Raw genomic sequence first — 212,321 nt, forward strand, 5'->3', positions numbered from 1 at the left:
TTCAGTTACCTAAATTAGGGTGTGTGAAGCTTACAGAATGGACATTCTGATCATTATATTCCAAAGAAACTCGGGATAATGGACCAAAAAAAGGTTAGTTGAGGGGGTACATAGTTACGCCTAGGGCTTGAAAGTGGTCAAGGACCCTGGTATAGCATGAACTTACAGCATTACCAATTCTACACACTCCACCTGTAGGCACTCTTACTGTGGAACAAGAATGCTCTTTCTTCCCGAGTCTGGAAGAAATTGTGTATGCTTGTCCTTACAATCAATACACCCATGCCAACAGTCGGAGTTCTATTCCTGACAATGAAAGCTCAGTGACAGCTTAGGCTTACAGAGAAACTCAGGTAAGGGAAATATCTCTCCTGATCTACTAAAGTTTGGGCAGCTCACTGTCTTCATTTCATTGTTGTGAAGGTGCAACTGAATGCTTTGGGGTCACTTTCAGGTCAGCCAGGGTGAAGTCCTGGCTCTTCTGCAGCCTATGACAAACGCCATAAGCCCAGATTTCATTTCCATGTTTCAGGAGTTTATAAGCACAGAGCAGCATTAAGTGCTGCAGTGGTTGGGGGCAGGGGAGAGAAAAAAAGCCTCACTGGTTTTACATCTTAGATAAGCAACTGTATTTGCTAAAATAATCTCATTCCAAAGCAAATAGATTTGATTCTTTAGAAATGTGCATCTTATCAGTGACGAACATTTGAACAAGCCCTTTGAATGGTGCCTCTTACTGATTTTTCAGTAACAATCAAATGCTTCATTGTTTCAATTAAAGCTTGGTCTTTCACTTAGAGACTTACTGTCCAATTGTAAAATGACTTATTGACTGCAATTATAAAGCAAGATGAATTATTTGTCTTCTTTTCAGACTAAAGAAAATTAGTGGAGGGTTTTATTGTTTAAGGGGGTCAATGTGTTTCATTATGTACTCACAGAGAAAAGCTCAATGATACTTCAGCAACCAGTTATACAGACTGTTTTTATTAGCAGCAGAAGAAACCAAATAGTGCACAGCTGACCAGGCTGTGCAAATGAAATGCAATAATGAAGTTCTCAAGCAAGCAGAATCAAGCATGCCTGTGTTATTCCCTTTTTGCACTAAGTGTATGAAGTATTGCAGGAACTGCTCTCTGTATAAACATGTCTCTGTTCTATCATACATAATTCAGGTTTTCCAATTCCCCGGTGCAGTAGATTATCTAACTCCATACACTGAGGTACAGTCCACAAACCCTGCACCAGAACTGTACCACAACAGTACCGTGCTACACCGCATTATTGATACAACTCTGTCTCTTGCAACAACATACATGCTCATCAGTATGTATGATACTTTTTAAATTTCTATAGCATCCTCCCTGTGAAGACCTGGATATGCTCTAGAAGCAGTAAGTTAGAGTTCACGGAACACTGGATAAACATGATTTCTCAAGCATCGTTCACGAGTGCACAGGGATTTATATAACAAGACTGTTCCACAGCTCTAGCACTTGCTGCTCCCAAAATTCATGGGAACTCTGTGGCATTTCTGTAATCTTCTGTGTCCTGTAAGTCACCTCAAACGTGGCATTGCAGAGCCCAGGCAGGGTCTGTTCCTGTGCAATCACCACCCTCAGAATGGGATTGCAGGCTGTGTAAATCAGTGCGGAATTGAGTCTGGAGACTTGAGCTGCCATGAACATCTTAAAAGAAGATTACACCCATGTAATAATGCACAATCCTTTGCCAATCCCTAAAGAAGAGTGGGGTGGGGAGGGGGGGGAGGGGGGCTCGGTAAGCAGGGGGAGAACAGGGACAGAGGGCCAGAATCTGATTTCTCAGCCAGCTCAATCCTGGTTGTCCAACCCTAACTCAGGGATCCAGAATCTGTGCAGCTCTAAGCCTGGCACACTTAAGCCTGCTGAGTCCCTGGCCCATCCTTCCTCAGTGGTCTTGCTATGGACACACAGAGCTGAGTGGCTGAATACAGGGAGGTCAGCCTCCAGAGCCCAAAGGTGGTTTCTTCATCTTCTCAAGCAGTAACATAATCTGTCTGCAGCTTCTGTTTTGGCTCTGTGGAGCCAGGCTGATCCTCTGGATGCAGAATCTAGTGCAGAGGAAATGGATGGTATAGGCATGGGCATTCAGCCTATCTCTGCACCCTTCTCCTCACAGTCTTTCCAGCACAGGCTCAGTGTAAGAGAGGGCTGCATCCTTCAGGACTCAGGAGAGGATGCACAGAACATTTCTACACCTTCAACCACATTTGGACATGGTTTGTATGCCCAAGTACTAGGTAAGGGAGAAAGGGACTGGCCTGGCTGGAGATGCCAGCCTGCATAACCTCACACAAGGGCACAAGGGGACTTGAACACTGTTCTCTGTCCTGTTTGCAAAAACACAGTGCTCTGAAAGACCAGACAAGACTTGCAGCCAATCTCCAGCTACTGCCTCATGTTCCCAGGGAACATGGCCCACTGTCTTGTAAATCAGCCAGTCCCCAGCCAAACAGATGGACTCAAACAGCCAGGAAGCAAGATGCTGGCATCAAAGGTTGAGATGAAAATCAAAGTGGTTGGGATTACAGAGATGACTGCTCTTTTGAAGCTGGGCTTCTTATTCAAGGGATGTAATTTGACTATCCAACCTAAATTTTTTAATTGGTTTTAGACAATAACCTCCTGTACTAAGACAGTGTTGGGTGACCTGGATTGGGATCAGAGTGGAAAAAGATTGCACTGGGAGGGCAAGAGGAAGAAATGTAATAAAATTACAAAGAACAAAACGTGAAGATAGAAAAGGGAACAGGAATCCTGTTACCCTGATCCTCTAGCAGGAAGAACGTGGTACCTAATGAAAAATGAACTGCAAAGGACAGATGTACACTTACTGCTGAAATGCAGAAGTGTGTAAGTGAGCAACTGTAACACCAAGGCAATGTGCTTATAAGAATTAAATATAAACACAAGCAAGAATGTCTGCATGAGTACAGTTAACTGTGGCACTGCTCTCTGAGCACCAGGTCCCCATAGCACTCAAGCTCAAATCCAGCCAAATTACTGGGTAGCTGAACCTTGAACCTTCCCAATTGCAGATGGTCCCACAATTCACTTGTTTGTCCCGAAGAGTCAGGTCCTGGCAGCATCAGAGCTAGCTGTCCAGGACAGGATCTCTGGGAACTCCCACCACACAAATCACATAGCCACTATCTTTGGAAATTCATTGTAAATAGTGTGCATCTTTGCTTAATTACTCCTGGACATGCCTGACACCAATGGAGCCCTCTGTCTCCAGAATGTCCCCTGCCTGTTTTTAACCTCCTCAGAGCTGACCTCCCTGCAGCTCAAAGTCTGAAGCTCTGCCTTGGTTTGACTTTTGGCTTTGACTCATGAATGACAGCCACATTCTTTGTTCATCACAAGGCAGCAGTGTCCATCATTCTGCTTTTTCAATGTTTTTCTTTTCAGAAAACTCTTCTCTGGCAAAAGTTTCAGAGCAGCTGGGGGAAAAAGAAAAATGGGTTTTATAACCTGAGCCACACCTGAATCCTTCTGCATCCCCGACCTCGCAACCAGGGACCTCGGAGAAGCGTGGCTACCAGCTCTGTGAACCTCTGTGCTTGACTCCTGGCGGGCATGGTCTCACTGCACCTGCACAGCTAACAGCCAGCTCTCATCCTCCACAGTCTCCAAGGGCTGAATCAAATTCCAGCTCTTCAGGCAGAGTAGGATATCCCCAACTCAGCTGGGGGCAACCTGGACCAAGGGTATGTCAGGGTCACTTACATCCTTACGACAACTTGCTCCATACTGCAAATTTCAGCTATTCCTGCCCTTCTGGATGATCTTCCCATTTTCCCAGCCCCAGCTTTGCAGGGAGGGCTGTGCACCACTGCCTGCTGGGCTGGAATCCATCCTTCTAAAGCTGGCATTGAACGTGACTGTCTGACTGTCAGACATCAGGGCCAGCCCCGATGTGTGCCATGCACAGCAGCTCAAGGGAACAGCATTTTGAGTGGCCTCCTGCCCAGCTTTGCTTGTTTCCCGCAGGAGATGCGAGGAAAGCCCCACACAGGCGCTCCTGCCATCGAGAACAAGCTGCATCCGCAGGGGAGCACCGGGCGGACAAGGGCGATGGAAGCAAGACCTGCTGTGCTGAGGATGCAGCTCTTCCCTTGGGTGCTGCCAAGCTCTGGCCCCCTGGGTCCGGGCCCCTACGCACACCGGTGCAGCCGTGCCCTGTCTTCGGAGACACTAGGGAGGCACACGGTGTCCCCAAAGGCCACTTGTCCCCTCCGGGCTCCCCCTCCCCAGGCGGCTTGGCGCTGACGGCAGCACGGGGCTTTAACTTTCCCCGGATCAAGGGCCTTCTGGAACCGTACCGCGGCCTCACACCCCTGTCTCCCGAGAGCATCCGGCCATCATGTGCTCGATGGGGGTGGCGGAGCGGGGGTCTCCCTCCTCCCACCCCCGCCCGAGCCCGAGCACCCCAGGCCTGCTGGGCCTCCGGCTGCGGGCCGGCCGGGGCAAGCGGGCGCTGCACGCAGGAGTCCGGCCCCGGCCGGCGAGCGGCTGCCGGCAGGGCGGCGGACAAGACGAGCGAAGACCGGAGGCGGGCGGGCAGGCAGGAAGGGAGGAGACAGCGGCGGGAGGGCGGGGAGAAGTTTATTCCCGGAGACACCTCTCCAGGGCGCGGCGGGGGAGCCGCCCCGAGCCGGCGACTGCTCGCCCCGTGAGGTTGGGACATGCGCCGCGGCGCTGCCGCCCGGGGTTAGTCACGGCGGGGCGCCGGCCCCGAGTTCTTAGCCAGGCGGGCGCGGCGGCAGCAGTAACCAGTGTCTCTGGCGTACGGACCGAGCGCGGCCGCCTGCCTCCCGCCCACCGCTCTCTCCCTTCTTCCCTTCCCCTCTCCCGGGTGCGTGCGGACAGATAACAATGGTGGGGCGCAGCCGCCGGGCCCCCGCCCTCGCCTAGTGGAAGCGAGTGCCCCGCGGCCGCTGCTCCGCCGCCCCGCCCTGCGGCGGCCCCGGGCCGCGGACCGCGTTGCTGCCGGCGACGGTGCCGGGAGGCGATGGTGCCTGCGCCGGGGTTAGTCTGATCGCCGCTCCCCGCCTCGCCGCCTCCGGTGCCGGCGGCGCTCCCGCGGGGCCAGCGCCCGCCGCCTCCCCGGCTCGCTCGGGCTTGCGGCCGCCTGACACAACTTGGGAGCTCCTCCAGATAAACAAGAATAATTAGTGATAATAATTTAGAACAAGGCGGAGAAGCAGAAGAAGCGAGTGGATAATGTCAACCCCGAGCAGATTCAAAAAGGACAAAGAGATTATAGCGGAGTATGAAAGTCAAGTGAAAGGTAAGCGCGGGGAGGCAGCGGGAAAACCGCCGCGGGGGCCGGGCGTCCTGCCGGCCCCTTTCCCCGGCTGCCGGCCGAGCCGCCACCGCCGGCGGGGCAGCCGGTCCCATTTGGCCGAACTTCGGGGCGGGAGGGGCGGCGAGAGGGCGGCGGACGCTTTCCCTCCCGCAGCGCTCCGAGCGGCGCCGGTGGGTCCGAGGGGCCGGGCCGGACGGCAGCTGCGGCGGCTCTTCCACAGCCCGGCCCCGGCCGGGCACCTTCCCTTCCTCCACCGGCTTCGGTAACGCCCGAGGGGGGAGGGAAAGGGAAAGGGAGGACAAAAAAAAAAAGCTTGTCAATTACTGGGGCTAGAGACAATGCTAAGCCATACCCCTTTCTTGAAGCACATGGCTGGTGTCTCCCACCCTCCCCTCAGGGCTATAGTTTCTGTGCTGGCCTGTAGAAGATGGCTAATAAAGAATTACCCTTGACTACTGAATGAGCCCATTCAGCCATCCCAGGAAGTATTTCAGCCTCGCATTGCCCGGCTGTATCGCATCCAACTATTGTGCCAAGGACAGCGCCGGCAGATCCTGGCTTGAGCCACCGGAGCTTCCAGACCCTCGAGTTTCCTCGCCTAGCGTTTTCCTTCTGGCGGTGTCTTGGGTGGAACAGAGATTGGGAAAGTAGCGACATGGCAGTGGGGTGTGGGTCTCTTGGTGCGCATCCTTCTGGGTGCTGTCGGGGAAAATATTGCATAATACATAAATTGCAATAAATCCAGGGATGGATGCGAACGTGAAACTCGGCATTTGAAAAGCTATGCAACATCTGGACTCTGCTTTTTTAAATGATGCTGGTGTGCTCTTCACATAGGTAGGGTGTTCCCTCCTTGATGTTGCCCACAGTCTGCGATGTGCAGAGATGGAGCATGTTCTCATGCAGGTCCGTGGGCTTCAGGAACAGCCTTCCTGCTCCACGCAGGCATGGGCTGGAAACCTTCTATATGAGGCATCTGGAACAGGGTGGGAGGGACCACTCCTCAGCTGTTGAAAGATTTATTGACTTTGTGTACTTGCACAATATAGTTTCCTCTCACTTGATCCTCTGACATCAGTCTTTCAAGGGAATGCTTGTAGTTTTGTTGGGGTTTTTCCTCTTAAAAGTAAAAAGGTAGTTTTTGAGGTTTTTTCTTCCTAAGCTTAACTTTTTGTGAAAAATACCTGTCACTATATTGAAAGTCTTTTTGTGTCCAGGAAAGGTTCTATGCTTAAAATAAGAGATACGCCTGATAGGTGGGCAGTGAGGAGTCTGAGCTGGCAGGTGGGCCACGCTTCAAGTGTCTGTCTGACATGGGCAGGGCCAAGACAGTTCTCACATAGCTGGTGTATTCTATTCACTGCCATTGAGCCCTTGAAGGGTTGGTGCTTTTTGCTCTTTGTGGACAAGGTGCAAATTTGTCTTGGTCACTGAGCATAAAAAATGTTTGAGAACTTAAGCTCATTGCACAGTGTGCAGACTGTTCTTTGCCTCCTCCTAACTTGATTGTTAAAGGCTCAGCCTTTATAATCTGCAGCCAGTTACTATATATTCCAGTCTTTTCTTTTGAATAATGAGGAAAAAATGCCATGCCCTTCAGCTACATCTATTGTATCGTTTCAAAAGACACTAACGATGAAGGCATGAAGTTCTGTTGATAACCTGGCTCTCCTTTGGTGTCATGGTCCTCTATCATAATTGCAGAGGGAGGTGGCATTTGTAAATATAGCTTAATAGGAATTTTAACTTGCTTTGCTTTTTTGTGGTGGTCTGGGGTGTGTGCGGCCTGGTCCCACCCAACTATTTTGCTGAAATTGTTGATCAGCAGCTGTTTGAAAAGGTATGCTGGGCTAGATGCTTTTTCTTTAACCAGCATCACTACAGTTGTATTTCAGATGGCAAGAACTGTCTGTGCTAAGATATAATTCTGCTTGACACCAGCTGTGATAGTATAAAAAAGCAGTGAAAAGCAGTGATACCACTGTGTGATACCTTGAATTTTTTTTTGATATTGAGGGTTCAAGGCCTAAGAAATCAGCCCTAATTAGCCAGCAAGTTAGCTTTAAGGGAATGTAAATTCAGGAAAGTCGGATCCCTATATACTGCTTGGAATTTCTTGTATTAGGTTAGGAGAAAGGGTGTGGCCAAATTGCTTTTGCTGCCTGTGATTTCTGGTGTTTGCGATGGCTAGCTGATTCCTCACTGCTGAAGGATGTGGACAGCTGGGCAGCAGACTGGCCATTTGAGGTCCTCTGGACAGGCGTGTGAGCAGGAGTGCAGCAGCACGTATCTCCCGTACCTTGTCGTGAGATTGCATTGAGCCCAGCTTGCCGAGCATCAGTGTTGGTGCTTCAGAAACCGCGCCACTGATGTGTGCATTTGGAAATCCTGCCCTAAGATGTCTGAATATTAATACTGAAGGAAGAGGGACCTGCAGTGTACATGCCCTGTAGGGTATGTATATGGTGCCATATTTGGAAATGAGGATTTGGTAGTGCCATTCTTCACATAGCTTTTCTGCTCTTAACTCCTCAAATAGGAAGCAGTAACAGATGTTAATTGTTGTGCCTGGTTCCTGAGTGGTGTAAACTGACATCTTCTCTGTGGATTTTTAGCAGCATCACTAGATTGGCTGTTGCTTTAGTAGAGGTCATACAGGAACAGCAGAAAGTCTGTAAATGTTACCTGTTTGTCAAGCTGAAGTAAACAAGGTACTTCTGACTTGCTGGGCAGAGCATTTTATTGCACCTTTTTTTGCAACATCCTTGTTCTTCAGTCTACCTTCTGTCAAGAACTGTTCCAATGGAATCAATAAGGTAAGTGTTTACTTCCCTGAACATTGTATAGAAAGCGGAAGAATATTTCTTAAGGATGTTTTAATACTGAAATTAGATCTGTCTAGCTGGGTACCTATACATGTTGTTTTGGGGATGTAAGAATATTATGATGGCATGGGTACCTTACTTTTTAGACATAAAGGCACCTGGAAAGTAACATAACTAATAAAATATTCCTGGTCATCCACAGTATAAGTTGTATTTGTGTTTTTCTGAAGAATGTGGTAATTTTATTTGCACTCTGAAGTCATTAGAGGTAGTTTTACCAACCTTGCAGCTGGGGTGAGGGATACAACTAGAGCTAGAAAGTGGAAGGAATACTTTTTAGATGAGCAACAGACTGTTGGTATTGTTATGAGCCAAGTATTAACTTTCTGCTGTATGACCTTATTAGATTTATAGACAGCATGCCTTAATTCAAGGCTCAGTTGACTATAGTAGCCTATCTTACTTTTTGTATTCTGAGGACCAGTGCTACTTGGTACTGCTGATAATGTCTAGTATCTATTGATAAAGTTACTGAGCAATTCACACTACTGAAAAAATACTAGGGCATCCTCTGATGTCTTTGAGTGGGTGTCTTGAGTATGGTAAAGGGTGAGCTGGTGAGATCTTGAATACCTGGTTCCCTTTGGAAATTTATCCTCTGAAAAATAAGTATCTCGTAGTAGCAAGAAGATTAGGGATATACTGCTCCTAAGTTTTTCCATCATTAATGTTGAACTAGCATGTTTGCCTTCTTAGGACTTGTATCTGGCCTTCTATGGACAGGAGAAATGTGCTTTGACTAGGTAAGCATTGTATTGACTAATTATCAGGCCTGTCTCTTCAGAGAGATCCTCTATATGGTGTGAACTGTTGAGAATCATTGGAGTTTAAGGCTCAACCTTTTTTCATAATTGCATCTCCAACTGAAATGGGCTGAGGGAAGAGCTGCTTAGATCCCTCCTTTTTTCCACCTTAATTTTTCAGTTGGAAGTGACCTAGTAGAAATGTAAGCCCAAAAGCAGTTTACAGAGGAAGATGCTTCCCCAAGATCAATATTTGCATGGCCTTCTTCAGAACAAAATACTCCCTATTTCTCATCAGAAAGAACTTGGTAGCAGTCTGTATTACATTGCCTGACTAATCTTTATGGAAAATGAAAATTCTGAATTGTGAATTTCAATTCCACATTAAAACAGCACCGTAAGCCTCTCTGAGAAAAGGCAGAGTTCTGAAGTACCAACTGGGCTGTTGTTTTAGTAAACTGATAGCTATTTTGAATAAAGTCTTTGTAATGAAACATTTTGTACCTTGGATGATGCCAGAATTCTTGAGGTTTATTTTTAAAAAATCTGATGAATAGATGCCAGTTTTCAAAGTTCAAGTTTATCAAGTGTGGTTTAGCAGAAATTTTCCTGGTCAAAGAACTTGACCACACGCAGGACTTTGTCTGATACAGAAAGGATATTGTTCTCCATGCTATTTTCCAGCTGGAGTTACGTTGTCTAATGAAGTTCCTTGTCTTTTCCCCCACCATTTTCTCCCAGCTCTCTGATCCTTCGTTTCAGAGTACAAACTCCAGCTGTCCAGGTAAATGTTAATGAGTTTGTCCAGGTAAATGTTAATGAGTTTGTAGTTAACTGTGCAGCTGAAAGGGGTATCTGCAAATTAAGACAGTTCAGTCATAAACTGAAGAGTTTTGTGGTTGGTTTTGGGTTTTGTCTTGTTCTGTTTTTGTTTTTTTTTGTTAACCAGCTTATTAGTACTCTTACTCTTCCACAGCTTTCTTGGAATGAAAACTAAGGAACTTGGTTTATCACTATGCTGTGTACCAAAGTATTCGGGGTAAGGGGGAGCCACACAAAATGCCTGCTTCCCAAAGGTCATGGCTGAGGAACTTCAGAGGTTTTGGCTTCTTAGTCTTTCTATAGAATTAAAGAAAAAAAAACACCTTTTCATGCCTTTTTGAAAATATGACTGAGAGTCAGGAAAGTACACTTTTTTTTTCCTGGTTTGACCACACACTGTAGCTGCTGTGTTCCTGCACCACAGTGAAACTACATTTATTATTTTACTTGAATTTAAAGATTAATAAAGTCTAAATTACTATATCACACATGAAAAGGTAGGTAGTGAATGGATTGTCCGAACAGTGTTTCTTTCTGGCAGTATGGCAATCATAATGCATCTTTAATGCATATGTTTTGTAGATACACATTTTTGTTAGCCTCTAGCGTGAAGTTTTAACTTGCCTCTGACTCTGAAGCAATTTGGAAACTTTTTATGATTACTTCTTTGGGGCTTTTTCTTTTCTTTTCCAAGCATACTTTCTGTGCATTTTTGCTGTTGCAGAGCAATGCTCTAAATCATACTAAGGTCACTTAATTTCCTGCCATTATCTTTTATTGGTCACTTTTTTTATGAACTAGAGTTCTAGTTGCTAATAAAGTTAAACATAGCTTTGAAGTTACTGCAGTAAGACACAATGGGATCCAAATTTCTTTCCATATTCTGGTTCAGATTTCACTTGTGTTAAGTTTTGCCTTTTGTTAAAACTGGTCTCCTGGTCAGTCAGAGGTGATGGATGGTAGTGCTGGAACAAAGTGGGTCAGTGCTGTTGAGATTGAATCAGAAATTCCCTCCTGACTATTACACAGCCTGTTAGAAATCACTGACCATGACTTGACAGTGCAGCATGTCTGATCTCTGCTTTGGGCAGGGATGGACATGGGGGAGAGCAAAAATGGAGCCAGCCAGGTGTCAATGCAAGCTCCTGTGTTACTTGTTCTTCCCTTTACGTTTTTTTTTCCTTGACCCTTCCTACATCTACCTGTCATGCTATCCCACATCAAACATTTCTGGTCTCCCTAGTGGAAATTGCTGCTACCTTAACTTGTATTAATCCCTATTAGAGTCTAATCTACTCTTACTGCTTGGCTTTCACAGGGCAAAGCAGGCTTTGGAGTGTGGGGCTTTGTTTGTGTGTGAGCGATTAGGCTAAATGTGTAGCAGGGCTGCCTGTGCTCGGGATGCTGCTGCCTCTGCTTCCTGCAGGGTTTAGTCTTAGGCAGCATTTCCTCTGTGAGTGCTTCTCCCAGCTTGCCATGTACAGACCTGACCCTTCCAGGGATCTGTCCCATACTCTGCTGTGAGCTGTCTGGGCTGATGTGATTGAGTGCTGGCCATCTCTGAAGCAAGGCTGGCTGACCTTGCGCTGTGCTGGTCAGTCTGGGAGCTGCAAGTCATGAATGGCCTCTGGTTCCCAAAGTTATTTCATCTTTTCTTTCCCTGCTTTTTGTTTCTTTGGCACTGTGCCACACACCCTGAGGTTCAAGAAATTGTGGGAGTATGTGTGTAGGTACATACAGATGGATGTGGAAGAAGAGCAATAGCTGAAAATTGGAGGCAGTGGTTGAAGGGGCAATGACTGACATCACTGCTTGTGTACCAGGAACAGGGATGAGGCTGGTTGGGCTGTGCAGTAGCAGATACTTGGGATGAAGCCTAGAAGGCCGTTGCTGAGAGCATGGGTCCATGTCTTGGGTAAGAGACAGAGCTGTCTGCACAGGAAGACTGCTTGCTGTGTATCTTTTACATTACGAAGGCTATATCTGGCACCAAAATGAAAGGAGTTGGTTATCACTGCTTTTTCCTTTGTTTCCAAGACTTAAACAACTGCAGGCTGTTCTGGCAGTTTGTGTGGTGGCTTGGTCCTGTGGGAGTGCTCTAAGACAAACAATTCACTTTGATCTGTTGTAAAGGAGCCGTAATCCTGAGGCACTACTTCCTCTGGAATGTACTGTTTTGTGCAGCTTGTGGAAGTCATCTACTCGTAGACATTGAAGTGTGTCACAAGTGAGTTACAGCCACCTGGTAGGCTAAAGGTGTTTCACCTACGCTATGTCCACTAATCCATCTTGTCCAGGCAAAGCACTCATTTTCTCAAGACATTTTCAGTTAATTTCAGTTTTGTAACTGATCAAGGAAGATCTCTTTAAGAACTCCTTCCCTCTCATTTTTTCTCTTCTGTCACTATTTCTCAGGCATATACCTGCATGAATTTCAAGTTGCAGTATTCAGTCTTGCATCGTACAACCTGCTGGAAACCTGAATTTTACCTGGAGGTGACTGATAAGTCCTGAGACTGAGATGTAATGTCATTATGAAAAAATGAAGAGTATTTTGGAAATAACCCCAAGCAAATCTGATGTCCTGTTTCCAAGATCTGGCTTGTATGTGGGCATGGCCATAACTTCATGTTATTCTCCTGTCTTCTCTGGAAGCTGTAAATGCTTGGTTTAGTTCATAGTTGGCATAATAAAATAATCCCAGCTTTAGATGCATGTTAATGAGGTAGATGTTGCAGGTAGGAAGGGAAAACCCACTAAATGCTCTAAGAAAATGTTGTGGAGAAAATGTATGCTTTATGATTTGACTCTTTGATAATGATATCTGTGAAATAAAGTAAAGATGGTCTGTGTTATTTACTCAAACTCTATCCAGTGCAGGAAAGTGCTATTGATCTGTCTTTAATGAAGTCTTTCCTAAGGTACGTGGGTTCTTTATCTGTGTTTACCTTGATCACAGCATCTGGGGGGGTTGTTTTAATTAAGGTGGTGAGAAGGAAAAAAATACTTTGTCTATTTTTCTCAAAAAAGATTCAGTAGAATTTGCTTAGAAGTGTGATCATGCATTCACCAGTTAGAATATACCTATTAACTTTGTTATGTTATCTATTATTGACCAGTAAAACATGCTTTAGTTTCAGTTGTAACCTCCTGAGACTTTCCTTTATAGATGCAGAAGTGCTGACAAGCAGGCAAGGGAGTTGTATTAGCATATTAACCGAAACATTCTTGAAATATACTAGACCTAAGTGGGTTTGTTTAATTGTAAAATAGAAGTTACAAAAAGTATAATTAGAACACTTATGGTGCAGTATTTCTCGTTAGCTATATTGGGAATAAAAAGCAAATGCAGCTGGCTTACCGGATGATGACTTCCAGGAAGTAATGATTGTAACCCTTTACATAATTAGCTGTTGTGGGAAACAAAACTGACTAGAGATTCATGTAAACTATCCAGACTCCTTAACTGACTCAGTGCTTACTCATCCGATTACTCTGCATGTAAAATCTTCTAGCAATTTGTTGGTGCTGTCTTTTGTGGGGAGTCTTTGAGATGCTGCGTGTTTCTTCCAGGGTGTCACAAATGGAGTGGCGCACACTTTTGGATTTGCTCACTGTGTAAAACTAAATAAGGAGACAGGCTGATCCCCTTTCACTTTGCAGTGTACATTCTTTTATATGGGGAAAGAAAGCATTCTCTACTGTTTTAGCCAGTCCAGAGTATCTGCTTCCTGAAAATCAGAGGATTTGTTCATGTTTACAAAGTACAGAGTACACCAGAAGTCTAATAAGATTCAGTGATAGCTCTTGTATGACTCTGTTCTTTCGACAACATGTCTTTTTTCAAACCTTGCTGTTCTCTGCTTTTCCCCTCTGATTCTTTTTTAAGCAGAGAGAGGATAAACAATCTAAAGCATCAGGTCAGAGGCAAGATAAGTGTTCATTCAGTACCAAGATGAGCAGGCATCTCAACTGAAACTTTCTAACTCAACAATTAAGTTACTGTTTTACACAATAATGGAGAAATTGAAATGATTGCAAGTTACTTAATTGAATTTTTAAAATATAGATCAGGATGATCTGTTATTCTACTTGTGCTACTAAAACCAAGAAAAACCACCCCAAAAAAGGGGTGGTGGCTTTTATCATATGCTTCAATACTGGTCTCTGACTAGTTGCTGTGACTAAGTTGCTAGGCATAAAGTTACTTTTATTTCTTTGAGAGTATTTCTGCATGCATTCAAAAGGCACGCTAAAAAGAAAAAGTTCTTAACCCTTATCATAGGATTCTTACTACATCGAGGTTGTTATAAGTGGTTAGACAGCACAGCAAGCTCTACCTCTTGCAAATCACTGGTTTGCCGATGAGTAGAAATTAATGTGTATAAGCTCTTGTCCTCGTGTATTTTGCAAATTGGTGTCTGCATGCTTGTCTTAAATAATACTAGTTCTTTGAGGAGCCAGCTGTGTAGGAGAAAGCTAGGTTTGTGTGTGTTGTGCATATGGATAACTGGTATGTTTAAGAATTTGACAACTATGCTGTGCTTGCTGCCTAGCAGACTACTTGAGGTTAAGATCAATGTAATACGGTTCTTTGTATTGTGTACCTTTTTTGGGGGCTGTCTTCATTTGTGCCTTCCTAATTTCCAAGTAAAAATAAAATAAATAAAATTAAAAATAAAAAAAATAGAATTAGTGAGATTCTTAATGTAATGACAGAAAATAGAATCCAAGTGTTAATCTGCTCAGATACTTCAGCATTAAAATCACAACCATGTGCAGAGTGGGAGAAGGGTCCCCTGTGCAGAAGAGATGAGGGAGCCCAGTGGAGGTAGCAAGTCCCCACCTGCTAGGTACTCCTCTCCTCCCAGGGTGCCGTGGAGGAGCCTGGTGGCAGTGAGCGCTGTCGTGCACGCCCGGCATCACTTCTTCCCTGGCAGCCTGTGATGAGCAGTCTATGTGCATCTGCGGCCGAGCTCATCGGATTATTGTGGACTGTATTGTAATCCTTTAATTGCCAGCCACTTCTGATGCCATGGTATATAATTGTGGGTCAAATTCTGTGCTTTGTTAGCAGTATTTCCACTTTACCTTTGGGATGGTGCAATAGACTATGCCTTGTGAAATTGATCATGTGGCCTTAATGAGAAAAAAAAGCCTCACCACTCTTACAGTAAAGATTTTCCTTATATCTAATCTAAAGCTACTTTCTTTCAGTTCAAAGCCATTACCCATTCTTCTCTGACTACATGCCTTTGTAAAAATTCTCTATCCAGCTCTCTTGTTCCCTTTAGGTACTAGAAGGCTGCTCTGAGGTCTCCCCTGAGCCTTCTCTTCTTCAGGCTGAACAGCACCAACTCTCTCTGCTTGTCCTCATAGAAGAGGTGCTCCAGATCCCTGATCATATTCATAGCCCTGCTCTGGACTTGCTCCAGCAGGTCCCCATCCTTTTTATGTTGGTGGCCCCAGAGTGGAATGCAGCCCTCCAGGTGAGGTCTCACTGGAGCAGAGTAGAGGGGAAGAATCATCTCCCTTGGCCCACTGGCCATGTTCCTTTTGAAGCAGCCCAGGATGTGTTTGGTGTTCTGGGCTGCAAACATACATTGCCAGATCATGTTGAGCTTCTTGTCAACCAATGTGCCCAAGTCCTTCTCAGGGTTGCTCTCAGTCCATTTTCTGCTCAACCTGTATTTGTCCTTGGGATTATCGTGACCTACATGCAGGATCTTACACTTGGCCTTGCTGAACTTCATGAGATTTGCAGGAGCCCACCTTTCAGGCCAATCTAGGTGCTTCTAGATGCCGTCACTTCCTTCCAGCACATCAACCACACCACACAACCACACCACACAACCACACCACAAACTTGCTGCGAGTGCATTCAATCCCATTTTCCATGTCACCAGTAAAGATGTCAAAAAGCCCTGGTCCCAATACAAACCCCTGAGGAGCACCACTTAACACCACTGGTTTCCATTTGGATGTCAAGCTGTTGACCACAACCCTTTGAGTAATACTATCCAGCCAATTCCTTATTGAACAAGTGGTCCATCTGTCAAATCCATGTGGCTCCAGGTTAGAGACAAGGATGTCATGTGGGATAGTGTCAAGTGCTTTACACAAGCCAAAGTACATGACATATTGCTCTTCCCTTATCCTCTAGTGCTGTAACCCGCATTACAGAAGACCACCAAGTTCCTCAGGCACAGTTTGCCCTTATAAAGTCATGTTCACCAGTCACAGTATTTTCCACCTGCCTTAGCATAACTTTTCGGAGGATCTACTGCATGATCTGGCTAAGCACTGAGGAGAGACTCACATCTCTGGGAAACTTTTCTGGACAACCATAATGTTGAGCAAGAAAAACCCTCTTTTACATATCAAAAGGGAAAAAAACATCAATGGAAATAAGAACCAAAGTGTAATTCCTCCAATATATGTTCCCTGACAAGACAACAAGTGGGTTGCTGGTGAGAGGGTATGGGTTATGAGTGTTCAGACGAACTGTTCAATGAGATTAAAGGCACATGCTTTGATAGTGGCCTCTTTGGCAGTTCAATGTAGCTCCGTGTTGTTCCCTAGTGGTTCCAGGATGGCCTCTGTAATGAGGGGGGAGGGGGGGGGGAATGTGCTACATCCCATGAGATGAAATTCATAAAAGAGCTCTTGCTTCTGTTTGCCTTTCAGATGCCACATTTAGTCATTTAGTTTGGCTTTGGTTGCTGCCTCACTTCTGAGGTGTTGGTGTGTTTGTGTGACTGCACATACTGGCCTACATGTTTATTCTGTAGTATAGTTTGAAATGCTGCATCTCTAATATTTATAGACCAGAAACTGCCTTGCCTGCAGCTGGCAGAGACAAAGTGACAGCCTCATCCATGCTGATGTCATCTGAGTTGCCACCAGAGTAGACCTAAAAATGTTGCATTTTCTGCTGAGCCATGTGAGAATATGTATGAAATTGCAGCATCAGGAATCTGATCAGTGCATCCTTCCTAGGGATCAGAGCATTTGTGTGAGGAGTTGAGTTCCATATTTTGCTACCTTTATCTTACTCAAAATTGAGTCTTGAGTACAGATCTCCCACCTTGCAAATGATTGCTCGGAGAACTAAGGAACTGAGTATTCTTGGACAAGTTTCCCTGGTTTCTTGTTTGTTGAAGCTCTCAAACTCTTTCCCAGACTTAATAAATATTTAATTATTTACAGGGTGATTATGAATCCATTCCCTGGTAGTTAGAGCAGGCACCAGAGAGATAGGGTTCTCTATGAATTCCAGCAAGAGTGTGTTCCTGCTCTGCTTTTTTAAAGAAATGGAGAAGGAAGAGGACAGTAGGATTGAGATAATTATGTGACTGTTCTAAATTAAGAATACTTACTTTATTAATCTGGAAGGGGGAGTGAGGCTACCTTATTTATTTATCACAGTATACAGAAAAAACACAGCTCTTTCCTTCATAATGATTTTTAATCTTAAAGCCCTTCCAGTATTTGCACCAATTTTTGGCAGTTTGTCTCTAGTTTTGCAGATAATCTGTGAAAGAACTGTTTGCTCCGAGTTATTTTAAAGGTTCACAGATGAATGTCTGTTTGCTTGAACCTTTGCTTCCTGCAGCACTCCCTCCATACAACATAGTCAGTCCTCTGTCCCATAGCAGTTCTGGTCCCCGGGTGCCTGAATTGCTCACTAAGAGCTTTTTTTCTTTTTTTTGCAGCCACCAGAAGCTGACTCAGCAAATATTCCTGATTTATTTCATATTTGTGAAGAGTAGGTTTTGGGGTTTTTGTTTTCTGTGGGGTTTTGTTTTTGGTGTTTGATTTTTTTGTTGTTGTTATTTTGTTTTTGTTTTTTTGAGGGCAGAAAAAATACTTCAACTGATGTTTAAGGAGGAAAGAAGGGCAGCTGGTCTGCAAATATTACTAAGGCATGCAAATATTACTAAGGCAAACCTGCAGTTTTTAGTCAAATAACAGTGAATGTTTTGGGGTTTTGTGACTAGAGGTGAATGATTACTGTGCATTAGTGTAGCTGTAAGGAGGAAAAAAGAAGAACTCTTTATCAGTCATGACAGCTGATCAGGTTATTTCCTTTGCAGAGCTGTTTTGTAAGGCAGCAGACAGTCCTTCAAGAAGCCAACCTACTTCAAGAAGCCAACCTCTCCTCAAGTGTAGTGAAGGTAGCTGTACTTGAATCAAAAATGGAGTACCAAGTTCCTTGTTCACAACAACATTAAATGAGTATTGATGAAACTGGTGTTTCTCTTCGGAAATTTATTTTTCCTATAATGAATAATATTTTTGCCCAGGTCTGGCATTTAGCTGGTTTCCTAAGCAATGTGGTGGGCTTTGCTGAAGCAGTGCTGCATGTGGACAGTGTGGAGCTGGCGCTGGTAGGTGCTGAGGGAACTTCTCAGTTGTGTAAAGACATGTCAGTGCTTTCTAATGTGCCTTGGCTACAGGAAAAGCTTGAGACCCACTGCAGTAAAATTTCAGTCAGTTCATGGAGTAGGCTTTGAATGCATTCACTGCACTGAATAGTTGCTAACTAATGCAGGGTTGGAGGGATGAATGAAGGTACTGCTTTTACAAGCAGAATAGTTTCTATGTGTCCTCTTGGGACAGCCTTGCTTACTTCACACACATCAATTTGTTGACCTCACTAGAGCTCTTAACCTTCCTAGGGCTACTAATCTGCATAATGTCTGAAGAATTTGGCTTAATTTTGGCATGGGAATGTGCAAAACAAATCAAACTATTAGTCATCATTTTTGTAGTAGGACATTCAGACCTAGTCCCACAGTCAATGTGTCTGGCTGATACTTGCCTGAGAACTTGTAGGATCTGATCCATGCTTTTGGAATCCTGACTTCTTAAGTGTAGGAGAGATTGTTCTGAAACAAAGGAAATGCAATGCAGAAAATACTGAAGCAAAGCAATAACTGTCAGTTGAATCAGATGCAATTCATAAAATAAAATTAACGTAGGTTGTAGACAGGATTATACATACATTACAGAATGTTTCAGTACTACTCAAGATGCCTTGTGAAAATGGTAGCAGTGATGTTTTCAAGTTACTGACTGCTACTTCTTTTTTTGCAAATGGCTAAACTAAAGCATGGCACAATAAAATAAAGTCACTTCTAAAATTTATCAGAGGCACTGAATTGTGGAGGTAATGGAGAATGATGTGAATGTCACTTTCATGTCTGCACTATAAAATGCAAAAGCACAAACATAGTAACCACAAGGCTCTTTTTGATGTTTTAATCTTTTAAACCTTTGAAATGGTGGTGTGCTTGAAAGGGCTTCTAAATCCATTGGTTAGTCTGTGCTGCCTTGTATTGTGTTCAAAATCACAGCAGATAAAGGAAGAGTGATCAGAAAGCTTAATGCAGTCAGAGCGTCGTGACCTGTTATGTAAAGCAACATTTGGCAGGGCCTTCCCAGCTGCTGTAAATGAATGTTAACAGCATTTTATCATCTGCTTTCACTGTCTTTATTATATAATCTGAATACTTATGACTCTATTAATATGTTTAGCCTTGAAATTGCAATATTGAAGGAATGAAGGTTCCATACAATATTGAACAGGAATGATTTTATTTTTTGCCTCATGAATAAAAGTTGTGTTAATATTAAAAAGCTTTGAGTTCCTATTTCAAGTAAGTTTACTGAGTTGCTTTACAGGTATATATTATTTATTCCCTAAATTATGTATTTCTCTGAACATTGTCATAAGAAAAGTATCTTGGTGACAGAATTGCTTTGCTGAACATGATGCCTCTGTGTGTATATGAAATACAGAGCACTAACCAGAAAGTGAAGACTTTTGTTACCTGTACTGCAAGTTCTTGAATCCATTGTGATGATACTCTATAGCCTTGAACAAACATGACCAACCTAGACCAGATCCAGGCTATCAGAATCACTTCTGTCAGAGAGCTGTTCCAGGTAGGATCCTGGGGCAAGCTGTGGGCCTAATTATCACTACAAGGGTTTTGTGTGAGTAGGGTTTTTTTTTGTTGGTTGGTTGGGATTTTTTTATAACCAAAATCTTGCTTTCTGCTGCACTTCCTCACAAACATACATGCCCTCCCTCTGTTGTGACTAGTTATACTGTTGTCTTCTGACCTGAAATGCATATCACATAATTAGGGTATGTGTGTACCACATTACATAACTGGGGACTGGTTGCAGAGGCTGTCACTCTACTGAATGCACACTTGGCTGTATCGTGATTGTACTTGAAATTATGTGTGGGATGGTAATATGCTTGGTCAGAAGATGAATGAGGAGCTGTAAATCATTTCCCTTGGGAGCCTCTTGGGTTATATTATGTCCCCAAACAGAACTGAACATCGCCATTTCAGTAGTCATCTGCAAATTTCTAGCAAGATGGTGTGTTCAGCAATTGGCTCTCACTGATGGAGTTTACAAGTGACATTGGTATTGTGATTCTTTACCGTCCTGCAGGCTAAATAGCTCAGTTAGCTGCAAGCTCATATTTGCAGATTGTCTACAGTCATCCAAAGTGGAAAACAAAATTTTGCATCTGAGTGAAATGAAGTTCTTGGTCACTTTTATCTTTAAGTGCAAAATCTATAGCCTGTCTGAAAGCTGCTGTCCTAAATGTCTTCATACTGATTTCCAGGGCTAGAGTTGGAGAGATGCAGGTGTTGTGGAGGTAGTTCCCTTTTGTTTCTAAAGACCTCAAGGGTGTAGTTCAAATCCTGTGGTTTGTTGTGACACTACATCTAACTGAGTATCTCTGACTGGTAATGGTCTGTACTTCCACCCTCTCCATAGTCAAACCTCATGAACTGGTACAGGAGGCAGCTGCACAAGACTGTAAGTGTACAAATTCTTAAAAATGTAAAGATCAGTGGTTACAGGGTATGGAGTCTTAGAGTCAGGAAGTAAGTTTAGATAAACATGTTTTTTTAACAGTATTTTATCCCCAAGCAAGGTTGTTATAGTTACTGCAGAACTCCAAATGGACTCTCTTCCCTTGTGGGGATTAGAGATTTAAATATATATTGTTCTTCTGGGCAACAGTATTGAGCAGTCAAGGTTCATAATAGAACAAGGAAACCTTTAATTAGGACAGGAATTTCAATTGCATTATTTTTTGCTTCGTGTAAGAAAAACTTGCATTAAATCAGATAAATAAAACAATGGAGGGGTGAAGGAAGTTTGGAAGAAGCACATCTATTTACAAAGTTAAGTGCTGAGTTTACAATAAGCCAGTGGTTTTTATTTAGGAAACTCATAAAATATGATTTGCCTTCTCCCGATCCTTGAGCATCTGAGTCAAGATATTTTAAGGAGATGTTTTTCAGCTTATTCAGTGGTTTGGGGATTTCTTGCTGTCTTTGATTTTTCATCCAGGCGATATCTTTATTGCAATGTAAATTTAATAGCAATGTTTACATGGTTCTAATATGTTGGGTTAGGTTGGTACATGCATTGTAATTGCATTCTTCCCTTACTCAACTTTGTATTTACTTTGTGTGACCTAAATACAAGGCAGTATTTCCTTTAAGCATAAAGAATTATAATGAATCCTTTCTGGTAGGTTCTGGGGTGTTCATTGCTTTGTGTTGTTGAGGTCTTGAAGTCAGTAACCTTCTCTACAGCCTCAGCAAGTTGCCAGCGTGCAATAAATTATAAAACTGGCAATTTTAAGGAATAATACCTAATAGCTTCAAGGGTTTCTTAATTTGTTTCTGAAATTCCCTCTGACAAAAAAAAAAAACAAACTAGTCTCCTCTTTCCATCAGACACTGGTAAGAGGAAGCCTAGCAGGTTTGAAGCTGGCTTTCCTTTGCACTGGCTTATTTAATGTTTACTGGCTTATAATGTGTGATGAGGCAATGGAATAATCTGTCTTAAATGAGTTTTTTAAAGGAAAAGCTCAAAAAGATGGTGGTGGTGAATTTGGTCATCTGTCTTATGCCTGTCCTCTGCAGTTTAAATGCCAAATCCAACAATGACAAAAGACTGCCGTTGTCTGGGAAACGATTGATTCTACTCCTTGTTTGGGTAGAAGAGCTCTCAGACATAGCTCAAGGTAGTCCCATTTCCCTAATTGCCTATTTCTTTGGGTATTTTACAGCCTTCTGCTCAGTCCTAGCAGGAGAACACTTTTCAGAGCAAAATCCATGTCCCTTTAAAGGACTTAACCAAATAGCTAAATTCTGAAGAAAGCAGCTTTTGACTTCATTGGACTTCAGGAAAGAAAGAGCAGATCCCTATATGCTAAATAACTCATGTGATCTTCTTTGATCAAAATTTTATTTTGTGGAATGTTCCAGAAATATGTTCTAGTTTTACTGGAACTCCACTTTAAGTGCAGTACAGAATCTCAGTTGTGGAGGCGCAAAGAATACTTCATAGTAGCAGTATACTTGAAACTTAGAGAATCTCCTGCCCTTACCCTCATCTTGCATCCCCTTTAGTTCATCCCATATGAGTAATTTATTTGCCAGATAAAACTTTTGTATTCCTTCCCCTTGGAACAACCTCAGCTGGCGTTTGGGATTCTTTACCAGGAAGAAGAAACAGGGACATTGTGTTGCATTTGTAGAATGTGCTACTAAATGGCTCTTCCTGTTGCCTGACTTGATCGTGACTGGTTCTTGTTTGTCACAAGGATCAGTACAGTAATTTTATGTAAGGGAGGTATTAGTAACCTGAGAGTGGAAATTCAAAAAGGTCTTTTTTTCCCCCTGATTATCAAATAGTGCCTGATACCTCTTGTTCTTTCAATGGGCATTGCTGAGAAGAGTCTGGCTCCATCTTCTCTCTTCCTTCCCCCAGTTGCCCATTAAATATTTTTACTCATTGTTAAGATCCACCTTGAATCTTTTCTTCTTCAGGATGAAAATTGCTCTAGTGCTTTAATCATTTTTGTGGTCCTTTGATGAACTCACTCTAGTACTCCAATTGGACCGGAGTGCCCAGAACTGGACACAGCAGTGCAGATGAGATCTTACCAGTGTTGAGTAGAGACAAAAAAAATCTTCCTCTACCTGCTGGCAATGCCTTTCTAGTGCAAGCTAGGAGGCTGCTGGTTTTCTTTGCCACAAGGACACATTGTGGGCTCGTGTTTAATTTGTTGTTCATTAAGATGTTTTTGTCAAGCTGTTTCCAGCCTGTACTGTATACTGGTGCCTGCAGGTGCAGAACTTTGAACTTCCCTTTGGTAAATGTTACAAGGTTCGTATCTGTCCACTTCTCCAGCCTATTGAGGTCCTTTTGAATGGAAGTTGATTCAACTATATGCTGTATGAACTTCTTTTGTATTATTTGTAGGCATGCTGAAGATGTCCTCTGACCAATCATCAATGTCATTAATAAGATGTTAAAAGAGTAGTGGCCCCAGTATCAGCCCCTGTGGTATGCCACTAATGACTGGCTGCCAGCTGGACTTCATGCTGTTGATTGTAAATCTTGGAGATTTAGAGTTCAGTCAGCTTTCAGTCCACCCCAGTGTTTGTTCCTCTAGCTCATACTTGGATCAGTTTATCCATGAGGATATTGTAGGGGAACAGTGCTGAAAGCCTTACTAAAACCAAGATAGACAATATTCTGTGTTCTCTCCTCTGCCAGGGGAATCATCTAATTGTAGAAGGTTATCACGTTAGTCAATCCTGATTTTCTTTCATAATTGCATACAGACTATTTGAAATCACCTTCTTGTCCTTAGCATGTTTGAAAAGTATTTCCAGAATTACTTTCTCTTTCCCATTCCCTGGGGTCCTGGTGAAATTGGCTGAACTTTAGTTCCTGGATTTTTTTTCTTTTCTCTCTTGAGTATAAGAATTGCCTTTGCTTTTCCCTTGTCCTGAGGAGCTTTTCCCAGTAGTTATAACCTTGTGAAGATACTCCAGAATTGCCTTGTAATGGCTTTAAAGTGCCCTCAGCGTTCATGGATGTGTTCCATCAGTTCTAGTGGACTTAAGTATGTCCAATTTGTATGTTTGCTAGAGTAATTCACTTGTACCAAAGGTAAGTCGTGCATACTCCTGACTTTCCCATAGGTTTCAGGAACCTGAGAATGCCAAAGCCAAATCTTTGCCACTCAAGTCCAAAGCAAAGGTGCCATTGAACATCTTTGCATTTTCTCTGTCCTTAATCACCATGTTCTCTGCTCCATTCAGCAGTGGTCCCACATTTTCCCCTCATCTTCCTTTTGTTGTTGATATACTTGCAGAATCCCTTCTTGTTGTCCTTCATGTCCCTAGCCAGATGCAATATCAGACAGGTTTTGGCTTTCCTAATCTTCTCCTTGCATTTGGATAGTGTCTTTGTATTCTTCCTGGGCTGCCTATCCCTGGCGTTTCCTCTCATATGCCTCCTTCTTATGTTTGAGTTTTGTCAAGAGCTCCTTGTTCATCTCTTTAGCCTTTCTGCCACTCTTGCTTGATGTTCTGCTCACCAGGGCAGACCATTCTTGAACTTGGAGGAGGTGATCCTTGAAAACCAGCCAGTTGTCCTGCTGATAGCAAATGTCTGAACAGACCAGAGTCTGTGCTCCTGAGGTCCAGGGCTGTTGTCCTGCTATTTGTTTCGTTCCTTCCTCATACCATCCTGAATTCCATCATCTCATAGTCATTGCATCCACGATTGCTCCAGCCTTCACATTCCTGGCCATTTTTTTCTGATTTGTAAGTGTGAGATCGAACAGAGCATCTTCCCATATTGTCTCCTTAATCACCCATGTCAGGAGGCTAGTATCAGGATGCTCCAGAGACCTCCTGGATTGCTTGTGCTTGCCCTTCCAGCGAGAGTGCTGTTTATAAAACTTCCTGTGACTGCTCTTCAAGTAACATATGCAGCTTAGGAGCCCTAGCTCCATTATAAATCAGTTTCTCACCTTGATCCAAATGGGACAGATCACATGATGAGGTTGTACCAGCAGAGAATGTGTACGTATGATGGATGGATTTCTGGAGCTTATTAACAACATTTCATACAACTTAGAATACATAGTTAAATCAACCAGGAAAATATGAGTATATAGCTATCAAAGCTATCTACTGCACTAATACTATGGGTCTTTGTGAATTAACTATTTGGTTAAGCAGTAATATCCCTTTATAAACTTTTTTAACCAATCTTGCACTGAGTAATTTTAGAATCAATTCTGTAGGGTGGATTTAGTACAAGAATATCCTAGGTTAGTGACACATGCTGGCTATAGTATTTGCAATAATTTTTTCTGTGAACAACCAAAAAAAAAAAAGAAGTGCATCTTCCATCTTAATTGAACCTTTGAAATTTGTGCCTACAAACCAAATGAAAATTGAAACTAGATGTCTTGTCAGCAAATTGCAAACTATCAGTCACAGCTATAGATGAAAGCTAGCACGACCTACATCTGTCGTGTTGATACAATGGTGCCGCCATTACAGTTTCATTGTTTAGGTTTAGGGTCAAGCCTGTTGAGACCTCTTTTTATTCAGCTTTGAATGTATCCATTTTCATTAAGTTTTTCAAAGCTGTATGAAAGACTCAGCAGGGCAAGATGTGGTGATGCTGAACCTATGTTAGCCTTGCAGCTATCAAACTGTCTCATAGTCACAGATGGTCACTGTGATTGTCCACACCAATCTACCGCCAGAGCTGCTATTGAAAGGGTACAAAACTGATGGTACAAAGGGACGCCTTTTTTCCCGCCAATAAATGAAGCTAGTGTTGCTGTGAGCTGGCATTGTCAGAGGTTTTGTGCAGGAGAAGAATGGTTGTTGACAAACCAGTTTCCATGCTGAAAAATGCTACTCTTATTCCTAAACTTAGAGATCTTTCCTTGGTTGAGTAACTGCTAATAGCAGAGTGGCATTTTGCAAACTATTTTCATTGATTATTTGGATGATGGTTATAGTGGGAAGTCTAATACTGACAGCAGTAAATGTGGGCTTCCTAAAGTAGGCATGTTACTGTTTTGTAACTCCTTTAGAAGAAAATCTCTGACTGTACACTATTAAAAACATCGGAGGCCTTAACTGCTGCATTTCTGTGTTTAATCCTCAAATGTTAGTGTCCTTACATATGTTGAAGGAACCTGGACAGTTGTCTCTTTGAGTTAGGTAACTTAGTTAACCAAGTACCAGATATCTTGCTTTTCATGCTATCAAAATTGATCATTTTGGAGTTGGTAAATAAATCTTCCAAGTCTTTCTTACTGGCAGTGTGAATGTGCTTTTTGTTTTGTTTGTCTTTAAACAAAACTGCTTTTCCCATTTTCCTACTACCATTTTCCAAGTAACTTTTCTTCCTTTCAGGGTGGGGTGAAAGCCTCTGTACAAATGACCTGCCTGTTTGTTAACAGACTGAAGAAAGTTTTTGTGAGATTAAAACAGTTCTTGCCTGAAAGAACAATAAAAAGCAATAAAGCTGATTCCTATTGTAAGGGATCTTTTGTGGCCTCTGATAGATCCTTTTACCAGTGGCGAAGGAACCTTAAAAATTCAAGTGACCACAGCAATGAAATGGATGCTTCCTGGAGGGGAAATACCAAGTTTCTGTGGAGACCAGTTGTATTATTCACCCCATAACAAAGTACAAAGTAATAACGAAGTACAGTTTAGAAATCATACTTTAATTATTATAGTATGGGGATTTTGGGGTGGTTTATTTCACTGAAGTTATCCATTGGTTAGCCTCCTGTGCTACAGTAGAGTTTTTTAGCCCACTAAGGCCCTGAGTAATTTCTGAGTTGCCTTTTGCCCTTGGAATTTCATAGCTCTCTGAGTACATGAATGTTTGTTTGGTTGGTTTGTTTCTTCATCTGGCCTGTCAGTCTGTAGCTACATGAAAGTGTTAGACAGGTATAAGTTACAGACGAGTACTTTTCTACATGTGAGAGGTAGGGAAGCTGGTAATGTACTTAAATTTGCAGTCATGAGAATGAAATACCTCTGTGTCAAAGATGGAACTGAAAAAAAGGAATATTTTTCCCATAAAATGAAAATCACTTGCAGAGGGATGGATTTGACTGTCACAGAAGGAAACTTCCAACTTCCTTCTGGCTTGGTAATTCTGTTAACAGGGGAGTCTAAAGAATGTGACTTTCTGCCAGGAAAGTGATGAATATTGATGAATTTCAGATTTTGCAAGAACTGAAATGCATTTGACACTAACCTAAAGCTGAGTCACTTGTGTAACTAGTGCTTCTTAATGACTTCAGTTAATGTGTTCTTGCTTCTGTGATCGTGCTTTCTGCTGCCTTGCTTGGTCTCAGATCCTGTATTATTTTCCCATTTCTGCCGTACAGTATACTACATGAAAATAAGTTCTTAAGCAAACATGATGTAAATTATTAGAATTTCTCAACAGTGATTTCCTGGAAGCTGTGTGCTGTTTGAAGGATGGTTTCTAGGCTTGTGGTTTCCTTTCTCATAGCCAGTCCGTGTTTATTATGACGTCAGTGTAACTTACGCTGTGTATTTTCCAGGCAGAAGCTTTTCCCTGTTCTTTCTGATGTATCAGGTGCTTGGTAGAATAAGCAATAAATGTGCTTGAGCCAAGCAGGTTTCACAAATTGAAAGCCTTGTGCAAAAACAGTTGGCCTCTCCAACTCATGGACTGTGGAGTTCTGAGCAATGGAGCAGGGAGTGGTAGGGGTGAGATGGGATTATGTAATGCAATGGCCCCTCCAATGCAAGGTGGAACCAGCCATAGCTGCTTCAGCATCCTTTGAGCCAGCCAGTCCTGGCACCTCCTGCACCTACAGGATACGCAGAAGGGCTCTTCTGACTGTGGTTAGTTCAGGGACCCTACCAACTATGGACAAACACCCTGTCAGTGAGCTGGTCAGGTTTACTTAATTGCTAGTTTGAGTAATACTGAAAAAGAACTGGTTTGGATTTTCCATAGTCACTGTCAGAACAGGAATACCACTTCATCCTCTCTTTTCAGCTTCAGTTTAACATCACATCCAGAAGGAAATTAAGATCTTGCTCTGTCAAATGCACTGGAATCAAGCAGAGGATCTTAAAGACAGGTCCATGAGTTGTGCCAACACAAGTCCTTGCCATGCTTCATTTCAAGATGTTGTTTTCTGGCTTTGCACACAGAATCAGATTTCTACGAATAAAGATAGAGGGAAAAAAATTGAAGTGCAGTATGCTCTGCCGAGGGAGTAGTTCCTGGTACATCTGGACCAGTTGTACCTTCTTAGTCTGATTTCCAGTGCAGCTGTAAGTTAGATGGAGCAGCAAATCCCTATAAACTGTTAAAATATCTAAGGAGTCAGGTGTTGTTTGGGGGGATGGTGTTTTCTTTTTAGCCTTATATTGCAATTAAAGGAAAATCTATCCTGTTGTTATCCCACAGGTATTAAAGTATTAAACAAATTGCACTGGCTGTATAAGTTATATTGAGGTTTAAGAGAACAGCAATATCCTGAAGAAAAAGGAGAGGATTAAGGTTTGGATGCCTGAAGAAAAGTCTTCCTCCTTTGTGAGGAATTACTACTCTGCACTTCAGGGAAAAGCCAGTGTTTACACTGCAAAATTAAACACATTTGCATTGTCCCAATGTCACAGAAATATTATACCAAATATCTACTTAAATGCTTGAAACCACTCAGTTTGTACTTCCATACTAGTGGTTTAAAATGTTACTTTCTTATCTGATGCCATTTCTTTTAGAAGATGCTTGTAAAATCAAGTGATTCCACACATAGCAGACTCTACTGTAACTATTTTGTAGATTGTAAAAAAAAAAAGATGTTCATGAACCTCAGAACAGTATAGGATTTTTTATCTTACCTGATGATATGGCTGGAAGCACCTGCATAACCTTTAGAGAGGTATCAAGTTTTATGACAGAATTAAAACATCTGGCAAGTGTTCTATTTGCTGGTTATTACAATTGCCATTTCCTTCAAGACACCAATTTCCAATAACCTATCCTGCATTATGGCTTTTCTTCAGAAGAGAGATTCTACCCCAGGTAGTTGTAATCACCCAGACCATATTCATACTGACTGAAAGCCTGAGGGATGTTTTAGCATTCCAGCCTAGCCAGGAGCATACAAGATCCTAGACTTCATCAGCTTGGGGCGGTAGCTACATGAGAGCTTTCAGTGTGAGGACACTTGGGAACTCTGCAGCCAGAAAACTAGGAAGACAAACCTGTAGATAACAGGTTTATATTTGTTGTTTAGGTGTCTTTTTTGGAAAATACTTGCAGAGTTGCTCAGCTCAAATGGTTTGAAACACAGTGCAGCCAGGGTACTGCATATCACTGTAAGCCTCAGCCTACAATTTATTTTAACTGCTAGGACCGTTTTTCACTGGTCTGTAATGCTTCCCTACTTTTATGTTCTCTCCTCTTGCATTCTGTGTCTCAAAGGTGGCTGTTGCTACCCTTTTGCCTAAGGAATGCTGGCAGTCTCACCTCTGAGCTCTTCCACCTAAATTCTTAATCAAAGAGTCTGCAGTGTGAGAACAACTCTACTGCCTCTGCATCTCCTCTGCCAAGAGCAATTGATATGTTTGTCTTTCTGTGGTAGATGGACCTTGCCCACTCTGTGTCTCTCTGGCCACAGAGGGGTTAAGTGTCTTAGTTTTAAATGCCTTCCTGTGGTTTTGGGGTGTCTGCTATTTGGGGTAACTGGTGTTAACCGCCAGTTTGACAAATTGCTGCTACTTTCAAAGCTCCTTTCCCCCATCCCTTAACTTCCTTTCCAAAATATGCAAAAAAATTAATGCAAATATTTTGTGTACTGCTGTGGTTACCAACGCAAATCTTTCAAGACATTATCTTAAGGAAAATTAGCAACACCTTATTTATCAGTGTACTTAACAGTAGTCTCACTGACACGGGGTATGGGGAGGGGGAAACTGTTTGCATGTTTTGTAAGTGGTTTATATCAGGAAAAATTGGAATTTGCTTTGACTCTTTAAGCATATAATTCCTGCATAAATTGCGTATTAAGTTAAATTACTAATTACAGCTGGAGCTTTGTATAAAACTGAGGAGTTGTAGAGAGTAAACAGACTTAAAATAATACCTTGAAAGCAGTACATTGCACCTTGAAAGTGGTACATTGAAAGTGGTACATTGCAGAGGGAGCTGTAATTGGGCCCCACGCTTCCTGAAGAGTCAGCCAAAACTGCTTTAATTTTGTCAGCCTTGCTGTGTGGTGCTGTCTATTTAAAAGTAGTTGAAGTTTGATTTCTTTTTTTTAAGGTGGAGTTTAACCTTACAGTTGCTCAGTACATTTAAAAAAATATTTTTTGAAAGTGTGTGATATAAAAACCTCAAAATAAAAAAGCACAAGGGAACTTTTAACTGCTTGAGCTGCATATGCTTAAAGTTTATGAAAAGAGGTATTCAGGGATAGGGTGCAGCGTTGTGTCTCGCATCCTCAACGCAGCTGCTTAGCAGCGATAAGGAAGCAATGCTCTATTCATGCTGACCTTGTTTCCAAAGAAGCCTTGTCCTGAGAACTACTGAAAATAAGGAAGAATTTCCTGTGACATGCTGCTCATGTTGGCTTTTTAAAGGGGAGTAGAATGAAATCTCTGAGCGCGACACATACTGTATCTAACCACACAGGATTTCCTGTGCTGGAATGGAAGCTTAGTGGAAGCCACGTTTTTCTCTTCCTCTTAATTCATTCAGAAAAACAGAGGTCAGCGTCATGAATTGATATGGCTATAGTCACTGTTAAAAGCTAAAATCAGCAATTGCTAATGGATATATTGTGATGCCAAGAGGACTGCAAAGCAATTTTTTTCCCTTTGTCACAATAAGTCCTGTACATATCCTGATTACACTTCTAAACTCTCCTAAAGGAAGAGTTGAGCACTTAAAAAATCCATCTCAGTGAAGGTGCAAAAAGTAATGCATGTATTGCCTCAGACTTCAGTGTCTTTTGTTGGTAGACTTTTTGTTCTATTCAGAATTAATTAAGCAATTGACGAATTGGGAAAGACACAGAACAATAGTTGGATTTTGCCTCTGAAAACACAGAAAATATTTATTTTTCCTTAAATTAAACTTCATTCTATACTACTTTAGTTAAATAAAGTTCTCAGTGTTTTTCCTGTCTGTTGCTCATTTGCAGCATTATCTTCCTAGGAGGGTCTCATTGGGTTTGAATGGTAAAATCAGAGCTTCCTGCTACAACCACAGGGAAGGCTGGAGTTATGCAATGGGTTTGATAGGATAGAGTGCATATATTTTTAATCCTATTTAAAATATAATCACTCTGTTTACAGTAGATCTTCAGAGAATGAGCTAACAAGCTTGTGCATAATGGCAAGTCATCCAGATGTGCTCGCACTGTGTCATGGTATGCAAGCTCACTTTGCTCCAGAGCCAAGCTGACCAAGCAGCCTCCTGACTGTGCTGTGTTAGTGGTGAACCCAGAGCTTTCCTGGTACTTCTTGGCTTGGGTTCAGTGCTTTTAGGTTGTTCAGATATTTTTATTCTTCCTTTAGTCCAAATAGTGGTCTGCTGTCGCCATGGAGTGTGGGTAAGAGTGACTCGGTAATAGGTTTTACCTGGGCTGTAGGATAGCACCTAGTGCATTTATGCTGTATTTTCTGAACCTTTCTGTTTTACTAAAATTTAGCTGTGCTAAGAAGACATTAGTAGCCTGTGTTTCAATTCATGGCTTCTTGACTTCTGTTTGGAAATTCTGGAAGCAATACCTGGTAGAACTTGGCATACTTGTATCTGAAATACAATTTGGTCTTAGTGTAAAGTTTTGTGACTCTGTACTAAGATAGTGTGATAGTTATCCTCTGTGCCTTCCTTTAAGGGAGTAAAAGTAGTTTTGAAATGATAATTTGCTATTAGCAACAATGAGATGATGTCCCAGAATTGATAAAACCTAAAGGGAGATATCTGAAATTGGACAGTGTGTGTAAACCAGTGTGTGTTGTACTGGCTTAGAGGGAAATTTTGCTATATATTGCTTACCACATGCACTAAATTTATGCAGAATATCCAGTCCTTATTACTCTGGTCACTGGCCTTCCTTTCAGTGAATGAATGAATGAATGAATGAGTTGTGAAGAGTGTCTCTGCATCTGCAGGTTGTGTATGAAACATTGGATTGCATATTACTATGGTGGCCTTCCTGTGTGACATTTGGTCACTCAGAGACACTGTCCACAATTGCCTTTGATACTTAATTTAAACACATTCCAATTTAAACGCATTCCTTTGTGTGTGGGATCAAATAGATAGATAGATAGATGAGATATGTAGTGTGAGTGGCATTTTAAACATATGGTCATCTTTTACTATGTTTGTAGTAACCCAGAAAACCAGTTGAAAAAATAATCTAGTGTACTTGGGATTCAAATAGCAAGCCTGCTGTGTCAGCATTTTCTTGACATTATTTGTATGTGCCTGCTGAGGACTGTGTGCCTGAAGGCTGTGAAGGGGAAGCTGGGACATGTGCTGACCTTTCTTGGTATCAGACAGACTGTTACTAAGTGAATACATTTAACGCTTGCTGTGAAGAAACTGAAGGGCAGGTCTGAACTAAATATTATTCCAGCTCACCCTTCTTTGTGTTTTTCTCCACTTGTTTGAGGACAAAAGAAATTTTGGTTGAAGCCCAAAACACTAATCTCATAGTTGCTCATCTTCTTGCTTGTTAAATAGTTTATCACTGTTGCCCATCTGGGAAAGGTACACTAGCACAGTTATCTGCACAGGAAAGAAATACTTAACAATGCTATGGAATAGACACAGTGGAAAGAAGGCAGTAAATATTTTAAATTTAATTTTAAGCCTTTTCAGTTTGAAAATATAAAATCATTGCTTTTACTTTGTAGTAGCAATGGTTGTTTCATGTTGCTTGTAAACAGAAAGATACTGGCAATAAACATGCCAGTCTACTAGCAACTGCATCTGTGCCGCTACTTACAGATGATTAATGGAAGACAATAGCATATAGGGATTAGTAAGGATATATTGCCAAAATTAAAACTGGGGAATATTCTTTTGAATAATAGATGAAATGAGAAAAGAGGAATCTCTTTGTATATCTGCTGTGATGTATGTGTTCTGCCCATGCAGCATAGGAAAAGTGGTATTACTGAACAGGGAATCTTTGACGTAGGAGCATGTGATAAGGATTTAGTAATTTCTTTGGGCTAATAACTTCGTATTGTATTTTCTTTGTATTTTTACTGAGTTGTTATTGCTACTGTCAATGAAAACAATTGCTGATCTGTCTAGAGAGTCAGTAATTTTGATTTGTAAAAGTAGATCAGGATCACCATCTTATATTCGTTTCCATTTTCACCACTGGATGCCCCCATAAATTCTGCAAGGTCCTACACACACACACACACACACACACACACACTTCGATAAATAACAAATGGCAGGTGCAGCTGGTCACAGATGTTACCAGATTTGGCTGTCTGGTCAGATTGATTATGTTAAGTTGAAGCCATGACATGAAATGAAGTGTTCCCTGTACATCTTCAGAGAGCTGGTGCCTGTGAGGTGCCAAAACCTCTTTGGCAAGCTGGAGTCACAAAGTACAGGTGGACTCACTGGAGAAGAGAAAATTTTAATTGCATTCAGGGAAGACAGCATCTTCTAGTAGATTGCTTATTTTAAAGAGATATAAAACTTCTTTCTAGAAATGCTCTAGTTTAGGAGTAATCATTTTACCAGAGCAATTCTCAGAGTCCACAGCTCGTGCCTTTCACCTTCTCTTTTGGACCAGGCAGGAGGGTAGGATGCAGACTACAACGAGTCATCACCGATAACACTGTGGTTCCTTTTGTCCCAGGGAACTTGCTTCCCCTTGGCTGCCACCAGAATGCTGAGGCTCTCCCATCATATGCTGAACACGTCTCATCACACAGGCAGATACATGTGTGAGACACCTGTATTGGCAGATGGTAATCACAAACAATTTCCAGTTGTGCGCCCAGCTGCACCTCCTGCCATGGCTGCTGCATGTCTGGGTACAGGAATGCCTACAAGCTATGGAACTTAACACTTGCTTCTCCAGAATGCTTTCTCTGCTGGCAGAGTATCGAGAGAACCACTACTGTAGGCAAAAAGTTGGAGGTATCCTGGAAGCATGTCAGAAATAGCATGGCCAGCAGGGCTAGGGCAGTGATTGTCCCTCTCGACTTGGCTCTGGTGATACTGCACCTTGAATCCTGTGTTTAGTTCTTGGCTCTTTGCTACAAGAAGGACATTTTGGTGTTGGAGCAAGTCCAGAGAAGGGCATGGAGGTGCTGAAGGGTCTGGAGCACGAGTCTTGTGAAGAACAGCTGAGGGAGCTGGGGTTGTTTAGCCTGCAGAAAAGGACATTCAGGGATACTGCTCTCTACAACTCCCTAAAAGGAGGATGTAGCAAAGTCAGTCAGTCTTTTCTCTCAAGTTACAAGCAATAGGACAAGAGGAAACTGTTTCAAGTTGCACCAGGGCGGGTTTAGATCGGTTATCAGAAAAAAATTCTCCACATTTCCCCACCAAAAGGGATTTTCAAGCATAGGAGCAGGCTTCCCAGAGAAGTGGGGAAATCTCCATCCTTGGAAGTGTTCAAATAGAAAATGTGTAGATGTGGCACTTGAGGACATGGTTTAGTGGTGAAAATGGCAATGCTGTATTAATGTTTGGACATGATGATCTTGATGTCTTTTCTAACCTTAATAATGCTATGAAAAAAAATTGTTACTCAACTGTTCATTTTCTTTCATTATACATTATTTTGACCTACAGCAATTTTTAATGAACTTTGAAGAACAGAAATCACAAAAGCTATTTCAATATCGCTTTTAAATTTCATATATGTATATATTAATTTATATGTATAAGTCATATATTGACCTATAGCAGGCTTTTAATATCTTTTAGCCTTGAATTCTTTTTATCTGTCCTTTAGACTCTTGTCTAATTTCTCATCTTCAAAATTATTAAGGTACTAATTACAATATCTGGACGAAACAGAATCAGGATTAAGAAGCAGGGAGGAACCCCATACAAGATAGTGGTAGGTACTTCAGCAGATCAAAAAGGTGAAAAGGACCTACTGAACTTTGAATTTTACCTGAACTCGTGATAGGAAAATACCATTGCATACTATTGTATTTAACTTGTTAGGGATAGGATGTGAAGTATTTTCTATTTTTTGATGAGGACTAAAACTATAATGACATTCTTCAAAATATCTGGGTTTGCTTTGTGAATCACATCATGGGACATAAATCCATGTTCTTTGCACTTGAGAAAGAACTGCTCTTTGGAATATTATTTTATTAATTATGTGTATTACAAGTATTCATGAAAGTTCTCCAAGCTTTATGGTTTGTCTTTTATTTTTTTTTAGTTCACAAGGGCAGTAAGTGTTTAATTATGAATGTAGGAGGTCTGGGCAAGGTTATGGTTGCCTCCAGCTGAAGAGACACGGTCTCATATTCCTTTACCTGATGAGAATGTCCACATCATCAGCCTGTTGAGGTGACAACCTCCTCTTTGCCTTCCTTCTGGCAGCATTTAGTTTTCAATGGATTCTTCATAATTGTTAGAGAGTCTGAGCTAAAGGGAGAGCAACTTCTTTTTAGTGATGGAAACTATCACTATTCAGTGGGAATTTTTTTACAAGCCCCTTAGTGATAAAGAGTGACCCTACCCATGCTTTTTTTTTTTTTTTGCTGAAGACTAGGTGTGACCATCAGACTGTGATCACAGGGACGCCTTTTCTCCTATCTCTTGAGACAATGAATCTCTGAACTCAGGCAGTGTGAAGCGAGGCTTCTCAGTATAGGTTTTGGAACAGACTGACTCAGTTCTTTCAAATGGAAGAATTTCAACCTAGGCTATGTCATACTTGGTGAATAGACTTCCCAACAGGCTTTTGAATACCATCTTGTTTTGTCTGCCTCTGTCAAGGAGGAGTTAAAAGTTTGAATCCTTTCTCAAAGTGAACACCTGTCGTGTGTATCTCAACGTAGGGAACTGTTTCGAAGCCTCAGATACAGCCTGACAGGTACCTTGGTGGGCTACCATCCTACTGCAGTGGAAGGCAAAAATCTTCATTGAGGAGTCTGGAAGCACCATATATGCATTTGCATGATACTGTGTTGGAACAAGTAACTCTTGCTTCGCTACCCAGTCTTCTCTTAACTTGAGGACGTGGAAAACTAAATGAATGCGAACAAATGTGTACTTTTGGATGTTGTCTCTTCCATGGTAGAAAATGTCAAAAATTGTCTGGAAAGAACAGAAGTATTATCAGGTTTTGTCAAGAAACAAGCTACCAGTCTTATTTAAACAGAGCACATAAAAACAGATAATAAACCAACTCAGTCTGCAAGTGCTTCTATAAAAATGTCAAACCCTTACAAGCTAATACGAATGGATTAGAGTGTCTGAGTTTTAGTTAGAATACTTTAACAATTAATATTCCAGAGTTGAATATTGGTTTATATGCTAGAATAGCAGCAGGTTGCACCTTTGGAATAATGGCTTTGTGCTTTAAGGATAGTGAAACTGGATAGCATTAATAAGTCAAATGTATCAACAGGTGCCTCAGTCCATGCAGATAGAAAATGAGTGAATATATAGCCATTATCCTGGAAATATACCGGCAGTTATAATAGAGAATGGTGATAACGATGTAGAATGTGGAGGAAGATGAGAATTGCTGTGATGTCAGAAAACAATAATACCCAAACAATTTAGTTACTTCTCCATATTCAAGGGAGAAGTCACAAAAGGTATGATGTGAAAATAATGGTCAAGTACAAATGAGTTTGTTGAAGCAGCCACAAAAAAATTTTGATTTTGTACTGGGTCTTCATTCACAATTTATATGCTGAGGATTTGTAACAGATGATGTATTTTAATTCCGTTTTCTCATTAAATGAGAAGGCCTCCCAAGACCCCCTCATTTCCCATTATAATATTTCAGTAAGGAAGTAGATAAAAATGAGGAAACAATCCAAGGCATAATGAAAGGAACAGCATAAAGGGTAAAATACGGAATAGACTTTGGATTAAACCATGGATTAAGCTATTAAACTATGGCTCCAGTTTAATGTGTTTTTGTAAGTGTACTAGGTTAATAGGATGCTACTTATCAGAAAGAGTTTGCTATGTAAAACCATGGTGCAGAATTTTTTAAACACTGTATATAGTCTATCTTATAACAAAGGTGGCATACTTAAAAATGTACAGGATGCATGGAACCACTTGGGTGCGAAGGGGATTCCAGATGACCTGGGAACAAATGGCTGGGGAGGGAGGTGGGAGATTTTGTGTTGCTGAAGTCAAAAAAATAATTAAGATCATGGAAAAGATGACTGGGAATGACAGAAGTGGCAGCATTCTGGAACACATTCTTCCTGGAGCATGGATAGTGTTTGTTAGAAGTGTCCAGTGTGAGAGGCAGTGATCTTTAACCTGGAAAGCATCTGCCAACCTGCAAGATTTTCAGCCCCCAGCTGAAAAAAATGTGTGTGGCCAGTGAATATGATATAATTCTGACTTGCTGTGTTTAATTCCTTACAAAGAAGACAATATTCAATTCAAGGATGAAAACAAGTATTTAAGGCTGGGAAGCCTTATACTGTGAAAAATGTCACCTATTCAAAAGATTTCTTTTTTGAAGAAAGCATGTTTTCTCAGTCTTTCTGTGCTTTGGTAAGGTTGCTTGCTGGACATATTTCTTAAATTTACTTTTCTTGGTAGGTAGCATTTCACCAAAGTGCCTGCTTTATAATAGAGATGGAAAGGAGCTGCTTCTGGTCTTGTTTAGGACAGATCTTCAGGAAACAGCTGGGCTTTCCTTTTAACTTTTTTTTTTCCTTAAACTGGCCTCCATTCAGTAATTTTGCTGCTATTTGTAGTATATTGGTTACATATTGGAATAGTAAAATTTAGAACACTTATTACTTATAAATAGGAATACATTCATATTTTTATTCCCGAAGAATTTTCTTCCTAAAGTCTGGAATTGTCTTATATTTCTGCATAGATATTTTTCAGGAACAGAGATAAAGATTTTTTGCCCTGAGTATTGTTAGGCTGGTCTGATCATGCTTATGTTTTTGGATGACACTTCTTAAAGGTAATGCACATAGAGCATGAGTCTGTGACTGTCAGCCTTTTCATATTCAAAATGTTTGAAAGAGCTTTTAATCTGCCTCAGTGCACATCAAATAAGCATAGTTAACTATCACTGCCTTTAAAGAATTCTTTGTATTCTCTCAGGGACATCTAGATGTCTTCCTGAAACAGGCAAATTGTGTGCACAACAGCACTCAGTATTTTTATTTGGAGAATTACTTCTCTTATTTCTAAATGAGTTTAGTATATTATTCAATTGAACAAAATTCTTTGTTTAGGAGACTGTCTACAGTCCAGGGAAGAGTTCATCTGAGTTTTTTTAGCTATAATTGTGAAGTAAATTTATTTATTGAGAAGTAGGTGTATGTGAAGAAGTTGTATATTCGCTTTGCTCAGGAATGTGCAGTTTATCTTTTCAGTCTCTGTATACAATCATGGTGTAATTTAGGTTGGGAGGCAGTCTAGTCCAGCCTGTTCCAAGCAGCCCCTTAGATGAGGTTGCTCAAGGCTGTTTGCACTTGAGCTTTGCATATATCCAGTAATGGAGATCTCACTAACTCTCTCTAGGCAACCTGTTCCCTTGCTTGACTGCTATCACAGAGAAGCTCTTTTCCTTGCAGCTAATCAGAATTTTCATGCTGTTTGTGTCTACTGGTTCTCCTGCTATCACTCTCCACCTCTGGGAATTCCATGGTCTGCCTTCTGTATGTATGCCTTCCCATTAGGCAGCTGAGGACAGCACTAGTGTCTTCCCATGTGTTTCAGTCCACAAGTGAAAAAACATTCAAGTTGCCATTTTGTTTTCCTGTGGGAACTGTAACGTGAAAGTCTTTTGCCTCAAAAGTCCTCTGTCAGCTGAATATTCTAATTATACAAAGTTTTTCCTCCCCTTTTTAAGTAAGTGTAAGCCAGTTGAAGTCAATTACAGCAGTGGAAAGTATAAAGCACTTGAATTACAACTCTCTGAGAATTACAATTCCATTTTGAATCCAGATATTTTCAGCTGAAAGTCTGAGGATGTTTCTTGGGCTCTCTTCCAACAAGATGTCAGAATCTCATGTATCTAAAGCAGCCTCTTATAGGAAAAACTTGAGCTTTGCCATTCAATATAAAATTTGGTTTTTACTTAAGTTTGCCAGAAAGCTTTTAAGCAGATGTTTAGTGCATCTTAATATAGCTGAATGTGTTTCTGCTGCTGCCAAAGGAAAGGTACCCTAGTGTTTTTTGGAAATGACTACCTTAATCGTGGTTTCCCAAGTCTTCTAAAAGTTCATTTGTGTATTCTAAGTTGTGTCAGTTTTTGATGCTCCAACTAATTTTGATTAGATTTCAGTTATTGACCCTTTTTAATAACCAGCTAATTCTTCTTTACTACTACATCAGAAAGTATACATGAGTGTACTTTTCCTGTGCTTTTCAAGTATTAAACTTGAACTTTCTTTGGCATATCCAGAAGATAAAGCAAAACAAAAAGGCAGCAGAAATTGTTGTTTTTTTTTTTAACTGCAGTGTTTGGTTCTGTCAAATCAATTCAAACAGGTTTATCTGCTCAAAACTTACCATGCCTAAGTACACACGCTGCAGCACTTCTGACAACAGGACTGTACTGCCTTAGTATGACAGAGCAAACATTAAACAAGATGGTTTTATCTTCTAAGGCTTATAAAGAAGTATTTTGTTTGTTAGTTGTAGGATTATGAGATTTAAAACATACAGAATTGAAAGTACAGGTATTTTAAACTGAGGAAGAGGGAAAAAGAAAAACAGTTTATTGTAGTCTGTCAAACAGTGAAACTCAACTTGTTCATATTCATGAAATAAAATGAGATTCTTAGGGCCCAGTGTTTGAGGCTGATGAACATGACTCTATTGCTGTGATGTACTTTGCATCATACCTAGATGTGTTTTACCTGGTTTGAACCTTTTAAAAGGACAAGACACCTTCATCTTCTGAAGCTCATTCCCCGGAGGGCAAGTTTTGAAAAAGTCTTTTCATCTTGAAAGGCTTCAGAGTGGCTCATCATGGCAGGAGTAGGCAAACCCTGTCCAGTGCTTGGATTCCCATCAAGGAATGAAAAGAAAAATTAGAGGAATTTTCAACTTATTTTTTTATGGGCAACAACATTGATAAAAGTTAATACAGCTAAGGTTAAAAGGACTGTGTGAAAGCAGTGAAAATTTATTTTCAAATATTTCTCATGACACATACTGAAAGTGCTCATAGCAACTATCACCAGGGAGACGAGTAAAATCCTGAAAAGCCCTAGGGTCAGATGTGAGCACCAGGAGACATTCCATTTTGATTAACTGGGCTTTGAACCAAATCAATCCCTTTTCCCCCATTTCAGTAGTTTGTTGGTTTTTTGGTTTTTTTTTTTTTTTAATAGTTGAAGAACACTGTGCCTTAGAATAAAGTAATTCTTCATTGCTGAAAAACCTTACATGGATACAGACAGTATTAAATAAGGCTAGCATGGGGCTGGCATTATAATGATGGCAAACCTCAGAGTAAGCTGTCAGGATACCAAATGGCTGTAAAACTTAGCTCTAATGGACATAGTTAATGCATATTAGGCATGAATCCACAGTCTAACAGCTTGCAGCTTCCTTACTTCTGTAATGTATAATGGCCACCTCTTGGAGGCACTGACCTTTTTTTTTTTTCTTTTAAACTTAATGGAAAATTTAAGGTAACACTGGCAAATTTCTGGTTTGGGTACCATGAGTTGTTAAAAGTAAAGCCTGGAGATTTGCCAAAGAATGTGTTGTTTATTAAGTAAAAAATTATATTAGAAATTCAAAATGTGTAATTGGTTGGGACAATTTTTCCAAGATCCACACTGGATCCAAATGCCTTTTTGGTTTATTTGCACTTGAATAGTGGGTATGGCATTCCCAGTGGTAGCTGGGTATTTTTACATTTGGTTTTATTTTCTTTTGGTGCTTTCTTGAGAAAGAGTGCCTTTGCATCTACTTATTCATATCTCTTAGTTGCCTTATTTTTTTCAAGTTTATATTGCTCTGTCCAGGGTTTCATTCTATTTCATTGCAATAAGTCTTAATGTATATTGCTGGCTTGAGGTTTATCTGTAACTTCTGCCAGTTTTTTACTTGGGTTCTGGGAAATGCGTAACGATGGACGTGACGCCCTGGCTCACTCTCTGGCCAGTCACCGTGCTCCACTTATCTGACAAATCTTCTGTTTTGTGGCCTTTTTATTGCTGTTTTTTAAACTGAGAGCATTAAATAGGCCAACTGGCATAGAAAGTGGGGATAGCTGTTTTCTGCTATTGATTAACTTACGCATGACCACACTTTTTAATTTGTGTGGATAAACAAAAATGAAGCAGCCGGTCCAGCAGCTCATTTCTTGCGTAACCTTGCCAAATGAGTCTGTTTGGGCTGCAGCCTGGATCAGTCGGTCTGGCATGTATTGATGAAACTTAGCAGTAGTGGAAAGACATGGCAGCTGTTAGTGCTGTCGCTGGCTTCCCTTGTCTGTGGTCTCTTGAGCTCTATGTAAAACAAATGGGTAGAAAAGTCACTGGGATTTGTTCTGGGGTGAGGGTATCCTTTACATTCAGGAAGAAATCAGATCTCACTCTAGTGACTGCTGTATTTAAGTTTCTTTTAAGAGAATCTTCAAGATTGCTTACGCCAGTGTTGACAAGAGGTTGCAGATCATGCTGTTTGAATGCTTAATGCTGATGGACTTCTGCTGCTGAAGCCTTCCTGATACCCCCATAAATGCCCCAACAAACTGACAGGATTTTGCAGTTTCTGGGCAGCAGTTACCAAGTGGCTCTGCTGGCTGCAGGCCTACTGAGCCCATGGCAGAGACTGAACATGAGGTTCCAGTGGGGATATGGTGCTTTGTACAGGGATCATCTGTCCAGGTGAGGCCAGCCCAAGGCAGGAGCAGCACTGAGGTTGGCAAGAGGATGGCAGAGGGAGTGAAGGTCTGGATACTAACAGGTGACAACTAGTGTTGTGTTCCTAGAGGGCTGGGATACATCTGCTTTCTTTGGGATGATGGTTCTAAGAAGAAAACATAATAGGAAAGCAGAATGCCTTCTTACAGTATGGACCAGATCAAATGTCTGAGTCTTGTATCACTTCTCCCGTGTCAGGATGAGGTGTAATGCTAGAGACACTTTTATGCCCACTAGATTTCTTATCACTTTAGATACTTATTCATCTAAATTACGCAATTTCAGTATACCAAAAAAAATCAGTGTAGTTCAGAGCCATTAATGTCTACAAGGGATGTCTTTATTTTAAACTAGCAAATTATCCCTAATATTTTAAATTTTGTCTTAAAATGTGTAATTAGGTGCCTTTCAAATGCTGCTGGCACCATCATAACTGTGTTGTATGATATCCCTAGCTGCCTTTGTGTTGATCTTGGTTTCAGCTTAGAACAAGGCTGAAACTTCTCAATGAAGTTAACTATGCTCTTAAATCTACACCCCCTTAATTCAAGCCTAATAAATGATTGGAAGATTTTGAAGGAAAGAATTTATTTTGTTCCAGACATCTAGGTGTTTTTAATGCTGATCTTCCATGGTATGTGAAAGAAAAAACTGATTTGACCTTAATTTTTAATTTATGTGAAACTGAAAAAAAAAAAAAAGTCGGAATTTTACACACCTTCTATGTCATTTGCAGAACTTTGGGGTTTGTCTGATAGTAATAGATTGTTTGGTTTGCCCTGGGCATTCATAGTAGAACTGCAAAACACAAAACTAGGAAATGGCCTTTCCTGAGACTTCTGTAAATGTCTCTAATATGCCTTTTATAATGATACCCCTGCCCAGTCTGAGCAAATAAATAGCATGACATTTGATGAGTATTACATCTTGTATCATTTAATATTTTAGCTTTATAACAAAATGCTCATGAAAAGAATGCAGAGTTGCATAAGAATATGTTGTTTGCTCTCAATAATGGGAGGAAATGCTTGTGACAAAATAGACATATTTTATTTTAGCAGTAGTGGTGCTGGAAGTATGTTCTGTGAGATGAGAGTCTTTTCATCCAACAGAAGAAAATAAATCTTTCATTTCACTAATTTGCTCATAGGACATCAATTTACTTGGCAGGGTTATAAGATTCAGAGAATCTCAAGATGAAAAGAACTGGGTTGGATGGTTAACTCTTCCTTTTAAGTATTGGATTCTTTTCTGCCTTGTTTCTTAATGGGGAGAACATGGTAATTCTGCAATTAAAAAGTATTGGGCTGTCAGTGTCACCTTATTGATTAATTTATAAACAGTACAAATTAGTGAATTAATTGCATAGATTATTTATATGTTCCAGTTTCGATGGCAACAGGGATAGTTTTTACTTTGGAAGATTGCTTTTGTTTGGATTTACAAGCTGTAGCTCAAGCATTCTTCTTCACATAGGTTTACAGTGAAGTCTTGCTAGTTAGTTCACCTCCACACTTACTTATAGCAGATTCATTCTGGTTGTATGCTCATTTTTCTGGCTTCAAATGGTGCTGTTATGGTTCAGCGACTGCCACAAAATGCACATCGTGAAAAATCTTGATTTCTGGGTGGGCAGCAGCCTGCCTGTGCCTTCCTGGCATCTGCAGTTATGCTCTGTCTGAACAGGAGATTTTGAATCCTCTCCATCTCCGGAAGGAAGCTTGAAACTCTCCCGCTCTTAGGCGGGACCCCAAGTTTCAGTCCTCCAATGATAGGTTGTGGTTTCCTCACCAAGCCTAATTTATTCCCTAGACAGTGTAATTTTGGTTTTTTTGGAGCAAAAACACACTGGATTTAGAACAAAACCTGTACTATGTAAGCTTTGGCTTTGAAAACAGTAAAGTGGTTAAAATGCAGTGCATGTTTACTAAAGGTTTAGCCAGCACTGGATGATCTCAGATCCCTCTTTGGAGCTTCCCTCTTCGCTGCATTTGTTGGAGTGCTGACACTTGGGAACCTCTGGCAGCTCCTCCACTCTTTGTACCAATGCCCTGCTTATCCTGTCAGGTAAGCCTTTGGTCTGCTTGTGCCAGCTTGTGTAAGGCAACATTGCACCTAATTGGACATAGAGAAAATGAATTCCTTGAGACTAACAGCTTGGCCCATTGTATTTCCATGTTTGCTCTTCCCACAGCCCCACTGAATTTCAGCTTTAAGGCGTACAATAAGTGCTCTATTAGACGATGCAGAGTTAGGGAGTCTCAACAGCTGGCTTAGGTGCAGTGCCTTACCTGTTTTTTTGCATAGCAGCCTTCTTATTATTCATAGCTTTATTGTGTATCATTTCTGTTTCACAGCTTTTATTATCTATCTTTTGAATTATGGCTGATAGAGTAATGTTTGTTACTCCAGGGGCAGAATACGATCCTATTATGGCATTTCTATTAACTGTGCTGGACTCAAACAATTTGTGATACATCTGTCTTTGTAGAAACAAAGAGTGATCTTTGCATCTACTGGAATTTTTTGAGACCTATGTGTACTGATAAACTGCTCCCATCATCTGCAATAAAATGTGCATTAATAACCATTGAAAGGAACCACTCATAACAAAAGCTTAAACACTTGCAGCTAGAACAGAATGTGACAAAATCACAGTGAAATGTATGATATGCTAATGTTAAGTAGGGAAGAATTTAATGAGGCACTTGACCACTTCGGGTTAAACTGTTGATGATTCCAAAATGACAAATGACTCATTAGTGAGCTACAATTAAAAAAAAATTTAAAAGGTGATGGAGGAGAAGGAAAGTGGGTTGGCAAGCTGACTACACAAGGGGAAAAGAGGCTAAGGAGATCATACCTTGCAAGAGTTAGTAGAGCACTCACTGAGGTAAGGCCTAGGCCTGAGTTTCATCCTGCCATGGCTGGTGGTTGTAATTAGATCTGTTGTATCAGGTCTCTGCAGATCTGGATTTCTTTCTCGGCTCAGCTGCACGGTTTGAACAATGTAAAGAAGGGATGGTACTTTCTTTGTCATTCTGCTGATGATAAACTTCAGGAGAATGTTGTGTGTTACTCTCTATTTGCACATCATTTAGCACAGTGGGTTTCTTCTCAGCTGGGGTTTCTGGGAGCTTTTATGCTTAAGAAATAAAATATTTTTATCTACCTCAATTACTAAACCATGCACATCCTCAAAAAAATGAAGATGACAGCTAAGTTTTCTTGTGCCATGGAAATAATACACTTAGCTTTTGTATTTAGATATACACTTGGTACTGAAGAACATTAGCCTTGACTGGAAACATCTCACCAAACCTTTTACAATCAAAACCTGCTTAGAAAGAGAAAGGGGTTTTAGTCCTCTAATGTGGAAAGAGGTAGGCTATTAAATTGTATTCATGAATCTCATTGAAAAAATAACATCAAGAAACTGTCAGTATCGGTGCACCCCCAGAGTATTCACATCAAAAATGTTCCTTGCAGGGGGGACTGTCTAATTAGGTGAGCTGTAGTTTTTTCCAATTGACAGAACTAGGCAAAACCTTCTAATTACAGACTGCAGTAGAAATCTTCCAGGGGATTTGAGTGAAATCAAGCTTCTCTTGTAAGTATCAGTATTCTCTAAAGAAAGCCTCTTGCTGATTTGCACCAAGAAACCCCAATTTTTCCTCTCTATAATAATAGGGTATCAAGCTGATGTGTTGTAAAATACAGCAGAAGTCATGTATCTCCTTTATGAGATTACTGTGGTATAGTCTCTTCTACCTACTTTTCCAGAGTCATACTGGGAGCATAGTGCAGGTTGGATTAGCTGCTCTGATAGAAGCAATCAGCTTGTCTCCATCATGTTACAGAAATAAAGACAGTCCTCGTGCATAATTGCCATTTATAGAATCACAGAATATCCTGAATTGGAAGGGACCTGAGATTCCACACAGGGCAACCTAAAAGTTAAACCATATATTATCACAAGTGCGTTGTGATAATATGCGTTGTCCAAATGCTTCTTGACCCTGACAGTCTTGGGGCCATGATCATTTCCTTGGAGAGTTTTTGGTAGTGCTTGACCACCCTCTGAGTGCAGAACTTGTTCCTAATACCCAACCTGAGCATCCTCTAATGTCCTGATGGTACAGAAGCGAAAGAAACCACGCCTCAGGAAAGAAGGTGTAGAGGGACACATTTCATTGAAAACTGCTCATAACTGCAGGACACTCAGGAAAAATAGTCACTGGGAGGCAGCTAAACAAATTACTCTGTTGGCAACAGTCTGTTTATGCCCAAATTCCCTCCTGAAGCTCTCCAGCCTTGAACAGGAAGGAGTTAGGGTTTAATGGCAGAAGCATGTACTTGTGCTCAGAGTCATATGTGCCCTTTAACTCCAGTGCTTATAGGGAATGACCATAAAGAGTGCATGTTCTGCAGACACATGAATGACCCAAGTTTCCTGTATGGTAGAGACCACCAGTTCCACCCTTTCCATATATTAAAGGCTCTGTGGCCTACCACAGCATTAGAATTGGGAACTACTGTGCTGTTACCTAATGCAATACTTGGAGCTTCTGTGACGGGCTTCATGATTCTCCAGTTATAGCTGAGCCCTTTGAAATAGGGTGTTTCCTGTAGAAAATAATCTCCTAGCTGGTAAAAATCATTGAGAGATGTAGAAGCTATTTGAGTCTCTTTCTTCTTCCACTTTTAATGTCTGATTGTATTCAGCAGTTGTCCCTGAGGTGCCTGTAGCTGTGCTGCTTCCTCATATGTGAGGTAATAACTTGGATTTGTTGACAGTTAATGTTCACTTGTTAAGTGTATTCTGACTTTAGCAAGTTCCGAAGAGCATACTGTTGGTTGATAGTAACTGATGTGTTCATCTGTGATTCTCAGTCTCCTTTCTTGTCACTTTTTGTCCAGGAAAAAGAAAGATAATGACAGTTGTAGTGTTGATTGCCAGAGGCAAGACCTAGTTCGGGGTAATACTAGACCTTATGAAGTTGAACTTGATTCTCTACCAGGTGTGAAGGTGAAGAACCACAAGTGAGGACTTACCTCCTTCAGCAAATGTGGCAGTAGAACTTGCTTTGATTTCATTGATGCAAAATTGGATCTTAAGTGAATAGTAGTCTCTTCATTCTTACATGTTTGTCTTGGCTTTAGTTTTTCTAATTTTTGAACTTAATTTTTAAAATAACAATTCATAGAGCCGTTTAAAAACCCAAACACCAAAACATAATGAAAGCTGTAACCATCTTTGAAATGTTGAAATAATCATGCACTGGATTTGTATTGGACTGTCAGTGGAGCCTTTTGCAAGACCTGCTGTGTCTCTGAATTGCTTGTCCTGGATCTTAAATGTCTTTCTGCATACATGAAAACTGAGATACTTAGGTGATCTCTTGTGAGATTAACTAAATCCCAGCACATGAAAAAATTTCCTCTTCCTCATGGTAAACTTTCAACAAAAGAAACCATTACCATTTTAATTATTCTGGGTTTATGTAGTCTATTTTTTAATATAAGAACGTCAGCATAGTGCTGCCTGGGACACTTGGAAGTCTGTCTCTTTGCGCACATTGCATCACACTGACACATAGCTCTGTTAAAACCCAAATATTTTTGTTTGCAGTCTGGAGCCCCTGCTTCTTGAGCTGGATTTTGGGAGCATGGCCTTCTCCTTTTTGTGGGGGTCAGGTTTTCCTGAGTTATTGACCAGCTGAAGAGTGAGCACATGTTTCACTGGAAGTGCCTGTATCCCCACTGTTGCTACCACAACTCTGTTATTCATGTTGGAAATATACATCTCTTCATGGGGTTGTGGCTACATAAGAAATTTTTATATTGTGTGTGAAAGTTTTTGTTGGGGTAACTGTCAGTGGGATTTGATGACACCACTGCTATGAGCATCTAAAATAAATTATGGTTTAGAAAGCGGGCATCACTTTGACATTGAAGTTCATGCTTGCTTTTCTGACTTCCGGAATATAGTGGAATTCTACAAACACAATTATGCTGGGATAGTAAGAAGCTATCTTAAAATTTGAAGTTCTTAAATATACAAAGCTACCCATCAGCATTCCAGTTTGCCTTTCTTCAACCCACTTCCCATTTTCCTCCCAAAAGCTTCTGATGATGATTTGTTTTCTCTCAGCATAAAAGGAACTTCCATGTTTGTATTCTTTAATGCTTCAGATTTTTATCCTGTTTTCTCAAGTAAAGATGTGCCATAATATCCTGCTGTGTCCGTCTGTTTAGCTGCCTGCCCTCCTCTCTCGAGCACCTTTTCAGCTGGAGGGCAGATCTCAGCCGCACAGGTCAGGGGGTCAGCAGTCTGAGAGACAGGATGCCCCTGAGAGCCTTTGCAGTGTGCATAGCTGTCTGTAGAAAGGAGAGTTTATTCCTGTTTCAGCTGAGGGGTGAACTAATTAGCTCATCTTTCATTATCAGGAGACAGAAGCAAACAGGTTACATAACTTCTGCTTTTATTTTTCCCTTTCCTCTGCCCTTGCCTATACTTTTTGCCATTTGTTTCCCCTCTCTGAACAATGCCACTCTCTTGGGAGATCCTGTTTTTTGTCATCCTGTTATTTTGACCAATACTCTGTCTTTGCTCCACAGCTGCTTATCTTTTGAACTTTACTTGCCTAAAAATTATTGAAGATGCTGCAGGGAAACCAGCTGGGAGTCAGGGAAGTCACTGAAGCTGTGAGGTCTGTCAGGAAACAGGAAACTCAGGTTGTACTGTGGGGGTTCTCTGCTGCAAGGCTACAACTACTGGAAAGTCTAATCCTGCCATCCTTTACTCAAGTAACTAATCCTAATTTGTAGGCTCATATGCTCAGGCTCTCAGAAGCCAGTAGAAGCTATCTGTGTTTGTAAAGATTGCTGGACCAAGTCCTTATGTGGAGAGAAAGATAAACTGTTTCTTCCCTTTGAAACTGCTGCCAGCAGAAGCGGACTGCACACACTGAGAAAAAAGTTGTACTTTGGGGAACTCATCGCTTGAATGTTCAACACATGGCTAAGTGGTAAACTTTAAGCAGATTATGTTTCACTGAATTGTTTTCCCTGTTTGGGTTTTTTTTTTTTTTATGTCAAATATATCACAGTGTAATTTATGAAGACATGCCTTCGAGTAGAACCACAAACACTTACAGGGACACTTGCTTCAGACAACATATGGCAAATCCTATGAATTATGCACAGCCAACATACGGAGAATGGAGACAGCCTAAGGAAATGATTAGACCTGTTACTGCAGCAGTGACTGTGCATTATTTTCACTTGACTGGGAAAAATGGAGTTTTATTCCAGGTTGGGACTGAGATTGTTACTTCCATGTGCAATATATTAACATGCATATTAATATTTAATGGTTTCTAGGAAATGTGGTAGCTTAGTTCTCTTCTGTGCTAAACCATGTTTCTGATGTAGTTGCTACAGTCTTGTTGCAAGAGTAGCAGCATAAAAATAGATCTCAGTTTTTGAAAGAGTATTATTGTAAAACGTAAGTTACACACCAACAAATATTCCATGCCAGATGGGTGGCTTTCATCAAGTTTGCATTTACCAATTCCTGCTTTTCTTGTTCTGACGAATAGATTATATGTTTTTACCCTCAGGTTGATTGCATTGTTCCACCAACAGGATTTGTTCATCCTACAGTGGAAATGCTATTAGTAAAATGCTGATAATGCAGCGTTTGGACTCTTCTGGGGTGAAAGGCCCAAAGATTTTAAATTTAAATCCTGGCTCTGCTTCTGAGTGTTGTCAGATGTCTTCCATAGCAGCTACTTCCTGAAAAAAATATTTAAAACTGGCTTGTCACACTACAGCCTAGCCCACAGCACTTCACTGAAACTCTAAAAATGCCCATGGGTGACTAGGCTCCGAGGACATTTGGCCCAGCTGTAGAAGTCAGTACTGGATGGCCTTGCTGCTCCCAAAATTTCTATTACAGTTAAAAAGAAATCTGGAGGTGATATTTTAAGTTTAGATGGTTCCAGTTTGCATTACAGAAGTGAACACCTTCTGAAGCTTCATCTGTGTGATTCAGGTATTTCAAAACCAAAGAAGCAGAATTCATACAAAAAATTACCTTATTTTGCACCTCAGGGTTTCCAGCCAGACCTACTGTACTTTGGGAAGGTGACAGACTACTTCTCTCAAGCCAATCTGGAAAGCACTTGGGCCATCTATTATCACCTCTTTTCTGAGAGCATTAGCCATTTACTTCTTCTCAGATGACTGATACTTACTTAAGTTTTCTTCAGGTTCCTAATTAGATATGTTTCCATCCAGCTTTCTCCTAGCTGGCCTCCTAGGAAGTGCTGTGTGATGATAATGAGCTAAATCAGAATCCTTACTCTCTGTTAACAGTCTTTTACCTCTTTCACTTTCAGCACTCTATGTAGTAGGTATATGAACATATGTTGGCTAAAGATAATAAAGAATCTAGTTTTTTACAATGTAAATCCATAAAACTCATATGATTCCATGTTGATTATGCTTTCTGGCTTTACTTTTTCTGAAGATATGTGTCAGAGCACAATATAATAGCTTTCACTATGGAGAATTCGCTAATGCTTCACAACATGTGTATGCAAAAAATTACAGAAAAGCTTTTACCTCTTCTGTGGAGGAAGAAGAGTAAAGGGTAAGAAAAGCCTAAGTCAAATGATGAATAACATTATTAGTTTCAGAAGGGTAAATTTATAGGTAAATCTTCATGGCCTTGTGTCTAGGCCGTATGGTGAAAGGTATTTGTCTGATTGATTCTCTTTCTGAAAATTCAGGTCAACTTCCTTTATGAGGAGTTGGAGTGAACATGACTCTTCTCTATTTGAAACTGTCAAGATTTAGAGCAGTGCTGCCTTTCTCTGTATAGGTTTATGTTAAGGCCTTTCTGTCCATAGTGATGTGCAAGACTAATAGCTTTGGATTTCACGTCCAGCTGTAGATGATGTAAGTCTTAAGAGATGTTGAATTTAATATTGTGATGCCTCTAAAATTGAGATCCTAGTTTTCCTACAGGTCTGGATGTTTTCAGTGTTTTCTTACAAATCTGGAATCTGGGATCTTGGATGATTTTGCTTTCTTGTTCATCATATCAGCATCTGTAGAAATGAATATCCGTGCTACAGGAAGATCAGGCAGTTCTGCCTTTTGGTGTATTGAAAAAAATCCATGAACAGTCAAAATTCAGCATAACATTTGAAAAATCTAAAATCAGAATAGAATATCTTAATAATGTCTTTCAAAAAGCTCTGACTGAATCGGTCTTCCCCTGTGTTATATTTAGTGAGATCAAGATTTTCCAAGAGAAAATTTATTTCAGTGTCTTTTCAACCACCTTTGCTTTTGCTCTGATGCTCCTGCTGAGCTTTGACTGGCCTTAGTTCTGGATATCTTGATGTAGATAAGAGTTTCTAAAATGGAATTGTGCTTTTAATGGTAATATTTCATATTAAATACCCTGATTGTTGTAAAAAATACATACAAGTTTTAGGAGATAAAGATGCAATGGACATGGAAGTAAGTGAACAGAAGGCTTATTTGTACAATGGCACAATGACCTACGAGCTAACCCTGCAGCTCTGCTGACTGCTACAGTGCAAGTCACCAGACAGGCTTGTAAGCACAAAAATGGCCTTTTACTTTTGAAGGCAGTATGTTTTTCCTCTATGGGAGGCAATGATTGTAGCACCCTACATTTTAGAGGCACTTTTTATTGAGAGTCACAGATGGCTTTATTTCTCTTACTGTGAGGATTTGAACTTCAGCTTAGGGATTTTCCACAATACTTTTTCCACTCTGAAAAATGCAGTCATCTTGTTGAGTTTCTTCAGACAAGTTGAAAAGTTGAACTTCGACAATAAACTGCTAGTGACTAATGCAGATGTTTGGTTTGCACACTGAAGGCAGCATTGCACATAATTTCCTTGATTCATCCCGCAGATATCTGCATATTTGAATTGTAGAAATGGGTTTCTTGACACCCAGAACTAAACGTTGTCCTTAAGGAGCAGGAGGAAGTTATTAGTATGCAGACTCATAACAGAGCTTTTAAAATGAGATGTTTCAAAAGGACTACTAGTATGCAGGCAAACATGTCTCCTGTTTTCTCAGTAATCAAATTGTTCACTCCTCCTGGATTCTTTTGCCATCAAAGCCAGGCATTGTGTCTGTCAGCATGCTATGGGGTTATGCCTATAGCTTGCAGGAGGAGCTACTTTGGGTGTTAGAACCACTCTGACGGCTCCTTATGCTGCTGCTCAGTCGTTTCTTAAGTGCTGTGCCCTTGATTCCTCTGGTGGGACCTCAGACAAGTCCTCCTCCCCATGCCTGCCTTAGTCCCCCAGGCACTGCACCAGCATACCAGTAGCTGCCTCACTTCATACAGTGTAGAATTTTGCTGTGGTATTAACTGTATGTGTTTTAAGAAGAGTGGCTTCTGTGAGTCACAGCAGACAGGCAGGAAGAGATGAGATGAGATGTCTAACCCTTCTCCCCAGCTCTCACCATGCCCACTAGCCTGAGGAAAGCCAAGGAGGAAAAAATGAGAGGGAGGGTAAGGGACTGAAAAGTGAGCTTCCAAGATAGACAGCCATGTCTTTGTAGCACAAAAAGGAGAAGACATGAGGGATAGGAAGAATAGCACTGAGCTAGGATAGGCACCTGGTCCTTGGCTGTTTGGAATATGGTAGATCTGAGCTGGGGGTCCATCACATGCTCCGCTTTGATGACCAGCAGCCAATGTGAGGTCATGACAGTCACCTGGAAACAACAGCAGTGAATCTTTGAGGAATACACTTAGCTCAAAAGATTAGAGGGTGAAATGCTCTTCAGTTTCTTGGCTTTTGATCCCTGCGCATTTCACTCCTAGTTAGTTTTCTCTTTTCATTTACAGCATTGATTCCTCTGGAGTTTTTCATCTTTATTTTGGAGAGTATGTTTTTACATGTCAATAAAACCCTCCAAAACCCATAAAGTTCACATCACAAGATGACTCCCTCTGATGACTTGGATATTGGCTGAGTCGAAGTTGGTGGTGTTTCTTTAAGATTGAAAATGATAGGGGAAATCAAGCCAGGCCAACTGAACTCTGTGGAGAGGCAATTCTGGGAAGATTATCACCCCATTAGAGCTTCTCATTCTGCCGTAGTTATGGGCTTGTCATTACTGTGGTTTTCTAGCTATCATCTTACACCTGGAAAGCATTAACACAGGATTCAGTTCCTTGTAGAATCCCTTCAAATGCATTTGTTTGTGGAAGTAAGTTATCTGCTGCATTTGATGTGACATAATAATTCCTTTCTCCTGAGACAACTCCTTGTTTTGTTCTTATGAATGCTTTCTTTGCCACAGCATTTCCTTTCTGATATATTTGTTTTATAGTTTTAAGTCCCTTTGAACAAAGGGAATATTTAGTTTTATTCCTTATTTAATTGCCATAATTACACTCTTTCCTGGCTAGTGTGTTTGTAGGCATTCATAAGTTCTTTTGTGTTAGCATTCCAACATCTGCACTTGGCATTCCAACATCAGCTAAGTGCCTCTGATCCATAGTAAGTGCTGGCTATCATCTGCTGTGGAGCTCTTAAGCAGTTGCAGGACGTCAAATATATTGCATTCTATCCCTAACAGAATAAAAAACAAGTTGGAAAGACCAGTAGCAATAAGGGAAGTGTTGCTGTAGTCAAAAAAGGTATCCCACTGGTACAGGAGAGGTTGTCTCAAGTCAGTCTGATTTGGTGCACAGCAAGGAGCCATGTTTCTACTTCTTCAGAAATCAGAAGTATGGGTCTCTGTCTAGCATATCTGTAGTAACCAATTGGTGACCTGGCCAAGCTCCTGCTTGACAAATCCATCCATTTCATGCATTGATGCATGGGCTAATGTTGTATCCAACCTTTCACTAGAGGGAGAAGCCCCGAGCAAGGCCATGGATCGATATCCTACCTCCCTGGGACTAGCTGTTTCAGAGAGCCAACTCATGTCATGGGAGTCTTTTCTCCCTCTCCAATAAAAATAACCAGACCTAGAGGAAAAGATATTTCCTTTTCCTCACACTGAATAACATCCTGACACCTCCATGCCTCAGGCTTAATGCACACATGAAGAAACAATTATATGACAGACAGTTTCCTCCCCAGCTTTCTCCATTATTCAATTGCTTCACATTCCCACGTCCTCTCAGCACTGGTTGATCTGTCCCTTATCACAGGTGTTCCAGGACCCTCAGGACTGGCAACCTGCACAAAGATGGTGGACAAGGTATTCACTCTGGGCATTGTAGCTGCTCTGAATTCCCTGCAGGAGGATTTATTTCATGTCTGGCGGCATGAGGAATACTGGGTTCCTGTACTAGATAATCCTGTATCTTAGTTACTTAACATGGGTGCTTCCCTTCCAGAGGCATAGAACCCTGTGGATTGCTGCTCTATACCACTGCAAATCCAATAGTGAGGTGGATGTGTTAAGTGATGGTCTGATCCGCAAAACCAAAAAGAAATTCTTCCACAGGAACTACAGTGAAATGTGTGGTTGTTCCTACTGCAGGCTTTAGGCAAGAAAGTCATTTATCAAGCAGGAAGCTGTATCATCCTTCTTGTTAATACTTTACACATGCATTTTTGCTCAAGTGCTTGACAATATCCACTGTATTTTATGGCTGACAGTAATAGAAATTGCCCCTGTGCTGTAGGATTTGGACTGAAAGACAGTGAACCCTTGGCATTAGTGCCATTGCTCTTGCCAAGGCATCAGAGTGTCACTTCTTGGGAAATGTATCCTTGCAAGTATTTCACCACGGTGTCTAATGCACTGCTGACAGATAAGACAGTGCCTGTGCCTGGCACCGTGAGAAATGGCTTAGCACATAATCAGATGACAGTGTATCATACAGGGAAAACAGGACTTTTCTTACTCTATTTTTCCTTTCATGTGTGACCACATGTCTGACTAACTTAGGTGAATTTTCATTCATACACCACTGTGCCTGAGTGCAGTTGTTCTTTCTGCCTCTCCCTGACTCCTGATATGGGGGGCTGCTGGTTCCTGTGTGAGGTGCTAAAGAGCTGTGTTCCAGTGTGAAAAATAGATGACATGGAAACGAATGGTTTGGAGTCATCACACCCTTTTGGCAAGAGGGTGGTTTCTCTGGTTTCCCTCTGTCAGCAGGGAGAGAGTAGCAGCTCTCCCAAGGAGCAGACCAGAGTGCAAGGCACTTGGCTGCTGCTCTGAATCAGTGGCTGAAAGAGAAGCAGAGTGGAAGATGAACTCTCCTAGGCCAGAGTGATAATGTAACCCTATTACAAGGGAACCTGCGTGGATGAAAAACAATCCTTACCCGCAATTCCCTCACCTGATTTTTTTTTTCCTGGCTGGATTCAGGCCTTGGTCTGACAGATCATGTAGCATGCAGCCTCATGTATCTTATCTGAGGAGGGGATGAACAGCCAGGGAGAAGAGGGAAGGTGGCCCCATATATTTCCTTAACAGCCCACAGTTAATCAGCTATGAGAGATCAGCAAAAGCTTCAGTCCTTCTGCACTTCAGGTCCCATGACTATTCTGGTTTGCAAGTAGCCTTCTTAGCCTCCATCATACGTTGCTTTCCTACTCTGAGTGGCAGCGGTGTAGTTGCAGTGAGAGCTGATAGGAGGGATAATCTTTTTTACCTTGTTAATTTTTAGTGAGATCAACACCCTAATCACGCATAACACATGTTAGCACAGATGCACTGCTCTCGATCCAGCTTAGGTCAGCTTAAGTTGTACCTCTGCTGTGTGCAAAGGGCAGTCAGATGGAGACTGTTTAACAGCGAGCGCAGAGACAGGCAGTAAGGTTTCTGCTCTCTCATAACACCAAATTTGCTATAATATTTATAACTATTCTAATTTTGATAGTGGCTGGAGTAAATAGGATGCCTGTTGGGTTTTTGTTCTGCTGGATTTCCTTTTTCCTCAAAGAACCATGTAGGTCTTGCTTCCAGAACACGGAGGTGCACTCATCCTCCCCCGTCATTGCTGTATCTGAATGACAGAGCTTGGGTTTGCCTCCCAGTCTGAGGTCAGCTGGATTTTAGGCAGTGAGAAGTGGCCCATGATAGAGAAGCCATGGCCAAATACAGTCCTGTCAAACTGGAAGGTTCTGCTTTTATTCACAGCAACCACTCTTAAACAGCTTCATATTGAGATTATACTCTTTCATTTAAAAGTGCTTTCTTAAAAAAGTACTTTAAGTCCTCTGTAACAATCAAACTTCTTACTGGAATGTCCCTTACTAAAGAACACCAAGCAACCCACTTCTTTGCTCTTTTTCTCTTCTAAGGAAGTTTAAAACAATTATGGTGCAAAAACATTTTGAATTAATAAGGTCTGGGACCTTATTGCACTCTGTCACAGAACAAGGTAAAACATCATAAACATCATCTCAAATCACACGAGAATCTAGTGAAAACTGAGAATAAAGCCTCTATTTCCCAGGTGTTAAGTTTGTACTGTCTTCATCCTCACCCAGGCAGCTCCTGTCTTTCCTGCATTAGTTATGGCATGGGACACTTAATACCACACAAAACCCACATTGTTCTTGTGTGCAGCATTTGTCAAACAGAGGTTTGAGATTTAGATGGACATGTTTGATAGAAAGGTCACCATTCTGTGCTGCACAAGAATGAGCATGACTGCGCATCCATTCATTTTGATCAATACTTCTGCTGCTGGGAGCTGTAAATGGCTTTCTAGACCAGACCTTAACAATGGATGTCTCATATTGAAGACAGTGCAATATTCTGTATTTTTATGCAGAAAAGGTACCGTTTTCTTAGCTGACCTGGCCTTTACTGTATTTCTTCTGAAGTAGCACACATGTATTATGATGTTTGTCTACAGTCTTTAATTAGGAATGTCATTAATGCCACAAAATCTAGTTCTGTGTTTGTACAAAGAGTTTTGCAATCTTTCAGTTCAAAATCTCATTTATTCATCAAAGCAGATTCTTCTGTCCTCTGATGCTCATCCAAATGTTTGCCATGTAAGCTGCCTGCAATGGAGCAAATTATTCTGCTCCTCCAAATTTTTTTAAAAACCCCCAAAACATATGGGGAATACAGAGGGAGCATATGCCTGCAAAGTAAAACATCCTGGTAAATAGAGAGGAGCATCCTCAAACCAGTGTGTTGTACATAGCTGTCTGGTGCTTGCATAAAAAGATACTGGAAGTATTTTGTTTTACCCCCAAACAATTAAGGTTCTTGCTATTCTTCCCTCCCTGTGTTCAGAGAACATCAGCAGAGGTTCTTGAGCTACAGCAACATTTGTCAGTATGTCCATATAGGGCAGTGGGAATACAGTGAAGGCATCCAAAAATCCATTTTCGAAAGGAGACCTGAGACTGTTGCAGAGGTAATTTTGGATTCATTTGCATGGGGGCACCTTCCTGAAGTCACCTGTGCACAGAGGAATCCGTAGGAAGGATGCAGGTGGTGGTGAATCCAGCCTAGATCAGAGGCAGATGTTTTTGGCATTATAGGAGCAGTGACTGGCCAGACAGTGTGTTCTCTTGCATAGCTAATGAGTGCAGGTTTCTAATAAGAGCCAGTGTGTTGAGATGTGTCACTGTGCTGAGCTGATGGAGTATGCACTGTATGGCAACACAAGGAACAAGGACAGGACTTTTTCTTATTATATCTCAGTGAACAAATGCATAGGTCTGAAGGTGCAAATTGGAAGAAGTCTGGCACTCGGGAGAATGTTGTCAAGTATTGAGAGTCTTGTCAAGTATTCCCCTTCCAGATGCAGTCTCTGCAAGGCTGCTTATTCTCCCAGATCCACTATTGTTACATCACTGAAAGCTTTTATTTCTTGCCTTAAATTTCCTTTGGCAGCAGTTGTTTAGATATTTTTACTTGGAGATTTAAATGATAGAATTTCTGTCTAAATCAAACTGACTAATGGCATATCAAAAAAAAAAATCAGAATTTCCTTAGTGCAGGAAATTGCAAGGTTTGGAACTTTCATTTACATCTTAATTGCAAGCTTTTTATAAATTAAAAGACTGAAACTTTGCAGAGGAGGGAAGTTTTTAATTAAAATTATTAGGTGTTTTAGAATTGGAATATGTTTGTTCTCCTTTGTTAAATCAAAGTGCTTAAAGACTTTCCTGATTTGTTTTGATTTTTTTTATTTTAAATCACCTCTGCCTTCACAGTGCTTGCATCCTTTTGGGTAAAGATATGATTTGAAAGTATCTTTCCTTTTCCTGCATAATGTGGGTGGATCTGCAGCACGAGCAATGGTGCTTCCTGCACGAAGTGCTCAGGAGAGGCAGGCTCTCCAGCTTGGTGTTCCTAGCAGAACACCTATGGTGACAGACAGAGGGACAGAGGCAGGTCAAGCTGAGTGACACCCTTGATACAGGATGGCAGTGAGGAGGTGCTTTGAGAGGAAGGATCATTTTTGAAAGTTCTAAGTGTCCTACCCTGAAATGGAACTCTGGTGCATTTCTATCGAAATGCCGTTTTTATGTCTAACCTTAGAGATGATTCAAGAAACAACTAATTATTCAGTGGAGTTAAACTGTTGCAGATGTGCTTCTCACTCAAAGGACATGAGATAGGTCTTCAGTTACCATCTAATCACATTGCTTCCGTCAGAGACTACACTAATTCTGGGTGGCTTTTCCGCCCACTCTGAGGAGCTCAAGCAGCTTGTTTGGCTTGAGTATGAACTGCTTGTAGGTCTGCTGGAAAACTTTTTCTTAGGAAACTGGCTTACAACCAGCTTTTTCTATTTAGGCTATTGGCTTTTCTGATCTGAATCTTTCCTTAGAGAGTGCCATATACCTGTGTGGCTAGAGGACTCTATGGAAAGTAGGCAAAGCTTGCTTGGTTCCTTGGGAGAAGGAGGCTGAGCTCAGCAGCCTGGCTGGGTACCATGTGCGGTGGTCTTCCAGAGCAAGGGAGGCCTTTGCCTATTCCTGTCTCTAAAGCAATTTTGTAAATAGAGCTCTAGGGGAGAAAAGTAAGTCTATTTGTAACTCCTTGGTAGATTTCTATATTTGCAAGCAATTTCCACATGATTGACACAGTTTTAGGCAGGATTGTTTGCTCTCCAAGCAAATTCATTTTGTTTGGAAGTTGGAAGAGGGCTTTCATGCTGAGTCTAGCTGGATTCTAGCTGGGTGTTACAGTTCTATTGAGTCTTTTGACAAGCTTTTCTTCCTGCCTGAAGTTCTTTATTTTCTCAAATTTTGACCTCGTTGGTTAAAGCCAATGCTAATTTGCAGTGAAACTGGGTTTTGCAGACAGTGGAAGAGCCATTACCTGCAACAGTGAATCCGAAAGGCTTAACTTACAGAATGCTTAAATACTGAGTGCTTGCTGTCTTTCCATTCTAGGTAAAGAGTTCTGGGGTTTTTTTACTTCAAAGTAGACAAAAGGAAATGTTGTTCAAACCCCTTTCACAGCTGCTATCTTATGCTTGTCGACAATCTTATTCTTGTTCTTCATAACCTGAAAGTTTGTGTAAACAAGTAAAAATACATCTCCAAGTTTGGACGACATGCTTGTTTAGAATTTGTAGCTTAACTTTGGACTCCTGTCATTTGGACCTTGCTGTTTGTAATAAGGGTGTGTTTAGAAATACAGTGTGGGGCACCAGGATCATACAATTTGCAGCCCTGTGCGAAGGTGGAATGAAATTTATAGTAAATAGTCTTGTACCTTTCTGAGCAGTATTTCTGGACATGCCCACAAACAGGTCATGGCAGCCGTAGAGTGGGCAGTCACCCACAGACTGCTGGGGTTTCACCATTAGCGTTTGATGTGTGTCGCCTGCAGTCTCCTCTGAGCCTGGCACTGTGTTCAGCACTGAGCAGGTGTGGGGGGGTTGGACACAGGAGCTGGGTTATGTATGACTGTCCTGAGGAAGGTGTGGCTAGTTGTGAAATGATCATTGCTGTATAGAGAAGCCACAGACGAGGTCTTTTAGGTAATATCCAGCTTGGACATGAGTAATCTACAGTTTTAGACTGAGTCAACTGGGACAACTTGAATTTCATGCAAAGGTAGTCTTTCTTTGTGATTTTTACATGTCAGGCTTGTGACAGATTATCACCGAAGTGACAAAGCAGTAGATTAGCACTAAGAAGAAAATGCCTATCTAGGCAGAGAGGACAGGACTGATGCTTCAGAAAGCACTGTTGCTGTACTTCAACAGATTAGGTGTAGAAATGAAGTTGCAGTGAAAATTCATGTTTTGCAGAAACTGGAAAAAATAAATGCTTTTCAGCTGATTTATCTGTATTTTTGTGCTCTTTAAGGTTTGTTGACAGATTTTAAATGGAACAGGAATAGAATAAATTGAGGCAAAGGACTGCAGGTAACTTGAGGCGAAGGATTGCAGGTAACTTGAAACTGAAGGTCAGCTGGGTTTAAGTTATCCACTATCTGTTGATAAGCTTAAGTAACTCCAGTGTCTTGCCCCTGTAGTTTTCTTTTCCAGGAACTGACCTGGTTTCTCCTTATCTCTCTACCTGTCTTTGTTCTATAAATATTTATTATGAGATCTTCAGTAACTTACATGGAAGTAGGAATTTGCTTGCCTAGGACACAGTGGCATCTCTGCTCCTCTGCCCTTTCCTGGAGATGCTCTGCAGCCCTTTGGTCACAGCAGCCATTTTCAGGCAGAGGGAACAGGTTCTTGTCAGCAGTTTGGCCATTGCAATCCAGGGTTCATCTGGCCTGAGTAGGTGTGTACTGCCATACTTTATGACATTTTGGTCTTTATTTTATCCTTCTGTTTCAACTCTTTTCCCAGTGCTCCTGACTGACTTGAACTCATCTTTGGTTAAAAAAAAGAAAAAAAAAAGAAGAAAAAAAATGGCTCTAAAGTAAACATTTGGAAATTTAGCACACTTGTAAAACCAGTATCAGGAGTATTCAGAATATTTCTGATTAGGGAAACTTAACCCAGGATAAAGCCCCCTTGTCAAATTGTCAGAAGCCTGTGAGACACATATTGCTTGCTGGCATGTCTGGTTTGTCCTTCCAACTACCCTTGCTTTTTTCCCCAGTTGGTATCTGTGTTTATTGCATTTTTTATTTCCACAAATGTTCCCCTAGTATTTTGCTTATGGTTGGATGATGATCTTCTTACAGGATGGAGATTTCTCCATTGTAGATGTCACATCTTTCATTTCTTCACTAAGTTGTGCATGGCCTTCTGTGAATTGCCAAACAATATTTTTTCCCATTATAAAGAATAACTACTTTCACAGGTTACCACTTTGCCATCCAGCTGCTATGGCTGCTGATGTACTTCTCAGAGGTGGAACTTTATGCTTATAAAACATCAAGATTCAATTTCAGTTTAGCCAGAGAAAAGGCCTAGGAGCTACAGCTACTGCCCTGACTATTGCAGTTCTCTTACTCACTCCAATGCAACTTTTGCTGCCAGAATGCTATATATTTCCAAATGGAGATAGGCTAAAAACATAGGCAATAATAGATGTTTTATAGCCTTTTTTTTAATAAAGGAATTCTGAACTAAGCACATGAAGCATTAATCCCTTGGCCATTCAGTGAAGGTGCCCTAAGTGGCATATCTGTTTCCTACAGCTGTTTTTGGTGTCTTTGCTTCCATTCAGCAATCATTAAAGCCCTGCTGGAAACCCTAATCACCCATATATCTGTTGGAAAGAAACATTTGCAGAATACACAAAACAGTGAATTAATGCAGATACTGGGTTCTACAAATCATCAGCTTTAAGTTTTGTTCATTCTGATATTTCCTCTCATTAAAAAAATGGGAGTGATATTTTTCTTTTTTTTTTTTTTAACTTCTGATGGATTGAAAACAGTTTCCAGGAGACCTGGAAATATGCCAATTATTTTAGCCCATAGTTCATTTACTAGCAGATACTATTCTTCATTTTAGTGTTGAGGGAGTAAGCAACAGTTACCTACAGTCTAAAAGGATTTTTTTTTCTATTCCCATTAGCAGGAACCTTGGGGGGGGGGGGGGGGGGGAAGCTTCTTCTACTACTGTAACAACTGAAGATAAATTTAATTAAATGTGGTCCACAATCCAATTTATACTTCCCTGTAGCAGAAGGAATCTGCTCTGTGACACTGAAGGATTTGTTTTTTCCCAGCTGCTGTTAGTGGAATTTGAGGCTCTGAGTAATTGGGTTCAAAACCATCCTTTGAGGTAGGCATTTTATTTTCTCACTTAGGCATTATATCTCTACCAGATCAGAGCAGTACATAGACAAATGTATTTGAAGCATGGCAGAATTTATCTAATCTTGTTAGGTGACATATAAAAATACCTGTCTGTTACTACTACTCGTATAATAGTTGTAATCAACCAGCATGGTGATTATCTGATTATCTATTTGACATTTATTAGTACTCACAGACAGAATAAGTAATTCCATCATGATTGGGGTTATTATTTTTTTTTAATTAGTAAAAATACAAATTTTCTGTTCAGAGTTTGTCATACAGAACTTTTTTTCCCCCCCAAAACGTGATGTCCTGTTTCTTAAATCCTCTACTGAGTCAGATTCAGTATTTGCTATGTGAAAATGAGACAAGACACTGAAATTTACTTTTGGAAAATATCATAGTCATGCTCAGAAGACCAGTAATTCTTTACTGGGGCTTTGGTTTTGCAGACTTAGGCCAAGTCTCTACTAAAAAATTATGCAGATCAAGGTCCATCTGGTACGACAGACATACTCCTGAGTCAGACTTGCACTTTCACAGTTAGATCTGTCCAAGAAGCGTGAAGCCGGGTGATAGAATTTCATTCAAAGACTGGCTGGGTAGTAGGTGCCATCCTTCACTCAGCATTGGGTGGGTGAGTGAGGAGCTCTGATCCCCCCACTGCAGCCTCACCGGTGCAGGGCTGTCCCTGCTCTGTGCTTCTGGCGAGCACGGTGCTCGTGGGCAGGGGCTAATGCTCTGCCCAGAGGTGTGCCAGCATCCAAAGCACACTCTGTAGCTCTGGAATGTTGCCCAAGACAGTTTCTTTGTCCCACTCGGTTGGCTGGGGTACAGAGGGCCTTAAGTAACTACAGGGATGTACTCAGATGAGTAATTAGCATGGGATATGTACATAAAGCTTTAAAACTGGTGTTGGAGGCATCTCAGTAGCACAGTTGTTTGTCTCACTGAAGAAGAGGAGCATCGTGGATCTGTTGCAGAAAAAAAGTACATATTTATTTTAGAAGAAAAACACAAAGGTGCTCAATGTATTAAGTTGGGGGGTTGGAGTTAAATGTATCAAAGCTAAATGAGTAATAGTGAAAGTATTTTACTGCATGTTAGACAGTTTGGACTGAAAAGTGATGTGGGTAAAATGCTGGCACACAGCACGGATTGCTGTTTCCTTTTTGTGCTTAACTGCACTGTTTCTTCACCTTGGGACTTAAAGAGCTGTCACTGAAAGTCATGGCTGGGTCAAATGCATGTTCTTATTTATGACATGCAGCAGGGCGTGTGTCATCCTAAAAATGTTTTATTGACCTCCTAAAGATGTGCCATGCTTGGAGAGTCATTTTCACCGGATGTAGGGAGGGAATTTTCTCTAGTTTTTAATTTCTGAGTCTTATCACAGTGATAGTTACCAGTGTACAGGAGATGGCACGTCTGATTGATATGCAGATTTCATGCTTTCTTGCTTATCCTGCTGCTCAGGTGTTCCTGGCCTGCACTTCTACCAGCATAACTCTCATCTTAAGGGCTATGTCACCTGCCAGAGATTCAGAAAAAATAATTTTTTTGTCAAGAAAAGGCACATCTCTCAATATCTCATTTCTACAAGAAGCCTTCAGATGTTTTCACTTGCCAGCACTCCATCCAACATATTAAGAAGGAAGGAAGGGTTTTATTGTGACAAATAAGTAGAACTTAACAAAATGAAATGGTGCTGGTCTGGATGCAATCTGTACTCACATCTGTATGGTCGAGAGGTTTATGTTTCTCTGGAGGTAGAGGATATGTGCCCATACTAAGACTGGAGTCATTTCAGGGTAGTGTTGGTGGACAAGTGATGCAGTGTCTGTTGCAGAGTGGATACTGCTGCACTATTCAGAGGCAGCTCCATCCTCAGCCTTGCAGAAGCTGAAGCAGGAATTCAACCTGATTTCACCCAGTTTGCAAGTAAGGAAGCTAATGAAGAGTATTAGGATTTCATTACTGCTCGGATCATGACAAACTGGGTTTTCTTTCCTACTGGACCCCCTGGTTTGTGTGGATTTTTTGTCTTATGGAGGGCTAATGCTAATCATGCCTCCCGACATTGTGCAAAGAATGTTTCAGAGGAGACCCATGAGTAATTTTTTTGTTCTATTGGCAGATACATCATTGATGAGAAGATAAGAAAGATTTGGGCATACTGATTTCTTTTTAATTTTCTCATGTGCTCAAAATTTAAGACTGCAAGGAAAGGCTCATGGTATCTTTAACAAGCATTAAAAAAGGATGATTGAAGCCCTTAAGAAGCTTCAGAATAAGTTTTCCCATAGATCTTGACAGTTTAGATGCTCTAAATGGGTTTTTAGACACCTACTTTATGATGACCTGTCTGCTTGGCAGACAGTTGCATGGACTCTTTTTTACTCTCTCTTTCTCTCACTTTCTCTGTCTTTCTTTGAGGAACTGATTTGCTCATCTAGAGGTGGGGCAGTTGGATTTTGGGAGAATATCTGCTCCCACTGCAGGAGATAAGGGCTGGTCACTCTGGTGAAAGACCTTGAATCAGACTGTTGATGTGGAGGAGGCATCTTGCCCTTTGCTCTCTACTCTTCTGGTTGGCAGTGTTTTGAGAGGAGCTGAGCTTTTACTGTTGAACAAAATAAAGTTCCCTCTCCTCTGAGGGACCGAATTTTTTGTCCTCAGTCCCAGCTCCTGTGACTACAAGGACAGAGTATGCCAGGCTCAAGGTTTGGTAGGACATAGTGCCAGCACATAGTTATGAGTGCCACAAAAGCAGTGGCACTCAAAACGTGGTGCAGGCAGACTGCCTGCTTAAATTCATGGTGCTCGGCAGCAGCATTGTGGCAAAAATGTCCTGCCAAGTCATGAGCTGGCATACAGCCCTCCATTTAGACTTGGACTGTAGGCAGCCAAGTGACCAGCAGCTGTGGCTGTGAATAGCAGGAAGGCATTAGTCCAAGAACAACAAGAAGAAAAGCTTCTTCTTCTACATCTAGAGATTTTCTTGGCTCTTCCAGACATGTCTTCTCATTTCAAAAGGATCTGGAAGGTGCCCTAGTACAGCTGCCCTTTTTGAATCCTGTCCCCTGGGATCCCCCAGTTACAGGATTCTGCATAGGCACATGTTGTTGCCCAGTCTGTGACTGCAGTAGATAGAAGTGTATTTGCTTGAATGTATAGAAATGAAATTTGCAGCTTCAAGGAGAGGATTCATTGTTTCTCTGCTCCCTTTGTTTGAGCTGGACAAGTGAAGTGACCCGTAAAAATTTGTCTGCATCCTGCAAATGGCTTCTACACCAGCTTTCATCCTAATGGCTGCACAGGGATTGGTTTTATCTTTAAGGATGTCAAAGTGCTTGAATGAATGTGGTTTACAGTTTTTAAAGAGATATGACAGGTGTCAACAGGGGCTTCAGATTGCTGACTCTTTGTACAGCCCTTCAGATAGCAGAAGTGATTCTCCCCATCCAATTCTACGCTACAGCCTGAAGACTGCGATCTGTCACAGGCAACCTCAACCATGTCCCCCAAAATCCCCAAATAAACAAAAATCTGAAATGAATTCTCTGGAAAATAGCACAAAGTTAAACATTGAGTTTAATGCTGGGGTGTGAATGGCAGAGGTCACACTTCAGGTGACAACATATATAAAGCTGTATGCTCAATGTACTAAGTGAAATTGATGGGAGTCAGGGTAGAACAAGGTCCACAGAAGCCCTGCCTATAGAAGCTCAGGGCATCACTGGCTGTGCAGCCACACTTCCTACGTGCTGAACAGGGAAGTGATCTCCCCTAGTCTGTCATAGAAGGTTAATGTTGTGGTACAGGCTCATGATCTATTTAAATGCATTTCTGCATCAGCTTCTGAGATCTTTACTCTAGCATCTCTCATTAGCTGTCAGTTTGGTGGATTTTCCTGGCTTTTGAAGTGGATTTTCCTGCTTGTGGTCAAAGAAAATGGCAACAAGGACTTGGGAGAGAGTGTGAGCCAGACTCCCTGCCGACCACAGAGCTTCCCTCGCCATTTGTCATAGAAATACTCAAATAACTTTCTAGCCAAGTCTCTGGAAAATAAAAACTTTACAGCACTAGCATCTTTAGGCTGTGTATCTCAGGGACAAGTATTGGCATCTGGGTCTGAGTACCCACCATGGATGTGATACTTCTCACCATCTTTATCTTCTTGTCTGTTGAGAGGAACAATGATGTCCCTGGGAAGTGTGGGAGCACTGATGGGACATGGCATTAAGGAGTACTAGAGTGCACAGGGACACCTCCAGGCACGTCTCAGTGACTCCTGCTGCGATTTCTCTGCTGGCAGCATCTTCAGTGGGCTGGAGATAAGCACTTTCCTCGAACAAAATCTAAACTGCAGATGTTGGCCAGCTGCATGCAGCTGGACCAAAGCTCTGTTTCCCTTGACAAAGAAGCCAAAACCAAGTCCTTACAAAGGCAGAGGCTTGAATGACACTGAAATGATCAGTCCCCTCATGCAGCACCCCAGCTTCTAGCAGCAGGGGTAGACATGAGCAGTTCTTCATGCTGAATAACTAGGGCACAATGAGAGGCATATAAAACTCAAGTGTCTTCAAGGAGGAACTGCAAGATGATTAATGCTGCAATAGCTGCTTAATTACAAATGCATGTTGGTCGCCAATGATATCTAGGCTGAATTTAAAGTCTGAATCTTTTCCTGTGAAATATGATCTGGATGTCATTGGCATGACAATGAAAGATAAGTGTGTTGATAGCTCACTGGGGTAAAAAAAATTACTAAGTGTAATGGTTTAGAAATGCAAAGTCTAAGATACCATGTATTGGTTTTAGTGCATTTGATGAGGCATTTTTGAGACATTTAAAAGCGATCTATTTTTTTTTCTTTTTGTGATGGAGACATTTGGAGAAAAATAGGAGGTGATGGGGCTTTGTCTGGTTACCCAAGAGATAAAACCTGAAAACGTAACTATGTCTTGTGAGAGCCTCTGTACTCTCAAAGAGTTCTGTTGAGTTACTTGTTTTTGTGATCTTTTGAAGGGTGAAGCCCCAAGGCTGTTGGTATGATTATCCAGTAATACCACTGGATGAATATGTCTGCATAGTTTGTGAATTGTAATCATTACTTAAATATAGCTCCTTGCCAGGCAGGGTGGGGCAGCAGGTGGGAGGCTTGCGGTGCAGCCGGGGGGGTGACTGGGGAGACATGTCCTGCTCTGTGGCATTTCCAGAGCTTTCAGCAAACACCAAAGCCCATGTCAGGGCTGCTCTGCAAGCACAAAAGTTAAATGGGAGCTAAGAGTGGCAGGCTGCAACAGCTCTTGGGCTGGCTCAGGCAGGAAGCATCTTGAGGCAGGTGTGTTGGTAGCACCATGAAGCATTCTTTACAGTTGCTTTGCTCGAGAGTTAGTAAGAGAGTTTGTGATGGTCTGAAAGGTCTCCAAGGTCTGAAAGGCTAGGCATAGCCTAGTGCAGCATTGCTGGAGCACTGCAGGGCAGGGATGAGGCTGTGCATTGCAGTGGGGAGTTCTGTAGCAGGGCAGCAGTGTTGGTCTGCCCATGGATTAATTTGGTTAATACCATGTGTTTACAAGTTGTGAGCTACTGAGGTCAGGAGGGGGTTTCCTTTGACTTTTTGGGGACATTTGATGGAGCCTGCTGCTTTTGTGTGTGGAAGTGAAGGTGAAGAACCTCATTCCATGCTGGTGTCTAGCCAGCATTATGATTGTGTCACATTGTAATGTATCTTCACAGGTTCCTTCAGGGGGGGCACTGGCCTGTCACTGGTTACATACCTGTTCTTCAGGGTAGTACAGAGTATTACAGCAGTGCTATGTAAGTCACTATTTGTAATACTGTACTGTGTGCAAAGAGGTAACCTTGATGAGTTATTTCTGATTATGATTCGGGTGATACCAGTAGTTCGGCTTCATCTGCTCTGACTTAACTTTCAAAGTAACTATAATCTTGTCTCTTTTTACTTTTCATGGTGTACAGATTTAACCACTTCTCAAGGAAATAAAGATTTGTTGAAAGGTTAGAGTTAAATTTTCAAAACTGGCATAAACCAAATCTAATTTTATACTTAATGCAGTAATTGTAGCAGAGGGTATCAGTGAGGGCATATCCAAAATAAATTTTAGCATAAAAATCTTTAGAAATAAAACTTTATTCAGTTTATTGATTTAATTGCCATCACATTAACTGTTTCCTCACTTTGTTTGTGTGTGCAAATCTTGGACAAAGTGTAGGGTGGATTTAATATTTTTTTTCCAGTTTATGTGATCACAGTCTGTTAAAGCTGCAGTATAAATGGATGAGATTCCTTTTGAGCCTGCCCCTGGCCAGAAAACCTGTGAGCATTGATTCAAAGCTGCCAAGAGAAAAAAGGAGAAGGTGTTAACTCATCCAGGGTTTAAACGGGTCTTTTCCTGGCACAAAATAGCCTGGCAATTTGACATCAGCCACTCAGCAGAGCAGAATAGGACAATGTCATTGCCCATTACAACTGGTATGAGTTCAGCTTTGAATACAAATGTGCCAGCAAAACAAGAGTAATGACAGGCACCCTTCTCTTACTTGCTGCTCCTGTCTCTGTATCTATCAAGTTTGGACTATACTGATTTTATTTCTTTGAATACAGTGCAGCAATTTTCCACGCCACTCTTTCTAGGCCTAGGGAAATCACCCATGTAAACTGGTTAAAGAAAACAGCATTGCCTTGATGTATTTTTCTGTAGCAGTAGGTAAGGGGTAGTCTATTATAGTTAATAGTACCTGGACAGTTCTGATTTTGTCACCCACACACACTCAGGCTGCCTGCTTGTTTTGCCAGTACTTGTTCTGGGGGTTTATTGTTGTTTGGTTGGTTGGTTGTTTTTTTTTAAATCCACCGGTCTCGTCAGAAAATGGAAATCACAACATTTTCGGATCCAATTTCTTATTCATTGCCATCTCCTCAGCCTGCTAGTAGGCCATTACACATGTTATTAGTAAAAGAAAAATGTAAAAATGGAGGAACAGAATTACATTAAAGACTGGAAGGAGAACTGCTATTGAAGTCACTTCTGGACTGACTGGTGAGCTAGTACATCTCCCCTTTTCCTCCTCCAGCAGGAGGCCACAGGCTTAGCCTTTTGGCATCAAGGTGTTCTTTCTCTTTGCTGAGATTCAAATAACCAGAAATTAGAAATCTTCCTTCATAAAGCTGCAGCCCCCTGAGCCCCTAATTTTACCAGCCTTACTCAGAGCTTGTACATCTTCATCAGCTTTCATAGATCATGCTTCAATTTTGTTTTCTAAAATACAAGTTTGAAGGAAGCCACTATTGTCCAATGGAAATCCAGACAGCATCAAAAAGCTTAGGCAGTTTCTCATATTTTATCTGTTGTCCCTTGTCCATTATTTCTTGTATTTCTATTCATGTATTCCTGTTTCTAAAATCTTTCTCATTCCTGTTGCTATGGTAAAAGCCTGCCTAAAAAAGAAGAATTACAGCAGCAAGGTACACTGACCTACAAAATAATCAGAACATAGTTGCTCTGTACAAAACGCTGCTTTCAAAGTAACTGCTAGAAAATCTTGAGTGGGAAAGAGAGATGGCCAAAGTATAGTGACCATGTACATGGATCTGGATTTAGTGAAAACTCCAGCTTAGGGACAAAATTGCTGCTTCTGACCAGGGGATCTGTACAGCTGGTTCCCCATACACAGGAATTTTCCATGACTGCAATATTAACACTAGTAGACACCTAGAAAACTGGTCTTGAGCATCTGTTTCTGTTGTTAACCTTCCAGCTCTGATGTGATTTTCTCCTCTGTGTACATGAATGTCATTGATACAGTGTTGTATTACAGTGGCTCATCCTTGCTGGAGGCATGGTTTCTTTTCCAGCAAACTGATTTGAAATGAAGTGAAAACCAAACCATGAATTTTTTGGTTCACCTCCCAGACTATAAAAATGGATGGCCTCATTAATGATTAACACAGCAGCTGGTAGCTCACAAGAGATCTGGAAGAAAATACTACACTGTCTCCCTCCTCCAGCAAATATATTGGTTTAACAGTTTTCTGTGCTCCTACTACCTTATTTCAGTATTCACATTTGAATCCCAGCAGAGTGGATCTCTGCCTTTATACCTGCTCGAAGATCAGTAAGGATGCATTAGATCCTAGTTGCATCAGATAATTTTTTGCGATGTTATTACTGCTTAGTGGTTTGCAGTTCTGTGTGATGTTAGTATGACTTTTAGAATGCTCTTCCACTTCAAACTATGTTGTGGGCTGTGAAGATTTCCTGGATCTTTTTTTGTACACAGCATGGTTACGTCATTAAGAATCAAGTAAAATTTCACAACAATTTTGCATTTACATGGACATCACTTCTGTGTGTTTTGCTATTGATAAATCCTTATTAGAGCATTAAACGGTGTAAAAAATTACGCACATATATTATTGTCAGAAAGTGTTTACTCCTCATTTTACTCCACAGTATTGGAGTACACTGTGCCTGGGCCACTGACAAAAGTGTAATGAACTCTAAAGAGCCAGAGGGATCTTTTTAGACTAAATGTTCTCAGAATGTGTTTAACTGGTTAGCACTCAGGAAATAAAAGTGCTAAAAAATTACCAACCAAAATGTAAAAAAAAAATCAAAACCCCCAGAAATTTCTAAAATAAAAACCCTATTACATAGTCATTTTAGTTATGGCAAAAAGTAGTAAGATATCTGGAGGCTTTTCTGTATTTCCCTAGAAGAGACCTGTGAGCATATATTCTCTTCTAAAATTAGATTCTTCTAAAATTATTTTTTTTAATACTAAAAAATATACTATAGTCTCTGGAACCTTGTGCAGATTTTCAAATAGTTGTCTCTAAATATAGGTACATGTTTTCCTCTATATTTGCTGTAATACATTGTTGGATGCATGTATAGTACACCGGTTCCCTCCCTAGCTGAGACAAGGCAGACATGGAAGCTCACCTGTGCACAGTTGCAATGGATAATGCCTCCAGGGTTTATCACAAGGTTGTTTCCATGGTGTACATGATGACAGAACACCTGACAGTCAGCAGGCTGATCCTGGCCCAAAGGGTGCTTGTTTATCCAGCCATTCTTCAGGGCAGCACCACCTTCTGCAAGGAGATCACTCCAAGCAGAATGTTATGCTAGTGCCAGAGGCCAGAAGAGGGATGGGAGAGGAAGGTGGAGACTCACCTGAGCCCTTGTCACAGTGGTTTGTGAGACAGACAGCAGGTGGGAGGATGCTGGGCATTAAGCATGTGGTGGCAGAAGTGAGAGCTGCCACTACTGTGTCCCACCACAGGACCTGAAATCCAGCTCCAGCTGGTGTAGCTGTGAGGATGAAGTACACTGGAGTGTTTGTAATTTTGGTTGGTAACACTCAGTTAATTTGCTTTCACTGACCTGAGCGGATATTTGTTTCTCTCGTTAGAGATCCGAGCTCAACTCGTTGAGCAACAGAAATGCCTGGAGCAGCAGACTGAAATGAGAGTGCAGCTACTTCAAGATCTGCAGGATTTCTTCCGCAAGAAGTCAGAAATAGAGATGGAGTATTCCCGAAACCTGGAAAAACTGGCAGAGAGGTTCATGGCAAAAACAAGGAGTACAAAGGATCATCAGCAGTACAAGTAAGAGAAACATGCTTGCCCGTGGCCCCCATGTTGTTCCTGTTGCTGGTTCAAAGGCCTATCTAAAATTTCCACCCCTGCTTAGCAGCGTAGCAGTTCTCGTTGCAGTTGAAGGTAGATGTGTGCCTAAATACTAGTGTTGATGTGGCTCTATGCAGTTACTCATGTCAGCTTCTGGCAAGTAATTTCAGTTTCCTAAAATGTAAGTTGCACAAACATTATCCCTAACCTACCATATGGATTTTAAACCACCCATAATACAGACAGTATCTAGAAGAGATGCAGAGCTCCAAAAGCTTGAAAATGTGTGTGCTCATTTGTAATGAAGTTGATAGGATTTTGAGGCATCTGCATGAAGGTCAGTCAACATTACAACAACAAAATAGACAATTTTGGCCGAGAATGACGTTAGGAAATAAAACTATTTTGATTTGTTGTTGCATGTGAACTTTGCTGCATCTTCACCTCTCTGATTCATGGGAATAAAGATGATGTGAATGTTATGCATTGTTTACAATTTAACATATCCTTTTAATGGCATAGTTTCGTAACATGGACAATATGTTTTCTGAAATGCTTCGTGTACTTCACTTGCTGACATAGTCTCATGTGGTTATTTTCCCTACTTGAGCTGATTAATGAATGCATGTGTCTGGCCCTGTTATGCTTAGGGATTTAGAACAGTATTTTGGGTTTGTAAAACTAAAAAATAATTTTCCCACTGTTCACTCAGTGCTGTGCTAGAGATACACAGATAGAACTGTTGTTTCAGGACAAAAGTCTTTTCCAAATATATCTGGCAAATGAAAGGTTAATCAAATACAGCTTGAACAGTTCAAAGAGCATTAATATAAAATTCTTAAAATTCTTATTAGTGACTCAATGATTCTCTGAAATAACCAACTTGTGCATATGTCACCACTTCAGAGAGAGCCCTGGCTTTTATTCTGCTTGTGGCAAAATCTTTTTTCTTTGTGTGTACAAACATCTTCCCTTGTTTTTAAACATGTTAAATCCAGACTGGCAGCTGTGCATGGGAGTTATGACTTAAGTTCTACCTTTGGCTTTGTTCTTGTAGTTCCCTGCTTTGAGGACAGGTTACAGCAAAAGTGGCTTTAGTTGTTGGTCTCCTGAGCTCTTCCCACCACTGCTACCAGAACAATCAGGAAGGTCTGTGGACTCAGCTTTGGGACATGCAGAAGCACTGAGGAACAAGTAGTATCAGCATGGCCCTTCAGGAGTGATCATGTTGTCTGACCTGGCTGATAAAACCCCTTGCTGTGAAGTAACACTGTTAAGATGTCTATCTGAAACAAATGGAGGAAGTTTTCTTAACTCCTGATTCATAGCAAAGCAAAGCACTGATGATTAAGAAAATACGTTCGTCTGTTAATTATTCCTTGTTGCTTTGATTCTCAGGGTCAGAGCTAAAATTAGACAATTAGAAGAGAATTAAAGGCCATATTTCTAACAATGAGAATAGCTAATTATTAGAAGAGTTTGCCAAGAGTTGCAGGAGTTTCTCCCTCAATCCATCACCACTTCTGCCTGTTTTAGCCTCATGTGCTTTATCCTTTTAACCAAAGGAGAATCCCTGTAAAAGAGAAAAAAAAAAAAAAAAGAGCACCAAGTTTCTGGAGCAGTTAGTTGAAAGGCAAACTTGATACTAAAATGTCAATAAAATCATATGACAAATTTTATAAAGTTTTTCTTGTCTGTGAAATAGTTGCTGAACTACATGTATTTTTATTTTGCCTTGTGTAAAATAAATGAGAAGTCATCTTTGATTTCACTTTTTGCTACATTAAAACTGTGAGTGGGCCTACATTGCAAAAAATCTGTCAGGGGAATTCAGAATTGGATCACTGGAAAAAGTCCAGTCCTGCTCTTTGTCTTGTAATTGACACATCTAGGGCTAGCAGTTGCAGTGTATTTATGAATACTGTGAATTTATGAGCATTGCTCACAGAAAATGGATGCTTGAGACATTTTCTTCTACTTCATCAGTTATACAAATTCAATGCAGTGAAACAGCTAAACCTGCAATTTTACTCGGGAAGGAGTTGGGTTGTGCTTCCAGTGCTTGTTTATTTCTAATGTCAAAAATTAATTACTGTTACTCTTCCAGGAGTGACCTTTATTGATTTTGAACATCTACATGTACTCCATCTCTAAGCTTCGTGGCAAGATATTTTATTCTTTCAGGTGGTTTGCAGAGTATCCATGCCTCATGGGACTTGAATGTGTCTTAAAAGTCATCTGAGGCTTGCCTAACCTGAATTATCCCAAGAATGGCTAGACTGTTCAGACGTAGCTATTTTTATGTAATAAGTTATGACTGAAAACGTCAGTGAGATGTTTCAGTTAATAACATAACCTTTTCATTTCTATACATTATACATGTGTGTATTTCCTTCCTCAGGAAAGACCAGAACCTCTTGTCCCCAGTGAATTGCTGGTACTTACTCCTGAACCAAGTGAGAAGGGAAAGCAAAGACCATGCAACACTGAGTGAGATCTACCTGAACAATGTGATCATGAGATTCATGCAGATAAGTGAAGACTCCACCAGAATGTTCAAGAAGGTAATGCCTCTCCTGCAGCTCTCTGTCTGGGCTTACAAAATGCATGAGGGAAGCAAAAGTGTCCTAATAGATAGCATGTGAGGAGAAGATTCAGCACACACATCATAAAATCTGTTTTAGCATACATATAAATTCTTCATGACTGGTCTCTTGAAGCAAATACTTAGTGCTGAAATGCCTGGGATCCTGCTGTATATGCTGGTGACCTTAAGAGCTGAATCAGAAATATCCAAAAAGCAAGGGAAAAAGCCTGTCCTTCTCTAAAAAGCACACTTGTCTGCCCATGCAGAAAGGAAACAGTTTTCACTTACGACTCCCAAAATAGTAACGCTGTATTAATTAATTATTTGTGAAAAAGAATTTCATTGTGAATGAAACAGATTGAAGACAAAGCACGAGTTTGCTTTTTAGTCCCTTGACATAAAGTTGGTAGGATATGCTGGAGTTCTTCTAAAAGTGTTTCCTTTTCTTCTTATTATTAAATATGAACATACACTTCTGATAATGTAAGTATTTCTGTTAGATCCTTTAAGTATTGTATGTTTGTCCTTGTCCATGACTGTTATGTATTTTCATAATACATACATGGTGTGTAAATCCCTCATGTGCTAAGCAAGCACTCTAGACAACTTTAGCTCAAGATCTACATAATGTATTTGTAGTCACTGTTGTTAAAATGTTCCAAAAGAAAAATAGATTATAAATGCATATATATTAGTCACAGTGAGATGCTGGTAGACAATCAGCGTACAAAAGAGTTCAAGAGTAAATGTTAAAAGATGTAAACTGTGTGATGAAATGATAGCAGCAGTACCCAAGTTAATGTTTTCAAAACAGGGAGCTGGTTTCACATATACATGACCATAATTCTAGATAGCACTAGGGTGTGGAGAAGAATCATTTAGGGAGCATACAGATTGTACTTGAAGGAAATAAAAGTAAAAACTTAAATCTTAAAAACTTAAAACTTAAACATTTCCTGGTATGCATTAAAACCTGTAACATGGACAGAGTTGACGTTTATAGTTCTCAATCAGTAATGAGTTGTTCATATAATATGTCTGATATATAAAATGGTAATTTACTAACCACTCAATTTAATAAAATGGAAGATAGTTATAGAAATTGATCCAGTAATGAGAAAAGTGATTTGAATGGGCTGCAGTACTGTCTATGTGCGGATATTTCAGAGTTGCAAACCAGTAGAAATTAATTTTTTTATTGAATCTGAAATAGTTTTCCAGTCGCTTATGTCTCAGAAATATCTTCTTCAATAGGTGTGCATTATTAAACGAGCCTGGTTTTTTTCAGCATAGTTCAGTTCTTTGGCACTAGAAATTTTGCTTTTCCTTCCCTTCTGTCCAGGTGGACCGTACAATGGTATATTGTTAAAGTTTTCAGCAGGGAAGTGTGTGTCCTTTTGTATTCACTCATAATTTATTAATGGAGATTGCTGCTTCTCTGTCAAAAGGAGGAAAATATGTGGATATTTTCAGTGTGTTAACAGGAGGCATACTGTCCCATCTCCCTGATAAACTTGTCTCTGTTCTCCATGTTGTTCCATGCAGGTGCAACATTTCAAATTTTCTCTTTGTAGCTTCTTGAAGAAGAGCAAGCAGCTGCTCTTGCTTTTTTATTCCTACCTTGGATTTTCTAAAGGGGAAAGAAGAGCAGGGAAATTGAGGTAGTCCTGCCATGCATAACCTGAAGCTCACACTAGTAGAGCCCAGATCCTCAGCAGCCCTTTGCTACCTTTCATTGGGTTTGCAAGCTGACACTCAGCATGAGAGTGTCATGTCAAACAGCCAACAGCTGAGGTGAAGCGTGGGCAGAGTGAGCTAAGCAAAGGCTGTGTGCAGGGATCTGAGCCAGTCCCATAACATTAGGGGAAGGGTGGCAGGAAGACATGCAGCACCCCAGTATGGTAGTGAGCTTCGTGGGCACGTGGACTGAATGCAGCACTGCTTGTTCACCAGTATCAAGTCTGAGCACACATTTTTAAGACATTTGGTCAGGCTCAGTACTTGTTGCAGAAGGTTGGTATTTCCACTGAGCCCCAATGTGCACAGTTCTTGCTATGGTGCTTGCTGCAGAGTACTGGTGATTTATTTGCTGTTAGTTCCTAGGTGCAGAACTGATGATTAAGTTCTTCCAGCCCAAGCCTTTCCATGATCCTGTGATAATTTGTGTGAGATGTGAATGAGCAGTGTAACTTAAGGTACTCACAGAACTACATAATGGATGTTTACTGGGCAACAAAAAGATCAGATGCAAAACACATGTACTCTGCTACAGTTCTCTTTGCAGGAAAGAGGTCACAGGGGCAAAGAGAAGGTGCACTTAGAGTGAGAAAGGTGACAGCCAACAGTGTCTGTCATCCATCAAAATTGTGTTCTCCCTGAAGAAAATGGCATTGATTTTGTTGGAGATTTTTAACATCAAATAGCATATTTAAGCAATTTCTGTCAATTTCTGTGATTCTGCAGATTACTTTCCAAAAAAATGTATTTTGAATAAAATAGTGTCAGAGAAAAGTATAATCCGTCTCAATAGGTGTCATATCCCTGTGAAAGCATGTGGAATTTGTTCACTGTTCACAGATTCTGAATTAAAGTAGAGACAAACCATGTCCTGCAGATACTTCTACTCTGGAATCTGATCATACTGTTCTGTGAAATATGTATTGTCTCTCTAAGTAATAAATATAAATAACAAGAAAAACAGTAATATGAAGATTTTAAAAATAGACTAACAAGTGCGTGCTTAGTGTCTTACTGCAGTCCACGATCAAGAGCAGGAAATATCTGTACTCTGTTGGCTCTCACAGTATTGCACACAAGAGCATGTAATGTCAGCAATTCTGTGATTCTATAATTTACAAATACCAGTTAGTCAAGCTTCTCTGTATTCAATGATTAGATCTTTCTTTATATATCTTACAGTTTATTAATCTAATGGTTTGCACATCACTACTTTTACCTTGTTTTAGTTCTCCATCAGTCTTGTAGCAGCAAGATACTTCACTCCATTTCCAAATGTGGAGTGTAAGTACATACACCAAGCCCATGATCAGAACAGATCTTCATTGTGCTGCTCTGAAACCTCAGTCTTCCTGCTGCAGAAAGGGAAAGTGTCTCAGGGTGGATTGCCTCATTGCCCACATGGAAGATAAGGGGAGACAGCAGCAAAGTCATAATCACTCTGAATTTCGTGACTCTTTCTACTCCCTCTTTTTTTCTCCCCCTTTCTCCTTCCAAGAGGATAGGACTTCCCATTCTGCTTCTCAATGGTAGATGTTACTGACTTTTTCTATCTTGCCTGTGGGCATATTGGTTCTCAAGTGAAACTTTTCTATGAAGTGAGCCAACATTTTCTAGAGGAGTGTAGCTTGAATTTGTATCTTAAGATTGACTTCAGCTTGGATTGTAGTAAAGAAAAGATCCAATCATTTCCTCCTTTCCCAGCCATGCTTTCCACTGGAGTATTGTTTTGTTACCCCTCCTATGTGTGATACAGTACAAGCCATAAGTTTGTGGCAGCCCCTTTTTCTACTTGTTCTGTAAGAGGGGTGTGCAATAGTCAATGATGATCTGATAAAATCAGTAGTGGTGAGGGTGTCCTTGCTCCTTAACCTTTGTACTTTGTCCTTGTCTCAGTCTCTGTTTTTCACCATTCTGTTTTTCCTTTTGTGTGCATTTATGCATCTCTCTGGATATTTGGATTGTTTTGGGGAAATGATCCCTATTGGCTCTACCTTACATGGTCTGATGGGACTGGATGTGTTGTATTCAAGTGCCTGATTGTATATGACTTTGCTGTCTAGTCTGGCCTCCTTAACATGTTGATATTAATTAATTTTGTTCTCCCAGGAGCTATTTGTCATTCTTTTTTTCCAGGGGTCAGGAACTGGCATCTGTTTAAATGTACTAAATGCAAGACAAAGATAGGATCTAGTACATAGATTTTGTAGCATTTCTTAGAAGACATTATGTCAGGCCTCATACTTTCAGATAGACACCTAATCTCTTCTTTTTAGTTGCTGGCATATAAAAGCAGTAAGATTGCTGTTGATGCCTGGCCTTCATGCTGCACATAAAATTACAAAAATAAAGTAGTGGAGTTCAAACCTTGCATGCTTGCACGTTTCTTCAGGCAGATGGGGTATCTGGCCTCATGGGGACAATTAAAGAATAAAGTAATAAGGAGAAATGTCAAGCAGAAGGGAAAAGTATTATGCAGAATATTTCATGCAGTGAATCTGGTTACCCCAGCAGTAATAATCAACTGTATAAACACATACTCACAAAATCCTTAAGCAGATTTGTATATTTTTTAATTTATAAACATGTATTTTCCTTAGACAGAAATCTACATAAGCCAAGATGAACTTATCTTCCAATGTTTACAGTAAAAGATGTTGGAGAAACCAAGCACAATAAATATTTTAGTTCCTTAATCTGGCTATTAACAAGGAATATGACTACCTACTGAATCTGTTTGGTGTTATACAGATTGTGGCACATACATTTTTTGCATCATTTTCTCAAACATTTCAATGTTTAAAAGGATAGCAAAGCTGTTTGTTGCTATAGACTGGCAAGCCTGGGACAAAATTTTACTGAGTTGTCTATGTTAGTGTCACACAGCTCAACTGTGAACAGTTCGTGAACAGTTCATAAAACTGGAAGAGTTTTATGGAACTCTTCCATAAAAGAAGGGTTTGCACTTCACTTCCCACAGGGACCAGCAGCAGACTTATTTAAAAGCAATAGGCAGAGAATATTTTCTTTAAATGATGTTAACTTGTGTATGATAAATACAGACACTAAAGAGTTCCAGGAAGAACTGGACTGACCCTAAAATTTCAGTTACAATAAACAAGAGTAAAGCTGGAGTGCCAAATTATGCTTTAACTGAAATGTATGGAAAAAATTTTAACAGACTTCAATGAAAAGATATTATTGTGGAATAAAATTTTAAGTTTCTCAGACTTTTATCCAGAAATACAAATCTTGATAACATCAGTAGGACTACTGATGTGTTGAAAGTTGAGTGCATACTGAAAGGAGGGTTCAGGTACATTTGCTTGTCCATTGCATACATATGATCTATGCTGATATCGGGTGAAAAAAATACCCTACTGTCTCTTAATGTCTTGAACCAGATTAGTAACATATATAATATTTTTAGCAGGAATTTGCATGTGCTCTAACATTTTTATTATATTCTTCGTTCCTTTGGTTAATAAGTACTAGTGCGTGTCTCAGGGGCGCAGTGAATAAATAAGCACCTTCAGTGATTGTTTGTCAGATTTTAATAGCCTGATTAGAGCTATCAGCTCAGCTCTGGGAAAATGTGTGCTGCGTCTTACTTTCTGTTGTTTGGGTGCCCTGTGGACAGGCTCCTAGAGGAGCATACCATTCACACATGCTGAACCCTACTGCAGGGAATAGGTAGCATAAACAAGAAATAGGAAAGCAATTAACCACTGAAAATAAATTCACTTAACTGGTGCTCTAACATGCCATATATTACACACTAAAAGCCATATTGCTTGACACTCAAGTCAGTGTTTTTTGATCCTAAATGGTAAAGAAAAATGTGTTGGTTCCTGAAAAATAAATCCCTTTTATACTGTTAAGTTTAACCAAATTTCTTGATTTTTTTTGACAATTCCTACAAAATCTTTCATCAGAATTTAAATCAATTGAAATGTTATCCATCACTGCAAGCATCCTCTGCTAGTTGGTGTCCACAGATGAAGTGTTGAAGGGATGACTCCTTTGTGATTGTATGGCATTGCATTGCTTGGTTGGCACTTCCCAATTTTCACTTTTTTTGCTGATCACCTTCCTCCTTCTCTTTTTACTTTCCATTTTAAAGCTTATTGTCCTTATAGAAAAGCTTTTTTCTCTATTGTGATCTCTTCCATTCTTTTTCAAATTTACCATTGATCACTGTGCTGCCCTGGAAAAGATCATGTATGCGTGATAGCCAGTAAATCCTGAGGGCTGGACTGCTGGTATTTCAGTGCTGGACAGAGCTTGAAAGGAGCAAAGGGAAAAAATGGGTCCTAGTAAATAGTGATCATTCACCAAAACCTCAGTTCACCTGGTGTCTACTTGCATGAGGGTGGGACTGCATTAAGAGGAGAAAAGAAGGGTCCCTCCTTCAATGAACTGCATGTGCTTTGTTTACAGTGAAATCTCAAGGGGTAAAGAAAAAATTGGTTTGGAGTTTTCTGTCTCACCTTCTCAAACAAACTTTTGCAGTACCAGGTTAAGGCATCCTGCCTTAGAATTGCTGTTGCTGTATTTAGGGCTTGACTTCTCATCAGCTTCAATATGGCTGTGAGCAACAGTTGAAAGAGATAAATTGCTTGAATCTGGAGATCATCTAGAGTTTCCTCCCACATGGGGATGCTTTCATCTTAATGTCAAACATTTTATTTGTATGTTTTGCCTTTCTTTCTGCTAATTTAAAAAACTACTCATATTCAGCACTGTAGAAGCAGCTATCCAAGAATTAACAGGTGGCTTCTGCTTGGAGCTTTGAGGAGATGTGTAAGCTGTGTTAGAGCTGTGCTGCTGACTTTTAAAGGCAGGGTGCCAATGTAAAGCAATGAAAAGCAACTCAGAATTTTTGTTCAAGATTCTACAGCTGTTCCCTACAGCAGCTTGCAAATCTGCAGTCCTTTTCCAATTCTTCATAAGCACTCTGCTGTTACAAATAGGAAATTTTGTCCTTCTTATTAAAGGCAAATAATCTGACACTTGCAAAGAAATGGAAGTAATAAGCCTTGTGAAAGTTAGAAGGCTAGAAGGTACTTCGGAACTAATGCATACCTCATGAAAATACCTGTCTTTGAAAAGTATAAGCAATAAAGAAAGTTTCAAATAATTCTGTGTTATCTCAGCTTCAGAGCAGCTGTCTTACTGTGCCTTAGCTACTACAGCTAATGCCCTTGGGAATACAGGAATTTCACTGAAGTGTTTTTTAAAATTTTATTCCTAGCTTCTTGTCAGTGTAAAACCATCTTGCATATAAGGATTGGAGTGAATAGTGATAAGTGATATGACAAATGCTTTAAAATACTGCCCAGAATTAAAGTAAGATAGTAGGAGCAGTAGAAAAAAACACCCAAAATTTTCTGTTTGAGCTACTGTATGTATCTCATCCTCCTGGAAGACACAGTGGGTGGGATGTGTGATGTAGTTTCTCCTCATATGTGGATGTTGTGCTGCACATTCTCATTCAGAAACCATTATTCCTTCAGGTGTTTTAGTGATGGCCAAGTATGTGTTAGCAGCTTTGGAGATGAGTTGTCCGTGAGGATTTTCCTCTGGCTTCCATACAAATACGAAGTACTTCTCACAGCTAAGGCCATTATCTATCATACTGTTGAAGTTTTTAGAAGCCAGACTAATTATCAATTTATTCACAGGAAAAAAAAAAATCTCACGTTTCCAGCATGGATGTTAGAATGCTGAGCATCGCAGAAGAAGTGTAGCCAGGCGGTTTGCCAAGTCCCGTAGCTCTATTCTGTAGCTGTTTTCCAAAGGCTGTGATACAAATGCCTTCAACTCTTGCACAGTTGCCACCATTTTCATTAGATTGAACTGCTGTGGAAAACTAACAAAGGAATATATTTCAATGAGACTCCAATTAAATACTCTTGTTTTGACATATTTGCTTTGATAATAACTGCTGCTAAGCATTTCTCTTTTTTTCTGGATCAGAATGAAAGTAAAGTCACAGTCCAGAAAAGCTAAACAAAGCTGGTTCAGCAGCCCACTCTGTGGAATATTATGCAGTTGGGTATCTTTTTCAGAGAGGAGCCACAATTATTTCTTGCATAAATATTTAGATAGTTGTATGTGCTGAGAAACAAAGACTATCCTAGATATAAAATTGGGCAGGATGTCCCTCTAGAATATCACATTCTGCATGGTTTAGTTTTTGTATATATCATAGCAATTATAAAACAGTACACAGTTTGTTCTATTAAAAATATTAATCTTGAACTTTCCCCTTTCTGTTGGCACCTAATTTCCTGATGCTTTATGAGAAAAATACCTTAAAATTACTTCTGGGTTTCTTTTTAGGAGTCTTATGTCCAGATATTATCTGTCTGCCCCTGCATCCCTGAATCACTCTTTTTAGTGTACTGTAATTCAGAATGGTTTTTGTAAGCAATATTGCATTCACTGTCTAGGATGAGCAATGAGTATAAATATCAAGAAACAAATGTATGATGCAGTGTTTACATGCCCTTTTCTAATGATTTTTTTTAATTACAGAGTAAAGAGATTTCATTTCAGCTTCATGAAGACTTAATGAAAGTACTTAACGAGCTTTACACAGTAAGTACAGTTACTTACTTAGCTTATTTTATACAAATTCCATATCAGATGACTTCTGTAAGCTTTAAGTGAACTTTCATTGACTAAGTTACCCCCAGTGGAGTTACTTATTTTTATCTTTTACACAAGCCTAAACTATACTTTTGAAAAGACTACACACTTGTTTAAAATACTTATGCTAATGGTTTCAGGATTACTCTTTACTTTCAACCCTTTTTTTCCCCCAGAGTCTGGTAAGCCAGTTTATTAGAAGCTTTGTTGTTTATTAATGAGACATTTCTAGTCAGAGCTTACCAGAGCAAACTTCTTTCTTTTCTGCTTTGTTTTTGTCCATGCTGCCATCTGCTTATTTTGACTTGTGGACTACACTCAGTAAAAGACATAGGTGTTTGCAGATCCAGTGCTGTGCTGTCTAAATGTTACTTATGTGCCCTTCCCCATCCCTGGCTGGGATAAGTAAATAATGAAAAGAAAAACAGAGGGTTTTGTAGACTTCCCATACCATTTAGAGAGATCAAGAAAAAAAAAAACCACTGTGAACATTCTAGCAAGCACCTGCTAATCTGTAGAAAAATCTGAGAGAACTTAGGTCTGAACATATTTTCTTGTTTGAAACCCATTTACACAACTTGGTACTACAAAACAATGTCTCATCTACCTGATAACTATTTCCCCAACTATTTTCTGAGGGGGTATGTTGTGAAGAAGAAAAGAAGCAATAATTACCCTTTCTTTGAAACACAGCTGTAGAATTAAGATGAATGAATTGGTGATATGCATCTCTTATAAAAGCCTGTTATTTCTGCTCATTCAGGAAGTTGTACATTTAATTTTTTTTCTTTTTGTTGGGAAGAACTGAAACATAAATGCTCCAGTACCCTGTATAACAATCTCTAGACAGCTCTGTTCCCCATCCTCAAGATTTGGAGGACCATAAAAAAACCTACAAATATTAATATCAAGAAACATTTGTGAAGTTTAGGAAGTTTAGGAAGCTATCAGTGATCACTTCTCCACAGGCAGAGCCCAAACATTACTTTTGTGCATTTTGGTGATTTTTCTTTTGACCTAGGGAAAATTGTGCAGCCATCAGTGGATGGATTGAAGAACATTTGAAATCCAGAACAACTTAGATGGCAAAAAGGAGATCCAAAAAAATTTGTCTTTTCTTTCTGCCCTGAGTTCTTTTTAATTGTTACAGATACAGATTCCCAAAGCCTTCCTAAACCACCATTTTTGTTTGGGATTTTCTTGGGGTTTTTTTTCATCTGAAACCACCACAGTTTTGGTAGGGTGCGATACTGCAAAGCCTTCTTGGCTGAGGCCTGTAGTCAGTGAAGTGTTCTGGGATCAGCTTCTGCAAAGTAGCGATAGCTGCAGACAATTCACACAGCTGCAGGGGATCAGAGGCTGCAGGAGCCATGGCACAAGTGGGACTTCAGTGCTGAATAAGCCCTGAAGATACAGCCTTGTTTCAATTAAACAGTTGCATAACTCCAGTGTCTGGTGAGGCTTGGGATTAGTGCCTCTGCTCCCAGGGTAGGGAAACAGTGAAGCATGTGCTGAAATACTTTTCTGAAGTACCACTGAAAATCTCAGGACTGGACTTTGGTATTTTCATTCTTTTTCTTCACGCTAGTGCTGTGTCTGCACACTGATAACCATCAGATTTAATCAGGTATTAACTTCCGTGTTAGGTATTGACTTCCGTATTATGGCTTCCAGTGCATGCTAATTCCTTTCTCAGAATTTAAGATTTATTTTTGAAATGGGAATATTTTTTATGTTATAAAGATTCTGAATTTGTCTACATTTGAGTCAGAATACTGCTGCAAGATGGTTTCTTGGGATGGAATTTACTTTACCTGATTTTCAGACATCTGCAGTCTTAGCATACTATCTTAGCATGCTATCTGTGTTCCAGCTGAAGTCCCTGGAAATCTAATATGGGCAGATGAGAGCCCTTTAATCAGATGCAAGAATCTGTTTCAGATTAAGTGATCTGTACTGTTAACTTCATTGTCCAGCTTTTCATTGATTGCAAAGGGCTTGGTCAGCTGTACATGTCCACATTTAGCTAAATAAAGCCCACACATAATAAAGTGACAATTTGGTGCAGAGTAACATCTGTTTCACTGCTTGAATGTTTAGAATGGTCATCTTCATATCTGTGTATCATATCTGCTCATGTACATAAAGATAGAATGGTATCTAGACAGATGGGGACTTCATACACAGGTTTTTAATTCTTTATGACATTTACTGTGTACAGAATAAGATCATAGTGGCCTTATCGGAACAAGTGTCAACAATTTTAATCTCCAGCAATGACATTTCTCAGTCACAAAAAAGAGATGTCATCTACTTGTTTGCCCCATGATTTGTAAAGGGGGGGGAAGTTAAAAAAAAAAAATCAGTCTTTTTCTTGTGAGATAAATCATTGTGTCCAAAAAAAAAAAAAAAAAGCAAATTAATATGAAATCTGTGAGTAATATACTAATACTGACATCTCTCCCTACTACTTAGTTCTGTTTGTTTGAAAAGAAAGGTGCCTTCATGAAGTGTAACTTAGAATGTGATGTCGATTGGAACTTAAATACCTCTAAAGCCTTTGAGTAAGGAGTGAGTATTGGAGCTTTTAGTATGTATGAAGAAGGTTTAATAATCTGGTTATTTCTTATCATCATGCCTTATCTTACAGTAAAAGTCTGTAAATTAAGGCCTTTAGCTTGTGCTGTCCTCATTAAAACTACACATCATATACAGGATTGTTGAAAAAATAAGAACAGAAGTGGGTGAACCACAACTTCACATGTCCTCAGAACAAAGCAGGCTTATTTTGCTGGAATAATCAGAATTTTGTAAGGGAAACCTTTGTTTCTAATTTTCCATCTCTTCTATGTAAAGTTTTTTTTTAAATGTTACGTTACATAGGTTTTTGACATGTTTTATCACTATAAAAATGCATTTTAAAACTCTGTTTTCAATTTTCAGGATTTTATGCATGGATTTTAAAATTAGGGCTGAAAACTTCATTCTAAAATCAATTTAATAGCTAAGCTTCATTTTGTGGCTTTCTGAGTTTAGTAAATTATGACTGGCAAGTACTTAAAACTATGCCTGGTTTCTCCATGGCTGTGCCAGACAGTCAATATTTACAGGTCTGCAGCATCCCAGCAGCTGCTCTCCTCCCTTACTCCTCTCCGTTACCACACTTTCAGCCAGTGCAGGCCAGGAATTAGCCCCTTGTTTCAGATAAGAATATAAGCTATAGAAACTACAATGAGGTATACCTCTTGAGTGATGGGGGATGGGGAAAGGGGAGCTCAGTTAGTTGTGTGGGGTCACAGATAGGAGTTTTTCCTGGCATTTACAGAAAGAAAAGTTGGTCAAACTGAAAGCTGCAGGTGTTTGGTTTATTCTTTTGTGAACTGATTGATTTAGAAATCTTCTTACACATTGACTTGAAGAGGCAACAGATTATTGACTTTGCAGTAAATCATCTCTGCAACAGAAAATTCCCCAGTCAAACTCTTCTTCTGTTTCTCTGGGAAGCTAAAATACCTTGCCATGTCAGATCAAGTACTGGTATATAGCAGTAGTATCTGAATGATGGAGATTGACAGGGAACAGAAGGTAGGCAGATACTTTTTTTGTGTTGGAGAGTGGTCTTCACTGGACTTATTTAGGGGTCAGGACATATTCATAAATGTCCTCTAAAGATGTCAGGAAGGTCACAGGTTTGCTAAAAATACTAAGCTGTTCCTGTAATAAGGCTGAGGGCAAATGGTGTAGAAAAGTGATGCACATCATAAAAGTATATCTTCATGTGTCCCACGTGGCCTTCCAAATTAATCCTACTGGCATCACACATTTAACAAGCAATGCAAATGTAAAGTGCTCAGGAAAAGGAAAAAGTGGGGAGAGCCCAAAGCAACTTGGATGTTAAAAAAAGATAGGGCTGCTGTGCCACTTGCATTTTCCATTGATTTATCTTACTCTTGAAAAATCCTGGCTGTTTAATTTTTCAAGGTAGTTGCTGCCAGAGTTTCTTTTTTTCTTCTCTGAAATAACACAGAATCTGATTTCTCTTCAAAAAGTTAAGTTCCATTTACTGTGGCACATCAGAGATTTGAGAAGGTGAAATCAGTAATCCTGTGGTGATAGTAATATATAAGTGACAATTCCTAAAACCACAGCAGAGTTTGGCTTGGAAGTGAGTGAACAGGATGCTGACAACAGCTCATACTTAGCCTGCTTAACTGGTAGAGGCCACTGGTGTGGTAAAATTGGCATAAGATTTTGCTTATTTCTTGTGCAGAGCACTAACTAACCCAATTTAATGAAACCCTTGTGACTCCACCTTCTGAGAAGAACTCACAGCTTAGCAGAGGCAATTCTAAAACAATTCAGACATGATAAATACACCAGGGATGAGCTAGGAAATTACTATTTCCCAAGAAACGCTGTGAAAAAGCTCTTAATTATGCAGTTTTATTATAAAAATAAAGTACATGTTAACACAGTAATTTCAATATATTTTAACTCTGTAGCTTTCAGTTTTGCCTTGGTTTGAGTTTTCTAGAAAAGAAGTATGTGTGTAGAGAAGGAAAGCTAGTCCCTTCCTATTGGGAACATTCTTCACTTATGGCCCATAGAAGTATAGCACTCATTACTATCTTGTTGATGGATTTGCCTAGATAACAGCTGTGGGGTAAAATAAAATACTTATCTAAGGATGTACTCTAGTGTGCCCTTCCATGTGATAAATACTATCTTCTGTCTTAAACCTATTTGCTGAGCTCTTACAAATGATGCTGAAACTGTGGCACACAAATTGAGATGTTTATGCTACCAAGAGAACAGTCTGTCACCTACAAATGTGAGAGTACACAGTTAGGGTAGCATAATCTTTTTCATCTGATCTTTTTCATCTGCTTGTAGTCTGACACAGTCATCTGACAAATATATATTTTACATCACTGGATCAGCAGAATAAACCTGCTAAATTAATAGGAGATAAACTCAGTATTTAATTTTAGAAAGGTACTAGTATGCATTTAACAATGCTGGTTCACTACAGTGGAGAAATGCAGCAAATATCATGACAGTTCAGCATCTGCAAAATTTCAACCTTGCTCTCTTTTTTCAGTGCATACTTGATGGCTCATCAGTAAGCACTTTAGAGACTAACTAAAGTCAGTTCAGTGATGGATATTCTCACAGGATGGTCTGTTGGTTCAACAGTTTGGTGGACATTTGAGAAGCATTATTACTTGTTTCATAGTTTGAGTAACAGATCTGTGAATCTGTTGCACGTTCACAGATCAGAGGCCTACAAATCTCAGAATTTTTCATACAATAAGTCTATTTAGAAAAGCCTGTTACTGTGTTTAACAACATCTAACAGTCTTAAAAACTCCAAGACAAAAAGATTACATAGTGTTAAGGGAAAGAATCATATATGCAACTTAGCCAGCAAATTCTAAGCCAATTTGTTGAGGAAGTATGCACTGAAATACTTGGAAGCCAACTCTCTAGCTAGTTCCCATTTATTTTTCCATATGTGTCTCTCTAATGCTTTCTCAAATTAAGTTCAGCTGCTGCAATATCAGCTCTTAAAAAGCATTGATGCATCATGAAAAAGGCTGAAAAATCATTACGACGTTTTCCCCAAAGGCTTGCAAAATAATGATGTCACTAGTGCATGAGATAAGCATGCTATCAATATAACAAACTGGACAGGAGTCCAGTTGCCTAGGCTGATCACTATTCTTTACAGAGTCTATATTGATTCCTAAGCCAGTGAGGCTTGGGTAGGACTGACTCTGACTGATATCCAGCCCTGTGAATACAGAGAAAGGACTTCTTTTTCAATTTTAGTTATTTAGGAAACCATTTGTACCAAGAACTTGTGCAGAGTTTGTTGTGAGAACATGGATTTCAAGTAGATGTCTCGGTTCCCCATGAAGGCTACAAGTTCCATATAGTTCTCCCACAAAACTTGCCTATCAATCAGCATAGAGTGAGACACTCTGGATTTGATAGCACATGCTGTAAGCAAGCAGTGAGAGGAAGAAATACTCCTCGGTGATGTGAAGCTAGTGGAGTCAATGTGGAGATATTGGTGAGAACAGAGATACACTTGTACTCCTTCAAGGAGTGCTTCTTTCAACAAGGAGGCAAGCTGAAGTGTCAGCCGCTGCAGAAGGACATTTATGCCTAATCTGATAGTTTGAGAACTTCAATGCTTGCTGCTTTTGGCAAGCAGTACAAATCCTTGTTTCACCACTTAGATGCTTTGAGATGCAGTTAGAAAACTTTGAGATATATTTGATACGGAATCACAGAATATGCTAAGTTGGAATGGACCCTCAAGGATCATTGAATCCAGCTGCTGGCCCTGCATAAGACCATCCCCAAGAGTGACGTTATATGCCCAAGAGTGTTATCCAAACACTTCCTGAACTCAGGCAGGGCTTGGTGCTGTGACCACTTCCCTGGGGAGTCTGTTCCAGTGCCCAGCCACCCTCAGGGTAAAGAACCTTTTCCTAATATCCAAATTAAACTTCCCATGACAATTTCAGGCCATTCCCTTGGGACCTGTCACTGGTCACCACAGAGAAGAAATCAATGTCTGCCCCTCATGAGGAAGTTGCAGATGGCAATGAGCTCTCCCTTCAATCTCCTCTTCTCTGGGTTGCACAGATCAAGTGACCTCAGCCGCTCCTCATACAGCTGCTCCTCAAGGCCCTTCACCATCTTTGTTGCCCTCCTATGGGCACTCTCCAATAGCTTTATATCCCTCTTCTATTGTGGCTCCCAAAACTGCACACAGTACTTCAGATGAGGCCGTCCCCTCCCTTGCTTGCCTGGCGATGCTGTTCCTGATGCCTCCTAGGACATGGGTGGCCCTTCTGACTGCCAGGGCATGGCAGACTCATATCCAGCTTCCCCTTGCATGGTGTCTCTCTGTGTTTTCCTGGTCCCTGGGCAGCTCCGGCACCTAAAGCGGTACTGCCTCTCTCCGGGACCCAGGATCGCCACGTGTTTCCAGACTCAGCTCTGTGCCGATGTCCGGGTGGGGGTGCCAGCGGATTCCTCGCCACTACGAGCAAGAGACACCACTAAAGAGTGAAGGAGCGTCCGGATTCCCCATGCGTGGAAGACTGAAAGTCCTTTATTGGCACGGGGAGCTGCGCCGAGGCGCTGCGACCCGCTCCCAGCTCGCGTGTGAGGAAAATCGGCCTCAGGCACTCTGAGGCACGGGATTATATCAGGGACAGGGCCAGGAGAGCAGGGGCCCTCCCGTCCAATGGGGGCAGGCGCCGTGGCGATGACGTGGACCACGGCACCCAACGGGGACATGGCCGGGGTGGACCCCGGGCTCTGGGGCGGACGGCGGTTGGGAATTTGGAGCAAGGGGCACTGAACCCTCCAGGCAGGATGGGGAGTGGTCACAGGATTGGCTCTAATAGCCAGGGACTTGGAGTGAACAGCTGCGGGGGCGGGGGGAAAGAGGAACAGACACAGGGGATGCGCGGGGGTATACAGAACATGGCTAGCTAACAGATCAGAACCCCTAACCTAAACCCCAAACCGGAATGCAACACCCTTGACCAGGGCCCCATGGTCCCTTTCTGTGGCACTGCCCTCTAGCCTCTCATTCCCCAGTTGGTCCATTCATCCAGAGTTGCCCCATCCCAGGTGCAGAGTCCCAACACCTTTCTTTTGATGGACTTCATGAGGTTGGTGATTGCCCAGTTATCTTAATTTGACAAGGTCCCTCTGCAGGGCCTCCCTGTTTTGGAGGGAGTCAGCAGCTCCTCCCAGTTTTCTATCAGCTGTGAACTTGCTTAGTATCCCTTCTAGTCATGCATCCAAGTCATTAATGAAGGTGTTGAAGAGCACAGGACCTAAGATAGCCCTGAAGAACCCCACTAGTTACAGGTCACCAGTCTGATGTCACCTCATTCCCTATAACTGTATCCAATGAATAGGCCAGTTGCTCACCTGTCACATTATGTGTTTATCCAGCTGTGTGCTGGACAGTTTATCCAGAAGGATACTCTGAGAGACAGTACTGAAAGATCTACTGAAATCCAAGATTGCATCTTCTGGCTTCCCTTGGAGGGAACTGTTGGATTACCTTGCCATAAAAGGAAATCAAGTTTCATCAACAGGACTTCCCTGTCATGAAGCTGTGCTGGCTGTGACCAGTGACTGCATTATCTTTCAGGTGTTCTTCAGTACTTCCCAGAATAATCTTCTTCATAGTTTTACCAGGCACTGAAGTGAGATTAATAAACCTGCAGTTTCCAGGGAGACCCTTCTTGCCCTTCTTGGAAACTGGGGCAACATTTGCCAGCTTCCAGTCAGCCTGGATGTCGCTAATTCCCAACACTGCTCAAAAACTGAGAGAGGTTTTGTAATGACATCAGCCAGCTCTTGAAGAATTCTTGGGTTAATTCCATCAGGGCCCATAGTTCCCTCCGCAGGCAGAGTTCAAAAGAAAATAACTTTTTTTAGGTGGTAAGACACATAAGTTAGTCTTGTCCCACCATCTAAAAAGTCTCTAGATATGACACAGAACAGAAGATAAAAAATAAAAGCAAACACCTCTAGCCTTATGTAAAGAAACACTTTAAAGATTTGAATAGAAAGGGCAAAAGAAAAGGGCACAACCTTGCTTTTAATTTCCTTTCCCTGTCATTTTTAATAAGAGCCATATCACCTTCTGTGCTTCTCTGTTTTATTATATAAACCATTTCTTTTAAAAGTCCTTTTCTTCTCTTGGCAGTAATTCATTTGTTTCCATGTGGCTGTATGAGTTAAGCTCCCTGGGTACTGATTATCGACAACTTTAGGAGTGCCTTTGGAACAGTGCATGATACAGGACACTGAACATGCTACTTGGTTAAACTGGGAACCTTGCAGATCTCAGCCCCGTGGGCTTGCCTTCTCTTCCTAACCCAGCTTTGTCTGTCTCTGTGAGTTTTTTCTGCCTCATCCATGCAGATGTGAGCTGGTGGGGCAGCAGCTGTTCCCAGCAGGTGTAGGCAGTGTTTGGGCAGGGAGCTCTGCACTCTGCTTGGACCCTGGAGCACAGTGTGCTGTAGAGGAGCAGCAGCAATAACACTGAGTCCTGCTCCAGGCAGTTTGGTTTTTTTCACCACAGAGCTATAAGCATATGTTTCTTAAAATAAAAACAGAGCCACTTTTTAGTGCTTGTCACCAGCTGTTTTACCTTACTACAGGAAGCTGGTGAAGAGTTGCCTGTTTCATTTTTAGTATCAGTGGCATCAGTCTTAAGTAGTAGCATACACAGTTATGGTATTCTTATGCAAAATTGCATTTCTCTCAAAGTGTCTGTCTTTCCATTGTACAGGACTTGAAATAAGCATCAGTTCAGTCACCCACTGGCATGGCATGCAGTTGGTTTGTGTCGATCCATGCTAAGATGTGCTGTAGTGAATTACAATATCTAGCTGTACTGTTTCCTGTTTTGCCACTCTATGGATACTCCTTAGGCTGGCCTAAATACTCGGTTACAAAAAGTACACTCTCCCAAGGGAATATTTCAAGGCAGCTTCCCAAAACTGTCTCCTTCATGGGTCACACATGCAGCTGGTTTGATTCCTCCCTGCCTGTATGTCCTTCAATATGTGAATGGTTTGCATGGCCTCCACCCAAAGATAATATCTGCTGGTGAGAGCTCTGGCACCTTTTAGAAGAAGAGAGGAGGCCTCTGGCTGCCTGAGGATGCCTTCCTGCTTTGTTCAGTGCTCTAAACTTAAGACAACAAAGAAACAAACAACAACAACAAAAGACTGGGGAAGGCAGAAAGACACGTCCTTTGGTGGAAGTGGGCAGACAGCCCTAGCCAGCAGAGGTGGGTTTGTGATTGACTGCTGTCCACTACACAGGACTCAGGCTGAGGCTTTTCTTGCTTAAAGAAGAAAGGGAGGACTGGAGTAACCCTTTTCCTCTTTGTGGCCTGTGCAAGCATGTATTTGCATACTGGCAACCCAAGCTCTCTCATCTGCAGGCCCAGCAGGTGTGTAGAGGAAAGACGCCTTTGTGACTATGGGGAAAACATTTTCACAACTTACGTATCAGGCAGCTCCTTCTTCATTTGTCATCTGGTTTTACATTGGGCCCAGTCTGCTGGCTGTGCAGTGAGCAGACACTTCTTTCCAGGCCATGGACAGCCATCCAGCTATCTGGGGATTTGCTCCCAGGCCAAAGCTTCCCATTCCCTCTCCTTCCTTCCCCCTTTCTCAGTGTAGAAGGGATCCTTCTGCTTTCAAACATTCAGTGTCCACAGCCAAGCTGTTACTTAGCCCAGAAGATAGTTATATATCAGATAGATTTGGTACTGACACAGATTTAGTTTTGTTGTTCATTATTTTAGATTTTCAATTGAATATAAGAATACTGAAATTTAATAAGAATGGCTTTTGCTCTTTCCTATCAGAGAAATGAAAGAAAAAAATCCCTATTTGGAATACTGTTAAATAAAACAGACAAGAAAAATGCAACCAAAAGTCCTCAATCTCCATAAGATCCATGTTTATAAGTCAAAATTTTGCTCAAAGACCCTGTGATTTTTCAGTAGATACTTTTATATTTTCGTTTTCTCCAATTCTTCTTTGACTCTTGCCTCTTGCAGGTCATGAAAACATACCACATGTATCATGCAGAGAGCATCAGTGCAGAAAGCAAACTGAAGGAGGCCGAGAAGCAAGAAGAAAAACAGATTGGGAGGTCAGGAGACCCTGTTTTTCATATTCGACTAGAAGAAAGGCACCAGAGACGGAGCTCTGTGAAAAAGATTGAAAAAATGAAGGAAAAAGTAAATAGTCCTTTAATTTAGTTTCATTTGAAATAAATTCAGTGCATTTCGGACATTCTTTGGCATGATATTAGACAGAGAAATCCAGATGGGAAATAAAAGTAAGCCAGGTACACATAATAAACTAGCAGTGGGTTATAGATAACTTGACATAATTTCAGTTCAGAGAGGGGAATACTTCATTGCCAATATAATTCTTACGATAAAGTTTGTCACATTTGAAACAAAATACTAAGTTTTCACTTTGTATTATATTTGTTGTATGTATAACAGGCTGGAAATTAAGATTCTTTCTTGTTACTAGGAATAGGTACTTGAATTTCTGCTGCATACCAAAAATGAAGTAATTAAAATACATTAATATGAAATGTCTTTCCTAGCGTCAAGCAAAATATTCTGAAAACAAGCTGAAATCTATTAAGGCCCGTAATGAATACCTGCTCACCCTTGAAGCAACTAATGCTTCTGTTTTCAAGTATTATATTCACGACCTTTCGGATTTAATCGATGTAAGTACTGGCATGTTTGTATTTATGTTTATTCTGTTCAGGAATAATACTTTTTTCAGTTTTAAAGGAATATATTAGTCATATGGATTGCTTACAGTACACTTGGTATTTATAATGTATGATACAATCAGAAGTTTTTCCCTTATTTCCACAAAATAAAGTGCCAGTAAGATGCTGAACCCATTCCTTTAAAGTTCAAACCTTGTGTTTGCACCCCATGTGTCATTAGAAAATATGACATTCCCATTGTGTATAATCTCTGGGACCTAAATATTTTTTACAAGATAAACTTCTTAAGTGGTCATCTAATGATATTTAATTCAAAAGAAACAATTTCTTCCATGTTTTCAAAATTCTTCAGTTTCATTCATTTAATTGTTGAATCATACATACAGTGGCTTCTTACTCTTACTTCATGCAGTTTGAAGAGCAGACACAATCAATCCTGTACTCTACACTGTCAGCATACCTGTTACGTATTTTCAGTGAGTTGTTTTTATGAGAACATCCTAGAAGAACGAGGTTATACACTAATGTGGACTTGTGCCATCATTTAGTCTCTTGTATTACTGACATTTTTACATGATGCAGAGGGAGCATCCTGCACCCTTATCACGTCCCACCCTCTTTGTAAGCTGACTTCATATATGATAGAGAAAATACAGAGACAGCAAACACAAGCTCCGGAGCATTCATTCACTAGCATTGTAGGGTTACATAGCTTAGTGGGTCTGCCTCTGAAAAAGTGGTCCGTTTGAAATTCTAGATATTTGAATATGCTTGCTGCTGCAGCAGTAACATATGTTACTTTCAGTAGTAAACAACATTCATACACAGCTCTGCTTTCTCATATAGAATAAATTAATACAGAATTTGACAAGAAGTGTGTCATTTCTACTGACTGGAGAAGCAAAGCTTCACAGAGAAAGGGAAAAATGCCTTCTTAAGATTAATGGACTAAAATAGCTGCATATATGTGTTTTATTATATCTCATCTAAATACTGATAGTCAGTTTTCTTTATCATTTCTCATTTTTCTATAATGTATAAAATCTTGCCTGATTTTGTTACAACTTTCCCCTTTTAAATGGTTTTGCTTCATTTCTTTCTTGCTTTCCTGTAAAAGATGGCAATTCATCTTTTTTTGTGTTTTCAATATTTTTCTGTATCTATTTCAACATCTCTTCTATTCCTTTCTTAGTTGCTACAGCATGTTTACTCCTGGTTTCTGCTGGTTTATTCTGTGTCCTGTCCTTGTCTAATCTGTATCCATCCGATTGCACAACCTGATCCACCCATCTAGGTTGCCCAGGCAATGAAAGTGTTTACCAGGACCTATAGGTGGAAGATTAGGGCAAAAAACAAAGGACAGGCTGTGTACCTGCTGGGGTCCCCTCAGGTGAGAAGTTGAGCCTACCTAGTGGATGGTTTTCCTGCTACTGCTTAAAGGATGACAGATTTTTGGTCAGTAATTAGGGCGTGTCTCATACATGTGAACTTCATAAATTCTTCTTGGATTTTGGGAGGAAGGAAAGGTCCTTTTCTGTTTTGTTTCCAGCACCCTCACCCCTTCAGAAGCTGGATAGATGCTCATTTTGTCACCTCTGCTGCCTTCCGTTTCAGAGTTCACATTTCTCAGAGAATGTCTCCAGTGTGCATTTCTAGTTGGTCAAAACTTTATCAGGTTGGAAGATGCATCTGATTCTTATCCACTTCAGTGATGTCCACAGAGGTTTCTGTAGCAGTGAAAACTGAGGGGAGGAACCACAAGCCTGGAGCTTTAGAAAGAATTGTGAGGGGAGAAGTGAAGTGTTCTTTCTGTCCATACACACACAGAGCTGACACTTACTGGAGTTAGTGTGTATGTAAGGGTATTTCCACAACCAGGAAGATTAGAGCTTCCTAACTGCTAGTCTCCAATAAAAATATACATTCTACAATATTTAGTAGCGCAGAAAAATTGTATCTACTCTGCCTGTCTTTTTGAAAGCCATGGACCAATGTACACAATAACATTCTTTTGGCAAAATGGCTTGAGAAATTACTCTTCCCTAAGGAATTTAAATGGAAAGTCTAGCTGCCCTTTGCCTCACTGTTTGTAAGGGTAGGCTGTAAACATGTGCAACCAGAATTTGCTTCAGAGCTAATTTAATCCATTTGTGAGCTTGGTTAAATGAAGTGTCTTTCGGACATTTGCATTTAATCAGAATATGCTGTGAAAGCACTGGTATTTAGACAGAGTATTTGCCACTTGACAAAGGAAACTCTTTTTGTAAATGCAAGAATCTTGGCAAGGTTTTGCAGTTATATCATTGGAATGTGAGACATGCTTCCCAGTGGCCATATGTTGCGACAGTCCAGACTACCTCATTCTGTAAATCTGTTAATGTCATGGTGCAGTTTGGCGTTTTCAGAGCAGTGCTGGCAATTTCATTGTTTGCCCTCTCTAATTTGTCCCGCTTTGCTAGCCCGACTTCCTGTGCTTCCCTGAGCTCTCCCTCACTGCCTGTACAGAAAGGGATTACCTCTGCTCTGTGTCTGAATTCCAGTTAACGTGGAAGAATTTAGATCTCCCCAAGCTGTTGGTGTTGCCCATAAATGAAATGAAATGTCTTCCTATGCTAGTGAAAAATATGTCTAATGAAAACAGGATAAATACATGCAATAATGTAGTAAATTGCTCCATAATGTTTTTTCTAACAAGGTTGCAGAGGATAGTGTAACTACTCATTTTTACCAAAAAAAACTCAAAAAAAACCCAACCTATTTTTCATTTGGATTCCACTGCATTTTCCATATATGAGGCTTATATGGAAAATCCTAAATTACTGTTCCCCATCTGAACTCAGTCTGAACTGTTCAACTCTGTCATTTCATTAACAGAGCTCTGCGCTTCTGACTTAAAATTATGATGTGTTGTTCATTTTAAGCTCTTGTGATAAAGGCAGTGTAAAAATATTGCTGGAGTCTTAGCTGGATGATTTAATGCAGTTAGTGAGCTGAGGGATGAGACCAACATTTGGAAAGAAGCAGAGAGGTAAACAGAATTTAATATTCACAGTGTATTTCTGTTCTCTGCATATTGTTCTAGAGGAATCTGAATTTTCTGTTATATATTTCTTCTCTACTGACTAGAGTGGGATCTAGTTCAAGTGCAGGACAGAATTAGGTTTTGTTTTTTTTTATTTATACCTGTAAAAAACACATTAGCTGAATTAAATAAGCTATACCTACTATGTAGAATTTTTTTTAAGATTCTGAGTTTCAGAGGAGCAATAAACTATACACTGCTGCTAATCTGGCTGTTAGTGCCAGCATCTGTCCATATGGCACATACTTTTACTCATTTACATTCACTAAATTTGTCTAAAAGGAAGGTAAGGACCCTTTTTCAGATAAATACTAGGAAATAGTGATCAAAACAACTTTACTGTAGTTATGATGCTGAAATAAATAAAATATTAATGTCTTGGTCTTTCTTAAAACGTAGTTTCTGAATCTCTGCAGTATGCATGCTTTGGATCGTTACAAAGTTAAGGAACATTTAGCTATTGTGAACTTAATTTATTCTGTAAAGGTTCTTTATTAATCATTCATAAAACCAAGTTTAAAACTAGGGTAAAGTGTGTGCAGGTCACAATCTTTATTACATAAGTCCTCATAAATATGCTATGTATCCTTAGATCCCTTTGATTTGAATGTGGATGTCTGTGTAACAAAATACTTAGAAAGTGACTTATTCAGAGATTAGGGCTTTTTTTATTAATTCCTTTCTCCACTGACATTAGAATTCTATTACTATTCCTGAAACAAAATTAAATTAAATAAGAGCAGCTTGGTTTGGTTGAAGCTCTGTGCTAAGCACTTCAGTTTGTTTTGTTCAAGCCTAAATATACTCTGGGGTACAATAAAGGCAGTAAATGCTCTTGAGACTGCTTCAGATTTAATTTCAATAAGAATAAAATGCAAATTACAAAATTATTTTTTCACACATATCCCAAATGCATCCCTCATTTCCTTCATTTTGCCCAACCAAAAGTCTTTATGAATCCAGAAATTCAAAGAAACTCATAGGCTCTGACTTCATTCTGTTACTTTTCATGTCTTGCTGCACCAAGTGACATCTCACCTCTCTAGCCCATAGATAGGTGGCAGATGCGTAGGTGGATAAGCACCCTGGCTGTACCCCCAGTGTGCTGACTAGTGAACCTCTTACACTCATCCTTCTTTTGGCTAACAGTGTGGTTGCTCACTTGAACCGTAGAAGTCTTTCCACAAATCTACAGACTTGTCCTGAAAATCATGTAAATACGTGTGTGTGTGTGTGTGTGTGTGTGTGTGTGTAGACAACTCTCTTTTCTAAACCATCTTTCCAGCAGATTAAAACAGAACATTTCTTTCTGGGTAGCCAAGATACTATGACAGAGCTGTTTCCCAGTTATGATCTGTGTCTCCAGATTTTGGGGAAAGTGGGCTGTGGTCTGGCAGAAGTAAGAATTATGAGGTCTGAGTGTTTCGTTTTGCTTTTAAAAAATAACTTCCCTCATACAAATTCTATTTTTACATAAGTAAATGAAACAAAATTTCAAATTCAGATGTTTTTAATTCCATTCAAAGAGACATTTGTGATAAAGCATTAGTTCAGGATCTGCATTTAATTTTTGTTTTCTCTGCTGGCATTGGCATTGCAAGAAAATGCCTTAGCCTGGCAGGATACTCTGCTTTACTTGAAAAATCCTCTTCTTGTCCGAGAGGCTGTATTTGTTGCTTTGTTCAGCTGTCATCACTTGCCAAAGATGATCATGGTGATAGTGGCTGAGTAGATTAAGGGTTAAACAATGAAGTTGTGTCACAGCATAAAGGCTGCAGTCTTATATTCCAGCTTGCAAAAAAGCTGCATCAGAAATTCACACTGCTCTAATTGTAAATCAATAAGCTTTCTAGTAATACTCAGATTAATCCACCAGAGTCAAAATTCAGGCTGTAGTTTTATAACACATGGGTAGTTGGCAATGCTAAGCCTGGCACTGCCCTCTATTTCTAATTCCTTTTCAGTTTAATCTTCTATGAGGTCTTTCTGAAACTAATGCACATGAAATAAAACAGCTGTCCCAATTCACTTTCTTACCAGCACTTTTAGTCTGTCTTTTTTGTCCAAGTGGTGAATTATATATGAGATCCGATTTGACATAGAACAAGAGAAAAACACTGAGAGACCTTTCCTTTTAGAAACAGTATTTTTGAGGCTGGTGTTCTTTGAAATATTGATGCACTTTAGTATAAAGGTTGAGTGGCTGTTTTAGTAAGTGTGACAAAAATGTGCATTTTATAAATGCAAAAGAGAGAGGTTAATGTATGTGTGTGTGATTGAACATGACATCTTTTTAATTTTGTTTGAATGGTTCAGCATCTGGTTTTTTGGAGAGCCACTGTCCCATCTGCAGTCACTACCTGGAGTACTTCCTAGGAGTGAAAACTTAGTGTTTCTGGAAGCTTTGTTGTGAATCAAAAGCTTTGTTGTGAATAAACCAGCTCTCTGTTAGATTTCAGAGAGCAGCTTCATCACTAGTCATTACCTTACCTAAGTCAAGATGTGGAGTGTTTCATTCCCTTCTACTCATCAGTGAAGTGTTTCATTCCCTTCTACACGCAGGTTTTGGTATGGTAAATAGGTTGAAAGCTCTTTCCATCTGTCTCCCTCTCTGCCTATTTCTCTCCTTTTTCAAATAAGTAAGAGGAAAGGGAGGGCGATGTGATCCTACGAGTCCTGTGGGGTTTGTAAGAGCTGTGAGGGAGGTACTCCTATATACAGTGCATATATGCATATAGGGTACAGTGAACTGAATTCAAATTGCTTCTTTACCCAGCTCCACAGTTACCTTGCAGTCCCACAGGGATGGGTGACCTCAGGCTGTGGGTGGGAGCGAGGAGGAGTGGCTGGGGACTGAGGGGTACCCTAAAGCAGAGTGCTCTGACTGCTCTGGCCAGGTATTGGCCTCTGGTTGGGGCACATCTCACCTGTTTGAATAAATAGCACTGCTTTGTATGCAGCTGTTGGCAAACTGATGTGCCACTATTGAGGTGACATCTCCCCTTACCTGGAGGTTCACTGAGCAGAAGCTGAGGGTATTTACTGTACAATGTAAAGCTACAATGTTGATATGCTACTGCTGTGACATTTTTAAAATATATTTAGCTGTTCTCTAAAATATTAATGAAACATGAATAATGCAAATTGAGGATGTTTAAAATTCAAGAACAACACAACTTTATGTTTTACCAATTAGGTTTCAATTACTTTCCATTTGATAGAAAAAAAAAACCATAAATTATGACTCTGCATTTAGTAACATGATGTACATTTCTGGCTCTATATAAGCATGGGGAATAAGGTGTTTACATTAAATACCTTTTCATGATCAGGGAAAAAGATGTTAAGCCCTTCCTGTTGTATGAAAAAGCATTTTAGATGGATTGCTTGTGCTCAAAGTATTTGTGGAGGTTTTGGTTTGGGCACAGGCATGGTAAGCAGGAATTGCTTCAAGTTCACTTTGCTGTTGTCATTAACTTAGATGATAGTTGTGTTCGGATGTGTTTAAATAAGTGATTCAGGACTTAGAGATGCTATTGATGCTGAAAAGCCCACTTGTGTGTGGAGTCCCAGACTTTATTGATATACAGGGCCTGTACTTCCATATCTGATAAGTGAACTGTCACATATGTACACTTGATCTCTTTTCTAAAACTGTCCATTAATCTTCACAACAGATTGAGGGTTCTAAATACTTCCTTTCTTGATCTCAGTTGTGTATTTTAGTTTAGAAGATATTTTGTTAAATACTTCAAAGATAGAAAAATTTCAGGACAGAAAATTTTCAGGACAGAAAACAGTGACAGTTTCAGGATTGTGATATTGGAATGGCGTTCTTCCTTTTAAATTTGTTTTCTTTTCCCTTTGTTGTTTTTTTAGTGTTGTGATCTCGGATACCATGCTAGTCTGAACAGAGCCCTAAGAACATACCTTTCTGCAGAGTATAATCTTGAAACTTCCAGGCATGAGGGATTAGACATCATTGAAAATGCAGTTGACAGCTTGGAGCCACGCAGTGACAAGCAGAGATTCATGGAAATGTACCCCACTGCTTTTTGTCCACCAGTGAAATTTGAGTTCCAGTCTCATATGGGTGATGAGGTCTGTACACTGACAAGAATTCCCACAGTGACTGTTTCTGTGACTGTATACCAGGATAGAGAATTTATCATTTACCAAACCCTTTTACAGAGAGTTTCGTAAGGCTACCCAAAAGTCAGGGGATCAGCAAGAGCATTTTGCAAAAGTTGCAGCAGTGTCTGCTGCTTCAAAGTTCTCATGTAAAAGCTGTTAGTGTTATTATATTCTCTATCATTTATAATGACATTGCTATGAATTTGCTGGCCAACCTGTGCTCAGCCCAGCACCAGTGTAAGCAGTGACTTTGTCTTTACTACCTGCATCGCTCATAACAGAGTTTGTGGGTGCTAGTTGAGTGCAGCTACAGAGCCACTCCAGATTATTCATGCTGCAATGCAGCCTTTTCCCCTTCTTCATCCCCCATTTTATTATCTGGAGATTTCAAGCATACTGTGCCCTGTTCTGCTACACCAAAGGCCAGTAGCAAAGCAGAATTCAAAATCACCCATATACATTTTTTTTCTGAAGGTAACTCCAGGGTTTGCATTTCTGTGTGATACAAAAGCCACAAAAAGCACATATACAAAAATGCTGTGCTCTTTATTCATAAGCTGTAGTACATACTTCCACACCTTATAGCACATAAATACTTTAAATTTAGATGGGCACATGTTATTGTCTGCTTTATTAAATTTTAATAGCTTTGGTAGGAATTCACCTAGTTTTAAGAAGAACATGAAGACTATTACTGGTTTATTTTAATTACTTGCATCTTACAGCTCTTTTTGATTCTTTATTAGGTTTGCCAGGTCTCTGCCCAGCAACCTGTGCAAGCAGAGCTTATGCTTAGGTATCAACAACTACAGTCACGATTGGCTACACTCAAAATTGAAAATGAGGAGGTAAGATCTATGTCTACAAGGGCTAAGCATTGAACATAATTTTCAGGAAGATGCAGTGTTTTCTACCGTGCCAAAAGCATGTAAATGACCCTGAAGTGGCTCCAATCTGTATAAGTGGTTTTAATTTTAATCATCAAATACTGGCACATATGCTAAGGTAGATCCTCACCTGCTTTACAGAGATTTGGAAACTTTGTCCTTTACCTGTCCATACAGTCACATTACTGAGTTCCATGTTTTGCAGATGCTTCAGTGTAAACTTGTTAGAGCACATATTTTTAAATTCTTGTGACTGAAAGCCACTGAGAACAGTTATTGTCTTCTGTGACCACCCTCTGTCCAGTCCTCAACTTGCTACTTCCCTAGTACAAAGGAATTTGAACTGTCTTTTTTGGTAGCTGAGTCAAGATCTCTTATGCTGTCAGCTACAGCTATTTATAAACATGACTAATGAATGCCTGTGATGGGAACAGCTCACCTAGCAAAATAAAATGCAATTTTTTGTAAAATATGGAAAAATGTGCTGTTTTCTTTACCCTGCTCTGGCAGTGGAAATAAAATGCACTTTTATCACAGTTGAGGCAATGTTAAAGTCCTTCAGTTTACATGAGAATCTGTTCCTAAAAGAAAACATAGAAATAATTTTCGTTTCTTCATGTACTTTACTGATAAGTTTTTAGGATACCAGTTTTTTTCATTCTAGTTTGTCTGTTGAATGTCTTGAACAAATATTAACGTCCATGAGACATCTACAGTAGTCGTAAAAAAAAAACCAGAAAAACACTTGCATTCAGAAAGTCTCTCAAGGTAACAAAGATGGAAGGGGAAAGATAATTTCTTTCAGTGAAGTGAAGTGCAAGAGCATAGTGGGATAATTCATGTTTGACAGGCGTGGCAGGGATATTTGACTACACTGGAGTTGTGGGTAGAAGTGTCCATGATTTGGTTGATTCCATCTGAAGCAAAACTGGGAAGTAAATCACATCCTTGTGAATCTTACCAGTTACTTAATTGCACTGTTGAAACTGCATCCCTTGTCCACAGCATCCATGCCCGGGTTTCCACTATGAGCAGTGGTGCTCCATAGGTCATAGGAGGCCTGGGAGTCTGGTGTAAATTGTTCTTTCTTGAGCCCTCTCTGTCAACAATGTATTCCACTTCTGCAGTCTGAGCATCACTGTGCCCCTCATCACAGCACTGCACAGTACAGGGTCACAGATTTTTTCTTTGGAAGATCGCGTCGTTCTGGCCAGATCCAGATCCCGATCCCTGGATGTACGTATTCGATATAACACATTGACCACATTCAGGAGAGCTGACCCTCCAGGGTACTGTATCATCTCTATTGCCTCCCAGATTAGGGACCTTAATCAAATCATGTCACATTTCAATTCTAATTTCAAACAAATGCTTTAGTGCACTACAAAGCCAACACAAGGGTACATCTGTGTTTGTGGGTTAGACCATGGTAAAGCAGAGAACTAGACAGGATATCTGTTACATAGATATCTGTTACATAGATATCTGTTACAGCACACCTGGCTTTTCACATTTACACACCAGTTTGTTTGGGGGAGTGTGCCAGAGAGTTACTGTGAGTAATAAGCTTCCCTTCTAAGCTGTTCCTGTATGTATTTATCTGGCATTTGGCAAACTCTGCTTTTTAATACCAGGTTAAGAAAACAACAGAGGCTACCCTGCAGACAATACAAGATATGGTCACCATTGAAGATTATGATGTGTCAGAGTGTTTCCAGCACAGTCGCTCAACAGAGTCTGTGAAGTCAACAGTCTCTGAGACATACCTGAGTAAGCCTAGCATTGCAAAAAGAAGAGCTAACCAGCAGGAAACAGAGCAGTTCTATTTCATGGTATGTTGGTTGCTTCCTCATTCATGTGATGCAGACCAAACACCTGAAATAAACATTATCCAGAAGTGCCTGGGATTTATGTGTCATGCATAGTAATAGATTCATCTGCATCTCTACAGAAATTCAGAGAATATCTGGAAGGTAGCAATCTCATCACAAAACTTCAAGCAAAACATGACTTGCTGCAGAGGACACTCGGAGAAGGTAAATATCACACAATAAACTGAAAAGTGCTTCCAAACTATACAGTGAACCTACTGAAATGCCAAAGATATACAGGGAAAAAAATACAAAACTTAATTGTCCACTAAACATAGATTTGATTTTTACCAATCACAGTTTTGGTGCAGTGGTAAGAGTATACACGGTAAATTGATTTTATTTCCTCAACACATACTCATTTCCACTGCACAGATATTTAGACAAATTACTCTATTTGGCAACAGAACTACTGAATGAAAAATCTCATGTCTGAAAGGAGAGTGACAGAGTCAGTGCAGGTTGATTTAAGAGCTGTGACAAATGTAGTATTTCTACACTCTAACAATTTCTGTTGGCTTGAGGTTTTTAATGAATCACACCCTATTCACAGCTCCAGCCTCTTACCAGTCCTCCCAACAGACACTTCCTCATGCACTGAAGGGAAAAGGGGAATTGCAGTACAAACCTTGAGGACTAGACACACAGAATGGAAAAGACTTGAGAGGAAGTGAGATTACACTACAAAAAATAAAAATCTTCTCCTGGAGGCTAAAGACTGTGATTTAAAGTTTAGAGTCAAGAAAGGAAACCTTTTTGCTAAAAGAATTACTCTAAAAGATGTGTCGACTTACTTTCTTTTTACTGCAGAGTATCTGTTGTTAATCACATCTCTTCCTGCTTTTAATACAAAAGCCCAGGTCCCCAAACTGTGTGGAGGTGCCTGAACAGCTATTAGCAGTTCAGTGGCTATAACCCAAACAAAGCCCCTGTCCAGGGAGTGACTGAGACTGGGGGTAGGATATAAGCAGCATTTTCTTTGAAAACTGAACTGTAGAAGATGGTAGCTGTTTTTAGACAGCTACCTATGTTACCTTCTTTCTCACAGAAGTTTTCATTTAATAGATTTTTATTTTGAATGTGCGTGGTGAACAGTTTATGCACACAAAACGGTGTGCAGCTGACTTTAGTCAAAAAAAGAGGACATTTTTATTTTGGAAGCTCATTGAAAATGTCTTTGGAAAAATACAGTGAAAGGGAGGGAGATAAAAGGCAACAGAATCTGCTGCGTAAGCCATGTTGGAATAAAGTAAGGAAACAATTGTTTGAAAGAAAAACCTAAAGAAAAACTTCTCAGCAGGGTGACCTAAGTGATAAATTGCCATTAGGCTCTGGGCCATTCTGCCTTGCTGAGGCATGCTTGGACTATTCTGTTTGAAGTGTTCCCTTCTACGCACCATCTGTAACCCCCACGTAGTTAATCTTTGTTGCCCGCAGTGGTCTTGCACATATTTGTTGTCCCAATACCATAGCATGGCACATACAAATAGTACCTCAAACATACACATTTACATACAAAGCTGATATTTGGAGTGAAAGCCATCATTTTTATAGGTTAAGAAGTTCTAGTACCCCCTTCAGTTGAGGCATGTCCTGCATTAAAATGCCCATGCATTGGATGGAGGACCTGGATTCTGAAAGTTTCTTGAATGGGAAGGGTTGAAAGGATTGAATTACAGTGGTATTATGAATGTTATTGCTGTAGCTGATACAGGAATGAATTTGTAGGACATGAAATGCTCCCCTGTTCCCCTCAAACTGCCTTTTCTAGAAACTTTCATATCAGCAAGACTGCAGACAAGTAAAGTAACACAGTGTGCTGTGTTAAATAAAGCGGGGAGAAGGAGAGGATTGTCTCAAGTGCAAGTTTTCCTTTGGCACTCTTTCTTGCTTTCATTCAAAACTATACAGTGTAAGGATGTAGGCTGAATAGAGCCAGGTTCCCATCTGGTGCCCACACTGTTAACAGCATTTGGCTTCTATTCTGGTTCATCACCTGCCTACTACAGTCTTGCTGTTTATGAACACAGCAGATACATATTCACGATCTGCACAGGGAAGATAGATGAAGTGCTGTGTGCTGAATCTGCGTCTACAGACTTGGAAAGTAAATAAGAAATGCTCAAATGAAATTGATACTAAACATAGGAAGCACACTGATGCTCATATTAGTCCTGATCCAAAGGCTCATCTATTGAAAGAAGAAATCAACAAAGCAAAGGGAAAATCAAGAAGGAAAACAAGGAGTTGTAGAAGAAATTGCCCCTAAGGCCCAGACACCTTTTGCCCTAAACTGTTAAATAGCAAAGATGTGTTTAAAATCCCCCAGGCACAGCATTTGTAACATCTTCTGTTTTACTAACATTTATTATTGGGATTCTTAGTCTCAGTGAATTTCCCATAGTAACCTGAGTAAGGAGAAGTCCCTGGCTTACTCTTTTTCTGTCATAGGTTATTTTTCATACTCTTCTTTGATCTCTCTTTTTCACCTATCTAAAATAGATGCCAACGAGATTCACGTGTCTTACTGTGAAGAAACTGTTCTCAGAGCTTTTCTTTGTGCTGCTTTGAGGGGATCCACACTCTTCTAGTATTGCAAAATATATTTTCAGACTAGGCCCTTCAGTACTGTGCAGTACTTTGCATGCATCTGAGCACTGGCACATAATAGTATGTTTTTCATATCACTCTTATTCATTCTTCCTGGAGTCTGAAAAGCTGGTTTGGTGTCACTTTCAAACTGGGACATGTACTTGGACCTAGCCCAAGTGAAGCTCAGAGTGATTTTCAGAGATCATATCTATAGATCTGTTCATTGGCATAGGTGTTTAATTCTTCACTAATGCCTTACTTGAACCTGTTAATAGTGAATTTTGTTTGCACTGTGTCTCATTTAACCCTTTTAAAGGGCTTCATAGTTTTGTCAGGCTTTGATACAAAAGTATTTCAGTCATCTGCACAGTGCTCTGCCTCCTTAGCTGCTGTGATCTCTCAAGATATTAATAAATGCCTTCTGGATTGCATAAATGGTCCTAATGGGAAGGTTTGAATAAATGGCTGTTACATTTTTTGCCATGATGAAAAAAGACCATTGTAAGTCCACTGGGTTTCCCTTTTCTTCGCTATTTTTTGATCGTTGATAGTTTTGATTGCCACTCTATCCATGGCTGTTTAGTTTCTTCCGTCAACTCCTGTGAAAGTTAGCAGTAGCCTTTGAAAGCTTAAGTAAATTAATTGAACTGATTCTTCATTATCCAGTATTGTACTGACATTTTCAAAGATTTTTAATAAATTAAGAGGGCACAATCTCCCTTTGGTAATGCTGGGCTCATTGGAACTTACTAACTTTCATTATTTTGCTTTTCATTATGATGAGTCAGTCATGCCTGATTTACTGGTCTGTTGATCTGCCAAGGAGCCTTTATGGAATATGATATTTGCTTCTTTACAGTTCCCTGCAGTTCTCTATGGTATTTCTCAGTGATAGTGTTGTACTTTTTTCCTGTAATACACAGAGAAAAGAGAGTAGGCAGTCTTTTAATAACTACTTGTGTCTAGAGCCCTGCATTTTCAGCACTGAACAGGTTTAGGCACAAGGCGCAGGGGGAGATGTAATCTAATCTTGGCACATCTCTATTTCCATACTGATTTATCCACTGAAACATATGAGCACCAACAATAGACATTGTTTGGAATTTTACTTGAAATTATGTACAGTATCAAGTGACTAAATCTTTGGGTAGGCTTCTTAAAAGTTGTTCCATAACATGGGTTGTGTTTGTATTTTAAATGGAACTATGGAGATAGTAGGTAACTACAGTACCCTGCTTGTTGTATAGTTGTATATCTTTTGCTGGTAGTATGAAAGTTAGGGCTAAAAATAATTTGCTAAGTATCATTTAGATACAAAAATTTCAACCTAAAGCCTACAAATCATTGTTTCCTGTTTATTGAACTTTCTAGGTCACCGGGCTGAATACATGACAACAAGGTAAGTTATTTTTATCTGACTTGGTTTAGAGTTCAAAAATAGGTAAAATCTTAGAATTTACAAATTCTAGAATAACTTCGTAAGGCTTGTTGCTGTCGTTACATAAATTACGTACAGACCTGTGTGTTTTAACATTCAGCATTTCTGTTTCAGCATACTGATGAGTAAAGGATCAGACCCTTCATCTTCCTCATTTTTGTGAAATGCTTTGGCCAGTGTCAAGGGTGTGACAAGCTGGGAGATCCTCAAAAATATTTGTGAATCACACATCAAATTTGGAAGTTGCAGGGGGCACTTAAGTGCTCAAAAAGAAATAATTTTCAGTTGTCAGAGATCCCTTGCCTCTCATAGTTTGTAATTCACTTGGTCAGGATATGAAGTTTAAAAGAACCTGGTGGGAAGATAAATTTGGGCAATGGGCCGTGTCTTTGATAACCTAGCTCTGAACACAAATACCTGCCTCCCCCAGCATCTATGTGTTCCATACTTAAACTGCTCTATACATCCACAGAAGAGAAGGGATTCAGTGTTAGATCTCCCAGCTTTGTGCTGCATGTGCTTTTTCAATTGTGTAATGCCACACCTTTGAAGCTGCCTCCAGATATAAACCCAGATAAGCTCTGCATCCCCCAGAGACTAGGAGGGGGCAATGGCAACTGCTTGGATTTGCAGCTGCCGCTTGTATGTATCACTGCTACAGGCAGTGTGCCCTGCTAAAGCAGGAACATCCATCCCAGCTTGCTTGGTCTCGCTTTTCCCTTTCCTCTCCATGCAATACATCCCTTGCCCAATGCCTTCAAGAGCCATCTTTCCTGGTCCCAATGTTTCCAGGACATCTCTACAGACTTTACACTGGATTTTTTCCCACCTTTCCATGTTCTTTAATAACTTTGTAAAGATGGACTTACTTAACTACTTTCCCTACATGACCTCATTTGAAAAGTGGTTACAAATCAGAGCATTCTTCCCAATTGCTGACCTTAATTCTGACAAGTGTACCTTTAACTCTGCCTCCAGGTGCTACCATTCTGGGAATGCATGGAAATCAACGAGTTTATGTCTAATGAGAAAAACCTCCTTTCTTGACTCCAATGCAGGCAACTCATCAGGCTCTCATCATCCTAAGTTCCCTGCTGTGTAAACAGCTGAAAAGAGATGGTGGATTTAGGCAATGATTTTACCTTAGCAGAGTGGGGAGCAGTGAAGCCATCTTGCCTCATATCTTGTTACAGCTGGTCACTTAGAGAAAGATACTCTGAGGAGTAGGTCCTGGCCATCTGTTCCTCGGTACCAGCTCCTGGGCTTTGGCTGGGCCCTGCCTGTTGCCCCAAGGTTCAATTATGTTTCTGGACTATGAGACAGGCAAGCAGAAATGTTCTTTAAGGTCAAAGTTAAATTGTAGAAGGGAAGAGGATATCTTTAAAGATAAGTTTAAAATAGCAGACAGTACTCAAACAAACTAAAGTCCCACTACTGAATGCTCTATGCCTTATTGTTTCTCACTGATCCCCCAAAAGCAAATTTTTTGCTAAGTCCAAAAAAACCTGTAGAAACTGCTGGTGCATGGGAACTAAGTAGGCTGTTGGCATGGAGCTGTTAGCATGACAGTCACAAAGTAGTTTGTGACCTAGAGAACAGTATTTATTTCCTGTAATCCTTTCTGTCATAGTCACCACATGTGTAACATACTAGGTAAAATTTTGCAGACCAGAATTTTGTGTGTCCTTCCTTCATTATGTATTATGGTGATTTTATTTATTTGTTCAAGTTGATATACTTTTAATTCCATTAGCCAATTAGCAAGGTGTTTCTTTTCATGTGTGAAGTTGTTGATGGTTGGATGTGTAATGCTAAAGCTGTTTAACCTTCCTGGCTCTAGTTGAAAATGCAGACAGTTTGGTTTTGAAGCATCTTAGGAGTGTGCTGAGCAGCTTTAATTTGCATCTGAATTTTCTCCAGCATGAAGCAACTTTTCTGCTTGATAAGAGGTGCTTTGAGTGGTCTGTGTTCTGCCATGGCTAGCAGGATGAATTCCAGTGGTTGCTGCACATTTTATGCATGACCACAACAAAAAAGGACATTCCAGTTGTGCAGTGTTTAGAATAAATTTATATGGTAAAACTGAAAAACAGGGATTCATAAAGAATGTCATTATTTATCCAAAAGTAATTTTTAATGGGGGAGTTCTCCACTCTTTATTGTGGTACACTTACATTTGATGCAAATTCTTTATTTGATAAGTATTGTGTTTATTGCTCCCTTTACAATGTTCTGTTGTTTTGCCATGAGCTTACAGACATTTCATTTTGTTGTGTGACTTAATTCTACCTTGCTCAGTAATCATATTCCCTTCCCTTAGGCCTCCAAATCTTCCCCCTAAGCCCCAGAAACACAGGAAGCCCAGACCCCGATCACAGTGTAGTGCTAAGTTGTTTAATGGTGATTTGGAGTCGTTCATCAAGGTACTGGCACCAGCCACCCCAGTGGCTGATCTCAACGCTTCTTACTATAATGGTCACCACCTCACAAAAGCTGAGGCAGATCATTATGTTTAAGTCTGTCCTGGAGCTCTTCTTTCCCAGTTGATCAATATAATACTTCCTGAAGTCAAAGGGAAAGAGGGGGATTAGTTTCTTACATTAGCCTCCCTACAATTGTGTTAATCAAGTAGGAATAGTATTGTCAGCCTGCGCCGCTATTTTCATAACATCCAGTGTTCAAAGTCTGTGGAGAAGCAGCATTTCCCTGGGTTTGATATCCAGATTTTGACTTCCTATGACTTTAGGAATTTATTATATTGTGTGAAATTGTGATCACTGCTATTCTGGATCTTGTATCTTTGCTGTATTTACTGTCTTCTTCTTTCTCATACTTTTATTTCTAATAATGCTTCTAGCCGAGGCCGAAGGAACTCTCACACGAGACATCAGGTATAGTTCTGGTGACAAGAGAACCAGCTCTGCCTCGCTTTCAGGTTGCATTCCTGCATGGCTCAAAATGAGTTCTTTCAAAGACCTGGAGGGAGAAGTTTGCATTAAGAAAAGAATGTACAAATATAGCAGGCAAAACTAAACCAGAGCAGAATTCTGGAGGGATGGTAGTTTTAAATGATGGATAGTCTCTTACTCATTTTCAAGGACCCGCCCACATCACGATTTGTGCCTCTGGACACTAGCTGACACAGCTACAGGAAAGAAGTCTTTAAAAATTTGTAAAAACACATTTATAAATGCAATTAATAAATTTCTTGACTGCAAGCTCTGTGAATTGGGCATGAATGTTACAGGGATTTTTTTTTCTTGTTCAGTGTAGCTAGTGGCAAACATTTTGCAGAACAAATTCTGTGCTCAGTGGCACTGTACTGATTTAGCTGTCTTTGAATCAAGCTTTCAGTCTTCCTCAGTACAACTAAAAGGGAAATTATTATTATTTTTATTGTTATCATTACACGGGAAGTGCCATGAAATGCAAAGACTTCGAGAAATAACCACATGACAAAATAGATGAGTATCATGAGCAGTTTCTTGCTTAAGGGTGAAAGTAAGCAAGGAAGCAGAAATTCTCACCATGAAAGCCTCTAGACTAGAGAAGGACAAAGCAAATCAGTAGAAATGGTACCCCATCATTTTCCCTCACAGAGACAAGGGAATATGGCAGCGTGGCTGACAGGGCTTACTTGCAAGTGGGAAGTCCTACATAATTAGTCTTTCAAAAGGAAAGGTCAAAAAAGCTGGTAGCCTTATGACACATTTGCCAATGTGGGAGCTGCCTTAGGACAGCATCTCTGCCCAAAGACCATGTCATTCCTGGTAGGGATGAGTCATTTTGACAGGCACAGCTAGTGAAATACGGTATCACACCAAACTGCTTTTTGTTTGAGTTTTGCATCATAAGAAATGATAACTAGTCACAAACATCCATTCACTGACTACACACATCAGATTAAATTCACAGTTGCTGTAGGGTCACTGTTCTTGACACTCACCAATACAGATTGTTACTTCAAATTATTTTCCTTGGATTAGATCCAAAAGGCAAAGCTGTTAGTTTAGATTATTTCAGGGTATTACTTAAGTACAAAGTTTTGTGTGGTTCTGAACAGATTCTCCTAAAACAGATCTGAAAATTACTTGGATTTTGGGTTTTTTTGTAATTTCTTACTGCAAACACTATCTTTTCCTAGGCTTTACATTCTTTGCATGAACCATGAACTACTAACAAGAGATGTGGGTGCATGTTGTGCATTTTTTCTAATACTCTGCTGTTTTGGAGAGCCAAGCTGCTCAGTGTTGGTGAAGATGAAGGTGTTCCTGAGTTTAGCAACTGACCTGGTCCAGAGGGTTTTTTATTCAGCTGTTACTGAATCATGACACAAGTCAAAGAGGAAATGCTAATCCAGCCATTACTGGTTCTTGGCTAGCCAGTCTTTGCTAGGTTTTAAATTAAAAGACAAACAAGCCACAATTTAAATAGCATAGTTAGTGATAGCAGTCTTTTAAGCCCCACTAAAACAGCACAGAGTACATGTAAGATTAGGGGATTAGTTTACCTCAGGAAGTGCAATTGTTTTACTGTGTGTTCTTTCTGAAACTTTTTTGTTGTTTTTTCTACTTGAGCTTAATTCATAAACTTCCCATTAGTGTACTTTAGCATGAAAACTAAGTACTAATTTGTAAGAGGAAATGTGTATTCTGAGTTACAAGGTGCTTTTGAATTAATGATTTTATAATTCAGGCTGATTTTATACTAAACTTCCAAATGAATTAGTCAATTCCCTGAGCACTTACATATTGGAAATTCATTTGGAAAGAAAAATTACAGCTTCCAAGACAAGAAATTATAAGATTATTTATGAAACAGTAATTTCTGCAGCATAAGCACCAACTTTTCCAAGTAATTTTTAATCATATCATTTATGTCTTTAATCTATATTTGATAACTTCTGGTCACTAGTGTGCTTGGGTTAAAATATCAGTTTTTTAAAGTGCCAAAACAAAAGGTTTCCAATGGTTCTTTTGGAAAACAAGCAGTTTAAAAGAAAAAGACAAGTAACTCACCAATCTAATTAGTGTAAGTTATCTTCTCCACCTCCCATCACAAATGCTTTTTATCCTTTTTTAAAACACTTTTGTGTAACTGAAAATGTAACTACAGACCTACTGCTGTATGATTGCTGAGATGAGGAGCTGTGATTCCTGAGCTCTGCAGGTGGGGAGATACAGGCTGTGACCTCCCTTTCCCAGTAACCTTGTGCACAGAGATGAAGCAGCTGAACCACATGCTCAGCTCGGAGTCGCTGCAATTCACCACCCGGGGATCACCAGCCATTTAGAGCAGCCAGAAACAACATGCCAGCCCATCATCTGCCCCATGGCAGGGCACACAAACCAGCAGAGCCCATAGCAGTGCTCTGAGTCAGGAGGGAGACATCATGGTGCCCCATGCAATGTCACTTGGAGCCTGTGCTCCAAGAATGTTTCTCATAGTCCAGCAAATCCAGAAAAGCCTGAAAAGCCTTGTAAATTGCTTGTGATAAACTTATTCTTAACAAAAACAAAACAAAAAAAAAAACACAACAACAACAACAAAACAAAAAAAAAAGAAACCAAAACACATTGAGGAATTGGGTCCTGTGTAATTAGGTCCATGTAGGATTTTCTTCACCAGGAAAAGAAAGGTCAGTTAAATGGATGCAGAGGAATCATCTTCATAATGAATTAATATTTTTAATAATAATCTTTTTTAAAGGCAAATTTACTGCTTTAACTCATTTTGCTTCAAAAATCTAAAGTGCATGCATGAGCTTAGATGTCACATACAGTGTTAGCCAGATACGGTGACAGAGGTAGAGAACTGAATTTCCTGATGAAATGATTTTAAGAACCATAATCCTTTTCTTTACCTGTTCCTTTTCCTCCCTCCCTAAATGGGAAGAGAGCTCTGTTAGAAGTGGTATTTTTTCTCAGGTGTTTTTTTGCCAGCACTGTATGTCCATCTAGATTGACCAAGAAAGTGCATTTTCACGTTGAGGCCATAGCAGGGAGGTTTCCACTTTCTGATCTGCAGCTCACTCATTCTGCTCTTGTTTTTGCAGGATTCAGGGCAAGTCATTCCTCTTATTGTGGAAAGCTGTATCAGATTTATAAATTTATATGGTAAGCTCTGAAAACTACTATGTCATTTCATTATTGTCCTGACTTTTTTGTGTATCTTTTACATTGTTCGTTTAGCACCACACCTTTGTTTTAAAAATACAGATTTCAAGTATCTTAAAAAATAAGGTAATTTTTCACCACTGTCTCCCATCTTTTCTGCAGGTCTTCAGCATCAGGGGATTTTTAGAGTGTCTGGTTCCCAGGTGGAAGTCAATGATATTAAAAATTCATTTGAGAGAGGTAATTGGATTTTCATTTATTTGAGCACCTTATTATCTGACATTTAAAAATCTTTTAAATTCTAATTATTTTCTTGGCTGTTTAGGCAGATTGTACTGTCTTTACTGTGTGTACTGCACCTAAAACTTTGGACCATCACATGAAAGTGAAGTACAATGATGATATGTGCATGTTTCCCCCCATTATGTCCTAAGAGCTTGAGGGTTTTTCTTATTTTGTTTACACCAGACATATGATTCTTCAATCAACTGTAAACATTAGTTTTTTGTTAATGGTAAACTGCAGATAGTAGGTTTTGTATATTTTATTATAAGAGCCTCAGAAAAGAAAGGTAATTCGAGACTACTTAATGAAATTTGAAAGTCCTGTTGCTTGGTCTTCTGGAATACAAGTGCTCAGCTTTCTAGCCCCTCTGCCAGAGTTGCAATATGATCCAGGAAAATAGGGAGTAAAAAAAGGGGTCATTCCATTTTTCATTCCCAAAGGAAACTTCAGTCCCAGAGGAGGAATTACATGAAAAATGCCAGGAAATAAAACCAGCTTTTTCAATATCGGCGGCTTGCAACACCAGCCTTGGATTTCTCTGCTAGGGAAACCATGATCCAGCCATCCTCCAGCTGTGTTAAAGGAATACATGTTACAATCTTTTTAAATCTCACATTCTTTTTCTCTTGAGTCTTAAAAGCTGGGTTGTTTTAATTTCTAGGGAAAATTAAAATTTCTGTCGATCCTCTGCTAATGACAAAACCCTTGGAGGAATAAGTCTTGTGACTAAAAGTATGAAAAAACAAGCACAGTATTTTGCTCTCCAGTATTAGTTATAGATATCTTGTTAAACCTGGTCTTTCCTTTGACAAGATACGTAAAGCAGCTGTTTTCACTTGCTAAGTGAAGCCACATCCCTCCATTCTGCAGCTTCTAAATCTGCTTATTCTTAACTCCTTCTCCTAGGTAGTGTTATCCTTGAAGATCCATACATTTTAAAGTGTTTCAAAATAAAGATTAAGCCTTTAAAACTACATAAATAAAATAGTGCAGTCATGGCTGAGGTTTGTTAGGTTTTCAACAAAGTGGTTGCACATATTCCTCGTATTTTAACTTTTTAGAATGGAGACACATATTCAATTCAGTGAGTGGTCTAACTCCATTTATTTTATGTAGGGCTCCAAAGAAAAGTCTGCAAAACTCTATTCAGTAAAGAGTGTTTGGCTTTTTTATTTTACTAACTGTAAATTACAACATGTCCATAAATACCTAGCTGGAAGTTCAGGACCTAAGAGATCACTAGGTTATGTAATTTTAAGGAAGCTTTATTTAGGCTGCCTTATTTTAGTTTAATCATAGCCTGGGATTTCTAAATCAGTGTTTATTATCTTACTTGAATGCTTGCATTGCCACCTCCCACATACTAAAAACAAAAACCGCCCAAAATGTCACTCACTTATAAAAATGTTCCATGCAAGAATGCTCCTGCATGTGTGTTTCACTCACTTTATTTACTTTTTAAGGTGAAAATCCTTTGGCAGATGACCAAAGTAACCATGACATTAACTCAGTTGCTGGAGTACTGAAGCTCTATTTCCGAGGGCTGGAAAATCCTGTCTTTCCTAAGGAAAGATTTAATGATCTTATTTCTTGTATCAGTAAGTATAAATTTCTGTTTTTCTCCATAGAATTTTACTTTCAGATACGCAGTAGCAGCCTGAAAAAGCAGCTAACTTCACAGATTTTCCTGAGATTATTGGTTTACTGTGTGTAGCAGTCTGGCTCAGTTGTTAGTCATACTCACAGCTGCGGTTGTTCCCTTTTTCCATTGGGATTAATGTACAGTACAATTCTTTGTTTAACAGGGCAGGAAGAATATCTTTTGGTATACAAGGGATAGTTAAATTTAAACACATTATTATTGTCCTCTGTGCACTGAGGCAGATAGAAATAAATGAAGTCATGAATATGCAAACAGATTGTGTTACTTTCCAAGGTTTTCATGCCCCACTGTTAGGGGTCAGCACTGGTGAATAAGTAACTAACTGCTCAACATTGTGTGATTCTGGACCTTTATTGTGTTCTGCTGAAAACCACCGATCTAACCCAGAAAACTCTTGGGTGCAGGGATGGAGGGAACAGCTGAGTGTTATCTGCAGGAGAGCCTGGTCTGCCTTCCCACACATGAGTTGTAATGGGATGCCTTGGAGGAGCGTCACATGATCTGTGCCCTGCTGGTGCTCATAGCCAGACACGGAGAAGTTGTAGTAATTTGGAAAGTTGTCAGTGGATGAGGGAATTGCTCTGACATGCACAAAACCTCTTCCAGTTCACTGACCCCCTGCAGGTGTTGAGGGGTAAGGCCAAGCCAGCCATCAGTAGACTTGCTGTTCCCTGTGGGCACAGTGGTCAGAGGAGCTAACTTTGAGGAAGAATTTCCTTTCTACCCTTCCTTAATAACTTGCCTCCTTCAACGAAATGGAGAAAGAGGCAGTTTCACAGGTCATGAGAGCCAGTACTTTGGGATATTCATTAGGTCAGGCTTTCCAAACTGTTATTTTGGCAGAGTCCTCAGCCGAGCCGACAGGGCCACCAGCTGATGGATGCACAGTGTCCCAGGCTGGCAGTCAGGTGTGGTTTTTGGCTCCCTACTTGTGCTCCACTGGACACAGTGTGTGTGGTTAGCTTCCCACATAGGGAGGATTGTGTTAATTCCTCCTGGAAGTTACAAATACATGGATCACTGTGATCGTGTCTATGTGCGATGTTTTGTATTTAATTTTTTTTGCAGCATTTTCTGCAGCTGTTGCTATTTACAGACTTGGTGGCACTGAGGAGTCCTAAAGACCTGGAAACCACAGTTTAGCAGTCTGATCCCTGATGCTGAGGGGGACAGTGTCTTTTTAGGAAGCGTAATCCTGGTTCTGCTTCAGTTCAGCTTTAACTGACTGTGGTGCCACAGCCCAGAAAATCTCTGCAAGTCATAGAAATTGAAATCTAAGGAAGGATCATTTTGACGGAGTGATTTTCTGCATGACAGGGATGATAGAATTTTACCTAATAATCCTGCACTGGTTTCCATAACTTCTGGATGAATTAAAGCATATCTGATGGAAAAATGTGTTGACTTAGTGGCATTGGTTGATAGAAAATCTACCACATTCTTGGATATGCTGTTGAAATGAATAATCACTTTCATCATTAAACATTTGTACCAGATTTCTTTCTCAAAGTTTCTGCTATCAGATTCTGCCCATTTGATGTCTTTATGTCTTCATTATTTTGACTAAGTATTAAGAGAAATATAAATGGTGGTTCTTGCATGTAAAGATGTTGCTGCAGTCCACTGTGTTGAAGAGATTTAAATGCAATTGTAAACTAAATTTAAAATACCTTGTATGAGTGTTCAGTTTACAGAGATTATACAAGTGAATGCTCAGGAGATGCAAAGATACTTGCCCAGAACAGCCTTATAAATGTGTTCCAAGAAGAGGAACCTTGATGATTTCAGAGTTTTCATTCACCATTGAAGGTGCTGAAGAGGGAATGGGTATTTGGAAAGAGGGGTGCACGTTCAATGGACCGGGCAGATAGATGTATGTGGCACCTGCACAGGCAGGAGAGATTCACCAGCCTTTCAGAGCATCACTCTCTGAGAGGGTTCCAGTTCAGTTATCCTGAGAAAAGTATTTCTTTTGTTGTTAAGAACTTCAAGAAAAATGGCTATGAATACTAGATTCCTAGTGCTAGATCTTATTTTCCATAGAGAATGTCCAACTATTGCATGTTCCTAGTAGGCAACGAATTACCCTCTTGCAAAAGAGTTTACAACCTTTTATTTATATAATAGTACCATCCAGCAGAACTGAAATCAGTAACAACAATAGCCTGGAGTCACTGCTTTTCACAACAACATTTTAAAATGTTTATTGAGAAAGAGGTGTTGCCATATGATCCTGGTTTAGACTGAGTGTTCTCTGAGGATGTCATAAATCTGGATTGTCATCTCTATGACAGTTTGTTAAAACAAGGTGTAACGACTGTGTAGTTCTGCTAGCTTTGACTTCTGCTATTGCTGTTGTACAAGAAAGCAGAGGATTTTAGTCTGATAATATGTTGTAAGAGTCCGAGATCTGTTTCTTACAGGTTTTGGTAGAAGCATGGGGGGATGTTTTTCTTGTTTGGTTTGGTTTTCTTGAGATTATCATTAGAGGCATGCTGAAATGGCATATTAAATGCCTTCAGTGCAGGGAGGAGAGTTAAGTGTGGACCAAGGTGGGACAAAGGGGGCTTTCTCTTTGAGCACACTGGGGTGAGTTTGCTTTGTGTTGTCGCAGTGGGGGGAGTTTGAATGAAGTATGAGGACAAGAACAACTCTTGTGCCTTGCACCCAGAGCCAGCCCCAGAACCATATGCTGAGAACAAGGGGCTGTGTGGCTGTATCTTCTGGTTATCTGAGAAGCCTGAAGTGGAGTATTTTTACAGCTGTGTACTATTCTATGTGCTTTGTTGAATGGTGCACCACTTCAAGGAATTAGAATGCTTTGTTGGAAAAAAAGAAACCCACAACCTGAAAAACCAGCATTTCGAAATACGCTATGTAACACCTACATGGTAGATACTATCATAAACTGTGTGTCCAAAACACCATTTCCATTGCTATATTTTAACCTTAACACTGGATATCTTGCAAAAAGGAAAATTGTCTAGGCAAGATCTCTCTTTCATTTCAGACTTTGAATCTGTCATAGCAGTATTAGGTTTTTTTCTGTGCTCATGAGGCCTCACATATGTACCTCAGTCTTCCTGCTAATGGGAGCAGGGCCAGACTCCCTTTGTCTCTGAGAACTTAGGTTACTGTAACTTCTTTAGATCACAATTGATACATAAAATCCAGAAAACTTTTATATGTTGAATTATGCGGTTTTAAATACTCTTAATTCATGTTGCATTCATGATCTGAAAAACAGTGAGGAAAGAAATAAACATTCTTTTCAAATAGTATTTCAATATAAATGTCAGTGTGGTTTCTTAATTGTTGGCAGAAATTGTTACAGAAGGGTGGAGAGAGAAAGGAAATTTGTAAAGTTAATGTTCACATAAAACCATAAAAGGGCAAAATATCACACATTTTATATGGAAATGCAATGTTGCCAGTGAAAAACCCCTTGAAACTGAAGTACTTTGTTATGGATGTCAGGCATAATTGAGGCTACAGCTGCAAAATGAACCTTTCCTCAGTACAGCCACTGAGAAATTCCTTTACATTTATGCATATATTTCCAAATGAAATAGAGCATTGTGAGTTAATGCTTTCCATTTTGTAAATACAGTGGAAACAATGTGAAATTACTGTGATGATTTTATGGCAATTTGTATTAATTACACTCATGAGAACAATGTTATTCTGTTTGGGCTTATGATCTAATTTAGATAAAATTTGGGCCAAGTTATATGCACTGGGCCAGAGCAAGCATGAAAGGTAGAACAGAACATAAAGAATCCAGCTGATTATGGGCAATAATGAGGTTTCTTCTCATCTTGAGGAGCGGCTACTCTTGGTCTCAGCAGCATTCTGTTATCTGGAAGACAATCCAAGGTTGGGGTGGGAAGGAGGAGAGTCGCAGTGCACTTCTTTCTGCCCCTTTGTAGGAACAGATTGGGCCAAAGACAAGAAAAGTATTTGTAACAGGAGCTGCATGGAGGCAGAAGGTGCAGAAGCTGAGCTCAGCAGGGCTGGCTGTAATTCACTTCTGTGCTGGGGGACTGCAGTTTCTCTGCTGGTGTGAGCTCTTACACACACATGGCTTACTTAAGTCTACATTTACATAGATAGCTGTGCCATGTAGCAGCAGACACACCTCAGCTATTCAGACTGCTTAACATCTGCACAGAGCTTTATGGTTCTTCATGGTTTCATCTCCCTTGCCTTAAGTTTCATAGACAAAAATGGCAAGATGAATGAAAACTTGCATCTTTTTTCCTTCTGATTTTTATCATTTTAGTCCCTTGCCACCAGCAGTGCCTGTTTACCTAAAGACATAAATGTTATGAAAGAAAATTATTTTACTTCTTTTCCAGGCTATTGCTCATTACTTAAAGAGTAAAAAACTACTCTGAATCATCAACTCTCCATGAAAAAGTTTCAACAAAATACCAAGTGTTTTCTTCCCTAAGTGACAGTGGAGACTGCTGGGTTTGTCCTCCTGTAATGCTTTTTTAAATAGATCTGAAAGAGCTGGAAGTGGCTTTGCTGAGTTAATGTATCTTTGAGCTGGATTGGACTCATCGACCAAAATGAAAAGAGGCACAAATTGTTAACTTCAGCACTAATACATATTCATGTAGATAACTTGTCAGCTGCAAATTGACCATAAAAATTACATCTGCAAGTGTAACTCAGTCCCATTTGACATTCACAGGGTGTGTAAAATATGCATTAGGCATTCACTCTATTACTAGTAGGCACCACACCAAGTGGAAATAGCAAGTAACCCCCACAAAGAGATGCTACATTGGATTTTATCCTTCAAAGCCGTGGTCCTAAAGTAGAGAGACATCTTACATTACCATTGTTTGCTTCCTCCTTTGTGCTACTGTTGCTTATGAAATATGCTTACCTTGCACAGCGCTGGATGTTAGTTGTAACACAATTCATTAGTTGCTGACACCAGGTTTCTCCTTCCATATGTATTGATCAGCAATATCTTCCCTTTGCCAAATGTTTGCAGTCCTGTTGTTCACACTGAGATTGGCCCATGGAGGCTGGCTATTAAGAGAGGCTGGTCGAACATTCACAGTCCAGAACTGATGTTCCAGATGTTTTCAGATGTTTCTGAGCTCTGCCTGCTCCCAGGCTGAACCTACGCAGTTGGATAACCATGAGTCACCTCCAGTGCAGGAGAGGTCATGTATACGACCAAGTACAGTGCTTCCTTTGCTTCTTTAAATTAAAAAACCAGAGTAGTATGCAGCTGTCCAGCTGGCCCAAAATACTTTGAAACCACCACTAATTGCTGTCATGCAAAAGACTTGTATTCTGCATCACTGCACTGATATATTTGAGTATATTGCCTTTTACATGCTCCACTACCTCAGAGTTATTGTTTAATTAAACTTTAATTTACATTTTGTTAATGTTATTTGGGATTAATATACCCCTATTTTCATTTCTAATTTAGTTTTTGTTTATTTGTGTTTGGGGGCTTCTGTTTGTAACTGTGTTTTCTCCCCTCTCAGGTTTCCTTTACTCTTCTCTGGTAGATTGTTCATTTCTGATCTGTTTCACTTTAGAGTTACCTTTGCAAAAACTTCATCATGAGGGACCAGGTGGTTAAAACTCTTATTTCTCCTGGAAGAGAAAAGTAGAGATTCATTTGTTTTGTCTGTCTCTACAGTCAGTGAAGGTGATACTGCCTCTCTGGAAGAAGTTCCAGTGTTTCTGGAGACTAAAGATCACACTTTTCAAGGCTTGAGTGCCTAGGAATTATGTCTATCTCATGTGACTGAGAACCAGTCCTTAGTGTGTGGCTGACAGAGAGGCAGCTAGCTGATAAATATATGCAATGACATTAATCTCATCTGGATTCATTCATCCAGATCAAGGACATGAAGCATTTGCAGAGTAAGTCCATGTGAGATGAGTAAATAAAATATTTTCCAAGAGCAATGCAGGATTGTACCTCAACAGATTTTCTTGTGGAGCTTGTGATCTGTGTTTTTGGAGGATTTTATGAACAAGTTGAACAGACATCTCTCAGAGGGGATTAAAGTGAAGTCAGAAGCTAAGACTGTGGACTTAAATGACCTCCGAGCTCTGTTTTTCATTTTTTGTAGTAACTGATGAAGGCTTCTTAGATCCAAAACACCTCAGAAACTTAGATGCCTTGATAATGTTATGGATAGACAGAAAATCAAATTCCTTATATTATTAGGATACTTTGTTCCACTCTTGTCTGATGAAAATACATTAATAGTTCTGGGCTCAGGTGCCTGGCTCGTCCACAAAGCGCTATAGTCATGAAACTCCAGAAGCTGGCTCCTTCCCCTCCTCTTGTTTCACCCTACAAGTATCTCCTGTGCCCTGCTTTGACAGAAGCACAGTATTCCCACAGCAACTTCTCATTTTGGTGACAAGAAATTCTCCTGCTTGTGGGTTTGACCCCCATGGCAGAGATGGGTCTGGAAGGCAGATGTGTCAGACCAGAGCTCCAAAAGTTTTGCTTTGCTCTGAGAACTGGGAACTAGACAATAATAACCATTTTATTGTGTGATATTTACTTGACATTAGTCTTGATTTGTAGATGATATTCCTGTGTCCTTCATAGAGATCTCTCTTCCCTGTCTCTCTCCACAGTCAGAAAAAATAAATTAATTCTCAATGTGTTTGGCCTTGCCAGAGGCTTGTCCTCTTGCTTGTCTTTGTGAATATGAGTCTCATGATATCATAAGAGTAATGAACCAGTTTTCAAATCCCCTGATTTCTATTTCCGCTCGGCAGTTAAATTGCCTTACTAGGACAAATAATGTAATAGCAGGCACTTCTGTTTTCTTAGCTGAGAAATGGGTAATACCTTGTCAGGCACTCAGGTAAAAAAAAATCAGAGTAATGAAAAGAGTGTCTCCAACAGAAGTACTGTGAGAGGGGAGGCGTGTCCAGCTCTCTCCAGCAATGAGCTAGCCAGTATTTCCTTGCAGCCACCAGTTATAGGTTGGATGGCCCTTCTGCCCTGAGGCTTTCTTTAGCAAAGCCATTGGAAGTAAAGCAATGTTTTAGCTTTCCTCTGCATGGGAAGCAGCAGAGCTGCAAATTCTTTCTGCCTGTATGTAAAAAGATTGCTCTGTATTCATTCCATCTTTCCGAAGTACCCAAACATTCATGTGCTGCATACACTCAAGCAATGAGGAAATTCAGATGCACATTTAAAAGCAGCGTGCAAATACATTACATCATTACCTAGCTCCTTTAAGCCAAATCAGTGCTGGGAAATAAAAGCCTCTTGAAATAATGTGGAAAGCACATAAATTTACCACCTGACAGTTTGGATTTTCAATAAAGGGACTTTCATGGAAACTGGGTCCAGTGTTACCAGGAGAGTACTGGAAACACACACTTATCATTCTAGCATGTATGGCTTGTAACTGTTTCAGTATGGAGTTCAGGTCATGTCTAGTACTTAGTAGTGATCATGCTCCTGGTAGGACAGCTGGGATAGTTCAATACATGACTACACAGCCAGAATCTCAGTACCTACTGCATCATCTCTGTGCTGCCTAGTGGGACTGGTTCCTGATTCATGCATCTGTCAAACTTGTCTAGGAATTGCTTGGAAGAATTGTAGTCGGCAGGGACCACAAGCACACTGGAGAGTGTGATAACTACTGAGTGGTAGTTGCCTGCCAGTGTGCCCCATCCTGGTTTAGCTCACTAGTTTAGACAGAGCTATTGCAGCCATACAGGCAACACACTGCTGGAAGGAGCTGCTGAACCCACCTTGGGTCCCAGCCTGGTGCATTTCTCAGGTCTGATTTGAATTCAGCAATGACTGAACCTGGAGCAGGGCCAGTCTCCAGAATTGTCTGGAGGAGGCAGGACTGTAGCACAAGGCATTAGCCAGGAAAGGCTGTAATGCAGAAGGCAAGTCCTAGTGTTGCATCAAAACTCCCCTCCAGCTTCCCACATGCAGCACACAGTGCTGCTGGAGTGTTGAAAGATTCATTGGAATGGGAAAGGAGAACTCTAGTGGAGTTGTTCTGTGGATCTTCACTATGCAAGCAGCTCCCAGACTTGGCATGTCCCTGCTGTGGACACCAGTTCTTAACCAGTAATCAGAAATATTTCTTGACTCATGCAGTCCATGTTTACAAGAAACATAAAAATAAATTTCAGGTCCCATGCTCCACTTGAGACGGCTTGAACTGATTTCCAGCTAGTGTTTGGGTTCAGAGTGACTCATTAGGTTATAAATTATACAGCTTGTCAGCAGTCCTTTTTCCTACCGGCTCTGCAGCAGCTCACCAGGGACACTGTCCAGCCTTCAGGGTCTCTGCTGGGGAATACGTTTTTACTTCCTGCCAGAGTTTTGCTATTGTGCCTCTGCAGTAGATACCATAATCCAAATGGACTTCCTTCATGCAAGCAGTGGTAGGCTGTTGTGCTTCTACAGAAACTCTGTTGGAGGTCAGTTTGATCCCATCTCAGAATCTTCTGTTCCAGCACACTAGTGGTGCTGAGCCAGTGGAATCTTCTGTGAATGCTGATGTGGGAGCAGATCTCACACCCTTTGGCCGCACTGGCATTTCCTACTCAACTATAACACTTCTAGGTGGGAAACAAAGTCTTGCTGCCAACGTGCTCTTGTAATGCTTAGTTTTTAATACCAAAATAACAATTATTAGATACCAGTTTTCTTCTAAGAAATGTAAGTCAACACACATTTTGTATCTACAAATAAATACTGAAATAGCCATACCAAAGAGCACATAAGTAATGCACACCAGTAATTCTGTTTACACTTACCACATCTTTTATGTAAGTAATTATTTTAATTATGTACTCCTAAATACCACATTTTGTGGTACAATCTGCTTTTCAGCTATTGGAATCAGCTCCTGTTTCTGATTTTCAAATTTCTGAATATCCACTTTAGTGCCACTGGACAGGGTTTCTCATCTTAGTCTGCTAAGATTTCCCCTAGATGTTGTTAATTGCAGCATACTTTCTTGGCTCACATAAAAAGCATTACTGAAATTTGAGGTTGTTTCCACAGTATCATTTACTGTGGACTCACAAAACACACTGAGTTAAAAACTGAGATACTGATTTTTCTGAAAAACAGTTCAAGCTTTTATCCCATCATTGCCTGACTTGCAGCCACATAGTCTTTCTGACCAACACAGAAGATAGCTCATCCTTGTTCCAAGACATTAGGAACTGATGCTTTTATCAGATGAATTTTCCCACTTCAGAAGAATTTCTGTGGACTGCTATAAAATCATTTGAGAAAAATGCAATCTTTGCATTTCTTGGCTCCATACCAAAAAAAAAAATAGGCCTTTCTCCTATTTTGCCGCTAAGAGAGTTATAGCTGGACATTTGATTAAGAAAACTTGCTAGAGAAGCTTGGTGATTGGATTATATATCTGATGGGAAAATTGAAATAAAGAAAATGCATCTGTATTTGAAAGGAATGGCCAGCATATTTCCTTAGTCCCTTCAGGTTATTTATGTACTGATTTTGTTGTTTTGTGAGCTGTCAAGCTCAGCAAGTGTCCAGCGTTTGACTTAGACAGATTTGTATCTTCTTTAAAAACTGTTACTTTTAAGCTGTGTGGTTTTAATGAGGGGGAGAAGTTCTAGATCTCATTTTTCTAATAGGCCAGAATTAAAGGCATGTGATGATAAAAAGTCAGAGTAAATTGAGTAAATTGACTGAATGCTCTTTTTGACAATCATATACAAGGGAACATGAAATACTTCCTTCTGTTTGCAGGAATAGACAATCTCTATGAGAGGGCTCTTCACATCCGCAAACTCCTCCTTACTTTGCCCAGGTCGGTCCTTATAGTGATGAGATACCTCTTCGCCTTCCTCAATCAGTAAGTACTTACCCTAGGCACTGCAGCTTTATCTGCCTTCCTTTGCTGCTGTTGAAGTTCTTTGGGTTTATTCATACTCTATGTAGAATTCACATTTAAGCTCCATTTAACACAAAATATGATCTTCTAATTGGCAGTGGAAATAGAATGAAAACACTGGATTCCATTCAAATTAAAATTCCATTTGTCCAGAATTGAACAAAACACATTAAAGTGTTTTCTGAAATGGGGAGTGCAGTCTACAGCATTAAAGCTGGTAACAAAATAAGCCAATAAGAAAAATAACAAATACAAACTGTGGCTACATTAAAACTAGTTTATGCAATTTAAAAATGCATTTTTTTTCCTTATCTCAAGCTGGTAAAAAACCCCAATATATTCAAGCAACACAGGCTCTACAAGCTATCTGCTTGATGCTAGGCTCTGCCAGGGTGAGACTGTGTCTTGCTGCTTCTGTTTTCTGGTAACAGGGGCATTAGTATCCCAAAGCATACACATCCCCTGTGTATGCTTTGAGGTACAGCAGCTTGTTTCTCACATTGCAAAACACAGGCTGGAAGGAGGGTACTATGAGAGGGAAAGTAGTGTTCATGTCTTCATCATCCCAGAAAAAAACTTCTTCTTTCTGTAAGAGAAAATAGAAGACAGGTTGGGCAGGCAATTGAACTGTGTTTCTTCCTCCAGTCCTTCATGGCCCTCTCTGGTTTTGCTGACCCCAGTGGTTTCACAGAAAATTTTGCTTATGTGCACTTTGCCCTGATTCTAACTTTTCTCTTTCTACTGTCAATTTGTCTGTTTCCTGTTCATCTGTTTTCGTATCACCTTTTTCCTCTTTTTTCCTAAATTTGCCCTTTGCTGATTCATTCAGTCATTGTGACCTTCCCCATTTCATCCAGCCTGTCTGTTCCTATAGAAACAGGGTCTTTTGCAGTCAGGTTATTTGTTCATGCCTGTAGTCATAGCTGTTCCCGTTTCCTTTCTTCTAGCAATTTCTGAACCACTTTCAAGCAGTATGTAAGAGAGGGGCAGACATCTAAAGTTTTATGAAAATAACCATTCATTTGAAACTGAATCCATGCCCCCAAAATTACACCATGTAAATGTATTAAAAGCTTACATCACAGCTTCTCCTCTGCAGAGACATACAGATCGATCAGAGCTGTATAGGGTTGTATTTGTTATGTGAACATGTTAGCTACACTGTGCTCTTCACAGGAATGCAGTTTGGAAAGCAGGTTAAATACCTTACTGCCTCCAAATTGATCATGGCGCATCCACAGGAAAAATATTCCCATTATTTGACTTCCTGCAAATCCCATTCTGCTTTTTGCATATGCAGTTATGCCTGCTTGGCCACATGAAGTCATCAGGTCTCATGGCAGACCTAACCTCATGTAGCCTCCCAAAGTTAGATCAAGTTGCTCAAGGCTTTGGCCAATCAAAAACCTCACATGGCAGCAACTCCACAGCCTCTCCAGGCAGCCAGCACCAGTACGAGGTCACTGTTATAGTAAAGAAATTTTTTCCTGCTTTCATTGGAATATCCCTTGCTATGTCTGTTGCCTCTCATCTCTTCGCACCTGTGTCTGTCTTGCTTTTGTTAATAATCTTATATCTAGTAGGAAATTGCAGCTAAATTCTTCAGTAACCTTCTTATCCAAAGGCTGAACAAACCCAGTTCTCTCTTCTTTAGATTATAATTCATATGCTTCATCTCCCCTGCCATCTCCGTAGTAGTCCTTTTCTGAGCTTATACCAGTTTGTCAGTCTCTCAAAACTAGCCACAGAACCTCATGTGCAACTTCACAAGCACCAGTTGGAAAAGGAATAATTCATTCATTTAACCTGCTGGCTTTTCTCTTCCTAATATAGCCTCAAATTCTGTGGAATGACTTCCACCCCATGGGCAGGACTTTGCGTTCATCCTTGTTGAACTTGATTGAATTCCCATTTCTCCATTCCTCCATCTTGGCAAGGTCCTTCTAAATGGTAGCCCTGTGTCTGACATTTGGCACATTTACTGCTCCCTTCCCTGTATGGCATCACTTGTAAGCTGGCTGAGTGTGCACTCCATCCCCTTGTGTAGGTTGTTTATGGAGATGCTGAACAGTACCAGCCTTGCCATTGAGCCCTGAGGAGCACTGCTTATTAACAGCCATCAGCAGAACTTTACATTTCACGGTGCTTGTTGCAATCTTTTTTTACAGTTTTGCATGTATAAAGTCTGAACCGCCTGATAAATCAGAAGAACAAGATGTCTCCAATTAACACACAGGACAGGACAGTAAATCATGGCATAAGAAAGGGGTGAACATTATTAAATTTAAAAGCTAGTTATGAGGGTAGTCATGTAGAAGGTTTGCCTCATGCATATGTATTGATTAAACATGGAAAACACTCTCTAAAATTCCCTTTCTAGAGGGAACATGGTGTTGTATTTGAACACAGCCAGAAATCAGAATTCCTATGCTCCTTCAGAGTGCAGGACAACATAGTATAGGGCATCCCAGTGCTTCAGGTTCTACTTGACTGGCCCCACACAGAACCATTCAAAAGCCAGCTTTTCCAGTAAAAATGCCAGTGCTTTTAAACAAGGGAATAGATAGCAACTTCTCATTCAAATTTGAAAACTAGTAACATTGCATTTTCTGGAAGAAAGGAGAGCTTGCAGAAGTTGATTAATAAGAACAATGACTGCCTATTGTTTGGACGCTTCCATAATGAAACTGTCATGGGAGTTTGTGGGTAGAAGGCAAGGTGCTTAGGAATTTTAGTCTGTATGGTAAAAACAGCAACCAAAATCACAAGAGCCCTTGCAAGATCCAGGAACTTAGTTGCCTTCAGAAGACAATTCTGTGTGCCTAAGTTGTGTAGCCAACTGTTGAAAGAGATACACAAAGGTCCAATGAGAAATGTATGCCCCCTTTGCATCCAGTTCACTTGGAGCATTGATGAGACAGAAGCAGCAGCAGTTGATGTTAGCCCATTAAGTCAGCATACACTCAACATGGTAGTGTGGGATCACATATTTGTATACATAAATATATATGTGGTATAAACTCACTTTATAGTGTATATAATCTATTGAAGAAATGTTGGTTTTTTGTTCTATTACTTTATGTGGGATTGTCAGTGACAACAGGGAGTCTCTTAAGTTGTGATCTACAGTTTTCAGAATAAGGTTAGTCACTGTGGAAAAGTCAGTTTTTCTTGATTTTTCTGTTATAACAGCCTTTCACAGTACAGTGATGAAAACATGATGGATCCATACAACTTGGCCATTTGTTTTGGGCCAACCCTGATGCCTGTTCCAGACATACAAGACCAGGTGTCTTGTCAGGCACATGTGAATGAGATAATCAAAACTATCATCATCCATCATGAGGCTATTTTTCCAGATGTGAAAGAACTTGATGGACCAGTGTATGAAAAATGCATGGCTGGAGATGACTATTGGTAAGTCAGAATATTGTCCTTCTGTCTCCTAAACAAAATCATTAGGCTGGTTAGAAGTATGAAGATAAATTAGAAGACCATTTTGGTCCACACAGTAAACTGTTAAGTATGAAAAAGTGAAGCAAAGGCAATTATGATGATGTTTCCTACAATATTTTGTGGAGGAAGCTGCTTTGAGTTCAGCCAGAGATAGAATTCCTGGAGTACAGAGCACACAGGCAGGTAGGAAATTGTTTCTTTGGCTGTGAACCACCTTAAACAATTTAAGCTTATGATGCCTGCTCCTTTTCTTTGTTGTGCTTTAACTGGGCAGGTAGCTAAATACAACACAGGCTATCACTCACTCTCCCCACAGTCGGACTGGGGAGAGAATTGGGAAAAAAAAGTAAAATTCATTCATGTCTTGAAATGAAAACAGTTTAATAGGACAGAAAAGAAAGGGCAAATAACAATAATTAGAATATGCCAAAGAAGTGATGCACAATGCATTTGCTCATCATCACTGATGGATGCCCGGCCAGTGCCCGAGCAGCAGCCCCTGACCAGCTTTGTCCCAAGTTTATATACTGAGCATGACACCATGTGGTCTGGAATGTCCATTTGGTTGTTTGGGGTCAGATGTCCTGGCTGCGTCTCCTTGCAGCTTCTTGTGTCCCCAAGTCTACTTGCAGGTGTGGTGGGTTGTTCAGTGTAAACACTGCTCAGGAGCAACTAAATCACTGTGTTATCAACGTTATTCTCATCCTAAATACAAAATAACCGCACTGTACCAGCTACATGGAAGAAAATTAACTCTATCCCAGCTAAAACCAGGACACTCCCTTGACAGCAAACACACACACTTTTTATTTATAAAGGAATCAAATGTTCTAAGGGCTTCTTAATGTAGGAATTTTGTTTCAAGGAAACCCATATAGGCTTCTTTATTAATTATGTATTCATAGCACACTAGGATAATTATGTTGCACATAACTTTGTAACATTGTAAGAATAATTCTAAATAATCTCATGGAGGTGACATATTTTTGATGTATATGGTTTCTCTCTGCTTGCCTCCAGTGACAGCCCATACAGTGAGCATGGTACCTTAGAGGAGGGGGACCAGGATGCCAGTACAGAGCCCCACACCAGTGAAGACGGTGAGTCTGTTACTTTACTGTGCCTCTGATGGGGTAAGTTCTACAGGTGTTCCAGGCAGGAGACCTTCTTCCTTTCCTAATTGTGTCTTATTTGAAAGAAGGAAATTTCAGTCCTGGTGTTCTGTAGCAAATCTTTAATCTCTGTTTGTGTGCTTTTGCACTCTTGATTCATCTGTGTTTGACCAGCTGTTTCCTTGTTCTCTCCTGATTTGCCCAGTCACAGGAAGGGCAAAAGAGAAACTATTTCAGTCAGCACACATTATTTTCTGACATAATGTTACATTTTTAGCGACTCTTTTGTCTACAAAAACTAAACTTGTCAAAACTGTGCCCTTAAATATTGCAGCTAGAGGATATTTGCCATTGAAGCTCTATTTTTATATGAATTTAAAAGCTGCTCTCTCTAAAGTATTTATAACAACTGAAAAACATGTGTGTACCCCCCACAGTGAAACTTTTGAACAGTAATAATTTTCTGTAAATATCAATCACATATAATCTGGGTATGAGAGGTATCCATGAAAAAATTGACTCAACTCTATTATATTAATTCTTTTTATCTAGGTCATAAATGTGTATTCAACTGTGACAGTTTGACCATCCTTCAGATGTCCCTCACAGTAACTTCTGCCAAGTTTCAAGCAAATTTAACAGATAGAAAAGGATTCTCAAAATTGAGAGCTCGCTGCCTATCTGGCCAGCAGGCAACCCAGACAGAGAACCAGCACACGTGCACTCAGCAGCAGTAGAAGCAAAAGCTTCCCATTGTCCCTTGCAGAGGATGTGTGGAGGAAGGAAGAGGAAAAGACAGAGCAGAGGAGAGGGGAGGAAAAGAGCAACAGCAGAAAAGGATTTTTTTTTTTTTTTTTTTTTTTTTTCAAAATAATGTCAAAAGGGATACTGTTTAGGAGCTGGGACAATTGCTGTAGGGAAGGGAAACCGGAAGGTGTATGTATAGGAAACCTGGCTACACTGGTCCCATTGCACACAGAGCAAAGTAAACAATAGTTCCACTCTAGCTGTACCCGTCTGCTTTGTCACGTACACAGGCTGTCAGTGACAGATTGTCTGTCTCTTCCCCTTTGCCAAGGTGAGGAGGGGCAGGCAGAGTCTGTCAGTGCAGCTGTTTGGAGAGGAGGGACATTTGGGTGGGCAGACATTACAGAAGGGGGGAAAAGTGAGAGTAGGAGACAAATCTTGATCTTCTGCCTGGGTGTATAGCCATGCCTGTGCAGCAGGGAGTACCAACAGCTCTACAAGGCAGGCTATGCACAGCTTCCTCTTGACCAGCTCTGTACAACTAAACCCACCATCTTTGTACAACACATCTCTTCTAAGCAGCGTGAACAAACTCATAGGTGCACCTTATTTTTCCAAGACAGTATAGCTATACTTTAGAAGAACTCCTTCTTCCATTGGATGTATGAAGCAAGAGTGGAAGCTGGGGAAGTCTGCCTGTCGCTCATTTAGAGCACAACTAAAGTGTAGATGACACACCAGTTCAATATATTGGGTCTTCAAGCTGAGAGACAAAGGCACAAGTGGACATGGAGAAGAAGTGCAGTTTTTCAGCAGCCATCAAAGCAGTTACTTCAAAGCCATGCCTAGGAAAGATGAAAACATCAGCAGGATACAGAGGAGCAGGACTGTGGCATCACATGATGCATCATTTGTGCCTCGATCATCATGGGCTATACCCCACCACTGTGTTGTTATACCAGTTTTACATTCCTGTCGTAGTATTACTTGTGTTGTGACTGTCACTAGGGAAGACAAACCCTGATGAGAATACCTGTCAACAGGACAAAGTTCTGTTAAAAGATTTAGCTGCTCAATGCATGGGTTTTTGTTCAGCAGATCACCCAGTAGTTTAATTCTAGTTGCCTCATCACACCTTTTTAATTAATTCAGTGCCAAAAGGAAGCGGACATCTGTGTTTACCGAGAAATAATTGTTAGCATAAAAATATTTGTAAGCTAGATAAATACTGCTGCAAAGCTGAAGATTAACAAGCCTGGATCGCACACAAAAACTGTTCATTTTTGATTCCCAACCTGCAAGCTCTAACCCATTTTTTACCATGAATATGGCTTTCTGAGGTAATAGCACATTTTTCTAATGTAGGTTACAGACTTTACATTAAATGCACTCTCTCTTTGCACATACATTCATGTGTTTGTGCTCTGGACTGTTCCTGTTAAAAAGTATTATTTACGCTAGATATGAGAATAGGTGAAAATTTTTCAGTTTTCTTACTGAACTTCATGAGAGTCACTAATGGACAGGTGGTAGATAACAAAAATGCTTCTACTAAAGGGTCTGGAGTATTTTGGGGGTTTAATGTGATTGATTCATTGATTGAAAGCTGGATGCATCACTGCCAGCTGAATGTGGAGAGAGAGAAAGGGAGGTGTCGCATTTGCTGCTGTATTGATCAGACCCGTGGTACTTACATGGCTCCCTCTGTTAAGAGGTGGAAGAAGCAGATTCTGTAAATGCTAAGGGGTTTTTTTCATGTTGAAAATCTGATTGGTTTATGCTAAAATGCTGTACACATAGGTAAGACCAAGCTGCCTTCCCCACAGGAATTACTGGGTCATTGAAACATAATCCAGAGGTTACAATCAAAACCAAAAGGATTTATTTTACTTACTGTTGCTATAAAGTTAAACTGCAAGTGGCTCTCTCTGTGCCTACAAGGAAAAACCCATCCGTAGGGGCTGTGTCAGTAGTGCTAGAAATGTTCATTGCAATATAGAAAACAACAAGACTTTAAAAATTAAATTATATCCACAGAGGTAAAATGCAGTAGATTATGGGAAAAAAAGACTAGCACATATAAATGAGCATATAGATATTTCATAACTGCTTTATTTTAAGCATATAAATTGTTGTGGGTTTTTTCCCCTAAGTTTACGGGTGTTCATGTATTTCAGTTGATCACTGGAAAGGGAAGGAGGAAAGAAAAGAAGCTGCATTTTTCTGTGGTGTTTTCAGGCTTTTTTAGATATACAGAAAGTATCCTGATAAGGGTAACATAAGTTTTTCCTTTCTCCTCAGTCTGGAAATGAAATTTAATTTGTGAAGTTCAGAACATTTGTACTCAAGCTGAGACACAACAACAAAAACCTACCTGTAATTTTGCTGCAGACAAACCTTTACCTGAAAATGTCTCTGCAGTAAAGATTCAAAGGACGTTGTTCATGTGTTACTGAAGCAGCTGTTAGCATATTTCCTTTACCTTCAAATTGATGGAGATTTTTTATTCTTGTTGGAGTCATATGGTAAAGAGTGACTAGATCTGTTTGCAAAGGAAGTAAACATTTCCTGAGGAAGTTAGACAGATGGAGTTGTCCTAGGAAAACATACATAAAATTAATACCATACTCTCCATAGATATGTCATAAACTTAGAATAAAATTTTAGCTGGTATTTCTGCTGAAAACAAAACTTACAGACTGTACATTGTTGTTCCCAACACATAGTCATTTTCTTGCTCTTCAGTAGTGCATGCTGTGATCGACACTTTGCCAAATTCTGTTTTGTCAACACCTTGCAACAGTTCTTTGCTTTTGCTCTTCCCAGTCAGAGAACTGCTGTTCTGAGGACAGGACTTTGAAATTACAAAACCACTCTGTTCTCTGATGGGATGCAGAAGATAAAGAAATAGGGAGATAGCATCTTCCTGGGAGTTCAGGGACATACTTTATTCCCAACAGGCAGGGTACACCTGGGAAAACTGAGGAAGTATAGAGCAGAGCAACAGCAACTCCCCTAGAAAAAGTGCAGGGGATGGTGTCCCCTCGTCTCCTTAGCTCCTTATGCCCTGAGTCATAGAGGGCAGCCCAGGGCCAATTCAGTGCCATCACCTCTGTAGGGAGGTTAGGTCTACGTCTGACACTCCAATCTCAAAACTAGAACTAACACGTTTATTCTGCCCTTTCTGCTCTCCCAAGCAGCAGAAGTTTTTCCCACGGTTCTTCAGTTTGTCCTGATTTTTCCTTTCCATAGCATTTCCTGATTCACTAAAGATGATAGCTGGTGAGATCCTGTATGCTATCGAAAACTTCTTGGTATTTTAGCTAAATGCCCTCAAGTATGGACAGAGCAGTGCAATTACACTTCTCTCTGAGCTGTCAATTTTACTGTTAGACATTCAGTACCACACAGAATTTTAGTTACAGATCCCAAATTTAGCTTTCATTGCCTTAGCGTTTTGGAAATACCTATTTGTCATTCAGTAACCTTGATATTAAATGGCTTAACTTTCCAAAAAGCATTTATGTCTAGGAGTAACTGTCATGGTACTTTGGTTTTCACTATTAAAGCTTGACCTGTAACAAGGTGAATTGCTATTTAAGTGCAGTCTTAGTACTGTTTGCTGTAGGAAAGTTATCTCTGTGTATAAAGAAACGAAAACACCCCTTTCACAGTAAGAAAACCTGTCTGAACTCATTTTTTGTCCTCTTCACAAAATCTGTGTGAAGTCTACTGGGCGCTCCTCCCTGAGGAGGTGGGATTTGTTACCCAGGCAATCTGATGTATATGTCTCAAAAGTCACATCCATTATAGGTACATTAACATTTCATACAGCTGGTTCCAGTGGGACAACATCATTCAGACCTCTGAGAAAGTATGTGAGTCTTGCAGGTGGTAGAAGGTTACAATAAAAAGGATTCTCATTGCACACCACACTTAGATGACCATGATTCCACTGAGCAAGACAGAACTACTAGTTTAGTCCACTAATTTGTAAATAAAAAGACCTGTATACTCAATTGTGGGATACTGTATGGTCTGTTGAAGTTAGCAGAGAAACAGGAAATTACATAGCCAATCAGTGCAGGGGTTTGTCCATCAGACCAGTACTCATGAGCATTACCAGTTAACTGTGGAGAATGTCTAAGAAAAATATGTTCAGGAAATTTGGGATTTTATGATTTACTGTAAAATTTTTGTTTGGTCGACTTTTTTTTTTTTTTTTTCACAATTTAAAGTATTGCCTGTTAGTGAGCCTGGGAAGTTTCATTTCTGAATTCATGACGGACTCTACCATAACCCATAAACTAGCTGTATACTGAGAACAGAGTGTTCGTACAAATGTCTGCTCCTTTCCAATCCTTCCTGATTCCAGTATTTCCTTCTTACAGCAAATTCCACGAGCTGTGCACAAGAACTGTGTTCTTTTGTCAGTGTTACATTATTGTCATTTTATATTGCCATTTCATATTGCCCTCTTAAAGACGATGCAAGGTGAAGAAGTATGTTTGGATTTACCTCTTTTCATTTTCTGTGCCTTACAGTTGCTTTGTGGCATCTGCATTTTCTGTTAGGGAGAGACTGTAGGAATGACAGCAGAGTAGCATATCATAATATCACACCACCATTAGAGGTTTCAAAGTTTTCCAGAATGTTTCTTTCTGTGTCAACATTATAGTTTCTTTGCTTAAAAACATAAACCAAGAAACCCTTCAGCCCCACCCACCAGGGAATACTGGTGAGCGAGACATTCGTAGGGGCCTTGATGATTGTTATAAATTCTCATCAGGCTGAATGAAGACATTGGACACATATCATGGAACTCCTAGGTTTTTGTACAGCCACCATAACTTTGGCCACCAGCTCAATATTTACACTCAAAAGGTATTGGCTAACACACCCTTAAATTTCTTACAACAGATTTCCACAAGAGTGGAGGTGAACAAGCCCTTAATTTTGTACAGTACACTTCAGTAAGTTCTCAACTCCTGCAACACACAACCAAAGGTGCTGACTCACAAGTCACAGTACATTTGATATTCAAAGGTGCTGGCTCACAAGCTCTTCCTTCCCACAACAAACTTCAAAGCAGAGTATGGGGTAGAATATTATAGTTGTGCTTTGCCCATGCAAGGCGAGGGAAGAAAACAAAAAATAAACCTAGTGATTAGATCCCGCATTGTTGCTGCCGTGCCAATGGTCCAGAGCAGGGGCTGTGAGACAAAGAAAGCAAAAAAGAGAAAGAGAGGAAAAAGACTAAGAACAAAAACGATAATATGGTCCTCTACAGCCATCCAGTAGAGATACATTTTCAGGAAGGTATACTGTTATTGCTAGGTTCTTACTTGTATTTATATAATTGAAATAATTTCTGCCACCATACATTACTTTTGTCTTTGTAACAGTGAATTCCCCATATCACTGTATTCCATCTGTGTAAAATTTCTGAGTTAGTAACTTCTAAACACACTGCAGTTTGTCACTGACAGGAACGCTTAAAGTGACTGCAGAAGCAGCAAACCACAAGACAGTCTTCTGCAGGCTGGGCAAGTCATTAAAAAAATGAGCTGCAAACTGTAACCTCAATAAAGGTGCTATCATTATGTTTTCACACTGTAGAGCAAAGTTAATTTTAAAAAGACATTCCTGTGCAAAATGTTGTCATAAAGAGACAGTGTCTTTCATTACCAGCCTAGTTCTTCAGGGAGTTACAACCTCAGCAATTTTAATTTGCACCAGACAGAAAGTTGCTGTGCTAGTCATTAGCCCAGATGTTAATTTCCATCTAAATATTGCTCTAATTATGTAAAGAAATTAGTGATTTCAGGGACTCTTGAGTTACTGGAATCATCAGTGTATGTGATTTTTAGACCTGTATTTTGCAGTTTTTTCTTTATGTTTTGAGACTTTGATGACAAAATTTAATCTGTTATAGCTCAGGTGCTTTTGGTTTTATGCAGACAAAATAAGAGCTTGTAAAATCACAGCTTTTTGCTGGATGCCTGGGCACAGCTCTGGCCATAGCTGCAGGGCCCCTTTGCTGACATCAGTAGGTCTCCATCCCAGCACAGGTTATGGGATGGAACCCATTTCCAGCCTAAGGCTGCATTTACCAGCATTCTGACAGAGGATTAGCCAGGGCTGCTGTAGCCAGTGTTTGGCTTCAGAAACACCAGCCTCCCCTGCAGAAACCAGGGCAGCTTGGGATTTTGGAGCAGGCAGAGCTGCTTTAAGCAACTTGAAGCCACACAGGGACTGTCCCTGTGGTCTGGAGCCGTCATGTCTCACTCCAGAAGGGCATTAAGGAAGTGAATTAAAGCACAAGGCTTTGGTGCTGTATAAAACACTAGGTTTCAGTAGGTCTGCATGCTTGTCACATAAAATACAGAAATTCCATGGCCCAGTTAGCAGGGTATCCCTACTCATGCACAGGCTAATCTTGTCTTCTTTCCTTTGCCACTGCAGATGGTAAAAGCACTCATATTTACTTTTCCCTTTTTACACTGGTTCCTTGGGCCTTTGATTATTCATCTGAGTTTCTTTTTATTTTCAGAAGCCTTTATTGCCTGGCCTCCATCCCACTCTCTAGCCATGCAGGAGCCCTTCCAGCAAGAGGCAGAGGCCTCTCTTCCAAAGGCAGTTGTAACATTTGAGTATGCTGTTGTTTTCTGCAGCTCCTGAAGCAGCCCAGATGTTTCACACCAGGGACACTGATTATGTTTCTTTGTAAGAGGCCCATTGTAACCACTCCCTGAAGTCTGCCTTCCTTCAGCTGATCTCTGTCAGAATGAGCACTGAGAAAATGCAAAAAATGGTGCTGATGAAACCAAAATGAGCGATATGTAATCTGATATTTGTTGTTCTTCCCACCCAGAGTGCGAGCCCATAGAAGCTATTGCCAAGTTTGACTATGTTGGAAGATCTGCAAGAGAGCTCTCTTTCAAGAAGGGAGCTTCCCTTCTGCTCTATCACCGAGCATCTGAAGACTGGTGGGAAGGAAGGCACAATGGGATTGATGGCCTTGTCCCTCACCAGTACATAGTGGTGCAGGATATGTAAGCAGTGTCTGGTGTGATTGGGTTCTTGGTGGGGTGTAAAGTCTGCAGTGCTTAGCAGTATTTGCCAAATACTGGGGTCAGTGGTTTGAAGGATCAGATAGATTAAACATTTACCTTCTGTGCAGGATACCTGTCGTTACTGCCCTGAATTGAAAGCTCCATCAAAAACTACTACTAGGCTAAGCTACTTCTATGGATACGTTCCCAGTACATTAAGAGACAGATGCTGCGACACCTATTTTAATTTGACTATCTCTTTGTAGCAGTTGCTGACTTTTAACTTCAAAATAGCAAGAGCTGGGGAAATGCAGCCCTGGACTCTTGTTTTGCAGTATTAGGCACGTGCTTTGCCAAGGATGACAAAGGTCTTTACAGAAAGGTTACATACACTCAAAGTGTAAAGAGCTCAGTAAACAGAGGGATTATAAACAATTTTGGGAGATGTGCAAGGGCTACAGTGCATTTATAACATGCCTGCTTTTCTTAAGGGGATTAAAATCTGAGACTGCCAAGGTGCTCTCACTCACTGACTTCTCATCTCACTGCCTGTGTTCTGTTCAGGGATGATACTTTCTCAGACACACTGAGCCAAAAAGCAGACAGTGAGGCCAGCAGTGGACCCATAACTGAGGACAAGTCATCATCAAAGGATATGAACTCTCCTACTGACCGTCACTCAGATGTGTATTTAGGAAGGTAAGCTTCCGCATAACATGTTTTCAGTAGTCCCGCTCACAGCTCAGCTAACACAGTAATTACTCCTCCACATGCTTATGCTGGGTCACTACAGTTTGTTCCGCTTCTCCACTGGTGCAGGCAAAGAAAGAGATCGGAACCTCCACCTCCCCTAAGACGCCCAGGCAGGAGCAGTGATGGCCACTGCCCAGTACACCCACCTCACCCTCTCTCCAACTCGGCCATGGAGCTGGGCTCCCCCAACCTGGCAACTCACTGCAGTCCCAGAGTCCTCCTTCAGAATCGCAACCTCAACGCCGACAGCCCTGAACGGCGGCGCAGGCCTGGCCACGGCAGCCTCACTAACATCAGCAGGCATGATTCGCTGAAGAAGATTGATAGCCCTCCCATTAGAAGGTCTACATCTTCTGGTCAGTACACAGGTTTCAATGACCATAAACCATTGGACCCAGAGTCAATAGCTCAGGTTTGTATCTTTTTTGTTTATGGCACTGTCTGATATTCTGAGCAGTAAATCCCATTGAATAGCACAGCACAGAGCACATGCAGTGGTGGGAAGGTGTGTGCAGGGGAACATCCTACTTGGCTTTCCAGAGTGTGTGTGAAAGAAGGTGCATTAAGCAATCTTGAATAGAAGAAGCACAAAGGGGAGTAAACATTGCAGAAGCAATACAAAGAAATTATTTCCCATTACACTGTAATGAAATTGCCTCTGCCATACAGAACACTAGGACAGTATTACAGTAGCTACATAGATCCCTGTGCTCTGTTGAAGGCTGGTCTATTCTGACTTGCATGTAATTAGTGTTCAATTATGCCTCAGTATTGTGGTAAGCAGAAAAGTGCTCTGACTGGCTAATAGTGACCATTGCCATTCAAAGCAGAGATTTACAGTCCAAGGTCTTGTGGACTTTATAGTTTTCATACAGTTCATACCGTGTGTTGATTTGATGTGTGTAGTAGAACCTGATGTGCAGGATGTTGCAGCTGCATAAATTGTGGGCCATCTTACACCTATGTGAATATTCACCAGTCTCATTCCTGGCAGTGAAGAGAATGGAGTAGTGAGCACCCTGATCATCAAATTGGTCTGTTGTACTGAGCTGGTAACAGCTCTTGAGTAAATAGATACCTCTGTCTTCAGAACTCACGTTTTATCTAGGTAGGGTAATGTGATTTCTAGGAGGACCCTGAGGGTGCTCTATGATTGCAAACACACTTAACAATAATGCTGGCACTCATATTTTAAAATTTAATGTACTGATAATGCTTGCTTTCAAACTCCACTTCCAGTGAGGAATAGAAGGGACTGACATGCTTAGGTCAGAATCCATGTATTAGGGTTAGAAAGTGCAAGTGTTTTTACTGTTCTATTTTCTTCTAAGCTATTAATTTACTTTCCTGGAACAGCGCTGTTTGGCTTAAGAGATCTCTTTTTTATGCCTAGACTAGAACCCAAACTTCGATTAAACTATGTGAAAGTCAGTGTGAGCAGGCAGGGAGCACAAGATATTTTAAGCTTAGTTGTATCTCAATACCACTGAGAAGTAGTAAACTAGTATCTTGGTGCATTCTTTTAGCCTTCAGGCCTGAAATTGTGAAGAAAATAGTTTTTCTTAGGTATGCATACTGACCAATATCTTACAGATTTTTTCTCTTTAAGATTTAACTTGGTGAAACAAGAGAAGAGAACAGCTGATAGGCACACAAACTTATTTCCTTAGAAAACTAGGTTTTGTAACCCATGTGAGGGAATACAGACCCTGATCACTGAGGCTTTAGATGAGCGGAGCAGTTTGCTAAGAGTGAGCAAATGAACTAAAATCTTTTGAGTTGTCAGTACCCAAGAGATGACACAAATCTTCACCACTAAAACATTGCTAAGCAAACATCAGTTGTCTTGACAATCACTTCATAAATGGCTTGCAGATTTTGGTGTAACACCTTTTTTTGATTCTCTCATATGAACAAGGTTAAATGTTTTTAATGTCCACCCAAAGCTGCCATGTTGTCAATCGTAATGTCTTTCAAATAAATCTGGTGGAAATTGATTTTAGCACTATCATAACTGTTAGAGGATAGTTGGTGAATTAATTAATGCGTTTTCTTACCCCTCTGGCATTCAATAGCGACGTGAATTACATGCTGCTCTCTCTTGTGCTGTGAACCAGGACATTGAGGAGACAATGAACACAGCACTGAACGAGCTCCGTGAGCTGGAGCGGCAGAGCTCGGCCAAACATGCCCCTGATGTTGTGTTGGACACCTTGGAGCAAAAGAAGAGCACCCCCACCCCTGCCACCTCGACAGAGTCGCTGAGCCCTCTCCACAGCGTTGTTTTAAGGAGCTCTGAGCCTCAGATCCGCCGTAGCACTAGTTCTTCCAGTGACACCATGAGTACCTTCAAGCCCATGGTGGCCCCTAGAATGGGAGTGCAGCTGAAACCTCCTGCTCTTAGGCCAAAACCTATTGTTCTTCCAAAAACAAATCCTAGCGTAGGGCCTTCTCCTCCTTCCCAGGGTCCAGCTGACAAATCTTGCACAATGTAGGCAGCTCAGCCACCCAGAGCGCCTAGCTGGGGTGTGCTAGGGAAAGAAATGGATTAACAATAGAAGTCAGGGCTCTGTAACATCATTTGTTCATGTTTGTAACTGGAGAGGCTTTGTTTTTCAGTGTTTTTGAATGTATTGTCTGAAAGTAGCTACATTAACATGGGCATTTGTATTTTGTATGGTTTCGATTAAACTTAAAACTGGACAATTGTGCATAGTTTTAAAAAACAAACACAGACTTACTTGAAAACTTGATGCTGCACCATTTGTAATAAAACCAACACAGATCACAAACAGCTTGCCACGTTGTACCATACTTCACAGTCTTACTGTAGCTATATAATAACAGATCCTGCACAAAACTAAGGGGTGGGAGGGGTTTCAGGGGACATGGAGCCTCTCATTTCTGGGTCACCAAACCAAATCTCAAGCAGGTTAGTAAGAACTGAAATTAAGCGTGTGAGGATTACGTGTCTGTGTGGAATGTCTAAGTCATCTCAGGCCACATTTCTTATTTAAGACACAAGAAAAAAAATCACCAAACCCTCACAAACTCATAATGGGCACCAAGTTTTAGCTTACTTGTTGGCAGTCTCACTAGAGGCAAGCGCTGGATGGAGCTGGAGATCACATTGCTCTCACTGATACAAAGCAGCATTCCAGGACACAGCTAAAGCACATCTCCAGGATAGTATCTAGAAACTCCTTTTGCTGCCCTCTGTAACAGTGTACCTTCTCCCATGAAGTTAGACCTTCATTCCCTGATATCACAATTTTTACAAAAGCTGTATTTGTTTGAAGTCCACAGAAGCCAGGCTCTGGGGAGTGCGTGAACCTGTTGGTCTGTTAGGGAGCATGAGGGGCTGTTGAAGGGATCAACTACGCAGTAATTCAGAAAAGTATCCCATTGACTTTATTGCTCAGTGTCCAATTAAGGACATGATTTGGGTTGCAATAGTCCGAGTCTCAAGCTGACCCAGCCGTGCTGACTGCCTTGCACAGCGCAAAAGCTCAGTTGTGCTGACAGCAGCAAGACTGGGACTCTGAAGAGGGACTACCCCCTGCCAGTGGTGCAGGGGTCACTCACAGGACAGGCAGCTGAGATTCTACTGCCTAGATTGAAGCTGACTAAAGTTTTCCATAACCCTTCTCCCCTCCACTTCCCCTTTTTTTCAATGACAGAAATCAGTACCTTTCTTATGTCTGTGCGAGTGGCGACTGTGAACTTTGCTTAGTGCTCTATTGTTAAACTTCGTTAGGCATGAGCTAAACCTACAGCTGTTTTGCACATTGCAACAGTAAGCCATAATACTATTTCTATGAACATATTTTCAAACAGCCAATCCATAAAGGAAGTTTCAATGAACTAAATGGGGGAAAAAAATCACTTGTGGTTCACCTACAGAAGTACAACTGGCTGTAATTAAGATCTGGTTTTCCACATATTCTGTAAGATCTCACTTTTGGAAAGCTTGAAATTGCACAACTCAGTATACATAACAATTGAGTTTGGGAGGAGAAGAGTAGCAACAAAGTTTGATAGAAAAAATTGCTGAGGTGACAGGACTAATTTCCTGTTGTTATTAAGGAGCAATTTATTCCTGTTCTGGTTTACATCTTCTAGACAGGTGATGCAATGTGAAGCTCCAGGTGTGAGAAGTACCCCAAGAACTGCCTCTGAGCCCCAAACTATTACTGATACTTGCAAACACTTTTCAATCCAGTCAGAGACTTCACACACATCTAGGTTAGAGGCAAAGTCTTAATCCACCACAGTGGGCTGTGCAACACAGGTCAGCAAACCTCCATCCTTGTCAACTGTACTGCCTGGCCCTAATGCCAGGGCCAGAGCCTAAGCCAGGCCAGCCCAGCTGCAGACCAGTGCTGGTCTGATCACTTGTTTGGGACCAGAGGTATTTTCAAGTAGTTTCCCAGTTTTACTGGACTCAGTGGAACAAAACTGGAATTTCAGCTTTCATTTACATACAGTTTTTGTCTAGCATTTTTAAATTAACCCACCTGGCACAATTGAGATGGATACCTGTATCTTTAAATTGCATAGGGAATTTTGTATGTTTAAATAACTGTACTGGACTCCATAATGCTTTTATTAGAAATTGTTTAGCAAAAGAAAATATTAGAAACAGTGCATTTAGTGAATGCATCCACTTAGTGCATTCACACAGTTAATGTGTAGTTTGATGGTTATTATAGATACTTTAAAGCATAGTAAGTGGATATGTAACAGGAAAGACTGCTACATCTACAGGCGTACTAAAGGGTAACTCCTGCACACCTAATCCAATCAGTATTGTCCTTTACTGTCAAGTTTGATGAATTGCAGTACTGGTAGCTTCCTGCTTGTTGACTGTTACCTACTTGTGTCAATGTACATCTGTAGTATGTACATGTGAAAGTGCCTTTAAATTTTAGAGGAGCTTTAGCTTTGCTCTTGTACTGTTGCATTTCCATTGCATCCTTTCCTGTTTCGTGTATGGCTGCATTGCCATTGCATTCCTTCCACTCTTGAAGATCAAATAAAAACATTGAAAATCCACAGTTATGGAAGAGAAATGTACTGTTAATCTGTTGTGACAATGCACTTTTATGTATAGTACTGTACATTTTTGGCATGTACCATTACAAGCTTCAGTATACATTCAAGTTTGTTCCTCATAGTGTATCTTTATAATAAAGAAGATAGTTCTGTCTATGTGTGTAGTTTTGCTGGGGAAACCACCGTATCTTCCAACATGGATTGACAATCTACTTCCCACATAAGGGAGCATCCAGCACACCAGCATCCCCCAGCTACCCACACCCCACACTGCATCAAGAGCTATCACCCTCTCGGCCTGAAGAAGCACTTGTTCCTGGAAAGTTCCTTGCCTAACTTAAAAGACCCTTGTATCTGAAGACCCCTCACAAAAAGCCACCAACTTCACATGGTTCTGCCTGAGAACCCATCAAGAGTAGTCAGTCGTGCTCACAGTGGCTGAGGAAACCCCCTGCTGCCCACTTGGCAAAAAACACCCTGCAACCCCACCTCCTGCTCCCTTTCCACAGGAAAAAGGGGGTGGGGAAACCACTCCAGCTTACATATTCTAAAAATAGAGTGAAAAGAATTTTAAAAGGTACAATTCTTAAAATGGTGATATTTCCTGGAACAAAAGAAGAGAGAGATGCCTGTCAGGCTGGAAGGGGGTGAGGGAAGTTTCACAGTTAAGGGTCATCTTCAGTGACCTTATGTCTGAGAAATGGTGGCAATACACACCCTCCCAGCTGGCTCCAGGAACCAGGGGGTCTGATTGTCAGGCTGATAGCTGCAGAGAGTTGTTCTGCCGTACATGGATCAGATGCTGTCAAGGACATTTCTTGGGCTTGGACTACAGCTGCCCAAATAGGCTTGCCATCCTTTCCCTACTTAGATGTTTAGGGACAGAAGAGCTATTTGGAAATGCATTCTCAATCCTTGCTAAAAGAACCCAAACCAGTCATCCCTGGTTGTTGTTGAGGACCACTGTGTGCCTGAAGAAGACAAATGCCCCATCTTTGAAAGTGTTCCAGGCCAGGCTGGATGAAGCTTTAAGCAATCTGGTGTTAAGGTGGAAGGTGTGCCTGCCTATGGCAGGAGGTGGGAACTGAATGATCTTTAGGTGCCTTCCAACCCAAACCATGCTATGATGCTGTGTCAGGCAGTGTGGGGTGGTGTGGGGTAAGGGGCACAGCAGCCACCCCGGCTCAGAGCAGGGCTGTCACTCCCCTCGCTGAGAGCGCTGCGATTGCTCATCGATCAGCCCATGGCAGCAGCCTGCACCAGTGTCCAGCGACCTACTTCGGGCATTTCTTCTTGTCCCCTACTGCACAAAAGCTGACTAAGACACACAGGAGGGGACAGCAAAGGTCATTCCTCATTCAAGGTCCTACACAGCCCAGAGGTTCCATAAGCCACTTTCCACAGTCAGATCATGCACTGGTGAGGGGAGGGGCTTATGCAGTGGCTTTTAGTCTGTTTTAAAATAAGTAAGAAAACACAAGAAGAGCAGTCTTCTCCTGTTTTATAATATGAAGCTTCAGCGTTGCATGGTGCTGACTTCCTAACTTCCTTCCAGTTTTTGTAGTGGAAGGAAGCCCAGCTCTCACAGAGACAGCCAAAGCTTTTGGCAGGTGGTGGAGGAACTGCTGACTCTACTGATGCTCAAAAAGCAAAAGGGTGATGAGATATTTTGCTGAGAAAACTGTATTGGCTGAACAGAAAAAGAGTAACAGTGGCAGCAGAGTGTTTAGCTTTCAGGCCACTGCTGCAAATCATTGTTTCAAGCCACATGCAGCTCCAAGATGTGGTACTGCCCCAGCCTGCACAAAAACCTCCTCAGACAGCATAAGGAAACCATGAAGGATCCACCCAGGTTTTAAGTTCTCCTTGGCAGAGACACACAGTTTTTTTCTTACTCTGTGGCTCACATGGACTTACCCTGATCAGAAGGATCCACAGTTGCCCTGTTTAGTCACTGCTACCCCATGGAACAAGCCTTGACATCAGTCTGGATGGAACTGATACATGGGGAGCAACTGAAGCGGGAAAAGTATTAACTGGAGATGGTACAAGATGAAGGTATCATTCTTGTACATAGGAATATTGCTTTTTCCATGAACTTGCCTCTTGAGGGAAAAAAACTCCCACTACAATATATGGAAGCCTAAACAGATCAACAATTTAGCATCCTAAAACCGAGTTAGCTGAACCAGCTCAATTATTGTTTAAAAAACAAATAAACCAACTGCTCATTCAGACATGCCACTGTAACTGCAGCTACTCCCTGTCTCTGCATTTTGCACAAGGGCATTTGCAGATCACACAGCTGGCAGCACCAGCCTCTGCCAGCTCTCTGGCTCCAGCAGACCCAGCCAGAGCAAGTTTTTCCTGCCAGGGAGCCCTTATGGCTCAGAGGTGTCACTCACTCTGCACCGCAGTGCTGCAGCTCACCTGGACTGCCGCGGCCGCGGCCTCAACCCCAGGTCCTGCCACCCCTCAGCCTTTCCTGGCAGTCAGCCCCACTGGATACCCAGCTCGCCCTGGCCCCAGCAGGGCTGTAGCCCTAGCACAGTCTCATCCAGCCATCCCACCGATCAGCAAGGCTAAAATCAGTGGAAAGGAAAACAGAAAATGGCAGGCCTCGGAGCAGCCTGCCTGACGCATGGTCCCCAGCAGATGCGAGAGCAAACCTTGTGCAGGGGCACTAGGCTGGAATGAAGGGACAGAAGAGCTCTGTGTTCCCGCACCTTCTTACACAGCAGGTACGCTGAGAGCTGGCAGGCCCAAGGGCTGGAAGGAGACATGCACAATTTGATGCTGACTGAGGGATTAAATAGAGTTGAATGACATTATCTGGGTCTGGCTGAATTGGACAGATCAGCAGGTTTTCTCTTACCTTTCCCAATATATACATGCAAATTACAAATGCAGGAACATACTTTTTACTGTAACGCTGCAGTCAGCTGAGCCTCTGCCCCACGGCTGCACAAGTAGTGTGCCTCGTGTCTGTCTCTTCTCCCGAGTAATAAGAGATAAGCCAAGAGGAAATGGCCTCAAGTTGAATCACAGGAGGTTTAGACTGGATGTTAGAAAAATTTCTTCACTGAAGAGCTTGTGAAGCACAGGAAAAGGCTGCCCAGGGAAGTGGCTGAGTCACCATCCCTGGAGGTACTTAGAAGCCATAGAGATGTGACAATTGAAGACATGGTTTGGGGGTGGACATGGCAGTGCTGGATTGACAGCTGGACTCGATGACCTGAAAGGTCTTTCCCAACCTAAACGCTTCTGTGATTCTGTGATCCCCAGTTGTGTGACTGCCATCTCCCAGCAGGGTCAGGCCACACTGGTAACCACAGACACATGAGAGCAGCTTAGTGATTCAGGGTTGGAGGTTGTGGAATTTCCCTTTTTTTAATTAACAAATTGCATTGATTTTTTTTTTAATAGCATACTAATGGAATATAAACATTAAGTACAAGGCAAAAAAATTCAGCTGTGATATATAGACGCGTTGTGCTGTACAAAGGAGGTCAAACACTTGTGGAATCAAAATCAATAATAGCTGCACTGACTTCAGCACTGTGGATAAACCAAAACCAACCCCTGCCTGTTCTCATCTCTGTGAAGCACATTGATTCCTCCCTTAATATCTGCCATATGCCTTTTCAGTAGTGTACACTGACATCTATAAACCCTGACCAAACAACATAAAATAGTGATTTACATTTATTTGAATGAATTACTCTCCAGGAGGAACAAATCACTGAGCCCAGCACTCCTCTGGAGGTGAATGAGGCACTCATTTCAATGGTCAGGCTTCTGGCAGTGAGTTTTTGATTGCAAAGAAATGGCATTAATATGGATGTTGATACCAGGGTCATTAACAGAGAATACAATTTCTTACGTACTGTAGGCCTAAATGCCATTTTGTATCCATGTACATCCATGAGTTGTGCACATGAAAATGTGCATGTTCAGTGAAGCAGCAGCTGATTTACAAGGTTTTATGTAAAAACTTGAGTTTCTTCTGTACCTGCATTGTAGTATTGGGTCTCTGGTTTGGCCTCTATAAAAATAACTTGATGTTTACATGCCATCAGTTTGTGTGTTTTCCATTTCAGTGCTTTAACTTTTTTCCTGCTTTATAGGCATACCAGCAGGCTCCAGCATCTCAATGCCATTTCTGTGTGCACTACAGTTCCATCTCCAGTACCAGGTACATTTATTATTATCTCAAAGCAAACTCAATTTTTTTAGAGATCTATTAGTAACACAAGTCACAGAATAATTCAGTTATGCTTAATGTGCTGTTCATTCTTAGTTAATAAAATAGATGGGAAGCCAGTTCCTGAATATAATTTAACTTTTCCCAATGTTTCCTTTTTTGGTGAAAAAAAAAAACCAAAGCTTGGGCCTTAAAAATTTAGCAGCATCTGCCCCAGATATCAGCTGTGGAAGGAGCCCCATTTGAGTATGCCCATGCAGGGTGGCAGCACTACCCTGGTCCCTGCACTGTGACCTCCAGGGCTCACCCCTGGTCACCACAACATCAGTGGGACATTTTCCCGTCTCTAACCTGAATAAGACTAAGTGTGAGAGCTTTCAAATCTATACAGCTCCTCTAACACACTCTGAATCCCATGTGTCATGGTCAAAGTAAAGCAGCACTCAAATGCAGTAGGAGACAGTCCAGACCTTGCTCCCTTGGATGAGGACTGGAGGTAAATATGTCACCTGTGCCAGCCCTACAAAGCTACTGAGTGTCACACATCATCCCCAAGGCTCTTTTCCCTCTTTGCTAAAGCCAACACAAACATCTCCAGCACCAGTAATGCCTCAGTTTCCCCACTGCTTCCACTTTTCAAAGCACTGGCAACAGTCATGTCTCATATGACTAAAAGAAGGATTCCAGTATCAAATAAAACACATCAAGTGGGAAAAAAACCCATCTGTATGTGGCAGAACTGCTTGTAGAATTAGGTGCTGCAATTCTGCAAAAGGAAATACAATCACTTTGAGGTTATGCTTATGTGCAGGAATATTTTCCAGTGTTGCTTGCAGTAATCTGAGTAAGACTGAGGGATAATTAGGTTTGATAATAACTTCTGTCAAGATAGCACTGAAGTGGGAGTGGTGCTCTTCTCTCTAAGGCTTATGTAATTCACTCTTATCTCTGGAAAATGCTGCCCAGCACCTCTGGTGTCCCACTCCAGCGGGGGCAGAGTTTGACAGGGGAAGGACCTGAGTGCGGGACGATCTTAAACTGGGCAGAAGATGACTCTGTGTTAGAGACCCAAAAATATGGGACAAAAGATTCAGCCAAAGAGGCAATGAGCTGGATTCAACTTACTCTCACTACCCAAGTGCCAGGAGATACTTTGCTGCAGGGTATCCTCACTGCTGGGTCAGGGTGTGCAGGGAAAGGAAGCAGCAGGGCCTGGGGGAAGTTCAGATGTTTCAACACTTAGAAGACCAGGGAGAAAAAAAAAGGTCACTGTAATTCAGGTGAAAAGTGACACTTGAATTCCTGTCAAGTTTCCTATCCACCATAAGTGATTTTGTGCTCTCTGCCTTAGTGTTGAAGGCAGGAGTGGCAGCCCACGCTGAGCTGGCCACTGAGGCTGTGCAAGGAGCCTGGATCATGCAGGAGGTGAGACACCAGACACAGACAGGCAATGAAAGGCACCACCAGATTTTGTGCCCACACACAGATCTGTCTGTACACAGGTCTGGTACAATTCTGTCTCCAGAATGATTGTAAAACTGTTCTGTTTAACCCAAAGCAGTGTCCTTTGGAAACTCCATTTCTTTTCATGTATTGTTGCATGCACTACTCAGAGTATGAAATATAAAACAATTTATTTTAAGCTCTAGCTTGTACCTCAGGGTAACTGAATATTAAAAAATCATGGTTCAGTTCATAACAGTTTTTCATAATTTGTGTGGGTTTTCCATGGGGTTTACCTTTTAAAGGGAGCTGAATGCACATTTCATGGTGGGAGCACTGGCATTTGGCCTCAGCAAAATCCCAGTCCCCAGCAAGTTAACCTATACAGGAACATAAGACTTATTCTAGTGGCTTGTACTACAAAATATACTGTCTGAATTTTTCAAAGGAAAAATGCTCCAAAAGACCTAAACCAAACTGTCCAACAGCCCCTGTTTAAATCTGACTATTTTACAAGTGACATGCTCTCTTCCAGATTCAAACACCAAACCAGAGTCCTGCCATCTTTTAAGAGACTCAAGAGTTAAATTCAACTGCATCTCTTATTCCATATATAGGATATTAACTCTACATTGCATCCTTATGAAATATTGTATACCTAAGTTATAAATTACAAAAGCTTGGACTGTAAAGATATCATATAGAAAATAAGTTTAAGCAGCCAAAAAGTCAACCACAAACTGAGAAAAACATTATTTCTTGCACAGCTGAACACCTCATTAATACAAGACATAAACCAAAGCAAAGCAGCACAGAGAGAGAAAACAAAGCTGGTTTTAATGGGATTTCCCCTTTCACAGCAAATTCTGCAAGCTTAAATATATTTTCCATAATAAAAATGGACAAAAGAAGCTCTGTAACTTGTTCCTAAAGAAATATTGTATTGAAATGCTTTGCTGCATTTTTCATGCTTATTGGATAAATGTATTTCATTGTAAAATCTTATATAAAACAACTCTGCTTTAACATAAGAAAAATGCTTTTTTGTTTGTTTTGCTCTTTCTAGAATAAAACATTGCTGTGAAGTATGTCTTCAGGAGATATCCTGAGCTACACAAAGTGGCATTTCCTGATGGCACAATGACTTACTGGAAAACTACAGGTCACTTCTGGCAAACAGCTTTGGGATGTCTCAGCTCCCTCAGCAGAGAAAGCCCCAAGAGCACACAGAGAAAACCCAAAGTACAAGTCAGGGCACTGGGGACCAAATATTGCTATTAAAATAGTAATGCTTAAGAATGCAAAGGAAAAGCTGTCAGACTAAGAACTTCTATTTGAGAGACACAGATGAAAAATTTAGCAGCCTTGTGTTTTATTTAAGGAGTTCAGCTCAGCAATCTGAGGACACTGCTCTTCCTCCCTCCAGCAGCGCGCGCTGCACATGGCTTGGCAGGACCCCAAGGAGGAGTTCAGGTATAAGTCATATAATCTGAGGTTTTCCTAACACTGTTATAAGTCGCAAGTCTTTCCCCATACTCATGATTTTCAGCTCTTACCTACCTAAAGATCCTTCCTATGTGTTTCCTTCAGTTGTGAGCAGCACAAGAAGGGATGGAAACTCACTGCCTTTTAAACTCCATCTGTTAATTATTCATGGTTTGCAAATGTCCGGCAGCCACTGACCTTTCAGAAACATTATCGGTTTGAGACTTGTTCCTTTTAAATGTATCTGATAACATCAAGTGTCCCTTGGTGAGATCTTAGAGTGTTTTATAGAGAAATAATCCCCATATTTATTTTTTTTTAGAAGCCACTTGATTAAACTGCTACAACATCATTTTTCATCTCTCCCATTTATTGTGCAACCAATTACTTCTGGGTCTCTGCAAGGACAAAATCAATATCTCTTGGTTTCTGTTTCCAGTCTCCATTACACACACACATGAACACACACATGCGAACAGGTTTCACACCCCTACCCCAAATCTGGAGGACAGGTGTTTCCCACTCCCAAGGCTTTTGCAAATTTCCCTAATATCTTTCCTAAGCCGATAGACCCACCAAACAGGGATAACATTCCTCAAGTGTTTTTTGAATATACATGTATTGTCATATTTAGGAAGACTAAAGGGAACAATATCCAATGTTAAAATAATTTTTGATGCAGTGCATGTGTTTTCCACCATCAAAATCCAATCATGAGCATCCTTCACGTGGATACCAGCTTCTCCTCCCTCCTGGAGTTTGCATTTTGACAAGCAGTGTTCTGCAGTCCATTCATGGCAGAGCATTGAAAACCTGTCATCTCTTGCTTGACTGTTCACAGAAGGAAAAAGGGTGGGCCACATTGGGCCAATTTTTTTGGTAATTCCCTGTAGCATGCTGCAACATCTCATTAACACTCCTTGCCATATAAGAAAGCAGTTGATGTACATGTCAGAGGAGTTTCACTTCTGTTTAAAAATGTCTCGACTAACTTACTAACTGCAATAGTTTGTTGAACATCTTGGAAAAATCTCTAGGACAAACATTCCCTCATCAGAACTTCCTATTAAAATAATTTGCAGCAATATTCCTTCTAACAAGAGAACAAATTTCTGAACCAATGCTGTCCCTGTAAATAAACACTTTCCCCAAAGATAGGGAGTTTAACAGTATCTAGTAGAGTTAGTTTAACATCACTGAAAAGTTTCCTCAAAGTTTCCTCCTCCCCTGAATTTACTCATTAGTGGACTTGCACATCCTCTAATCTTGTAAGCAGTCTCTGCTGTAAGAAGTCAGTTGTGTGACTTCCAACAGTATCTTTCATCTCATCGAGCTTCAAAGTTTTTCAGCAGCTGAACACAGTTAAATCCACCTCTCTCAAGATACAGTGACAGAAACTGTCGTTTACTTGGGAGGAAGAGGGGTGGGAGCACTCAACAAGTCTGGGCATAAATCTTCTAGTCTGTACCAGAGAAATGCAAGGGACATTGATTATTTCAAAAGCCAGTTTTCTTTTATCATCAGAAAGACTGATAAGGTAGAAAAAAAAAATCACCTAGGTATGAGATTTCTTGAGGTCACTTGCCAAAAATCATATACAATATTATACCTGCAGAACAATAGCTCGGTTTACAAATCTTTATGCACTGGCATCACCCGATCTGGGACACAGCTGCACTGACATCACAGTTTATGCCTGACTAGATATCCAAATAAAGATCCTATGAAGTCTTTCACACTTCATTTATTTGTAATTGCCCCATGACCACAGACTTGCATTAGCTCAAACAAAAGTAAACTGAGCAGATCCTAGCAGAGAGCAGAGACTATCTGAAGTGGCTTTGAAAGGCTTCCAGGGCTGATGCAACATCAGAAGAATAAGAAGAGCACTGCACAAGCCCCCCCCCCTCCACACACACTTTGTGATTATTTTTTAGTGTCAATGGGACAACCCAATGACATGCTGGATTTAAGTCCAGCACTTGAAAGATTCAAGCAAGCAAAAGCTTGGAATATTTTGTATGAAAAGCAAACAAATGGTAGTACAGTGAGATGATACAACAGAGCACATATGCCAGATCTTTAATGAGATGAAACAACATTTTCCCAATATTTTACACAGATCCTCGTAAAACTAATGGCTCTGAGAAGCCTAAGAAGTCAATCAAGGAGGGCTGCACCATGTTTGAGTACAGGTCCATGTAGCTCTGTACCTAATCACTCACAGGGACTCTTAGATATATCCAGGGTATTTTGGAAAACCAGAACCAGCATGCAATGGTAGTTCAGTAACCTGTACCTTAGAGTTTACCTCGCCCAGATGCCTCACTTTCTTTTAAATTAGTGCATGGAAACCACACAGCTCAGTGAATTTCTGAAAACTTAGTTCTTTGGGTTAAGGAGTTTAACATCATTTACTGGAGTATTTCTAAAGATCCAAACAAGAGGGAAAAAAAAAAAAAAACAACAAAAAAAAAAACTGGCTTCTGTAGATGTCAACAATGATGCTGTAAGAGCTGGACTTTGCATAGAGGAACAAGTACTCCAGCACATGTGCCAGAGGTGCTCCTCATGTCAGTAGAATGCTGAAGCACACAGTAATCAGCTTTTTAAAGAAAAAAGGACTTAAAACATATCTGTGATTAGCTTCCTAAACCCAAAGTGACACAGCCTCCAGCATAGCCTAAATTCCTCCCCAGCACTATACAGGGCCAAATCCCAAGATGCTTCTGAGCCAATATTGTTCCTATGCTCCCTGGTAGTTAATACAGTTCTGCTGGCATACCCAAAACTTACCTGCAAAGAAGCACAGGACAAAATGAAATTGGAGACGCTTAGGAAATTCAGATTTTCTCTTTCCTGGACTTTGTGCAAATCAGTGTTTATGAAAGCAACATGTAAGCCCTGATGTGAAACACCACTGCTGCCATTTATGAGGCTTCATTTTGAACTGTATGGCTTAGCAAAGAAACTAACATATGATGAAGGGTTTAAGGATTTTTAAAAGTAGCTGATGAACAGAATATTAGGTTCATTTAAAATAGCCATCACCCTGCATCAAGTTGAATGGATTTTTATCCTCACAAAACCAATTTGCTGGATGTGCCCTGCAATCTAGGAGGTTGCTTTCTTTCACAACTGCAGAAACATAAGTATGATAAGTATGATAAGTATGCTCTGGGTTCCTACAGGGGTAAAATAGGCATTACACCCAATCTCCTAAAGAAAGAACCATTGAAAGCAGTATCATTTACATACAGTGCCCAGGTCCTGTGGATGACCTATAAGAAAAAGGCCCTGACAAGGAGGAATTTGTGCCTAGCTCATGAGCAAGAGAAAAAGGCAGTGTATTGTTCTTAAAACCCAAGGAGTAAGAGAAAGCAAAGGCAATTTAAACAAAACTGCAAAAATTATGCATTTCTAAGGCAGAACATGCATTTTTTTCTGTATTAAGTGGGAGTATTTGAAGCAAATCAGCTTAAAATTATTTTTTTCAAATGGGCACCTAATGTCCCATTGAGTTGTGTCATTGGCAGGTGAAGAGCACACGCAAAGTGTTTGGGAACAGCCCCAGTGCCAGAATTATGTTTTATTAACACACTTTGTATAATAATAGTGCATATAATTACATTTGGCTTAGCAATTTATGGCTTATTTAACTTTATAAACGTGAAAGAAAAATTTAGCATGAGGACATGAAAAACCAGGTAATGACACTGGAAGGGCATGTTCACTGACCGCAGCAGGTGCCAGAGTTTCTGTACATATCAGGCAAAAGGTTCAGAGCCTTCCAGAACAGCATCCATCACCCTCCTGAAGGAACGTGATGAAAAATTCTGCTCCATCACCATGACAACTCGTGCCACACCATTGCTATGGTAACTGGCTGAACATTATTAGTTTTTAACCATACACTCAATGGCCAGTGTGCAAATGAGGAGGAGCCACCAGGGCACTTAGCTCAGCCCTGCTGCTGCTCCCACCCCAACCTGTCTTTTTGCAGTGTAATCCAACCTCCTTCCATGTTCCCCCAGCCCCACACTGCCAGCCAAGCTCTCCACCACTGCCAGCTCACCAAAGGCAAGTCTTCTCATCGTCAGAGCACTAACTGCATGTATTGTACTGTTGGATTTGTGGTTCCCGCCCCTCCCCAGGTGATTTATCAGGCTAAGATTAAATGCAAGTAGAAAATGTCATCTTCCCAATGATTCATTGAAAAGCTGTTCTATTAATCCAGCGCACCACAGGGTGGCTTTGCATGCTGTATTTGCATCCTACGCACAGAGTCGCAGTATCAGTTCAAAGGCACCGTCCTGTCCCCTGAAGAGCCAGGATTTCAACATTGTCATGGTGCAGGAATGCATTTACTGCACCACCAAACCCCATGTGATCATCATTTTAATACTCCAGCCCAGGCTGCAACGCTGCCCCCCCACAGCGTAGTCGCGGTGTGCAGCAGCAGCGAAACACACACTAATGCTTCTCAGATCACATCAAAGCCCAAAAGGCTGTGGCTAGATATTGCCTTACATCCAGCTACCTTCCAACGCCAAAGAAGGGAAAATAAATACAATTATTACTGGGGTTTGACCCAGGCTGGGGGCAGAGGGTGAAGCACAAGCTTGGCTGTCTTCACAAAAGAATGCAACAGGTTGAGAGGAGTTTGTCACTGTCTGGGGACACCATCCCCACCTGACTTGCGGGCACAGCAAGCGTCCACCCCCAGGTGCTGCAGGTGCATCAATCGTGCTGAAAGTGCCATGAAATTGGCCTGCTCTCCTCTTGGAGGACAGATGGGGGAAGAGAAGGTCCTGCTGGCTTCTCCTTTGACCCTTGTGTTCCTTCCACTTTCCCTCCTCCTCTGCCTCCTGCAGGTTCTCTTTAGGGCTGGTGCAGGCTGTCGCATTGGCAGAACTCCCCCATCTCCATGCCAAGGGCAGCAGTGGGGTGGCACAGGCACTTGCCCGCAGCCCTCATGCCCGAGCACAAACCCAGCAGCATCTTGTGTGTCTTGTGAAAGGTGTCCCTGCCCATGGAAGGGGGTTGGAACCAGATGATCTTTAATGTCCCTCCCAACCCAAAATCCCAAACCATTCTGTGATTCTACCACAAGGACAGCAGCACAAGGACATCAGCCCCAGGGCCTGAGTCACACAGCCCCTGCACTGCCCCTCCCAGCCCCTGCACTGCCCTGTCCCTGCCCCTCAGCCCCCACTGCCCAGGGGGCAGGCTGTACTTTGGCTGGTACAGTACAACCATTTCCCAGAAGTACATGGTGACATGTACATGTACCTGTGATTATACCGCACTCCATACACACACACACACACACATGCACACACTGTTATGCTACATATATTTATACTTATATACCACAGTAGCTCTTCCGACAAAAGACTATCAAAATCTTACTATTGTTTTGCATTAGGCTTAAACCCTAGCCTGATGTTCCCTATGAGGCCTTTAACAGGTCATATTGCACAGCCTTGGTAAACAATATTTTTTTCATTTTCTCACTGTTTAAGAGGAAAAAAAAAGGAAAGAAAAAACCCAATCCATCTTTTCTAAACTTAAATGCAAATTTAAGTGAATGGGTAGTTTTCAAGAGGAAAAAACCCATAAAAGCTCTTTTACAATTTTTTTTGGCAATCCATAAAAAAGTTTCTTGCAGAGAAGATGAAACAACATCATTTTAGAATTCCTATATACATTAAGGTATGAAACTAGATACCTGCTATTGCTGTTTACAGCTGAAACAGAACAAATCACTGTATGGGGGAAAAAGCCAGCAAGACTCAAACAAATCTGACTAGAGCAGTAAACTCTATCCCATGTTTATAAATGTGTAGGAGACTACATTATTTTATTCTGGAAAGAGATTCCTAATTACTTTTTTCTTTCTGTAATAATACCACCCTCTAGTGGCATTTTTTCTGCTTTACTGAAGCAAAAATGTGGTTTAACATATCAGTCACATGCATTAAGAAATGGTGCAAAAATTGCAAATAGGAATCTGTTGACTTGCACTGAATTTCAAGCCAACATTCTGCAGTCTCTGAATCTCTGCAGCTTTGGAAAAAGCTGTATCTGGCTCGATTCAAACATAACTTATAAAAATAAGTGCTCAAGAAAATGCTACCATGAAAAGCATAAAATAATAAAGTTCCTTTAATGCAGATTTGCAGAATAATATTCCAGATAGATGAATTCCTCAGTGTTTGGTGAGTAAATTACACTCTGAAGCATAAGCCTTATAGCTTCAATATATTATTATCTTAGCCCCCTGAAGATATTTTTCCTTGACAGCTTTAAAGCTAGATGTAGCAAGAGCTTGTGACTGTTCCATCTCTCGACTTGCACTTCCTTTTTGAACATACTAAAAATTCATCAGTAAGGTGGTGGGGGGGTTTTTTAACTGTTCTCTGACAATTTCAGAGAGAAACAATTAGAATGAGCCATTCCTAACTTAGAAGCCATTATTTTAACAAATCAGTCCTAAGCAGAGGTGAGCCTGAGGCACCCACATCATATTTAGATATTGAGAGCCTTACATTTTCTGAGATAAGGATTTGGGATATCATTTCAGTCTAGAGGGATAGCAAGAAAAATTAGATAGTGCCAAAGATCCCACTAGGTTGGAGCAAGATTTATACCCATTTATTTTTATACTTGATAGAGAACAACACACAACTGCAGAAACTTGCTTCCTGCTTTTCTTGCTGCAAGGTACAGTCAGGTCAGCAACTTGAGGCAACTCCTGTGCTGGGAAAATTCAGCATACAAAATTTTGAAGACCTCCAAGCAAAGCCAGCCTGAGCATACAGAGTAAGTTCATAGTGGAGATGGCTGATTGGCTACATTCAATTCTATTGAATTTGCAGGCAAGACTGTAGATAAATTGCGTAAGAGGGTGAGGTGGAGACTTGATTCACTGCACTCATTCCCTGCTTCTGAAACAATAAATGAGGATCAGGTTTTACCCAAAAAGCTATTATCTAATGACACTTGAAAGTAATTTGCTCTTCCTCTTTCTAGACAGGGATGCATGATGAGAAAGGAAAGGCAGCTTTTATTTGGCTTACACATCTTGCTTTCAGCAGAGCTCCAGGCACTTTACTCAGAGACGAGCTCTACATCTAGAATGGGATTTAATCTGTCAACTTTTCAAAAGAGTTTGGGCAGATTTGCATCATGGGATTAAAAGCAGAAAGCTAAACCTGTTAGTACTCACAATCTCTCACCCCATCCCCCTGACAAGTACTGGCATCACTCAGACTGAGGACAGGGGCCAGCTGTACTGCTGGAGGCGAAAGCAGCCTCAGCTTTCCCACTACAAGTCTAATGCAGAGCCCTCACATGAATGGTATTATAACCCCAGTTTCATTCTTTAAGTGTTGTCTTCCTAGAGTTTTACCTCTAGGTGATATGGAGGTCTCAGGCGGTCATAGGCAGTCCTTGGTGAAGCAGCGCTCCCAGTACCTGAAGAACCAGACCCGGCAACAGTACTGTTAGAACCTGTAGCTTCAGGCTGCAGCAGCCACCACTGATCCTGCTGAAAGCAGGGTGACCCTTTGGCCACTGTTCACTGTTCACAGCGATGGCTGTGAACCGGTTCTGGGCTGCACCCACCCAGAAAGCAGATGAGCTTCTCCTCTTCAGACAATTGAACCTCTCCTTCCCCATTTGCCAAGAGAATTATCCAGGGCCAGGGAGAGGAAGCTTATACCTCACCTGAGAAAGCAGAGGAACTACCTGGAGGCTCTGCTGAACATCTGCGTAACCACATTGAAGAGGGAGAGGTTGACTTGGATTCCCCTGGTCCAAGCCACGTTGATATTGGGTGTGACGTTTTACTAAACAAATGTTTAAGAGACCATCAGGCTATTCCACACTGTGGGACACAATTCCATCTGCCTGGATTCCCTGAGAGAACTAACTCCAAGACTAAAATCAAAGGCTGGGAATTCACTTTAATAGGGACACCCCCAGCCTAACCTCAGCATCTCTCACTGGCCCTCATTTCGCCAAAGATCACATCATCCTTCCCACAGGAACCTTAGAATTCTTGGTTCAAGGTTGTGCATCCCAGTACAGGACCATGGTGACGTTGGCTCTCGTGGCTCTGATCTGAGGAATTCAACTTGCACACATTAAAAAGCCTCTCAATACCTTTACAGCAAATGATGCATACATCAGAGCCAAAAACTTAGTGCCACTAAATATTTTATCTTACCAGCAGTGAGCTGCACAAATGAAGCGCAGCATTTCACTGGTCTGAAGCTTCAGATGTTAGCTTGTAGCATTGTAGCAGTATATTACAGCTAGTAACAGGATACCACAAAGCTTGTCTCAATCATCTGTCCAAAACCAGCTGCTTTGCCAAGACTGCTGATACCTGAAGACGGAACACCACCCTACTAGAAAAGAGTTTAGTTAATTTAAAGTAATCACATAAAACAAGCAGCTGCAACTACAGGTTTTTCAGCACATAAAATTTATATGGATTCCCGTGAAATCAGGCCAGCATTGCAGAGGCCAACAAAAATCTTCTGCTCACAGTCCATCTGCAATGCAGCCCTTCTGCGTCTCTTTTCTCCCTGCCTGTTTTTCCCAGAGCTGTCATCTGCCCAAGCCCATCTTGTAGTGACTTGTCTCCCCTTCTCCTGCATTTTGCTCTTCTTGCCACTGCCCTGTGCAGCTGGGACACAGCCAGGTGCCAGCTGCAAGGTGGAGAACTCTGTTACCCTACCACAAACCCAGTGGCTGCAACACCAGGTTGAAAGTTAAGAGAGAACTGTACTGAAACAGGCAAACTCCCCCAAGAAAAACTCCATAGCAATGATCAAAATAAGTCAGACCATGTGTTGAGTGCATGCATGCACCAGAGAGGGAAAGAAGCACTTCCTGGAAAAAATTATTGAGTACTTAAAGCAATTTCAGTACAAAATCCCGTATCCTCCAAAGGAGACTTCATGTTTAAATCTGCCCTTTGCTAACATGAAATCAGAGTCTAGTTCCATCTTGCATTTGACCTGTATATTGTTTTTACCAGTTCTGCAAAGTTGTATTTTGTCAGCATTCTCATTTCCAGAGCCTCTTCTGCTTTTCCCAATAAACAGCTCCTACCTTCCCACAACTGCAGCCCACGGCTGGCTTACACCTCTGGGAGTCTGAAAACAGGACTTCTGGAGCAAACAGGGCAGAAACACCAAACTTTTCAGCCAACTAAGTCAGCTTAGTATCAGCGCTTCTGGAAGAAACCACAGAACTCACCAGAAGCCCAGGACCAGCCACGCTGTGTGACATCCTGTTTTCTGCAAGATGAGGGGTTGTAGGCAGTGGGCCAAAAAACAGGACTTGAGGAATGAAGTATAGCATACTGCTGATTTTCTCAGGAAAAGCTTGTTCATGAGAAGACTGAGACCCAGTGCAGCCAAAGGCAGCAGCAGGCTGAAGCACATACACAAAGAAGCCTCAGAAAAATTATGTCAAAGAACCACTACTAGAATGAGCACAAATGTCTCAAAAGGCTCATATATGAAAAAGAGTGGACCAGAGCAGTGATTAACTGTGTGAATGCCATAAAATTACTTTATGCTATAGAGGAAATATTTTAAAAGTGGATTAAATAAACACTAGGTGTTAGCATTCAAACAGATACCAGGAGCTGCTGTTACTTTTAGATCATTAAAGCCTGAATATTATATGCATTATGCGTATGTTGCAGTCTTTCACAGCACAATAGAAAATATATTCATTTCTAGTCCCTGCACTGTATGCAAAGGGAGAAGAAATAAAACAATGTCTTATTCAGGGAAAAAACTGAATACCACATGCAAAAGAAAACAGCTTACAAGACATAAATATAAAATATATCAGACTTCTTAGAATACATTTGCTGTCAAAATCACAATGCAGGCAAAGGATACTAAATTAAATATTCCTCCACTGTCTTCATGGACTCAAGCAAGTGGTGAGGTATATGAAATTTGCTACAAGATAAGCTTTAACACTGCTGTTCTAAGCAATCTGAACAGCACTGGGAATATCAAATCTCAGTGCCTGTTTTAAAAATGTTTAAATATGTCTGGAAGCAATGGCTTTCAGTATGCTATCATAAATATCTTTACATCTTGCATTTACAGCAGTCATTTATACATGACTTTCAAAGTACATTAACACATTTAATCTTAGCTAAATTTGTGTAGAGGAAAAGCTGGCAGATGGGGTATCACCCAGTTCAGCAAAAGTCTATTTGTTTTCCAGTTCTTATAGTAAAGACACTGATCAATCTTTCCAGTATTGGAGTTAGTAATGAATGCTTTTTTTTTCCAGTTACTGAGTTTCTGGTCACCTTTACTTACTCCACAGATATGTTTTCCCCCTTGCTTAATTATGCAGGTTTTTATTTCTGGCCTAGCCAGTTTTACATCATAGATACAGAACCACAGAATGGCTGGGGCTGACAGGGATCTTAAAGACCATCTGCAATCGAGCCCTTGCCATGGCTGATGACACATTCCACTAGACCAGGTTGCTCCAAGCCCCATCCATACTGGCCAGGGATGGAGCAACCACAGCTTCTCTAGACAGCCTGTTCCAATGTCTTTCCATGCTCATAGCAAAGAATTTCTTCCACATATCTAATCTTCCAGTTTGAACCCAACACAGTCTCCCCATCATCTCATTAGTTAATTTAAAGCATCATCTCCATAAAGCATCAAATCAGAAACTGTGCCGTGAGCAATCACGGATCTGACAAATCTATATTCATTCATTCCACATGCTCACACTCCCCACACTTTGTTTTTGGTCACAGCACGCCTCAACTCTGCAAAACTGTTTCATATGGATTGTATGTCACCTCTCTCTTCAGCTTCACCTGTCTTCATCCAAGCCACTTCCTATGGCCTGAGTTTTCTGCTCCCTATGTTATATTAATATAAGGCTGAGATCTTGCAAGGAGAGCCACAGGGACAGGACTCGGAGACAGCCCCACAAGTTTCTCCAGCACCCAATTCTTTCTACCCTTTGCCTGGAAATTTCTCCCATTCCCTCCCTTTGCACACCACAAGAGTAATGTTTATGGCTCCCTTTGGTTCTTCATCAACCGAAATATTCAGAAATTCTTACCTACAAGCCACAAGGCTCCTGTGATTGCTTCCCCAAGATCCTCTGAAGAAAAAAACTGCAGCAAACCACCCCCTCCTGCACAAAAACTTCACCCAGCATACCTTCCCTTCTGACACTATTTGCCAAGAACAATGACAGGAGTGTGATGTGAGCTACCAAGTCTGCTGAACAGTCACCTCCTTTTCCTCTCCCCATAAAAAGCACTGGGAACAGCCTCTAGACATTTCAGAAACTGGTACGAGCTGCTGGTGTGTTTCAAAGGGCAGCAGATTTCCTTTCCACCTCTTTCAACTCAGAAATGAACATGTCTGTACAACACAGTTTCTTCCTCCATTTTTCTCTCTCCTTTCCCTCAGACACTATGACAGGGAAGTACTGCACAAGCAGACAGATTTTGTACAACACTTTATTTATACCGCTGAAGACTGGGAATCAGTTCTGGTGACAGTTTCTTTTGTGTTATTCAGGCTGAGGAAGTCAAAACTACACGTTATTACAAGGTCACTGTTCCACAGAGGGAAGCACACAAACTCTCTGAGTACTGTCATTTGCAACTTTGTCCTGTTAAAATGCAATTCAAGCTGCAAAGGGTAACACTCTTACAAAAAACAGGTGCTCTCCAGCTGCTGGTATATTTGCAACCCCTGCTATTTTCCAGTGGCAAATAGTAGACTGGGCCTTTTCAAGTGGTGCTGCACTCAGACCAAGACTTCAGGTAAAAGGCAGTACCACAGATATTCAAAACAGGCTACACACAGTTAGAGCAAAGCACAGAAGGTTCCATTGGGCACAGAGTGGAAAGTCAGAGCTTGTATTTCAAGAACAGAATATGCTTATGTGATTGTAAAAGTCAGCATTTGCAGAGAGGCAAGACAAGTTACCACAACCTTCTGTGGGAGACAAAGGGAATCATTAAAAGACACATTTGCAAAAGTATCTTTTATAGTTCAGTCTTAACAGAAACCAACATTTTGACTTAAACTCCCTTTTAAAACCAACCTGATGGTCCTATTATACATTATACAGTGTCAACTAATGACCTTACTTTACTACATTTATATATACATCAGTTCTCCTGAACCCCCATCAAAGTGCGTGCACAACTGCATAGCAAACAGTCAGAAGAATCCTGCAATGTAAGGCTAGAGGCACAGCCAAACTGACCCCTTTATTGTATTTGGAAACCCTCATTTCCAAATTACACTTTCAGGGTAATTAGAAAACATACTTATTCCAACCCTGCAGCCTAGAAGTGGTGAAAGGATGAGGTAAACATACTGCATAGGCTATATATTTAAATCCAAATCCCCAAAGTGTTTTGGCTTAATTCTGTAATTATTTAAAATTGAACAGAGAGAAAAATAGTTATTAGAACTTGAAAACAATCTAAGTTGACACTAACAGCGTATTAGTGAATAAATAATTTAGAAAGGGCATTTTCTACTGCCTTTTCTTTTTTAAGTTAGCCAGACAAAAAGCACAAACTGAAAAGAACCTTGGTGCTTTTTTTCCATGGAGCTGTTCCTTCTAGAACACCTGCTCAAATTCAGCTTGTCTGCTTCAGTTAGCCTGAGCCAAGACTGGGCCCACACTGCCACAGCAATCCAGAGAATACCAGCCTTCCAGGCCATGCTGAAGCTTTTCTTGCCCCAGCCCAAGTCCTGGAGCAGTGACCAAGCTTTATAACACAGGGCCTTTAGAACAGATTACCAGTGCTTACTGAGTGTCAGAGACATCAGTTATCATTTTAAACAATTTGGAAACAAAATTATAATTAATAATAGTGAGTTTTCTGATTCTCATCTTTTTATTTCAAACGTGTCTTTGCAGGTTCACTTTTTTAATATTCCCTTGCATCAGTGTTTAGTTCCCACAAATCATTCCTGTCAGGCAATGCAGTTTTCTGAAAAGATAGTATCTTCCATCCTCACATTTTCAATAAACTCTGTAGAATACAGTCAATGATCAGACTATGATAAAGTGCATATATTCCTTTCTGATAAAGGCAACAAAACTGTGGACTAAAAAAATAAATCATACTGGAAATTGAAAACCACACCAAAAAAAACCCACAGGTGCCCTTTACCACCCCACAATTAAGTTGCCCCACTGAGTACTGCCCAAAAATACTTTCAAGTGTCTGTTAGCTTAAAAAAAAAAAACTTAAAACATTTTAAAAATGGTTCCTTTTCAATTAGACTCTGAGAATCACAAATTTATGTAACAAAGTTACACAAATTTATGTAACTTTGAAAGCTGCAGCTCCCTCAAGGCTAGCACAGCGCCTTGACAACTTTTAAGTAGTTTGTACTTTACCCTTTGGATCCAGGTTTCAAGCTTGCAAAAGCTTTGGAGTTCTTAAGGGAATGTGAAATTTCATTGAGAAAAGAAATAAAATGATAGTCCCTTTCTGACTTCTTGGACTCAAAAATAACTACAATGGTAAAGTGAGGTTCGGGGCGAGTCAGAAAGTAGGTGCTTTGGACTTTGTCATCGTAGAAGTGAACAACCTTCTCCAAACTGTTGAGGTCAGAGGTTCTATCAGTCATAATCATGATCACATTGGGCCAATGCATAACAGGCCTGTCACTGGGCAGAGACACCACTGCAGGATACTGATCCACTCCTTTGGGGGCTTCCCTGTATGAATGGGGATGATGATAACCATGTCCCTGAAAACTCTCTGATCCACGATTGTCAAAAATTAAGGAAACATTGACAGCATCATACTTCCGGATGAAGCTGGAAATTTTCCCAAAGTAATCAGGATTTGTTTTAGCAGTCAAAGTTTTCATTTCAGATGCTGTTGTCTGTCGACTAAGGGCCTCATGAAAGTAAAAGCTAAACTTGGCAAGGAGAATGTTTTTGAGCTTCATCAGCCAGAGGAAGAGGTGTGGAGGTTGCACAGCCTTCTGAGACTGCCCTCCAAACAGGTGCTTCTTGGTCTCCCGCTGTTTCTCAAAAATTTGACCCCAAGTCTGTAGCTTTGTGTGAGCACTGTGCAAATTGACCAGGGATGGAAGGAACTTCCACTCTGAGATCTGAGCCTGAGCCTTTAAGAGATGCGCAAGCACATCTACCTCCAGCTGGAAACTGCTTTCAAGAGGACTGAGGATTGGATGATGAAATCTAGAAAACATAACATTAGTCAAGACATGAGAACTGCTGTACACAATGGTGAAACAATCAGATAGTATTTGCCAGTTAACAGACAAAAGATCAAACATCAAAGCAGAGCCAAGTGAAAATCAAAAAATAATATTCTTAATGTAAAGAACAGTTCCTTTTAGATAATTAGGGTAAATATTTCCACAAACAAACAGTTTCACATCTGACAAAAAAAACCCATCTGTCAGACGTTTATCAAAGTACGGAAGTTATATTTCATCAGTTCAAGAAAAATCACAGTTTATCTTAATCTATGTCCTACTACAACACCATTTCTTTTTAAATTCAGGTGATTTTGTTCCAATTTAAAATCTCTTCTGGCAGTAATATATGTACTGGTGGTTCTGGAACATCAGTAAGACGTTAAGTTAAATCAACGGAATTATGTTATAAATCTGTTGTTCACATAGGGGAGCTATAAGGAAGCCAAGCTGAGCATGGTTTTGCTTTTTGGAACCATAATTAACTACTTCTCTTCTTAGAAAAAATACAGATGCAGTCTACCTCTATTCCCATGATATTTAAATTGTTTGTAATTTATAACATCAGCAATAACATACTTAATTGAAACAGTGAAAAACTGTAATGTAAAATATATAACTTTAGAAAGAAGTGGCCTTTTTAGTAAATGTGGTCCCTCACTGGCATTTAGGATTCAAAGAGGTCTCTAATAAAGAACAATGAACAGTTCAAAGACAAGACTTGATGAGGTTTCCATTTAAGTAAAGACAGATTTATCTTCTTTCTTCAGAAAAATATCTTGGGTCTTGTTATTGGTTTAAAACAATTAAATTTATACAGAATTTTCCCAACTTTTAAAACTAAAGCAATGTCATTATTCGTGTCAGCTTCTAGGACACAACAAATACAACCTGTTTTGGAAATAGTTGGGTTTAAGATCAAAACACTTCATTTTGTTGTAGACCAGAAGAGAGAATGAAAATGTCAGGCTTTTCATCCCCTCTCCACTACTTTTCCTTTGGCTTGTGAGAAATGTCTGACTATTTTATCACTGATCTGTAAGCATTTCTTTTTTTTTTTTTTTTTTTTGGAAGCCAAAATTTGTATCTTGCAAGGATTTGTTATTAAGATGCAAGTCCAAATGTATTTGAAGAAAATAAAATTAAGAATATCATAAACCAGCTGATGCACCACACTGGGCAAACCAGCCTGGCTGGGTGATCAGGCACCTGCACACAGAACATGTCAGCAACCTTCAGGTTGACCTGCTATAGCAGAGATCCAGAGTTTACTGGCCACTTTGGTGGGCTGAGAAGTCCTGAGCATATTTACATTTCTTTGAACAAACAAGAGCACAAACTAAAAATTTCTAACAGTCAACATTATATCTCTCCAATGGTTTTGTTATTCACCAGAAAAACAGTTCTGTTGCTCTGTATTTTAAGAGGGTACAGAAAGCATTATGCAACATTATCTGTTACAGTCCCATCAAATGACACACAGCACAGTGATTTAAATACATTCGCAGTCAGATCAAGAAAGTTTTCTTCAATCTTGAAATCAATTTAAAAATCCTGATTAAGGTAGCACTGCCAAAGTCTCCTGGATTAGCATTCTAATGTACAGCTTCCTGCTTCCACTTTGCTTTATGGCTTTCCTAATGCTGCACTGTCCAGCAGGATTTGCTAAACTGTTTCAATTGAAAAATACACACCTCAGCCACAGCTGAGAAGCTTGATACGGTTACAGAGAAAACTGATGTGTTATGCAGTAAGTATAACTGCTGTAATTGAGTTTTATAATGTAGAAACATCCAACTGAGCTCTGTATCACATAAAACAGACAAGTTTTTACAGTATTTCATAAGCCAGAGTGTCAAAAACTTAAAAACACATTGGAAATTTGATATTTTTCCTCCTAATAATTCCTGAAAGCAGAGGGATGCTAGTTTTGTTTTGCAGACTGTGAAGAAGCCACATTTTCTTTTTATTTCCTTCCCGAGATCACACATTCATGTACATATTACACAATGCTGACTAGATAAAAAACATTAAACATTTAAAAATTTACATCAAAATAGGTGTTACAGTTGCTTATTCATTTTATACCAAGCTTTTAAAGGATCCTGCTTCTGATGCTGCTTTAATTATTCAAGATCCCACCCAACCAACAGTTAAAAAACTTCAGAAGTTACTTCTCCAGATGTATTCTAGAGAAAAGGGAAAATGTACTGGCCATGCACAAGTCAGCAATAAGCAGTAATAAAATAGTAACAAAATAGCTTTAAACTGTTCAAGAATTAATGATATTTCAGATACAAATAATATATGTTGTTAACTGTCAATTCTGCTGCTCCTTTATAGCTACCAGCTGTTTACCAGCTATAATGTTTGTACGTTATCTGCCCAGCTATTTTCACAGGTAAAGGAAAGAAACCAAGGCCAGAACCTAGCACAGCTGGCTGAAATAATGGCACACATCCTCAACTACAAGTGAGGAATATATTGACAGAGGGAAGAGGCTGGGTAAGGATGAGTTCATTTGATCTTTCACCCGTAAAGCAGAAATGCCTAGCAGCTAGTACATATCAACACAACACACCCCAGAAACTGATTTGAGCTACAAAGAAACTAAAAGGAAGGACTAAAGGAATATATCACTATACCCACTTTTTTCAGAAATATTCTGCATGTCACTAGGGAGGAGCACACTGCAGCTACTGAATTAGCTCTGACAGCATCTTAGATTGTCTCCATCTTAAAAGACTGCTTGTTAACCCAAAGCAAGATCATCAGTATTTTTTCCAGGGAGACATTACTTATTTTTTTAGATGTTATAATATATATAGTTATATAATACATATTATATAAACATATTATACAACATATAATGCCTTAGAAGTACAAATTGACCCGTGAAATTTGTTTAAATAGCATTGTAAAACATTTTGTATCAGGTATAGTCTCCAATCACTTCATCAAAGTAAGAATTTCAGTTCTCAGATTTTTAAAATGCTGTTGATTCAGCACATGCTCAGAACAGATGGCAGTTGTTAGTGTACAAGAGAAATCAATTAAAAAAAAAAAACAACAAAAAAACCCAAAAAAAAAGCCAATAACAAAACCACCCAAAACCCTAAACTTACTTCCTTTTACTCCTTAAAGTTTATCACACCACTACAAAGATCATATAGGCTAGTTTTGATTTTCAAAATGCAAAACTGCATAGCAATTTGCCAAAGGTATCCCTAAAAAAATAAGGGAATCAGCTGCAGTGCTTCAATTTGGAATATCAGAATGCAGCACTGAATTATTTTCATTTTTCCTAGGTGAAGACTATAAAAATCGTAACTGAAAGAAGTAAGACCTATGAATATCCTCCCCAAAAGTCTTCTTAGACACCATTTCACTAACAAGGATTTAAAGAAATTCAACCACATCTGACAGTTAACTTCCTACAACGGCTACTTTTTTGGTTTGAAATGAAGAGGCAGCTTTTGCGTGTTGACAAGCATTCAAAAATTCTCTTTTAAACTGCCGTCACTTTCAAGGCACGTAAGTTATATGTGAAATACCTAACCTACCCTCATTTAGAAACATCCCAGGACTTTTGTAACAGGAACTATTAGATCTTAACTTCAAGAAACCATACTGGCAAGGACCAAAGTCTCAGAGGTACTCCTCCTACTGGCTCCAAGACCTCTGGAGAAAAGTGGTAACAGAGCACCATAAAGCCCTCTCAGCTAGGCCAGATAGTTGTGGTGTAGCTTTTAGATCTAAGCAGACATATATTCTTAAAAAGTAAGATTGTCTCAAAAGTATTTGCTTTATTTATGTCGCCTTTACTGAAGTCCTTATGAAATCAAAGCTTGTTTCCTCTCCCTTACCAAAGAAAAAAAGTTCAAGAAGCCTTGCATCTTATAAAAGGAAAATCACTCTTTCTTTCTCCTGAAAATGAACATGCTGAGCATTAATTAAGGCACAGAGAGGAAAGCTCCTAATACACCATGAGCAGACTCCCTTTGTTATTTTTCTTCTTTGGAAGAAACCTCATGCATCTGATGCTGCTGGCCAGCACGGACTTCACACATGAATTTGTGCAGAGACTGTGCTGCTCAGCAGTCAAAGGACAACAAAGTCTTTAGGTTTGCTTTGAACTTCAACAACAAGTATCACAGATCACGTGTCTGAGGACGTACTGCCAGCAAAGAAGCACTGACCTTGAACTGTATTTCTTTAAGATGGATTCCAAAATGTTTACCAGTTCCTCAGAGTTAATGAACTTTTGGGTGCTGAGCGTGTACATTTTTTCATAGAAGTCAGCAATTTCCATCCGAGCCTGAACAAAAAAACAGAGCTGTTCAGACAGGTGAGAAAGCAGCTCTTCCAAGTGAGGAGCTGTTCCTCCTAGTGCATTGTGACCCGTCGCCACCACCTTCTTCAGCTCATTATGCAGAGATGTGTAGATGGTTCGGATGGAGTCCTTTCGGCTGAAGAATGACTGACCACCTGTTCAGATAAATATGGAGGTATTACCAAAATCCAGGGACAGCAAAGATAGACAGCAACACTGGAAAATTCTTGTAACTATAGATCTAGTTGTTTATAAGTATTGTTTAATTACAGTACTTCTTTTAACAAAAAACCAAAATTCAGTATTTTATTTTGCACGAAACTGAATTACAGAGCATATGCTCAGAAGCACTTTATGTAATTTCATGCAAGCTACACTTGTCCCACTTCATGTCTCAGCATTCAGTGGCTGCTGCAAACAATAACTACTTCACAGCTGCCTCAGTTATGACATGACTTTTAAGAAACCCAGGATTCAGTTAAATTTGCTGCTATGATATATAACCTAGAAATACTGTTATCTATGGAAGTCAGAAGAATTAAGTCATCATGACTTGACTGATCAAATTTTAATAGCCTCCACTCCTATTAATAAACTCTAGATGTTTTCCAGAGAACTCCCTTAACAATTCCTCGTCAATCATGAAACACACAAATTCACTAAGCAACCTTTAAATGAGAACCACGTGACATCTGTGTGTACAAATCAAATGTTTCTAGTCCCTATACAGTCTAAATATAAACCAGAATTCAAAAGGAAAATAATCACACTTTATGCCAGTGAGACCACAGTGCAGGTTAATCCATAACTAAAACTTGGAGGGCGAGAGGGAGAACAAGAAGTCATCTGTGCTCCTTTCTACCTGCTCAACACTATGAGGAATTTAAAAAAGAAAAGAAGAGAGGAATAAAGGGTCAAAGTAAAAGATATTTAACTTTGACATTACAAAAGGACTGTACAAATGTACTAGCTTTATTTCGTAGTTTCTATTTACAGAAGACCTAATGTGCCATTCTGGCAGTCAACAGCTGCAGCAGAGCAAAGACCACAGAGATTGAGCCTGAATCTTTTAAAGATTCCAAATTTAGGTGCCGCTTTGAAACTGCTTATAAATTTTGTAATGCTGTATAGCTCTTTCCACATTCCTTTTCCACAAATAATGTTCAAAGGTGACCACTGACATTTGAGGTAGAAAGGTAGAGAATTGGTTATCATAGTGAAACAGCTCCCTTTGTAACACAGGAGTAGCCCTGCAGCCACAGGCAGGAGGAAGAATCATCTATTGAAATTGTTCATGAAGCAAATAAATAAACAAAACTTTGCCCCTTCTGTTGTCACCTTTATCCTTTCTGCAAGCACAAAATTCACTCTTTAAAGTCAGCCTTATAGACAGAGTTTTGGCTGTAAAGATCTTATAATAGTTCCAAGTCATCACTTAAATAATAAAGCTGAATTTTCTTGATGGTTTAGTGCGCTATACATCAGACTCATATCCTCTGATCCATTTTCCATACCCATTTGCAATTCAAAAAGAAATAAGCAGCTTTGCCCAGAGGGTAGCATCATGAAAGCTCATCCTGTGCCAGTTTGGAATTTTTCTATTCATGTGCTAATCAAACACGAAGCAGCTGCTATCATGGCCAAAGCTTCCTGAGATCCTGCAATGTCTGCATGCGTAACAACTTCTAGGATGCTGTCTCCAGCACCGAACACTTACACATATACACCTCTATTACAAGGTGAAAAAGCTTTAGCGCTTTGGTCACCTCAGTAAGGTCATCTTTGCCAGTAGCTCAGCCAGAGCATCTCAACACAGAAACACCTCTGGCTAATTCTTGGGAAGGGCGGTAGGTGCCCTGCATGGACTGGCACAACAGCCAGCGTGCCACCCGCACAGCACCCGTCCTCTCGTTCATTCTTTAAGGGCAGCACTAATGGTTTCTCGGCGGGCCGATTTCTCAGCGGGCGCACGGACACTCGGTAACCCAGCAGAGGCACCGCCGAGGCAGGGTCCCCCGGGACCGCGGGCGCGCAGCACTGTGCAAGCACCGGCTGCCGGGTGACCCCAGCCGCCCGCTCCGCGCCCGCGGAGCCCAACGCGGGGCAGGCCCCCAGGCCGAGGCCGGCGCGGCACGGGCTGCGAGAGCCGGTCCCTCCCTCCCCGGAGCGGTACCTAGCTTCTGTCCCAGGAAGGTCATGCTGTGATAGGCCTTCTCGGCCGCCGCCAGGTGCGCCAGCCCGGCCAGCAGCGCCAGCCAGCTGGACCCCGCGCTCTTGTTGGCCTCCCGCTCCTTCTCCACATTGTCCTTGGCCTTGTCGTAGGAGAAGATGCCCAGGTGGGAGAAGAAGGTTTCCAGCACGGCCTGCTCCACCGGCACCGGCGCTCCCAGCGGGATCGACTCCCCCATCCCGCCCGGCGCCTCCGCAGCGGCCGCCGCTTCCGGGTCCGGCGCCCGCCCGCCCGCGCGAGGGAACACGTGACCGGCGGAGCGGGGAGCGGCCGGCTCGGGGTCACGTGAGGGGCTGGGGCTCGCGCGGCCGGCGGGCGGGGCAGCGGAAGCGCGCGGGAGCGCCGGGCCCCGGCTCCGCGCGCCCGCGCTGCGCGAGCTGGCCGCGCGCCGCCGCCCTGCCGCCGCGCGCGTCACGCTGCACGCGGGAAGGCGAGCCCGCTTTCCCGCTAAACTGTACTTTCAGATAAAAAAGGTCTGAACCTCAAGGTCCTGCTGAGGCCCTCATTCCCACCCCTTTCACTCCCACAGGACTCTCCAGCTGCTTTGGGTTCATAGTTTCTCCCGGGAGATTGTGGATTGCCCGCATTAATCCTATTTTCTTCAGTTCATGTCTCAGACAGAAGAGCTGCCTGAACTGATTCTCCGAGCCACGGGCAAGGAGCTGTGGCCACGCTGACCGGTCCCAGTTCCACAGAATAACTGCCCGCCCTTGCACCTCTCCAGATTGAGTGGCAGCTCTTCAGTCAACCCAGAAAGGACGCGTTCCCAGTTTCCCCTCTGCACAGTATTTCCCTGCACTTTAACAGCACTTGCAGCTGGACGAAACACAGCACCAGTTCTTTGACACTGGTATGATCCATGTACCAATTTAAGTAGGTGACTGCCTCTTGCTCAGGAAACACCATCACTGAAAATGGGCATCAGATTCAACCACCTTTAGGTATGAAGAAGCCTTTTAAATAAATCTCACCTACAGTGTCTGCAAGCTTCTTACTGTGAACAAAGTGGCCTAAGGATTCAGGTTTGGATATAGAAATTGTCATATTTTCACTCATTGGTCTAATATAAAAGGATAAATCTGCCAAGCCCTTCATCGCCTTTCTTTCCCAGGCACAGGCACCTCCATACACATCCTTGAGCTTTGATTCAGAGTAATGTGTAACAACCCTGAAAAGGTTCCAGTTAAAACTAGACTTCTGGCTTTAAATGCTTAAAATTTGAAGCAGCTTAACTGAAGGTCTTTATTCTTACAGTTGAATTCTGCATGCACCAGATGCTGCCTTCTCCCTGAACTCAACTGTTCACTTAGTGTGCCAAAGGGACAAAATGGATGTAGGATTTTACAGCTGCTCAACAACAGATGTCTCTGACTTGGAAAGTTGGTTATTAAAATTTGATTTATTGATGGGATAGTTCAGTAATTTATGTCAGCACCTGAAATACCTGTTCAAGGCAATCACAGCTATGAATAGTAGGCTGCCAATGGTTTACAGAAAATAAGAGAGTAGGAAGGGGAACTCCTAGATAACCAGGACACAGTCTCCAAAAGACAACTGGGAGTGAGAGGTTCCAATAAGACCTTTATTGCAACACAGAGTTGACAACATATTTTTGTATTTAATAGAAAGTATTTGGTCTCTTGGTGGTGAAGCGTGGTTTGTGCTGGCGACGCAGAACTCTGTGTGGCAGCGGGAACTTGATTTTAGAATCCTGCAAGAAAAATGTTTCTATGTAAGTTGAAGTATCAGATAAACAACAGAAAATAGTTTGGAATAAACAGCCAAGCTGTATTCAGTGACTAACTTATGCTTAGAGAAGTAATCCATCCACAACTTAATATATATGTCACAGGACTTAACAAATTAATAATTTTGCATTATTTTTGTTCAAAGTAATGCCAGTCAGAGGCATGTTTTCTGTACTATAACATGTATTTGCTTTATTTTGACTTTCTTCCAAATACTTGTAGTAGCAGAAGTCTTGATCATAATATACCATAATCATGAACATACACACCCAAGTTTGTTTCCTGCCCTATTTCTGGCTGCAAAGCAAACCTGTACCACACAAGAGAGATCCCCTCTTCCAATCCAACGTTACACCAGGACCCACCAGCCACTGCAGTGTGGGCTCACTTACATGGAACTGCTTGACTGCTGGTCTGCGGCACTTGCTGGCAGCAATTTCCTCAACCTTCATGATCTGGATAGAGTGAGCACGGGCACGATGACGGGCTCCCATATCACGGTCTAGAACAACAGAACTCATTAAAAATTAATTTTATGACATTTGCAGTTCAAGAATCTTACAACCCTTTGTTCAAGAAATGTTCATAATGCCATCTACAATTTTTAAAATTTCTAATCACCTGTAATTAAAATCACTGTTTCTATTATGTCAAGCAATGGCACAAATATTACAAAACCAACAAGCAGCAGCAAACTCTTTCTGTAAGCTCTAAGTAAGCTCCACACAGGAAGAACCATCTTACTCTTGCCCAGTTTCAAGAAGGTACACATGGACACAAGTAATATACCTGGGACTCTCTTGCAAAAGAAAAAAATCCTGTGATTCAGAATCAACACTGAAATATTACTGGAAAGACACATGAACTTCAAAACACTTTCCCTTCCAAAAGGAAGGTACAAGTCAAAGTAGGACCTGAGGATATCTTTACTTTTATTGAAATTGATCAGCAACAGAAGCATGAATTGATGTTCATCCCACATAATCAGGCTTTTTCAATAGGAGGGAGTATCTGTACTCAGGCTACCTGAAAATTCCTCTATTCAGCAGTGCAAATCACTGGCTTCAAATCACATCCATAGTCACATCCTAGTTCCACAAGGTATGCCTGTTGAAATACTACTGTGTTTCCCATGAAGACCTAACAAACCTATTAAAAACTTAGTTGTCACAACTATTCTTGAATATAAAAGTACCAGTCATTTTACCATGAAAAATAAGATTTCTGGGTCTCTTAAGCAATTCTTCAGTATGTTCATTAAAAGGGATTATTGTACATTAATGTAGAATCTTAAATTTCACTTTCAACAGCACTTCAGCTTTTGAAAGGCGACAAGATACATTTAATATTTGCACACATGACAAGAATATCATTATTAAGAACAATATTCTTTGGGTTTTTATGTGCAATCTGTAGCATTTATCTGTAGAGTTTACTTTGGACTTTGGAGTAAAGTATCAACAGCATCAGCTATACAAGTGGTCTATCCCTTAAGTACTTCACAAAACAGTCTGAAATCAGGACAACCATTACTTCTCCCTGAAAAATGAGATGAGATCTTGGAGTAATGGGGTTTTTCTTCCTGTGTTTTTTTTTTTTTTTTTTTTTTTTTTACTTGCTCAATAAAGGACAGATGTTAGTATATTCTACATGATCCCTGAAATACTCTCTTCACAAGACCTGGGAAGATATATTCAATTATCTTATAACAGCACAGTGCAGGAAATACAGCATTTGAAAAGTCATTAAAATCTTGTTTTGTATAGCAACACTCATTACTAGAATTGTAGAAAGACACACCAAAAAGAAGTGGGAGTATTTTCCAGTTAGAGAAACTGCATAAAGAGAGGTAACAAGTCACCTACCACATGTATAATAGATAAAAATCTATGGAATAGCTGGCAACCCCCTCCTTTAATTTTCCACCGTTTCAATTATTTTACCATGGATTAATTCAGCATACTTTATGCCCAATTTGAGATTTTATCTTTTGCTTGCATACTGCTCCTACTATTTTACACCTCAAACATTTACACATACTTACAGCACTGAGTGACAGCACCTGCAGTGGTCAAATCTCTGTACTCCCTGTACATGTTGTGGGTTCCACTACGAGAATCATAGCGCAACCAAATACCAAAATTTTTTACCCGCAGAGGGGACTTCTCATACACCTGGAATTACACGAGAACATGGAAGTGGTTAGAAATGATGTACTATCACCATTTTACAATTTTAAGAATAAATATTTCAGAGCTCTAACAAAACCCTTGTTTAGTTAAAAACAACTCTTTGCTCTCTTTCCCCTTACCAGAATAGCTAGATATGTCTTGGTAATTCAGAGTAGAAAGCTTTAGTAATTCAAAGAAAAATACAAGATTTCAGCTGTAAAGAGTGTTCTTGAAGTGTCAAGGCAGGGGAGCATAAGCATACGAACACCCACTTTCCCAGGGCTATGAATGTCTAAATGCCTTTTAAAAGGTGTATTGTACAATGAAACTAAGTCTGACGTAAAACACATGGCTCATCATTTTCATGCAATAAGTAAATTTGTATTTCATTTACAGAACGTATAACACTACTTTCAAAAACCAAACCTGCCACTCCTTTTCACAGCAACTGAAAGACAATAGATTTCAACCTCACACTCCATAACTGCGATTCCTGTAAAATCCCTCCACGTACACCTCCTAGAATTCCGTAAGAACCTCCCAGGCTTTTAGGTTTTTAATCCTTCACCTGTCCACAGTACACAATCTCTCCAGAAGACTTCTTCATCTTCTTCAGCTGAGAGACGAAGTACCAGAATCGGGACTTGGCGACGACATGGTTCGGAGCGAAGATCCGCATGCGGTACAGAGGAGGGGTCGTGCATTTCGGCGTGGGCAAGCAGCGCCCGACCACCTTGTACTCCCGCAGCTGGAGGGACACAAAAACAGGTGGGCCGCAGAGTGAGCGAGCCGCGGAGCCACCGCCGCCCCGAACCCTTTGAGGCGGCTCCTCAAAGGAACAGCGCGACAAAAGGAGCTCAATCCATTAGTGGATATGCCCGCGGATCTCCCCGCGGTACCGCACACCGATCTGGGTCCGCACCGGGCGGGAGCGGCGTCGGCGCCATATTGGCCGCTCGCCGCCGCACGGGCCAGGCGGCGCCGTTCGGGCACGCACGGGCCACTCTCGAGCGCTACAACCCGCCACCGCCGCCCTCCCGACGGCCACCCCGACCGCACTCCCGGCTCCGGCTGCGCCCGCCGGGCCCCGGTCCGTACTCACGGTGCCCGACGCCTTCATGGCGCTCCACCGCCGTCGCTCTCAGGAAAGGAAAGGGATGGGCAACGTGCGCCGCCGCTGACGTCATCACCCAGCCCCGCCCCCGGCAGCCCGCGCGGCGATTGGCTGCGAGCAGAGCGCGACTGGAGCACGCAGCTGTCAGTCTCCGCGCGCGGCCCGGGCTTCCGGGCTGGCGGCGCCGCGTGGCCCGGCCCGGCTCGCGCCCCCCCTATCGTTCGCTGCAGGCAGCGCGGCCCCGGCCCCGTTCCCGTCACCGGGGCCGCGGGCCGGCATGGTCCCCATACAAGACAGACCGGGCTGGGCGTGACTCCGTCTGCCGGGCGTCCTTCTGGCGTTAGCGTAAAGAACGTGGCAGGGAGGGTCCAGGCGGAGGCACCGAAATCCCCTCGGGGCGGTAGCCGGGAGCGTAGGGCTAACGGGGGAACCTCTCTGACTCGTCGTCCTCCGTGATAGCGAGGTCACTGGCTGCCGGGAAGTTGCCCCCGAAGATCGCCTCTTGCGGCTGGTCCCGCCGGGCGCTCCTTCCCCCGTGCCCTGTGAGCGCGCAGTGGCTCTGCTGGCAGGACAAACAAATTTCTCACGAGCTTTGGGCGCCTCACGCCTTTAGAGAGCTGCTGTAGCCACGGGACAGGAGTAGGTTTTGCCTCGGAAGATACTGTAACAGCAGCGCGGCTGGGACGGGTTTGCAATGCCGGGCGGTTTTCAGCCTGGCCCAACGGGCACGCGGGCGTGTGGCGACGCCAACCCCCGTACTCGGCGCTGTGTCGCAGAGCCCTGTGCCACGTGTGCACACACAGCCGTGTGAGAAATGATGCTTACTTTTACAATTCCAAAGGTTTGTTAAACCTTAACAAAATACAAGAGACTGAATAAGGAAAAACTGCAGCGCCGAGAATACACAACCAAACGGCCACGTGCTCATCTACAAAATGGATACTCTGTATTTTATATCCTTAGCTCCCGCCCAAAGTCTTGATAGTCACCTCCTTCTCTGGCACCTACTGGTGGAGATCACTTTCTTACACCTTGATTGGAGGTCAGGTGATGCCATGCCGCGCCTCCTAGTAACAAGCCTGCCCTCCCCTAAATGCCCTGACTAGTGACAGTAATACAGGGGAAAAGGGAAGAGGACTGTGAGGAGAACATACCAAAATAGCATAACTATACAACTCTAAAACTTCTCTTAACGTACACATAATTCTCATCTCTTAATTATGAGAGCCAGCCATCGCATTACCTATCTACAACAGCTGGATTCCTTCTCACGGACAAACCCACGCAAACCTAGGCCCTGCCCTGTGCGCGTCCCCAAGCAGGTGGCTCCGGCCGCTACTGCGGAACTCGCACCGGCGGCCCAGCCCAGCCCCGCCCTGCCGCCGCTGACACAGCACGATTCCCAGACACTGGAGGCAGTTTGGGAGCGGGCCGGTGCAGCCCTAGTTTATTCCGCCGGTGTGGTCGGTTTTACAGCGGTGCCGGCGGTACTGAGGCGGGGGTGGGACTACGACTCCCAGGCTGCCCTGCGGCGGGGGTGGGACTACGACTCCCAGGCTGCCCTGCGGCTGGGGCACATCCCGGCGTGCCTCGCTACCGGCTGGCTTGGTGGAGAGGGGCGGTCCTGCTTCTTCTCCTCCTCCTCCTCCTCCTCCCGCCGCCAGCCGAGGCGGCGCGGCCCGGCCCGGCCCGCTCCCTGTGCTCGTGGCGGCTGCGGAGCCGTGGGGGTGGGCAGGAGCCGGCGGCGATGGAGCACTGACCGGGAAGGTACCGGCGGGGGGGCGCGGGCAGGATGCGACACGCGGAGCGGGTGACTCAGCCCGGGGGGGAAGGGGCAGTGTGGGCTGAGCTGGCGGCGCCTAAGGGCTCCCGTGAGTCCCCTGGCCGGTTTCCTCAGCGCGGGGCCGCCTCCCCAGCAGCCGAGAGGCTCCGCGAAAGGGAGGTTGGTGGGGGGGGGCACTGCCGCGTCCGCCTGGCCCCGCTGCTGGGGAACAGCGGGGGCTGCAGCCGACCGGGCCCCGCCGGTCCCGCCCTGCGGGTGCCACGAAAAATATCTGTATTTTTCTCTGCTAATACACGCTGTAGTCTGTGGTGCGGTTCTGTTCGCGGGAGCTGCCGCCTCGGTGGCTGTCCATCCGCTGTGGTTCTGGTGGGGGAAGGAAGAAATCGTAGGACGGCAGCGTGAGGGGAGGGAGGGACCTCCCCGCACTTCCATATTCCGCTGGTCGTGGCGTGGTCGGAGCGGTGGTTCCCCGCCGCGGGTGGTGGGGCTGGGTCACTCCCAGCGGCCCGGGACGGCGCTGGGGAGGTTTAAGGACAAGCCGAAGGCTGTGCCGCGGAGCTGAACGCGGGGGACCGTGAATTCCCGAGCGCCCGGCCCGGCTGCGCTGCGGAGCCGTGTTGGCTCTTCCCAGCCGCAGGAGAGCGGGCTCTGACCGAGTCTGGGCGGGGGCAAGGAGGCCTTACTCCTTACCAGAATTCCTGCCGGTAAAGTTGTGCCTGAAACTAAGACCTAATGTCACTTCTAGAAAGAAAAACTTTTGTAGTCCAGTTGAAAAGTTGTCGAAGTAGCAGTAGTTACACAGTTGTTGGCTTTAACCGCGTGTTAGGCCGCTGTAAAGGGTCTGGAGCCCAAAGAGGCTGTAAATATGCCCAAGGTTTGCAGCAAGCAAAACCGCAAAAAAACCCCGTAAAAGATGAATTTTAATGCCTTTGTTTTATTAGAGAGAAAACTTGAGGAAATTCAAATGAGACACACCACTGGCTCCCCCTGTGTTACCACATCTTATAAATACTTAAAATGACTGCTGAACATGAAGCTTTTTTATAATTGCTGATTGTTCCCGTGGTTAGCATCTGTAGTTAAAATGCCTTGAATGCTTTCATTATTGAGGTATAGCTGGATCGCAGCTACACACTTTGGCCACGTTTGTATTGTTAATTGGGTAGTCTTGCCCACTTGAAGTGGGTTGAATTTTTTTTTCTGCCTCCTTTACACTATGAAAACAGTCTTTACTCCCTTTTCCCCTAATAAATACTTAAAAGCACATTTGACAGTAAATTATTTTGATGCGACATACCTTTATGACTTCACTGGTAAGGAACTGCATCCTTTTAATTACTGTAAGATGAGTTTGCCACCTGACATGGTGTACTGCTTAACAAAAAATAATCTCTAAGTAAGACAATACTTTCTGCACAGATGCATATTAACTATTAACGTTATCGGTTTTTTTATAAATAAACTTGCTTTAATGACATGCTTGATGTTATAGCCAAGTGCATTTTGCCGTGGATATTGTGAATTATTAGTACTATTAAAATCACCATTCAGTTTTGCTTTTGAAGTGTAACTGGCTGGTTAGGTAGATACATGGTGGAAAAGCTACCTGCTTAAGTAAAGCCATGAGGCAGGAGAAGCTATTTTATTAGTTTTCTCAAGAGGCTCATTCAAATATTTTATGGCATTAATTCTCTTCTAGAATTGGCTAGTCAAGATGAAACTGAGAAATGGCTATATGATAGAAGTTGAAATTTTAAATACACTCATGAGGCATTTAGAACATTAGTAGAACAGATTGACATTGCTGTTAGCAATAACAAGGGAAGAGAATACATGTTGGAGTCACGTTATTTTTATTAGCAAAATTTGTCACCTAGGTATAAATCATCTGACCAAAAAGATAAAAATGTACTGATACCAGCAGGTAAATATGCCAAAAAAATGCCTCTGTATATTAAATAGTTGTGTAACTCTGGACCAGACCCTAATCAAAACATGCCAAAAAAAAAAAAATTTCCCTGCAGTATTTTGCCTTTTTTTTAGTCTGGCTCTTCTGGATGTTGATTATGGGGAAAACAGATTAGGGGCTGCGGATACAGAGGGAGAAGACTCAGCATAGCAAACTTAATCCCTAAAGATTCTGCCCCTGAGGGGGATCACTGTGGCTAAGGCAGTCTGTGAGGCTTGGTGTGCCAGGAGTCATCACTTTGTTCCCGACTTTCTGGTTTCTGTACTGCCAAAACCTGCAATTTTTTTTGTATGAACTCAATTTTACTTATTAAATTTCTTTTCATTATGCATAGGGTATTCTGTCTTGACTTTTCTAATAAAGTCTGTTACCACGTTAAATTTTGGGCTCTCCTTCTCAGTTCTGCTTGCTGTTGCTTGTCACTGTGCCACCTTTCTTCCCGTGGGGGAGGGTGAACAGTAGAGTGCACGAGACACAATACTAAGAAATTAGAAGTTCTACCTATGGGTATGTAGGCAGCTTCAAACCACAGCTCCTTTCTATTTCTTCTCTTCCTCTTGTCTCTTCCTTTCCCCTACCTCCTACATACTTACATAACAAGGCCTGATTTCAGGCCTAATTAACTATATTACCATGGGGGGGGAGGCGGGGCAGAGAACTGAAGGATAGATGGATTTTTGTCCCCTCTTGTTATTTAACAGCATCCTAGTATTTGACAGAGGAGTTTTAATTTTTTTTAATTCTCTGCGTTTTACTAGAGTATTGCAGAACAGCCTATAGCGGCAAGCCATCTTTAGAACTTTTGTCTAGCTCACTTGTTAATTTTACACTGAATTTTCTAAATAAAAATCATTGCCAGTAAATCAGCACCCATTGGTAGGAACAGAAAACTTTTGTTAACAACTTAGGGTGGTGTGTTTTGTGGTTAATTTCTAAGACACTTGTATGTGCTTGCTTTAGAAGAAAGACCCCCTAATGACTTTGCCCCCACCATGGGAAATACATCATAAGTGGGTATATGAAGCATCTTATCTGTATTGGAGTTAAGTAGAGATTATTTTTTTTTTTGTAGTTAGGTTTGTGGTGGGGAAAAAATCAGTGGCCTTTCATTTAAGGAGTAGATTTGTGCTTATGTCATATCTTGCTGAAACTTTTGCATGCTTGAAATTTGAATTTAAGCCTTTCAGCTGAATACTATACATAATTCCATCTTTCTGTTAACTAAGTTCTCTTTTCAAGAGAGCTGAAATATCTGGAGACTAAAGTTTTTGTATTCAGTATGAAATACAGTACTGTGAAAAGTTGATTGAAGGACTTAGAATTCCAGTATTTGTATTGGAGCATTCATGTTTAGTTGGAGTACCTTTTTTGAGGTTTGTGGGCCACCTTGTATCATTGTTGCTGTCCTGGTTTTAAATTCTGTTGTTCTGCTGAGCAAATAAAATTTCTCTATTTGCAGATGATGGTATTTTGCCCTCTAGAAGAAGTGGGCAAAGCAGTTAGGAACAGGAAAGAACGAATATAGCAACCGACATGGATGAACAAGCCCTTTTAGGGCTCAACCCAAATGCTGATGCAGACTTCAGACAACGAGTATGTAATTAATTTCCTCTTCTCTCTAATAACGAGATGGTATTGCAGTGCAAAAATCTAATGTATTCATGGGCTGGGGCGGGGTTGTTGAGTTTGTTTTGTGAGCCAAATATTTGGGGTTTGTGGTGGCAAGTACGAAGCAAAGTCATGTTGCAGACATGTATGCTGAGGGGTATGTATTATCAATTCTGTTACATTTCAGTTTGATTGCAGTTAGCATGCCTAGAATTAATTTTTCTGGACTCTGACTGTTTAAGTTTTTTCAGTTTTTTGTACTTATTGCTCAACTCCTTACATAGATTCTCATAGAATGAAAACCAGCCACAGAAAACAATTTGCTTGAAACTAGCCTGTTGACTCTTAGGTGTTTTTAACTATAGTTTTAATGGATTACCTAGGTTTAGTGTCTTTTTAATAAAACATGTGGGTTTAATTGTAGTGAAGCTTGTGTTATTGTAAAGTAGGTTAAGAAAGTAATCATGATATATGGGTAACATTTACTGCATAAGAGATGATCCTATGAAAAGACATCATTATTTATTTAAGTATTTATTGAGTAATTATCTCTGCTAACTGATTACCATGTTGATTTAACCGTCTACAAGATAACTTCTAGTAAAATCTTCCAGGAATGAGGCTGTTAATACCATGGTTTTGTGTTCATAAAACAAATCCTGGAATGTTTAAAACTGTTACAATTTTGGTTTGATTTGCTAAGTAGCCTGTTAAATATGTTGGTTCTGTGTATTTGTCCTTTTTAAAAGGATGGATATAGCTAATCTTTAGTGATCTGTCAATAGACTATCACTAAAATTGGAAGCTTTTAACTATGACCTTTTAACTATGCTGTCTCTTAAGTTTTGAAATATTTTATAGCAGAAGGGGACCTAGCTTTTTCACAGTCATGTAAGATGTAACATAAGGGAAGTGTCAAACCATTTCTAGTAATATAATACATTAAGTATAAGAAAATCACTAGTACTGACTACAGGAAGTGAATTCTTATTTTAGACCTTAGTTCTGAATAATTACTTTGTGAGATAACTGTGGTAAATGGAAACCTTTATAAACTATTGCAAAAAGCAGCCCTGAAAAATATCCAACAGCCAAACCTCCCCTTGAAATACTTGCATTCGTAGAATTGAAATAATGTTGTTAATCTAATTTCTGCTTCAAAACTTGCTTTACTGTTCTGTATCACAGGCCACACTGAGCCTTAAAGCAATTAAATCAAATTAATTGTTGTCAAAAGCTGTTTAGGAGTCCTGATAAGTAATGTGATTATTTAAAATTTGGTAGAGGTTTTCTTGATTTCTGTAGAAGATTCATATCCCCTAACCACCTGACAGTTGTCCAGGTGGTTAGTGTTTGAATGTTTTTTGAGCTTGGGATGTTGAATACAAGCAAAGTGGTGCAACAAAATAGTGAATTGTTTTCAGTGAAAAATCTAAATTACCATTTCTTTAGAATGTGTGGAAGGAATTGTAACTTGGATGTGAACTTCCACCTAAATGGGAAAGCCCTGAGCAAGCTGCTCTAGTCTAACTGTGTCTCTGGAGGTTCCATCTAACCTCAACACTTCTGTTTCTATGATTCAAGTAACAAAATCTTTGTATTGAATATGAAGTGGAAATGGATACCTATGATACTGGTATTTGGAAAAAAAACCACTCAATGTTAAGGTGATCAGGGAGCCACTGGAATGTATCCAAATACTGTTGGTTTTTTGAAGAAGAGCTGTTTAAATACAAGGGCAAGTGTGAATGAGATGTATTGCTATGTGCTTTGTTCTTTTTAAAGTGAAACTTACCTTGATTTTGGCAGGCACTAGCCTATTTTGAGCAGCTCAAGATATCTCAGGATGCTTGGCAAGTCTGTGCAGAAGCATTAGCTCAGAGTATATACAGGTAATGTAAATAATAATTTCTTATTGTCATTAGTAATATGTGTGGGTCTGATTTAGCTGTGCAGCATAATAGGCAAACCAAATTGTTGAAAGTTAATATGGTCTTTGTACTGTTTTTAATATCATAGTTGATCTGTGGCCTCTGTATAATGCCTTTCAAGGAAGAGCAATGTATACATTAAACTCCATATTAATTTAATAGCCTAAAAATTGCTGATTTTTGAAATTCTGGGGAAAATAAGTGCTGAGAATTGCCCCCTCTGAAACTCTAGAGTTTATATGCAGTAATCTCATAAGTAGTTCCTTGCTTCTGTTCTTTGGAGTAGGCCATCCCATTTTTCAAGATAAAAAGAATGTGTAATCACCACTATTTTTGCACAGTTGGGTATTTACATCAAAAATCCTAGGTTGTCACTGTTTTACGGAATAATTCAGTTTGGAAGGTAATTGAGGGGTGCATATCTCCTGAATAACAGCAGTAGTTTACAGTGAATGCTGTTTTGTAAGTGATTTATCAAAACTACTGACTCCATCAGAATGTGCAGTAATTAAAGCCACATCAGATTAGAAATTACAATCTTTAAAAAATACATTACGGTTGTTGCAAGTTTTAGATAATAAGATGAAAAAGCGGTGTGGGTAACAGAGCATGTGGAATGTCTATGCTTAATCTACACTTCAGTTTGTCTTTACTTTTGATTTTTAAGATGCAGAGTACAACTTGCACTTAGTGTAGTAGTGGGCCTCAAACATACTATTGAAGCCTGACAGATTTTTGTAAGAGCAGGATACAATAGGTATTGTAGTTTTGTTTGTCCAATACTGAAATCAAACCATAACAAATAGGTGGATATAGAAAAAAAGACTAATATCAAACATAAATATTAGTTTAACAGTTGCTCATTTCTACCAGATTGACTGCTCCACTATTTGTCGTTTTTGCTTTGAAGTAACAGTAGCAGCAGGTTTGGTTTTTTTCTGGTGCCAAAGGGGCAAGCTGATTGTAGTATTTGAGGAATTTTTTCTTCACAGAAATGTGTACCATATTGTACACAAATGGGTACTATTATGTGTACCAGTAACAGAATTTTCTTTTCTAGTGATGATCACATCAAGTTCTTCTGCTTTCAAGTTCTGGAACATCAGGTTAAGTTCAAGTGAGTAATTTTACTTGATACCATCCATATACATCCATTTAATTTTTTCTTTTTATTCTGCTTGCAAATAAACTTAAAATGGTATCTGTTGCCTAGTTGTGGTTGATGAAGTGTCTGTAGTCTGGTGCAGAGTGCTGTCTTGTATTTCTTTACCTTTCCTTGGAGAGGTTTTTGAGCAGTGTGCTCTGCTCTCAGCTCGTCTAACACATCTATGGCCCAACACAGACCCAGTTAGCAAGGACTGCTTGAAACTTAGCTATTCCTGTCTGGAGATTGAGGCCTTACTCTGTACTCTCACTGATTTTTGCAGCTGTGCTCTGTACTGAGTCCTGGCCTTCAGACAGAGCCCTATTCATTCAATAACTGTGGCAGAGATGTTGAGAAAATAGTCTTTTCACTGAGTGGTGGTTTCATAGAACCATAATTCTAGGGAAAAAATACTTTTTAATAATATGAATGTCATTGCACAGAACTGTATTTTTTTCTCACTTTGGGTTCCTTTGGTCTGGAGTTGGGCGTCATAGAATCTTTGTACTATTTTTAATGTCTTTTTGACTGCTTGTAATACACTGATCGGATGAGGCGTTTAGATAGGAATAAGATGTATTTTGTGACTGATTTTTACAGTTTGGTATGAGTGCAAATGTTAGACTTTTTTATTTACCCAATTTTATGTCACTGTCCACTTTTCTCTGCTTGCTTCACTCTTGTCACCTGCTTCCTGCAGTATGTTTTCTTTTGTTTCCTCATACTTATTTTCTTTAAACGTTTTTGGTGGAGTGTTTTTTCTTTTTTCTCTTTAATAAATAGTTGGCTGTGACAAGAACACTGGAGTCCCATTCAGCAGTCATTCCTATTAAGGACTCTATAAGCCTGTAACTAACTCTCTTTGCAATAGAGTATTCTCAGCTTCACTAGTCCAGGCAGAGGTATGGCTAATATTTGAGGTGGGCTGGATATAATGTCACAATTTGCCAGGACTCTTATGTATGATATAAACCAGAATTACTTCCTTAGGTTTTTTGACGTAAGTCTGATAGTAAATGTAGTGTAGGTCAGATCAGTGAAGAACCTCTTGTACTCAATAGTGATAGTCTTCAATGTGTAGTGAACAAGTTCAGGCATATAGAGGTGTCTCTTCCTTCTCCCCTTGGCCTATAGTAAAATACTTATTTTTATCAGGGTCATAAGTTCTATCCCTGATAGAGCAGCTTTCCTGCAAAATTTCAAGCTTCTACTCCAATATAGGAGGTAGCAATGCCTCAAAATGTGATACATTACTGTGGGTAAAATGTTTTTATTGTTTCTGCCTTTGAGTCAGAATTTTAACATACAAATAGCTTTGTAAATTGCTGTCCTAGAAACTTTACATTTACATTAATGTGGAGCATTGCATACCATATAAAAGTTTTTGCTTTGCTGAGTGTTGGTGCTTGCTGTGTAGCTCAGTTGTGTTTTGACCTCAGCATTTTTTTGTTTCAGATACTCTGAACTTACTGAAGTCCAGCAGCAGCTAATTAGGGAAACACTCATAACATGGCTGCAAGCACAGGTATGTATGTTCTTCACGGCAGTCTTACATGTTAGGCTTTTAGGCTAACATAGGGCATTGAGTGTGGACTAAATGTTTAATCAGTTGTTTGAGTTCAAAGATGGCTTCCTGAACATTTTTGGTATCTATCTGATTGTTAAAAGTTTGTGAAAAATTTTTTAAATCAAGTGTTGTAAAGAAGTCCATGCCTGAACTTAGTATTAAATATATAACACTTGAATGAGATAATAATTGTGGTTTAATCAATTATGTGTGTATTGAAAGTTCCCCTTTAGAGAGGCATAATACAGATTCCTGATGTTCCTGAGTGTCTGGAGGAGGAGCAGGCCTGCTACTTATTTTTCTAAGACCATACTGAGTGAACTCCTGTCTACTGCTGGCAGATGTTTATCACTCCTCTGTGATGTTAGTTAGTACTGTGGCAGAGTATGGACTATTCCTTCTTGTGGAATGGGTTACTGTAGCCAAACTTGTAGTATCAGCCCCACCCAAGAGTTTTCAGCCAGCAGAAGTGTCCACTGGTTTGCCCATACCTGCCATTATACAGCTGTCATTCCACTTCTGCACTGAAGATAAACATAGTTGCCGTGCAGAAGACTTAACAATAGGAAATGGAACATAACACAGCTTTCAAAAGAACAGATCATTATGAAGTGGATGAAATTGCTTTTCTCTTTGAGACAAACTGTTCCATTTAGGAGTTTCTAAAAAGAAAAGGAGAAGAGATTAGTAGTGGTGGATTTTTTTTTCCATAGATTTAGGAACTTTACCTTACTATTCGTAGCACTAACATTTGACACAGGTACAGGCTAGCTACAAGAGGACTGTAACTTTCACCAAACTGACAAATGACCTTTTAGTCTTTGAGTAGTTGTGGTGGTTTTGCATGGGAGGCATTTATGGAAGACACTTAATGTCTTGGTAGTGAATGAAAGGCTTAGGACTGTATCACCTGTAGAAAACATTTTCCCTATTACAGGACACTTTAGCCATTTTTTCTTCAAATTCCTTGGAAGGGTAAGGTTTTATTTGTTGGTCTCAGCCAGGAACAGAAGTAGTACATTAACTACTACAGAGAGATCAACAAACCCATAAGATTCTTCTCTAATTTATTAAGAATATACAGATGAAATGTCTTGTTTCTACCAGATGCTGAATCCCCAGCCTGAGAAGACTTTTATTCGCAACAAAGCAGCACAAGTCTTTGCGTTGCTTTTTGTTACTGAATATCTCACAAAATGGCCCAAGTTTTTTTTTGACATTCTGTCAGTAGTTGACCTTAATCCACGAGGTGTGGATATGTACCTCAGAATCCTGATGGCTGTTGATGCTGAGCTGGTGGACCGGGATGTTGTTCATACATCAGAGGCAAGTTATTATTTTGCATTAACACTTGTTTTAAAATTTTTAAGTTCTCTTACCTTAATTAGAGCAGAAGGGTTTTAGATATGCTTTTTTCCTGTGGCAGCTCCACTTTAGACACATTAGGTGGTTTAAATTCAAAATATTATGTTTAGCTTTGTTGTTTAATGCTTTTTATGATTTCATACTTTTCAGCTAATACTTTTTTTTGCTTGAAAGCTTGCAAACAAAAATTAATCAACCGAGTTTGCCAATGTAATGCTAGACTGATTCATTTTAAAATGTTAATGTTTTCTAGTGCATGTTTTAAGGGGTCCTAACCCCTTAAAGTTCAATCAATGATTTAGAGAATTGTTCTTCTTTTTCTGCCTTTTCTTTCAGTGTTCAGGCACTGTGGATAATTAAAGGGAAAACTTAGGATATTTTGGTTTTATTTGTTGGAAAGGAAAAAATATTCTTTTTGGGTTTCTGATTTATCTTGTTATGACACATGGTGTCTGACATCTGGATACAAAATTGCTACTAATTTGACAAGATGCTAATCTGTGACAAGACTGATTTTATCCTCTTTCCCTATTGATAGGAGGCTCGTAGGAACACCTTATTAAAAGATACTATGAGGGAACAGTGCATTCCAAGTTTGGTGGAGTCGTGGTACCAAATCTTACAAAATTATCAATATAATAACTCAGAGTTGACATGCCAGTGCCTTGAAGTAGTTGGAGCTTATGTATCCTGGATAGATTTGAGCCTGATAGCCAATGAAAGGTAAGAAGGTTTAGATGGAAAGAGTTTGCAAAAATCACATTGGCAGTGTGCTGACTGTATAGAATGAAATATATAAAAGTCGTTCAAAGATGACTTTTAATTCTGTCTTTGGAGTTTTGGGAATTTTAGGAGAGTGATTGCTTTTGCAAGCCAAGCTGATATACTAGCCAAACTAAACACTACTCAGTTTGCTGTGTTCTCTTTAAAATGCATAAAATGTTGAGTTCTGTCAGTACAATAGAAAAAGAAGAATTGTAAAAAGAGATCATTGTGAATATGTGCACAAATAATATAAAGCTTCTATACAATGTTACTTTTTATATATAAAGCTGAACTATTTTTTCTCTGAAGGTTTATAAATATGCTGCTAGGTCACATGTCTGTGGAAGTTCTCCGGGAAGAAGCCTGTGATTGTTTGTTTGAAATTGTAAATAAGGGAATGGACCCAATTGATAAAACAAAATTGGTTGAGTCTTTATGTCAAGTATTGCAGTCTGCTGGCCTCTTCAGTATTGATCAGGTTTGTGTATTGATTTTTAACAATAGGAATGAGTCATAGGTTTCTGACAGTTCTTAAATAAGCTGATGCACAGAAAATTATAAAACAGTCCATAAGTTAGAGGGAAGTACCTGTGCTTCTGCATCAAAACTGAACACCTCTTACAGTTTTCTCATACTTAAATTTAAGACATTGTTATTAATGTTCATTATTAATTTGAACACACAGGGTTTCATTCTAGAAGCAAGGTATGATGTAACTCCCCTGTTCCTCTCCTAAAGCATGTTGTGCTTACTGTTATTACTGCTTCTGTGTTTCCTTGTCTTGAATCTTCCCTCCTGAATAATGATTCTGAAATAGGTGTTGTAGGCAAGATAGCTGATCTAATGTCTCACCCTAAAAGATTCTATGCATAATTAAGTAGGGGAAAGAGCTTTTTTAAGGACACATATGCTGTTTTGCACGTGTGCACCATCAAACATGAGGCTTGAAATGCTTATCTGTAAGCTGGAAAAGTATACCTACTAACTAAACACACATTTTCTGGCACTTGCCTTGTTTAAAGAACAGTTGTTCACTGCCTGCTGTGGAGAAAGAGCAACCAGTCCTTATGAAGCTGTAGTTCTTAGATTGCAAGGCTTTTACCTCTTACTTTTGAAACCTTTCTCAAATTTGTATTCCTACTAATAAAAATCTTACCTCAGTCTTTCTTAGGTAGACTTGTTATTCTTTCACTTTTGTATAGTTATGGCAGAGACCAAAACGTGTCATTGAGGTGGCTGCTTTAGGGGTATTTCTTGATTCTGATCAATGCATTTCTGCAAAGGAAGCCAGAAATATTTAATATTAACTCACTCTAACAGGCAGTACTGAAAGGTACTTGTTATCAGTATTTCTGAAGTGAGCTGCAGCTGGTAATTCTTTCAAGTTTTTTCATAAAAATATTTTCCTCTTATACAGCCTAGAATTTATGGTAGGCATGTGCTGCTGCTTTTTTTTTTTTTTTTTTTTTTGATCCTGCTTATTGCTGGAGAGAAGAGAGAAACAAACAAATCTGAAGAGATGAGGCAAGCTACTGTTGTTTAATGGAGGACAGATGAATCTGGCATTGCTTTAACTTTTTTCTCTCTCTATTCCCAGGGGAAAAAGAACCAATTGTAGGCAATTGGTAGTTTCCAGCTAGGAGACAAGTGTTGATTTAAGTCTAAATACTAGACATGGGTATTACAGTCTGTAGTCTTGTATTTAAAAATAAGCTCTGTTAGTATTTTTAATCAGGTGTCTTTTCTTGCAGGAAGATGATGTGGATTTTCTGGCCAGGTTTTCTAAGCTGGTCAATGGGATGGGGCAAGCATTAATAGCTAGTTGGACTAAACTGATAAAAAATGGTGATATGAAGAGTGCTCAAGACACTCTACAAGCTATTGAAGCAAAAGTGGCCCTGATGTTGCAACTTCTAATTCATGAAGATGATGACATCTCTTCTAACATCATTGGCTTTTGTTACGACTACCTTCACATCCTGAAACAAGTAAATATGTCTGGATTCAATTGAACAATTCTGACGTGATTTCATTTGATTTTTCTGTGGATGTCTCATACTTTGTGCAAACTGACTTGCAAAATAGGTTTTTTGACTAATTAGCATTCCATTTCTTTAGTGCCTGTGATCATGCTATTTCTGTAGTGTTGTTTAGAGATCTGAAGGAGTTGAGTTAAATCTTATGTTAAGGGGAAAGGCAGGTCATATGACTGTTCAAAAAGCAAATCTTTCTCTTAGACAGTAATGAAGGAGTTAGAATACAAAAAAAATAACACTTGAATTTTATTTTCCAGCTTTCTGCACTTTCAGACCAACAAAAAGCTAATGTAGAGGTAGGTTTTTCTTTTACTACAGATTCTATACTTCAAGGACACATTAGATAGGAATATTTCATTTTGCTGAAACAAGTCATATTTCATTTTTATGCCTCAGTGTGTATGCAACAGTAATTAAAAGTGAAGACTTAAAAGTAAGGACAGTGTGTTCCATCTTTTGCTAAGTAACTACAGTTGTTTCTTTAAATAGTAAGCCTATATTGAATTGTGTATGAAGATGAAAGCTATTTTAGAGCTGGTCTTCCCAAACAACCCTTAAGCATATGCTGGTAAGCTCCTCTGCAGGCTATACTGTTCAAAGAATATTCTTAAATCAACCTGGAAGAGTTGTTTCCTTGAAGTTTTTATTAAAACCTGCCCTAATTCCAAAGGATTGGAAGAAATCTAGGAAGGATTGTCATAAATATAACTCTTAATAATGTAAGTTAAACTTAAGAAAGAAGCAACAATTGAGAGATAACAATTGTAATTATGAACAGTTGTATGTTAAACATTACACCAAATATACATTAAGCTCAAGTAGATAATAAGTTTATATATAAAACATGTCCAATTTTGGAAGTAGTAAACTTATATGGATTTTTCAGCCCAGTCTGCACCAATGTAGATGTACTGATTTGGATGTTGAACTGGTTAGATTGGTGCAGTTATTTCGTAAGTTCATACAGCTAACAGGTTTGATTCCTTTTCCTTTACAAAGAAAACTGAATTCTGTACCTGTTCTAACATGACAAGTTGAATTTGGATAACTGGTGTAGAGTATCTTGACTGCCTTTTGTCTAACGTCTGTTTAAATTGGATTAGGTAACACAAAAAGAGAACTATGGTAATAACACTGAATCTTTTTATTTTTTTGACTACTGTTTGTTGTTACAGCTAGATCAAATGATGTTACTACTGCAGTACACATAACACACTAAAAGCTGGAATATGTTACTGCCCTGAAATACATTGGCTTAAGTTGCTTTCATACTGGAGATTTTCATGTTGCAAATATTTCTTAATTTTACTGAGTACTTCTTGAGGATTTGTGTTAAATGGAGAAACAATCATAACAAATTTTTTTTTCATTCATCTCATTAAATGAAAATAATGGAAAATAGTCTAAATCTTATTGTTGTTTGCTTTAAGCTTTAAATTTTGTGCTCAGCAGCATTCCTTTAAAGTTTTGCATTTTAAAGTTTACACTTTCAACTTGTTCATTATTTGAACAGGAAAAAAAGGGGGCTTGTTTCTTGTGCCTCTGAAGTTCCAAAGTTTTTTCTCATCAGCAGGATCACATTTTTTACTTCTTAGAATGACAGGTCTTTCTAAACGTTTTTGGCTACAAGTGTATTGCATTCACATTTTGCAATTATTTTAATTCTTAAATATCATGTTTTACAGAGAAGCAGACACTTCTCACAGGTCATGGTGACACTTGGTGCCAAAGTATCTATTTCTGCAAGATGACCAAGTATTTCACCTCAGTAACATAGGTTTAATTCATTGGTCCATTTTGGTGATGAATTTCAGGTTTTGCAGTTCAAATGACAAATAGTAATCAAGTTTTATTTGTGAAAAGGTATTTTGTTTCATTCAGACTTTAGTAGAGCTAAGGTCAAGCCTTTATAGCTGCTTTAGGATGTACCAACAGTCCCTACTAAGGTTACATTGTGCTTCATTGCTCTAGTTGGTCTGACACCCTGCTGCTGCAAGTTACAGACGAAGTGCAGAGAGACCTTCCCATTGAGTGACAAGGTGCAGAAAGGGCCCCCTTGCTTTCTGAACTTCACAGAGAGGAGTCTAGGTGCAGCTGGATCCAGTCTTTCTCCCAGACTTAGTCAATGGTTTATGTATAAAGGATTGTGTGGGTGTAATTGAAGCTTTTTGCAACTTTGTTCTGCAGGATTAAGGATGGCAAACCAAATCCATAAATGATTGATTTTACTGATATTGATGATAATGATTAGACTAAAAGTCTCAAGTCAGAAGTATTTACCACATGCAATGGGTACTAGTTATAGGCACTACAGTATAGTGCACTGTTTCTTGAAGCAATGTTGAAACAGCAGTGTTAAACATGGCAAAACAGTTATTGAATAGAGATGGATGTTACACACACCAATTACTATGAACTATTAGAGAAGCTGATGTTATAGCTAAGCTGACTTATCCCTTTAAAATAGTATCTTGGACAACCTGTTTAGTTTCCTCTGCCTAGCTCAGTCATCTTGGTTGTTTTCCATGTGAACTGAACAGCGCAAATTACAAGCAGGAAGTAAAGCTAGATAATACTATCAGAGACTGAGAGCTCCAGAAGGTCTATGCTGTCTGGAATAGCATCTGTATATTGTTTGGATACAATCTTTCTGTTTTGATTTGGACTGTTAACTTCTGCTAAACCTCCGAAAACAATAGTTTAAAAGTGATTAAAAATATTTGTAAGCACAACACTAGCTTCAATATTTTCTTTACTGTAGTATTTTAACAGTTATTTCTTATAACTTATCTGCTTCTATGCTTACTGTTCTGTTTTTATCTTAGGCAATCATGCTGGCTGTTATGAAGAAGTTGACATATGATGAAGAATATAATTTTGAAAATGAGGTATTGTGTTGTAGGAATAAACAGACACATTCAACTTAGTTGCATGTAGTAAAACTTGCTCACACTTAAAATAAGTATTTTTCATAGACTAAAGATTTAAAGAAAGCAAGGGTCCACAGGCTGAGTTTTTTTCTGTATGGAAAGCTTCTAGGCATGTCTGCATAGAGGAAAACAACATAGTCAAGGTATATCCAAGCCAACTGAGTTCACAATATTTGTGGCTGTGTTTGTACACAGCTATTCCAAGGCAAATACAGCTGTGCTGATGACTAAACATAGCTGATGAGGTGGCTTGTTCAGTGCAAATTTGCATGTTTCTGCATGTCACTTCTGTCTTGCAAAAATACTGTGTAATGAAACTCTCAAAAGATGTGCTGCTTGAGCTACTGGAGATGGTCAAACCTTGCAAAAATGAGCTATTGGTTGGGGTAAGGTCTTTGATTTCATTTTCCTTCCATGCTTAACATCTCTGTCAGCCTACAGTAATGACTATGTGAGACAGACTTACTTCGTCCCAGGCTGTTGAGAGAGCGATAGTCTTAAAAGGATTAACTTAAAACTGTATCCAGTCCTTCACAAATGTTGTCAGTCCAATTTTAAAACTAAGCTAGATGCTAAGAAAGAATGTCTTTGAGGAGTGAGTCAATTTTTAAGAATTGGGTCAATAAGGCTTTGCCAAGAGCATTTTCTTTCTTGTACTTTTGGCGGGTTTTCATTTTGGAAAGCCCTTTTAGTATGTTTCTGGACTGAATGCAGTGGATCTCAGCATACTGTATCCAGCTATAAAGGACCCTGCTGTTATGTTGCAAGAGCACTGGATGACATTATTGAATTCTCCGAGTGTGCTATACTGGTTTTGTATGTACATGTTTTTGCTGTAGGTGCAATTGTCTAAAATGGTTGTGGATGAATTTAAACATGAAAATAAGGACTTTACTGATGTGAAATTTTTTTTGGTAGGGTGAAGATGAAGCAATGTTTGTGGAGTACAGAAAACAGTTGAAACTGTTGCTGGACAGACTTGCTCAGGTTTCACCAGAATTACTGTTGGCATCTGTCCGCAGAGTTTTTAACACTACACTTCAGTAAGTTGGGGTTTATAACTTGTTTTGTATTAAACCTTTTTGGGGTTTGGTTTTTATTTTTCTTTTGTAAACCACCAGTCTCTAGTAAAATGTGTGATGCAGCAAGGTGAAGTCAGTTGACAAAATGAGCTCGTTACAACTTGATAAATACAGCTTTCTATGATCTGTTACTCTTTAGAAAGAAAAAGTTTTGTAACCTTAAGTGGCAGCTTTTCTTTCCTAGATTTTTGATCTTTGTCACTTACCTAAACAGCACCAGCTGTTTGGAGAGGTGTTCACTTTGCTACATCTCATAAGTGTCCTTGAGGTGTAAATATTATGTATTACTTTTGTCAGAAAAACAAGGTTGGATGGCAGAAAAAAATCTAAGTGAAGTATTTTTGTAAAAAATACCCATAGTAGGTCTAATCCTGGAATCCGCAATATAAAGAAACATTGCTAGTTCCCTGGCTAGGAGGACAGTTTTGTGTATACAAATAGAAATCCAGTATTGTTTGTGGCTACCTTGTACCTTAACTGAGTCTCTTCTTATGTTAAGCTGAATGGCTTGTCCTTGTGCCATAGTAGGTGGGTTTGTGTCTAAATAAGCACAATAGAAATCTGTAGCTTTCAAGCAGAAACTGGCAAAAGAATGTTGGTGTTGATCTGATGAGGAAGTGGTATTTTAGAGGATAAAGTCTCTCAGAAGCATCCTGGATAACTGCCTGGGCCTTTCAGTGTTTTCCTTAGTTTATATTGTTTCTTAGTATGCTGTGCATCTGAAGAAGGTGCAAAAGAAAATATTAACATGGTATAATTGTTATTTTTTCATAAGGTACTAAAGACTAACATGACCTTCATATTCTTTCTCTAGGAACTGGCAGACTACACGATTTATGGAAGTAGAAGTGGCAATAAGGCTGCTGTATATGTTGGCTGAGGCTCTTCCTGTATCTCATGGTGCTCATTTCTCTGGTGATGTTACTAAAGCTACAGCTTTACAAGATATGATGAGAACGGTAAGCACGTCTTGAGCTGTTTAAAAGTGCCACTAAAGCCTAGAATGTTTCAGTTCAAATAGCTCATCATAATTACCAGCATGTCACTTATGTTGCAGTTAGATTTTATTAACAGCTAAAATACTAACATGCTAATGCTTTTATTTGTAGCTGGTGACTTCTGGTGTTAGTGCCTATCAACACACATCAGTGACCCTGGAATTTTTTGAAACGGTGGTTAGATATGAAAAATTCTTTGCTGTTGAACCTCAGCACATTCCAACTGTACTAGTAAGTTTCATCTCATTTACGTTTTTAACTAGGTGAGACTAGTTAAGTTCTTTAGACTTAAGAAATTTTCCTATTCTCCGAAGGTCCCTAAGGAAGCCGAGTTTCTTAACTTGTTCGATGACTAGATTTTTCCCCCTGCTTTGTTTAGACACTCTAAGATTGAGATGCTTTATTGATTGCAGATGGCATTTTTAGATCACCGTGGTCTTCGTCATACAAGTCCCAAAGTACGGAGTCGAACAGCTTACCTCTTTTCCAGATTTGTCAAGTCTCTTAAGTGAGTAAATAAATGTATCCAAATGGCACTGAATTTACTACATACAACACTTCTGTATGTCCCAGTTGTCATCGGAACAGGCTGGGCTTCAGATGGACTGCAGTGAAGTAAGATACCAAAACAGTGCTCTAGCAGTGTCATTCTACTGTGTAATACTGAGGTATCAGTGAAAATACTTGCCACAGAACAAAGAAGTGTAATACATATGCCTAGTTTATTTTATTTTATTTATTTTCTACTTTTTCTCAGAGAAGGAGAGCTGAGTGTGAGTGGATCTAGAGACTTTTGAGAGTAACTATTCCCTGTCCATAACTAAATTTTCAATTGTTTTGGAATTTATACTGATGAAGTTTACTTCAGTGTATGAGTCCTTTGAACAGTCCTATCCTTTTGGTCTTACTTCACAGGCATGTATTTTATTTAGAGACAGAAGAAGCTCAGAGATGGCTCAGATTTCAGCATGCTTTTATTTTTTTCAACTGTTCAAAATACTTCACTTAAATGATGCATATTTTAAAAAAATGAGGGAAAGAAAGAAATGGCTATTTCCTAATATGCCATGTATTTATTTGGCCTACCACTAGCATCATACCTTTAAGCCAGATTTTTCTACAGCAGTGCTTTGATATTTAAAGGGGATTCCTATATGGAGAAGGCAGTTTAGCATCTTACTTCACAGCTTATATAAAGTATCTTGAAACCTGTAAAAATGTGCTTCTAAGTAGTGTTGTGTACTTGTGTTTTACTTCAGTAAGCAAATGAATCCCTTTATTGAAGATGTTCTGAACAGAATACAAGACCTGATGGAACTTTCTCCACCTGTGAGTATTTGCAGTAGGTTTTTGTAATGAGTGAGGCTTGCACTTATCAATGTGCTTGAGTACTTGCTGAATTGTAGACTTAGCATGCAGACATTTAAGCACAAATAATTATCCTGCTTTTTTGGTGTGAGATCACTTGCACACCTTACTTTTGTACCTAATTGTAATAATCTTGCTTATGTGGGTTTCTGGAAGTATAGGGTAGAGATGGGTATATAGAGAAGGCTGTACATTTTGAGAAGACAGTCTTGATAGAGGACACTTAGTGAATTATGTCTGTTATCTTCTGTTTTAGGAAAATGGCTACCAGGCACTGTTAAGCAGTGATGATCAACTTTTCATTTATGAAACAGCTGGAGTGTTAATAGTTAACAGCGAATACTCTGCCGAAAGAAAACAGGTTCTGATGAGGAATTTATTGACTCCACTGATGGAGAAGTTCAAAGTATTGTTAGAAAAACTGATGATGGCACAAGACGAGGACAGACAGATGGCACTGGCTGACTGCCTCAATCATGCTGTTGGGTTTGCTAGGTAGGTACAGCACAGTAACACTATATGTTTCTGGTTTGAGTAAAAGGGAAATACAAAGCATTTACTGGAAGAAGGAACTGAGTTTTCTACTCCATTGACCTAGAAAATCATCAGCGTTTGTGGAATTTCTTGTGATAGTTGAGAAAATAAGTTAAGTCCCCTTAGTCTGCTTTGGATGTATATACAGAGAATATTGAGCAAGTTCATAATGAATCTATTTCTTTGCTCAAAGAATTCTATGGAGCTAGTATAATTGTATGTTCTTGGTAAATTGTTAGATTTTAATTCTCAGAAACTACCAATGTGAGATGCTACTTCATATGAAAATACTCTGTTCATTACTTCCACTGTCTGGTTCCCAGTTCATGAAATGGAGTATTGTAGATTAGTGCCTGGGTTGGAAAGCATTTGTTCTCAGTGTTACTGCTTCTTCATTGTACTGGAATGTGAGCTTACGTAAAACTTGATGTGTGCTTTTACAGCCGAACCAGCAAGGCTTTCAGCAATAAGCAAACTGTAAAACAATGTGGCTGCTCAGAGGTTTATCTGGACTGCTTACAAACATTTCTGCCAGCTCTCAGTTGTCCATTACAAAAGGAAGTTCTGAGAAGTGGTGTCCGCACTTTCCTTCACCGCATGATTATTTGCCTAGAGGAAGAAGTTCTTCCGTTCATTCCTTCTGCCTCTGAACATATGCTTAAAGATTGTGAAGCAAAAGATCTTCAAGAATTCATTCCTCTTATAAACCAAATAACAGCTAAGTTTAAGGTATGATAGTGCATAAGCTTTTCAGGGTCAAAGTGTTGCTGAGAGATCTTCTTTTCTAGTTCCAGGAAAACAGTTGTGTTAGAACTCTCCCTAAAAATTAATAAATGTATTCTGAAGCTGCTGTTGGTAAACATTGTCTTTGATCACAGTCATACGTTGCTGAACTCACAGTGATTAAATGACTGATTTTTTTTCTTTGATTAGTCTTAAATGTTTATATTTTGTTTAATTTTTTGGATTTGATATTTTAAAAATACTATTTGCAGCACAGCTTTTTTTTTATTGACACAATAAAAACTTCATGCTCTCCACTGAAGTTTTAAGCTAATGTTACAAATTAGCTTACAAACACACAAGCTTTGAAGTGAATTCTCATCTTTTATAATGACATTTCCAGAAGATAGAGACACAGAAATATCAAATATATGTATAAGGAGGAGTATAGATTTATATTGGGGATAACAGTAGATAATTTAAAATAGTCCATGAAAGATGAGGAAGGTAAAAGAAAAAAGTCACAGGAGCAGGGTGGGACAAATACCATGTTCAGTTGTAATGTTTTAAGTTTGTATGTTACAGTACTATTCTTACTATAACATGGTAAAATAAAGATCCTAGCTTCTACAGTCTCACCTCGAATACTTTGAAGGCATAGTAAAGAGAAGATAAAGATAAAATCTTGCTTCAGCATTAAGAAATTAACATATGAGTTGCCTCTTTGTGGAATTCTGACGTGACTGAATAGCACACGCCTTCAGTTTTTCAATTCATAATTAATTTAGTGCCCTTACATATATTTCTCACTGTAAGTGTTGTGACAAGCTTATTCTGTAATGTCAGTAGGAAAACTTTAGTAATCCTTAAAGAAAAGTTCTATAAAAGCTGGCCTGCTGCCACTTTTAACATCTTAGAGATGGTATTTCAGGAAATTTGAAATTGTCTGTCTGAACAGAAGGATGAAAAATCATGAAAAACCTTTTCCTACACAAAATAAGGCTAGACAGGACTAGATATTTTTATGCAAAAGGCTTAAATTAGGTGGTGTGTAAGTCAAGGTGCAGTAATGTTCATGGTGACCCTGATGCAACTTGCTGTGTTGTAAGTAATTATATGAAATTACTGACATTAAAAGTGGATCCAAACTGAGAATTCTAACAAGCCTTTAAGTTTTAACTTCTTAATGTTCAATTTCTCTTTTTGAGCTGACACCCTCTTCTGATCTTCACAGACACAGGTTTCACCTTTCCTGCAACAGATGTTTATGCCACTACTTCATGCTATTTTTGAGGTGTTGCTCCTTCCAGCAGAAGAAAATGACCAGTCTGCTGCTTTAGAAAAACAAATGTTACGGAGGAGTTACTTTGCTTTTCTGCAGACAGTAACTGGCAGTGGAATGAGTGAAGTCATAGCTAATCAAGGTAAGGAATTCAGTTTCTCAAAGGATAGTACTATGGTTATTCTCACCTACATTTTATGTAAGTAAATTATTGGCCCAGTTCCTGGCAAGTACTACTAACTGTCTTACAGTAGAATGGTTTAATGGAAATACTGTGTTCAGCTTGCCTGATTCAAATTACCTGTTATACAGGAATTTGGGGTTGTGAAATCCAGCTATAATAGGCTTATTCTTCCTATTGATCTTTTGAGCTTAATGTGAAAAGTATCACGTGTATCATTGTCTTTTTGCATCATTGTATTTGTCTGGTGAATTGGAGATCATACAATATATATGAATGTATAGCAGTGTTCAGACTGCTGGGCAAGACCACTCACAGCTGCCACTATTCATTGTGTCTGTTTTTGGAAGGACACATCAGTAAATCCTGTAAACTTTTGTTACTGTTGCCTGATCTTGTTATCTATGGTAGAAGGCATCATGTGACTTAGTATACATGTAGTTATCAGGTTTTCCTCACCTTTACTGGCCGGGTGCAAATTAGTTATATTTCACAGTGGGAATTTGAAGTCAGACATCTAGTTGCTTGATACTTTAAGTGGTTCTTTCTATTTAAATTCCATCAAAATGGATAGGGACTTCAGAAATTTTAAAGTGACTCATCTGGTAAGTGAAGCTCAGAATTCCTTTCCCCTGTCCTAAAATGGTGGTGATACTGCTGGGAAAGGAAAAAGTAGCATTAAGTAGTGAGAGCTTTCTTGAAAGAGGCACTTTTTAGTTGTGATGGGCCAAGAAATTTTTAAAGGGATCAAACAAATAAGCATAAACACAGCACAGAAATTTTAAATGTGTGAAAAATATCTTGTCATATGTTGTGAGATAAGCTAACTACTTCAGTGCTGCTGACTTTTAATTAACACTTCCAAGTTAGGTAGCAAGAACAAAATCTGTATTTGTAAATGGGTCAAAGTACTGCCCTCACCTTTGTGTGTGTTAAAGGCCAGAAGAGCAATTTAAATCTCCAAACTGTAAAAAAAAAAAAAAAAAATTAACCTAAATAAGAGTTGTCTTGCATCGTAGGGGAAACTATCCAAAAAAATTTGATATTTGTGCAAAAAAGAGCTATTTTGAAGTTGAAGCATGTCTTCCAGGTCAGTATTTATATAAAGCAGTGTATGAGTACCAAAACATCTTAGGCTGCAGTTTGAAGTGACAAGTTCATCTTAATGTGTTTAAGGTGCAGAGAATGTGGAACGTGTGTTGTTCACTGTCATTCAAGGAGCGGTGGATTACCCAGATCCTATTGCACAGAAGACTTGTTTTGTTATTCTTTCTAAGTTGGTGGAGCTCTGGGGTAAGAATGTCTTTCTAGAATTCCTTTCCATCTGCTACTACCCATGAAGAAGTAATAGAACTTGAATTTTTTTTTTTCCTTTTTAGGAGGTAAAGATGGACCAGTAGGTTTTGCAGACTTTGTCTACAAGCACATTGTTCCTGCATGTTTCTTAGCACCTTTGAAGCAAACGTTTGATTTAGCAGATGCCCAGACAGTACTGGTGTGTATTATGGATGGTTTTTTTGCATTAATTCCTGTGAGGCAGATTGAAGCTAACAAACCTACAATAACCATGGGGTATTAAAGAGTGTCATCTCAGAAATAAAATCCCTTAGGTTTTGTGGAATTTTTTCACATTTAGGTATCTGTATGATTAATTATTGAATATTGTGGTAGTGTATCCTGTAGTGTTTACCTAGGCTCAAAATCAATTGGAGATCTAAGTATTTAACATTGACCTGCATTACTTACTAACTAATGTTCAGTGAAAGCAAATACATAGAGTTGGCTGTTCGGTAGTTCATTTTGGATTGAGCTGTGCAGAAGTTTTTTTGATTGGAGTGGAACAAAACCTGCAAGGTCGACTTGGCATTGTGTTGAGGGGAAAATGAAGGGATAATGGCATGAACTAGCCCTTGTTTTGGGTCTCATTAGGGTCTTTAGCTTTGAATAGTGAACCAGTATACCAATGCAACAGTGTAATGCTCTGCATTATATTTCAGGCTTTATCAGAATGTGCAGTGACGTTAAAAACAATTCATCTCAAAAGGGTAAGTTTCATCATATTTCACAGGGAATAATTGTCATAGGTTTCTTCCTAGTGGTTTTATCAATTTCCAAAAGTTAGATACTAACAGGATGATCATAATGCTGTGCATTGATACAGGATCAAGTTCTACCTCTTGATAAATGCAAAATACCGACTCTTCATTAAGAAGAAAAATCTGCTCACTTTGTTGCTGTTCTAGTTCCAGGATAACTTACATGAATTAGTAAAGTGCTGAAAGTTATCTGATGAATATAGGTAAAGAAAACAAAAACTGAAGTGTTAATCAAAATGTTTGTTTTGCTCAAAGGTTTGGGCATTTCATTTTATTATTGCTTAGTTCACTGCAAATTACATAGTCAGTGTTACAAGAGGAGAAGTACTGTGTTCATCTGCGCTTGGCTACTGAATTTTGCAATGGGAGTAGTATGGTAAAGCAGTAGGCAGATGCTAATACCCAATTATTTTATTTCTTCCAAATGTCAGATAGTGAAATTAGAGCTGCCTTCATAATTAACTATCTCTTACAGTCAACATGTAACAAATTGCTTGGCTCTATTTTAATTCTTACTTCAGTGCAATTTTTAATGCAATTTCTTCTGTGTAACAGAAGATACCAAATTGCAGTAGAACCTTTAATGCCAAGATAGAGAAATGTTTTTTTTTGCTAACAGCTGAGAATAACTTAAACATTTGAGAAGCATTCATTTTCTGTAAAATGGTGATGTAGGCCACCATACAGTATAGGGCTATGGTTTTTCCATCTGTAAAAAAATATGCATGAAGAAAATGTGTATTGCTTTTCTTTAGGGTCCTGAGTGCATTCAGTATCTTCAGCAAGAGTATTTGCCTTCTTTGCAAGTAGCTCCTGAGATAATCCAGGTAGGAGTTCCTAAAAGAATATTTGGAAAACTCTTTAACAATCATAAGTGTTAAATAGGGAGAAATGGGTATTTACAAAGTTAACCTTCTTTCATCCCACAGTAAAATTTACTTAGTTATTGCATATGAGAAAAGGATTAATTCATCATAAGGAGTAAATATACTGCAAGGGTACCTTGCAAAAAAAAAAAAAAAAAAAGTCCATTGCATGTAACTGTCTAAATAATCTTCCTACTTTAATTCAAACTTTAACTTGAAGATATCCTTGTAGATAGTCCTATTTCTGTCTCCTCAGCTAAAAGTGAATAAGATATACTGTATTTGAAAAAAAAATCCCACCAAACAAATAGTTTTTTACCGTAGAATGCATTTGGACTCTCATAGCCTTTTACAAGTTTTTATCCATAACATGCTTTTCTTCAGTTGTACATTAAGGAAAATACAAATTAATATCAATGGCTTTACATATGAATGTATCTCAGGTTGTTTTGTTGCTTCACTTAGTTACTTCTTAGTTATTTCTTTGTTCTCTCTTACAGGAATTCTGTCAAGCACTTCAGCAGCCTGATGCTAAAGTTTTTAAAAATTACTTAAAGGTATAAAGATTTTTTTTTCTTTCAATAGCTTTTAGTTGCATTTGAACTTTATCGTACCATTCAGTGATAGCAGTGACTTGAAGTAAAACCAAAATACTGAACTATTTAGTAGTTTTTAGCTATTGGAAATCTCCAAGTAGCAAAGCAGTTAATAGGAAAGACAGAGCAAACAACCACAAACCTACATCTATGAAATAGTCACTGAAGAATATAATGGCTGAAGAAGCAATAATGTGATGCTATAATTGTAGAGAATGTCAGAACGGATCATTTTTGAGGGTGTGAGCATAAACAAAGAAACAAAGCACGTCACACCCTTAAACTTAATGTGTTAAACACAAAAATGAGCTCTGTAAAATTAATCCTCTTATACCTCAAGCATTCCATATCTTACATTTCCTTGGTTTTAATTTTTTAAAAATAATTTTTTGCAGGTTTTTTTCCAGCGAGCCAAGCCCTAAGGAAAGTACTGGAATCTCATGTACCTGTTTCCATAATGCAGAACTCTGGTTGTTAATTTATAAAAATGCTAACTCTTGTGCCATTCAAACTGGTTTTGTTTATAAGAAATGTTGCTTTGTGCTCACATCAGTATGTACTTTAACCTTCCGCAAAAAAGAAATGCAAATTCCCCACCTGTGTCTCAGACAGGAAGGTATGTGACAACATGAAAAATTATCTGTATACACAAACTTTTATTATGTATAGGATGAGTTAAGCTTACACTGTAACACATAGAGCAAGGAAATTACACTTATTTTTTAAATTAAATGAATTAAATGTAAAAATACCTTCAGACCATAGCAATGGTTATTAAAATGTGTACATTTTTGATACGGAGTAAAATGTTTTAATAAGACACAAAATTCATTTGTTCATGTATGGTGACATGAAAATAAAACAATCAAAGTCCTTCTTGTAGATAGTCATTTTATTGAAGTTGTCTTAATGATAAAATATATATATACCTCCTATAAAACAGATTGGTGTAATAAATGATTTCACTTCAAAGTAGCATCTGGTTCTATCCTTTTTTTTATAAAAATAATAAAATTTGATGCAGTGAAATGTCTAAGTCTCTCTGAATCATTTTTGCATGGGATTTATAATACTTTCCTCCTGAACTAATGTCCATAGTAAAAAGCTGACTTAGTGTAGCGTAACACTGTAGTGTTACTCTAGTGTAATCAGATGAGCATTTTTCCTAGACTCTAGTGCCGTGTTCTTCATTCACTTTAATGGAAAAATAAATGGGAAGGTGGGTCAGAAGCAGCTCCAGGATCAGAGCATTGTGATGTTTTGAGCATACTGCCATTTTCATTTTTCACTAAGGGAAGAAAGTACCTTTGCTACCTTCAATAGGACAGTATTACTTTTGTAAGATTTTGTTCCTGATTTATGTGTTTAATCAAAAGTTTCTTGTGAATTGATTTGTTGTATCACAGAATGAGTGCTTGTTGTGCTGTTCATATTTCCTAGTTTCACAGTACTGTTTCCCTCCCTTTGCTGCCATACCAATGCTCCATTTAATTTTCTCCCATAGCACTAGAAGCCTTCCCTCTCTGACTTGGTGCTTTCCAGGTGTTGCTGTTCTCCTGCGCCTCCCCAGCATGAAGGCTGCACCCCTGACACTGCAGCTATGGCTGAGGATTTGCTGTCAGTCTTCTGTGTCTGTCTTGGCCTCCTCCCCAACAGTTACAGCAGATTATGTGAAGTGAACAATAAAGCTTTTTGGGTTTGAGTCACTATTATTTTTTATATGTGAATTAGGGTTTTGCCTTCTCAAGTAAGGGCAGTGCTGCTAAGAGGATGATTAAGCTCTTAAAAATTACACCCTCATGAGGAAAGTCTTTAAACTGGCCTCTGCCTAAAGAGACTCTTTTCCTTCCTCAATCCCACCATCCTTCATCATTTCTCTAGGTCCCTTTGTGCCAAATCTGGAGCTCATCTGTGCCCATAATCAGCTGTCCAGGAAGCTGAAGCAGCAGAAACACTTCCCCCTCACAGTGTGTTGCCTGCTCTGGTGGTGGCAGGTGAGAACGGATAGAAAGCAGAGTGTGCCAAGTGTAGGATAGAGCTGCGTGTGGCACCCATTATGTGGGTGTGCCTCTATTATAAACTTGTACCCTGCCCTCCCATCCATCACTGAATGAGTATCCTGCAGGATCAATAGTCTGGATCTTCAGAGAATGTAGGTTAGTTCAGCTTGAAGAATTAAAAGAGGATTGTTTACTTTTGTATGCTTTGACTGTTCAATCAGCATACTGTCCTGTCAGGGCTTATGCAATGTGAGCTGTAAAGCAGCACTGGTGGGCTACTTTCTGTGTCTTTAGCCTAACATGTAATCATTGATTCTGGCTATAAGTAGCTTTTTTGTTCTTATTTCCTTCAGATGTGGTGTAGATGGCAGGTCTGCAGCTGCTATATCACAGTTGGGTTTGTTTGATATGCAGTGCCTAGTAATAATCTTTGCAAATAATCAAGGTTTAGAAAGGCAATTGCTGGGTTTCTACATCTTTACTTTGAAGAAGTGGATTCCTGCTGTGCATTTTTTTTAACATCTGGACTGAGAAGTTCACTACTTACCCCCAAAGAGAAATCTAGTGATGCACCTCATAATCAAGAGTGTGAACTAGATTCTTCAGGCAATGTTTAGATACCTGGAACATAATATGAAAACTACTCAAGTACATGGTGACTCTCAGGGATGGTCTTGTGCAGAGCCAGAAGTTGCAACTCAAGGATCCTTGGCAGGTCCTTTCCAACTCAGCATATTCTATGACTGTGATATTTCTTGTGGGGTGGAAGGGGAAGAAGATAAGAGATAAATAAGAACACTCTATGGAGAGATTGTGTTGACAATCACAATTTATCCTTTTCCAGACAAACATTAATGATCTCATTTAAAGGCTGCACCAAACACAACCACCTGCAGCTTTCTTGTATGCCTTAACATTGTTGTGGTCAAAATGCCCCTACATCTAGACTGAAGATGTTTAAAATCATCATCATCATGATATAAGACAAATTTCCTCTTGTAAAGAGTGTTTAAATGAGAAACACAACTGCAAGTCAGAATTAAAGATGAGGCACCTTTTCTAGAGAGATGGTACCTTTTATTTACAAGCTGGAGTAATGGCTACAGACGGATAAGCTTTCAGGCCTATGCAGCTACAGACTACTGTATTTGTGAAGATGAATGAGAATCCAAATACAGGAGAGGTGAGGAATACCAAAAGTTTTACTTGTATGTTAAAAAGAAATGGAAGAAAGCAAAGTAAAAAAATTACAGAATGAAACTGCAATGGCACTTTCTTTTTTGTCTGTTTTCTCCTATTCTTAAATTAGGCATAATGTTTTCCTCTAATTCATGATGTGAAACATTTAAAGGGTAGAGAAGATCTTCTGTGCAATAAAGATCACTGATTATGTTGCAGACATACCCAAAAAACTGAACAATTTGGATCGTGCGAACCCTATGAATCTTGTTAATTGCTTCAAGAACAGGGGAAAGCACGTGGATGGTAACTGCAGTGAGAGCAGTCAGTGGCCAGACCCAGGGGCTGGGTGCCGCTGCATCTGAGACATCTCTAGGTCTTAAGTAAACAAAGTCCTGGGGAACCTGGTCTGAAGTCAGCTCTGACACTGCTTTGAGCAGGTGACGGGACCAGAGACCTCATCCATCCTGAATGAGACTATGATTTAAGACATCCAATTCTATTTAGCATCATCATACTTAACTAACAGTTTCATTTTATTCAAAAGCAGAAGCAAATACATACTCATAAAGAAAAGTTCACAGGCATTTTCCTGATTCTGTGGGGGTCCTCGCTAAAATCCATATTAACGATGTGATGAACGTTTTTGAAGAAAACAAAGCTGGCTCATGGGTATGTAGCTGACTAAAAATATGACTTGGAAAGCTGGGTACAGAGGAAAGGGTAACAAATAAACCATGTAACTTCTGAGGAACATTGCAGTGTTTTGAAACATGCATGGACAGAACGCAAATTTAGTAGGGAGCTATCCCCTCTACAATGTAGCATTATAAAGCAAAGTTCAGATGCCAACAAATGGGGAACGTAAATTAAGCATTTATGTCAAGACCATAAAGGCATCAAAGTCAATTTATCAGTTTCACTACGGATAACTTTGGAAAAACCTTAGTGCCCTATAACAAGTGAAGCAGACAAAGTCTGAACTTGTGATAAAACTTATGGAAGGTAAGATAGTAACAAAGAAAGCCTTGTGAGCAAGAGGCTGCTGTCAGTTCCTCAAGAGAAGAGGCTTCCAAGATTTGGGAAGATGGCAACTCCAAACAGTAAATACAGAGCATCAAAAGAGAGATCGTCTTGGAAGTTAAAAAAAAAATCTTTTCACTATTTTCCCACTATAATTATGATCAGATTACATTATGCATAGATTATAAAGCTATCAATATTTCATTATACAGATCATTTACTGGAACAGCAACATTACCAGACAAACAAAAAACACATAGCAAGGGATAAATCAGCCGAGATGATGAAACGTTTAAAACATTTCAGTAACAACTGAGCGGGAGCAGGGATGTGAAAACTGCCACGATTTCGTGAGGTGTTAACAAGGTGAAACAGAGAATTCCACGGGGCAGGAAGACATTTCTCCCGGGTGTCCCCTGAGCCCGCCGTGGGGAGGCGGGGGTCCCACAGCTCCGGCTCCGCGGTCGGAGCGGGGGCAGAGGCAGCTCTGTCTGGGGAGCCGAAGAAGCGAAACCTCAGCCGGGCCCATTACGCAGCAAAAAAATCACCACGGAACCCTCCCCGGAAACGCTCCGAGCCCGTTGGGAACATCGCGCCAGCGAAAACACCCGGAGTGACCACTTTTATGCAGCATTCCACTCCCGCTCTCCCGTGTTTCCCAGACATTTTCCGGTCTCGCGGACCACCGCCTCGGGGGCGGGCGGCAAAGCCTCAGCCCCCAGGCGCGGGGTCCCCGGCCGGCCCCGCCTGGCAGGGAGGGCGCGGTGGCCGCGCCGCCCGGGCGGAGCCTGGCCCGCTCCGCCTCCCCGCGCCGCGGCAGGAAGCCGGAAGCGGCCGGGGCGCTGGCAGGCCGGCGGCGGGCGGCTGGTGCGTGGGGCTGCGGAGCTGGCTAGGGCGGGCTCGGGGGTGGCCGCGGAGGGCCGGGCCGAGGTGGGCTGCTCCGGCCGCGTGCTCTCGCCGCCACCGCGCCGGTGCCGAGCGGACGCGGCGGCCGCCGGGCGCGATGGTTTCAGTTTCCCGGGGCGGCGGCGGGGCCTTCGCGGCAGCTGCCGGGTCGCAGGCGGCGGCGGCGGCGCGCCCCGGGGTAGTGGCGGGCCCGGCCGTGCCGTCCGGGAGGGACGAGGCGCGGCCGGCCCGTGGCCTGCGGCGTGCCCGGGGCCCGGCCCTTGCCCCGGTCTCGCTGACTTCTGTCCCCGTGAATGTGCCTCAGGAAGCGGCAACGCCTTCGTGGCTGTAGGAGCTGCTAAAGTTTTACGTCGGGAATCTCGTCCTGCCGTGGGGATGAGCCCCGGTGCTGTGCCTGCCCGCTCCCCGCCGAGAGAGGGACGTGGCCCTCCGATGGTTTCCAGGAGCTGCAGTCCCAGACAGGCCGAGTCCTCTACCTGCATTACGGACTGGACATGCCTAGAGTAGGGGTGATGAGCAGCACTGGAGCCAGGGTTGCTATTTTTTTGTGTGCCTTTGGAAGAATGGTAGTGTTCAGGCAGCACCTTGTGTGGCCAAGGGCAGGGTTTCCATGATTGAGATGCCAGCTGTTGGACTGGAAACTCCCTAAGGAGGTTATAGCTGAAGAACGCAGGGGTAGGAAGCAGGAGCTTTAGCGGGAGAAACTTATTTTCTAAGCCTTGAGAGACAGCATACAGGGAAGTATAAAACGTTAATAGTTAACAGACTGTGAATAACATTTATTTGGAACCTCAGCACCTTGCCTGTTGGCTTTGATGGAATATAGGATCTTGCCTGTAAATAGAAGGAGCCATCACCTAAACTTCATCATCTGTCCCTGCTTGCCTGGTGAAGTTGTAAATTGCAGCTGTCAACAGGGGAGCTATACCTGCTTTGTGTGCTTATCCCGTGTGCCTGAGGTAGCAGAACATTTCTTCCTATTAATTAGAAGCAGTCAGTACTCCTGCTTCAAAGCATGGGGAATTTAAAATAAAAACTGCATTAGCAATACAGTCTTTTTTTATCATGATCCCCTCTGCTAATAAATAAAAGAGTAGTAGCATGACCAGAAGCAGAAAAATCTTCAATAAAAAACACCTAAAAAGCAGCCCCCTGAAATACTAATGAGTCATGGGGGACAATAAATCAAGCTGCTAGGTAGAGAGATTTCTTTACATGTACATGAGGAGCTTTTGAGTTCTCTAATACCAGACTTAGTGACATGTGAAGAAATAGAAAGTTCAGCATTAAGTCTAGTGACAGATCAATCATACAGTTAGAGCTTGCTTTTTTTTTCTTTTTTTTTTTTTATTTTAATAAGAAACCCTTAGTAACTTGATTTAGGAATATAGTGGAAGAAATGAAAACTCGAGATGCTGAGTATTTAACAAAGATCAGTTATGACTTTGTTAGAGAACACAAAGTATTAAAGGAGGCCTAACTTATTTGATCTAATTATTATAATTTGAAAGTTAAAGCTGAATGAAACATTATACCTTAAAAGTGAAGACTGCCAAAAAGAGTGTACCCTTTCAGCAAAAAAAGGCTAATAGTGCAATACTGACTTTGTTTTTGCTATGTGATATGTACCCTGGGATTAATATTGCTATATTTATAGTTTTAAGAGTAAAAACACCCCACATCTTGAGAATGTGTTAAATGACTTTCTGGTCTGGGGTTATTCTTAATATCCACTGAATGATACTGAAGATCATCTGTTGCAGTCATGTTCTTTTGTTTTTTCATCCATTGACCTTTGTGCATATTTAATTATAGAGTAAGAAGGTAAAGAAAAAGAGCTGATCTTGTACATAAGCTGCCTCATCTTTATTATTTTGGGAAGTGTAATTCAGTCTGTTGATGGGCTGTTGATTTTTGGTTATATTTGAATAGATTTCGATGATGAATTTCTGTGCACTTTCTGTCTGATTAGAAAGGACTCCTTATGTTTCTGTGTCTTGCTGTGAGTCTATGAATGTTGTTTTGAAGTAAGTCACGAAATACATGCTTACTGGTAATGTGCCAGCTGGCCTGTTAGAAGCAGGGGTTTAATTATGAGAGGAATCTTTTAACTTGAAGATTTTACAGATGGTTTACAGAGCAGGCTGTACATTATTTCTTTGAAACCTCTCTTCCATACCTTTTGTGTCTGCATTGTAGATAGCTCATTGGCATTTACAGTAGTTGCCCGACGGGAGACGTCATCTTATTCTACAATTGCAAATTGTCTTGTCAGAGTTAACCAAGAATTGTCAGGGTTGGGAATGTGGTGTTAGAGGTTTTTTTTTTGTTGTCTAGATTTGACATAAAACCTTTGTCTCTTACAGAGGCATTAAGAACTTTATCTAGATTTTGCAAATGGCACTGCTGCATGACTCTCAATTAACTGTAAAGTAATGTCAGGTTTTTGCTTTGTGTCTTTGCATTCTGTACGCTACATGTCATTGCTTGGATGTTTTGGGACAGCTTTGCAAGAAGCTTCACATCTCACACGAGCGAACAGCTAAACGGGAGTGTGCAATCTGCAGTCCCTGCAGGCAGAGAAGTGTGCTCGGAGCGGTGAGAACACGTGCAGCGTGGCCCGGTAGGATCAGGAGCAGGGCGGGCGTGTGCTCCCGCTGCCTGCCGGGGCAGGCTGGGAGAGTGGCGGCTGCGTGCGGCTTCCTCCGGGCTTCCTCCGCTCTCCTGCGGTGGCACTGTGAGGCTCCTGTGTCACCTGTGCGCCAGGGAGCTCTCAGAAAGTGTCAGTCAGCTGCTGGTAACAGATACGGGAAACTCTGTCATGCCTCTTCTTCAACAGTTACAGGAAAGGCTTCTTTCTTTGAGTATCAGTCAGCAGTTTCCTGTCACCTATCTCGTGCAAGTGACATGCAGTGTCCCCTGCCGAGCTGAGCAAAGACCTCCACTGTAGGGGCTTCCCTGGTCCAGTTGCCATTTTGCTCTTGAGATTCTTTAGGTTTGGGAAGTTCCATCTTTGATTTTAGAGCCTTTTGCTAGGTGTAATGGCAAAATCAGTGTGTTAATTGAACCAGAAAGTTTGGGGTATGCACCTGCAGCTCCTGCTCTTTCAGCAAACAGGAAAAGCTGGCAGTTATAATGTTCTATTTTATGTTGAAATTTTGATTTAATCAAACTTTTTTTCCTCTTTCTTTCTTTTGAATCTGTGACGATCCGAGTAC

The 212,321-nt window shown here is 40.5% G+C and overlaps 4 protein-coding genes and 1 non-coding gene across 11 annotated transcripts; 2 read left to right on the plus strand and 3 right to left on the minus strand.

Moving 5' to 3' along the window:
* Positions 1–4,648: 4,648 nt before the first annotated feature.
* Positions 4,649–144,315, plus strand: SRGAP1 (SLIT-ROBO Rho GTPase activating protein 1). 3 transcript variants are annotated; one of them, XM_068190102.1, is made up of 22 exons: positions 4,649–5,334; positions 71,485–71,680; positions 74,103–74,265; positions 82,566–82,628; positions 93,301–93,483; positions 93,864–93,992; positions 100,963–101,184; positions 101,964–102,065; positions 103,739–103,936; positions 104,056–104,140; positions 107,939–107,966; positions 110,326–110,428; positions 114,061–114,121; positions 114,284–114,361; positions 115,870–116,004; positions 125,839–125,944; positions 129,176–129,400; positions 130,460–130,539; positions 138,173–138,353; positions 138,918–139,052; positions 139,173–139,518; positions 141,224–144,315. In XM_068190102.1, exons 1-22 carry the CDS (start codon positions 5,268–5,270, stop codon positions 141,599–141,601), a joined length of 3,264 nt encoding a protein of 1,087 aa, XP_068046203.1. In that variant the 5' UTR covers positions 4,649–5,267; the 3' UTR covers positions 141,602–144,315. The 3 variants fall into 3 exon arrangements, 2 of the variants coding, with proteins under 2 accessions (XP_068046203.1, XP_068046204.1); XM_068190103.1 differs by lacking the exon at positions 110,326–110,428 and adding an exon at positions 110,863–110,896 and having other exon boundaries at positions 4,650–5,334; XR_010999082.1 differs by lacking the exons at positions 110,326–110,428; positions 125,839–125,944; positions 129,176–129,400; ... (3 more) ...; positions 139,173–139,518; positions 141,224–144,315 and having other exon boundaries at positions 115,870–115,943.
* Positions 144,316–162,816: 18,501 nt separating this feature from the next.
* On the minus strand, positions 162,817–172,373 carry KICS2 (KICSTOR subunit 2). Of its 3 annotated transcripts, none has more exons than XM_068190117.1 (4): positions 172,082–172,372; positions 169,990–170,063; positions 169,775–169,893; positions 162,817–165,555 (listed from the first exon to the last, which is right to left on the minus strand). In XM_068190117.1, exons 1-4 carry the CDS (start codon positions 172,314–172,316, stop codon positions 164,739–164,741), a joined length of 1,245 nt encoding a protein of 414 aa, XP_068046218.1. In that variant the 5' UTR covers positions 172,317–172,372; the 3' UTR covers positions 162,817–164,738. The 3 variants fall into 3 exon arrangements, with proteins under 3 accessions (XP_068046218.1, XP_068046217.1, XP_068046216.1); XM_068190116.1 differs by having other exon boundaries at positions 169,775–169,911; XM_068190115.1 differs by having other exon boundaries at positions 169,775–170,063; positions 172,082–172,373.
* A 1,326-nt stretch (positions 172,374–173,699) lies between these two features.
* On the minus strand, positions 173,700–177,317 carry RPL18A (ribosomal protein L18a). The gene is made up of 5 exons (XM_068190133.1): positions 177,160–177,317; positions 176,626–176,805; positions 175,931–176,060; positions 174,279–174,388; positions 173,700–173,849 (listed from the first exon to the last, which is right to left on the minus strand). The coding sequence occupies exons 1-5, from the start codon at positions 177,175–177,177 to the stop codon at positions 173,757–173,759; spliced, it is 531 nt and encodes a 176-aa protein (XP_068046234.1). The 5' UTR covers positions 177,178–177,317; the 3' UTR covers positions 173,700–173,756.
* On the minus strand, positions 175,165–175,296 carry LOC137475065 (small nucleolar RNA SNORA68). The gene has a single exon (XR_010999680.1). It is a non-coding gene; the product is annotated as a small nucleolar RNA SNORA68 (small nucleolar RNA).
* Positions 177,318–178,776: 1,459 nt separating the features above from the next.
* On the plus strand, positions 178,777–205,026 carry XPOT (exportin for tRNA). Of its 3 annotated transcripts, XM_068190119.1 has the most exons (26): positions 178,777–178,938; positions 181,324–181,430; positions 182,383–182,516; positions 184,341–184,423; positions 185,523–185,579; positions 187,062–187,131; positions 188,281–188,499; positions 189,077–189,261; positions 189,613–189,781; positions 191,055–191,291; positions 191,597–191,635; positions 194,165–194,227; positions 195,188–195,312; positions 196,166–196,310; positions 196,461–196,580; positions 196,763–196,857; positions 197,609–197,678; positions 197,974–198,212; positions 198,695–198,980; positions 200,209–200,398; positions 201,614–201,730; positions 201,817–201,932; positions 202,435–202,482; positions 203,289–203,360; positions 203,900–203,956; positions 204,391–205,026. In XM_068190119.1, exons 3-26 carry the CDS (start codon positions 182,457–182,459, stop codon positions 204,415–204,417), a joined length of 2,889 nt encoding a protein of 962 aa, XP_068046220.1. In that variant the 5' UTR covers positions 178,777–178,938; positions 181,324–181,430; positions 182,383–182,456; the 3' UTR covers positions 204,418–205,026. The 3 variants fall into 3 exon arrangements, with proteins under 3 accessions (XP_068046220.1, XP_068046222.1, XP_068046221.1); XM_068190120.1 differs by lacking the exon at positions 181,324–181,430 and having other exon boundaries at positions 178,783–178,938; XM_068190121.1 differs by lacking the exons at positions 201,614–201,730; positions 201,817–201,932; positions 202,435–202,482; ... (1 more) ...; positions 203,900–203,956; positions 204,391–205,026 and adding an exon at positions 201,457–201,607.
* The last annotated feature ends 7,295 nt before the right edge of the window (positions 205,027–212,321 follow it).

This window comes from Anomalospiza imberbis, chromosome 5, assembly GCF_031753505.1.
Source record: "Anomalospiza imberbis isolate Cuckoo-Finch-1a 21T00152 chromosome 5, ASM3175350v1, whole genome shotgun sequence".
NCBI classification, from domain to species: domain Eukaryota; kingdom Metazoa; phylum Chordata; class Aves; order Passeriformes; family Viduidae; genus Anomalospiza; species Anomalospiza imberbis.

Excerpts from the sequence above, each read along its gene's own strand:
- SRGAP1 (XM_068190102.1), top strand. The coding sequence starts at position 5,268 with ATGTCAACCCCGAGCAGATTCAAAAAGGACAAAGAGATTATAGCGGAG. Across the intron at positions 138,354-138,917 it reads TACATAGTGGTGCAGGATAT|GGATGATACTTTCTCAGACA; the intron begins GTAAGCAGTGTC and ends TGTTCTGTTCAG. Across the intron at positions 139,053-139,172 it reads TCAGATGTGTATTTAGGAAG|GCAAAGAAAGAGATCGGAAC; the intron begins GTAAGCTTCCGC and ends CCACTGGTGCAG.
- KICS2 (XM_068190115.1), bottom strand. The coding sequence starts at position 172,316 with ATGGGGGAGTCGATCCCGCTGGGAGCGCCGGTGCCGGTGGAGCAGGCC. Across the intron at positions 170,064-172,081 it reads CTTCCTGGGACAGAAGCTAG|GTGGTCAGTCATTCTTCAGC; the intron begins GTACCGCTCCGG and ends TTATCTGAACAG. Across the intron at positions 165,556-169,774 it reads TTAAAGAAATACAGTTCAAG|ATTTCATCATCCAATCCTCA; the intron begins GTCAGTGCTTCT and ends TATGTTTTCTAG.
- RPL18A (XM_068190133.1), bottom strand. Across the intron at positions 176,061-176,625 it reads AGATTGTGTACTGTGGACAG|GTGTATGAGAAGTCCCCTCT; the intron begins GTGAAGGATTAA and ends GTGTAATTCCAG. Across the intron at positions 174,389-175,930 it reads AGGTGCTGTCACTCAGTGCT|ACCGTGATATGGGAGCCCGT; the intron begins GTAAGTATGTGT and ends CTGTTGTTCTAG.
- XPOT (XM_068190119.1), top strand. The coding sequence starts at position 182,457 with ATGGATGAACAAGCCCTTTTAGGGCTCAACCCAAATGCTGATGCAGAC. Across the intron at positions 197,679-197,973 it reads TGATGGAACTTTCTCCACCT|GAAAATGGCTACCAGGCACT; the intron begins GTGAGTATTTGC and ends CTTCTGTTTTAG. Across the intron at positions 198,981-200,208 it reads AAATAACAGCTAAGTTTAAG|ACACAGGTTTCACCTTTCCT; the intron begins GTATGATAGTGC and ends TGATCTTCACAG.